Consider the following 288,358-nt stretch of genomic DNA (forward strand, 5'->3'; position numbering starts at 1 on the left):
TTCCAGACTATGATGTCATAGTCTGTAAAAGTCCCGCCCATTTGTGACACTCTCTGCTCTATTAGCATATACACAGCCCTGAGTGAGAAGCAGCGGTCCACCATTACTGTTCTCTTGCTGTAGCTGCTGGAGGTACAAAGTCAGCGCCAAAGAGCCATTAAAAGAGTTGTGTGTTGGGAGGCACCAATGAACATTGTAGTCTCCATAAACCACTGAAGTCCCAGGAATTTTTTTTAAAAGTCTATACTTTGTTCTAACATTTTTTTTTTTTTACTTTTTAACATTTGTTACTCACAAACGAGTGTCAGTTCAGTGGGAGTTGTGCAAAGATTGCTTCTGAAAGAGGGATAGATACCAACGCTTCATGTGCAAACGTCCAGACTCCAGACAAAGTAAGCATCACGCATCATACTTTGTTTTCCAAAAAAACTTCTTGGCTCTCTGTAAGTCTGATGTTGTTAAAGCTACCATTATCTCTGAGCAATGTGTGAGGTCAATAACACGGTCACTATCAGTTAAACCGTAACACCGGTCTGCCTGCGAACATAAAGCTCAGCACTCTTCTGAGAAGGGAGCAGGGTTGCCAGGTTTTTGCAACAAAATCCTCCCGCGGACATAAAAAGCAACCCATGGCAACAGTGTTAAAGTAACCCAATTGACAACACTGGAAGGAAGGCGGGAGCAGCAGCTCATTTTCATTTAAACGGCACATACACATAAACAGAGCGTTTTGGTTCATACCCTAAAAGTGGCATTTCAAGAAGCTATAAAAAATGATCTGTGGTGTGTTTTGAGATAAAACTTTGCATACACACTCTGGGGACATCAGAATACAATATTATATTAAATATTATATCAATGCATTCTATGGCACCTTTAATTGTTGTAAAAAAATCTGTCACGCTCGCAATTGTGCTTTTGGTGTGAATATTACTGCGCTAAGGCTGCATGTCAACAAGAACAGCACTCGTCCATATACAGTATTTGGAGATTTATTCCCCACAAAGGCTAAAAACATAGGCTACGGGACAAACCAAAGCTCATTCTTTGAATAAGACAATTCATTTTTAACAGTGGTGGACGAAGTACACAAATCAAGTACTTGAGTAAAAGTACAGATACGTATAGTAAAATATTACTCCAGTAAAAGTACTCCTTTTTCAATTTTACTCAAGTGAAAGTACAAAAGTACTGAATTTTTTATGTACTTAAGTAAAAAAGTACTGAAAGATAGATGTTTGCAATTTTATATAGGCTACTTAATTTAATTTTATATTAGCACAGATTTTTTTTTATAATCCTACTGCTCAAAATACCTGGGATTTCTTTCCAAAATAACCACTATATGGAGTCAAGATATATTTTTGTTATTGATATGGACTACGTTGACGAGAGTAATGTTCACTGTGAAGCTTACACTGATGTGCCTGAGAAAAAGCAGAGTTGACCATCTGATTTTCACCAGTAAGAAAAAAGTATTTTAAAGTTTGTTGTTTTACAGAACATCAGAGTTATATATGACATGATAATAAGGCCTGAAGTTAGGAAGAACATTTTAAGGAAAATATAATTATATTTTCATAAAGATTTTTTCCTTCTCAAACCTTGTCTGTGGTGTAAAAACACCCCTGGCCAAATGGGGTGCATCTCTTCCCACTTTGATAATTACTGTAGTTACCATGTTCTGAACATCACATCCTTCCTTTTCTACCCAGATATAATCAATATATATTAGAGCTGAAACAACGAATCGATTTAATCGATAAAAATCGATTATTAAAATAGTTGTCAACTAATTTAGTCATCGATTCGTTGCTAAATAACTTTTATTTGCCGTAAGCGGCTCATTTCGTGCATATTTCAAATCTGCGGTGACCAAAGTGTGGCAGTAATGAGCCATCGGAGGTTTTACTCAGCCAGTACAGACGGAGAAGTAGCGAATAGCCAATAGCTGGCCTCGTTTTATGTCACGTGCTTCCCGAACAGCGTCTCTGCAGCATTTAGCGGGATGTGGGAGACTGGGAGTACTTTACTTTGAGCCTTCAAAAAAGAAGAGTAACCTGTAAACTCTGCACTACTGAACTGTTTAAGGGGACGTTCACATATCGCGTCTTTTGCGCGCTCAAGTTCGTTATTTCCAACACCGCACCGCATCGAGTTAAAAACATCTCAACTTTTCAGAATGCTGCAAGCGCATCGCGGGTCATGTGACAAGAACTAACCAATCAGCTTCATCCTTTCCCGTAACAACGTTAAAAGCTCAGTCAAGATGAAAGGAACAGCTGATCATAGTTGTATATGGATTTCCATTTTGAAATAAATTTAGTAGCAGAGCTACTGCAAGTGATTTTTTGAGCTGCAAATCCATTTATCCTTTGCTGAAATTTCCGCGTCTTCAAGGAGAGAGCACGTAATGGTTGCTTATCAAAGGCAGACGCCTCAGGGGCGCTTCTGCCCGAGCGCTTTGGAAAGAAGGAGAAAGCGCCACGCGTTTTTAGGCACGATATGTGAACGGCCCCTAAGACTTTTATTTGTGCAGATTCTCCAGTACAATGTTGTTTGCAAATGTTTAGTCGTAAAAGCTGATAACATTGCTTTTTAACAGTTAACATTTAAAGCTTTACAAACATGTTCTGTGATCAGTTTGTCGTTTACCAGTTCATAATTCAGTCGTGCAGCCTAATTATGACTGAATGAGAGAGGTAAATATTTAAAGATATTTGAAATGCACTTTTTTTCTAAGTATTCACTGCTCTTTTTCACACAGCAGGTTTTTTGTGTGTGACTGTCCAATTTTTTTTCTGGACAACCTTCTGATGGATTTTACTTTAAATTGTGAGTTCCATTCAGGTTTCATGTCACTGGCACTTTATTCGAAGGATTGTTTATAATTTCACAGCAAAAGCTGTAAAGCTGTTTCCCAGTAAATAATAAAATACAATGCACTGCAATTTTATTCTGTTTTATCCTTATTCTTCGTGAAAATATGTTCTGAAAGATTCCTTAATAAGCTTCGTTCAGGATGTTAAACTACTAGAGCTCTAAGGACTGCCATGGTGAAAACATTATTTGAAATCTCCTTGTGAAATTTGCTAGAGTATGGGTCAGTGTTCTGATTGCAGAAGAGTTCGACAAAGGATTACTAACACAATAAAACAACTCTAGGTATATTTTTGATTAGGATATGACAGTGCAAAATGGTTAAAATATCTTAATCTATGCTGAAGGATAAAGACCATTTATTAATAATTTACTTGGGGGGAAAAAATGGAAAAAACTAAAATATAAGTACATAAACAGATTAATCGATTAATCGTAAAAATAATCGACAGATTAATCGATTATCAAAATAATCGTTAGTTGCAGCCCTAATATATATATATATATATATATATATATATATATATATATATATATATAGGTGGTTGAATAAAAATATTTGGACATTATTCATAAAAACTACCTCAAGTTAGCACCAGCAAGCTTGTTAGCTAGACAGTAAGCATCAGCTAACAATATTTACTTATTTTCAGTACGGTTATGAATAAACATTCATGTCTGTCTAACTTACTCGTCTAGTTAATCCAAACAATATAACGTTACTGTTGATAAACAATATAAAAACAGACGTCACATAGGACGTAGCATTTTAATAAAACTGTTAATATTACGGCAGCGGGGAATTTGAACATGCACGAGTTATTTTATTTAATCTGTGTTAGTTTAATGGTTAATTTTTTTTTTTTTAGCTAAAACACAGAGACGCTGATTGATGTGTCTGCATCGTCTGCACTCGAGCATTTCAGTGGGCTTAAATAGATAACTCTTTATAGCGGATTTATTTCCCAAACAACTTTATTTTTAATTAATACTATAGTAGTTCAGTTCCCTTTACATCTTTAACTAGCTGTTAATTTATCAATTGAATGGGTGAACTATCCTCATTAATCGAGCAAACGTGCCCCCTCTGAGAGAACTGGCAGGAGCCGCCACTGCAACTGACAATTTTGACCTAAATATGATTTTCAGTTACAATAATTAATCCTAAATTTCGACATTAATAACTTACTTTTAGCAACATCAGACGCACGCGCGCTCACAAGATCTCCCGGTTCTTATTTCTGTAGACTCGCACTAAACGGTTCATTTGAATCAGTGAGTGGTCGACTCCAGAACAGCTGCACTCGGATAATTCTAATTCGTAAACGAATCGTTTGGTGCGATTTGCGATCCGATTTAAAAGTTTATTTTGAAAAGACTCAGTTCGTTCATGATGAATCAGACACCGCTTCTGCGTGTCGGAGCACGTGATATATTATAGGGAGTAACGATATGTTTTATGAAATGTAGTGAAGTTAAAAGTACGATCTTATGCTTTGGAATGTAGTGAAGTAAAAGTAAAAGTTACTCAAAATAAAACTACACCAGTAAAGTACAGATACTTGAAAAATGTACTTAAGTACAGTAACGAAGTAAAGATACTCCGTTAATGTCCACCACTGATTTTTAACTTGGGCAATATTTAGGATGATATCTTCATCAACAATATGGATTTAAAAAAAGTTTAATTCTGAAAACAGCCCGACCTTAACCAGGATAATAGATTATAAATTTTCTAGCCTGCTTAAATAATCCACCAAAGAAAGTTGTTGAAGATCCCTGATATATATACAGTATATAATTTTATTCTGATCATTTTATTGCAGGTGAGTTTACACTACCATTCAAAGGTTTGGGGTCAGAAAGATTAATTTGTTTGAAAGAAATTTATACGATGGTGCTTTGTTGAGCAAGGGTGCATTAAAATCAGTGAATTCATTTTTGATTTCAAATAAATGCCATTCTTTTGAACTTTCTAGTCATCAAATAATCCTGAACAAATCTATCGTTTCAGCATTGTAATAATAACAAGATGTGTTTCTTGAGCATCAGATGATTTCTGAAGAATTTCGTAACACTGAAATCTGATATAATGTTTGCTATGATATTTTAAAATATATATCAAAATAGAACACCGTTATTATAAATTGTAATATTTTGCAGGATCACCGTTTTTACTGTATTTTTGATCAAATAAATCTTGCCTCGGTGAGCATAAGAGACTTCTTTCAAAAACTTGCCTGTCACACTGTTGACAAAAAAAGTGAACTACTGATTTGTCACCCGGCAGCCATGCTCTGCATGCATTAGATTTCCCTGGCCATGTAACATCCCATCAAATATTATTCTGTCATACACTAGAGGCAGTTAAACGTGATTTCTTTTTGACTTCATGCATTGGTAAAAAATTGAACACTGTGCCTCTGAGCTGCAAAAGACATATTACAGGGTACCTGCCTGACTCTGGAGCGCTGTTTCACCTTAATCCAAATTCAAACAGCTTCCATACATGCTGAACAGACAAAGACCCCCATATCTCAGATGTTTTGAAGTATTTTCTGACAGTTTCAGTGACGTTTGTTACTCTCTGATGACAGATGGGTAATGTTTGCATGCAAATGCACATGTTCCCATATAAATTTTGCATCCCGAGGCCTAGTTTGAGTATGATTACGTGTATGCGTGTCCACTTATATACAATCATCTGTATGTAAATTCTGTCTGAACCTGTTCAGATACAGCGATATTTAGCTTTCATGAGCACACAGAGTCAGTCCCTCATTCTCTAATTGCAGTTCGTCGTAGCCATCTGCCACACACTCGTCTGCTTCTCATCCCTCCTTTCTGTTCATTAGCACAATTATTCTCCCTCCGTTTGTGAGCACAACTCCTTCTGGTCATCCAACAGTCATATAACATTCCTGGCACCCACTAATGGATCTTTGTGTGCTGCGAATAAATGTGTGAAGGCTGTTTCTGGATTAGGCCTCAATGTGTTTTGTTCTCCACTCTTGAGTTTCATTATTACCGAGTGTTAAATTCGGCTCATTAGCTAAACAGCACCATCGGCCAAAGTCCTCGTGTTGAGAAGGTGTTTTCATGGGATTCGGGTGGCAGAAACTTGAGATGTTTTGCAATCCGAGTGCCATTGATTTTACTGTGTATGTGTGTGAGGTGATTGAAGGGTTGTTTAACATTCTCCGTTCTTCTGTCTGAATGCATGAAAGCTCCATGTGCCATTGAGGAATAGTCCTGTGCGCTTTGTGCGAGCACGTACAACGACTGAGGAAAGTAAATGTTTATATTCCGAAGAAAACGAACAAACAGATATAGATCTGCGCGACGCTCCTGAATTGATTTACACATCCACATAAACAAGCCGGCGGGTGAATAAGAGGCATGTAAATAACTAAAACAGTGAATTGCAGGCTTGATGGCCCAGTCAGATTGGATGTATTATAAATCACTCTATTTACATCATTCAGTCTCACTTTAAAGAGCTCTGCTAATCAGCACGCGTCACCCTGGAACTGCCACGAGACAGAAGGTGAATGGGCCGGTCTTCATTGAAATTCATGGATGTGTACTGAGCATGCTCAGTCGGACTCCTCCCTGCATGCCTCATCACACTGCAAGGTTTTAGCCAGACTGATGAGTGACGTTCGTCCCCACAACGACCAAAACATCGTCTCGCTCTGTGAGTCATGCCTTGCGGGCCATCCCACGGGACGCAATTATATGCAAATGAGGGTAATTAAGTCCTTGCGCACTGTGAGACGAGATCAAAATGAATATTTACACTCCTCCTAATAAATCCGTCTATCTCCTTACCCTCTCTCTCTCTCTGTTTCTGCAGGTGGGATGCTTTCTCTGGGGTAATCTACTGGCAAGTGAGATGTTTGCTTGAATCACGCTTCACTGACACTCCCCACTAACAGCAGATTCATGGGAAGTGTGTCATTATTGTTATTATTTCTTGTTTATTATTCGCATTATCATTATTTCAGTGATTGGCACTCGGCTCAGGGGTCTTGTTTGTTGATCGGCTTACTTTTTGGCAGAATTAGACCTAAAAGCCTAACAGAGTGTTTTATTCAGATTGTGACCCAGGGGAAAGAGAGTGAGAGAGTGAAGAGAGTGAAGTGACATTCGGCCAAGTATGGTGACCCATACTCAGAATTTGTGCTCTGCATTTAACCCATCCAAAGTGCACACACACAGAGCAGTGAACACACACACTGTGAACACACACCCGGAGCAGTGGGCAACCATTTTTTATGCTGCGGCGCCCGGGGAGCAGTTGGGGGTTCGGTGCCTTGCTCAAGGGCACCTCAGTCGTGGTATTGAGGGTGGTGAGAGAACTGTACATGCACTCCCCCCACCCACAATTCCTGCCGGCCCAAGACTCGAACCCACAACCCTTCGATTGGGAGTCCGATTCTCTAACCACCAGGCCACGACTTCCCCAAGTCTGAAGTGGAACTGGATGGGATAGTGTTTGCAGACTCACAGATAAAACTTTGATAAAAGTGTATAATAATTCTTATTACTAATAGATTGGTGAAAAGGAAGCAAGATTATTATACTAATCAGGGCATTTGGTTGCTTGCTTGGTTTAGCATAATGCCGGATAGTCCCGACAACAGTGAAATCTCAATGGTTTAAATGAATGACAAGTTTAAGTGCGTTCCATTCATTTTGGTCAGAATAAAATGCACTTGTTAGACAATTTATATTTCTTTCTCTTTTTTTTGTTTTGACTTTTTTGCTTTACTTAAATATAATGAAGAATAAAATATTCATAGTAGGTGCACATTAAATGCTATGTCCGTGTCTTTTTTCATTCTGCCCCAGAGCAGAGGTTTCTAAACCTTTTGTCATCTTTTGTCATCCAAACCCTGTAGACATGAAATATTAATTCAGGGATTACTTCAAGTAAATGTTTCAATTATTTAACAACACATTTGTAGTTTAACTTTAAGAGTGGATTCAAACCTCTTTTTAGTTGTGATCGTGTCTCAGTCCACATTACATTCACACTGGTGATTTTAGAATCATAATAATATTAGTCTTAAGTCAAATTACAAAAATGGATAAAAACTTATTATTGTCTTGTAAAGTAAAATAAATAAAAATGAATATTTGAAAAACATAATGCATTTTATAGTACTAATATTTATGCCTTAAATAATTCAGTCAAACCCTCAAGCTTTTAACATTTCAAATCGTCCAGCTTTATTGTTTATATATTTAAACTGTGTAAATAAAGTGATCCGAGTGCACATGGCTTTCCCACATGCACAGTAAACTCAGTACATGCAGAGATGGCGTTCGCTGCAGTTACTGTGAACAGAGCTGCTCTGAAACACTGGATCATGAGCTGCTTGTGTGTGAATATACACAGTTTGCAAACATATGTTTGGAAATCTCTGCTCCAGAGAACTTGTGGGAATATAGTTTGGTTAATCTGTCTTCTCATAAACCAGTGGAATCAATAGTGTATTCTGGCAAGCTCAATCGCTATTCTTGATCAACAGAACACCGAATGCCTGAATTGTAATATTAAGATTACCAATTACAACTAATTATGATCAATAACAATTTGCTTTGTTAAATCTTTAACTGACATGACTCATTTCTAGCATTCAAGTTGGCCTTCTCATTTGCTCAACTCTTAAATACAATCATTGTGTTCCAGAGTTTTTTGTATGCGTCATAATGATGTTCTGTATTTGGAATCACTAGGTCATGCAGTTTTTTTCTTTGTTTTCAGTGGTGTCTCTGTTGGCTACAAAAAATGGTAAGCTGCCAGACTAGGTGTTCTCATTCCATCTTCCATAAATAGCCCATGTTACAGCATTATGGCATTTTTTAGAGGCAACATTTCCTCATTTTTCATTTCCCATTGTTGTGACCTCCTCTCAATCTTTTCTCCTTCACTTTAACCTTTGATCTTTTACCTCTGCACTCTACATTAATCCTCCAGCCTGTGATTCATGCATCAAATAAGATGCAATGCATCACGGCCAGACGAGGACTCTCAAAATTTCTGAATGCTTACAAAAGACCTGCAATCTGCTCCAAATTCTAGTGAGTTTAAAAAATCCTCACTTTGAGTTACAGATAATAGACGCGTGCCAGTTTATCGGTCATGTCCTGCTTCCTGTCTCCACTCTCTGTTTTATCATTATGGATCTCAGAGGAGCCAGTAACAGATTGGTGCTGAATACGGGAAAGGATTTGGCTGCGTTTTCTAGATTCTTTCAGACGAGCGTTCCCTCGTGAGATGCTGGAGTACTCAACATTTCTCTGAATACGAGATGCAGTTCAAACAAACGTTCACATCTCTGATCGTGTGCAGATTGATGACTCGTGACACCCGTTTTTCATCTAAATATGCTAGTAAACAAACGATTCCGGACAGGCGCAGCATGGAAATGTGCTTTGGATGTCTAAGAGACCTGGAAGTTATGACTGCACACACTTTGTGGCTCCGTTCCGGGTAATATACTCCCAACACATTCAGTCATTATAAACGGACCACGGTCAGGGCCAAATTGACATCAAATGAGGGCTTTGAATTAGGCCTTCTCGTCGGCATTGATTTATGCTCAGTGTTAAATTGCATCTCCTGAGGAGACACGCGTTTAAACAACAGCTTTTCAAGAGCGTAATTGATCTGGTTGTAAGAGATCCTGAAAGGGCTGGAGGCCCTCGGTCAGAAAAACATTCATTTCTCTGCAGAGAAAGAAAAGCATTCGTTTTAAAAACCGATTGCACTTTGTCTGTTTCAAAGGCCAAGATAACGTGCTTTTACCATCATTGCTTACGTGATGGACCATGTCTAATTAGCATAGCACGATCTTATGAGTGTGTTTTGTAATATTCATTTTGATTCCTTCGTTATGTGACACAGGAGAGCCAAAAGTGCTGCACTGCAAACACAATCGGTTTGATGGCCTACATGATGGCATTCATTTGCATCAGTTAATTATTTAATTGTGTGTGGCTTCCCTTCTTAATTGGAATATAGGCTTTGTAATCGGTATGCTGGTGTGGTTTGAGTTTACGATGGCTTGTTTCACTAACTAATGAACGGTATGAGAGCCTGTGGTGTGTAACACAATGTTGCTGATCTGTCCGCCCCAGCGATGTGCCTGCTAGCATGCCCTCTGAGCCCTGCAATTCACCCACTGTTAATGAGATTCTAATATATACGGTACAGTTCAACAAGCACGGAGCTGCCTTTCTGCGCAGGGCTCATGTTCGCTGTGTGTATCTGTGACAATAGTGTTTGTGTGTGTGTGTTTATTCTAATGAGGATCATTGCAGTTTCTGCTGATTGCGGTTGTCTCTAAAGCCAGGTGAGCTTCCTCTAGCGACAGCCGCCTTCATTATTTGAGGAAATCGTTGTAGTCATCACAAACGGCTCTTAATAAAAGCAGTTTTTGTTAACTCAGTCATTATGTAGTCTCCCAAGATGATGAATGGCATCCCAAAAGTGCTTTGAAAGATCAGTTTGTGGTGTGGAGTTTTATATTTTTTATTTTATTTTATTGTTTTTATTCTACACAGAGCAAACCCCCTCAAATTTGTATATGTTCTCTTGAACTCTGACACTTGGAAATTGATGACAACAATAGATTTGATGGGACAAACTTGCATATTAACTGCCACAGCTTGCTAGTGATGGGGAAAATTCAAAATTTTTAACATAGTTTAACAAAATTTGAGACTCTTTGTCCAAGTGTATTAGGGGTTAAACTCGCTCAGTGAATTGTACAAAAATAATTAGGACCTTCTTCAGGTATTTTCTGAGCTTTTTCATTATTACTGACTAATTGATATATATGAACATGTAAAATATATAGAATAATTGATAAAATTGTATATATTTTAATATGATTTTATATTATATTAATATATTATAATTATGATTTGAGTATTCAAATGGTCTGCGTGAAAGCTCCATGTGCCATTGAGGAATAGTCCTGTGCGCTTTGTGCGAGCACGTACAACGACTGAGGAAAGTAAATGTTTATATTCCGAAGAAAACGAACAAACAGATATAGATCTGCGCGACGCTCCTGAATTGATTTACACATCCACATAAACAATTATGATAATTATGATACAATAATTATGATTTGAGTATTCAAATGGTCAAATAGTGAAATTTCTCAACTTCATGGCTATATCCTTACTGTTTGAAATTAGTTGAATGCTGAATTGTTGTGAATAATTGGTGAAATTTTGCTAAATGCAGCTTTGCAATTTTGCAATGTATCTCCAAACTATACAGAATGCAAATTTTGCCTAAATTAAATAACTATTCTCAGACGGCAACCAGTTTGTTGCTGTCTGGGTTTGATTTAATAATTAATCAGAATCAGAAAGAGCTTTATTGCCAAGTATGCTTACTTCTTGCATACTTCTTGAAGATATGTTTAAGTGTGAAAAAAATATTCCATGAATATCATTGCAGGGGTCTCTTAGAGTTGATGATGTCTGTGAGCCTGTGTGCATATAATACAGGAAATGAGGGTAAGACTGCAAGTAAAGGAGACGGAGATACAAGAGAGCCAGTGGTATTTGTTTTAAATGCACAATGCAGTGCATTCAGAAATCTGGGTCAAAAAACATTGATCCCAAATGCTGGGCCTGGCGATTAGATTTGGGAAGAAACAGAATGCATCGGATTCACTTGCTGTATTCATCATTCATGCACTCAATAGCTGGAAATATTTCGTCTGCCAAAGAAAAAAATAAAAGCATGGTTGAAAATACAGCTCCTGTAATCAACAAAAAGGTAGATAATGAGTTAATAGGCCTCAGTTTAAAAGAATTAGGTTTGCCTTTAAACAAAAACAGGGGAAAAAAGACCATGTATGCAGATGCATTTGTTTTGGTGGACGTCAAAGTTTTACAAGACAACATTAACTAATGTTTTGATATATGATCTTTTCTTTATGGTAGATTTACAAGTAAAAACATCAAATGCATGTAAAATAGGAAGGTGGGTATACATTTCAGATCTTGCATTGCCTGTGCCATTGGACCGCACACATAGACAGGTTATTCACTAATTCCTCACTAGGGGTCCTTGTTGTTCCTCTATTTGATCAGAGACTTACATCATGCTAAGGGTTCCCACTCAACAGACTGTTTCTCATACTTAAAATATATCCTGTATTTTTATGTAGCCAATGTCATAGGTTGGATTCCCAGGGAATGCATTTACTGGGGAGATGTAGAAAAGAAAACAGCTTAAACCAACCTTAAGTAGGTTAACTGGCCTTTACTTTGCTTTGTTGGCTGGTTTTTGAGGATTTTCGCATTTTAAAGCTTAAACCAGTTGAGATCAGCAATACAATTGGTCAAATCATGTTTTTTTTTTTGTGTCAGTAGGTAAAATTTACATTTATTTAAAGTCTGTCAGCATGTTAATCTCATATCTGTATAGCCAAATATTAACTTTAACATATAAATATCCAACTGTCCAGTCTTGGAAGGTCTTAAAAATTTAGTTTTGTACAATGAAAATGTTTTAGTTAATGCACAAGCCTCATTGGTTGCAGGGATGAGGGGTTTTCCTTGCTTGTGATTGGCTGTTTTTTTAGTGCACCTGTTCTGTCGGATAACACCATTGGCTAGCCAAGATGCCACTCTTTTTCGCCTCTTCTTCACGCGCTTCTCGCTCTTAGAGCTGGAGTACCAGCTTGACTGTTGGCCTTTCTGTCTCTGGAGAACTACGCGAGTAAGTTCTTAGGGAAAGCGAATATAAAAATCAGACATGTTAACGCAAAAGCAGCGTGACAGGAGCGATGGGAACATTTCAGAGAGAGTCAACGGAGACCACCGGTGGTTTTTCGCTCTCGTGCGCCAAGAGATGGATTCATAGGACGCGCGGAGAACATCACCAACTTCTGCTGCGCGTAACTTCATAACCCCGCTGGTCCGGACCTCTACACTTGCTTTAAACTTTATATACTGAAGGAATAATAGCACCAGAGGAACAATGACAGTGACTTTCCCTGGCTTCTAATAGCGCTGTATCACTTTAGCGAAGCGCTTGGTTCTCGTTTCTCACGGAATTTTGGTGATAGTTAAAGGACGCGGAATTTTGGGGCCAATCTGCCGTCGAGCCAGTTACATTATCACATGACTTTCCACAGGATTATGTTATTTATTCAACAACTTCTCAAACTAGACTATTCATAATGTCGTGTTTGAACAATACACTAGAAGCCAGAAAGCCAAAGATGATCGCTGCACGGATGGCGTTGCTGCAAGCGCTTCTCGTCGCGTCTCTCCACGGAGGTAAAGACACAATGCATGAATAAATTTAGTGAGCATGCTAAAAATGACAAGCATCATTTATGTATTCAAACAAATGTTTGTTGTGAAGCCCAATATCAGTGTGCTTTCACGTCTGTAGCGCAAATGCAAAAAAAAAGTTGGTGCAGGCTGCTCGCTATTCCACTTGACCCATTTTAACATCTTAATTTACACTTGAAATATTTATAGATGAATGCACACACTTCTGTGGTTAGTGGTTCGTGCGGTTTGGTCGTTGGAAGAGACTGGCGCGCAGCGACATCAGCGGTGTGGTTTTGTTGTGCCAAGCGTATAAATAATAGAAATGTTGGTTTCTCACCTTGTTGTTTTGCAGTCTTATAATGAATTATGCATGCACGTAGTTAGCTGGCAAGACAGAGATGTAGAAACGGGACGTTTGAAGCGTACTGCACGAAATATTATAGTTTTATGATAGTGGCACGAGCACATTTATTCTCGGACATTTAGGAAGAGAGCGTGATGTGCAATGCTTTAGCAGTGTATAATTGAATTATTTTTTAATAAGATTATCCGTAAGGTCTTCAATTTCGTCAAAAAAAAAAACATCTTGCTGTGCAAATGAAAGTAAGCTTAATTTCTCCAAGCAGGATTATTTTCTCTTTTTGTCATTAATTTATAATAGCTTGTTAAATGAGATGATGTGCTGGGTAACAGATGCATTTAATTTTTTTTAGCCTCTATGTGAACAGTACTGTTATATTTGAGAATTGAATACATAGAAAGATCTTTTCTGTGCTGAAGGTGAGCCACCCTATTTTCACTGTCCACAAAGCAAGAGACAGTGATGAAATGAGCAGACTTGTGTCCCAGCATCGTGCTGTTTTTATTCATCCTCTCCAGCTGAGGACCCACAGTGGCCTTCACATCTATTTTTACTTACACAATCCCAGCAAGTCTGAAACTGGACATGTCATACAAACAAACAATTAGGCTGTGGGTGTGAGATAGAGATGGACAGAAAGTGTGGGGGATTGCAAAATTAGAAAGAATGTGTTGAAGAACGTGAGGGATGACAAGTTTGTCCAAGTGTGTGAGGGCTTGGACGGTATCAGAGATGTTGACTCTGGAGACAGCACTTGCTGATCAAGCACCAAAATTGTCATCATCATCATTACTGTTTTTTTTTTCTCCCCAGCCTCCTTCCCTGCAAACGTTGCCTCATACTGCTGTGTGTAATGGACTGCATGCAAAGAGTACATCACTTTCAAGTTCAGACAGCATGTGGTTTGAATGCATGGAATTGTGTCCGGTGAACTGTGCAATATCCACAGGAATAGTTGCAGATTTGTGTTTGTAGAGAACCGCGCAGTGTTTGCAGGTTAGCGGCTGTCGGTAAGATTACGAAAGTGCCAGTTGTTTGATTTATTTATGCTTTTTCTTTTAGACTACAGAACTGCTGACATACAGTAGGATGGACTTTTCGAATTGCGCAGCATATGAGGAATGGAAGCAAGAAGCAGAAAACAGCTTATAATGTGCATGTGTCTGTGTGATGTGCCAGTGTTTGATGACTGAGGAGGCAGATCTGTGAGTGAGTTACAGCAAATTTGCAATTTGTCTGCAATTGAAGGGCTGAAAACGCACCTGTTCTCAATGACGACATCGATAAATCAGTTTGATGAAAGGTTTTTGTTGCTTCAGGGAGTTTTAGGAGCTTAATTGACAAAAGCAGATGGATGTTTACCGAAGGACCGTCTTCCAAGTAGGGCTTAGAGCTCATTTTCCTAGCTGTGCGAAAACTGACTGTGAAATATCTCTCGTCTTCAGCTTCCCCTCCCTTCAGCGTCTGAGGGCAGATATCTGTGTGTTTCAGGGCTCAACCGCAGGTCTGAACAGTTGTAACAAAACCAGAGGTGTTATTAAAACTGTCAGACTATCAGGCTGTCAAACACCGTTGCCTTTGCCATGCCACACACACACACACACACACACACACGCACGCACGCGTAGACACACACACTGGCCGTGTCTGGAAGCCAGGCCGAACTAGGGGCCCATATGTTTGAGGGTTGGCTGACACCAGGGAGATGATTTGCTCTAGGGAGACTGTGAAGCCTAAATCTCTTTCGCTCGTTTTTCCTCGTTCATACAAACACACACAGCCGTGCAGGCATTCAGGCATGCTTATGTGCACAGACACACCCCCTCGGTGGGTTTTCTTGCTGACAAACTTTCTAGCAAAGCAATAAATAGTGCATTTTTGCTTTGTTTCTTCAATTCATCAGATTAAATTCGAGATACACAGCTAGAAGTGAGAGCTGCGAGTGTGTGCTTTTAATAATCCATAGTCAAAGAGGGGTAATCAAGAAGATATTTCCCCTCAGATTGGCATCCAGAGAGAAAAGAGGGATAGTGGACGGGAGGGGGGCAGTAATGACTGTGATCATTATCTTCTGTGTGTTTAATTGAGATAATGACCCTGAGGAAGACAGTGAAACTCCCATAGGAAGGATTTCTTTCTTTCTTTCTTTCTGCCCCCCTTTTTCTTTCATTTTCCCGTCTATTTTTCTCCTTTCGATTTCCTAGAAGTGACTGCATGAAATTCATCAGTTTTGATAGCCCCGCTTCCAAGATGGCTCTATTTAGTTTTATTTATTTATTTGTTTATTCTCAATTTTGTTTATGCGCTATAACCTCGAACAAAGAAGAGTTGTTATCCGGGAGTCTAAAGGTAAATGTTTCCTTAGAAATCCTCTGTTCCCTTTACGAAATACTTAAATGCGATTCTGTCACTTCTAACCCTCAGAGGCGGAGAGAAAGAAGTTTGCTGAGACCGAAATGATTTTCCATTACAACTGCAGAAGGACCAGTTAGCGAGTTCCCATTTTGCAAACGTAGTAAAATTGAAAACTTTAATCTCAGCAAATTGATTTCAGTCGGATTCAGAAAGGAAGAATGAAGAGGAGTGGGGGGGGGGGGGGGGAATCATTAGATCATTGGAGCATGACTGTACCATGGGACTTTAGGAATTTGCGTATAGCGGTGAGAAAACACAACGAGGCTTCACTTTTATTAATTCATTCACTCATCCTGTGACTTTGTGAAGAAGATTTTTGCATTAGGGAATGGCAAGTGGGTAAATACAAAGTCATAATGAAGAAGAAAGACAGACTGTGAAACAAATGGCAGCAAAAGCAAGACTGGATGGACTGATAAAGAAGGAATGAATAAATTGATTTATGACTCAAGAATTTATGCACATCTATATTTTATCCTTTTGTTTTCTGGAAAACTTGCTTTCGCCTCCATTTCACTATCTATTTGCAGATTGCCGGAAGGTATTTATCTGTCATTAAGGACTCTCAGCCAGCAGTTCATTTAACACATACATGCCCTTAGAGCTCCTGAGAAATGATTGCCATTATCGCCAGCTAGACTCCATATACTCTCTTTAGGATGTATTGTAGCCATATAGTATTGGCTCTGGAAATTAAAGTTGCACGTTTGTGTTGCTAGTTGGCTATCACTCTCTTTTTCTTTCTCTGTATCGATTGGACTTGGTTCTTTCTCTGATGATGATGTGAGAAAGGGAGCGCGAAGGAGGGGGAAAAAGAGGATACTGGAGGTGTTAGAGGTGGCTCTTGTTTGTGTAGATGGAATAATTAACGCTCATTAAGAGGGTGATGAGAGGCTTAGGGGTGATGCTACTTGTTAGGATAATTAGAGTCAAATAGGCCTCATTATGCAAATTGGGAGGAAGTGTGATTCTGTCAGTGTTTACCTGAACTCTGTCGTACTGATGACCTCAAATAGAGATGACAGTGTCGAGTGAAGCAGAGCATCTAAAGAAAAGCATAATGAGCTGTTATAGGGTGAGAGGAAATAGAAATCAAATAAGCAATGATCTATTTAAGAGATGCGAAGGAGAAAAACGAGTAATGAGGTGACAGAAACGAGGGAGGATGGATGAAATCTGTAATCTGTAATCAGATATAAACTCTGAGGGCAATAAAGAAGCAGCTCCATTTTCAGGGAAATGAAATGTTTCTCAAATTATTTTACCGTAGAGAGATCGCCGGATAAGCTTTTCAGGCCAACTCTGTCGCAGAAAGAAAAACATCTCTCTGTATAATAGGATGGGTGAAAATAATATAACAAAATACGATGCCCTTCCAAGCAGCAGTGTCAAAGCAAACACCGCGAAGACCGCTCCATGTGTCAGTGTTTCCCGTTCCTCTAGAGAGCACTTGCGTGGTGGCCTGCAAAGCTTTTTAAAGCATTGGACGCCGAGACTGTGAAATGTCGCAGGTATGGGATTTTATATATTTATGAGGCTTGTGTGTGTCTATGGTTGTCTGTAAGGCACCGACCTCTACTGTGGCTGTACTAACTACTAAGGTGTGTGTGTTGTGTGTATGTGTGATGGATCGAGGCTCTCGTTAACCGCAGGCCTCAGTTGGTGATTACTTCTAAACATGTTGCCTGTCCTGCTGAGTTTTGGCACCATGGTACACACACACACACACACACACACACACACACACACATGGTTAAGACCTAAATGACTTTGCTCAGAGTTGGGTGGAGCGCTCACAGCGCTGTGTGTGTGTATATGTGTACAGCTCTCCTTGGCACTAGATCACTCCATCACTTTGCCTGGCATACGTTCTGTCAGATGGTCTGTCTGCTTGGCGTGACCTCACTGCTCTCTGTACGCCTGCGATGCAGTAATAGATAAATAATGCTTCTGTTCACAACATAAAAGCTTCCTTGGTGAACAACTTAAAATAGAAAGCAACAAATTAAAATTCTGCATGGTGCAAGAGTATGTTCTGAATGATTTACGCCCTCTCATTGGCAATTTCCGTTTCTCTCTGTTGTTGGCCAGATGATGGACCCACTCTGTGTTGTTCTAAGAAATAGTTTTGATTGAAAACAACCGTTTCATTTAGCCAATTAGAATACAAGAAGCAGATGAAGTCATGTCAGCTTCTTTTTGAAAACCATATAGAATGTAATTGCATGTAGTTCAGTTTAAGCCCTTTTTTTGTTGAGCCATGATGTTGCAAAAACTAAGAATGAACTAAGAAAATGATCAATATACCACATATAAGAGTATATTGTGAGTTCCCCAAAATGACCTTTGATGTTGTGAACACTGAAATTAAAACTGAGACCGTGTGTCATGGAGCGGCTGATGATCCTAAATATCCTGAAGATTGCAATGCGTGATTTGTGTCATCCATGGAAATTACTGATAAACTCTTGGCATTTCTACTAACTGTACCTGTCCCTGAGACAGTCACATCCTGTGTGTGTGTATAATAATGCACCTCTACGAACACCTACGTCCTTGCGTCACATGGAAACACACACAGGCTCACAATGATATTGATGCACATCTGACATTTTGAGGCTCCATTCGTCTTGAGAGGTAGGATTGAGGGGGTGTGGGGTGGGACCGGTGACATTTCATGCAGCCATAATGTTATTCATTATGGCAGAGGGGCACTGGAGAGGGTACAGCGGGCGCTGCCTGTGTGTGCCACAACCCATCTGTCTCTTTGCCCCCCTCTTTCTCTTTCTCTTTCTCTTTCTCTTTCTCACTCTCTCTCACTTTCTGTGGGCGAAATGGCAGCAGCATTTTTCCCTTCACCCCGAGGCCTCAGAGATATCCCTGCCTGCTTTCCCCTGATAAGACAAACCTACAGCACTTACCTTTCCCTCGCTCCTCTGCTCTCTCTTCTCCAGCCTCTGCTTTAGGAGACAGAAAGTACCAGTGCTTTGAGTGGGTCTGCTAACATGTTAGGAGTGATGGTACAATGCCAGTTAGTTACGTAGCAAAGTAAACAGACTGCAACTGTTCAAAAGTACAAAGCAGCAATTAATATACACCTTGTGAAATGCTTGATGGTTGTTTGAGTGGTGTTGTATAATCAGGTTTGTTTAGCTTGGTGTGCAGCGGTTGCATCGGTAAGAGGACTGAATGAAGGCTCAAGTGGTAATTCTGCTGCACTTACCTCCCTTTTTCTACAAGTCAGTTACATCACCTTATTAATATTCATGAGGCAAGTTGATAGTCTCACACTTTTTGAACAAACTTATTATTATTATTATTATTACTTCTCGTAACTAGCTTGCTTTAGGTAGTATATTAATATATTTCTAAATATTAAATTCAAATGTTTGGGGTCAGTAAGACTTTCATTAAGATAAATTTTAATTAAGAAAAAGTTCTTTGGAGTTTTCTGTTTGTCAAAGAATCCTAAAAAAGTTGTTTTCCCCATTGATATGCTATATTTATTTTGAGCACCAAAACTGCATACTAAGATCATTTCTGAAAGATCATGTGACTCTGAAAATTTGATTAATGGCTGCTGACAGTTTTTTCTTCTACTTTGTCATCACAAGAATAAATTATATTTTATCTAATTTTGCGATATATATATATATATATATATATATGTGTGTGTGTGTGTGACCCTAGTCTTAAGTGTAAATTTGTCAAAATTGGGATACATCTAAAAGCTGAATAAAAAAGCTTGCCATTAATGTATTGTTTTGTTAGGATCGGACAATATTTGGCTGAGATAAAACTATTTGAAAATCTGGAATCCTAGGGTGCAAAAAAAAATCAAAATACTGAGAAAATCCTTCAAAGTTGACCAAATGAATTCTTAGCAATGCATATAACTAATCAAAGATTACGTTTGATATATTTACGGTAGGAAATTTACAAAATATTTTCATGGAGCATGGTCTTTACTTAATATCCTAATGATTTTTAAAAGAAAAATCCATAATTTTTACAGTGTATTTTTGGCTATTGCTACAAATATACCCCAGAGACTTGAGACTGGTTTTGTGCCCCAGGGTCACATATAATATATTGGCCTCTACACAAAACAGTCAGTCTGGCTAATTAACTAATTAATTGCCATTTTGTATATAATTACGTTTATATTGTGTAATTACAGCAATCTGTATGAGTGTCATTTTTCCTAGTATTAAACTGCATACAGTAATTGCATTATTTACTTCAACATTTCCATCCATCTTCCACCATTCTCCTTGGATATAAACAAGGGCTTTGACAATAGCAAAACCTATTTGGCTCCTATTAAAAGTAAGCTTTTATTGTTATGATGATGTTTTGTTTTTGGTCATTTGTGTCTACTTAATGTCACCATACGCTTACGGACTCCTCTATCCACGTGCTGTTAAATTGCTCCGAGTTCTTTCCGCTCTCCATATCTCTCTCTGTTTCTCCCAGCTGACTGTTTAACTGCTGTTTACTCGTTTGCCATTCCTCAGAGAGGTAATTAAGGATGGTACAAAGAGAAAAAGAGTGAAAAAGGAGAGTTGGTTTTATTACCACTGAGTTCCACTTGCAGTCAAATGCTATGCGTGTCTTTCCTCTTCTGCTTGCTTCTCTTTTTCCGCCTGCCTCCGTTTTTGCATTCCTCTTTCTCCCTCTCTATCTGTCTTTGTGCTGTCATACAGTTCTTTGGCATGCACTCTCTCTAAATTTCACTCACTGTCTTCTTTCTGTCTCTGTTAAACCTGTTCTCTCTTGTTAGAGCAGAAAGGACGTCCAGAACTGTGTGGTAGAGTGAAGTTTAGCCCAGGGCTTAACCTGTAAGTATCACTGCAAGCAGACGGCAAGATTGAAGATCAGCCTGTATGGGCCTCTCTCAAGAGGGAGGGAAAAGAGAGTGAGGGAAATTGAGAAAGAGAGAAAATCCTTGTTCAGGACTTGTTCACATCTCTATAGATCAGAGTCAAAATCTTTTAGTTTTGAGCTGCCGATCTCCTCCCTGAAGCCTTCACAAGAAGAGGAGAATCATCCTCTCTGGTTTTTCTTTTTGACCATCTCTCATCATTGGTAAAATAGTTCTCACATTCTGTGCTTAGCAGGTTTAAAGTAAGCCTTTGGAAGTTTCTTTCCAAACTGTTCTGAAAGAACTCCATGCATGCATGCACAAAGGTTCTCATACTAGATTGTATCTAACAGTATGGGTTTGTTTTTGTGTTTTTTTTAGGTGTGTGGGAAGGTTTGAGGCTGTGTGTAGAAGAAAGAAGGATTTTCTGAAATGTATATTTTGCCATCCACATGGATTTCTGTATGTAGAGCATTGGAAGAAGTCTAAATGATGTGGGCATTCCCTGTTGAAAGTGACTGTAAGTGTGTGTGTGTGTGTGTGTGTGTGTGTGTGTGTGTGTGTGTGTGTGTGTGTGTGTGTGTGTGTATGAAAGTGAGGTTTTGTGTGTTTGAGGGAGACGGAGAGCGCTTGTACTACTTTAAATATTCAGTGAGTGTGTTATTGTCTAAAGTAGCTTTGTGTCCCCAAACTCCCAACCATATAATCACAGAAGAACAATGCACTGAACATTAAGAGTGTGAGAGAGGTAACTTAAGTCAAGTCAGATGACTCTCGTCACCTCATCCATTCCCTATTCTTCTGTCCAATATCCTTCTCTTTGTACCTGAATTTTGCTGTGAAAAGTGTGTTTGAGTAATTTGCCTTGATGCTAATCTGATACTGGAGAGCGTGCTAATGTGGCCTGGCAAGCTTCTCTATTTACAGAGTGATAGAGAAAGAATGAAAGAATGGAAACATCAGTTTCTTCCTCAGCCTCCTAACCTTTCTTTCAACCCAAACTTCATCTAATTTAATCATTCATTGTCTTTTTATCTGTTGACGTCATTAAAAAGTACAAAAGGTCAGTGCTGTGGTTTTCATGTGAGCGACGCAAGTTCAAGTCCAGCTTGTCATTTATATCTTTTCTGCACTGTTTCTTGTCCTATCTCTCAGCGCCAAAGGCCTAAAATAGAACGGTCTTTTTTTTGTACAGAATGTTAGTGCTGTCTTCCAGTTCTGAAATTGGCGGCATGATGCTAGTGTGTTCTGGGTGGTTGGCAGAGCATTGCTGCACGGTTGCTAGGTGGTTGCTTGCTGGCGCAAGTCAAAAGAGCCCACTTGCAAGTCTCTGATATTCTGGAGATATCCCTAGATATAGCTTGAGTCCCTCCTTCAATTCAAGTCTAAGGATTTTTTTCCCACGCATTTTATCATCTTCCAGGTTGAAATCATAGGTCTGACTTAGAATAGCACACTTCTCAGTGAGCTGCACTATTTTCGAGGTATCATTCATATCAGCAGCACAAACAGTGTAGTTTAATACAATAGGCGTTTTAAACCGAAAACCTAAATATATGCAATAGTAATAGTGATTCCTGCCTTAGCAGGCAGCCCTATTAAACACATGACTCATGTTTTTTGCATTGTGTGCAAGTTTTGTTTCCTTCTAGGTCATTGAACCGAACCCAGTTGCTTAAATCTCAAGATATGCAATATATTCTGGTTCTCTTTCTAAAAACAGCATTGTCTGGAACCCGGCAGGGCTCAGGGACTGAGAGTTTTTCTGTATTTCCTCCCTCATCTGCCTACACATGCATCTCACTTTACAGAACCAGTAGACTGTAAGAGCACAGACTCTCAAAGCAGTTCATGTTTATTTGTATAGCGCTTTTCATTGCAAAGCAGCTTCACAGAGAATTTGGTAGTTTTGTATGTTGGTTCAGGGTTGTCTAATCTTAGGTCCTTGGAAGGGTCGGCATTGAAGCTTGTGCAATTTCTAGTTACCTTGGGCTTCAGTAAGATCAATTCCATGCGATATAATTAAATTATAATTATTATATATATATATATATATATATATACAGTACAGACCAAAAGTTTGGACACACCTTCTCATTCAAAGAGTTTTCTTTATTTTCATGACTATGAAAATTGTAGTCACACTGAAGGCATCAAGGGCTATTTGACCAAGAAGGAGAGTGATGGGGTGCTGCGCCAGATGACCTGGCCTCCACAGTCACCGGACCTGAACCCAATCGAGATGGTTTAGGGGTGAGCTGGACCGCAGACAGAAGGCAAAAGGGCCAACAAGTGCTAAGCATCTCTCGGGGAACTCCTTCAAGACTGTTGGAAGACCATTTCAGGTGACTACCTCTTGAAGCTCATCAAGAGAATGCCAAGAGTGTGCAAAGCAGTAATCAAAGCAAAAGGTGGCTACTTTGAAGAACCTACAATATGACATATTTTCAGTTGTTTCACACTTTTTTGTTATGTATATAATTCCATATATAATTCCACATGTGTTAATTCATAGTTTTGATGCCTTCAGTGTGAATCTACAATTTTCATAGTAATGAAAATAAAGAAAACTCTTTGAATGAAAAGGTGTGTCCAAACTTTTGGTCCGTACTATATATATATATATATATATATATATATATATATATATATATATATATATGTATATATGTATGTAAAAATGTACGAAATAAAGTGTATATTTTAAATTCAGCCTATTTGTGTAATTTATTTATATTATTTGTTTCAGACATCAACCATCCTGCTCTCTGGAATGTCTGTAATGTCATCGGCCATAAAAATAAAAAACACACATTAGTTTGCCACTAGTGCTGATTGGTCTCAGTGTTAAGAAAGTTCATGGTATCCTGTGAGTGTGTTCATATGTGTGCAAGAGACAGATACATCAACCTAGCTCGGGCACTCAGGCACAGCTTAGGGAAGGTCCCTGGGATAAAAATGAAATTACATTCGATATCAGAGGTTAGAAATCCTCACCACTCCATTTGGATTAGATCAGATTGGTGTGAGTTTGTGTGTGCATGTGTGTTTGTACATTTGCCAAAGGGTATAACCAGGCCAGACAGGCTAAGTGTTGTCTGTGTGAAAGAGAGAGAGAGAGTACTGTGAGTCAGAGAGAGAATCAGTGGGCTAAGATTACGTGTCAGTAGTACTCCTTTAAATTTGAGTTTTTATTAAAACGGTCAATAAACAGACAAAAGCACTTCATTTTTACGAAGACCAACATGGCTCCTCTGAGAGCTGTTACCAGGCAGGGGAATAAATAGCATGAATATCAGCATAATGGCTTTGGAGGCAACAGAGAGAGAGTCGAACGCTTCCCCAGAAAAAGAAAACAAGTCAATCCCAAATTCAATCTCTCCTGCTCTCCCAAAGCCTAGCCATGCTGTGATGAGGAAGCACAGAGCTAATGTGCCTGTTATTCTGTTCACAGAATTCTTTTCATGTTCTTTCCCCTTTTATATTTTTGTTCTTGCGTAATTTGGTGCCTCAGATATTTGGAGCAGTCAAATTAAAAACACATCAGAGAATTGTGGGAAGTGCAGTTTAGCCTGGGTGAGTAAGCACCTTTTTTTGAGATTTGGAGCTTAACTTGCAAGGGCCCTGATGACTGCTTATATTCCTTTTGCATTTTAACATTCACATTCATATTCATTTTAAGCATCTGTGCATCTTTTTATGCATATACTACCACAGGAATCAGTGCAGAGAAACTGCTCTTAAAGGAATAGTTTATCTGAAAATGAAAATTCAGTTATCATTTACATAAACCCATGTGACTTCCATAGAACACAAAAGGAGAAATTTTACATGTATTGGGTGATCTTTTGCAAACAGGGACATGAGATTGTTTTTTGTTTAGTTTGTTGAACTATTTTATTTTATTTTAGACATTAAGATTTAATAATGCCAAAGTTAAATACTAGCTAACGACACCTTGAAAGGGATAGTTCACCCAAAAATCTAATTTTTGCTATAATTTACTCACACTCACACTTACACTTAGGGAAGTCGTGGCCTAATGGTTAGAGAGTTGGACTGGCAATCGAAAGGTTGTGAGTTCGAGTCCCGGGCCGGCAGGAATTGTAGGTGGGGGGAGTGCATGTACAGTTCTCTCTCCACCTTCAATACCACGACTTAGGTGCCCTTGAGCAAGGCACCGAACCCCCAACTGCTCCCCGGGCAGCCGCAGCATAAATGGCTGCCCACTGCTCTGGGTGTGTGTTCACAGTGTGTGTGTGTGTGTGTGTTATCACTGCTCTGTGTGTGTGCGCACTTCGGATGGGTTAAATGCAGAGCACAAATTCTGAGTATGGGTCACCATACTTGGCTGAATGTCACGTCACTTTCACTCATGTTGTTCAAAACCTATATGACTGACTTTCTTCTTCAGTTAAAGAAATGCTGGCAGTGATACGGTTTAATTACAATTCACCTCCATTATATGTACAAAAAACAAAACAAAACAAAAAAAGACCTGTTTCTCAAATTATTATCTTATGTTCAACAGAAGAAATAAAGTCAGTAGGTTTGTAGTCTCAAGGCCTTTTTTATTTTTTCATTTATTTTTTTACCCCGTTGCTCTGGCGAAATGGTCCATCCAATTAGATTTGAGCTAAGATCACATGCTTGGAGCAGCTGCTGTTGCACAAGAGCGAGAGTGGTTGCGCTGTTTCCACAAACGGTGTCCAAAAAAGCAAATACCGTATTTTTCGGACTATAAGTCCCACCTGAGTATAAGTCGCATCAGTCCAAAAATACGTCATGAGGAAAAAAACATATATAAGTCGCACTGGATTCTAAGTCTCATTTATTTAGAACCAAGAACCAAGAGAAAACATTACCGTCTACAGCTGCGAGAGGGCGCTCTGTTTATTAGGGGTAGACTACAGGAGCACTGAGCAGCATAGAGCGCCCTCTGGCGGCTGTAGACGGTAATGTTTTCTCTTAGTTCATTTCTCTCGGTTCATGTCAAATTAATTTTGATAAATAAGTCGCACCTGACTTTAAGTCGCAGGACCAGCCAGACTATGAAAAAAAAGTGTGACTTATAGATATTTTCTGTGTTTTATGCAGCTCATTATATTTTTATGACAAAGAATGTTTATGACAAATAAGAAGCAGCTGGCATTCAATCCATTATAAAACATACATAGAGTGCATGTCTGTCTTAGGGCTGTCAAAATGGCTGAAAAACTAAATTCTAAAATTTGTACTTAAATATTAACAAAATGCAAATTATTTTAAAATTTAAAATGCATAATTTCAGTTAGGGTGAAAAAAAGCTTTTGGCTTCTCTCCTGAGGCCAGAGGAGGGATCATCGAGCAAACCATTACTAATGTACATTTATTCAAAGCATAAGAAAACATGACTATCTGTGAAAAAAGTGTGTAATGTTTAAAATAATGTTTATGAACATTATAATTAAATTGCTTAAACGGCTATAAACAAAACTGCATCATGTATGTATGCATAGTTTAAAGGTCCCGTTTTTCATGGGTTAACAAAAGTTAACAAAAGTTAACAAAGCTAAACAGCGTCGCCATTTGTGTAATAAGTTACAGAAACTGTTAAGCGCACCAACTTAAATAATAAAATACACCGGTTGTGGTGCATAAACAATGCCTTCTCCAGACAAAGAGGGAACTGCTCCATCTTTCAAGAATAATCTTTGTGCGAATCCGGCATTAAACTGATTGAGATTGAGGAAGCTGTCCTCAGCAAAATGTGCTGCACATAGTTTTACATGTGGATTATAATTTTCAGGAACAGAGTTAAACATAAATTGTAACCATTAATCTCCAAGTACAGCGTCCCTGGGAAGCCCAAACAAAGGTGATTGGATGCCGAGATGAAAATAACAGCATTTCGATGACAAGGCGACAAACACGAACGCAGGTCTTCCTCTTCTCCGTCAGAGCGCAACAAGACCACGCCCCCTTTTTGTGTATTCCTGTGGGCGGAGATTAGTCAAAAAAACTGTTTTAGTGACGTCATTACTGCAGGAACTAGAGGGATGTAGTCCAAACGGGCCTTTTTTTTGTAGGCGAATTCTGTTAAATAAAATATCTCGCTTGGCATTGAACTTTGAGCTTTAGAATTTTACAGATATTATTTATACTCTAACAACAACATTACACACTAACTAAAGTTTGAAACATGGGATCACGAAGAACGGGACCTTTAACACAAAGGTCGGAAAGCCAATCACAGAGTATATTTTTGAAAACATAAGATGCTACGGGGAGGGGATAAAACCCACCATTAAGCCTCGAGATATGTTTTTAATAAGTTACATTAATTTTACATGGCTTTCTAAAAATGCGTCTCTCTTGTGCGAGATGCGAGTTAGTTTTGACGTAAACAAGATCTTCTCTGCATTGTTCTGTTATTCTGCAATATTTCAGGAATGTGTGCTCGCAGTCAGCGTAGGGTCACGAAGCAGAGCCAGGCGAAAGTATAACTCCTGCTTTAAGTGAGCGCATTAACTCCTCGTCTGCACCCGCTCTCTTTGAAATAGTAATCCTTGCCACATTTCTTGTTAACATCTTTAATTTATCGCTGTCTCGTTTGTATTTGGCCAGTTTGGAGAGAGCCTCAACAAACCTGACCAGTCATGCGTTTGCAATCACGGGAACTTGAAGACACTTGTATAAGCACGGATGGGTGACATGAATGGAGAAGGCTCCAGATCGGCAATGTATTATTTGGTTTCCCAACAAGGTCCATCGCCCAACACAAAATCACTTTGCTGAATGCATAAACTGTATTTTCCTGGGCTCAAACCCTGCCAATCTGAGGGAAACGCTGTGTATGGCGTTTAAGGTAATTTGTAAATTACCATAGATTATAGTCTAAATAAAACAATTGCTAATTATTACTGTTATTACACTTGTATACAAAACAAGTGTGCGAAGAGTGCATGACGTCATGTGCACTACCGCCGGTGGACAATAACAGCCCTATGCATATCTGAGGAAAAATGCATTGCTGGTCAGCGCCACCTAGCAGGCAGGTGTGAATTAGCAGAAATTGATCAGTTGGCGCTTGGTGTAAAAGCACCGTTCATCAGCAATATATATTCGTCAGATATATGGGTTTGGAGGGACATGAATGTGAGTAAATGACAGATTTTTCATCTTTGAGTGAACTTTTCCTTCACTGCTAATATCAGGCCATGCTTTACCCAATGGTTTGCTCAGATCAAGACTTGCTGGTGCCACCTTGTTCATGAAAGCAGGTCTAAAATTTTTCTGGATTTGTGTGCCATTGAAGGCTGCAGGAACAATAGAAGACAGTCCTTATTTGACATCGGTTTCTAAGTTCAGATGCAGCAAAGCATTAGTAGCAAAGTGGACCTGATCAGACCTCGAACTCGCAGTGTTCAGTGATCCATGCTAACATTATCATCTGCTCATTTACCTGGATATACTTTTATTCATCTACAGGGAGACCAAAGTCTGTCGGCTTATGTGTTATCACACCTTTTGACCTTTTTCTGTCTGTGGAAGCCATCACAGCTGAGAGGTCGCAGCATCACTCTTTCAAGTCTTGTGTTTAGGAAGAGTTGAATGCTGAACTTCCCGTGTGACAACTCACCGCCTGAGGTATTTTTTTAAAGCTGTGTATCAGGGGTTAAAAGCATTTTCACAAAAAGTCTGAGGAATCTTTCACTGTGAAAATCTGCTCAGTCTTTGGAACCCTCTTTGGTCTGTTACACACAGCCGCGATTTCGGTGCGCCTCAAATCCCTACCTGCGAGTCCTGATGTATTCTCTCACATCCCAGGTGAGAGACGACGTCCTCATTTGAGTCTTAGCTTTTCTGAGAGGAGATCCAAGAGTTGAATGCAGACGAACGTTAACCTTGATTGAATTTGACTCTGTGAAATCCCAGCAGAGACACAGAGAAGGACAGAAAGGAAAGAAAGAGTTTAACAGGAGGGGACACGCACACACATGAGAATGACGGGAAGAGAAAGACAAACAGGGAGGGAGGGGTAGTCTGTGAACCATGTTCATTTTAATTAATCTCTTCTGTTAGTCAGAGCTGTATTTTTAGTAGTATTGTGAGTGAACTACATCTGGTCTCTAGGCCCCAAGGTGAAGCAGGCCGGTCTACGTACTGAACGTGTTTGTCTGTGTGATGACATTATGTTAATGTGCTACGGTGTATGAGTCTGTGTGATTTTTATTCATTCACTTTTGTAGTATTTTACCCCCACCCTCCACCCCCAACAACCATATATAATGTTATAAATATACGTTAAATTAGAGCTGAAGATCTTAGCCTGAACCCGATGGGAACCGATGGGACCCGACAGGTTCGGGCTTAATTTATATCATCTTACACGGGCTCGGGCCAGGCTCGGGCTTGCCGAACGGTCATGTGATGTGTTTCGATTAGCTCGAGAAAGATGCGAAAATGGATGCTGAGTAGGTGAAACTGAGGCTTGCCTCTGGCGATTACGTTTTGGTTGCACCAGCAACTAAAGCAAAGTCTGGGGTGTGGAAAAGTTTTGACCATGTTTATAATGAGAATAATGAATGAATAATGACGCACCATCAGTGAGCGCAGGAACGCGCTGAAAACATCTACAGTGGATTCATCATTTTCCTCCACAAAAACATGTAGACCTAGCCTAATCTCTGTGAGTAAAGGTTTTTTAAATGATAACTAAATATTCATTGAGTCTTAAATGCATAATGTCGAAAGAGTATTTACGGTAATGTTGGCATTATTCTTTTATTAAATGTCCGGCGGAGCCTTATCTTAATTTTGTTATTGCCAATCTTAATTTAAAATTTATCTTAATTTAATTTGTTAAAAAAGACTTGTTTTATTGGTGCGTTGGTCTATTTATAGGCTAAATTAGCCTATGTCTATTTAGAGTGCTGAGATGTTAAGATGTTACAGAGGACTTATTTTATTTCTTTATTCCAACTTCCAAGTGGTCTAGTCTACGTTAGTTATGAATAAATTATGTTAAAACATGTATAAATGACTCATTCTTGACAAAAGGCAAAAGAGCTGCGTGTGTGCGCACATTTGAATAATGTCGGGCTGTAAACGGGTTCGGGCTCTTAAAAAGCTGTCAATCAAAATGTACCTGTCTGGCTTGGGTCCTGTCGGGCCTAACTTTTATGGCCTGATTACAGCTCTACGTTAAATATAACGAAATTTCCCAAAAACGGGGGTAATTTTTTTTTTTTTTTGACAATTTACCCGTCTCTAACAAATAAAATGAATAGGCTTTTTTTTACTACTATATATTCAAGATCTATACACTCTCAGAAATAAAGGTACAAAAGCAGTCACCGGGGGCAGTACTTTTTCAAAAAGTGCATGTTTGTACCTAAAGCACCCATTTTGGTACCTTAAAGTTACGTATTAGTACTTAAAGTGTATATTAGAACCTAATATGTACAAACATGTACCTTTTGAAACGGTACTTCCCCAGTAACAGCTTTTCTACCTTTATTTCAGTGTTGGCAAATCTCTTTCAATAGTTTTTTTTTTTTTTTATATAAAGTAATAAAAAAACTAAAATGGACCAATCAACCAAACTGTAAGTAACAAACACTGATAGTACAACAGACTTTCAGAAGATGAAGACAATACAGCTTTATTTATATGAAAATGTTTGTTTGCATCTTTAACTCACACGACTGACTTTATTATGGTTAAATTTCAGCATGCATTTTAAACAACTCCCTTTTGACCACTGACGTGTGAAGTAAACACCCCAAATGTGTTTGTGTGAGTATTTTTGAGCATGCGTGAAAGTGGTAATAATGTAATATTCTTGTCAGCAGTTGTAGGATGTCCTGGTCTCACCTTGCTAGCACACAGCATGAAATCAGAGCAGAGTGAATACACATACACAGGCATAAGCCAGAGAGGGGGGGGTGGGGGGCGGCGTTAAACTTTAGTAAAATTTCAGGACTGTACTTTCTGAATTTTTTTTGCTATGAAATTAGAGCTGTGCAGGTTAAAAACATAGTGCTGACATATGTAATATGTCTATAGGTGTAAATCCAGTTGTGTAGATCAAGATTCATAACATGCTATATAACCAGCAGCCAATGTCTTGAAAAGTTCCAGTGCGATAGATTCCTGACAGCTGATTGATTCTTTGAAAGCATTATTACTTAGCATTATTACTTAGCTGAGCAAGGAGCAAGCCTATCATGGTGCGGGGGTGTTAATAAGTAAAGAAAAGCTCAATTGCTGCACTCCTTGGCAGTAAATAACCTCCTGATCGGCTTATCCTACGCAAAAGTCTGACCCAACGTACATTTAAATTGCTCCATAAGCACCGTTCACAAAGACATTTTCTCCAGTAGGCAATTGTTGTATCATGCCCTGTGAGCAACGCTCTCTTTCTCTTGCCATCTCTCTCGTCGTCTTGGTACATGTTGTGCAGAATGGACCGTTTGGCAGGCGTGCACGGTTGGCCGACCAGAGCTGCTCTCAGATGGTGTTTTTTGGACAAGTCCCTTGAGAGCAAAAGGCAGGACGCAAAAAATGGCCATTGTCCAGTGGTGTTTTGGACCCATGAGCCTCTCCTGGGTCTCCGTCAGTCTGTGCAATCACTTGCTGCCTGCTTTATGCCTCCTAAAGTGCTGGCCAATGAGATGTCTTTTGAGGATTGAGCTGGACCCTTGCGCTCATACTGACACCTACCGAGTCAACATACAGATAATGTTTAAATAGTTGTTGGAAGCCAGATTAGATGTGTCCTCATCTTTAGCCTCTTTTCACGCTCATCCATTTCTGTTTTTTTCCACTTGTTTTCTCTCCTTGATACCTCTAACCATTGTTCCTTACCTTCTCCAACCCATTTGTTTTCTTCACCTAAGTTGCCCATATTCTTCTTTTTTAATTCTTTCCTTCTTTCCCCCTCTTCCGTTCGCCTCTTTGCATGTGTAGGCGTATTCTCGGCACAGCCTACCGAGTGTGTGAGTGCGCTACAAATCTCTCTTTTCGCTGCTCCATCCAGCGGAGAATAAAAGAGTCTTTTCATTTTTCAAAAATAAACTCCTTTGGACAGGAGAGGGAAGACGCACACCAAACAGGCTGTTAGATCGATCTGCCACCCCAGGGATGCTTTGATTTGGGAGGCTTTTTCAATCCGTTTGTAAATGCATACATCATAAACCTTGACTTTTGCAAAGTTGCATGTTGTGCAAACTTGGAACACACGTACGCACACGCTTGTGCCTCGCCTTTTCTTGATCTTGTGTTTCTGTCATTTAAACAGAGCTTACAGTGCCAAGGGTTGCTGTATTTTTGGTCATGAAATATAGATTTGAAAATAATGCAGGGGATGGCAATGGAGAAACTCTCAGAAAAAAACTGTACAAAGGTTGTTACTAGTGCAGTACTCTTTCAAAAGGTACTAATATGCACCATTTAGGTTACTAATATGAACCCTTGAGGAATGTAAGGTACAAAGTGTTTTGAAAGGGTACTGCCCTAGTGACAGCTTTTGTACCTTTCTTTTTCTCATGTACACAAACACACAGTTTAGATGATGATGAGGAATAATAGATGGATAATGTTGTTAAATCTTCACTTTAAATCCGAAGCCTAATCTGAAACCATCTATTTGTCTTCAAATAAACCTCGGTTTATTGTGGATGAATGCCGATCCATAATCTATGTCCTTCAAATGTTGTATTTTTGTACCTAACAAAAATGTTGTGTGTCATTGCGCTTTGACTTGAATAGGAACATGCTAATGAGTTGTTTTACAAATCTACTCTGTACGTTGCTTTTTGCTTTCAGTTAGCCCTAGTTTTTGTTAAAAGCTTCTCATTATTTAATTTTGCCAGGAAGAGCTGAACAGTATAATATTAAGTATCCTCCCAACCCTTTATTCTGGGTTATTAAGTTAGGTGTGCAGTAGAGGGGCTAACAGGAAACCAGGTTGTATGCAGTCAGAATTGTTGACTGGCACGGGTTTCAAACCCATTGCGTACACCACGGTGCATGAAAGCTGAGCATCTGTGCATTATTGTGTACTGCTCATCAATACAATTGTCTGGAGTAGTAACAGTTTGTTAGTGAGTCACATGCATGCTGCTTGTCTAGGCTTTGTGATCTATTTTTATACAACCACAAGTGTACTTTTTATCTTATTTTTTGTTAATTATTGGCTATGGGAAAAAGAAGATGATAATGAAATAGTGCAGAATTAACTGGTACAGAACCTAAAACAAATACCACTGGAGAAGTGTGGTATGCCAAGGCAGGCTCAGGCAGGTATGCCATGTATGTTCACCATCCTCACACAGAGGCGACTGCGCCGGCTTGGCCACCTGTGCAGGATGGATGACGGTCGTATCCCAAAGGACATTCTGTACGGGGAGCTTGCCACAGGAACACGACCAACTAGACGGCCAACCATGCACTACATGGACGCCTGCAAGCGAGACTTGAAAGCGTGCAGCATCTGCCCAGCTGATTTGGAAGCAGTGACATCGGACCGCGAAAATTGGTGATCCACCCTTAAGACTGGTGTCCTCCTAGCCGAAGAAAAAAGAGCAATGCAGTGGGAGGAGAAGAGGACCCGCCGGCAGCAAAGTGTTCAGCCTGCCCCCACTGACAACACCACTGCTTACACTTGCAGCAAGTGCCAGCGGTGCTGTCGCTCCCGTATCGGACTCTACAGTCATAGAGTCTGCAACCAAACCACAGACTGACCTGGGTGCAGATTCTAAACCATTGTCTCTCGAAGACAGAAGGATGCCAACAACGAAACGTGTGACAGAAATGCTGAGCTCAGCGAGTCTGTCTTTGAAAAGCAAGAGTTCTCTGTAAGGTTGGGGGACAGAGCGAGGGGGCAGGCGCGTGAACAAAATAGAGGTCTTCACAGTGCACCCGAGACCCGTCGACCCGGGACCCGGGTCCCGGGTCTGTTTAACATTGTGTGTAATACCCGTGCGATCGGAGTCATTGGACTCGGAGAACACCCGGCCGTGATCAAACACTGCTTGTGTTTTTTGTAACTTGCAACTTGTAAAATTAGGAAAAGAAAAGAGTGAGCCAAAAAAATCTCTCTCTCTCTCTCTCTCTCTCTCTCTCTGCCCTTAGAATCAGAGCGTGCAGACTCAGAGTTAATGCAAGTGCACGCATGGTGATAATGCTTGCAGACTTGACACACTAATATTTAATATATTTCAAATCAGCAACACAATCTGAGGTGAACTGTCACATGAATGTTTTCTATGATGCTCAAATTGCGTTAAAGCATATTTTAGGTTGATACAGCTAGCACGCATGTGCAGTCTCGATCGCGTTTCATGTTTATATGGCAACCAGTGAGGGACACTTTGACCGACAAACCGCGCTTTACATTTTCTTCCATTTTTATAATAATATAAATGAATCGTTTAATCTTAAAGTTTTATTGGTCAGATTCAGACTCGACGCAGAGCAGAGAGCACAGAGATGTTAGCAAATAAATAACATCAGCGGCCATGGCATTGCACGAGCTATCGTTATTATAGTTCAAAAGGGCAAACAGTTGAGGTTATTATGCGAGTTAACTCGAGTCAGAATGTACATGTGCACAGTTGCATTTGTCATCCGTCACCGTGACATCAAGAGGACTTTAGAAGCTGAAATAATGAGTGGATTTAGCTTGGACTTGGAATAACGAGAGGAATAACATGGATAACTTTCTTGTTGGAGGATTGTAATGCATCACAGGCAGTCAGGTAGAGAGACTACGGCTCCTTAAATTAGGTAAGACAAAAAGCTGTATTTTTCGCAACAGGTTTATTGACTTGTAATAGCAATTTAAGGTGGAATATGTGACAATCGGGTCCAGTGGGGTCTGTGTCTTCCTGATGGGTTCGGGTCCAGATTTAAAAAAATAGACTGGTCTGGGTCGGGTCCGGGTAGGCATTTCTCGGATCTACACGGGTCCGGGTCCAGCTTTTGAAATATTAGACGGGCCCGGGTCGGTTCGGTGTAGTACATTATGGGTCTGTTTCGGGTTAGGGCTTGGACCCGTGAAGACCTCTAGAACAAAACAGTCAGCAAGGACAAGACGATGTGTGAAAACTTTAGCATACATACATAGGAGACAGAAATTGGACAAGTAGTTGTCAGGAGTTTTTCAAGCTTATTTTTCTGTGCCAGTGCTGTAATTTAATGTGAAAGTGACAGTTAATGTGACAGTTAAAGGCAGTTCATCATTGAATTCAGTGATGTCATCTCTGTTCAGTTCAAATGGTGTCTGTGCATTTATTTGCAATCAAGTCAACGATATCGCTGTAGATGTAGTGTCCCCAACTAAGCAAGTCAGAGGCGACAGCGGCAAGGAACAAAAACTCCATCGGTGACCGAATGGAGAAGAAACCTTGGGAGAAACCAGGCTTAGTTGGGGGGCCAGTTCTCCTCTGACCAGCCGAAACCAGCTGTTCAGATGAAACCAGCAGTTCTTTTTCAGCAGTTCAGTTTTTTAAACAATGCAAAACTGACATTCATTCACTGAAGCTCTTTAATCAACAGCAGTGCTAAATCCGGGAGCGCGTATACAGTACTTACTTGCCAGCAACCAACCAAAATAAAAGCCTGCTGATTTTAAGTTTGAAAACTCATTTATTTACTTTTTTTGATGCTTTTATACAAAGTGCTTTACAATTGGGGAATACATAGTGATTCTTCTTAAAGAGGCAAACAAAGAAAATAGTAAATTTTTGCACTTTATTTTTAAGTTTACTATAATATAATTGTATTGTATTTAATACAAGGCTTACCTTTTTAATTTTAAATAGTATTATCACACATTGTTATTTAATTTATTATTTTATTAAAAAAACTAAAAGTGCAATAATATTATAACTTCTAAGGCTGAAAAAGTTATGTGGACCCCCTGATTATATTATATTTTATTTATACTTTTTTTAAAAAGGTTTTCAGTTTTACGCATTTTTGTCACACTACTTTAACATGCCTATGATCAAATTGTCAAAGAGGGAGATTAATGAGTGCAATACTCTCTTCTTACAGACTCCAGATCTCATGCATTAGTGCATGAATCTGATGATTAGTGAGTTAGTTCCCCCAGTTGATCCATCTAATGAAACAGTCATTCAGTCTTAATGGCAGATCACTGTCCAAAGAGACTGGTCTATTCCCTCAATGGGCCCTATTTTTAGCATGAGTGCCCTTTTATGCCAGTGCAAGCTGCTAATGGAACTTCACCTCCATTTAGGGTGAGAAAACCCTTTGGTTGTTCGCTTTGACCTTCTCCAGTTGCCCTTTAACTTTTCCGGTGCACCCAAGAGCTCTTTCACAGTTCTTACGGAGCAGGTGTGAAATATATAAAGGCGGTCAATGAGGAATATAGCTAACAGTGTGCAAAGTACGTTATAGCACAGACTACTGCCAAGTTAGTCCCTGAGGAACTAGTGATCATTCTGACACCGTAAAGGCATTTTCCCTAACCAAGCACTTGAAATCTATTTATGCGTCTTTCTGCGGCAAATTCACTCCAAAGGTAGGTTCTAGGAGAGAAGTTAATAAATTTTCTTGTGGAACATGAACTTATGAATAACACATGCATATCTCATTCTGATTTATTGGCTTTTGAGGCTCAGGCTGGTGAAAAGGAGAGGTGTACAAGAACAGATTACATGTATTTGGGTGGTCGTAAATTATGTTAGATTTGCATCTCTTTGAAACTTTAGTAGCTCTTTATTTTGCAGAATTTCTGCTTTGAGATATTAAGGTGACCAAACTGTGCAGAGTGTAATCAATCAAAACTTCATCGGTCATAAGGAATATATTGGACAGTGTGCCAAGGAATCCAGCTGTCTTGAATTGTGTCAGCGGCTGTTTTTGCATGCCGCCTAGAGCTCTGCTCGCAAAAACGCCCAGCATGCTTTTTAGCAATGAGTCAGACGAGTAAATGAATGGTCCAGTGGATTCCAGTCAGAAAGTTCTTGGAAGTGAGTGACATACACAAAGGAGGAGGTACATGATTGAAAACATATATAATCTCAAAAGGTGTGTGCTGTCATCATCGAAACAAAAAAACACTGGCTTATGAAGCAGTACATAACAAGAACAAATACAGTATGATTCCAGTTAAAAAGTTTTTAAAGTTTGTTGTTGTAAGGCAAACTCTTTAAATTCCGAACACCAAATTCATGACCAATGAAACTTGATTTGACTCATTCTTTATATAAGATTTTAGACTTTTGTCTCCCTATTTTATCAATATATATTGTGAATTGGTGTCCAGATTTTACTTTGTTCTTGATTTTATGTTTTTATTTACATCGATGGACCTAGTGATTACTTACAGCATTTAATTTGATGCATTTTTTTTTAATTGTGTGTCTGTGTGTGGTGTTGAACACTGTGACGAGTGGGGCGGGGCCGAGGGACATGGGAGCGAGGCCGGTGGAGTGATTGGAGATGAGCTACACCTGTTCGACCCGCCGGTCTCGAGGCCCACGGAGGAGATGGAAGGATATAAAACTGGAGCGACGACAGTGAAGGACGAGAGAGGACCAGGCCTGGGCTTTTAGTTGTGTTTTGGTTTTTATTTGCGCGCACCAGTCGTCCGTAAGGGGCTGGTGCGCTGTTTTGTGTTTATTTGACCAGGCCTGGGCTTTTAGTTGTGTTTTGGTTTTTATTTGCGCGCACCAGTCGTCCGTGAGGGGCTGGGATACTGCGATACTCCGATACTGCGCCGGGAGAATCAGACCTCGTGCTCCCCCATCGCGGGGCAGCACTGGTGACATCTTCCATCATAGCTAAGGTTTATCCAAAAAGTTGCTAGGTTTGTCAGTGTGTGTGTGTGTGTATATATATGTATATATATATATATATATATATATATATATATATATATATATATATATATATATATATATATATATATATATATATATATTCTATGGAAAAAAGCAGCTAAAAGCATCCGAAAGTTGCTAAATCTAGCGCTGAAGTGGCCCTTGTGTGTATTAAGCGCGGGAGATGATGGCAGCTGTTCTCGCCACAAAGCAACAGTGAAAAGAGACCCCTCTCAGACACGTTCCAAACATTATTTAATTATTATTTTAAAAATCCATATCATAAGAAAAATAAACACCGGTATTTGGTATGAACCGGTAAACCGCCCAGCACTATAAGCACCATATAATTAAATATGGAATATAGGTAACTGTGATGAAATGATGAGATGGATTCAATAGCAAGTAAGAGAGTTTTATTAATAAATGTGAAACAGGGACGATGATGATGATGAAAACAAAGTCCGAGGAAGCCAACACTCAGTCACACAGGGATGCTGTGGTACAGCCCAGTCCGGTGTGAAGTTGACGGCGGTGATAATCTGGGACATGGTGAAGACGAGAGGGCAGACGTTCAGGACAAACGGACAGGCAGCGAGGAAACTGAACAGGCGGGAATCAGAACCGACAGCCAAACAACGATCTGACAAAAGACAAGGAGAAAACAGAGAGGCTAAATAGTCAGTGCAGATCCTCTGCAGCTGGCGTACTGATTAGTCCTGATTGCAGAGCTGATGAGCCCAGTGATCGGCGGCTCCACCCACATCAACACAAACACAGACAAGAGAGAGAGACAGCGAATTCATGAACCGTGACAGTAACACTTTAGAATAGGTTACACTTGTTAACTATTAACTACGACATTTCTCTCAATAAATTCTTAATTTGCTGCTTATTAATAGTTAGTGCGGTAGTGTTAGGTTTAGGTATTGGGTAAGATTAGGGATGTAGAATAAGGTCAAGTAGAATAAGGCATTAATATGTTCTTAATTAGCACTAATACATGGCTAATATTCTAGTAATATGAATGCTAATAAGCAACTAATAGGTGTTACCTATTTTAAAGTGTTACCGGAATATGTAATACAAGCAGCAGTTTTGATTTGCCGGTGTGTAATGAACACATAAGTTTAATTGTGTACTAGTTACAATATGCATCTCTTATTCTGGTCGTCTCTAATGATTAGATCAAGGTGTCAATGTAAAGTCTTGGTTAGACATAAAAGCTCTGAATGCTACCATGGGAGCACATGCACAAAGTAATTTGCTCAGAGCGGCGATAGACCGCTTCCCATCAGATTAGGCAGAGATTAGCATCATAGTGCGATTGAATTTGCAGATTAGTGGCATGGCAATGGTAGCTGCTGTTTTAATCCGGGCAGAATAGTCTGATAACATTAATACCCTGTCAGAAAGCAGCTTATGTTGTAATAGCTGATATAAACATTACATTTCATTGGTCTGATCCATTAACAAAAGCACAGTGCCACAGATGTTATGCTGACTAGAATGCAGAGAACAGAACAGTACAGATTTTTCCGCCTTTTGTTTTTTATAATGCTAGTGCGATGCATATTGTCCCTTGGGCAAAACTAAAGTAAATCTATTTATCTGTTGGTCTGTTGATCTATCAATGATGTACTTGGTGCTTTGGGGTTTTTATAATTGTTTTATTTTGCTGGCAACTTAGCACATTTTCTTCAGTCTAGACATCTGCTATCTGATCGTCTAATTACCTCCTATGTAGAGTTACCGCAGAACCAGACTTATGCACTGTACTCCAAGTCTTCTGAAGCCTTATGATAGCTTTGTGTGATGAAAGCACACATTTCAGTTGGTTTTTACTGGAAATCTTGTTCCTTATGAGAGAAGTATGAGAGAAGTAGCAACATCCGCTTTGCGAATGTAGTCAGGGCTTAAGAATTTATTAATCAAATTTTACTGAAACAGTTTGGATGATTCATTCATGAATTAGTCCGGTCTGGTACTTTTGTTCAAGTCACTGAATCAATGAGCTGGGTGGACACAGAGGTTAACTGCTCACTGAGAGGGAAAAGTTCTTGGTGAATTATTTCTGTTTTGTTCTGCTCCTCATCCAATAGTCTTCATTTGATTTGCTTATTGCTAAATTAAACTTGAAGACTCCTAGTGCTTCAGTATACAGTGGTTCAAAGTTTCAACCTTTCTATCATTAACCACTCGATTACACCCTTGAGTGTAACACTCAAGCTGTTTTTAATTATGTAATGCTGAGAAAGATTTTTTTTTTTGCCTCATCATGGTGATTTGGTGACCCTGCACTTGTATGACATATGGTTGTGACTGTTTCTTTGAGATCTGTGTGTTTGCATGAGTGAAGAGGATGAGAAGAGATGAGCTCAAGAGCCCTAACCTCTCGCAGTCTGCCTCGGGGAACATCAGTCTGTTTCAGCGTACTACAGAGGCAACAGTTTTCATTGTTTGTGTATAAGTGAGAGATTGAGTTATGTTTTTTTGGGGGCTGGGCAAGTTATTGCATCACGTAATACTCTAATTGATTAATGGAGACGATTATTTGAACAATACTCAACCAATGGGAGCATCTGGGGTGGGCCTACAGCATAAGTGGAAATATGAAGTTTCTGAAAGCACAGGATGACAGCAGAAAAGCGCTCTCGCTTAGCACAGTGTAGTGCGATGTTTTGTAAACTTTGTGGTTTATTATTTTGAGTCATTTGGGATGCAGTAACACACTGCCCTCTCACAATTTATTGCTTTACAGATCTATCTCTCTTGCCGCTCAGAAATGTTCACGCAATTATGCTCTACGTATCAGAAGTTCCTCGCTCACACTTGCTGATCTATATATAGGTATCTGAAATTTTGATTTAATTCGACTATATTAATGTTATCATTAACTGCTTCTATGTAAAAGGAATGCTTCTGTAAAAAAAAGGACCTTATTTGTTTAAATTGTTTGCAAACCAAATGTTATTTCTAGTAGTTGGCCGTTATCGGCGTTAACGTGCTGCGTTAACGTAAGACTCTTATCGGGCGATAAAAAAAGTTGGGTTGGGAGCTGGGTCTATACTAGGTGAGCTATGATGACTTTCACCTTGATATTTTAGCGCGGATGTATACCTAGCCGAATCTGTAGGGGGCGAGAACGAGTCTTTAAACCTGTGTGTATGCCTACTGTGAAATTACCACATCAAACATGACATGCTAACATGGATGCAGCTAAAGAAAAAGATAAACAAGGCAACATAATACATGCACTTCTATGGAAGCAGAAAAAAGTTCATTAAGACCCGTGGGATTGCTTGTAATAAAGATTTAAATGCAAAAGGCACGAGAGTCAACTGTTTCTGTCAGTGGTGTTTTAATTTTAAATATTTGCGATATCCTAACAAGAAAAGTAGGCTTCAATGTAATGTTCAAATGTTTTGCAGCTTGCTTGAGCAGCTTATTATACAAACCAAGAAGTCAAATGCATGAATACGTTGTTTATATTTATTGAGTTTAAACTAATGAATATTGGAATATTGAATATACTTAGGAATATTGTTACTGTTATGTGATAAAACACTCACAATGCCGATATATATATATATATATTTATTATTATTTTATATATATATTTTATATATATTTTTTTTTTAATGATTTGAAATCAACATAATGAACAAATGCAAACGTGTCCTGCTTCTGCACCACATACGTAACGCACACGGACTGCATACGCACTGCAGACGGAGTATGTGTGAAACAGGCGATATTCATTGTGCTTTCACAAAGGACGCGTTTGCAGTCCGCTACTTGGTACGTGAACGATCGCTGCACTGCTGCTCCACTGATGGAACGCAACCGCGTAAACGCTGGAATCCGTTAACATGGGTGCGTAAAAAAAAATACAAAACGCATACGCACTGCAGACGGAGTATGTGTGAAACAGGTGTAAGGTTGTTTGCACCTTGTGAAATGTGGAATTCGTTTACAGCTTTCTCAAGCAGTTTGTGATGCATTTTGGAAACAGGATATTAGCCCCTGGTCTAATGTACCACCTGTCTTGAGAAACCCGTTCTCAAAGACTTAACGTTACTTTTAGTCATTATTTTATTTGGGTAGCACACACATTCTGAATGCCTTCGGCAGAATTCAAATGAGCCAGATTAATCTAGATTAATTCCAAGATTACAGTGAGATTAATCTAGATTAAAAATTTTTATCTATGCCCACCACTAGTTATTTCATTTTTGTTCATATAGAAGTACTTTTAAATGAAAACGTGCACAATCCACTACTTTTGAATGCAATATTGAATAATCATGATTAATCGCAGAAAGCATGTTATTAAAAGTTTTAATGGTTGCCCAGCATGAGTTTTTTTTTTTATCCATTTGCAATGAAGGATCTCTTTAGGAAAGCTGCATTATAAGTAGAAAACGGACTAGCTTAAGATCTTCAGTTGGCTAAACACTGATACGTGTCTCACAGGCCATGTCAAAACAAGCCAACACATATACAAAACCACTTCTGTCTACAAGCACATCTCTTTACCCACACACATACTAACAAGTTCCATTGGTTTCTTGTGTTTTTACACATTGTAATGAAACAACATGATGATTCTGTAATATGAGGAAACAGTTTTTTTCAGGCCAGTGGTTTTAAAATCTTTTTGGAGTCTACAATTCACACATTTATCTGTAAGTCATGTTGAACATAACTTGATGCAATCTGAAATGGTAAAGTTAAATAAACAGAGACCTCAGGAAGGTGTCTCAACATGACCAGTGAACAGTTCCTCGGTCTGAGATGTATGTATAACAACACCACTGACCATTGCAAACTCCTATAAAAAAAGTCTAATGAACAAACTCGTCTACATCTTGGATGGCTTAAGTTTAAGTACATTTTCAGCAAATTTTTAATTTTGGGTGAACTATTCCTTTAATATGCACAGAATGACATTCCACTGACCATCGGAGTGTCATTTTCAAAAATTTATTTGGTCAAGTTGCAAACCATGTTGGAGTTCCATTTTCAAGTGTCTAGTTTCTTTTTCAAAAAATGTTTACAGCAAACACGTGAATGAAAATCAGATGTCAAACGAGCTGTTTCTAAAGTCTGACTAAGTGATTGAAAGCTATTCAAAGATTTCCCAGACATACAGCTACAGCCAGCTGGACATCAGAGGACAGTCAAACAGAGGGATTGTTGATATTCAGATGAGGGGATGACATCATGATAGAGTTAGTCTTCTTCGGCCCATTTATTTGATGATCCAGTAAGTACAGGACCTAAGGTCATGTTATGTATAGGCTATAAAAGCAACATTTAGGAATGGTATTAATGAACCGCAGGTTATCTTTGGCCTCGTTCCATGTATTAAGTGCTTTATAGGTCAGATTAAATAAGGCAGCAGACCGCATATGGTGGCTGACATGAGCATCCTAATTTGTTGGCACATAGTTTTTAAATGATATCGAGAAAGGACGGTCTAAAGTCTTTAAAGGAAATGCTATCTACCCAATAACTGAAGAATGGGTGTTTTTTTTATTGCATTCTATATTAAGCTTGAGTACAGACACATTTTTGATTTATCTTTTTGTTGAAATGGTGTGAGAGAACAGGGTTGGGATACAAAATTCAAGCCTGATTTAAACCAGTCTCTCCCATGTGAGCACCGTAGCATGTGTTATGTGCATACTGTTAAGCCATGACTCCAACAGGGTCATTTTTATCATCAACATACTATTCTTACGGCAATTTAGTCCGATGTATGTATCCCAGCTGAAATGTACACCTGCCCTTTATAGGTCTCTGTGGATCCACAATGGCACGATTATGTAGAAAATAGGATGTTCATCTTTTGTCAGCCGTTAAATTATCAAAAGATCAGTAACACAGCAAGTCAAGGACAGGTTTGTGTGTAAGAGGATAAAATAGTGAAGCAGTTTGATAATGTTGCTTGCTAAGTAGTCGGGGGTAGGGTAATGTTGATCCACAACCACTTTTTCTTGATGTCACCGGATGAGTTGGTTCATTTGTGTTGTCTTAAGGGGCAAACACACGTGTTCAGAAACAGCTATGAAGCACAAAAGAAAGAAACCGTACAGGGCTCTCTAGGAGCCTTTTTATAGTTTCAGTTGCTGCTGTAAACACGTGATACACCTGTACATCTATCTATCGCTCTATCTATCATTTTATCATTCTATCTATTGTTCTATACATCATTCTATCATTTTATATCGTTCATTCGGTCTCTCTTCAAGGATTTGTTTCAAAACTTTTTCAACCTAACATTCAGAGTTTGCTTTGTCTTGTCAAAGTTTGTCTTGGACGTTTTTCAAAGTATTTAAATTTCAGTTCATTTAAATTGTAAAAGTTTAAAAGTGACATTTTTTTTGAATTCAATACCAATGTAGTAAACAAAAAGGTATTTACAAGGCATTCGGAGTTCATGTCTGAATAATGCACATTTGTGATGGTGCCATTTATTGCATTTCTTTACAACATTGATTCTCCTTGAAGTCAGACTTCAGTAAGCTGTCAGTCAGGAATCTCTTTCCCTCTCTGTCTCCCCCTCTGTCATTCCATTTGCCATGCTGTGGACCTTTGATATTGGGAATGACCTCCAGTATGCTGCTCCCCAGCGTGTGGGAAGTGCCACTGTTTGAATTGGCATTGAAGTAGCCCAGTGAAGGGCCTCCATAGTGTCTTTCAGACTCCAAATGCATCCACATACACACACATAATGTGACCGTGGTGGTCTGAGACATCCAGCCCTGCTGTTTGGAATAGCGTAGAGGACGGCCAAGAGGAAAACAGGGGGTAGGGGGCAGGGGTTGATCATCAGAGTATGTGCGTGTATGTGTTGAGTCTGGTTCATTTACACTCATAGACAAGGGCTTGGCTTGGCCGTGGCCGGATGTAGCTCTCATTCTGTTCATTCTGTTAATGTGTTCATAGACTGTGATGTCTTAAGTGGCCTGGGGCGCGCCTTTGTCTTTCTTGTTTTCTTTTCATTGACTTCCTTGTAACTTTGGGTCTGTCTCACCACTGCAGTGAGGATTCTGGAATCCATACAGAGATGGCGGGATTCTTTCACCATGGAAACCCAGCCAAGCGGTTTTTGAGATGCCTGGCTATAGTCCTAGTAGCGCGCTCTCTCTCTTACACTCTCTCTCTCTCTCTCTCTCTTCCTCTTGCTTTCTTATTCTGTTTTTTGTGTGTGTTAATTAAAGCTGAAATGCTCTTGCGCTTGGATTGTGCTTCAATGGTTTAGGAGGAGATGTGCTAGAAAAGTCTGGCACAGGCCCAGTGCACATCCATGTCCTATCACCAATTTACTGCTCCCCTTTTACCCCTCACAATCACTCTACTGTGTGTGAGGGGCCGCAGAGGGGGCGGAGCGGGATGGAGGAAATGAAAGGAGTATGGGAAGGACAAGCAGGGATGGAAAGTGCATGACAGAGGAGGAGACAGGCCCAGGATTTTGCATGTTATCTTTATAAAGTGTTCCTCAGTGGAGTTTCTTGGTAGTTGAAATAGAATTTAGCTATTTACCCTCACAATAAAAAAATGTAGTTACAATTTTAGTAAATTAATCATTTTAATACTTTTAATCAGGAAGCTTGTATTAAATTGATTAAAAGAACAGCAAAAAGATTTTTACATGGTTACAAAATAATGTTGTTATTTTGAACTTGAAATAATTCTGAAAAGTATGTTTCTACCACAAGATAGGGCATCACAAATGTTTTCAACATTGATAACAAGAAGAAATGTTTCTTGACCACAAAATCAGTATATTAGATTGATTACCGAATGGTCATGTGAAACTGAAGTCTGGAGTAACGAGCTGGAGCTGTCATGCAAATAAATTCAGTTATTTCTTTTAGAATCAGAAAACGGGTAGCAGAAATCTGTCCTGGACAACATCAGTGGGCGATATCTCTATTTAAATATATCGAGATATTTTTTTAAACACGGTATGGATTTTGACATCGTATATATCGATATATTGTTTATATTTAATTCTGATTCCACCACTTTGGTTGTTTGCCTTCTCTGTGCTGTGCCCGCCCCCGCTCGCTCGCCCCTCGCCTCCTTGCATTGCACTCGCATCAAATCACGATATGGACTAATATCTGAAAATATTACGCCGGAAAAGTCTATTTAAATATGAATCCTGCATGTTCAGCGTGTCTATGTTAATGAATGGCGCAGAAGCGCGACTTCATTCATTACACACAGAAGTGCGCGTGACACTCGCGGTGATTTCAGCGTCTGTCGTCTCACTAAATAAGGACGTAAACACGAGGAACATCTCATCACTTCATGAGCATTTGACCATTTGATTTGAGTAAAACTAGCATCATATATCACATCATAGACTGTAGTATCACATACACAGAAATGTAAAGGTATAACACGTCAAAATAAAAGTCCAGTTTAATTTAATGACAAGTATTTGCCAGAAATCTATTACTATTGTTCAGCAGAATGTGCATAGCCTACTACTACTACTACTACTACTATTAAAATAAAACAAACATAATTTTTTAAGGAATAATCACACAACATTTCTTCCATGTTTTATTTTTAATAGTAAATGCCCTTTGTTTACCAAAAAATACATTTTGCTTAATTTTCAGTAATTAAAAGATAAATTAAATGAATGTTTTATGCCTTCATTTGATAATCAGAAAAATGTAAATACACAGAATTTCAGAGGGGAAAAACCATTACATAAGGCCATTTTAAGATTTTTTTTTTTTTTACAAATTAAGTTGTTTTTATGCATTCAAATAATTACACATGCTAAAAATTTCATGGGCCCTAAACATGTAATATCTGGCATATTTGTTTTTGCAGTAGTTTTTGGGGGGTTATTTTTCCTGTAAAGATATCGAGATATATTTCTTGCTCCATATTGCCCAGCCCTAGTGTTTTCAATTTTCCAGAGGGCAGTCTTGCCAAAGCACAGCCGGCAGCAGAGATCAATGTGGCTGAATGCATTTTCATTGTATTAATGTGGTTAAAATGCAAACAATGGTTGTGTAAAATGTTGTTACGTTAATGCCACTCTGGACTTGGGGAGGGAGCACCGGTGTCTGATGTGGAGAAATATAAGATTTAGATTTAGGATAAGGAAGGGGTGGTCCAGACTAGAGTTTGCAAATTTGGCCATGCTTTGATCTGCAGTATTTCTTTCTCTCTAATTTAACTGTGTGCACTCTTATACTGCCTGAAGCATTCTGGGATGAGTGTAGGTACATGGAGTTCAAGCCCTCTTCTTGTTCTGATAAAGATTATTTTCCTACCTGTGAAAGATTACCAGCTAGATTAGCAAAAGTAGATGTGATAAAATCTAATTTGTTAGCCAACACCGATAAAATGCAGTCTGTCTGAACTGAATTTGCACGTCTCACCATGACCTGATCTGGCTTGCTGTGCTCAGCTGCAGCTTTGGCATAAATCCTTCCTGTCCTCTTCTGTTTCGCTCTTTTCTTCTGCGTAGCCTGACACTATTGAAACGCCATGCATGATCAACTGCGGTTATCATAGTCTTGAAATCTACATGTGATCCACTGCATTCAAACCGTTGTGAATCTGCTCCTATGAAACAGGATCTGATCACTGACGGTGTTTGTAGATAGCTGGAGCTGAGAAGCTGATTGGATGGTTTTGTGTCTATAGACTCAAAAAAAATCCAACACTCAGTGAATTTAATTAAACTGAGTAAAACTTTTTAATTTAACTCTTTTCAGGAAAAATAATTTGTTGTGGTATTAATTCATTTAGATAATTTAGCCAATTAATTTTGGTTTCAAGATGCAGTAAAAATGAGATGGACTGAGTGCCTTGCTTCTGCTCTAATTCACAGTATTAAAATTAGTACTATATAATATTATATATATATTTTTGCCTTTTATAATAATGCTTATTTTGGCTAGAAGTTTGCTTTCTGACATAACAGCAATAAATAAAGATTTTTATTTGAATTTTAAATTTGTTCTTAAATTTAAAGATGTTTAAATTTTTTTTATCTTTTAATGTCTTTTATCATCTAGGTAATTTTAATCCCATTCTGGTAAATGGTTTATCATTCTATACATTTCGTACTGTGTGCCATGTAACCATTCACTTCACCAATGAGAGGGAAAAAGACAGGGCACAACTACTTCAGTGCCTTTGTTTGTGTGTGTGGGGGGGGGGGGTGTTATTAATTTTTTTCCTTTTTTTTTAAAGCTTTTTCATACATTTTCTTATGAGGTTAATTAACTAGTTGCATTCAATGCATACATGAAAGTCGCCATTTATAGAGATTTATTTGTAAACCTCTTGACTGGTAAATCTTCAGAAATGTTTGTGTGTTTGTGTGAAGTGCGTACACAAGCATTTGGGAACTTTTTCAGTAATTGCTTTATTACTGATGCAATTGACAGTCTTGAGTGTCCTTTCCATTTCTGTCAGAAAAAAAGGTGATATTTGCTAGCTCTCACTATCTCCCACGTTCTCATTTTTCTTCTTTATCTGCTTAGCTCTCATACTCTCTGGGTTATATTTAACACTCATTAGAGAGTATATCAGTGGTATGAAGTGGTCCCCTTAAAAGAGTCAGTGACTCTAAAGCTCTGAGGAATTTCTTCATGGATTTTTGGCCCGCAAAAGTCTTAAAATTCTCATTCAGAAAAGGCCCATTGAAAGATTCATTAATCATACACATACACACAATGTGAAAAGCAATGTAGTCTGCCTTATTAACCAGAGTTTTTATGGGATTTAACGCTGACATTCTATTTTAAGTCTTTGACATTTTGGTGTAATGTGCAACAAACCTTTTTCTCCTGTTTTGTTTGTATGTCAAAGTGATGGGAAAATTAATGAAAGATAAATGTTAATTTAATGGTTTTTTTTTTGCCTGTCGTTAGACAAGAGGGTCAAACCTGCATCCTTCAGAGATCACTACAGCTCAAGAGCATGTGCATTAATGCTGCACCACATAATTCATGTCAGCAGTCTCCAGTGCACTGAGCTCTATGGAGTGATGTCAAGCTACAGCGTTACAGCCAGTACTGCACACAGGTTAAGTGTTGTATTGTGACACTCAAGTTCAGACAATGTCAACTTTGACCCTGTTGTCCATTGACATTTTGAGGCACACACAATTATTATGGGAAAACATATCATTGCGTTGGCGAAGCTTGCTTAAAAGCTTAACAATGTATAGTTTTGTTTTAGGATTGCTGTGACACTGTGAGGTGGATTTAGTAACAGTTGTGTGACCTACTAAACCTCTTATTCACTAAAACTAACTGCCTACAATGCAGTAAATTAGGCTTATTATCGATTGCGCCTTGTTAACAAAGCTCTATTTGCCTTGTTCAATTAATGTTGTGCTGTGCCCACAGAAAGCAGGTGGCAGACAGTGTTTTATTGACGAGAGATGCTTGTGTACACTTTGAGTGGTCATGACAGCAATAATTCATCAAAGGAATAGTTCAGCCAAAAATTTACAATTTACTGAGAATTTACTCACCCTCAGGCCATCCAAGATGTAGATGAGTTGCTTACTAGTGAATCCTCTTCAGTCAATGGGTGCCGTCAGAATGAGAGTCCACACAGCTGATGAAAATGTCACAATAATCCACAAGTAATCAGCATCATCAAAATCCACAAACATGTTTGTTTAAAACTGTTTTGGACCATTGTACCTTGTAAAAATTGCTTGATATGTGCATTTTTTTCTCTCCTGATTTTCATTGGAGAAGTTATATAATGGATAGAGGACTTCTATGCTTTGAAGTAAAAATGTCTTGATGGATTTATTTATTACAGCTTTTCGTTTCACAAGACTTTTTCGATGAACTGGAGCTGTGTGGATTACTTGTAGATTATTGTGATGCTTTTATCAGCTGTTTGGACTCTCTTTCTGACGGCACCCATTCATTGCATAGAATCCATAGGTAAGCAAGTGATGCTAAACTTCTCCAGATCTGTTCTAATGAAAAAACAAACTCATCTATGTCTTAGATAGATTAGGTAAATATTCAGCAAATTTTCATTTTGGGTAAACTATTCTTTTAATAGATGGTCAAATGATTTATTTGCACATTGTAGTTGAGCATGTTTTATGAACTTTAGGTACCTGGCATGCTGAAGCAATAATGTGTAGTCCTAGTCAAGTATGCCAGAACGTGGTATTCACCTACATCCTTCAAAACCTGTAGCCATCAGTCAGAACCGACCTACATGATGGAAATTTGCACTGTGAAAATTGCATTCGCTCTGAGAGAGAGAGAGAGAGAGAGAGAGAGAGAGAGCGAGGCCGAGAAACAAAGTGGTTGTAGATGTTTGTCAGACATGTACCTGTGATTTGTATATTTCTAGGGTTAAAAGACAGATGGAGGAGAAAGAGGCCGAATATGTGTGCAGTTCTCATATTTCATATTTCACAGTGTTGAAGAATGGACATTAATCACATCCAATGTCATCTATCAGGGAGAGTGAGACAGACATTAAATCAATACACACACTCTCGCTCGCACACATGCCAGATGTCTGTCAGATGGTGCTAGGGCACAGATGCTGAACAGAGGTAGAGTCGTGTCATTTATTCCCCGGTCGCATCGTTTCTTCTCTCCATTTCTGGTCTCCTCCCATCTGTAGCTCAGCCCAGAGATGAGCTTACATGACGAGACGAGTGACCTCAGAATACCCTCCAGCAGCTCAACAAACAGATCCAAAGAAACAGCATGCATATTAAATAATGATCAACTGATTTTTACGACCATTTAAAAATGATCGGCCAGTAATTCCAATAATTTTGATAATTGAATTTTTTTTTTTAGTAAATATGGTCCAAAATAATAGTGTAATTTTCATACTTTTGTGATCTGATCTTTACCTGTTATCTTTACCTTTTTTTATGTATCGGCTTTAAATTGGCCACATCATGAATTATTTTAAATATGCACTTATTATGCATATATTCAATGTAAATGTATAGTTGTCATGTGTTTATTTAAAAGGTATCTTTATTAATAAATCTATAGATCTAGATATATAGTTTGTGTAATATTAACAAATATATAATGATCAATTTATATAATATTATACCACTTAAACTAGGCAGTTTAACAAATGCCACCATAGTTACCAGATCAACATTAATCCACAGATTTCCCCTCAGTCATTTTAGAAAATGCAGTGCAGAAGTGCAGATTCTGTTATTATGCATTATAACACATTGTTAAATACTTTTTTAGCTGAAAATATAATGAAACGTGCAAAAGGCAGAGAGCATGTATAACATCGTGACTGATGGATGGTTAATTTGACAAAGATTTAATCCTATGGCTGTAGATTCCAAGCATATTCCCAAAACCACATAAAACATGCTGTTTATGTGAGCATGTCTGGTTAAACCTCGGTGGGCATCACTTCAGTTTCTGTCAGTGGAAGATGAAGTCTGTCTCCCAAAGTTGCAAGGTGTATGTGTTTGTGTGTTTCTCTTAGGGCTGTCCCAAACAGACAAACGGGAAGTGACAGCATGGGCCGCAGCAGGTGACAACACTAGCAGGTCGAGGTGCAAGGTGACAGGAGTTAGGAGTGATTCAGTGACTCTATGAGTTTGTGTGTGCCTGTGCTTGCTTATGACAGAAATGGAGAGAATAAGAAATACAGAAAGCAAGCTGAGTGAGTTCTGATTGGTTGCCCATGACAACAGTTGGAGTACTAGTGCTTAATTATATCATATGATAGGTACGCTATGCTATTGCATTTTGAACTATCACAAGTAGAGCATTACATTTTTCTTGGCAGTGTAGCCTATCATTACCTCAAATTTAATTCTGAAAACCCACATTTTAGTTGTCCTTTTTGGTTGTGTGGTTGATATCAAGTTGTTGAAATTATTATTATTATTGACAAAATTTTTCATCAGGACGCAGACTTCCATTTGAAAACATGATCTATTTTTTCATTATGAGACTGGGCTTATGACTTTTTAGTGACATACATGGACAAAAGCCAGGATAATAGAAAATATTTATTTAAATTTGTCTCCCCATACCCCGTTTTTCTGTAAATATTCTAACAATGTCAGCCTTATCATGACTGGTTTTAAAGAGTTTTTCAACTCCTCAGACTGGGGGACCAGCTAGCCATCCAGCTAAAACTAGGAGACCTGGTAGACCAGGGCCCGTATTTATCAAACTTCTCAAAGTGCCATTGTAGACTTAAGTGCTGATAATTCAGTAAATTTACTCTTACTTTCAAACTTAAGTATAAAAATTTTATCAAAATTCTTAAAGCTAAGAATCATTCTTACTCTCCCAGTTATTTAAGACAGCTCAAGAGGTTTCTCAAGTGGTTAGGAGTTGCCAGTAGGGGCTTGTGATGGCGCTGTGATAGAGACATCTTTCAGTAGAGGAGTTAATAAAATGGTTACATTTCCTCAGTTATTTAAACAGAAAAAGAGCAAAGAATATTTACATTACCAAGGAACATCATAACCAACTTCAGTCCAGAGCGACTATTATATGCTCTTTAAAAAGCACTTCCATTATAATCAGTAAAGCTATACTGTATCATGAATAAATCTCTTATTTGGTTTTCATCCAAAATATCTTAAACTGTGTTCCAAGTTTTTACGGGTTTGGAATGACATGGAGGTAAATGATTAATGACAAAATTTTCATTTCAGGTTGGAGTATTCCTTTAACAATTCAATGTGAATTTTTATGAGAATTTTCTTAAGGAAATCTATTCAGTAATAGGTCCATGCATATTTCATCATCCAAAACCTGTTTGTGGCTCAGCAAAGTGTCATGAATCAACTATAAGACTGACATTTAAGATTTAATCCTACACTTTGCTTAAATTATGACTGTGATGATTTATAACTAACATTTAAGCACAGCTTTGAGCCAATAACTTCTTTATGTATTTTTTGTATTCCTGTAACTCAATTGGTAGAGCATTTGCTTTATCAAGCGCAATGTTGGGGGTTCGATTCCCCGGGAACACATGATATGTAATTTATAGCCTGAAAGCACTGTAAGTCGCTTTGGATAAAAGCGTCTGCTAAATGAATAAATTTGAATTTAATTTAATTTATTTAAGTCAGATCTGAGCAGCGTTCTTGAGAGTAATTCTCAGATGCTTGATAAATACGAGCCCAAGTGAACAAGAAGTTGACCAGGCAGAGGGACCAGTTTAAACCAGATAAGTCCAGCAGACCTACATTTGGTTTTACCACTGCTACAAATCTGGAGTACTGTCTTAACCTCAGGCTACCTTGAAGGTATTCTGAACATAAATTAAAAGATTCATTGAAGTGTTAGGGTTAGTTCACCCAAAAATTAAAATTTGTTCCGTGGAGCACAAAAGAAGAGATTTTGAGATGGGAACCAGACATTTTTGGTTACTACTGACTGCCATTGTATGGACAAAAAAGAAACATTGAGACCTATCTCAAAATTTATTTTGTTTGCATAAAAAAGATTCATGCAGATTTGGATTCCATGAGGGGGAGTATAAATGTAGCTGTATGTAACTGTAATGTAACTGTAGCTTTCTCTATTTCTGTTTTATCATGTGATATAGAGTCTAAGGCCTTCTCAAGCTGTATGGCTGTCCCAAAAGTAATGCCATCAAGTTAGCATTTTTAAACATCTGCTCACTAAAAAATAATTTCTGATCAATGACTTAATCACAAACAACTTGGATTTTATGTTTTTAATTGAAACATGGCTAGAAGACTGCTGCAGTGCAACAGTCCTCAATGAAACAGCCCCTCCTAACTTTACTTTTATAAGTGTCTGCAGTTAAGAGTAGGGTTGGGAACCGACAACCGTTCTGTTTTTTAAAAAGTTTCTAAGTTTCGGTTCTGGTGCGACGCGTGACCAAGCACTGTGAGCAGCTTTGGGGCCAGTGTTCTGACAATTCGCCACTTCCCGTAAAGGATGTCACAAACAGAGTAACAGAAACGCCGCCCTGCCTCTTTAATTACTGAGCACACACGCACCTTTGATAATGTAAATCTTTGATAAATCGTCTTTGATAAACCCTGCATGTGCAGACTCTGATCTTCTACTCGATTATTCTCAAAACTCAAAAGTTAAGAATGTCATTGACAAAAAGCTTTCTGGAGAAAATCAACAGCAGTACAGAGTATGAAAAGACAATGCAGAAAATCTGAGCGGATGTGGCGGAAGACGAAACATCAAAATTCACTATATCATCTATAAATACAGCCTTCGTGCATTCAATGTGGAGTTAGGAAATGCTAGACAGATATTCTTCTCAAACCTTATAAATAATAACGTAAACAACACTTGCACTCTTTTTGCTACTATTGAGAGACTAACAATGCCCCCCCCCCCGCCCAAGTCAGTTACCCAGTGAAATGCTCTACAACAGCAAATGCAATGAGTTTGCTTCTGTCTGTTCTGAGAAAATCAGTAATATTAGAAAGATGATTAGCACATCCTCCAGTTATGCAGAGGTCAGAAGAATTCGACCACAACTTCAACAAGCAGTTGAAGAACAGACTATGTCTGTTTTTGAAGCACTTGATAGCAGAATTTTGGAAAAAATAGTACAGCACCTTAAAACGTCAACCTGCGACCTTGACACACTTCCCACATCTTTTTTCAAAAGTGTCTTAAACTGTTTAGAAGCAGATCTTCTTTAGAAGCAGAATGCCTCACTACTTTCTGTGACTTTTCCAAACTCCCTGAAAACTGCAGTTGTTAAGCCCCTCCTGAAAAAGAGCAATCTTGATAGCATCATATTGAGTAACTACAGACCAATATCAAATCTTACTTTTTTAGGCAAGATTATTAAAAAGTTTTTTTTGGACAATTTTCAGTCTGGTTTCCGACCACATCACAGCACAGAGACAATGCTCATTAATATAATAAATGATATTCGCTTAAATTCTGATTCTGGCAAAATAGCAGTGCTGGTACTGGATCTCAGTGCTGCATTTGACACTGTCGATCATAACATACTTCTAGAGAGACTGGACAACTGGGTCGGGCTTTCTGGGATGGTAATCAATTGGTTAAGGTCATACTTAGAAGGGAGAGGCTATTATGTGAGTCTATGAGAGCATAAGTCTAAGTGGAAGTCCATGACATGCGGAGCCCCACAAGGCTCAGTTCTTGCACCGCTCTTGTTTAGCCTGTATATGCTCCCAATTAGTCCTATAATTAGAAAGAACCAAATTGCCTATCACAGCTATGCTGATGATACCCAGATTTACCTAGCCTTATCTCCAAATGACTACAACAGCCCCAATTGACTCCCACTGCCAATGCACTGATGAAATTAACAGTTGGATGTGCAAGAATTTTTTGGTTGCACTTTATTTTACAGTACGTGTACTAACATGTACTTATAGTGTACTTACAGTGTATTTATCTAAGAATGTTCTGGTAATACAAGGTAACTACATGGGGTAGGGTTAGGTTTAGGGGTAGGTTCAGGGTTAGTACCTAGTTATTACATAGTTATTGTAATTACTATAATAAGTACATAGTATGTACATGAGGAACAGGACTGTAAAATAAAGTGCTACCAATTTTTTTCTGTAAAACAATTAGAAACAAATGTTCTCAAGATAAATGCATAACTTGACTTTAGGGGTCAAACACCTAAAAAATCAAGTCAGAATTCTTGGTGTGATTCTGGAGACAGAACTTAGTTTAAGTAGTCATGTCAAAGCAACAAAGCAGTAACTAAATCAGCATATTATAATCTCAAAAACATTGCAAGTATTACATGTTTTGTTTTCAGTCAAGACTTGAAGAAACTTATTCATGCCTTTATCACCAGCAGGGTGGACTATTGTAATGGGCTCCTCACCGGCCTTCCCAAAAAGACCATTAGACAGCTGCAGCTCATCCAGAATGCTGCTGCCAGAATTCTGACTAGAACCAGAAATTCTGAACACATCACACCAGTCCTCAGGTCCTTACACTGGCTTCCAGTTACATTTGGGATTGATTTTAAAGTACTTTTTACTAATTTACAAATCACTCAATGGCCTAGGACCTACATACATTACAGATATGCTCACTAAATTACATATGATCACTCAGATCATTAGGATCAAGTTAGTTAGAAATACCAAGGGTTCACACAAAACAAGGGGACTCTGCTTTTAGCTATTATGCCACCCGCAGTTGGAACCAGCTTCCAGAAGAGATCATATGTGTCAAAACATTAGCCACATTTCCAGACTCAAAACTCATCTGTTTAGCTACATCCGAACTGATTGCACTGTATTTTATGTACAATCTTTTTCTATTCTTAACCATTTTAATTCATTCTAAATCAGTTTTAGATTATTTAAAAACTCTTTAATTTTGTAATTTTTTTTTGATTATTTTAATTATTTTTATGTAAAGCACTTTGAATTTTCATTGTGTATGAAATATGTTATATAAATAAACTTGCCTTGCCTAATGTTTTTCTGATATGATTGATAAAATAAGTCAGGGCATGTCAGGAGGTGTGGAGCCAAGCCTAAATTTGGCCATCTGACTTATTAAAATATGGGAGGTGAGTGTCTAATGAGATAATGGACAAGTATCTTGGCAGCATCTGTAAAATAAGCATTTAATTAAGGATGTGCATTCTATTTGTTCATTTCCAGAATAAACCATTTAAGACTGTAGTGTGTTTTCCATGCATATTGTTTATTAAAGGTATCCAAATCAAATATAGTTTAAGTCAGACCATTCTGTACAATCATATATCAATCAAACTCTGGTGCTGTTCCAGGGGCCATTAATTTAATGGACACGGAAATCTCTTCTGCACTGAATTGGACCATTTATCATCACCTGATCATGTTTCCACAGGTAGATTGTAGATACAGAAATTTTGATGCCATTCTGTTAGCCACATAGTGAGCAACTAGTTAAAAATAAACTTTAAAGTATTGTTAATTATCATGCGTTATAGTTTATCAGATAAATATGGTTTGTATGTAAATATAAAGGCTAGATGTAGTGGTTCTATAGGGTTAACTGTAATGGCAGAATAACTTCAGAAAAATTACTGGCAGGGCAAGAAGTTCTTCCCTCCTTATTTACTTTCTTGCTGAAAGTTCAGTGAGTTTTATTCAGGAAAACCTGGAAATATAAAGTATTTTAAAAAGTGGTTATTTCAAGACTTGGCAGTCATTCATAAAATATGAAAAGATCACAGAAGTCACAGAAAACAGAACATTTTTTTTTTCTTTTTAAATAATCGACTAGATTTTCATCAAAACCTCGATTCAGTTGCAATTAAATTTCAATGTTTTTTAACTTATTGGAGACTTCATTCTAATTTTTGTTCTCTAAAAATATTATTTAAATGTAATAATTTTAAGGATTGGTACCAGACAAACAAATGTAAATCAGCCACTACAAGCACTGTACAAGTATTACTTGTCTAGTGATAACTGGAAAAGACAGCTATGATTCATTGGTCAAAAAAATCAGGACATATTTAATTAAAAAAAAAAGAAAGAAAAAAGTGGATGTGAGGAAGTTTTTCAGTGTTTTATTGGCTGAGTGATCAGGAGCCAGGTGTTCAAAGGAACAACAGACTTTATATCATAGCCTCATTTCAGTTTAAATGAAATGAAATGTGACATTCTAACTGAAGTGTGTGTTGATGGATGATGTCTGCTGTCCTTCTTGTGGGAGGGAAAACTAGATAAGTTGCCAAACAACTCTCACAACAGTTAAACAGCTGCCTACTTTTCTCTTTCTGTTACTCCACCAAGATATATGTGCACAAACACAGATCAAGAGGTGTCTGTGGCATGACAGCCTAACTGGTGTGACGGTAGACCGAAAGGCCAAAGAGAGGGACGGTTTCAGCTCTGGTTCTGCTCGAAAGGTTCTCCCTTATGAATTACAGCTCCTTAAGATTTTTATTACAGAATTCTGACCCACCTGGAGAATTCTACAATCTGTCTGATTCTTGGTGAATTCTGAACCTTTTTTTTTTTGGTTTACTTTGAGTAACAGAACACTTGTCCCCTATGGGATATATGAAAAGACAAGTTTGGAATCAATGAGATTTTTGTATTTTTGTATTTCATTTTTATCAAGACTGGATTTATTTGACTAAAATAGAGTAAAAACAGTAATACTTTGGAGTATTATTCCAAATTCAAATTATTATAATAGATTTTAAAATGCAACTTTTCCTTATCAAGGCAATGCAGAATTTTCAGTATTATTACTCCAGTCTTCAGTGTCACATGATCCTTAAGGAATCAATCTTAATATGCTGATTTAAAGGGGTCATATGATGTTGCTAAAAAGAACATTTATTTTGTGTATAATTGGCCAGCTATTCAGTGTATTGTGATTGGCCAAATACCTGAAGCGCGTGATGGAAATGTAACACCCCTTACCACACTGTGATGCTGTGTGCCCCGGCATGGCAAGACAAAACCAATAAAAACCCGTTACAAATGAGGCATTTGTTTCATCCAGTGGGGACATCATTACTGATTGTAGTGACTTATACTGTCTTTTTACGTGTTGCATATTGCGCCGCGTAAACATAAAACCCATGTCTGCATTTGTGTTTGGAGAAACGACAAACAACAAACGCTACTCTGCACTGCTCAGAACTGCTCAGAGTGGCAAATTCTTTTCAAATGAAAACATACAAACAGGCTGTGAGTCAGAAGTGCCAGACTGTCCTTGCAAAGTTGGAACTGCCCCACTTTATAGAAACAGTCTTTGTGTGTAGATGGCATTTCAGGCTGCTTTCCCAGGTTCAGGAAACAGTCCTCCGTAAAATGCGCTGCACATATCTGAATATCTGAAATTATTAAATTAAGCTAAAACAAATTTGGCCAAAATGGCAGCATGGTTTAGTTTAGTTTAGTAACTTCTGGAGCCACACCTGGCTGTGATACCCTAAAATGCAGCCTCCTAAGGCAGCACACTAGGTTTTTGGAAAAGAACAATTGTCCCCACTGGATTTGCGAAAAGCAAAGGAACCGCTAATTTGAGATGCATTTGAGATGAATCATATCTCTGGAGTGTCTGACCTTGCTTTCACCTGCTTTTTGGCAGTATGTGACTGTATAACCGTTTTTAGATTTTGAAGCAACAGAGTACAGTTATGAGAACCCACTTGTGTTTGTGTCAGCTGCTTTCATTATCTATAATGAGTCAGGAAAACTGTGGTGAGAACACTAAGAGGTGTCCCTCTAAATCAAGTGTTATAAGGGATTATTGGACATGCTTGTGCATTTTTTGCAGCCTGGCGGACATTAATGGCCTTCATTGGCTTAACAATGACAGCCCAGTGTTGGCAGTCTGCACTGAGCTTATACAGCACTGTACGTTCTAATCATATTCATTATACCCAGATTATACCATTTTGTGTAATTACTGTAAAGATTATAACAACACTAAATATACTGGCAGCATATCATTCTCTTTCATTGTCTCTCTCACTGCACTGATCCGCTAAAGGACAAAGTAAGCCCAAAGATGCTTGATTTAGATGCCTGTTATGATCACTTATGAATCAACTGCCTCAGGTTCTCTGACTGGGACGCCAGCTATCACACTGACACACACCCTGTGCACTGCTGTTTTGATGCAAAGAGAATAAATTTGATACTTTGCATCACTGTATAGAATTATAATCACTTGTCACTTTGGTTCACACGTAACTTCAAAGAGGCAAAGCAGTGCTTGTCCATTAGTGGGATCTGTTCTGATGTAGTGTGTAAACAGTGTGAAACACAATTATACAGTGCAGCTAACAACACTACTGTTCAAAAGTTTAAATCAGTATTTTTATTTTTATTTATTTATTTATTTATTATAATTTTTTTTTTTAGAAATTAATACTTTCATTTAGCAAGTATGTATTCAATTGATCAAAAGTGACAGTAAAGACAAAACATTGGACATTTTTATACATCAAAAACGCTGAAAAAAATGAATTCAGCTTTGTCATCATCGGGATTATTACATTTTTAAATCTATTAAATTAGAAAAAAGTTAATAATATTTCAAAGTTTTAATGTATTTTTGATCAAATAAATGAAGCCTTTCTAGATGCTGTTGAAGTCAAAGTAAATGCGTCTAAGAGATAGGAATGTAACGATTCACTCAAGGCACAATTCGATTTGATTCACGATTCGATTCACAATTTCTTTTTTTTTCTTTCTTTTTTATTGCTTGAGCAAAATGCAAATTTTTTTGTTTAATTGAAATATAACACTATAATAATATACTGGTATAGCACTTGCATAGTATTGCTCTTTTGTTGGTTTTGATTGCTTTTATTGTCCTCATTTGTAAGTCGGTTTTGATAAAAGAGTCTGCTAAATAGCTACATTTAAATATAATAAAAATTTTAATAACAAAACTAATTTTTAAAACTAGCCCCAAATCAGATAAGTAACACAAATAAAATAAATCTCTTCATATAAACAAAATACGGCTTTGTCTGTGCTCTTTCCATTTAAAATCAGAGGCAACCACTGCATTTAAATCACGATCCAAACGGAGATGGTGCATAGATGCAACATGAACAGTTTTTAATCTAAATTAATTATATAATTTCAAAACTTGAAGCAAAAATAGAAAGATTTTACTTCAGTTTTGTGAAACTATACATTAAAAAATCAGCATGAAACCGAAACAGCAGACGAGCTGAATGAGATGTAGTTTCACTCTCTGCCAGCAGGAGGAGCTTAAAGAGTTTCCTTGGTTTCTGCTGTAAACAAAGCAGCACTGCACTTATGAACTTTAATATGTATTATACGGAGCTAAAATGAAAAAAAAAATCCCATCTGAACTTTTCTAAAGACTGTAAGTTCCCCTCAGACATACATTCATATAAACTCTTACCCCTAATTAAATCGCGATTTTGTTCAGCATCTCAACCGATTTGAATGGTCACGTTTGGATCGATTTTCAACCGGCTCGAAGTTCATCATTACATCCCTAATAAGAGACTTCCTTCAAAAATGTTATGTTTGTTTTAAAATCAGTTCTTTACTTTTGTTAACTGCACCACATACAATATTGATATTCATCCAATGTTTGTCCAGGGGCATACAAGAGTTTTATGTGACGGAGGAAGTGATTGTGAGTGTTTTGGTGCAGTTGAGAGAAATGTCTGAAAGGTTTTTCACATGTTAATGTGTTGTTCAGTAGAATTAGGGAATTTTATTGGCACACAAGCCAGCAGGTGGCATAATGCTCAGTGCTGTCTGGTGTGTTTCTCTCGTCTGTATCACCCCGGCTGTGTGTTTTGGTTAAGCGCCACCCTGGTGGTACCATCCCATATCAGTGGGCAGCGCCCATTTTAAATTGCTTTTTCACACCTTTGGTGGGAGTGGGGTTTCAGACTTACATGCGCACAGTCTGACAGACCCGAGAGAGAGCAGTGTTATAGATCTTCAAGCAAATTGCTCACACTTTTCTTACACTTTCTCTCACTTTCGCTGTACGAGGTCTTTTCAATTCCTCTACCCTGAGATTTAGGAAAGTTAGATGAGATTTTTAACTGTTAGCCCTGGAATGTATATGTATATGAAACACTAAAAATGTGTATTTTACCATGATAATACGGATATATTTTTGATGTCTGTTGTTTGTTTAGAATATGTGGCACAGGCATGCATTTGTAGCTGAAAGGCTGTAATAGACTTTTTGGGATGCTACACTGTGAAATCTACCATTATTATTATTACTAGTAGTATTAATAGTAGTGAATAATAATAATAATAATAATAATGATACATTGGTTCTAAAAATGAATAATTCTTTTTAACAATGTAAAATGTAAAGCTTTTTTTTTAAATACAATATTACTTGTTTTGGACTAGTGGATATTTGCACATCTGCATTTTGAGTATAGGGACCAAAAGGTGTTCATTTTAAATATCACATACTAAAACTATTACAATTTATAGTCTATACAAGGAATGGGCTTTTAATAAAAACTAATACAAATGCAAGTATTAATATCTGTTTCACAAATTTTCAAACAAGTGGGCGAAATGTGGGGCCTCCCATCTGACACTGTTGCCTTATGGATGAGTCCTACATAAATTTATTTCTTTATCGGGTTGTTTTATTTATGATAGCGAGTCAAATTTGCTCACTCTCGCTCTCTGTCATTCTCTAAAAGCCCTAACAATATGGATGGCAGCGGTGTGCCAGTGTTGGCTCCAGCTCCAGTCACTGAGTGTAAATTTCTGCTTGAGCCAGCTCAGAATCTGATGGATCTCTCCTAGTGTGTTTGCACAGCACATTTTAATCGATTCTTAAAATGTTCAATTAGGGCCAGATCAATTTGCGCAAGGTGGTGACGATCAAAGTCAGCATACGCTTCACACACACCTCTGCCTTTCTTAGCTATGCACACAAAATTCAACATGCCATTCAGTGCTATAATGATATTTTCTTCCCTCTTTGTTTCCTACCTTTTCCTCCCTTTTGTCTTTAATTGGATCTGCTCTCATTGTTCTCATAGGTGTCATTTACATACGGTCGGTTTGGACACCAGAAGGGAGTGTGCCAGTTTGTAATGTCTCACTATAGTGTTCAAAGTCCTCTCGTTTTGTGTATTTTATGCTCCCCATGGCTGCATAATTTATATATTTTCTCAATCTATTTTATTTTTTATTTATTTTTTTTTAATGGAAAAGTAATTTTTTTTTCTTTTTCTCTATCTCTCTCTCTCTCAAATCACAATAGCACATATGCACCAGGTCGTGAAAACGGTTGGAATAAGGAAAGGCAGGATGGATAGATAGAAAAATGCTCAGAGACAGGATTGGAGAGAAGCATGGTGATGGATCATTGTGGCATTTTACCTTTTGTGGCAAAGGTCAAAGGTTATTGGGGCATCAATGTGGCGAATAGTTTTAGGGCTTAGTGGGAGGCAGGAAGCCGATTAACCTGAAGAGCTTCCAGAGGGTTGTGCATTTCGGTGTGTGTGTGTGTGTGTGTGTTTGAAGGAGTGTATTCCAAATGATGTCTTGAACTGAGCTATAAATCATTCATTTTTTTGCACTCCTGAGTTACTCTGTGAATGTGGGTGTGACTGAGTTTAATACAGAGTGAGGTAGACATGAAGTGTGTGTGTGTGTGTGAGTGAGATAGCAAGGGTCAGAAAGTTTGTGAGTGTGCACTTGATACAAGGTCACGGTTTTTGGAAGCAGAACGAAGCAGCTGCTCTTGCCATGAGGGGCCAGAGGACATATGCCAGAGGAGAATTCTTTTATCCAGGCGTAAAATACCATATGATCCGTCAACTCCATTACTGCTCGAATAATATCCACTCACACGTACTTGGGTTCTTCAGCCTCTTTATTTGGATGCCTTGAGGCTCCTGAGTGCTTACTGAAGTCCTTGTGCCATCTCTGGTCTCATCCAGGATCTTTGGAATGCTGTTTAGTTTTTAGGAGTCATCATTGGGCCAATGAAGTGGCTAGGAGACAAAAGTGGACAGAGCGACGCCTAACAACTGTCATCTCTTAGAAGGCTTTGTTTGTAGCTCAGAAATTCTGGGTTTGATTAAATTCATTATTTGATAAAAAAAAAAACACAGTCCTTCAAAATCATTCTCATATGCTGATTTGTTACACAGATAAGATCTCTTATTATTATCAGTGTTGAAAATAGTTGTTCTGCTAATTTTTTTTAGGATTCTCTGGTGAATATAAAGTTCAAAAGAAAAAAAATTACTTCTCTTTTGATCAGTTTGTTGCATCCTTGATTTAATGCAAATTTCGGTAACACTTTAGAATAATGGTCCATTAATGTTAGTTAACTACTTTAGTAAACATGATCTAAGCAAGAACAATCCTTCTACAGCATTTATTAATCTTAGTTGATTTTAATTTCAACATTTACTAATGCATTATTCAAATCAAAATAAATACAGTAATAAATGTGGTGTTCATTGTTTGTTCATGTTAATTAATGCATTAAATAACATTAACTAATGGACCATTATTCTAAAGTGTTACCCAAATTTCTTTTAAATAAAAATTCAAATCTTAATTATTAACTTACTGACTTTTTAAATACATAAAAATAGCAAGTTTCAGTGTTAGTCAGTTTATCTAGATTTCAGGGAATATTTTTTTTTTTTACTATGATATAAAGGTCTCTCATTTTGGTTGTCATCTTGGATTTATTTTTTTTCACCAATGATTTTTTTTTTATAGTATTTGGGATCTGACAAGATACAAGTGATTTTAATTTGAGATTGAAATATTAACTTGATTTGTGAAGGTTTTCCATGATTCAAGTTTTGTTGGACAAAATTAACGAGAGACTTAACTTCTATATTCTGTTTTGTTTTAAGTTATAACTATGAAAATCAAAATACTTTCCTATCCTATCAAATAAATTATGAGCACATCTTTTCTTTCTTTTACACTGGTATATTATTTTGGTTTAGTTGGTTTCAGTTAGGGCTGCAACTAACGATTATTTTGATAATCGATTAATCTGTCGATTATTTTTACGATTAATCGATTAATCGGTTTATGTACTTATATTTTAGTTTTTTCCATTTTTTCCCCAAGTAAATTATTAATAAATGGTCTTTATCATTCAGCATAGATTTAAGAGATTGTAACCATTTTGCACTGTCATATCCTCATCAAAAATATACCTGGAGTTGTTTTATTGTGTTAGTAATCCTTTGTCGAACTCTTCTGCAATCAGAACACTGACCCATACTCTATTATACAAATTTCACAAGGAGATTTCAAATAATGTTTTCACCATGGCAGTCCTTAGAGCTCCTAAAGTAGTTTAACATCCTGAACGAAGCTTATTAAGGAATCTTTCAGAACATATTTTCACGAAGAATAAGGATAAAACAGAATAAAATTGCAGTGCATTGTATTTTATTATTTACTGGGAAACAGCTTTACAGCTTTTGCTGTGAAATTATAAACAATCCTTCGAATAAAGTGCCAGTGACATGAAACCTGAATGGAACTCACAATTTAAAGTAAAATCCATCAGAAGGTTGTCCAGAAAAAAAATAGGACACACACAAAAAACCTGCTGTGTAAAAAAAGCAGTGAATACTTAGAAAATAAGTGCATTTCAAATATCTACATTTACCTCTCTCATTCAGTCATAATTAGGCTGCACGACTGAATTTTGAACTGGTAAACGACAAACTGATCACAGAACATGTTTGTAAAGCTTTAAATGTTAACTGTTAAAAAGCAATGTTATCAGCTTTTACGACTAAACATTTGCAAACAACATTGTACTGGAGAATCTGCACAAATGAAAGTCTTAGGGGCCGTTCACAAATCGCGCCTAAAAACGCTAGGCGCGCCACTTTCTCCTCCTTTCCCAAGCGCTCGGGCAGAAGCGCCCCTGAGGCGTCTGCCTTTGCTAAGCAACCATGACGTGCTCTCTCCTTGAAGAAGCGGAAATTTCAGCAAAGGATAAATGGATTTGCAGCTCAAAAAATCGCTTGCAGTAGCTTTGCTACTAAATTTATTTCAAAATGGAAATCCATATACAACTATGGTCAGCTGTTCCTTTCATCTTGACTGAGCTTTTAACGTTGTTACGGGAAAGGATGAAGCTGATTGGTTAGTTCTTGTCACATGACCCGCGGTGCGGTTGCGGCATTCGGAAAAGTTTAAATGTTTTTAACTCGATGCGGTGCGGTGTTGGAAATAACGAACTTGAGAGCGCAAAAGACGCGATATGTGAACGTCCCCTTAAACAGTGCAGTAGTGCAGAGTTTACAGGTTACTCTTCTTTTTTAAAGGCTCAATGTAAAGTACTCCCACATCACGCTGAATGACATGGCTGCAGAGACGCTGTTCGGGAAGCACGTGACATAAAACAAGGCCAGCTTTTGGCTATTCGCTACTTCTCCTGTTGTACTGGCTGAGTAAAACCTCCGGTGGCTCATTACTGCCACACTTTGGTCACCGCAGATTTGAAATATGCACGAAATGAGCCGCTTACGGCAAATAAAAGTTATTTAGCAACGAATCGATGACTAAATTAGTTGACAACTATTTTAATAATCGATTTTAATCGATTAAATCGATTCGTTGTATCAGCTCTAGTTTCAGTTAAACCTGCTCCTAAACGACAAACAAAACAAACTTTGGTTGGAAACTTGAATGTCAGTCGGGTCTCTCCCATTCATTTTGGCGTCACTTTGACAGCGAATAACTTTACGTCTGAGGCATTTAAAGACTCAATTTTTCCATTAATTATTTCTAAAGAAACACGTAAATGTATAAAAGGCTCCATTACCTTGTATCTTATGTTATGGCCCTGTAGAAGCAGTTTTTGTAAAAATAGGCTAACGATTGCGTCATAACCTGCGACTCTCTGTTGTACAGTAGAGAAATAACCGTATAGACAGGAGGAGAAGCTCGCAGGCAATCTTTTACTGTCTATGAGGAAATCGGTGGGTCGATTAATACTAAATACTATGCAAAATGACAAAATAATTAATCAGAATACTTACCAAAATTTGCTCCTGTTCACGTTCCCCGTCTCTGCAAGATTCGGTGGGTGATTCAGATTTCTCTTGGCACAGCTATTAGAAGGCTTACAATTGTCAGACAGGTTGCTCACGTCACATCTACGTCATCAAGCTCAGTTTGAGTCTGCGCAGTACGCTCTAGTGATGGGAAGTTCGATTCTTTTCGATTCAATAAACCGGATGAAAAAACGGTTCACCGGTTCTTTTATGCTCGACGTGATGACGTCATTGGCGATGACGTAATGGCGTCAAGTCTATCAAACATTTATATATATAAAGTCAGTAATCATAACTTTAGTCAGTTAAAAACCTCATAATCATGAAAAGTTTACAATTAAGTTGTGCAACAACGCACCCAAATACAGTAACAGCAATAATGTGCATACGAGGATTTAAGTCTTGAAGATATAAAGTAAATAAATTAGGTGTCATCAGCGCAGAAACCATGATCAACTTACTATACATAATCCAATTGCGATGTATTTGTTATTAAATGAACCACATTTCGCCAGATTGCCCTTCATTCAAGCCCTCGGTTTACCCGCGCTCATAACATTAGCACAGAATCAGTTTAGAATCAATCACCAAAATAATCAGTTCAGTTCAGACGCTCTGTGAGTCAGTCGGCTTCACGCTGAATCACACATGCACAGTATCATCAGCTCCTCGGTTCTCAAATCGGACGCGTCTGACAGAAACGGTTCTCAATTCAGTGTACTGGTGATCCGAAAAAACGATGCAACCGGTTCTTGACTCGAGAACGAGAACTACTCCAACAGTGGGTGTGTTCGCTCATCATCTGGCTCGGCTCATCATCTTCAGTTCTCTCTTCACAGCAGTTCAGTCAGTAAACTGTTTGAGTAAATGAATTACTCCGGGATATTGGTTTATTCTGACTCAGAGGGAGTGTCAGTCACATTAAAAAAATTAACAGCTTAAGTAATTTGTGTATTAATGCGTATTAGAGACACGAACCATTTCAATTGATTCAGTTCGATTTGGTGAACTGGTTCATCCGGTTCACTAAGAAGAACTGGTTAAATTGAACGATTCGTTCACGAATCGGACATCACTAGTACGCTCGACCCCCAGGAAGTGAATCTCCGTTGAATCCAATGGGGTCGCTGTGTCCATTTCTTATACGGTCTATGGTCTCTTCCTGTGTAAGTAGAATATTCTTGGCCAGAACAAACTCCATAGTCTGACTAAGCAATGTAAAGTATACCACATTTCATGGTTACTGATGATTGGGATAAAACCTCTGATAAAATTCAAGAGACCGGATTTATTGCATGTTTCTTTATCTGGCCATAATTAAATTGATGGGAGGTTAAATTGCTGCAAATAAATTGGCAGAAATACAATCCCAAGAACCCAGGGGAAAGATTTTGAACTCTTCACGCTGTATATATGAGTTGAAGCTTTGGGTGATGCGCCGCGTCCGAGCTACCGCGATGAAATCCTCAGCTTTGTGGTTGACATTTGAAAAGTGGCCTGAGAAAGAGGGAGTGAAAGTGAAAGGTTAGAAATGTGTGGGGTGTCGTCAGCCTTGGGACCAGCGGCTGAAACAAATCAGAGTGGAGGTGTTTGGGCTCAGAATTATGGTCCTCTATGTAGCCCTGAGAGCGCCATAAAGAACGGACTTGTGACACAGCGAAATGCTGTTTTCAGGACGATGCTGCTTCCATCTGCTGGAGCTACGTGCTTTATAGCGTGCAACCTCCGTATCGCAGCCTTCCAGGGCCACCACAAAACATTGCACTTTTAAAAAAAAAATATTTTCTTTTCTTTTCTCCCCAGCCCTATGAGGCATCGTGATTATGGCATGATCACCGGTGGTGAGGCAGAAGTGACAAGAGTGGATTTTATTAATCTATAATTTCCTGAAAAGAGAATCATGATGTATATCAGCATTTAAGCTTTATTTTTGATATAATGTTGATTACCACTGAAAATAACTTGGACTTGTCCCTCAGTTTCTTTTAAAAAGCTCAAATTATTGGATGACTACAGATATAGATGACATTATTGACTTATTATTTTGTGCATTTTTTCCCTTATTTCTCTTTGTTATTTTATTAGCACACACATTTTATTTAGTTGTATGTAAATTCATTCTCTTCTACATTTAATAAAAATAAATAAATAAATCAGGTTTTGAAATTATTGAATGATGCCTGCCTGGCTCTCAATATTGCAGGTACCTTTCTATCTCTGCAGTTTGTTTATTAACGAAAGCATGAGTTGAAATGGTTTTCTTTATCAGCTTTTGAACCAAGAAAATGTCCTTTGTTGCATCATTCATTCATTCATTCTCTTTCTCTTCACTAGTCCCTCTTCTTTCTCAAGACACGGGGTCCACAAGGCCTCACGTGTGTTTTGTCTCGGTGTTGATTTGAAATGAATCACTGAAGGTGTATCTCTCTCTGAAGGGATTATTATGTGTTTAAACTCTTGTTGTGAGACGCAGCACCATACCAATTCTTCATTATATTTTCACACCTTTACTATGCTTCACTCCCGCTACCTGAGGAGAGAGAGCGAGAGAGATAAAGCAACACAATAAACCTCTGGTTCTATTCCAGGCAGCTGCTTGAGCTTCTGTTGCTCTCCATTCTGTCACCGTTTCAAAACATGCAAATGAGACTCTCTGAATCAGCACGGAATCTGTTGTATCACTATAAGAAACAAGAGAGAAAAACAAACGAGAAATACAAAAATATGCAAGATTGGAAAATTGGGATTGTGTGTTGCATTATCTTATATTGGCTTATACTGAGCTGAGGTCAAAACTCTTGCTGTGTAAAATGTGTGATATTGCTCCCGTTCCCTGATTTATCAGATTTTTTGGAACTTTAATGGAGCTAAAGAAACAAATGTGGGAAGAAATTTATAAGCCAGCACTCTGGCTTTTCTACCCTTTCTTCATTTTCTCCACAATTGTCTGTATTCAGTTCAAAACACTTAAAACAGACCTATTTCAATCGTGTGGGCTATTTTTTTTTTTTTTTTCAGATTTGTAAGAATGTTTCACTGTTAGGGTTGTCGTTGTTGTATTTGCATTGCAATTGGTCTGCTTTTTTTTGCATTTATTTGCATACTAAATTGTGCTTGGTCTTCTATTTACTTAATCAGCTTCAGCTGCCTTTGTTGCAAATGCGGCACATGGCATGTGTGTGCTTGTCATAATTTTGCCTCTATCAGTACAGATCTAAAATTATAACAGGAAAGAACTGTAAATTTAGGGTCTGATTCATTGAAGCATTTGGCACACTCCGTCTGTTTGGCAGACTGTCTCGTGTTTGATTGGCAGAGTGATCTGATAAGCTACATCACAGACTTAACGGAAAATACGAACACGTGCTGAGCACTTTTACAATGATAGAGGTATCCTTAGAGAAAGGTGACGGATTGACATTATGCTTCAGTTAACCATGAGTGAGTACAGATGCAGTAGAGCAGAGATAGGCAACTCCGGTCCTGGAGGGCCACTATCCTGCAGAGTTTAGCTCCAACCCTAATTAAACACACCTGAACAAGGCAATCAGTGTTTTCGGGATTACTAGATAGATACAGGCAGGTGAGCTTTTATGAGGGCTGAAGCTAAACTCTGCAGGATGGTGGCCCTCCAGGACCGGAGTTGCCTATCCCTGCAGTAGAGCATCCAAATGTAGCATAAATATCTTTTATAAAAAAAAAAGAAAAAAAAAGGAATTTGCTTTAATCAGATTGCATGACTAAAATGCAAATTGTGGGATTTATAGCACACAGGTTTCAGTTAGCGTGTTTAAAAGGTATCAGGTTCATATTGTGAGAGCAATATAGTACTGCCATACCAAGTTTTTTTGTTTATTTGAGATACTAAGCTAATTAATTGTGTACTAGAGTAGTACAAACCTTCTGACCTTTCAGACTTTACGCTGCAGATCAAAGGTTTGCCTATTATGACTGCATCACTTTAGTCAAGCATAGCATAGTGGTAGTGGAGTAAAGTTGTGGTCTTGCAGCTGAAGTTTAGTGTCTGATCCAGTAGTTTTCCTGGGATGGTATTTTACTGAGGTCACAGTCCCCCTGTAGTGCTATTCTGCCCTTGAGCAAGGCATTTAGCCCTAAGTTGCTCCTGTGGGACCTTGTGTATTGGATAAAAATGTCTGCTAAATGATAGATTTCAATTTCAGTGATGACTTGTTGACTTTTTGGGTCATGTTTTGAGAGAGGTTCACTTAAGTCATCCCTGAGCAAAAAAAAGAGGACTTTCCACCATCGATATTACAACCTAACACTCACAAAGAAACATGACACACAAAGCCACCACAGTGTAATATCCTGTCCAGAGGAGGTGGAAGCAGTTGTGTGAAAGTGAGCCTGAGGGCTACAAATGATTCCTGCTAGAGCATGGTGTTAGCAGTGCCAAGGTCATGGGTTCAACATAATGATAAAATGAAGACAGTGGAAGTCACTTTGGATAAAACTGGTGTTGTGATTATATACTCGTGACATACAGCCAAGTATGGTGACCCATACTCAGAATTCGTGCTCTGCATTTAACCCATCCAATATATATATATGCAATAAAATTTATCAAATGTGAAGGTTAAGACTATAATATTTGTTGCAAAAATGTCTTTGTCTAGCTAATGTGTTTTTCAAGTAAGTTTTCTATTCTGAATCCTGAAAAAGTATAAAGATTTATTTTCCACGAAAATATTAGGGAACACCTATTTCCAACATCGATAACAGTAAGCATCACAAATTGGAAAACAGTTCATTTAAATTATATTAATATTTCACAACATTCCTGTTTTTCCTGTATTTTTGATCAAACAAATGCCGCCTTTGTGAGAGATTTCATGTCAAAAACAATTTTCTGAAAATCTTATTGCCCCCCTAATTTTTCAATAGTGTACATATAACATTTTCTTTTTTTCTTGCTTTATTTTACTCTATTCACTCAGAACATTGACTTACTCTCTACACATGCTCATACAATTATCTTTCCAAAGACCCTTGGCCTTAATTTAATTTGTTTCTCCGTAAATAAATGCTCTCGTTAAATGAAATAAAACAAAAGCCAGGGGACACTTTAAATAATAACTGAAAGCAATTTTCCTTTTAATAACATCTGTAGTGTCTCTGAAATGAAATAAACATTCAGATAAATCTCTTTCTCTTTGTCTCTCCGCAGTGTGCGAGAGCAGGGGCGGAGGCAGCGATCTCGTTCCCAGGTTCTCCTCATCTTTGCCCACTTACCTCCCTGTGTCCTGCCAACTGCAGGGTGCAGAGTCATCCTTCTTTCTCCGGGAGGCCACACAGGAAGTGATGCGTAACGGTAGCTTGCAGACACGCAGTGAGCCTCTCTTTCTCCACTTGCCCGAATCTGGCCCTGCTCCCCTCTTGTCGGTCAACTGTAGCTATGGAAATCTCACCACAGAGGCACCAGTACCACCAGAGCTCCTCCAGGGTGCGCTGCCACGTTCTTTCCACACCTCTTCACACCTGACGCTGGGCTGGAAGGTGAGAGCACACCTGGTGAGCAGAAGGATAGGAGTCGATCGGCCTCAAATCCAGGTGTTGTTTTATCTGGCAGGCCGCAGGTGGGAGGATGTGGATCCTCCAGCAGAACTGTTGCCATGTATCCGTGTCGTTGGCATCCGCGATCCGGGGGAAGGTTCTGTATCGAGCGCCTGCCGACTGGAGGGAAACCTGGGGATCTGTGTAGCCCAGCTCGGCATTCCTATAACCTGGTTCAATGCTCCTCCATCACGTAGGCGCATACAGGAGCCCATACCTGTCACGGTGGAGTTGCACTACTCCATTCTCCCTCCAGAGGCCCTGGGAAAAGAGTGTGTGGCTGGTAGGATGCAAGGAAAGACTGGAGGGCAGGAAGGTGATATGCAGAGGATTGGGACGGTGACTCTCACCACTGGGGACAACAAAGTGCCCAGAAACCGACTTAGACTGGATGGAGACGTTGAGATACTGGCGCCCCCCAGCCCAGTTAAACAGGGACAGACGGTGGGATTTCAAGTACTAATGAATTCGGCTGCCGCCACTGAGCAGTTCACACTGAGGTAGGCTGAACAACATGCACACACCTGCATAGAGGTTGAAAATCTTCTGCTCATAAATGCATTAATGAATCGATCAGACAATAATTTTTAATTTATGTTGAATCCACCAAATCTACTGTGGTGTATGGCTTGTCTGCTAATTTTTACTTGTCTTGTACTCGTCTTCAGAAAAGAAAAGTAATCAAATAGTAGCCAACCTTATGTAAATTAATCAATATTTAGGCTAATATTTTTTGGCCGTTATTTTAATTTCAGTATTTTTTTTTATGTCATTGTAAGGGTACGCAATTTGACCAAAATCTTATTTCACTATGCAAGTTATTTTATTTCATGAGAACACTAGGCAGGGCTCTAGACTAACTTTTTGCACTGGTTGCACTGGAGCACCTACCTTTTATACTTAGGTGCACCCAAATTTTTGACCGCATCGCATTTAACACCAGAGTTTTACAAGTTAACATTTTTTAAATTGCTGTCCATATAGGCAATATTGATTTGTTGCTTAAATGATTAACGAACAATCTGGTCAACATAATGTTCTTTATTTGAAGCACAATTCTACAAGAAAGGTAACCTACTGAAAAAGTGTTGGTGCTTAAAGTGTTTCACTGAACTGAAATGAAAACTTAAAACATCTCAAGATAAATTAAATAAAAAGAAAATCTAAATGAAGTGTTTTAAGCTTTTCAAACTGAACATCTCATGGCTCAATGTCTTATGGACTATCCTCCTTTGCAGTCACATGCCCCTCTGATGGCCATCTCCTGTAGTTTTGCCTTCTTGATTTCTAGCCTTGGCTAAACCAGCTGGCCACATTCTCTCTAGCAGCAAAATCTTACAGACTTGGCCCCTCTACACTGATTCTTATCAGATCTTCCACTGTTTCTGAATGAAGGGATGCTCTATTATGTGAACAGCTAAACAGTCCCTAAACAGCTTATACTACTGTTTCAGCTATTAAAATAGTTCAAGCAAACTGATTATTTTTCGTTTCTTTTTTTCTTAAGTTAATTTAGAAAAACGTTTGGAGCATTTTTTGTTTGTTAAATATAAGTTTAAAAAAAAAAAATTTAAGTAACGACCAAGCTGCCAGTGGCAGACAATGAGCCTATATTTGATCAGTTTAGCCTTCTCAAATCATCAGGACTTGCCTAAAATAAAATCTATAGATATAAAACAGTTCAAGCATATAACAATATTTAAACGTTAATTAGGCTATATCCAATAGTTTGTGTGGAGACGCTTCAGGATATGGAGATGCTAGCGTGATCACTTGCATTTTTTTCAGTGGATACGCTGCCATTTTTGCTCATAAAGGTAAGAGTAATACATCATTCGTAACTGCAAAGGGTCTACTTTTATTTGTGTGCACTCACAATATCAACAAAATGTTGTGCTTTCTGCCATGTCGTCTTTAACAAGAATGAACCGAAACTCAGTGAAAACATGCCTCACAGACATAAATATATCTATAGAAACGTTTAAATGACTACTTAACATAATAAAAAAAATTGAAAACAAAAACTCTTTCGTTTATAATTATAATCCGTAAAGATGCACTTCTCTCTAAAGGCGTGTCTAATGAGATGGCGAGTCAGGATCGGCAACTTTATCCTTGCGACACAAAACTCTGTTTATAAGTAAATAATTAAAATATCTCCTTACTATTTCCCCCTGTTACATTTATGGTAATTGCTTTTGCCGGTGCTTTGCGTGTAAGCTTAAGCCTATTGCGTGAATTTGTTGCATTTAACTGTTCAGCTGCACTTTTAGTCGGACCATTGAGAAATTAGGTCGCACGTGCGACCAAATTGGTTGCACTCTAGAGCCCTGCTAGGCTATATTTTACAATATAAAGCAAAATTAGAGCAAATATGCACATAACAAACAATAACAAACAATAAGACAAATACAATATAAGAAAGTTATGAATAAAATACAGAAAATGAATAATCAAATGTAAAAAAAAAAAAAAAAAAGTTTAAATCTACTGTCTAGTATCAACAGTCCAATAATTATTTTCATGTAATGGCAATATTAAAATGATTTACTATTTTTAGCTGCGTTTTTTTTAAGTGCGTTAGACAACTGCAAAGGTAATCTAAAACACAGGAAATGAGCTTGCATAATTATATGCCCAGTATCTGCAAATATATATATATATATATACAAGATAAAATATGGATAAATTAAAAAATATTGGCATTTAAACAAAATGGCATGGCTATCTTGTGCATGCCTATTAAGAATATTAAGGGCAGTTTTACTTTGGCAAGTCTGCAGCACTGTGTTGATGAAGAGTTTCAGTGGAGTGACTGTCTAAGCATCTGAGACAATATGGATGAGAAATGAAAGTGTGCATGGCTCCATTGCAGATTCATGTTAATCACATTTTCATAAATGGTTTCTGTTAGCAGCCTGATTTTTTTAAGGCTGTTTGTGAGAATTGTGGCTTTGTATGTCAACACTCTAAATCAGGGGTGTCCAGTCCTGCTCCTGTAGGACCAGCTTTCTGCCGAGCTTAGCTCCAACAACCGTGCCTGGAAGTTTCTAGTAATTCTGAAGATTTTGTTTAGCTGGTTCAGGTGTTTAATTAGAACCGGAGCTGAACGCTGCAGGATGGCGGTCCTAGAGGAACAGGACTGGACTCCTTTGCTCTAAATGAACTCTGACAATTTAGGTTACTTACAGCGTGTTTATGAACACAAATGCTGAGTTTGAAAGCTCAGGCAGCTGACTTTTTGTAACTAAATTACAGATGCATGTCTAGAGTACACCTCTGGTTCAAAGAGCGTTTACACATCTGCTATCTTCACAGACGCTAGCCAGGACAGTTGTTGGCTTTCTCTTTGAGCTTCAAAGATATTTCAGGGGGGAAGGAACAAATCCCCCATCCCCACCTGGAGCCACTAACTGTGGCCCAGACATACTCGAAAGCCATATAAACTAATCTAACACATGAACACATGCATTCATACATTCATACAAGTTGCAGGGAGAAATTGAGGAAAGAATGAGTTTGAGAATGAAAATGTGAAATCCCAAGTTCACAGCAATATGTGCAATTGCATAGACCTGAACAACTTCATTAACCATCAAACGGAGTTCCTCAATGAGATTAAAATTTATATTAAATGCACCAGTTCAGCTAGAATCTGGTTCTTGCGTTGCTTGTTAAGAAGGTTCCCTTTGTTGTCGTCCATGCAGAAAAAGTTTTCAGAGGTTGCTGATTGGCTGGAAGTTCAGTAGTCATTCGTAGTGAAGTCTTGCGAGGCTAGTCGTTGGACGTTGGCTGAAGATGTGGAGTTGTGGGCTGGTTGAAGTTTTAGATGGGCACTCAAGGTCGGACTTGGAGACCCGGCATTAGGCTAAACATAAAGGCCCCGATATACTTCAAATGAAATCGAAGAACGAACTGATATGACACTATTTCGAACAAAATCAGGCCGAAATGAAGTTTGTTTTGAGTTGGTTTTGGCAGTTCGAAACAGCTGACCAAAGCGAACTTTCAGTCAATAGCAACATGAATACACTGGAGTGTCGAATAGCTGAGGTGCACAGACAGGGGCGTAGTTTGTGGGGGGGATGGGGGGGAGGTAACCCCCCCCAATATTCAAATCCATCAGTTACAACCCCCCCAATATTTCAACATGAAAATCACAGTAGATCAAATGAAAAATATAATATGAAAAAATAGAATTCATTTATTTTGTAAAAATAATTTTGTTCTTAATCAAATATGAGTATGTCATAATAAATCAGACAAAAAATACTCCTCCTCCATTGAGCCGATTGGTAACGCCCAACCAATGAGCCGCACTTTCACCAAAACAAGCGAGTGGTGTTTGAATGGGAGAGCACACGGATAATGTTAACGCCAAAAATGAAGACAGCGCTGCACAGCGGACTATATTTAACTGCTGGTCAGAGAGGGATGCAAAAAAAATTAAAGCATACTGAGAATGAGGTATGAGAATATTGTGTAATAGTTAGTACACACCACATATTTTAGCTAGCTAATCCATTGCAATGTATTTAGCTATAACTATCAGTATAACAAGTTACCAAAGCAGCTGTCTGTTTTCTAGTATATTTTTCAATAGTGTCTGTAATTATCAACGACAAAAGTATTCACATCGGTGTTTGTTTTCTTACTAAATTAATCTGACTTTTGAACGAATTGGATGAATGAATGATTTAAGTGGCTAACTCATTAAAACAGTGAAACACTGCCGCCTACTGGCGGTTTCAATACTTAATTTCTTTCTTTTGATAATCTCTACGATGTTAGAATTTTATGAATGATGATTATACACAAATTTCATAACGTTATGAGGTGTATAATCTCTTAACATGTTTTTATAACAGATTCGAGGTAAATATAGCTGCAGGGTAGAAAAGTCAGCAGAGGGAGAGGAGGAGCAGGTGATCTGGTAAAGAAGATGCCATTCAATCAATAAAATAAAATAAAATAGGAAACAGTATAGAAAAACAGCAGCTTTGTAAAGTTAGGCTATACATTAATGCCTTTAATGTTTTAAAGATGTGTTTCCCTTTAGAAAAAAAATTAAAATGCATTAAGGTGGAATGTAAAAATCTTAAAATAAATGTCTAAATGTTGTCTCTTTCATATTTGTATATGTTGAATTTGGAATCAGTTAAAGCATGTTGCCAGATAGATAGATAGATAGATAGATAGATAGATAGATAGATAGATAGATAGGAAGAAATAAATTATCCAATAACAATACACATAATAAAATTTTTTTTTGAAAAAAATAACGGGCAGCATACAACGTTCAACCCCCCCAATGTTCAAACCAAATCTACGCCCTTGTGCACAGATATATCCGCACCTGTATGATCACTCGCGGAGAGACTTTAAAGATTCAGAGAAAGCATTAATTCATAGAAACAAATAGCAACAGAGCTCTGTGTTGACAACCCGGAGTTATGCAAAAAGCAACACAGAGAAACATCCGAGACAAGTTTTCCAAAGCAATGAAAAGAATGAAAGAAAAGAGTAAAGATATAAGGTAGCAAGTACCAAATACATGTTTCAAGTAAGTGTTACACCATACTGCTGCTGCTGCTGTTCTTTCAACAAGGTAATTTAAAGGGTATATAATAGGAGTGTAACGGTACGTGTATTCGTACCAGACCATTTCGGTACAGGGCTTTCGGTACGGTGCACGTGTGTACCGAATGACCGAATGCAATATTTTGTGCCCGGAACATAGGTACATTTTCGTGTTTCCAAACGAACATATTAAGTGGAGGAAGTCTCCGCATTCAGCACAAATCCCGCCCTGCAGCTGATTCTAAGGCCGGTGACACACTGGCTGCGTGGCGTGAGCGTGGCGTATCAGTTGAGTGACGGCTGCTTCGCATTTTCTGTGTCTTTACACACCAGAATCGTGCCTGACGCGGCGCTGGCACGCTGCTGTTACTATATGTGACATAGAGGGAGACCGCCGACAGACCAGGATCTTGTCTTCACGACAACAATATCTATACTTCATGTTGAGCATATATATAAAAATATTTGATAGAAATGTTTGACAGGTGCAATATGCCAGTGTGTCACCGGCCTAAGGTTTTCAAAAGGCAATCACGCAATCACGCGAGTGTGAACATCACTACAACTAGGAAAAAAACGAATGTAATTCATATGCAGCTCCCGTCGGCTTTTAAGCAGACCTTTGCTCTTAATTCCGATCGGTCCAACGCAATAACAAAATCTGAGCAGGTCTAAAAACTGAAACTGTTGATGCTGCATTTTACACTTTGGAAAAGTTATATATATTTTTTAAATATGAGCAGGCCTACAAGCTGGGATTGGTAATGCTGCACTGTAATCATAGTTATTTATTTATATTTTTCATTATATTTTATTATATGATATTGGTTTGAGACTGAGAGTATTTTATTTAGTGGAGAACTTTGCAGCAGTATTTTATTTCTTATTCTTTTTTTATTTTATATATATTTTATTAAAAAGTATTTAAAAAAAGTGTAAACAAATTGCTAAAAAAAGTTTATAGTAAAAAACAACCTGCAGTTTAATGTTTGCATTTCTTTCCCTTACTGTACCAAAAATGAACCGAACCGTGACTTTAAAACCGAGGTACGTACCGAACCTTGATTTTTGCGTACCGTTACACCCCTAGTATATAATAAATGAAATGTCAAACGAACATACAATAATAAACCTTTGTCTTATCAAAAGTAATTCATGAAACTACAAAATATAAAAAGGTGTAACAATTTATTCAGTTTAATATAATAATTATAATAATAATGAAAACGAATAAAGTAAACTGACTCCAATATTTTTTTTTTCACATCATGCTAAAGTTTTACAGACTATGAGACATTCACACTTCAACCATGTTTTTGATTGAATCGAAAATTGTGTTATTCGAGGTCTGATACCCTACAAAGGTATTTCATGAGACAAAGGAACCTTCCTTGCTCAATTCACAAATTCACACATCTACATTGGCCAATCTGTCAAAGATGGGTGTGACTGGTAGACCCTTAAATGTCCCTAACCCAAACCAATCATTGCTGAAACCCTTTGAGATACTCTCCAAGACTCATTACCCTGGAGTCTGACTTTACTGCAGTTTTTCATCTTCAAGTAACCTTTTTGATTCGCTGTGGACTCTCCGATCTTCAGAACTCGATGAAAGCCTCCAGCTTACTCCTACCAAACTCATCAAGAATCTTTTTTTTTTTTTTTGCCTTTGAAATGCTTTTTATTTGTTGTCAACAGATGTTTGAATGATTCTCATTACATGTTTGGGAAGATGTTTTGCACAAGTTGCATTTTCAAATGCATATGCCACTCAAGCTCACAGGACTTGCAGAGATGAAGTTTGTGTGGAGCAGCATTCACTGAAAATGCTCCGAAACACTGTTATTATGAGCTGGTTGCATATTTATATAATAACAATGTTGTATGCAGTGCAACAATACAATTGTAAGAATTAATAAAAAAAAAATGAAGCTGCTTCCGGGCAACTTAAATATACTTGCCAACTACAACTTTATTTTTCCTTACTTGCATTGGGTACTTGGCGAGTGCTAATGTTATACCGTTTACACCCATAGAACTCATAAACCCATAATTCAGTGCTAACAATACACATGCATGCAGTTTAGTGATCCTTATAGTTACAGTTCACACATGAACACACCGCTGCTTGCGTACTCGCTGGCAGCTTTTCAGTCTGGAGGCCTTGGGGCTTTCCCAGACATATGATAGATTAGACTTATTCATCAGTGCACAGATAAAGCGGAGCTCCAGACTAGCGCCACACACGTCCCGCCAGCTCCGCTGTCCTCGATCACTGCTGTTGAGTTTTATAATGGGCAATAATTAGTCTCCGCCATCAGCACGTAAGGATCATTAAAATGGATGAAGGAGCACTACGTTTAGGTTGTTTCAGGGGGTATAACAACTGAGCCTGACAAAATTTTAGGTGGAAATGTGCATCTGGACACAGTCATTATAACTGATTTAGGAAGGCAAAAGGCACTATTTACTACTTAAGCTAAGAGTCATATTTTTGTTTGGTGTGATGGTGTTTAGGTCTGCGATTGAGATTGTCTGCAGGAGAGTCACTATGGAAAACATCTCCTATCTCAATTAACTTCCGTCAGCAGAGAGACAGATGCATGCTGGCAGAGGAATATGCTATTGTTTCTGCTAGTTGAACGATGCTGCGACATCAAAGCCACTCCTGCTGGTGTCGTTTGGGTCTATAAAAGATGTGTGATGTCTTTCATTTCACCACCTGCTATCTGTTTAGATGGAGAAAATCAAAATGTTTTCCTCCTACCGATGATGGGAAAAGTCTGCCAGCCGTTGTTTGTTTGTTTGTCTAGAAAATCGCAAATTTCTGCCCTCATTGTTGTCAAGGAGGAGATTGAAATAGCTAAAAAAAGCTTCATTTTTTCCCCTCTAAAATCAAGTTTGTGTAGTTGGTATTTTTCCTTGTTTGTGTGTCATACTAATGGAAAGACATAGTTGTTTGAAAGTGCACCTCTACAGACGTTTGAATCGACCTAACGAAGCCAAAACGTTTATATATTCTAGGGGTGTGAACCTACATTGGACTCACGGTTTGGTTCGGTTATGATTGTCATCGATTCAGTTCAATTCAGTATCATGATGCATCACAATGCATTGATGATGCATTGCATCCTCAATTTTCTATTTTACTTCACATATATACAATTTTGTCAATAAATACAAGCAGTTAGATATATGAACTCTACCTGACGTGGTTTCTTAAGTTAGTGGTATGACCCCCTGCTAGTGATGTGACATTTGAACCGAGGCATCAGAGCTTGTGTCGAGAATAAATGGGCATGCCAGATGAAGCCTTGATTCAAAGCGTGTTTTGTTAACATAGAAATAACAATGACAAACAAAGCTCTACTTTCTGTCCAGTCACGTGCGCGATTCACTTTGCGTGTCAAAATGTTTGATCCCCTCTTTACGAGTAAGTTTTAATTCTGACTTATTCAGTTACATTTTAGATTCCCAGTATTACAAGTAATATGAGGAATACAAATTATTTCAGAAAAATTCAATACTTGTCATATGCAATTCATATGTGTACATTATTCTTCTATTACATCATATTGATATTCAACTGGTATTAAATTGCACAGTTTAATGGGTAAATTAATTTATCAGAGACAGAACAATCACAAACACACACACTGTTAGGCTTTTATTTGTGTGCGTAACTTGAATCGAATTGTGGAATATGTGGTAGATGCCTCGTTCTATGGAAAGTCTTTCACATGCTTTTGGCTGATTTATTTTTTTATTAATCACCGAATGGCACTGTTTTCAAGACACTCAAAGCTCTGAATCTTTTCTCAGATAGTCAGAGAATAGCCTCAGTGCTTCATGAGGCTTAATTCGCCCATGCCCCCTACATATTTCATGTGCATGACATGATTTACACACAGCGTGTCTTCTCCAGGTCGTGCTTACCAGGTTGTTCATAAAAGCCGAAATGTGTCCAGATGTCGGCTTTTAAAGTAGTTGAAGCATTTTTAATTACTTGCACTTACATCTCACCTCCCTCTGCCATTAGGTGTATTCCATTTGAAGAAGTGCTGCACAAGATGAGTGTATGACATTAACAGCGAAAGCATAGGATCCGCCTGCTCTCTTATCGCTCTTTCGCTACTTGATGTCATACACTGATCAAGTTTTTACTTGTGTATACAGTCAAACCAAAATGTATTCAGACATCTTTAACATTCTTCACATTATCAGAGTTTATTCGCTATAATTTAGAAAATAGTAATAAAATATGACAGAAGCTCAGTTAATTTGTGTCAGAACAAATTCATCTTAATGTCAAATTACTTTGATAGAAAGGTATGTAATGGATTACAATCAGGTAAAAATTATTCAGCTGTTAAATTTAAGTACACAATTAGATAATACAAATTTAGGTCAACCAATTACCAAGCAATGCTTAATTTTGTTCAGCCTGTGGTGTAAAAAGTTTACATTAGCAATTAAAGAAAACTGCCAGACCGCAACCGTGTGCAGTGTGAATATTTTAAACCGTTAACATGAGGGCGGAAAAAATATGCACCGCATACACAGTGCAAACGGAGTAATGTGAACTTGCCGTTACGTGTGTGCACTGCAAGTGTGCATGAGCATACAGTCTCCAGGAGAGTGCGTGAGTGCTGAATGCTGGCAAGAATTAAAAAGAAATGCAATTTATAAAATTTAGTGACGACGCGACACTGCCTAGATTGTGCAAGTGATAATTCCTGTCAACTGTGCAGCATGCAGCTCTCTTATAATGCAGACACAATTTGATTTGGAGCTGTTTGCGTATTTTGAGAAAGAAAGAGAGAGTGACGCGGTGAATCAATTAAGCTGTTTGTGAAATTGTCTCACAGAAGTTTTCAGACTACTTTATAAGTAAGTTAATGAATAAATATAAATTGTACCTCACCTATTTTACCCGAGCCGGACTGAGACGGTGCCACTGCATGTCATGCCAAACCTCTCACAGCATGCGCATCATCAGTTGAGATAGCCTTTATAGAGAACGCCAATCAAGCATTCCCAAGCCATTATCGGCCAATAGTGATCAGTAGCCGATCATTCGGGGCACCCCTATCCTGCACCCACTAGTAAAAAATTTATAGTAAAATATTATATCTGGTGTTTGAATATTTTTTTGGTTTGACTGTATATGTAAATTAACAAAAAAAAAAATAGTTTTGGCATTTTTTTCTTTGACTAGTAAGCGGGGATTTATATCTTAGTTATTATTTTGCATTAAATTTGATTTCTACAATTTTCAAAAATAATTACTAATTTGATTGGATGTAATATGTTAAAAACTTCTACACCCAAGGGTTTCAAAGATGTTTATACCAACTTTGTTGTTCCACATTCCACTTTCTAAAGTGTAGTAACTAACAAATATTTAAAATTAGCAACTAATTTTCTTAAGAATAACAATTTTAATTTTCAGTTAGTATTATTTGAAACTTCAGTTCATAGAAATATTTTGTGACTCTTTCTGCATCTCGGGTGAAGATTATTATTTATTATTATTAAATTAAGTTAATATTATTATTACCATAAGTTTATAATTGAAATAGTTTTTAAATTAGCCAATTTTTTATATTGAGGTAGATGTGATTTGATTATCTTAATTATAAGATATTATTTCTCTCTGGGTTAACATTAGCACCTCTACTGGCTTGTTTACGGTAAGTCATTACTCCTTATTAGAGATGTTACGATACCCTTTTCTCTTCCCGATACCGATTCCGATACCTGGCTGTATATACTACTAGCCCTGTGTAAATTTCTAGAATTATTTTATGTTGTGCTTCAGACTTATCCCTTGATAAAACATGAACAAATACATGGTGAACTACTGTATTTCTTACAGTATTTTTATTATCTGACATGAATTTGACAGTAATATTTAGAGGTCGACCGATATATCGGTCGGCCGATATATCGGGCCGATATTTGTCATTTTTTAATAATTGGCATCGGCCGATATCCGTGTTTAGTAGCGCCGATTTAAAGTCAGGCACGTCGGCGGGCAGCCCCGTGTTATTGGTGCGGTGGAAAGTGCTGCTGCTGCATGTGAAGCACCAAGCCAAAAGTTTTGGAAGATTCAACAACAGTCCTGGGAGATAAAGGTAGTCAGAGAATTTCACTCTGTAAATGGGGTGGAGAAGTTGATCGCTCTAACAAACACTGCAGCGTGACGTTACCAAAGTAAACTGTCTCTGATGTTACTCCGCCCTGCTCACAGACAGCAGCGTGCTCGGAGAGACAGCTGTCCTGGAGCTGCCCAGAACGGTGAATGACATTTGTTCGGAAGCATGGTTTGATGCAGACAATAACCAGTTTTCCATCCAACTCATTTGTATTTAGGGATGTCAATATTCGATAATTTCCATGATCGATCGTCGTTTAAATTAATGGTCAATTAATTACCTTAATGCTGCAAAATGCGTCTGCAGCGGTATTATTATTATGTGCAAAAGCCACTTGGAAAAAAAGCTTTCTCACCCGAATTAAAGGGGTTTTAGTCTGACTAAAATGCTAGTAGCAGGACTATAAAATGAATAGATGTGATTATGATCATTTGATAAAATGAAGAGAGCACGCCATTCGTTGGAGATCATTTTACTTTGTTGACTGTTTCCCATCAAGGAAGACCGCTGAATGCCCCTCTTTAAATGGTTTCGTGTTGCTTGTTGTTGTATTTTAAAACGCAACTGCAATGTTTTCAAATGACACACTATAGTAGTGGTGCAACAGATCATCATTGATCAATATCCTCGGTTCGGCACACACGTGACCCCCGGATTGATTTATAAAAAAAAAAAAGTTGCGCATGTTTAGTCCACACTCAGTGGTCATGGCGAACAGAGGAACGGAGGAGCTTGAACGCCCCGCGCATTTTGGATTCCCTGTCAGATATAATGATGAGGAAAGAGGTTAGAGTGAAAAGATTGTGCCAGATCTTTATGAACAGGAGAAGAAAAAAGTTGTGGATGAACTATCCCAAGCATCCTCTGTTGCGCTCACGACAGAAGGGTGGACGTCCAGGGGGACGGAGAGCTCTGTGACGACAACTGCTCACTTCATCACAGCACACTGGAAAATGAGAAGTCGGGCTATTATGTTAAAAAGAAGATATTATGTGCACTTTAAGTTGATTTCATATATTTTAATCTAATAATTTAATGTTAATTAAAAAAAAGACAAAACGTATGTTTATTTGTCTTGGCCTTTTTTTTTTTTTTTTTGCGGATCCGAAAAATGATCCGATCCATATGAGGACGAGCGAGCACGGGTTTGAGTAGATGTATTTGGAGGTTATTGCTCACGTCTCGTTCTGCACATATCCAAATGTTTCCATATTCGCAATGTATCTGAATGTTAAACTATAATATTTTTTATTTATTTAATGTAAACTAGACGGAAAGATCATTCTCTACACATGAGCAAAAACCTCCTTGGCATAACAGCAGAGTGGACCGGTATACTACGGTCTATTTAAACTGACAAGTGTAACCTTTTAAATGTTTGGTTGACTGTACTTTATTTTAATAATGAACAGACTGCGATGTAAGTTTGAAATTAGAATGCACTTTAGATGTTCTGTGTCATTTATACCAAACACAAATGTTGCTGCTTGCTAGTGTGTTTGCAGCACTACTGTTATTTAATTTTTATATATTTATTTTTTTATATTTTTCAGTTTAATTTACTTTTATTTCTAAAATTTTATTTATTTAAATGTATATTTAAGTTTACATTTATGTTCCAACAAACTTGAAAAATTCTACTTGATAAATGCTCTTAAACTTTAATGCAAATGATTGACTTATATATATATATATATATATATATATATATATATATATATATATATATATATATATATATATATATATATATTACCTGTTTTATATATTTAATACTTGGTCAGTTTATTGATTTTGTTTGGTTAACTTTGGATAAATTTTTTATTTTAATACCGTGCAGTGCACAAAATTATGATTCGAGAGATGGTTCAAGTCAGTGCTCAATAAATGATAAGTTTAGAAATGTTGTGCATCCACTTATTATTAGTGTTTCATTTTAGCATGCAAATGAAGGGGAAAACTTCAAGATATCGGCCCCCAAAAATCGGCAGCACATATCGGCCATCGGCTGACCCTGACCTCTAAACATCAGCATCGGCATCGGCTATAGAAAAACCCATATCGGTCGATCTCTAGTAATATTATTTATTTTCTTAAGCAAAAAAGAACTTCAAATGCAGCCAAAAATCTAACAGCGCAAACTAAAAAAGGTATTTTAGTTTTACAATAAAACTGTATAAAAAACTGCAACAAATAAGTCTAGGAATATAAAAAATGATATATTAATCAGATAATCTCTTTACAACAAAAAAAGTAAAAAACAAGCAACTGTCTAGGCATGATTATTATTATTAAGAGACGTATTATTATTACTACATAGAGACATAGCTAAATCTACTGTAAGCTACACCAGTAGTTTAATATATTGTCAATTTACTCACATTAAACCGAAAATTTATTTTGATGGGTTGCCATGAAGATATTTTGAGTGTCTGTGTTTATGATATGACCGTTTTCTCAAAAGAAACTGTAAATTCTCATGAAGTGACGGTTTATGCGTTCGTGTCCTCATATAGTGACACACGGCAGAGACTACAAAACAGCGAGCTCCCGCACATCTGCGCCCGTCTCCCACAGAGATGTAGAATTTGCAGGAGTAATATTTAAATAGTATTTTGCAGTTTAATTTTCACAGACACTAGTATATATTCGGCTACAGTCTGGAGTCCTGCGCTTAGACTAACATGGAAGGGACTGAATGCAGCTGCGGGTAACAAATATACTCGGGAGTCGGTAACTTACTACCGGTACTACAGAGACGCTGGTATCATCACATTTTTACATTTTCAGCACCGACTTGGTAGTGAAGTGCCAGTACTTGTGGCATCCCTAGTCGCCGTTTTACTGTCTGGTTGGTCCAGTCTGAAATACTGCTAAACAGTGCACATATTGCTAACCACTGATCTATAATATAGAAGCGGCTTCACTGTCTGTTGGCAGTTTAGAACGCGATGAGTGATCCAGTCATATATAGATCAGTGCTGCTAACGCATTTTCATTTCTTCTTCGCTGCTCTAAACAGCGCTCGCTTGTGGCAACACAGCACAACTTCCTGTGTTTGCAATGCATTCTGAGCAGCGAAGAAGAACCGTGCAGCGTTTAGGCAAAGCTAGCGGTCATAACTAGGTTTTGTTTAAGAAAATGGTATCGGATCGGTATATGGGTTCATGTACTCGCCGATGCCAGAATTTGTTGTAGTATCGGTGATATTTCCGATTCTAGTATTGGAATCGGAACAGCTCTACTCCTTATATTACATCTTATATTACAACAGCTGTAGACAAACTGCATTTTGTTTTGTGCATCTAGTGTGAAGTTATATCTCATTTAATCACAGTTTTGGAAATAATTCTTCTGTCTGTCCTGGTCCATCATGTGTGTCTCACAGCTGTCCAACAGTGTTTCAAGAGGAAACATTTACACTGTTTAATGTGATGCTTGGTGAACAAAACCCAGCAGATTTCTCAGATGATTTACCACATTTTCCAATTTTAATGCTTGTCCTCAAATAAGCAGAGTGTGTAAACTGTTTTGCATATTTTGCTTTTTAACAGAATTGTACTCTTTTCACTTAATTTGCAAGGCTAGGTACATTTATTTTAATAACTATAGCTGAAGAGTAGAAAGACCAAGAAACCAAACAAAAGTCTCAAATAAAAAAGTTTTTGAAAATTCTTTTTTTTTTTTAAACAAATACTTTCAGCAAGGATGATTCAATTAATCAAAAGTGACAGTTAAGACATAATTTTAATGTTTTACAATAGTACTTTATTATTCTCTGTATTGTGGATAAAAATAGGCAGCCGTGGTGGATTTCATCTGCTTATAGACTTTGTCCATGGTTAGCAAATCAAAATTTAATAAGAAAACTAAATTTGAGAAGAATATTCCAGGATTTGTCAAGAGTTTTGTAAATTATGCAATTGTATTCAGCTGAAATATGTTTCTGTGATTGTCCTCAGAAGATTGGTTTGAGGCAAAAGTAAACATACTTGTAAACAAACTTATGAAATATAATTTCCATCACATAGTTTTTCGCGGAGATCTGTGCAATCAGTGTCACTAACTGATGTCCCTGATGTGAGAGAGTGTCAGCAGTTAAAGGAATAGTTCACCCCAAAATGTGAATTTTATCTTCATTTACTCACTCTGTATTTTCAAACTATATGATTCTCTTCTTCAGTAGAACACAAAACAAGATATTTTTATATTGCCAATACCCCCCACCCCCCCAAAAAAGACATAAGAAATAGTTACTTTTTTTGTATCCTGATTGCACAGTGTTATTGAGAGTAACATCTTCAAATTCATCTCTGCTAGGATTCTGTAGGTCAGAACATCAGTAATGCGAATTTCAATGACCGAGGTTGATCAATGACAGACTTTACTTGAGTTTTAGGTGCCAAAGATAATTTTAGTCCTGGTATTGCAAAGATAATTTCACAAATCTTCAAATCATATGCACCCTCACAGAGCTGTGCTTTAGACAAAACAAAAGCCACTATAGCACGCACATGCACACGCTTTCACACAGACCTCAGAAGCTGTGCTAATGAGGTCTAACATAATGATATTTATTATATACAAGCCCGAACCTCACACAAACCTGATAACATTATTAAAATTATAAAACATGATTTGGTGAATGAGCATGTCAGTTACTCAAATGTCCTCCGGAGTCAATTTTTGACTTTATTATATTTGTTAGGGTATTTTTGTTAATTAAAAATAAAGCTTTTAATAACTAAAAACTATTTGTGAAGTTATTAACTAAAACAAAAACAATAAAAACATTTTCATTACTTAGTGTCTTTTTTTCAGTTGTTTAATTACTGCTGGGTAATTACGTAATTAAGTCTTTCTACTTAAATATTTAATGTTTAGTTTAATGTGTTATTTGCATTTGTGTATTCATTTATATTTTTGTTTCATGATGTATTTTATATAATTAATTCTGAAATTTACTAGCAATTCCTGAGTGAAATTGTTTCTTTTCTGTGTGACATGTATATATATTTTTTATACATAAAAACCTATTTTATTTCAGCTAGTTGCCAGCATTCAATTGTTTTTTAGTTTAAGTTGAAGTAAAATATATAAATCTGAAATTAATATATATTTGTGTGTCTGTGTCAGTATGTAATTTATTGATTTTAATATATTTATTTACATTTTAAAATTAAAAATTACATTTAATTCTTTATTTATGAATAATTTTTCCTGAGGTCGTCCACGGTACATTTAGCACACACACACACACACACACACACACACACACACACACACACACACACACACACACACACACACACACACACACACACACACACTCACTCACTCACTCACATTTAATAAGGGATGAGTGTCGTTCTCGGGGTCTGCACCCAGCCATTGTTAATGTCTGTCGTCTGGTGTCCCACGGTGCATCAGTGCTGCGGCTGCCTACTAGTGTGGCCTAATATTCAAGCGCCCACCACTTTACCTCCATAAATCTTTCTTTCTCTCTATCTTTTTCTCTCCAATAGTGCGCCTTCTCTCTCATCCTCATTAGCCAACTCTAAAATATTCATTTGAACAGGCACTGAGCATCATTAGTCCCTGTTAGAAGACATGATGTATAAGAAAAGGAAAAAGACTCAGACCTACAGGATCTCAAGGGAATTGGCCTTAATGAAAATGAAATCCTTCTCAGGGTTTTTTTTTTATTCTGCTCAGCCATACACAGACAATTGTGTGGATGGCTCATATATATTTACAGTATATATATGTGTGTGTGTGTGTGTGTGTGTGCGGTTGGGATGACCTGTTCATCCATTTAGTACTACAGAAAGCACTTGGCTCCCTCTCTGTCTCTGGTAATGTGCGTGACTGTGTAGTTAAGCTGGCCTGTAGACGTGATAAGTACAGGACTGCTGGGTAATTACGTTCAACAGGAGAGGTGATAGGAAGCTAAACGTGTGTGTATGTGCATGATTACATTAAACAGCGAAGTAGATGGAGGGTCATGAGCACTTGTGGCTCCCCGCCTGTGCTGGAGCTTGTCTTATTACCCGTCTGGTCTCATTTCGTATCGTTCTAATCTCAAAAGCACTTAGCGTGGTGATTTTGAACACAGAGGGCAAGGCCTGTAGAGAGAGAGAATGTCTGCAACAATCTCTCTTGAAACTCTATTCTTTTTTCCCCCACTCTTACCTGTCTAACAAACACAAACACACACACACACACACACACACACACATCGAACTCCCTGAAGAGGCTGGGGGCTTATTTCTTGATCTAGCTGACTTCTTACAGCAGCATCGAGTGGGTTCAGTACAAATGTATGGAAAGGTAAGCGGTCCCTGAGGGGTCGTGTATCGTTCATCCAGAAGTAAAACCCCGTTATATCATTCCCTGAAGTCCTACAGTATCTAAATCTTGCGTGTGCAGGGAATGGGTCATGATTATGTGGATGCCTTTTTCAAAAGCTCTGTAACAGCAATTTAATTCTGATGGCAGTAATGTAAGGATTAGTTCATCCAAAAGCCCTGGTCATTCTGAAGCTTCTGAAGCTGAAGCATTCTTGATTCACAGTTTACACTGTTTATTCTTTACCCAGGAGCTGCACATTCATGAGCTGCACACTGTACATTCCTAAACCCTGGTTTAATGTTCTTTTTGCATATGTCGTTGTCATTGGTCAAACACAGCATGTGCAATTAATCTAAATGAATTAATGTATACACTGAATGCAATATACATTGTTTCGGATAAACCAACTGCAAAATGCATAAATGTAAATTAATTAAATATTGTCGAAGTTAATTGCTTTTTTGGTAGCAATTTCATTTACTTAATAACCATTGTAATTTAATTCGGTGATTTTTTGCTTCACACTTCATCATGAGCTGGGCTTCATGTTGCTATTTAAATATGTATTTTATTCTTGAGATATTTTATTTTCAGATGGACAGGAAAAATTATGCATTTGGAAGAACTGTGCAGAGTGACATAAATAGGATCTCTTCATGAGCAGAATGTGTGCCAGATTGTGCATTTCCACTAGACATTATAATGGAAACGATCTAGTTTTGTGTCTTTCTAGCCTTATTTTCTGAGTCCATCTAGCCAGACTGAGTTGTTGGTGTTGAAAACTTTATGGTGAAGACATTGGACACTGACCTTAATAGTTTCTGGTTTAATGGGCTGGTTAACTTTGAGTTTTTTTGGCTTTGGCACCAGCTCTCTCTGGGTCGCAAAAAGAGTAATAGGTACAGATTGTGCAGATTGAAAACCATCACTCCACTCCAGTTAAAATCAAGACAGGACTTGATTTTTGTTGCATTTGTTTTGAGCAAACATAACAGGAGGTTCAATTTGCAGTGAGGGTCTCCTACTTAAATTGATTGAGCATGTGAGAGGAAAAACATACATCATCAAATCAATATAGCCTAAGAACAAGTCTGCAGGTAAAGCTGGTAGGAAACACAGATTTCGTCCCTGGAGATGAAAGCAGGTCAGTCGGGAGTCCCAAACTTTTCAATATACACATGAATGAAGGAGCACAGGCACCCTGGAACAATCTCAAGTTAAAAGTATCCTGTCTGCACATGGTTTCTTCCTTCAGAGGGAGATCTTGACCCCTTGAACAATTTTGGTTGGACATGGGCCCTGGCAGTTAACCTCAAAAAGACAAAAATAATGATGTTCCATAAAGCCTGGTCTCCAAGACCTCAGATGAAACACAGACAGGGCTGGCTGCAAAAAGAAAACACATAAAAAGAGATAGAAACAACTAGCCAAACCTACACAATACAAATTAGAAAGACATTTTCTTTCCAGAACAGACAAACCATCAGGAATTTAAGTTGAAATCAGATAACCTTCAGAAAGTACAGTTGCACTACTATTTTCACAAATAATTAGGCCTACAAAGAAATGATTTGTAACACATTGAATTAAATTTGAAATGTTGAAATAGACTGAAAGAGTATTGTCTTGTAAAACATACTCCAGTAATATGTTTGAATGCATTTGTCGGGGGTTTACTTGTTTTAGTTCTAATTAAATGCCTCTTAATGCCTATTCACACTACGAGTTGCAAAATATGTCCAAACGATTTCCCCCACAAAATAATTTGTAAAACAAATTTTTGTTGAGCTGAGCAAAAATTTTGCATAGTTGAAAGAAAAGAAATTGTGCTCCGGTCATTCATGTGCTTTAATGCAATGTTCAGCCAAACCGACAATACAGATGACATATGCTTTAATGCACAAAATAACTCATCTGACACGACAGATTTTACTAGATTTTTTTTTGTGCAAAAATTCAGTCGTTCTGATAATACATGTTTCATTTGATGTAATGCAAAATGCATGTTAACATGCAAACTCATATGTTGTCACTCATGCAAGGGTACAATGAATGCAAAATAGAATGATAACTTTGTTTTAGAGTATATTATAGGCTATTGACTGATAACCATGTTGCTCTGAGAGGCTCAAGTGTTTGTACCTGTAGGTGTTGAGCTGGTGTGTGTATGTGTGTGTTGTTTAAGGCTGGTGAATGAAGGATTTTAGCAGGTCTCTTTGCAGCACACAGACAGTGCAGAAGTGTCTCGGTGTGTGTATGTGTATCTGTGTAGTTGGAGGAGGTCAAGATAACGCAGATGTTTTAAGAGCTCTGCAGCCACTATCTGATCCTGACTAAACCCCTGTGATCCCCAGTATCTCTCTCTCTCTCTCTCTCTCTCTCTCTGTCCATCTCTTGCTGTTTTCTTCTTTCACTGACCCACTGTGGTCCTCTCTACCTTTCCTTCTCTCTCGCATGCTAATATACAGAGTCACAAAGAGGATTTTTAGGATTGTACCCTGCAGTATATATAAGAGGTAGGCCTACATATTTTTGCTTTGTAGTGAAATTATTTGTACAAGATTATATTAAATAAGAATTTTTTTTGCAGTGTCCCTAAACATTCTTATATATAGAAAATAAATGCATTAAAAATGAAAATGTATATTTAAATAAAATGTAATATATTATTATGTATACTTGTAAACCTACCTATATCTTGTTACTTTTATGCTTAAATGAGAAATATACTGAGATTAAGATGTGTTCTCAGAATGTAAGTCTTTGTATGTTATAAAGCTATAAAAAAAATTTTTTATGAGCACTTACCTTTTTAACTGTAAAATAAGACAAACACTGATGCACTGTAGCACGGAGGTGTTAAACTCATTTTAAGAGATCTGACTAATTTCCCTATGGATGATAATGTAATTTAATATAATTATTAAATTTAATTTGTTAAACATTGAATAGAATTACCGCTTTTTTTAACTAATCAAGCAATAATAAATCACGTGAAACCAAAAATGAACAAAGTTAGGACTAAAAAAGACAACATACACATCTTATTTTAGTTACAGGCTTGCTTTTCAGTCTACTAAACTGAATCTGTCTGCCCAGATTTCTGTCCGTCTCTGTCTTTCTGTCTATCAGTCTGACTGTTTTGCATGTCATACTGGTAAGCAGGTTTAAATCCATTAAATGTATTGCACGTGGCAGGACTATTCATAGAGAGAGAGACAGCCATCACATCCATCAGTGTGACGATCAGAGCCTGGAAGAGTAGTTGTCTTGCACACGAGCTCCTGACGGTCCCCTTGTTTATCCGACAGCGTGATGACAGCGGAGATTCTGTGGCTTGACTAAACCTCTAACTGACAGGAGATCCTAAACTAATCACAACTCAAAAGAAACTCCACTTGGAGGCTGCCAGTACTTTCCTGCTCTGGACTATGTGGGACAGCCTCAGTTCACCTCTCTTTTTAACCTCAGGTTTGCTTCAACTTTATCAAGTCAAAGTCCAGCCAAGTCTGCTTTAACCTTAAGTGTAATAAAAAAAAGAAAAACCTAGCTAACTTGCTCTTCCTGCTCTAACCCCTTGACTGTGTAACCCGTTGTACCATCTCCTGAGTTTTACGAAGGTGTGTGTGTGTGGAAAGTGAAAGAATCCGTTCCGGTCATCCCTTTCTTCTCCAGCCACGCTCTGTCACTCTGTACAATTAAATTCCACCCCTCTCCTAAGTAAGAGAGTGCAGCAAGCTGATCCCAGTGTGTGTGAGAATCTGCTTGCTGTGAGGCTCAGGTAGGCTGCGCTGGGCCACAGTGTTTGAGCCGAGTTACGTGATTTGGCCGGTAGTGAGGAGCCATTTTTGTATTTCTGAGCATCTGTTTTTTTTCTTCATCTGATATTACTCTGATATTGCTCATTGATCTCAACCATTAGACATGTGAACACAGGGGCTTTCAGTTTGAGAAAATTTGAGAAAAAAAAAATTGAGAATATTTTTGCTAAATGTATTTTTAAAGCCTGACATGTTTGTATTTATTTAAAAAGTGGAAATATATTTATTGTGAAAAGTGATAGACACACAAATCTGGACTGAAATAAAAAATACATCTTAGTTTATACATGTAAAATTAATTCTAAAAAAGTAATATGGTTCATATTTTCCAGATTGTTATATGTATGGGTTTAAAAATATATGATGGAAAAGCTGAATTTTCATCAGCCTTGTAAAGACATTTTATTATTGTCTTTACTGTCACTTTTGATCAAGTCAATGCATTGTTGCTGACTAAAAGTATTAAAAGTACCAAATTGACCCAAACTTTAAATGGTTAAGTGTAAATCTTGATTGAATTGAACATTTCTTTCTTTAAAGTGAAAAAGTAATATGCAGGTAATATTCTCCGATAATTGAATATTTTTTTTTGGCTTGGAGTGAAAAATGAAACACGAAGACCCATGAACACATGAAACATGTTGTTTTTAAATTTCCCAAGCTGTATAAATGTGTCTGTAGGCAGTTATGCCCTTCCTCTTTCGTCTGACGACTTGCTGGTGACGTTCTCCTCTAAGGACTGTCATCAAACCTGCTCTGCCCTTGAGAAAAGCATAGCAGCTGAAACTGAGGATTTGATAGAGTCTAAGTGTGATACATATTTTTTTCTCTGAAGTCTGCATTTGCTTTGACAGGGGACAATGTGAGAGGAAGAAGGGGTGATATTTAAACGGTGCTGTTTTGCTGTCAGAGTCTAAGTAAATCTTCCAGCACAAGAGCCCAAATTAACTTCCTCTCAGGCGGATGGAGACAGTGGTGAGAATGAACTAGTTCTTTTTGTAGACAACATACAGCGGCGCATTTAAGGAGTTGAATGGATTCATTTACGGCAACATGTCGGTAGTTATTGTGCAATTTCTTTTAATTGTAAATCGATGGCGTAGAAATGTAGAAATGCCCAACTAATACGACCTGGATTGGATATCATACAGATATATAAAAAAAGTTATAAACTGTGCTTTGATGGGTTAAGGGTGCTAATCTTGAAAAGGAAAACAATCGAAGTGTTATGAGGGGAATTAACCTTGGGTTGCTCCAGCAGAACCGAGCATGTGGTTGGTGTACTTTAAGTTGCTTTGGATAAATCATCTCTTCTAAACGATATGTAGCCACAGGTAAAGTCCAATAAAAACCTGTATTGATGTAGGAGGGTTCAGAAAAAGACAGAGAGAGTTGCTTGGGGGAGTTTTTTGGCAGATATGAATGAATAAGATCACAAAAAGAACCTCTAGAGGGAAACTTCAATAAGGAGAAACAAACAAAATCAAAGTGCCTGTGTAATTACAGTCAGGAAGCTTTTAGAAGATCCCTGAACATCAATATACATGTCAACTTTTATCACTGCCTCAGGCAAGATTAGAGGCAGAGAGATTATTCTCTGCTTTTATGCACCGTTTTCACTGTTTAATAGCACAATTCTCATAACACCTCATATCTTGCCCTCCTGGTGTTTGTTTGTCCGTGTATGTCGGGTTGTGGGATGAAATGATCCTACAGTGATAGTAAAACTCACAGTTGCCCCCATGAGGGAAATGGCCTAATAAACATTTTTAATTTCTGAAATATATTGTTTCAGTTTGGAGGTAGGTTTAAAGGATATGTCATTTAAGAAAAAGTTAAATAATTAATAAATTTATTATGAACATTTGTTGAATGTTTGCTCACCCTCAGGCCAAAATCAGATTTGTTTTTACTACATAGGTTACAGATTTGGAGAAATGTAGCATTACATCAATTGCTCACCAATGGATCTTCTTCAGTGAATGGGTGCCGTCAGAATGAGAGTCTAAACAGCTGATAAAAACATCACAATAATCCACTAGTAATGTACACAACTCCAGCCCATCAATTAACATCTTGCGAAGTGAAAAACAAATGCATTTTTGTAATAAAAATCTACTTTTTTTTAAAAAATTATTTTCTTTTGAACTTCAAACCATTGTTTCCAGTAAAAAATGAATTTGTTGGGTTAGATGAAGAAACAAACTCATCTACATCTTGGATGGTCTAAGGGTGAGCAAATTCTCAGCAAGCCTTTCAGTTTAGTGTGACCTATTCCTTTAAAACAAAAGTCAATTCAGAGTCCTCAACAAAACAGTAAAATCCATGTGAGATTTACAACAGCCATTCCTTTTTCTTTCCTCAGCAATGAATCCCAATGATAATATTTACAAACATTAGTCATTCTGAAAGATTTCTCTTGGCTGTTATTAATCAGTCATGTGTGACTACTGTTACGTGCCTCCCTGGTCTAGGGTCAGGGATGGCAGAAACAAGGACATTTTTAAACAAGGTAGAAGACAACTTTTCTACCGACCACCTGGAGACCTTCTGTAGATGTACGTGTGTGTGAGTGTTTAGCATGCATCCTTTCCTCGAACAGTGAATGTCTGTTAGAATGACTTCTTTCGGTGTCCTTACGGTTGTATGTCTGAACTACAGAAGTTCTAAGTCGAGATCACTAGAAAATTAAGTCATGATAACGAGAAAACAACTCTTATGTTGAGCATGGCCACTTAAAACTTCTGTATTGAACAGCTGTATTGTGTAGTATTTTCCAGAAAAGGAAAGGGGATGTATAATCGTACCACTGTGCCCTTTATTTTAAACGTTGCTTAATTTAAAAAATTTCAGGATTGCTTGATAATTGTCACTTCTCCACTTCCTCTATATTCGGTCTATAAATGGCCACATGTACAAAGTAGAGTTTTAAGAGTGAAAACTGGATTTATTTCTGTATTCTTTAGTTCTTTTTAATGAATCTGACTAAAATAAAACCATGAAATCTGTTTTTCAAGAACCCATATGTGGTTTGAAATCCCAATGTACAAAACCACAGGCACAAGGTGAATGTTGAGGCAGAATGAGTAGATGGAGGTCTTCTGACTTCTCTGAACAAGAAAATGTCCTTCATCTTAGTACAGAATAGCTTTAGTCAATGACTCCTGTTCCTGTTGTACAGTTCTGCTCAGGTGTGACTTTCCCATTTTCGGCTTAATGGACTGGTCTGTAAAGCAGGATTTTGGCTTTTGTATTTTACTTTATGAATATGTTAATATTTTTTGATGGTTTGAAATTAAAGCATTTCCGTGAATAGAATGAAACACACATACATGCACAAGCAAATTGTTTCTAAATTGACTAGTTTAATCAGGTGCACACTAATTAATCTTTAACTGAACGTTTTTGATTGTTAAAAAAAGTATTTCTCATTAAATGGTTCATGCTAGAACAAAGTTTGAGCACTCCACTCATCTCAGTAAATTGAAACAGATGTTTTTTTGGAATACCTTATCTTTTCGTACCTTCAATATTTACTGGCGCTTGATATGTACACTGCTTAAAAGGTTCTTGTTATTCAGGGTCTCTCTCTTTCTCTCTGTCATTCAGATTTTCTCAGTATTTACAGTTTTGTGGCCCTTTTTCATTCCCCCCAATCGTGCTTCTCTCTGTGGAACCATCAGATACAGATACTCTTTCATTTCCTGCTTGTTTATTTTTCATGAGAATGGGTGCTTTGGTGCTATGGCTGTTTGACTGATGAGTTCACTCTGAACTAAATGAAACCTTAACTGGCCACTGTACGCAGCACTCTATGCTTTCTCTTCAAAAACATTCATCGAAAGATCTCGTAAAGTTCTCTGTTTTATCCCCTTGATGGGTGAACCCAAAGTCAAGCAACTCAAATCCAATTTTCCTCGGATCCACAGTGTCAGCACTTCCAATACTACACACAGATCTCTGGATAGGCAGTTTAAGAGCAAAGATGATGCTGGATTGGTTCCAGTAGAAAACAAACAGCATACACTGTTTTCAGTATTCAGCCAAGACCAAAGCCAATGTTCCCTCGACTCCACTGCAAAAAAGTTTGCTGAATAATTATTTTTGCCAAGTAACTGCATCTAAACATCCTTAAAACCATTGTGATCTCATGAGAATTTGAATGCATTTTATCTAAAATCTAGTTTTACATAAAAGATACATTTACTTACCTTTGCAGAGACACTGAAACGTAAAATACTGACATATCTAGAGCGTATAAATGTACATGTACACGCTGATGTACTGACAACACCAGAAACATAAATTGCTAAATAAATCAATTTTATTTGGGCGCTGTAATCTTCAGAATCCGTTCAACTGTGAAGAACAAACCCAAATCCAAGCTACATCCTCAAAAGCGACCGTAAGCTTCAAAAGCTTCAAATTTAACGTTTGGACAACTGTTTTTGTACTGCTTTTGACATTTTTGCTATAAATATTTCAGTTATTGTCATTGCACTTGTCTGTCTGTCGTTTTTTTCTTTATACTGTACAAACTCCCATATCAGGACTCGATATAAGGACTCCCCAAAGGCACAAGGTGAGCATAAAAGATACCGTATCGTATCATGAAGAACCATCCGATTTGCACCCCCGACTCAAAATATCTTTTTAATGCTGTATTATTACTAAAATTGCAATTTCTCTGCATGTTTTGGTCTATTATGTTTTATATATTTTATATTGTTTATAAAATGAGCATGTTTACGTAGGGGGTTAGATTAAATGGTATAAAAATCTCAATAGTTTATCGATAGAATGACAAAAATACATTTATCTTAATGATATAAAAGATTGTTAAATATTTAGTTTTTTAGTAGCAAATACATAGTAATTTTATGTTTTAAACATTGTAGTATGTCCGAGTGTGCTCTAATTTAAACGTTAAATAATTTACATTTTTAGCTATTATGTACTAATACCTGTGTATAAACCATGAGACCAGGCTGTTAAAACAATTATATATGTAGACTATAATATATAAAAACTAAATCACATACTTAATAAATTAACCAAACAAACAAAATAATCTAAACAAGAAGCCAATGTAAAAAATGACAGCTGCTGTAGATTTTGTTGTGTGTGCCAGTCATGCTTATCTCTTATAGTTTGGGCGACCTTTTTTTCACTGTAAGGAGTGGAAATACAGTTCAGCAGTGGATTTTGAGTCTAATACTCTTACAGTCTTTATGCAGTCCAGTGCCAAAGATCGTACCATCCACTGTGCCACTTCTGGCATTTGGTGTTGTAAGTTTGAATGCTGTGAGTGTGTGTGTCATTAAAAGGCATTTATAAGTATTTCCAGGACGAATGAATGAGTGTCACCCAGGCCTGTCTCTCTTTCTCTCTGTCTTTTGCTTTGACAGCTCCTTCTGTTCTCTAGTTTTCTTCTTTCCTTTGTCCAGCATCCCAGCATGCCTCTGTGCACTCATGAATATGCATGTAAAAGCATTATTTGCAAACCGGAAGGGAAGAGCACACAAAAGGAAATGACAGCAGTGTGAGTGTGTGTGCATAAGAATGTGTGGAGTCTTCTAGATTCTTATTTCCCATATTCTGTAGCCCAGGGGCCCTGGATTATACAGTATGTGTAATATTTTTTCATTTTGAATTATTGTTATTAAATTTTTAATTGATAAAATTACAAAACATTTTCTTTTACGGTTACGGAATGAGTGAGAAGAAATAATGCTACAGTAAATGCAAATTATTATGCTGAAATCAGGATATTCATTTGTTACATTTTTGGCTGCAGAAAACAACGAAAAATAAAACGTCAAGTGGTGGTAACGCAAGAGAATAGAGTCTGCCAAGCTTTTCAGTAGTAATGTTAATAAAATACCATTAATAATAAAGGTGTAAAATATATTTTGATTTCAAATTAGCATATAGCAGTGTGTTCTAAACATTATTACTGGAAGAGGCAAAGATGAGTAAGAGAGAGGAATGAAGATCTGTTGTCTATTCTGCCAGCAGAGAGATGTTTTGTAGAGCTTTTCTGTTGCTATTCTGTTTATGCAGATGAAAAAAAGTTCAACAAGTTTATGTTTGTGTGAAGATAAAAGAGTGTTTTCCCCACAGACAGAAGATTTAACTTTTTTTTCTTAAATACTAAATGCTGCCATCACTCAAACAGGCAACAATTAAGATGTGCAAAAATTGTGTAAGTGCGTTGGTGAAGGAGTATTATTGCAGTTCTTAAAATTCTTTATTTTGTTGAACTCCAGTCATTTTGTCAGGAATGCACACTCATACACCCAGTGAAAAGAAATCAGTGGTGTTGCAAGTTAACTGGGTACATCAACTCTCTCTCTTAGCTACACATGACAGTGTGCTTTTACATCAAATCGATGTTATAGCCTGTGTGTGTGGGTGGATGTTAAGTGTGTGTTTTGTTGAGAATGGACTGCTGTCAAGTTAAACATGACTCTGTCTGACAGCATCGGTCCTAAGTTTTAATTTGCTCCCTTGGTCAAGATAAAATAGACAGACTGAGCGAGCAAGCAACCAAGATTGTTAGATCCTATACAAACAAATTTAATTTTCATGATATGACCACTTTAAGTGAGATTATACTGTGTGTTTGCTGCATGGGACCTGTTATCATCTTTGTCTCAGTTGTCTTTAGATCACTGCACATGGATATAGATCTGTCTGTCTCTTTGTCTCTCCATCAAAATCAGGATTCCGTTTAAAACCAGATTTAAAAGGCAGCACCACACGTATACTAAAAATCCGTTTTTATCTCTGTCGTTTAAAAGGGGTCCAAGCTCCCTTGCTGGATGTAAGGCTTATCTTTTATGTTCTTCCACCGTATTCCCCCTTTTTTCACTCACACTCTACCTCCCTGTGCCTTTCTCTCTCTCTTCATGTTCTTACCTGCATGTCATGATGTGCCAGCTTTGTTTTAAACACAAAAAGAAAATAAGACTTGAAAAGGTTCACACAGGAAGAGAAAATTACCTCCGAAAAGAAAAATAAAGAGAGGTATGTGTCACGTTTCCCAAAAAGGCTGTCAGCCAGACAACTATCAAACTCTTTTCAGACCAGACAACAAAGCGGAGGGTTTGAGAGATTACAATGGAAAGTAAGCCTGACAAAAACACACGGACCTACACACACGCAACACGTGACATGCTGCAATTCAACAGGAAAATTATAGGAAAAGGCAAATGGAGAAATGACAAGACTGGTGACCCAGAACAACTTCCTGAATCACCCTAGTACTGCCTTCAGCCAGCAGGAGAGCTGAGCCAAGCTATTATGCAGAGGACACTCTAAATTAATCAGAGATTGAATTATGTTGATGTGAACTAAAAGGCAAACATCTTAAAAGCCAAGTGGTATCTCTTTCACTCCCGTGAAGTCTTGTTTTAGTGTCTAGATTCTCTTTCGGCCTACTGTTTGTGTAATTTTGAGGCCCAATTACTTAGATATGGTCGTGGTGACGTGAAATTCAAAGGGTCCCCTGTAGACTTGCAATCCCATATGGTGAGATCTGTTTCCCGGAGCACACCTGCGGTCGGTGGTGTCGGCACTGATCCGTTTCGGATGTGCCAGCAGGAGGGGACGCAGTAGGATCCTGTTGCTTGGGCATTAATTGTCTTTGATACTTAAGTATATCAATGTCATTTATAGAGGGGATGTTCGGGTATTGTTAAAAACATTGTTGTGAGGTGTAGACAGGCAAAGTGGAAGTAGTCATTTGGCCGACTTGTTAATTCAAGTTTATTTGTATAGCTTTTTTCACAATATAAACTGTTGCAAAGCAGCTTTACAGAAAATTAAGTTTCTACAATATATTTAGTAGTAGCTTATCAGTGGTGACTGTCAAATATATGTACATATGGCAGAAATGTATGGTAAAATTCAGTTTATGTGGTAATCAAATGTACTATGAACATTCTTAACACCAATAATTATATGTTGCAGTCAAACTAGTTTGTAGTACTTTATGTTGTTTCAGGGTTGGCATCAACTGAGGTCCTCTGAGGGGTTGGCATCATCTCTTCTTAAGTGTTCGGTCATCTTAGGTCTTTGTAAGGGCTGGATCCAGACCCAAGCCAGGTAAATCGTAGTTACCAGGGGATTTCAATCCGGTGGCAGAAACAGAAAAACAGAGACATAATTAGCATAGCTGCTGTTCCAACCAAGGAAAAATGACTTGTTCAACCCAAGCTAAGGAATGATAGTGTGCATTTGATCAGATATAACTGCAGTACAAAATTGTGATGCATTATTTGAATACTTGGCCAAAGAGATATGTATTTAATCTAGAGGTAGCCAGTGCAGAGACTGTAAAATTGGGGTAATATGATCTTATTTTCTTGACCTGGTAAAGACTCTAGCCACTGAATATTGGACTGCCTGTAGCTTGTTTATTGAAGATGCAGGACAACCACCTAGAAGTGCATTACAATATTCCAGTCTAGAGGTCATGAATGCATGAACTAGCTTTTCTGCATCAGAAACAGATAACATGTTTCATAGTTTGGCAATGTTTCTAAGATGGAAGAATGCTGTTTTTGTAACATGGGAAATATGATTTTCAAAAGACAAGTTGCTGGCTTATATAACACCCAGATTTTGGACTGTAGAGGAAGTAACAGTACATACGTTGAGTATCAAATTGGATTCCAAGAGATACTGTGTACTGTTTTTGGTCCTATATGTGTTATCTCTGTCTTGTCCGAATTCAATTGGAGAAAATGATTTGTCATCCAATCTTTTACATTTTTAACACACTCTGTTAGCTTAGATAATTTAGAAGTTTCATCTGTTCCTGTTGGGAATATAGTTCAGTATCATCAGGATAACAATGGAAACTAATTCCGTATTTTCAAAGAATATTACCAAGGGGCAACATGTATATTGAAAATAGCAGAGGACCTAGTACAGATACTTGTGGCACTCCTTACTTTACTGGTGATAATTGAGATGTATTCCCTCTTAAATAAACAAAGTGGTAGCGATCAGACAGGTAGGATCAAAACCACCTTAAAGCCTGCCCTTGAATACTTGTATAGTTTTGTAATCAATCTAGGAGTATGTCATGATCTATGGAGTCAAACGTAGCGCTAAGATCAAGTAAAATTAGCAATGAGATGCAGTGATTTGAAATGGGTCTGTAATTTGCTATGTCATTAGGATCTAGTTGTGGTTCCTTAATAAGAGGCTTAATAACTGCCAACTTGAATGGTTTTGGGACGTGACCTAAAGATAACGATGAGTTAATAATATTGAGAAGTGGTTCTTCTACTACAGGTAACAACACTTGCAGTAAATTAGTGGGTACAGGATCTAATAGGCATGTTGGTTTAGATGCAGTGATAAGTTTATTTAGCTCCTCCTGTCCTATATTTGTAAAGCACTACAGTTTTTCTTTGGGTGCGATGAATGAAGCTGAAATTTGTTATTGTTTATCTAAATATGTTATTTTATTTCTGATGGTATCTATTTTATCAGTAAAGAAATTAAGTCATTACTGTTAAACTGCGAGGAAATATTTAGATCGGGTGGCATCTTGTTATTTGTTAATCTAGCCACTGTGCTAAATAAAAACCTTGGATTGTTTTGTTTTGTTTGTGAATATGCTCGGTCCTGGCAGCTTTTAAAGCCTGTCCATTGTGGAATATACTGTTTTTCCATGCAATTCTAAAAACTTCCAAGTTAGTTTTTTCTCCATTTGCTCTCAAGATTACGAGTTTCTTTCTTGAGAGAATGGGTAATAGTGTTGTACCATAGCGCAGTACGTTTTTCTCTAACCTTTTCCAATTTGATGGGGGAAACAGCTTCTAATGTATAGGATAAGGTAGTGCCCATGTTGCTAGTCATTTCATCTAGTTCATGTTTGTTTATGGGTACACAGACCATCAGGCAGGTTATATGTGAATCTGTCTATGGTGGCTGGAACAGTAGTTCTGCCCGGACGATAGTGCGGAGCCATAAAGTTAATATCAGTAATACACAGCATGCACAATCCGAGGAAATGGCCAGTAACATCATCACTTTAAGGTACAATATCTATCAGTAAGATCAATCCCATGCAATATAATTAAATCTAGCGTATGATTAAAAGGATGAGTGGGCCCGGTGACGTTTTGCTTGACTCCAAAAGAGTTTATTAGGTTAATAAACACAAGTCATAATGCATCATTTGTATTATCAACGTGAATGTTAAAATCTCAGACAATTAGCGCTTTATCAACATTTACCAATAGGTCTGAGAGGAAATCTACAAATTCTTTTAGGAAATCTATATATGGCCCTTGCGGTCTATAGACAGTAGCCAGAGCAAGAGATACGATATAGATTTCTTCAGCATATCTGACAGTGTAACATCAAGCAGAAGTATTTTGAATGAGTTAAAGGGTTAGCTCACCGAAAAATGAAAATTATGTCATTAATAACTCACCCTCATGTCGTTCCAAACCCGTAAGACCTCCGTTCATTTTATTTTAGATTTTTTTTAGATATTTTAGATTTAGTCCGAGAGCTTTCTGTCCCTCCATTGAAAACGTCAATCTTTCGTTTGTTATCTGGCTCGGCTCGGTGTTCATCTTCAGTTCTCTCTTCACAGCAGTTCAGTCAGTGTACTGTTTGAGTAAATGAATTAGTGGATTAAATAAGTGGATTAATGCTTATTGGAGACGTGAACCGTTTAAAACGATTCAGTTCAATTTGGTGAACTGGTTCAAGAAGATCCGGTTACATCGAATGATTCGTTCGCAAACCAGATATCACTAAACTGTAGTGTTTTGAACGCGTTCACAACAGACCCGGAAGAGAAGACAATGCTGAATAAAGTCGTAGTTTTTGCTATTTTTGGACCAAAATGTATTTTCGATGCTTCAACAAATTCTAACTGACCCCCTGATGTCACATGGACTACTTTGATGATGTTTTTCTTACCTTTCTGCACATGGACAGTATACCGTACACACAGCTTCAATGGAGGGACTGAGAGCTCTCGGACAAAATCTAAAATATCTTAAACTGTGTTCAGAAGATAAACGGAGGTCTTATGGGTTTGGAACGACATGAGGGTGAGTTATTAATGACATAATTTTAATTTTTGGGTGAACTATCCCTTTAAACCTGTATCCTGTTTTCTGGGTAACATTGAGAATATCATTAATATACTATTGCAACACTGCCACCATGACCAGTCTGATGGGGCTCATGCTTATAACAGTAACTTGGTGGAGTAGACTCATTTAGACCAATATGATCATTTGGTTTGAGCCAGGTTTCACACAAGCAAAGGAGATCAGAACTGTTATCTGTGATCATTTCATTTACAATAACTGCTTTGGGTGCGAGTGATCTAATGTTTAGGAACCCAAACTTTAAAAATGGTTTTTGTTCATTTATTTTGCATTTTATTGGTTTAATCATGATCAGATTTTTTTAAGAGCCTGAATTAAATGTATATTTTGTTTTAACTTTTTGGGGAACTTTACAGATTGAATAGTGGAAGTACTTCTAGAATTTAAGTGGGTAGAATAAAAGCCATCATAGTAGTTATTTGAGATTTGGCTTACTGGTAATATGGAGCGTAGCGTCCTATAGATGTTGTCCAACCGGAGTTCTGCTCCGACGCTGTTGGGGTGCAGGCCATCAGCGTGAAAAAGAGCAGTTTCTTTTCTTTACACCATGACAATAACAGCAAAAAGTCTAGCAAAAAGTCTACTGAACCTTTCGTGTCCTCGTCGATACGTGGGAAGCAGTCCTGACACGATGATCGTCTTTGCAGGCGATGTGCAGTGCACTGCCTCAATCAGGTTCCTGAAGTCCCAGCCTCAGTGGTTTTTTCTGCCGCAGCTAGGTGGTGTTAAACACTGCAGGCAACACAACCACTCCGATGCTCTTGTCACCCTTCAGGATCACGGGTATCTGTGCAGAATCATCGAGAACATGAACACCAGGAAAACAGTGGGTGTGCACTTCCGTTCTCAAAAGTCTTGTAAAAAAGTGTTCTGTATGTGTTTCATAGCCTTATTTCAGTGACTTCATGTATGTTTTTCACTAACCATGCATAGACGTTGTAGCCTAGTTAGTGCTGATTACAGTGTTATCAGACTTTAGCAATTAATATGTTTTTAAAATGCTGGAAAAAGCACACCCTGTTCCAAAAGCACAGAACCAGACAATTATTAGCTTGGCAGGGGTCTGCTACAGCAATGACTAGATGGTATTCCTTGTTCTATAAAGCTTCAGTTTAGATGTCAAGAAACACTATTAGCAGTTAGGAGGTATAATAAGCACCTCTGTTCTCGAGTCCACACTCTTAGCCACATAAGAGAGAGTGGAGTCTGTATGTCTGCAATGTTGTGCCCACTCATCTTGCCTACGTTCTCAACCACTTAGAAGATTGAGGCAAATCCTCCATCACTGAAGTAAGAATGGATATAGAAAAAAGATAAAAACAGACAAGGTCAGAACACTAAACCTGGTAAAACAGGCATCAGATGATGGTTCATCCAGCATAAGCTCTGTCACATTAGTTCAACTCACACAAGATTTTGAGTCAGGGTTTTGAGAAGTGATGCAACTTCTGTTCCTGTCATTGTCATCCTCTGCAGTGACTTCATGATGATTTCCAGTACCCATCCTTTCATTTTTTACATAAGAGCAGGTGACGTCATTTGTAACTTGAATGGTTGATGTCATTCACATCAGTTATTTCACCAGTTTATTGATTTTGCAAACAGGTATTTGCTATTGTATTATTTTAATTCATTATCATAATCATAAACACCCAGATTTGTAGTACAAATAGTTTTGCTGTTTACTGCACTTAGTTATTTACCTGTAGCATCGGAAGACAAAGTCTTACACTTTCAAAGAAAATAGCTTATTTCTGCATTAAAAAAAGATGGATAGTATGTAAGGTTTTTAAAACATCTGATCGGTCTGTTGGCCAAACAGTGTCATAGATGGGCCTTATAGTGTTATTCATAATTAAAGTAATCAGTTTTGATCCATTTCAATAAAAGTAAAACATTTAAAGGAGTGAACTCCAATAAAATTCATTGTATGGACAAAAATGTTTCTTTTTTATTTTCTCTCAAAAGAAAAGAAGATCTTACAGGTTTAAATGAAATTAGGGTGAGTAAATGACACATTTTTCATTTTTGGGTGAACTGTTTTTTCAAGTCACTAGATTATCAAAAAATAGACATTGCTACATGGTTATGTAATATATAATTGATTTGGGGGTTTAATTTCCAGCAATATAATGACCGATCATTATCACAATTTTTATATTACACACTCTGTGATATTAGATTTTGGCGATACCACCTGCAATACCTGCTTCAGGTCGAAATATCTCAGTTGCTTAGGTCAGTAATAGCATTTGGCCTTTCCAAATGCAAAATTTGTTCTTCAAGCAGTGTGTATTTGGGATGCGGCATGGCCCATATTCTGTTCAGAGGGGACAGGTAAAAGTACAGCAAAAAGATGTTAAATACTACAGCCTTCTAGGGAGCTATTCTAAACTTAGACGCACACACACTCCATCCGAAGCTGACAATGGGCTCATGAGGCCTGGCACTATAAATTCTGTCAAAGCCAGAAAATACAGGTATAAGTTTGGAGGGGGGAAAGTCTTGTTGAAAAAGATTCTGTAAACTCCAAACTCCCAAGAGCGGGGATAGAAAGAGAGAGCGAGTGTGTTTCAAAATTCGACAAGATCCAGCAGGGCTGTCGCAGTGCATGAAGACACACACTCGCATGTACGATTTAAAGGAAACACACACACATAGGCTCGGCTAGCATCAGCGTTCACATTGCATGGCAGGGGGTGTGTCCTGGAGGGTGTGTGGGCGGGAGCACATCTGTGGCTGGCATTTGATGGACATCTGCGGTGTGTGTGCATGTCAGTGGCGTGGATTGATGGTACATGGATGCCAGGATGCAGACTGAGAGAGAGGAATTAGCACGAAGAGGAGACGGGATCCCGCTGTCACCCTCTCATCAAACACATGCTGGGCGTTGCTGCTAACCCAGAGCGCATGAGAGACAGAGGAAAGGATGTTTTTGGCAAAGCCAGAGTAGCCATTTTCTTAAAAGCAGTCTCATGCTATAATATTGAAAAAAAAAGTTCGATCATAACCATTGTGGTACCTTCACGATAGATTTCCCACATTACAAAATAAATAAATAAATAAAAAACAGCCTTATATGATTATCTAATATCTGCTATTTGTTCCAGAATACACTGTTATTTGCATACTTCGTTGTGCTAAAAGAATAAACCACTTCCTCTAGTATGTAAAAGACCGCAAGGGGGTGCTAGGGAGTCCGTCAATTTTGAGAATGTTTTTATAAACTTTATATTGAATTTAGATGCTGCCATGTTGAGCTCAATAGAGGAAGGAAGTGAAGGACAGTACACTGTAAAAAGTTTAACTATTATTTACTCAATTTTATTGGTGAAACATTTTTACCCTCCAAAAAATTGAGTAAATTTTAAAGCTGTGAAATCAATGAAATATACTGTATGAATTGAGCAAATGCAAGTAAAAAAATTAAGTAAATCTGGTACATTAACAAATAAAATTGAGTAGAAATAATTGAACATTTAAACATCTAAAAACAATATTTATGAGTAATATTAATTGTTTGTATTAATGAGTAATATTAACTTTTTATTTTCTCTAAACCTTTGTAAAATAGTACTCCACACAACCACCAGTAAACATGACATTGGCCTTTATTGTCAATGAGTACAGCAATACAGCACATTTTACACTGTATACAATATTGCCTACATTTAAACTCATTTAACAAACATTTTATAAGTAAAAATTAAATATTTAAAAATTCAGGTAGCCTAATTCAAGTGTAATCAAATCAACCCAATATCCACCGGATCAGCGCTGGTCCTGGTGCCGGAGACGGACTCGCCTCTGCGGGTGAACTTTGAACTTCATACCGCCGTCCTGCGTTTCACTCACAGCCGATAGATACTGCGAGTGACTGACATAACCTGCCAATAAACAAACAGTGACAGTTCTGAGGACATTTTATCATCCAAATGATAATAATTATATTTATTATCATTAGGAATGAAGTCATGTGTTTATGCAAAGCGTTTCAATCATGCAAAAAGACAGGCGCGACTCTCATTTAGGTGTCGAATTACGCCTCTGTATGTTGTTTTGCATTAAATATGATTTAAAGCACAGTAAAGATTTTATAGATAAAATAAAACATACACAAACCTGAATTTCACAGAGGAAATGCACCAAATCTGCGACGCTGAGAAGAGAGCTGTTGTCTGGAGACTGGAGAGTTCAAACTGCCCGCGCTCACTGACTCAACCAACCGTCGAGTTGTCGTCACGTCAGAGGGCGGGGGAGGGGTGCATTGTTTTAATTGAGTAAACTTACTCAAATTTTAAGAGTGTGTTAAATATATTAATAATATTGATTTGAATCAAGTAATATTTTTGTTTCTTGAAACAGATCAGTTTAATTCAACATTCTCAAATATTTTGATAGAAATTTCACAAATATATTAAGTATATTATAAAGAAATAATTGTTTAGTCAAATACTAAATAATTTTATTGAAAACAACTTAAATATATCTGTAAATTTTAGATAAAATGAACTGTTGGATTTTTACTCAATTATTTTGGTATGTTTAACTCAAACAATCAAGTACACGATATTCAGAGATTTTATTAAGTTAATAAAGTTAAATATGTCTGTAATATTTACTAAGCCACAGAATTATTTTTTACAGTGTAGTAAGATTCTCTGATTATGTCGTGTTTTCAGACAAAAACACGTGCAGTTGGAGTGTGGTTTTATGTTGAATTTTAAATCAAAGTACGGAGTGCATTTTTTTTTTTTTTTACATTGTCCTTTTTCATGTAGTTAAGAGACATTCCATGCAGTGGTTTTTACTGAGAATCAGAAACATTGCAAGGCTAAAGTCTATCTATCTATGAAAAATATAAACTACTATTCAAAAGTTGGAGAATGGTTAGATTATGATTTATTTTTTAATTCACTGTTTTGATTGTATTTCCTATTTCAAGATTTATTATGAATAAAAAGTACAAAAAAAAACTTTATCTGCTCAAACTTTTTTGTAACATTTTATTGTGCTCATCGAATACGTATAGTAATTTCTTTCAAAAAAAAAATCGTATTGACCTTCAATTTATGAATAATAGTGTATCTGTGGCCACATTCCTTTCAATGCATTTTTTTCATTTCAGACCAATAACTCAAAGGCCTCAGTACTGCTGTGATGTTTCCTCTGAACATGAGCAGCAAAGCGGTGTTGTGAGGTATTTACAGAGGAAGTGAGCATGCTGTTATCTGTCAAAAGCATATTGGACAGGTGTGTGTGTGTGTGTGTGTGTGTCAGAGTGAGCAAACCACCTGTCTCCTTAACGAGCCCTGCGTTACAGCTGAGAGAAGCCCTCCTCCGCTCTCATGCAAATTCTCTAGAGTTAGTTTGTTTGTGTGTTATGATATTCAAAAAGGTCAAAGCTTTGGGTGACATTCATTCTTCCTCTGCGTGTGGCCACGTCTTTTCACTTCAGCCTTCCTCCTGCTTTTTTCTCTCTTGTCTCTCTGTCCAACACCTATTTTTTTATTTATTTCTGCACTACTTCCTTACTTAAAGTTTGGAAACGTACGTTCCCATGCACAAAATACAACAAAAAGGGTGGGGGGTTTTTTTCAGAGGAAGTGATCAAAATATTGTAAATGTGAGATTAAACAGCATCTAATCACTGTCTACCAGCGACATCAGCAAATAAAGTTCCCTTGGGCTCATTCCTGCACCTCATTTGCAGTTCTCCTTGACCACAGGATTGTGTTTGGTGCAGTACTGAACTCTCCATCAACTTTCTCCTTCTCTCCTCCAGTTTCATCTATCCTCTCTGATTATTTCTTCCCTTCACACTCCAGTTTATCCTCAGATGGGAGTCATCCACTCAGCAACAATGATTCCCTAATTGGTGTTAAAGTCCCCTGTAACTAGTTTTTGCATAATAGAATGCATAATTATGCCTGTGCATTTCCTCTGAGGGCTAATCGTCCTGCTTTGAGCTGAGCTCTCCACCTCTCCTTGTTAGTGGCATCATTAACGCTGCTCTCTTTAAAATGCCCTCCTCTTTTCTCATTGACTAATCCTTGTCATAAAGTTGCTGGACAAATAGTTTGTTGACCAGAAGGAGAGATGATGTGAAGCCATTTAGCAGTTTAGTACATTTTAAGTGAGGACTTGATAGGTAAAACTAAAGGTTCAGTTTGTTAACATTATGAAATTCATTAAGTCATGAGCAATATTCTTACAAATATATTAATATCAGTGCTGTTAAACAATAAATTTTGATCTTTTTCCCAAAGAAAAGTTTTTGTTTGCATAATATGTGTGTCTTCTGTGTATATTTATTATGTATATATAAATACACACATACAGTATATATTTTGAAAATATTTATTTATTGTCTATATTTATATTCATATAATTTATTTTATAAATAAATATATTTAATATATAAAAATAAAATATTTTTCTGAAATATACACATGCATGTGGGTGTTTTTATATATACATAATAAATATACACAGTACACATACATATATTATGTAAACAAAAACATTTATTTTGGATGACAGCACTAATTAATATCTAAATGAAGATATATATTACCAAGCACTAATTAATATCTAAATATATATACTGTATGAGCAATATCACAAGAGTGCAGTGCGGTATGAGTCAAAGAAAATTTTCAAATAGACATTATCTTCATTAGCAAACCATATATTTGAAGTCTAAATAAGTACATGTATATTCTCACCTAAAAACAAACAAACAAACAAAAAAACTCTTTAAACTACATTCTGTGACACAAAAGCATTTGGGTGTCTATCATGACATATATATGTCTGCCATATATTTATGTGTGTGTGTGAAATTATTACAGATTACAGTTATGCAATTTAAAAAAAAAAAAAAAAAAAAAAAAAAAAAAAAATATATATATATATATATTATTAAAGTTGCAACTTGTAACAGATGTCATGCAATATAAAAATAATTATATTAATAACATAAATGTTTTGTTTCATCATTCATATTAAGTATAAAAACATGTGCAGATTTTTTCATTAGTTTGTTTTATTATTACTACCAACCTTTAGATAGGTGGTTGAGGCACATTTCTCTGAACAGAAAAGAAGGGCTGAGTTTCAGTCTCAGTGAGCTGCCATTAGTTAGGACACAAAGAGTGTTTTAGATAGTCCACAGCATGGAGTTTGCACCATGCCTGAAATTAACGATAAATATATACACAACTAAGCTGGCATATTGTAATATTACTGCTAATGGGAGTTCCCTACAGAGATCTTTGATTGGGCCAGACACACACATGCACACACACTCACTCTCACTCGGTTACATACAATTAAAAAGTAGAAGAATCACATGCACAACCAAACACACAGTGAAAGGGCCTTTGGGTCTGAATAGGGATCACCTGGTGGTTTGGAGATGAGAAATGGGAGTGTGGGTGTGAAGTTAATTTGATGGAAATTTATTTTCATTTACTGGAGGAAATGTGTTTCATGTGTACTTTTCCTATTTCATGCTCACAGTGAGATATTTTTTTTTTCACATGACTGGCAAAAAGGTTAATATGGTTCATTTTCCTTTCTTCAGCAAACTTTAATTAAGAGTTGAAGTTCACAAATGAAACGGACATATAAGAACACGCTGTTGGGGGGAAACATTAGATTTCTCAAGCAGAATTATAAACAAGCCTCAGTCCATGGGTGTCTGTCCACAGGGACCTGACCCTGAATTCTAATTGCAAATGATTTTTCGCATTTTCACAGTATGTACACTACCATTCAAAAGTTTTGGGGTCAGTGAAGGATGCATTCAATTTAACCCAAAAAATTAATTATAATAAATTATTGTTATTTATAATAAATGCTGTTATTTTGAGCCTTTTCATTAATTATAGTGGTCAACTGTGGTCAACATTGATGATAAAAAATGTTTCTTGAGCACTAGTTTAGCACATGAGAATTATTACCAAAGGATCATGTAACACTGAAGACTGAAGTAATGACATCACAGGAATGAAATATATAAAAACTTCACACTATTACTGTTTTTTTTACTATATTTTTACTCAAATAAATTAATCAGAAATAATATATATATAGCCTGTATTTTAGTTTTAATTCCATTTCAGTTGGAAAATGACACTAGTCACGGAGTTATATGAAAACTGTTGTTTCTACACTATAATAATTTGCATCAGTTGTTTTAGAGCAGCTTCTCTCAATTCCAAATCCGTGAATGCATGTTCAGAAGTGAGGTAAACTTCAACAGATTTCCCCTGCTCAGGGAGTAGGGAGCAATGAACACTGTGCAGAGACCATGTCAATTGGAACACAGTCCATGCACGGAGCTCACTTCTTAAGAGCTGATTATCTGAATCAGGTGTGTTAACAAAGAGAGACATAACAGATGTGCAGAGCAGGGGTCGTGAGGACTGGAATTGAGAACTGCTGCTTTAGAGGCCTTAAGTTTTGGTGCTCAGGTGGCATTTGCATCCAATTCCATACCTCTCCAATAATTTCTGATTTCTTTTAATAAAATAAAATAATAAAATATTTTTTTTTAACAGAATGCTGCAAGTCTTTATGAAGACGTAATGTGTGGCAACATCACTGTAAAGGGCAGTATGTGAGGTGCATCTTTTTTTGTAAACTTGGCTCTGATTGGATGGATTAGCCTCTATTCAGGAGCGAGTTATGAATGAGCGTGACACTGAGAGTTTGTCAGAGCATAGAAGACGGCCATGCATAATTTAGGAGTGTAATGAATTCAGGGTGTCTGTGTGCTCTTGTGTCAAAATGATCGTGCTCTTAAGACGATGTAGAGATCTCTAAATACTCCTGCCTTCCCCACTGGGAGGAACAGAGATGGACCAATGACGACAGTCTCTGTGTGTATAAAGAGAGAGAAAGAAAGTGAGAAGAAAGATTGGATGGGGTGTTGTTGGGGTATAGTAGTACTGTCATAAAAAAATATATATCTTTGACATCCTCTCTCTCTCTTTCCCTGAAGGATGAGTGATAAAGACCTGGCATCTCAGACTGGCTCCTGTGGCATTTGGAACTGTCACAGCCAGCCAATAAGAATCCTCTGCAATAGGAGGTTGCCACAGGGACCATGAGTGTTGCCAAGGCGCCTCTCAGAGCTCCTGTCCTGCTCCTGTCACTCAAACACTAGTCCAGACAGGGGTTTGAGGCTCAGGGACACTTTAACGCTGGGCTGCTCCTGTCATGCTCTCTTGGTGCCTGTCTCCATGTTAGCGCTGGGCAGCAGATGGCCCTGGATATGTAGCTCAGCTCTTTAAATCCATATGTATCAGTATCATCAGACCAACACAACTGCTCTGTGCCAAAACCTAGTGACCAACTTGCTGTCCACTGCCTACATAGCCAGTGTCTTAACCATGGAGTGACTGATTTGGAGCGGTCTGTCATAGAGCTGGGTATCAATGAAGATTCACAATGAAGAACAGTTGATTAAAAGAAACGGCTCATAAGAGTCATTTAAGGAATTATGTCTGTCTTTGAATCACTAAAATAACTGGTACATAAGACTAATTTGTTTGGGAATGTGAATATGCTGGCTTCACTCTGCTTTATTGCTGCATTTTGTGATAGGGAGATAAATACAGACATTTTATACTAGATGATTTAAATATCTCAATTTGGAAAGATTTAATCATTCTAGAATGATTGGGGTGATTTTGTGAGGGAGTGCATCTGCATAGAATAAAAATAATTTGAAAAAGTAGATGACTAAAAAATGACTATTTTTTTCGCAACTTTTTTTAATTATTATTTTTTTTGACCCATTGAATAGGACTATAAAAATAATAATAATAATTGTAATTCCTATTAAATTAAATATTATATTAAGAAATATATTGTAATAGAATACTATTGCAAATTATTTATATATATATATATATATTTATAAATCCATTACGAAGATATATATATATATATATTTTTTTCTTTTTTTTTCTTTATATTATATTATTTAAAATCCCATGCTATGTGTACTGTGTTAACCTAACTGAGACTTGTTATAGCACTTATATATCATTGCTCTTTTTGTTGTTTTTGATTGCTTCCACTGTCCTCATTTGTAAGTCGCTTTGGATAAAAGAGTCTGCTAAATGAATAAATGTAAATGTATATATATATATATATATATATATATATATATGTATGTATATATATTATGGCAAATGACAAGCAAATAAATAAATAAACAATTTGTGCTTTGTACAAATAAAAATAAATACAAATAAACTGTATGTGCTTTGGGTTTCAGTGGGGCACGGTGTTCACTTAAAAACTCTATCATGAGTTGCACACCATGCATCATTCGCGAATCTGCAGCACATATATTTATTTACGGTACTTCATTCACAGTCTAATCGCACTAAGCCATATGGCTTTATTCTGGTTTTATTTCGAAACATCGTACAGCCCTGCTCTAACCAGCACAGCACAAAAACAGCACTTGACACGGGAGACTCACATTTGATTTCACTAGATTTTGTTGTTAGCATGTTGCAAAAGCTAATGGTGCACTTATAAGCATCAGCACACAAATACTGGGTAAAATACTGTTTTTTTTTTTGTTTTTTTTAATCAATACCTTTCAGTGTTGGAAGAAATTAAATGCTTCATAATGGATTTATTCACCAAGCTTATTGCAGTGCATAATGGGATTGGCATTTTTTGTAAAGTAAACAATGCATCATTCAATTTTTGCCTTACAAGGCATCATAATAAGTAGGTTGCCTTTTTGGAAACAGTCAAGAAAGCACTTGTGTTTGTCAGAAATGCCACCTCTGTAGGCAGCTGACTAGCTTTCGGATCAAGCAAATGAAGGTGCAAATGCAGCCACATCAACTGCTAGACATCAACATCGACATATATTATCCAGAAAAACTCAGATGCTTAGTATGTGTGATTTAATGTTTGATTGTGTCCCACTGTTTGCTATGTTTACATCCTCATTGTCAGTGCACTATTCTCTATCACACACTCACACACATGCAATGACATGGCTGTTTGTTTTTGGCGCAAAGGTTGCTTCGCCCTTTACGCCACGATCTGCAAACTCATCTCCAACCGACAAACCCTGCTAATCCACCTGTGTAATCCACCATGTGTGTTTGTTGGTGTGTGAGTGTTTAGTCTCAGGATAGGGGATTGATTTAGAAGGGTAAACTCCCTGATCTGAGTCCCCAGTTAATTAAATGCCAATTGGATTGGCCTGCAGACCTGAATGCTTCCTGTGCGGTGTCCACTCTTACTCACACACAAATACATGACCTTTCTCGCTGTTATGCTCACATTGTGGTCTTGAGAACCAAAATATCAATTGGCAGCACTACTATATTTATGCGTGTGTGTGTGATTTCTGGGAAATGGTGCAGTGACGGTCTGTTTCTGTTCTTTAGTAATGCAGCTTTACTATGGCCGTGATTATAATTATGAAAGGACTCTGGCAGAACATGCCATGTGACTTCTATATTAGAAGCCATGTGATCACTGGCCTGAGATATATTACATTAACATTTATTCATTTGGCAGGCACCCCCTGGAGCATCCTGGTGCATTGTTCAAGGACAAATGCTGGATGATTCACCAGTTTTTGGAGTTTGAACCTAGAACCTTTTAGTTACCAACTCTGATCTTCCCTAACATGATGATAGGAACATTTAGAATCTGATTTTATTTATTACATAACTTTATACATACGCTAATGCTTGTTTAAGCAGGCTTGAAAAGATGAAAACAATTCTTTAGTTCTTACACGATAGTGGAGTAGTTATGTAAGAGCAGAGCAGCAGCTGTGCTGTGAGTCTATGGAAACAGGCTGTTTTACCCAGATGTTCCTGTTCTCAGAAGATCCTAAAACAAGAGACAAATATGTTTCCTTTGAGTAGAGTTGTTTATGGAATGGTTGGACATGACTCTGATTCCAGGTTTCTAGAATTTAAAGAGTTGATTCCAAATACATTTTCTTGATTCCTAAATAAAAATATTAGACCATGTGAGATGTTTTTAAAGGAAGAGTTCAGACAAACAGAAACATTTTAATGTACTCTTCCTAAGGCCATCCAAAATGTAGATAAGTCTGATTATTTTGGGGAAATTTAGCATTACATCACTTGCTCACCAGTGGGAGCTCTGGAGTGAATGGGTGCCGTCAGAATGAAAGTCCAAACAATAATCCACAAGCCATAACACCGCTCCAGTCCACCTATTAATGTTTTGTGAAGTGAAAAGTGTTTGTAAATCCATCATTATCGATAAGAGTCCTCTATCTGTAACATTGCTTTCTCCAGTGCAAAAGTCATGTAGTCTGAATCAGGATAGAAATATGCGGAGCTGAAACAGTTCTAAACAAATGTGTTGGTGGATTTTGATGTGAGAGGACAACAGGGGATGGTCTTTTTTGCTGGAGGAAGTGTTCTTATGGATTATGGGCTCGTATCTTTCCAGAAGTAGGCTAATGGTTTAATGTAAAATGCCTTAATTTGTTTGTTTCTTATAAGCACACAAGACATTAATTGTTGGACTGGAGTTGTGTTGATTATTTGTGGAGCTGTTTGGACTCTTATTCACCCATTCACTGACTTTAGAGGATCCATTAGTGCACAAGTGATTCAATGCAACATCTCTCCAAACCCGTTCAGATAAAAAAACAAACTCATCAAGTCTTGGATGGCCTAAATGGGGGAGTAAATATTCATCATGTTCTCATTTTTGAGCAAACTATTCCATTTAACAATTTAAAAGTCTTATCTACAGTTTTATGATTGATATTATGAATCAAAATTGATGATCCTTCGAGTGTACAGTATGATTCATTGACTTAAAATATTCCACACTAAGGTGGGCACCTCCTGCTGTTGTAATGATGTAACCTGCTGGAAATCAGTAAATGAGTCTTCTTGTTGAGCAGAATCAAACGATTTGAGTCCCTGGGATGAATCAGAATCCTCACAGCTAGCTAATAAGTCTCTTCTGGGATGTGTGGTAGTTTGATAATCAAGACAATCTCAAAGTCATTTCACACTGAACATTTGAGGTTGACTCTCGATCCCCAGTGTCTCGAGAACCATGGAATCAGTTCTTTGTTGGAATAAAGAACTCATGCAGCTCAATGGCTGATCCATATATATTGTAGTGAATGAGTTGCGTTTATATATTTCTCAAGGTTATTATACAATAAGATGACACTGAGCCATAAGCTTGTATCTGACATGTAACCAACTGCTTTTTCCCACTCATGTTTTTTTGAGAAAACAGCAGTTGCTTCGATGTTTCTGAATTAACTTCTTAGGAATATTTCCACAGTTTTGTATAGATTGTATACAAGCTATTTTTATTGTTTGGAAGAAAGACACTTTATTGTTCTATTCATCCTTTAATTCACGGATGCAGAAGTGTAATTAATTATGTGGAGAACAGAGCAGAGTTATGCATTTACTTCTAATGAATCTCTGTCTCTGGTCATTAAAGGTCATGTTCTTTTACCACAGCAACCTGTTTACATCACCTGCTTTCTGCTCACAAATATGAGGTGGCTAGGCAACTTAAATTTGATTCAGTAACCAAGGATGTCTATGTGTAAGAAAGAGACTGATATACTGTACTTTGTAATGTTCTTTGTTGTTCAGGTATAATGTCAAGTCACTTATATATTAGACAAAACATGGCAACTGTTTTCTTTACTTTTTCTCCACCAATGGCAATAGTACTAAAGTATCTCACATCATTACCACACCAAGCTGTACGTGTATTAAATGTATTATTATAAACTAGCGTCTGAGGAATGCAAGCTCAGAAAAAAGAGAACGGATCTTTTTAGAAATAACCATACATTAATCACAAATAAAAAATGTTCTTAAATCCTTACAGTACTTAGCCAAAGCACCGACAACAGACTCTGAAGAAATAGTAATGCCTGACCTTGAAAATAAAGTGAGAGGGCAACTGAGGAAAGCTGGTAGTGTTGTATAAGTTAGGAAATCTCACCTCTGATGTTTCCAAGGCCATTGAAAGGCAGATATAGTGGTGTGTGTGTGTGTGTGTGTGTGTGTGTGTGTGTGTGTGTTAATAAAGTCTGCCTTGTCTTGCCAAGGTGAGGAATAGATGAGTCAGCAGACAAGTTCAGAGGACAGAGGTTTATCAATAAAAAATGCACATATTTCTACTGTAAACTGTATAGCTAATTGTAGGCTATACTGTATACTTTCTAAAGTACATAAATGTACACAGATATTGTTTAATGTGCATTACCTAACTAATGCATGAGCCATTTTATTCCACAGAGCTTTACTAACACTTTAAAACTCATTGAAAAAGTGTGATATACACCCCCATGTGGTTGCTTTTCTAAATTTGGATGTAGAATTAACACTAAATATTAATGTGAGTCATCTGCTGGGGATTTTATGCCTGGTAGTAGCTGATTATTTATTAAACGGGTAATAAAAAAGCAATATGTTATCATTAAGGGGCTGCATTATCTAAATTAAAAACAAAAATGTGTGTTTGAGCTTAATTTATATGAAGTTAAGTGAATAAGTTTATGAGTGTATTGTTTAGGGTGTTCAGATCCTGTGCTCTTGATTTCCTTAGAGTCCAGTATGGGGAAGGCATTCATTTCATGGTGGTGAAGCCCAGTAATCTGGCAGCGTGGGAAATCAAGCAAGAAGTAATGCCTGGCTCCTCCTCCCTGTCCATGTTCTGCCAAAGAAAGGCCAGCTCAACCAATGAGAAGTAAGTACCGTTATGATGCCACTCACTGCTTACTCCACCAGATCAAGTCTTGTTTTTTTGTCTGTGTATTACAGTATTGTTTTATATGTTTACCAATTCAGATGCAATGTTCTTTTGGATGAATCTCAAATAATGTTAACAACACCATATCATGAACTGAAAAATAAAACTTGAGTATGTTTTCAGATAAATTGGTTTCACACCATTTTTTTTTGTTTCATGCAGAAATCTTTTTTTTTTTTTTTTTTTTTTTTTTTTGTGATTGTGGCATAATTTTATGCTAACATAACCAAGAACATTTCAAACCAGTTCTCATTACCATATTGCACAATTTTGTTCTCTTTACTGTGAAGTGAAACTAAATATTTCAATAAAACATTAAGCATTAGCATGCTTAAAGTAAACTTTGATAAATAATAATAATTGTATAATTATATTACAGTTCAAAAATACCGGGGTAGTAATGAGAATAATTGTTGAGGGAACACATGCTTAATTGTCATGAAGATGTCACATGGAAAATAAAATGAAAATTGTATATTATATATATATATTGAAAATATTTAAATGTATAAACATTTATATATATATATATATATATATATATATATATATATATATATATATATATAATATTATAATGTTTAAATAAAAGGGAGTGTTAAGTACTGTACAAATACAATTATTTTGTTGTAAACCTCAAAATAAAATGCTAAAATTTTCATAATTTTCAAATGGTTAAAGTGGTCTGAACTTATTTTTTATTTCGGTCGCACATGCGGACCACTTTTGTGCACCCTTGTATATTGTTATTTTGGGAAGAAATGGACATGTTTCCATGAGAATGACTATTTTATGCTCTGCCACAGAATATATGATGCATCACTTAAAAATTTCACAGCATTTAGAGGTCTTATTGCTTTTTCGTTCTGTGAACTTTTTTCAGTTTGTACAATGAGGTTGGAATGATTAGCTCCAGGGCTTCTTAATCTGGGCTCCTATTTCAGTTTCTGCCACTCACTGGCTCTTTTTCTTCCTTTGAGGAGAGAAAACTCTTCAGTGTAACAAATTCCACCTGAGTGCTTTTTAATCACTGCACACACTCTTTGATTGATTAGGCCTCGCGAGTCCTCCTCCATGGATTTCCAGCGCATTCGCTTCGTCTCTGACATCTCCTCTGCTTTCTCGGCCATTCAGCGATTCGTTGGCGTCTCCTCAGCCCCGCTGTCCTCCTCCTGTGCAAATTAGCTCTTTTCAGTCCCTATCGTCTTCCCGTAGCAGTCACCCTGATGACGGCGCCACCGCTAGCACCGCTCTAGGTTAACTCCCCAGGCAGTGCGAGGAGGTGGGTTAGGAGAGAGGAATGGCGGAATGGGAATTCTAATAGACGTTTCTGCGATTTATGGGAGTCTGTCCTGATATCCAAAGCATGTAGAAATCTCCCAACGGCATGCGGAGTGAGAAATTTACGACCCGAGCGTCACCCTAAAGCTGTCATCGTAGCCGGTAATTGCTCGGCTCTCGTACTCATGTGGTTTTTATACGGTGGGGAAAATTGGTTCCTGTACTTAAATGCTTCTCTGATTCAGTTGTTGCAGTGAGTCACACGCTGACAAGAGAGATGGAGGGAGAGAAGATGAATAATAAGAGAAAAAAGAGATGCTTTATTTGTTTATTCTGATCACATGTTCAGCTGTCGCACAAACACAACACCTGGTGAGAAGCAAAGGGAAAAGTTGTGTTTTTGCCATTGAGTAAACATAGGGGCGACACTCCTTCCCTTTATATCCCACCATTCGGTGGCGCATGCCATGAATACAGTACACTTAGGAGTCCTGGGACTCTTTTTTTAAAGCCTTAGAGGCGTATATCCCATGTGTTGGTGTTGTGAGATCTAGATATGTCAGATAAAATATGTGACCCTGGACCACAAAACCAGTCAGAAGTAGCAAAAGCCAAAAATACATTGTATGGGTCAATGTTATCGATTTTTCTTTTATGCCATAAATCATTAGGATATTAAGTAAAGATCATGTTCCATGAAGATATTATGTAAATTTCCTACCATACATATATTAAAACATTTTTTTGATTTGTAATATGCATTGCTAAGAACTTCAATGGGACAACTTTAAAGGCAATTTGCAATATTACAATATTTAGATGAAATTTGTTTTTGCACTTTCAAATTCCAGATTTTCAAATAGTTTTATGTTGGCCAAATATTGTCGTATCCTGACAAGCTAAGTTCACACATTATGCAGTTTCTTATATCAAAAGTAGCTTATTTAAAACATGTCAAATGTTGCAAGAAATTAGTGTTTCACAAATTGAATGTTGTAAAAATAATATTTTAATAATTAGTATTTTTTTTATTTGCACTCTTTTTGTGTGTAAAACTGTCATTTTTTGTGCTTGTTTATTTTTTTACATTTATGGTTTTGTTTTAGTTTTTGTATTTTTTTTTTGACATGTCCCAAATTTTTGTAATTGTTAGAATTCTTTTTTATTTTATTTTTTTATAACCATGATGTACCATTTAAACTATGGAAGGCATTTTCTGCCAAATTTAAATAAATAAATGAATTGATTAAAATTAAAATTAAAACCAGATTAACGATTTCATTACAGAAAACTGTACGCAAAATATGTGACAAAATTGAGAATGAAATTAAATGATTTCATTTTCACGGTGACATACCTGTCAAATTGAAAAATAAAATGCAATTGGTGATTTCACATTTCATTTTCAATACAGTCTCGAGGCAAGACTGCCAATATTAAAATGAAAAGCAAACGTGAAAAAGAAACTACACATACAGTTTTTACAAAGCTCTTTATTAACGCTCACGCAATAATAGTGACACAATTCAAATTTAAATGTAAATTTTACTTGTCATTTTAATTCCTCTTTTATTTCACTGTTTTCATTTTCGTTTTCATTTTCAAAGACAACCTGCATGCAAATTATATGTTAATGAGTGGGTGTGGCTTATTCAAGTAACGGCGCTAGAGACAATCTTCGAAGTCTCGTGTGCATGAGTTGAATGGTGGTTGAAACAATGTGTGAAACGACATTAAAATGTGAATATATTGTAATCGAGACATGGCGAATCTGTTAGTGAGCTTTTGCGGGAAGCTGCTGCAGCATTAGAAGGTGGAAGAAACAACCAGCATGCGTCAAATACCCTCGACCCACTGCAGTTCCTCGGCCTGAGCCTCCACGAGACTCCCCGGAAAATCTGCTGTCTGCTGAGTTTGTGACGGCTGCAAAATGTCCAAGTGTATCCAAGATTAGGGCTGCTCCGATCACGATCGGCCGATCGTTAATGCGCATCTCGTCAGTAAAGCCGGTTCTCTAATCAGCGGTTAATTCCATCAGCGTTTATTGGCGCATCTTCTCAGTTAACAACGGCTCTGTGTAGTAACAGCTGCTCTATGTGAAATCACGCACCTGATGGAATTAACCGCTGATTAGAGAACCGGCTTTACTGACGAGATGCGCATAACGATCGGCCGCTCGTGATCGGAGCACCCCTATCCAAGATAGATTCAACTCGTAGCAAAATGAAGTCATTATCATCCGAAATGTTTGCTAGCTGGTTTAATTCTGCAGCTATACTGGCCATAACCGCCATTATAGCTCCTCCACGTAACAACGTAATTGAGCCACACCCACTCATTAACATATAATTTGCATGCAGGTTGTCTTTGAAAATGAAAACGAAAATGAAAACAGTGAAATAAAAGAGGAATTAAAATGACAAGTAAAATTTACATTTAAATTGGAATTGTGTCACTATTATTGCGTGAGCGTTAATAAAGAGCTTTGTAAAAACTGTATGTGTTTCTTTTTCACGTTTGGCTTTTCATTTTAATATTGGCAGTCTTGCCTCAAGACTCTATTGAAAATGAAATGTGAAATCACCAATTGCATTTTATTTTTCAATTTGACAGGTATGTCACCGTGAAAATGAAATCATTTAATTTCATTCTCAATTTTGTCACATATTTTGCGTACAGTTTTCTGTAATGAAATCGTTAATCTGGTTTTAATTTTAATCATTTCATTTATTTATTTAAATTTGGCAGAAAATGCCTTCCATATTGAACATTTGGTTTAAGAAAGATAAAAAGTTGAAAATAAATTAAGGCCATTTATAATGTTACAAATTATATGTTTCAAATAACTTCTGAACTTTATATTCATCAAAGAATCTTGAAATCACAGAATAGAAAAATGAAATGAAAAGTTATCACGGTTTCCACATAAATATGTGGTAAAATAATATAAAATATAAAAATACTTAAACTGTTTCCAAAACTGATAATACTAGGAACCATTTTAATTAAGCACCACATCAGAATGAATTCTGAAGGATCATGTGACACTAAAGTAATAGCTAAAGAATATTCAGCTTTGCCATCACAGGAATAAATCTGTTCTCTATTTGTAGAAATGGTCCACTGCATTTAATGCTCTCCTCTGTTCCTCATCTTTTCAGAGCTAGTTAAGCCATTAGATCCTTTGTGTCATCCGTCATGACATACTACTCCCCTCTTGTGTTGTTGACTGCATTTCTTCAGAATGTTGAAATAGCTTTGGATGTTTACGACAAGTGACCTTTGGGTCATGCATTATCAGTCCAACTGTTAGAACGTGAAGAAATCTGAACAGGGAGAGAGCGAGAGGGAGTGAGGGATGACAATCTTACGGAAAGAGGAGAGAAGACTAACGCTCACCGTATTGATTTACTGCCACACACAAGCAAGCAGAATGAATTTTCAGAGCCACTGCTAATGAAAATATGGGGAAATAAAATTAGAGAAGTCTATGGGTCATTGAGAGCAGAGATAGAGAGAGAGTCGAGCACAGAATAGTAGACACTCGCACGCTGGGTTTTGGCCTAAATATGATAATGTGAGTAAATGTGGTAATAAAAACTCAAATACTTTCTCAATCACTTAAAGCAGTAGTTCACTCATGTATTCCAATGTGATTTTGTGTCTTCCACTGAACAAAAGAAGTAGAATTTCTGAGGTTTTTCAATGAACGTGAATGGCAGACACTTTTAAGCTCTGGATATGACAAAAAAAGCACCATAATAAGATTGTCAAGCTTTGGAAGACTGGGAATTATGCCTGTCAATAAATTAAACATGCATTAAACTAACAGCCCTGCTTGGAAAATAGCACATAAGCCATATGGACTACTTTTAAGATACTTTTACGGCAGTGATTTTTCCACAACAATGTTCAATATCCCCATGACACCAATTCTTTGTGATTTACTATATTAGGATTAAGGATAGGCTTGCTGCGATAGACAGTGTTGGCGATGATATATATATACCATTGTTAAGCTGTTTTTTTTTGATGAAATTCATTTAGTTAAGTTAGAGGACACAGCAATTAAATCATGCATCACAGATCAGATTTCATTTATCATGTGAGGAGAGCGAGTCGAGCTGACTGACAGAAGAGTGAGGTAAAAACAGACAAGACGATGTCGGAAGAGTTTCAAAAGGAAAGATTTAAAAGTGCCTGTTTTAAAAATAATTAGTGAATTTGTGTAATTTAAAAATAAGTGATTTTGGAAGTTTTTTAAACATTCGTTTGTGATTAATTTCATTCCACAGTTATTGCTATTTACATGATTGTTTATCCCGTCTGTGCCTCCAAACATTCTTACTCGTTTTGATAATAAACGTTCTACGTTTCATAAATATTTGTTCTTCATTTTTTATTGATTTTTAGTTTTGTACCTGTACCTATTTAAACTGTGTAAGTTATTTGTTCTTTTATATTAGGCATATAGCATGGTGTATTTTATTTGTTTTGTTAATAAAACTTCTATGTTCTACGTTGTATTTTGTTGTTGCTTGAATTGAATAAAATCAGTTGATGCTGAATTGCTACTAAAAGTGAAAGTAAAATGTGCACAGTGCTTTTACAAGCTATTTAAGCAAAGAAAAGTGAGGGAAAGAGGAAAAACTCAAACGAAGATTCATATGACCCCCCCACAATGGTGATTTCGGTATTACCGGTGTTGTCACATGTCGATTAACCGGTGAAAAAATTTCCTCACCGTTGCAACCCTAATTAATAAGAAATTAAAAAATATTTTTTACTTACAGTTTCTACCCCATAAAATATTTTAGAACTTGACATAACTAAAAACACTATATTTATTATAATTATTCCCATAGACTTTTCCGGGTCTTATATTTTTAATGCATTTCCTTCTCATATATACCGTATTTTTCAGACTATAAGTCGCACTGGACTATAAGTCGCATATATTTAGGACCAAGAACCAAGAGAAAACATTACCGTCTTGGTACATTTCTCTTTTTGATAAGTCGCACCTGACTGTAAGTCGCAGGACCAGCCAAACTATGAATAAAAGTGTGACTTATAGTCCGGAAAATACGGTATATATGTTTTTTTTTTCTTCAAGATTGTTGGTGATAACAAGAAGAATAGGGCAGGAAATTTAAACTTGTTTATTTAATTGGTTGTTTCGGATTATTTTTCTGTACCTTTTTAGGCTCTTTTTGGAGTTTTACAGGTTTATGGTGGTTTTTATGCAATTTTTTGAGCTGTTGCTAATCTTCTGTTTATTCCTTTATTTGCACTATGTGAGGCAAATGGTGGTTACACACCTGTGCAATAATCATGCTGTCTAATCAACATCTTGATATGCCACATCTGTGAGGTGGATGGATTATCTCGGCAAAGGAGAAGTGCTCACTAACACAGATTTAGACAGATTTGTGAACAATATTTGAGAGAAATAGGCCTTTTGTGTATATAGAAAATTCTTAGATCTTTGAGTTCAGCTCATGCAAATTGTGGGCAAAAACAAAAGTGTTGCATTTATAATTTTGTTCAGTGTAGATAGATAGATAGATAGATAGATAGATAGATAGATATATGCTTTGACATCCATTTACAATTTTCTTTTTTTCTATTTTTTTTTTTTACTTCCTTTCTCTTTCTTGCTTACTAGTTTCTTTTTCGCATGTACATGCTTAAGCAACTGTGTTAAACTGTGGGGCAGTGAGCTGATCAGTCTAGGACACACACCACATGACTAATGCATCACTTTTATAAAAACTCAATGTATTTATACGCTGATGGCTACAGTCTAAGGGGCAGAGCGAGAGAGAGGAACGAGGTTAATAGAACAGGGGCAACAGGACAGGCGAGAGGCTAGTGATTCCTGCCTCCGTCTGTGTGTGGACGTCTGAGAGAGACAGAGAGAGAGTGTAATGGCTTGTATACCAGAGTGCTCCACTGAAGCATAATGCTGTAGAACGGGTAACCCATGACCCAGCAGAAGTTTACAGCGACATCTCAATGCACACTAGCCAAATGCTTTTAGACACAAGTCTTTAGACACAAGTCTTGTATAGCACGTGGAACTAGTTACAGTTTTTTTTTAAAACGCCACAGTAAAAACTTTTCAGCCCCGTAACACATATTAATAAGGCTATATATTATATGCTTTATTTTAAATCTGAAATCTTTTGTGTAAATGTTTTTACTAAACAATTTTAACAAATAAAAATGCCAAGTGTTGACTTCATGGAGAATTGCAAAAAAGGCTTAGTATCTGGAATCTCACTGTAGAATGATTTATGACAATTATCTCTTAATGTAGTTTGAAAACAGTAAACAAAAAGTGTAATGAAATGTTTATGGTTTTCATTTAGGTAATTTGATTATCGTTGGCCATCTGCCACTGTGCGAGTGATTCTGAATCAAGAGCAGCTCTGCTGTGTGTTTATAAAGTCCATTCATAGTGTTACTCTGGTCATGAATTGCTCTTTGAAACGCTTTACAGCTCTCCAGGGTTAAATCACCAATTGTCCTGGTAGATTTGTGAGCATGAAGAGAGATGAAACATTAGGAAAGGCCCTGGGAGAACTAACACTGACTTACAGCTTATACTAGCGGTCTGTGTGTGTGTGTGAGCTGTGTACCATTTTCATATTTTACTACAAAAAAAGCTCCACAGAGAACAGTGCACAGTGAGGCTTACAGACACAAAGAAAGAATAAATAATCTTACACACTGTAGTATATGCATTCAAAGGCCCAGAGCTCATTCAGATACACACATACTGTAAAACAGTGTGCTTAAAGAATGAGGCTGTGTCCTTGCTTTCATACCTGTTTAATTTAGTATAGAGTATGCAAAATTTGTATTAGTGTGGCAACGGCCAAAGGTAACGGCAAGGACTGTAGTACATTCATATTTATCTCAAAAGCAATTTCTTGGCTTATGCAGGAAGTACATAACAAAAAAAAAAATTAAGTTTGAGGTGAGTTTTTTTTTTTTTTTTTTTTATAAATTGTGCTTTAATTCAGCCGAGACTTATTAAATTGATCAACAGTTACAGTATAATATTTTACATTTTACAAAAGATTTCTAAAATTTATTCTTTTAAACTTTCTATTGATCAAAGAATTCTGAAAACGTATTTTTCTATAAAAATATTAAGCAGCACAACAATTTTCAACATTGACAATAATAATACTAATACTAACAACAAATGTTTCTTGAATACCGAATGAGCACAGAAATGGACATTTTAATTTGTATTAATGTTTCACAATATTACTGTTGTTACATTATTTTTAATCAGGTAAATGCAGCCTTGATGAGCATAAGATACTTTGTAAAAAACAAAAAAAACAAAAAAAAACTTTTTTTATACAATTAAACTATTTTATTTTTTGGAAAATACCTGCATTTCACCTGAGCTTTAAATTCCGTAATCAAATCACATTTAAATCTGTAAACGTTGAAGTAATTATGTATTTAAAGGTAGGGCATTTAGCTAAATGCTGATGCTAGTACACATTTAAAAAGTGTGTCCTTTCATATAATCATAAAGTGCACAGTATAGATATGCAGCCTGTTTTCTGGTAATATAATTAGTATTTGTGTCCAGGGGGGTTACATGTTGTTTTATTCTTAGGCCACGGATGTGGAGGAGCGTGAAAATCCACAGATGTGTCTTCAGAACTGAAGCTGCTGAGGGGCCTGTTTGTCTTATTTGTGTATATGCTTAGGGGCTACATGTGAACACAGGTGTGTCTTTTTTTTTTTTTTTTAATCTAACTCTTTATTAAGGACAGAGAAAGAAATACCTCTGGGCCTCCCTCCAGTACCACCTCACTTCTTAACAGCACACAGACAAACATATGCAGCTTCAAAACTTCTGAAGCGCATCACCTCACTCCGCTAATTTTCTCCTGAAGTGCCTTTTCTTGGATGAACATTAATAAACAGCGGCTAATTTCTTCGCTGCCCCTGAGACTTTGGATTCATACGCGGCTGATTTCAGATGTGAATACCCTGAGGAAAACCTTTAATAGACTACACAAAGAAAAAGTGGCCCACATCCTTTAGCCTCACATTGGTTTGGCCAAACTATAGATGAAAGAAACATAAACTAATTGAGCTTTTCAAAGTTTTAAGGGGACATTGTATGATCTTTAAACATTCTAACTAAATATTCTACCAAATAACTTTGAGCGTGAACGTGTTAATTGTGACAACTACATTTATTCTGTTAAAATCTGTGACTGTGGTTCGAAAATATAGGCATATGCAACTGAAACGAAACTGTATTGTGTATTTATAACATTAGGTTTATTATTGATATTACAGAAATCTTATCGGTTTCATTTATTTATTACTTACAAATATGCATCATATTAAGCTTATTTATTTGTTACATCTGTGTAGAAAATGAAATATTTTTTCATATGGCATCCATTTCCATTCAAGTTCATTGGCATTGCATCAGCATTCTGTTAAACATCTTTTGTGTTTCATGGGAGAAAGGAAGTATTGCTAAGTTTAGAATTGCATGAAGGTAAGTAAATGATGACGATTTACATTTTAAATGAACTATTCTTTTAAATATATTAATATCTGACAAGCGGGAACCCACATAGTACGTAGTTCCATATGAGAAAGTTAAGTTCCTTTTGTTCTGTTCATGTACAGAAGGGCTTAAACAGGTCTGTGAGTAAGACCTCTCAGCTTAAAACTGGATAAGCAGGATACATATGTAATACGGGAAGAGTAATTTTAGGAATTATGCTTGAGAGTTTGTTCATGACTCAGGCTTGGGCACACATTTTCTAGCTCTCCAGTAGATTTGTCTCAGGCTTTAGAGCTGGCAAAACTGAGCAGGATTTGTCAAAACAGGAGCCATGGACATGCTGCTTTCAGAAATTGCCCACTGGTCAAATAATTCATATATTACAGGGGTCTTAAACCACCACTCCAGTGGAGACTCCAATGGTGATTTTATCCTAAAATCTAGCCCGCAAACCATGCATCCATAATATTGCACTCCATTTGCATGGTTTTCTGTTTTATACTCGTGTTTACAATAGAGTATGTAAAGTTTAATTTGAACTTATTTAAAATTTAGTAAAACAATTTAACTTTTCAAATTAACATGTTTGTATACACTGCTGTTGTTTTCTTTGAAGGTTTACCATGGCTGCATTTAGTTGAGAAAAAAACAGTAAAAACTATAATATAGATCTGTAATATTTTTACAATTATGAATAGCTGCATTCTATTTTAATATACCTTTATAAGTTATATAAGTTACAAAAAAAGACTTCTTCTTCATAGTTGACATAAAAAAACATCCTGCAATGCCAGCATCAGTCTGCCGACTTCTTTTATCTCCTAATGCACACCACCCAGGTGCCATCCAACAGTGTTTAATGCAGGGTGTAAATGGACTAATTGGTGTCTTAGAAACATACTGTATTATGATCCCATCACTCAAGCTATATTTGGAGGTATATATGTATTCTGATGCATCCTGGACAGCACCTGTGTACCCACCCCTTGATTAAATCCAATCACAAGTAGTCACTGGAGACTGCTCGTTGAGATCAGGTGTAAACAGTAATTTGTCTCGGCTGACCACATGTGATCGGATCACCGGGGACAGATGTTAACACAAGAAAAAAGCTGTGTGTGTGTTTAAACATGGCCTCCCTTTTGTATGAAGTTCAGTGTTGTTGAATGAGTTTAATGGAGGGGAAATCAGAGCAGGTAAAGGACATTCCTCCTGTGTCCATAATAGAACCAATTAGTAATATAAATGCCTCCTGTACTCTCAAAGGGAAAAAAAGAGCCAGTCTCTGTCTGCTTGTGAGTTTTTTTCTCTTCTTTTTAGACTGTATGATTACAGATGAGTGTTGTTTTTCTAAAGCATAGACCTGGAAGTAACCATTTTAGTAGAAACTTTCTATTTTCTTTTTTCTTTTTCTCTTAGTGTGTATGTGTGATTAAGCTACTGTTCTCGTTCTACGGTATATATGTGTTTCAGGGTTCGACAAAACTTTTAATAAAAAATGTAGCTTCCTTTCAGTTAACAAGTTAGAATTTAAGTCGAATTGGCCATGTGTCACAGGAAGTTGATAAAGAATTGTGACTTGAATGACTTGAAGAGTAATTAACTGAATTGCAGTTCAAAGAAATTAAACACAGTCCACAAATTATACCTTTTTTATTAGTCAGCGCAAAAATAAACAACATATTCTGGCTTCATGTTGTCTTGGTATATATACAAGTATGTGTGTGTATGTTTCATAAAATACAGTACATTAAATCAGACGTCAGTGTCACATGACATTTCTTATTTTATAATTGATTTTCAAATAGTTTACAAATAAATGCTAATTGGGAAAGACATACGTGTCTTTTAGATCAGTCAGATTAAAAATACAGCTTTGTGACTAATCATATAAAATCAGCCTGGTGTCATCAAGGCTAAATTTCTGTTTGATTGATTGATTGATTCCTTTATTGTCATTGTACAGCGTACAATGAAATTTTATACTTTCCAACGTACACAGCAAGAGTAGTTACAATCATATTGCAAATTGCCAATTATTAAGTAAGGTGCTTAATGTTATTCCACTTAATTGACTGCATGTCAAGAGTGTCTTATAGTAAAAATTTGAGGTTGTAGTTCCAGTTCATGGTTCATTATCCTGATGGCATTGGGATAAAAACTGTTCATGAATCTGGTTGTACGTGTTTTGATTGACCTAAAGCGTTTCCCAGATGGCAACAGTTCAAAAAGCTGATGGGCTGGATGATTCGGGTCCATCACAATGTTGCGTGTTTTCTGCAGGCAGCGGGAGTTAAAAATATCATCCAAAGCAGGTAGCTGTTGGTTTGTGATGTTCTGTGCGGTTTTTATAACTCTCTGCAGGGCCTTTTTGTCCCCAGCCGAGCTGCCTCCATACCACACCAGCATATTATATGTTAGGACACTTTCAATAGAACGTCGGTAGAATGACACCAGGAGACGCGCTGACAGGTTTATTTTCCTAAGCATTCTGAGAAAGTACATCCGTTGTTGCACCGTCTTGACTAGTGCTTTGATGTTTGTTGTCCATGAAAGGTCCTCAGAAATGTGTGTACCCAGAAATTTAAACCTTGATACTCTCTCCACTATCTCCCCGTTGATATGCAGTGGTGTGTGAGCAATTCGTTTCTTCCTGAAGTCAATGATAAGTTCTTTTGTTTTCTTGACGTTTAGGGTAAGATTATTCTCCGTGCACCACGTCGTCAGCCTCTGCACCTCCTTTCTATAGGCATACTCATCTCCTCTGGTGATCAGCCCCAGCACAGTTGTGTCATCCGCAAATTTAATTATGATGTTGTTGTCATTAGATGATACACAATCATGAGTATACAAGGAGTAAAGAAATGGACTTAGCACACAGCCTTGTGGGGCTCCCGTACTGATTAGCGTAGTTGTGGAATGATGTGAGCCCATCCTCACTGACTGTGGCCTCTTTGTTAGGAAGTCTTTAACCCACAGGCAGATGTTATGCTGTATCCCTAAGTCAGTCATCTTGTAAAATAGTCTGTTTGATAAGATTGTATTAAAGGCAGAACTGTAGTCTATGAACAGAAGCCGTGCATACGTCCCTTGATGTTCCAGGTGGCGCAGTGCAGTGTGGAGTGCAGTGTTGATGGCATCGTCTGTCGACCTGTTGGCCGTGTATGCATACTGGTGGGGGTCCATGGTGGGTAGCAGAGCAGACCTGATATGATTTAAAACCAGCCTCTCCATGCATTTCATAATTATAGGTGTTAGTGCAATAGGCCTATAGTCATTGAGGGATGTTATGGCAGCATGCTTTGGAACTGGCACTATTATAGACGTCTTCAGGCAGGTTGGAACAGTGCACTGCGATAGAGACAAGTTGAAGATGTTTGTGAGTACCTCACCCAACTCAACTGCACAGTCTCTAAGTGCACGCCCTGGAATGCTGTCTGGTCCAGATGCTTTCCATGCCTTGATTTTACGGAGAGTGCGTATCACTTCAGTAGGTTGAAGAATGAGCACCTGGCTGTTTGTGTCTGGAACAGAGTCGTTGATGGTCTCAGTACTATTCACCTCAAAGCGGCTGAAGAACCGGTTAAGCTGTTCTGCCATTGCCTGTTATCCTGTGTTTATCCACACGTCTGAAAAGTGGCAGGGCTTTTAATTAGTGTCTTTTTGAAGCCTCATTGTCATGGCAGTCCCTTTGTGCTCTTCTGAGAGAAATGTGGAGGAGAATCAGACTGATTGAACAGGTGCGCTTTCATTTCCGTTGCTCGGTTCCTTCCAAATTATTGTTTTGGACTTTTCATGCCTAATATTCGCTGTCTCATTAATTAAACGGCTGCTAGCATTGTAGCCTCATTAGCAGTGCTTGCACATGCAACAGTAGGATGGTCCTGGCTTGCTCTAGCATAATTTGGGTTTTACGAACATATCGTAAACTTGAATTTGTGGGACAAATAACAAGTAAATTTCAATGTTAATATCGTTAATATTGAATACATGAAATACAGAAGTAATAACACTCTAGTGCACATCTCTGGTTTTTCTCAAACCAGTACACTCTTAAGATGCCTACCTTTGGATTTAATGATTCAGAGTTCTCTTTGCTTTTCTTTTTCTGCCCTCCTTCTATCCATCAGCACCAGTTCTTTGCCTTCTCGTATGATGCACTAGTCTGATTAGCTGAGCTTGTATCCTATTATCGCTTACATGCAAAGGCCAATTTCTTCATGCTTGTTTCTCGATCACACACTTCTACACAGACACCATAAGGGACTCAGACACCCAGCATCTTATTCACTTTACATCATCCATAATGAATCACACTCTACCTTACTTTCTGGATTAATTAATCAGTTCGGAGTACTTTATTTACCTGGGCAGGAAAGGCATCAACATGCAGAAAAAGTCTTATTTACACTTAGAGAGTGATCTAAAGTGATAGAGACAACAGACTCTTTGTATTTTTTTTTGCTTGTTTGTGTGAGCAAGTGTTAAACCCAGTTTCTGGAGTATTTTTAACATCTGGTCTGATGCTTTGTTCTCATTCCTGTAGAGCACGTGCTGGTGCTTTTTGTGTAAATACTTTAAATATAGTTCACAGCTACATGAAAATTCTGTCATTATTTACTCATCATCTGAACACCCTATACCCTATATGTATCCTCCCAGATCAGTTTTTTTTTTTTTAAAGAAATTGATACTTTAATTAAGCAATGATTCATTACAGTAAAGTTCATAAAGACTTTGTTCCAAAAAAGAAAGGAAAAAAAAACTAAATGAAATTTTTTTTACAAATAAATGCAGTTTTTTCCTCAAAATTTAACTCATCAAACAAATTTGAACTAATAAAAGAATCCTTAAAGAACTGTCATGGTTCTGACAAGTATTATTCAGTTCAGAGGTTTTCAACATTGATAATAATAAGAAATGTTTATTGGGCACCAAATCAGCATTAGAATGATTTCTGAAAGATTGTGTAACACTGAAGACTGAAGTAATGGCTATTGAAAATTCAGCTTTATCATCACAGTAGTAAATTTAGATTTGAATAAATTAATGAACTAAATAATTTTAAACTGTAAAATAAATTCATAATATTACTATTTTTAATGTCTTTTGCATTAGATAAATTCAGCCTCGTAAGAGAGTGTGTGTGTGTGTGTGTGTATTGTAGCCCAAACATGGTCATGAACTGTCATTGTATGGAAAACAGCTGTAGAAAGATTCTTTTGCATTACACATACAAATTAGAAGCATTCAGGTATGAAACAACATCAGGATAAATAAAGGCAGAATTTTCTTTTGAACTATTGCTTTCATGTAACATGTCATTTGCTGATTACAGATGATGTCACCAGTAAAGCTGTTGGGCCTCTCATCAAACATCTGCGTCTCATTCAAGGAGACAATTCTGTTTAATTCTTTGGCTTAGAGATCTATTCTTAAAGCCTCCATTAGGCTGCAAATGTTGTTGACTTATAACTCAGACACAAAAGGGTCTTCCTCAAGGGGACGCTTATGGGCTCAGAAAGACAAATCCTCCATTGTGCCACATTCAAATTCTGCACTGTTTTTTATGTTATTGGAGACTGTGCTTAAAAAGTGGTTGGGTGCTATTATATTTTGATCAAATCATATAATTGCTGTGGCTCAGTGGGTAGAGCATTGTGTTAGCAGTTTAAAAGGTTCCGGGTTCGGTTCCCAGGGAACACACATACTGGTAAAATGTATAGCCTGAATGCATTGTATGTTGCTTTGGATAAAAGAGTCTGCTAAATGTAAATTTAGAAACCACTGATTTTGTTCTCCTGGCCAGTACTGAGAAGATGTACCACATTAATGTTTTCCTCTAAAAGTAGTCAGGACAATAATTTAAGATTAGATTAGATTAGATTCAACTTTATTGTCATTATGCAGAGTACAAGTACAGAGCTAATGAAATGCAGTTAGCATCTAACCAGAAGTGCAAGAATATAGTGTTTTATATACACTAAAGTGCAAAGTAAAGCTATGATATACAGAATGTACAGTGGAGTTGCTATATACAATATTGAGCAGAGTATATACAGAATATAAATAGGAATGCAATGTAGGGATTGTATGTACATTATGAACAAAGCAATGAAGGATTATATATACATTATGAATAGCAAAAACGTGAGAACAGTGGTAATAAATACAGTTGGATGAGTGTGCAAAAGTATTGTTGAACAATGTATTATATGCAAAATAACAGTAGTGCAATGATATTTTTTGTAGAAATAGTTTACTGTGCTTGTACTCGACACACGCTCCACTACAGCTCCATTGATGTAGATGGGTGTGTGCGCATGATTCCTAGTCCGCCTGAAGTCCACAATGATCTCCTTAGTCTTCTGGGTGTTTAGTTCCAGGTTGTTGGTGGCACACCACACAGCCAGGTGTTGCACCTCATCCCTGTAGGCTGACTCATCGTCATCCTTGATCAGACCTACCACCGTGGTGTCATCTGCAAATTTGATTATGGTGTTGGAGCCATAAACAGGAACACAGTCATGGGTGAATAGGGAGTACAGGAGACGGCTAAGTACGCAGCCTTGTGGCACTCCAGTGTTCAGGGTGATGATGGAGGAGGAGAGGTTATCTAACTTAACGGACTGAGGTCTGTTAGTCAGAAAATCAGGATATCAGCTTGGAGGGGATTACCGTATTAAATGCAGAACTGAAATCTATGAACAGCAATCTCACAAGTGTGTTCTGACCAGGTGGGTGAGGGCAGAGTGAAGTGCCTTTGAGATGGCGTCCTCTGTTGACCTATTGTTGCGATAGGCAAATTGGAATGGGTCTAATGTAGCAGGGAGACAGGATTTTAAGTGGGATACAACCAGTTTCTCAAAGCACTTGGCAATGATGGGGGTGAGTGCAACAGGACGGAAGTCGTTAGGGACCGAGGCAGTGGAGTGCTTCGGTACAGGCATGATGGTGGAGGTTTTGAAGCAAGTGGGGACAGTTGTTTGGGCCAGGGACAGATTGAAAATGTCCGTGAAGACCTCAGCCAGGTGCTCTGCACAGGCTTTAAGCACACGGCCAGGTATTCCGTCAGGGTCAGCTGCTTTCCGTCCATTCACTTTACGCAGAGTGGAGTAAACATCTGATGTGGAGAGTGTGAGAGGCAGTTCACTGGGTTGATGCTCAGCTTTGAGTGAGATCTTATTATTTTGATCAAAACGAGCATAAAAGTGATTGAGCTCGTCTGGGAGGGAGGCAGAGCTGGAGGGGGGCACAGAGTTAGGTGGTTTGTAAACTGTGATAGATTGTATGCCTTGCCACAAACGCCGGGGGTCTGAAGAATTGAAGTGCTCTTCAATCCTCTGTTTATGTTTGAGTTTGGCCTGGCAGATACCCTTCCTCAGGTTGGCTCTGGCTGAGCTGTAAGCCTCCCGGTCTCCAGACCTGAAGGCTGCATCTCTTGCTTTGAGCAGGAGGCGAACCTCTCTGTTCATCCAGGGCTTCTGATAGGGGAGAATTTTTATTTTTTTGTGTGTGGTCACTCTGCTCACACATCTGTTGATGTGCTCCAGGACAGAGTTGGAGTAATTGTCAATGTTGATCTGAGAGTTTGTGTTGGCCTGGGCAGCAAACTCACTCCAGTCTGTGTGCTGGAATTGATGTTGAAGAGTGGAGTCAGCATCTTCCAGACAGATTTTAACAGTCCTTATTGTCAGTTTCACACATTTGATAACCGGGGTATACTTGGGGAGCAGGAACAAAAAGAGGTGGTCAGACTGACCCAGATGGGGGAGGGGTGTGACTTTGTAGACATCAGTCACATTAGTATAAACGTGGTCCAATGTTTTATGTCCCCTTGTAGTGCAGGAGACATTTTGATGAAATTTAGGGAGAACAGATCTTAAAGTGCAGTGATTGAAGTCCCCAACAACAATAAAGGCTCCATCCGGGTGCAGGGTTTGTAATTTGCTAATAGCAGCACAAAGTTCTTTCATAGCCACGTTAGCTTTAGCGTGCAGAGGTACATAAACTGCAGCAGCAACAATGCAAGTAAACTCACGTGGTCAATAGAATGGCCTGCACTTGATAATCAGGAACTCCAGATCAGCAGAGCAGTAGGTATCAACAATGACAGAGTCTTTACACCATGATTTGTTAACATAAATGCATACTCCACCACCTTTGTTTTTACCAGAGGTTGCTGCTACTCTGTCAGCCCTGAAGAAAGAGCGTCCAGCCATATGCACCACGCTGTTTGGGACTGTGTGAGGGTCCAGATCTTTAGTTCGTTGATCTTGTTCATCAGAGACCATACAAGGAGATACATTGGCAAGGAAGATGCTGGGCAGAGTTGTTTGATGTGGGTTTAGCCTTAGCTTAGCACGCAGCCCTCCACGCTTTCCCCGTCTTTGTTTACGGTCTCGACGGCGAGAACTTCCGGTCGGTACGAGTGATCCGCTTGTCCACGGTGATCTCAGTAGCTCCGGCGGGAGTTCGCTGAAGTCGAAAGGATGATCTAAAACTACGTTGGAACACCGTTTGTTGATGTCCAAAAGAGACTGTTTAGTATAGCTGTAGTTCGCATAACTGAATCGCGCGAACACGAATGAAATAACCAGGTAGATTAACACTAATTTCCAAAATCTGGTAAGACGCTGAGTCTCGCGATGTGATCGCGCCGCCATCTTGGTCACATATGTGACCAATTTAAGTGTATAAATAAAAATTTTAGGCTTGTATATGTACTTCTTCCTTTCCTGAGTGCCTAGCTCATAGTCATAGTTCACGTTTAAACAAACTGACAAACATTCCTCCTTATTTAGCCCATGTCGTGTGATTTTGATTTTGTTGGTTAAAATATAGCAGAATAACTCTAGATGATGGCAGGAATAAATCCGTTTTGGGCTGTAATTAGCATCAGTGTGCCAGTAGAGCGGATGAGATGCGGATGGGTCTCCATGCATGAAATTAGCCAGTGTTAGCAGCCCCTGTCATCAGGAGGTATTAAATATTAGCCTCAGTGGTGGCAGCCCTCCTCATCAGGAAGCATAAGACATTAGCCTTACCACTAACTGCCCAACTCATTAGAAAATATGAGATGAGTAGCCACTGCCTTAGCAGCTCGTGGTTAAACAATAGTCCCTGGCCTCTCATGTCACGGCTATTTTAGGTTAGCTGTCTCTACTGATAAGTATGAAAATATTGTAGTACCAGAGGGGCCGGCTAGTCCACTCCAAACTATTTGTACAAATGCAGAAAAACAAAAATCAGAATTTTATTGAAAGACTACTGAAATTCATATTTTCAGCACACTTATTAAACAAATAACCACACACACACACACACACACACACACACACACACACACACACACACTCCACAGTTAACAATATAATTATAAATCAATTTAGTTATAAATTAAAAGTATTATTTACTATTATATTTAAATTATATTTATTATTTATTTTAATATTACTATTTTAAATAGTTTAACTTGAACATAAATAAAAAAATATATATATTTTTCTATTTTGCCTTTTTTAATCTCGATAGGACAGCATTTATATTCAAATATTTTTTTATAGATTTTCATTAAAACAATTTCGGCCACACGAACATAAACAACAACATTCTTCTTAAATCAGATATTTCACACCAAAACACATAACTACAAACACATACACACCCCTTTCAGAGAAAAAAATAAATAAATAAAAAATAGATAATAATAAAAAGAAAGGATAGGACAGTATTTAGACAGGAAGCGAAGTTGGAGATAGAGAGGGGGACAGGATCAGAAAATGTCCAGGAGCTGAGACTTGGGATGCCCAAAGTGCATCGGCGCTATATATCGACACTTCCCACGAGGCTATTGGCTCCGACAATTAAAGTTACATTTAAAAATAAGAAATCCTGCCTTTTCAAATTAGGGTTGGGCCGATAGACGATGCCATCATAGCCGATGGCTGGTAGATTCCCCCCGCAATCCACCGCATCCCAATACCATGTTCGGAAAGAAAATTGCATGTATACAAAACCCCTAAAGGCAATAAATACGAGATGGGAGGAAAATACATATTTTAATAATTTCTCTCACAGTTATATCATTGGGTAATTATACTGTATATAATTGTGGGCATCAGGGAGCCACTATTATGCTTGGCATTGAAACTGCTTTTGAATACACAATTACTTTTTAGTTTCACTTTCACTTTTTAAGATTCAAGATCGAACATACTCTGTTTATACTATTGAGTGGCAGTACTTACCACACATTATACAAGATTAGATGTTTGTCAGTGGTGCTGAGAATCTGTAAATCATTCGCAATCATCCTCAGACATCTCTCCTTTCTCTGTTAATGTGGTAAGTGAAATTTTATGTACTGTAATGTAACAGGCAACCGTTAGCATTTATTTTCTGAATACGGATTCACGCTTCGGGCACATCGTCCTTTGCAATGTTTTACTGTAGACATCTTCCAATGTCAATTTTGTAGACATCGCCCAACCCTAGTTCAAATAATTTTTTTTGTATCTACAAAATACTGTTCAAAAGTTTAGAGTTTGTAGGGATTTTCTGTGTTTTATTGTAAAATATTGTAAAATATTATTACAATTTAAAATAACTTTTCAAAATAGCACAAACATTTTTTTTGCAGTCAAAGTCAAAGTCACCTTTATTTATATAGCGCTTTAAACAAAATACATTGCGTCAAAGCAACTGAACAACATTCATTAGGAAAACAGTGTCAATAATGCAAAAATGATAGTTAAAGGCAGTTCATCATTGAATTCAGTGATGTCATCTCTGTTCAGTTATATAGTGTCTGTGCATTTATTTGCAATCAAGTCAACGATATCGCTGTAGATGAAGTGTCCCCAACTAAGCAAGCCAGAGGCGACAGCGGCAAGGAACCGAAACTCCATCGGTGACAGAATGGAGAAAAAAACCTTGGGAGAAACCAGGCTCAGTTGGGGGGCCAGTTCTCCTCTGACCAGACGAAACCAGTAGTTCAATTCCAGGCTGTTGCAGTGCCTATTTTAGATTTTATATATATATATATATATATATATATATATATATATATATATATATATGTGTATATATACACTTTTTCTTCTAAAATAGGCACTGTCATTTTTTTTTATTTTGTTATTTTTATATTTAATTTTATGCAAATGAAAACAAGGCCTGAGGGACAGAATGTAGTAATTCAGTGGTTATTACTGTACCTTAAGATTTTAATATGCACATACATAGTGACTTAAGGCTACACCAAAGGCACTTTATTCTTTTATCTGTTTTATAGTTTCTTTTTGACAGCTATAGCCATTTAACATGTTGAAACTAAAAAAAAAAAACTCAAATGAACGCATAGATGTTTGCTGACTGATTGGCAATCTGTCTGCACCCTGCTGTCAAATGCAGAGAGCTCTAGACCCACTTAACTGCATGGACCTAGCGGCTGTTTGCTAATCACTAATGGCAAAATGCAGATCACCAAGCCAATAAGTGTCATTTAATGTACAAGGGAACCAATGGCTACACAGTCAAAACTGCACTATTGATTATTGTTACACTTACACATTTGCACTGCCGTTGGCACACATTAGCCATGGCCTAAATTTATTCATCTCAGGGTCAGTAGATTTTTGGTCCGTAATGGTGCGGAAAGCAGCAGGTGGAAGTGGCACTGAACGTGAAGAGTTCTGATAGCTAGGAGCTGTGCTGGAAATAACGCTAATGTGTTTTTATGCATTTAACAAGGTCAGTTGACCCCTTTGGTGGCGAGTCTAAGCAATAGACCCAGTGTGTGTGTGACACGAGGAGAGATAAGCTGACAATTTGAGTGGAAGAAAGGTGAAGTGGATGCACATCCTCAAAATTGACATTTAAAAGAGTTGTAAATGTCTGTATTCTTTGGTACCTAATTTATTTCAGTTCCCTTTAATTTTGTTGTGTTTATCTGAGCGGCATATTTCTCACTGGCCTCGGGTTTGGCATTTATGTGGCCGTCAGTTGTGTAATTCAGAATTCTACGAAACAATTGTGTTCTGCAATACTTCTTTATAAAATGCTTTTGTCTGTTGCATCATTCAGCCGTGAACTTAGTTTAAACACAAAGGTTATACACCCACTCACACACATGGTTAGATTGCATCCCCTCCCATCGTGGTGTGCAGTGCTCTCACATCTAATATTGCAGCACTTCATTGATTGATGTATGTATGTTTATTTGCAGTGCTCTTGAGTACAGACTACTCATTATTTAGTGTTCAAAGCCATAGCATACACTGCAAAAAAATGATCATAATTTTAACTCTAGAAGTCTGAAAAAATCTAAAACCTTTATATACGGTGTAAATTCTCTGTGTGACAGCTCACATTTAATGGTTTTGCATTTAAATAACTTTTCAGTTATGTACACTTTTATTCAACATTTATGTAATATGTATTTTTGTTACATACTGTAAATAAATGTTTATTGCATTATGTTAGTGTCATGTTTTTTTTACCATAATGGTGTTTTGTATTTGCATGTATGTCACCATGAGCCTTTATATATTAGTGTGTATCCCTGCTTGTGGAAAAACTACTTGTGCTACATCGGTGTTTTTAGTATTTTGGTATGATTAGATTTTAGTCATTTGTTAAGCTGAGGTGAAACATACAGTTTCTTAAACTTCTGTGAAATTAATTTCAGTATTCAAAACTTAAAATGTACAATATTTGTTTACGGTGAAGTTGTGGAAACCACATGTGCAGAAGCAGAGCGGTGAGGGTGACTGCTGCTGTTGGTTTTCTGATGGACTGTGTTGAAATATCTCTTCACGTTGATCTGCGGCTTGATGAAAAGTAATTTGTTTGGCCTCAGGGGTGAGTGTATAGCCTGACGTGTTTGTGTAGTTAAAAATGCCTCAGCTGAGCTAGAAGAGGCCGCATATCTAATGTGATTGAGTCTGACATATCCCTCTCTCTCTAATTTTTTTTTCGACAAATTCTCTCCTTTCCTTCTGCCTTTTATTATTGTACACAGTATCATTTACATTAAGTGTCATGAACAATACTTTTGCATAATTCTATCTATCTATCTATCTATCTATCTATCTATCTATCTATCTATCTATCTATCTATCTATCTATCTATCTATCGAAATGCATGTTTAAACAGTTGAAGTCAAACAACAATGGCTGCCTATTATATATGCCTATATTATCTATACACACAGTGTGCATGCTTTATAGATAATTTAGGAAGGCATTCTTGTTCAGTGTCTGTGCTTGTGTCTGAACATCTGTTTCCTGTGCTTGTGGGCATGTTGCCTCATTTCCAAATAATTTATTACTTTTCCTTTATCTTCTTGCTTTAAACTAGGTTGTGTCTAATTTAATCTCGGCTTGCGTAACCCAGCTCGTAATATGTTTAGCTTCGAATGAGGTGCGGAAAGGTGCAGGATTATTGATATTGTCGCAAAACACTCAGTTGTGGTGAATTCATTCAGCTAAAAATCCAAACTGTTCAGCAAATGGTTATTAGTGCTGTGTGGTCTGTTTGGGAGCAGATGAACAGCGTTGTGGTTTGGAGCAATGTGCTCACTGTGATTGCGGTTTGGCTTGTGCTGCTGATGACAAGACAGGGATCAAGATATTTTTTTCCATTCTTTTTTTTTATTAAAAGTGCTGGCCTCAAAGTAACTCCAAGTTAAATCGATACCCATTTACCCACTGCGAGAGCTTTGTGTTCCCAGAGAGGAATATGGGTAAATGTTGTCCCTTTAGGGGCATTATGGGGAAATGAGCATTCTGTGTTCCTCTGTTGCTCCATATATATCAGCGTAAATCACCCCCCTAAACACACTCACACAAATCTGTATGGTAAAATACACTGCATAATACACAACTGCACAAGCATCATCTCCTTTGCTCTTTTGAAGTCAGCATGGTTAATCTAACACCCTCACCTAAACATTTCATTTATGCTCACTTTGGTGGGTGTTCAACAAAGTCACAAAAAGATAAATTAAAATTGCAGAGATAATTAATAATAATATTATGCTTAGTGAACTTTTCCTAATCTGTGAATAAAAAAAGTGAATAAATTATGGAGACTAAATAAGCTAAATATTGCAATAATAACTATATTAAATGCATATAGAAATAAACATGGAGTAAGGCAGATTTCAAAGTCTAAAGTTAATTCTAGAGATTTTTTTGTTGTTGTTGATTCATTTTAAAAAATCTGCTTCACAAATGATTCAGAAATTCAGATCCCTTCGCTATATTGTTTTTGACTCGTATGTTAATGTGTATGTTTTGTTGTATTTAGTATAAAACTGCTAATTAACATTTGATTGTATTGAAATTGTTTATACAATATAATTTAAATAAGTTCAATGAATAGAGAGTTGGTGTTTTTTTTTGTGTAACTGGCTATTTTTTGTTTTTAGCTTGCAGCATCCTTAAGAGCATCTTAATGGACGTATCCCAGTGGTAATATTTCTTTTTCGAATCTGTTATTTGTCACTGCCATACCTTTTATCATAATTATCTTAAGCACTATTAAATTACTTTTATCTTTTGGCAACACTTAGGGTTTTTTATTGTAGTGTTAACTTATTTCCCTGTGATTGGTTGTCCCACTGCATTTAGCAGTCCTTTTTTCTGATGTAATTTCCATGTTCTCCTTCTCCTCATGCATTCCCACAACCCCCCCCCCCACCACACACACACCAATAACATCAAACTTGAACATCCAGTCCCCGAACACTTAAAAGATCAGACCCTCCAGTGATTCCCAGAAGCCTCTGCAGGAATGTGTGCTTTTGTCTGTCATATACTGTACAACGCCACACGCATTCACAGCAGTGTTAACTCCGCGCTAGTTACTCTCTTGTTATCTGCATGTGCTTTTAAATATTTCATTCGCACGCTGGTCTGACCTGTGTTTTTTCTGAGCGCCACATACACCCGAATCATGGTATAAAAATAAAACACTATGACAGAATTGACAGACAGCTGACAGAATTTTTAGTTCTGGGTGAACTATTTATGTTAACAAAACAACAAAACACAGAGAAAAATCACTCACTGCTCTTGACTTAAGAAATTTAATACAGTTACTTTAGTAATCAGTTTATATAGTGTTTTATTTTTATATTTCTTCAATAAATTTCTTGAATGCTCCTGCTAAATACACCTATTGTATCTGAAAAAAAAGCACTGTTTGTTTTATTTGTATATTATGTGTAGTTGTAATGTGTATCTTTGTCATTCTTTTATCTTTGTTATTAAAAAATAAGAACAAAGATTCCATCTATTGTCTCTCTTCTGGACCATTGGGTGTGGTTTGTGTACAGGTGAATTCAGTAAATGGCTTCTATGTGGCTGGATAAGAATTTAAAATCCTCATAAGAGATTAAAAATGTGTTTTTATTTGGTACATGTCTGCCCAAACACAGCACTTACACTAAAAGCAACTAATCCAATTCTGCTGGACCGCATGTCCTCAAACAGTCCAGGGTAAGGTCCTCTCACACTTCTTTGGGACTGCCAATTTTTGCTTCCTTGTGTTCTGTATCCCTCTGTCTGTCTTTTTCTCATTTTCTTTCTGTCTCTCACAAACAGACATTGAACCCAGCACTGGCCAGAGACTCAGACTAAAATATGTGAGTTGTCAGATTTGGCAGGTGTGTGTGCTGTGGGTACAGAGTGGTCAAGACGTCTGTGTGTGATGGAGCAGGACAGGAAAGAGATGGGCAGTCATTACGGGGTTGTAGAGTGTGTGTATCCGGTGTGTGTGTGTGTGGGGTAGTCCAGTGACAGGCGACCAGATACCTGGCCTAATTCAGTCACTTTGATCGGAGCACTCGCATGCATTACTCCCTAAATATCCAGCCTGATTTTTCCAGAGCCAAATCCTATCTGACCCTGCGCTCGACTTATTTTCGACCCCTGCTGGGCGTCTGCTGGAAAGATCAACCGTGGGACTCAAGGGAAAGACGCCATGATGTTTAAAAGTAATGTAATGCAACATCATAATGCACTCAGATTCATCCACAGTACCACAGAAAGTGCACAGTGGTTCCTTATCACTGAACACTTTTTTTTTAAGTGGTGGTGAGGTCCATCATGTTGTTCATTTATAGACCAATTTGCATTTAGGCTTTAAAATGGTCTACATTTGCGAAAATTATCTTGATAATCGAAAAGTGTAAGAATGTAACTTTTGTTGGTCAAAAGCCAACTGAAGAATCTAAAAGTTTACTATGCTATTATCTTAATACTCTGAAACCGTTGTGAAAAGTAAAGATACTAAAATATATTTGAAATACATTTATTTTTTGCGAACTATACTACAAATATATTTATATATTCACATACTTAATAACAATACCCTGCAATTGTACTTTTAGTATACTAAACTAGTATACTTAAAGTCTGCTAAATTGGAACAGCTGATTTTGTGCTTAATGTATTTTTATAGTGACATTAAAACATTTTATGCTTAATATTAAGAAATATGCATTGTACAGAAGTATTACTCCAAATTATGTTTAATTGTCATTTATGTTAATAGATTTGAAATATACTTAGTATGAAATAAATGTATTTTAAATGTATTATTATTATTTTTTACTAGGGTAATCATAAAATATACACAACAGGCACTAGGTTAATTTTGGATGAAATAGTATGTTTTAAATTATATTTTATTGGTACTTTCTGGTAGTTAAGTATATTTCTAATCAAAAAATGTTTTGGTATTAAATTATTAACATTTCTCTCTTTTCACTGTTTTAGATTAATTTTGTCACTGAACTGGTTGCAATGCATTTTGGGATTGCCATCTCAGCATGCTTAAGGATACTTCAGAAGGTATTTTAGGAGGCAGCATGTTTCTGGATTCCATTTTGGAATGACCTTTGCTTCGGGAAGCGCTGAGTTATTGTCTTTGTGCAGGTGCTCAAATGTTGATGCTTCTGAACCGAACATTTTTGGATTATTAATACCTATGTGATGGCTATAAAGTTGTTTTAAAGAGTTTTAAAGTGTAGCTATATGAATTTACACAGTGTAATTCATAATGAATAGCAGTCAAACGCTGAAAGTGTAACACATTGTTTTCTCTAAATGAAAGAATTTATGTATTTGCTTAAATATCCCATTCCTTAATGTACAAGCCTGATTCCAAAAAAGTTTGGACACTGTACAAATTGTGAGTAAAAAAGAAATTGAATAATTTACAAATCTCATAAACTTAATTTATTCACAATAGAATATAGATAACATATCAAATGTTGAAAGTGACACATTTTGAAATGTCATGCCAAATATTGGCTCATTTTGGATTTCATGAGAGCTACACATTCAAAAAAGTTGGGACAGGTAGCAATAAGAGGCCGGAAAAGTTAAATGTACATATAAGGAACAGCTGGAGGACCAATTTGCAACTTATTTGGTCAACTGGCAACATGATTGGGTATAAAAAGAGCCTCTCAGAGTGGCAGTGTCTCTCAGAAGTCAAGATAGGCAGAGGATCACCAATTCCCCCAATGCTGCAGTAAAAATGGTGGAGCAATATCAGAAAGGAGTTTCTCAGTTAGCAGTTAGCATCATCTACAGTGCAAAATATCATCCAAAGATTCAGAGAATCTGAAACAACCTCTGTGCGTAAGGGTCAAGGCAGGAAAACCATACTGGATGCCCGTGATCTTCGGGCCCTTAGATGGCACTGCATCACATACAGGAATGATATTGTAATGGAAATCATAACATGGGCTCAGGAATACTTCCAGAAAACATTGTCGGTGAACACAATCCACTGTGCCATTCGCCGTTGCTGGCTAAAACTCTATAGGTCAAAAAAGAAGCCATATCTAAACATGATCCAGAAGTGCTGGCTTTTTCTCTGGGCCAAGGCTCATTTAAAATGGACTGTGGCAAAGTGGAAAACTGTTCTGTGGTCAGACGAATCAAAATTTGAAGTTCTTTTTGGAAAACTGGGATGCCATGTCATCCGGACTAAACCCAAGTTGTTATCAGCGCTCAGTTCAGAAGCCTGCAGAAAACCATAGAAAACATTTGGTGCATCATAAAGAGGAAGATGCGACAAAGAAGACCTAAGACAGTTGAGCAACTTGAAGCCTGTACAAGACGAGAATGGGACAACATTCCTATTCCTAAACTTTAGCAACTTGTCTCCACAGTCCCCAGATGTTTGCACACTGTTATAAAAAGAAGAGGGGGTGCCACACAGTGGTAAACATGGCCTCGTCCCAACTTTTTTGAGATGTGTAATGCCATGAAATTTTAAATCAACTTATTTTTCCCTTAAATTTTCTCAGTTTAAACATTTGATATGTCATCCATGTTGTATTCTGAATAAAATATTGAAATTTGAAACTTCCACATCATTGCATTCTGCCTATATTCACAATTTTTACAGAGTCCCAAGTTTTTGGAATCGGGTTTGTATATAGGCAGTATGCTTCGTAACCCCTTAACCCCTACATTTTTTTTTATCTTTAGACTTTGTGTGTCATATTGGATATCTTTATCATGTTTACTGAAATTAAAACAGTCCATCACAATATCAAAAAACCATATTCATATTGGAATCGTTATAATTTTTCCAGTCAGATGGTGTTTACATCCAGCCAGCTGAATGCAGTCATAGCTTTATATTCTCGACTCTACGTTAGAGGGAAAATCCCTCTTATACTGTGAGGAATTTTTTTTAGGTTATTGTCTTTACATAGAATCAAAACTAAATCTATGTTAAATGATACCCCCACCCCGGAAATAATGGTATTTTATCTGTTGCTTCAAGAAGTAGGTGGTTAAAGAGATTTTTTGCCTGTTATATAGCAGCACCGTCCCCAGAGAGTCAAAGATAGCTGGTATTTTTACCATCCACACAGAGGAAAACAGATTGAAGTCCCAGTGGTACTGGAAGGTCCAAATCAGGTTTGGACTGGCTTTCTGTCTCTCATTGCCACCCATGACATCCCTTTTGACACCAGCCTCCGACATCTGAGAGCAGAAGGGAGATAATCATATATATGCTTTTCAGATGGAAACCTCAGAATTTTCAAAACAGGATGAAGCTTTATGGAACCCTCTGATGATATGCAAAAAAAAAAAAGGAAGTATTCCACAAAATCAAGGATTTGTTTTAATTGTGTTTTTTTTCATAAACTACAGTGTGTGTGTATTATGAATGTGTTGTGAGTTATTGCACTAAGGTGGTGTGTGTTTCCATTTATATGCGTCTGAGATTTTAAATTCAGTTGGATTTATGCAGAGTGTGTGTGAATTTGATATAAAAAAGGGGTATTCTAGGACAGAAACAGATGTTATGAAACATTCTTGTGGGGTTACCATGGTACTGTAATGATGTCAGATGGTAATGTCATGGTACACAAATATGTATACTATCCTTTAGAAGTTTGGGTTCGGTAAGATTGAATGTTTTTAAAATACATTTTTTAAAATCTCCTATAATTTTAATTAAATATAGAATGTAAACGGAAATATTTTATAAAACAATATATAATTATTTTCTATTTTAACCCCTTTACGTGCAAGCATCGCCGTTTTAAAATTGAGTGTGATTGCATAGTTGAAATTTTAGCGTCATTTTTTGGAATTTGGAATCAGTTCAATTAAAGCAATTAAAATCTTTAGATTCGATTCCCCTCTTAAAAAAAAAAAAGCTAAATTCCTTACATTAGTACATCAGCATGGAGGAACTAATAAATTCTTTTAATTGATAATCTGGCAGAACTCTACGTACCCCAGTCGTAGTCGATGTACAGAAGGAGATTTCAAGAAGAATGTAAGATACAGTAAACTTTCCCTCACACCTAGTCAAGTTCACCTTGTACCAAGAGCTATTCTTCTGTAACCGCTCTCATAAACTACGTGAAGGGAGGACTATAGCTCCACCTCCCAGAAAATCAATATATTATTATAAAAAAAAAGATAGAAAGAGGGAGAGCAAGTGTGTAGGGCCAAAGATGTATTTTCTGGTGTCCTGTTAAAGCGAGGGCCGCTGGAGTGTGGAGAGGATTGCAGATTGGACAGTACATTCACACAGGAGATGAGTTTGCCATTCCTCTTTTATGTCTGCCTTCACAACTCACAGCATGACTCTGTCTTGTGCCAAAAAGGCATTTTCCTTTCTGCTGAAACCCTATATCTATTCCTCTTTCTTTCAGCAGAAATATGGATTTAGTGGGGTTAGCAGAGGACATCAACTAAAATATCACACTTGCAGCCTATTAGCCGATCAATTGCGGTTTGCGTGTGCGACTCTGTGCTTCTCTAACAAGCCACAGGTGACTGTTTTATATTAGTTACAGGTGCTCGGAGAGACTGAAATTGAATAAGTAATATTTGTTAATTGAGCTGTTTTTGTACAGAAGAGAGTAAGTACCAGTTTCAGTTTACAAATTATATTTTATTGGGTTAGTTTTAGAGGATTGAAATGTCTTGTCATCAATTTGCGGCTTTAACAATTACAAGCTGCAAAGTGCAGAAGAAAAGGAAACCAACAAGAATCACATTTTTTAATTTTTTGTTTTGCTTTGTTTTGCCAAATAAGAGCAAAATGTATAAATATAAATAGTGCAAACATAGAAATCAAATCAAATAGTGTTTAAAAAGAGTGAATAATATTACTACTAATAAAATTTGTTTTATTTTCTTATTGACTATTTTTACATAGTCAAACTCAGATTTTGAGGACTGAACAAAAGGATTAATTAATTAATTAATTCATTCATTAATTTGCCTGTATCTGCTATAGGCAAATGTCCATCCCATTATACAGATTGTATATGCAAAGTTTAGTGAGTTTTCATAATCATAAATAAGATCAATTCAAATAAAATTAAATGCTGAGAAAAATATATCAAAATTGGATAATTTTATTATTTTTTGTGTGAAATAGTCCTTAAATAACCAGCTAATAGCGCTATTTATTGATATTATAGATAGATTATTAATAATAACACTATTAAATGCATATAATAATGGATATGAAGGTTAAGACAGATCTCTCTCTCTCTCTCTCTCTCTCTCTCTCTCTCTCTCTGCACTGTTCTTTATTGATCACTTCTGTCCTTGCACAGACAGACCCATCCTAAATGGCTTATATCTGGCAAACAATGCCAAGAAAAATATTCACACATTCCTTGTCACTTGTGTGTGTGTTTCCTAACCACTGGACAGCCCTTTGGATCTGTTTTGGCATTAACTTTGACTCAGGCACTGATGAGGACAGTCCCAGTGGGGCCTTAACCTTAACCTTTTGGGTCATTCCAGAGTGTGAGAGTTTGAGCTGTATGTGTGTGTTTGTGTGTGTGTGTGTGTGTGTGTGCAGATTCTGTTGATTCTGCTTGTTCTCTCTTTCTGCCTGAAAGAGGACAGGTTGTTAGATCAGAGGCTGGGCAAAAAGTGCAGTCTCTGAAACACAGACCTTGATAGGTCAGAGGACGTTAGTAGTTGTTTTGAAGGATTTAAAGAATGTGCTTTATTGTCATCAGTTACTAAGGTGTAATTTGTTGTTTTAAACCACTTGACTTTCTTTTGTAGAACACAAAAGGAGATGTTTGGTGGAATGTTCGTGCTGCACTTTTTCATACATAGAATTATGTCAATAACCAGCGTGACAAAAAACACAAATACCGTGAGGGTGACTAAATGATGACAGAATTTTTAACTGTGCCTTTAAATCACTGCCTCAAATACAGAGAGTGTTTGTGACAGACGGTGAGTGGGCTTCGATGCCTGTTGACCCTGCTTGTGCGTTTTGGGTTTGCTTGTTTATTCCTCAGACAGTCCTTGTATGTGCCGCATGTGTGTGTATTTTTTGCTTTTGTTTTGATCCTCTTGTTGAATGCGGTGGCGTGCAAACAAGTGTGACAGGCACTTGAAATCAGAGAGAGAACATACATTACTCAGTGTGTGTGTGTGTGTGATGAGATGCGGGCGTGTTTCTTGGACAGGAAGTCCTCTTCTCCTGAAAGGTCAGTGGTCAACCATCAGAGCCCAATAAAGCATGCAGATGAGGAGAGGGGGATGAAAAGAGAGGAGGAAAAACACTAGTCCAGCCCAAAACACAGAAAACAAGCACCAGTGACGGAGGCCACAGCGGTCAAGAGCAGCAAAGAGGGGCCGAGTGGCTCCCACAGCGCACAAGTGCATTAAATAAGCCAGAACACACACAAACAAACAAACCTGCTGGTAAAACACACACTGATTTATCTCTTTCTTTTGCCTTTGGAAACCTTTACATCATATCTATGCTAGTTTCCATTCTGCCCACACAGAACAATGGGTTGGATTATTTACATTTATTCATTTAGTGGACTTTTTTGTCCAAGAGGACTTTCAAATGAGGAAAATCACTGGCAATTTGTCATCAGAAATTATGAATCCATTTAGTTAATGCATTTTTTTTGTAATTATATGCTGTAAATTATATAAAAGCAGGTCTAGTAGTACTGTATATGTTTTGCTCATATTATATACTACTTTTTAAAATGTTTAAGGGTAAATGAGATTTTGAAATGTTTCTGACAAAAAAAAAAAAACTTTAATCCAATGTCCCCTTTAAATACAGTGGCCCCCAAACAAATATTTGGAGCATTGGTATTTTTTGAGCAATGGCATTTATTCTAAGCTTAAGATAGCACAAGCTAACTTCTTTGATTAAACAGTGTTGCTAGGTTTTAAATGATAAATTGAAAATAATATATGACTGTGGTTAATGCAGTAAACTACATCTGTGTGAACGGTCTTTATACCTCCACTAAAAATCCAGTTAAAGGTTAGTTCTAAGAAAATCACTATTAGTTTCATCATTAGTTTGCAGATTCCACTTGGTTTGATATTTTAATATCTTATTGAATTGCTAAAGGTTTAAAAGAACAAAGTTCATGCTTATAGTTAAAAAGCAACCTCAAAAATCAGTCATTTGTAGTGTGAAAGGTCATTTTGATATCTGTGAAGGTGACTGCTCTGGTTTGACTGGGGTTTCCCGCAGTGCTGGACTAGACAGAACGGAGCTGTTGATCAGTTAGTCACACTCGCTGATTAGAGGCGACGCAGACTACCTGGTTTCCAAGGTGATGCTTGACAGGTCATATTGAAGGCAAGCGGGAAGGTAATATGGAGTGAGGAGGAGGATGGGGTGCATCATGGGAAGTTTAGCTGACAAGGCAGGTCAGCATGACAGTGCGCGTGTTAGAGAAGAGAGAAAATGACAGTGGAAGTGTGACAGCTCCGTTTCCTCCTTCATGCTCGGCCGCCTGTGATCCGGCCGCGGCCTGTCGCACCGCGCTGCTGATTGTTTGATGGCTGTCGAATGCTTTACCCACCTGAGTGTGTGCATATCTGAAAACTGTGTTCGGCTCTCACAGAGAGGGAGAGAGAGAGTGAACTGTTGTTTACTTCTTCTATAACTTATCCATAAATAATTGTAATGTTCCTCGTGGTTTCTGTCCCTCTCTCTCTCTCTGTCTGTCTGTCCATCTATCATTCCAGGGCTTGATATTAAGCCTTGACATGTGCATGTCTGTCTCTCTGTCTGTCTGTCTGTCTGTCTGTCTATCTATCTATCTATCTATCTATCTATCTATCTATCTATCTATCTATCTATCTATCTATCTATCTATCTATCTATCTATCTATCTATCTATCTATCTATCTATCTATCTATCTATCTATCTATCTATCTGTGAGTCACCCTATCTAGAATTTGTCTGAAACTATCAATTCGCTACATGCCTATATCACTGTGTCCATCATTCTATTGTTCTATCTGATGTTCTATCTTTCTTTTTATCATTATTTCTGTCTGTCTGTCTGAAACTATCCATCTTCCACCTGACGTATGCGGTCTGTCTGTCCTAAACCGTCCATCTACTACATTCCGTAAACTGTCTGTTATTTTAACAATCTGTTGTTCTATCTATCATTCTGTCATTCTATCGATCTTTCTGATCATCTATTGTTTAATCGTTATGTCTGAAGCTATCCAACACCTACATGCCTTAAACTCCCTGCCTGTCCATCTGTCTTTTTATTTATCTGTCTCAAACTATTCATCCGCTACATGCTATAATCTGTTTGTCTGTCTGTCTGTTTTTCATTCTGTCTTCAACAGTCCATTCATTGCATGCCATAAGCTGTCAGTCTATCTCTCTCTATCCATCCATCCGCCCCTGAATGGCGCACCCCTATCCAAAAAGCACAACCAGTTCTATTAGTTATCCTGAGTGTGAAGTGTTACCAGAATTTGTTTTAATTAAGGTGAAAAATAAAAGTTTTGTTTAATGTATTTGTGTTGATGTTGAAATGGATTTTAAAACATATGATATCGAAAAAAGTATCGTTAGGAACCGATATCGAAACTGAGGTATCGAAATTGGCACCGGATCGAAAGATTTTGAACAATACCCAGCCCTACTACATGCTGTAAACTAACTTCTGTCGGTCAGTCCATCCACTTCCTGTCTATCTATTTATCTATTTGTCTGTCTGGTAAGAGGGCTGGTTTTTGAGGTTTTTCTAGATGAAACTTTTGAAATGTTCAACTTTTTTTTATCTCGTACTCATACATTTTCACACGTTTCATGTGTGCTCTTGCATATACTTTGCTGCCTGTGTATGTGCATCAGTATTTGTGTTTAGGTGCATGATTTAAAGAAAGACCAGCAAAAAAACTTGGCTGCGTTTCAAACCCATTAGCAGTGAGTGGGCGTTACAAAGGGAGAGTGAGGCCATCTGATTTAGCGTTTTTAACGTTAAATTACATTTTAAAAAACATTTTTAACGTTAAAAAAACGTTTTAAGGGAGATAAGTGCATCTCGCTTCATGAATCACTTCAAGCGCTTTTCATGTATATGTCAGAGCCGTGGCATAATGTCTAGCGCAGGTGTTACTTATGTGCTGAGCTTTTGTGAATGCCATTTTGTAAACTTATTTGTAATGTTTGAATCAATGATGAATAAAAGGCATTTAAATGAGTCTGTTGGTCTATTGTGGTGGCACATAAATTGTTTGATAGCTTAAGAAACGTAATTTCTTGACATAATTGGCGGAATTTGGAACTGTTTTGAATTTGTTTGATGTTGCGCAGCTCGCTTACAATACAGACTGTGTGAGACACAGCAAACACTGAAAACAAGACACAACAAAACTAGAATGCTCTCATTAAAATCAACAAAGCGTAGACACAGTGTAAATAAGAAATTTATTGTGCAGTGTAGACAGTGTTTGTTATAATGGGAGCATTCGCAAGAGTCTGTTTGTGGACAGTCAGTGAGCTTGCCCTGAACTTACAGTCATGTGAAACAGCGTAAACTTGCAGTGACAGCTTTAGCGATTATAATGGGATGGTAGCATTCTAGTATTTGTCACATTGCTCGCTTTCTCTGTATAATTTATTCAAAATCAGCTTGTTATGGGTGTGTAAGCATACATAAAGAATATGGTATGCAGTTGCCTAATGCAAAATGAGTAGTGTATAATTTAAATGCAACTAGCGGTCGCCGTTGAGCACAGATTCTTATATCAATGACAAGGTTTGAATCTGGTCTGTGTTTTGTTTTTATCTCTTATCAAATGTTAAACATCGTTATCACAAAAAAAAAACCTCTACAATAAAAAGCTTTGAATAAGTACTTTACAGTCTTCGAATTTTAGCCTTACAGTACACTGTAAAAGAAAATTTAGAAAAATGTACAGTAAAAAAAAAACTGGCAGCTGTGGTTGCCAGAATTTTACTGTAAAAATGTAGGTTTTATGGATTTAACTTAAATTTACATTTAAAAAACTTTTTTTTTAATTAACTGATATAATGTTGATTTTCTCTTGTTCATTCATTCTTGTTTCCAGTAAGATATTTGAACGTCTTTAATACAATATGAATTTACTTGAAACAATTTAATTCTCATAAATGCTGTTTTTGCAGCTGTCACGCTCTACTTGTCATAATACATTGAGGTTTTTATGGTTGGTAATTCTTTGGGGTGAAAGAAGCTTCTCATGCTCACCTAGGCTACCTTTATTTGATCTAAAATTAAGTGAAAAGGCCTAATTCTGAGAAAAAAACAAAAAAACGTCTTGAGAAGCCTCCAAACTTCAAAGTCACATGATCCTACAGAATTCATTCTTATGTGCTATTCTGGTGTTCAAGAAACATTTTTCATTATTATTAATGCTGAATATGATAGTGCTGTTTAAGATTTTTGCAGAAACTCTTCTACATTTCTGTTACATAGAAATCTTTTGTTGCATTATGGATGCACTTAAACTTTACTTAAAAAGTTAAGTAAATGGTAATAATTTCTCATTATTTACTGTAGACATTACATCTTATAACTGTGATTTTAGGGGTCTCAAAGGATGCTGCGCATAACCAAATAATCCATCTTTGTAGTTTATTGCTGGTCTGTGATTGGTGGAGATGGAGCGGTCCGCTGCAAAAACACCAAATTTGGACAAATCATTCAGCGATCCACCTTGCTTCAGCTAATATACAGCCTTTGCCTCTAGAAATAGATTTCATTTGTCATCACATCCATCTGAATAAACTTGCACTCTCACAGTTAATGGGCTTGATTGTAATTTAATGGAACTTCTGATGTTTTCCAGTACAGCCTGTGAACCCTCTTGAGCAGTCAGGTGGGTTATTGCGGAGTGGATACGCTTTACGAGGCAGTATTCGCATTCACTATGACCTAAACACCGCAGAGGATCTCAGTGGGGAAATGAAAGCATCGGAAGAGGCATTGTGTTCTAGACAGAGCAGAGAGGTGAAGAGAGGGAGAATGAAGGTGAGCGAGGAAAGAGAAGGATCGCTAGCATGACATTTCTGTCTCTTTTGGGCTCTATAACGTGTGAAGACTCTGTTGGCAGGCCGTACACACTCACACACAGGTGTACTCACACACACACTTGTATGCTATTGTGTGGTATGTACGATAAGGCATTGTAGCCGAACAGACCTCCGCGTGGTTTAGCGTCAGACCGCTGTGCTCCACTCGTCTGTCACCTCAGTTACCGTCTGCTACATACTAGAACGCCACAGCAACCGAGAAGCTCCGACACATTCTGCTGCCTTCCTCTCTTTCTCTCTCTCTTTCATGCTCACTGTTTTTTATCCTCTCGTTCTTTGTCCCATGACAGATTTAGTTCTGGATGGTAGCCAGTGGTCAGTAACGAGGATATGACATTGTTCTTCTTTCAGTCACTCTATCTCACACACACACACACACACACACACACACACACACACACACACACACACACACTCACACACACACACACACACACACACACACACACACACACACACTCTTTCTTTTTGAATGCTGACTCTCTAACCTGCCTCATTTGCATGGTAAAATAGCAATTAGGTCAGTGTCTGGCACTATATTTAGCTCAACAAACTTCCATGAAGTGATTGTTCCTCAGTGCTGGGCTGAACTTGAGCCTGGGCCAAGACAAAGATGGCTCCGAACAACCTGTCTCGGGAACAAGACCACATAGGCATACATTCAGACACTTGTTTATGAGACCGCTATTGTAAATGCTTCTATTATGCTTCTATGAATGCTTCCTTTTTGTGCTTTTTTTTTTCTTATTTGCTGCAGATGCTTACTTTACAGATTATTTTATGTTCATAAAATGTTGAATGGAAAGATGAATAATTTTTTTTTTTTTTATGTACAGTATTCAGTTTTTTGTCCCTTTTGCTTGATTGGCAGAAGCAATTAGTAACCTAAAATATTACTTTTAGTTTTTTTTTTTCTTTAAGATCTTAATCCAAAATCTTTTAGTATAGTACAAGTTTACAAGTTGAAATTCAATTTTGAATCAAAATATTTTCTATGTGGTCTCATTCCAGTGTCTGGAATGGCCTTTAATAACAGCATACAAATATCTAAACTAGTGCTGTCAAACGATTAATCGCGATTAATCACATCCAAAATAAAAGTTTTTGTTTACATAATATATGTGTACTGTGTTTATTATGAATATATAAATACACACACATACAGTATATATTTTGAAAATATTTACATGTATACAGTATACATTTATATATTTATATTATTATATTTTATATTACATATAAATATATTTAATATATAAACATGACATATTTTTCCTAAATATATACATGCATGTGTTTGTATTTATACATACATAATAGGGCTGTGCAAATAATCGAATGCGATTTTCATGCACATCTCACCAGTAAAGACGCTCCTGTAATTAGAAGTATATCTCCAGCACGTGCGTTCGGAATCTGAACGCACGTGCTTGAGATATACTTCTAATTACAGGAGCATCTTTACTGATGAGATGTGCATGAAAATCACATTCGATTTTTTTGCACAGCCCTAATACATAATAAATATGCAGTATACACACATATACTGTGTAAACAGAAACTTTTTGATTTTGGATGCGATTAATCGCAATTAATCGTTTGACAGCACTAATCTAAACATGTTTAAATCAAGATGCATTTACTTGAAATGCAAACTGAACATGAAATCTTGAGACAAATCTTGTGTTTGTTCTTAAAACAAGAAAGAATGAAAACTTGTTTCAACTTTGAATTAAGGGAGCCTCCTTTTTTTGGTAAAATGAATTAAAAAGTAAAAAGTTTTTTCTTGTTCTTAAAAAAAATCTTAAATTGACATTTTATAAGCAAATTAAATTTTTCAAATTTTCTATTTAATTTCAAAGCAAATGTAGTGCCTACTAGACGGTATGTGATTTTTAGATGCAATTTATCTGTATAGGATAACTACTTCATGGCAGCTACTTTTGCACAGTGAGGCACTGCTCATTTATAACACACACTTTCTTAATAAAATGTAAAATCTGTTTAACTGTATTGTTGTTCAATACATTGAGTAACTGATCATGATAATCTATCAATTTAAAGTCGGCATTAAATAAATCTATTTTGTTGTAAATCCATTCATGCTTGATTTTTTAAAATCTTTTGACTTTAACTCATATTTTTTAACTCAAATGTCAAGCTTCATCTTCCAGTGAAACGAGGCTTCACTCTGATGACAATCAGTGGATAGAACCAAGTGCACATCCAAATATGTTTCACAATATTTTTTCACGGACAAAAAGATCTGCCACAACTTTCTCTTCGATTGGAATGTCATGTAAATCTGAACCTTGTTTTCCAATTGTGTCCTAACTCCAGAAAATACTTCAGTCCAGTGGCAGATTAATTAGAGGTGACGTGACAACTGAAAGCCCTTGGCTCACTGTTCGTGGGGGTGTTAGCGCAGTGGATAAGACACATGCCTTTGGTGTGAGAGACCTGGTTTCGAATCCACTGTGAGGCACCAATGTGTCTAGTTAACCCCTAGTTGCTCCAGAGGTGTGTGACCTCTGACATATATAGCAATTGTAAGTTGCTTTGGATAAAAACGTCAGCTAAATGAATAAATGTAAATGTAAGTACACGTTTACCTGAGTGAACCATCAAGGGTGACAAATGGCTGACTGCACTTCTCCGTTCCCTCTGCTTCTGTCCAGAACTCTAAAACACGACTTTCTCAACAAAGGTTAAACAACAGGCGAGTGATGAATGGGTGTGAGTCTGCCTCTCAGCTGCTCTTGGTTTCTGACCCACGATAAGATAAACACTCCTGCCTTTTCGGCATCTGTGGCGGCCACAAACCCTGAACCAATCGATGATGGCTAATTAATACAGCTGGGGACAATGAGACTCCTCTTTTGCCTCTGCTTAAATGAATTATGGCTGAGAGAGAGAGTGAATAATCCTGACTGAAGGTTTGTGTTTCGACTCCGATGCCCTGGTGCCTGTGCTTATCCCCCGTTTGCCTCCGAATTTACTTGAAGTAAAAATAATTGCTCAATTGTATTAGGGTTTCTGAGGGGGTGAGAGTATACGGGTGATCACATGTGCTTAAAAACGCTTAAAAAAGATGCATTGCTAATTAAATTTGCAAGGGGTTATGTAATTGGTCATTGGTTTCGGAAGAGTTATTTTCACTGTTTGCTCTTTGGGCAGTTGTTTATGGGAATAGATTTCACTATACTCTTCTTAAAGGAAATTTCACGCAAAATTAAAGTTCTGTCAACATTACCATCTTGTTACTGTATGACTTACTTTCTCATCTGGAGAATGAAAAATGAGACATCCTGAAGGTCATGTTTTCCATTTTCTTTCCATGGCATCGCAATGTATTATTTTGCGAGGTCCAAAAACAATGTGAAACCTACAATTAAAGTATTATAAAACGAATGCGCAAAATTTGTCAAGCCGTCTGAAGGCATACGTTTGCTTTGTGTGAGAAATATACCAAATTTAAGTTGTTGTTCTTTTAAAAATATGACATTGACTTTGAGGTACACTGTAATTTTTTTACTTCAAAATTTCTCTCTTAATTCAAAGCTGTTTCTTTGTAATTAATTGTGAAATTTGCTAATAGAGCATTGACACTATTATAAGTTTGTTACTATTTTGGATTTTTGTTTTATTTGTGCTTTGTTAATTTTCATTTTAGATTTGTTATAATTTTTATAATTTTATATACAATTTATATTTATTTATTCGTTTTTTTGTTATATTTTTAGTTATTTTAGTATGTTGAGTGAAACTAAATGAAAATGAGAAAATTTGGTTTGTTAACTAGATGAAATAAATTAAGCTTTATATTTTATTTCAGTAAACATTTATTTTATTTCGAGTAATGAAAATGTTTGTTTTGTAATGGCTTTAGATAATAACCCTGTTTCTGAGTTGAAATATTTGTGACAGTCTTGATGTCTGATTTGTTAATGATAATCATTCAGATTTTTTCATTGAATCGATTGAAAGAAAATTCACATTTTCTGAACCCTGTTGTGAGTAATTGCATGTTTTGTAACAGATGATGACTTTTAATATGAAGAAGCACAAATGATATTTGAGAGGTACAAAAAAATTCAACAACTCAAGTTAGAGACTTTTCATTTTGAGTGAACTCTGCCTTTAATAGAAATTCAGAATTCCCACAATGCATCGCTCCTTTGTCATATGCTCTTTCGTCCCACTTATTATCCGTTTGTAATGCTTAACAGCTTTCCTCAAATACAGAATAACTTTGCTGTCCTCTCTACTTCTCATCTGCTTCTACATAACTAATCCTCTTAACGCTTCTGAAAGTCCTGTTTGGCGCATTTGTGTTTTCGCGTATAATGGCGCGAGACCGTGTGTGGTTTGCTTGTTTGCGGCTCGTTGTTGGGTGCAGCCGAGTGTTTGGGCAAGATCACTGTCTGACTCAAACTCTCAAGTAAATAATGACAAAACGCTCCTACTATTCAGAGAAATGACATTGTGCTTCTAGAAGAGACAGAGAGGGACTGTGACTGATTCTTTTTTTCCTCACTCTCGTTCTTCATAACATTATTTATCTCTCGTTTTCTGACTGGCCGCCCCCTCCCTCTCTCCCCGCTCCCCGTAGACGTATGCCATCTCTGCAATAAAGTATTGTCTGTTGGTTTATTGATTCATTTACTGCTTCCAGAACATTCTTTTTGAAGGAGGAAGGGGTCAGACAGCAGCACATCCATCAAGCGGCCGATTGGGCGAGTGTCATTGAACTCATTTCGGGTGTGTCATAACAAGGATGGAGGGGGGAGGCGGTTATTTGGCCCCTGATGATCTGATGTCAAAGGTCATCTCGGAGCATTTAGAGAGGTCGTGCTCTAACTGTGCACATTCATTCAGAAGAAAGAGACGATGAAGGAATCAGAGAGGGCTTTTACTTACTTAATTTTTTTGCTGCATCCCATGAGTCTTGAAACTCATGGGAGTGCATATGTATTGTATGTGTGCATCACAGAGCAAGACTTTTCACTAGCTGCATAAGGTTTGCTCTACTTTGTAGTGTGTTCAGCCAAGAGCTGGCCACTGTCTGATCGTCACGTAACATGATTAAAAGCTTTGTTTTATGTGTTGTTTAGGGGTATGTTGTTGTTGATCAGAAGTAATAATTACAGATTATTCAGCAGGCATAATGTAAATAGTTGGGAATATCCTTTGTACTTGCTACTAAGTGCCATAAATAAAACTTGTGAACATGGTACAGTATATTGTAAACATGACTTAGTTTCTGGCATTCTGGTAAAAACCTGTGCATGCTGACCCACAGAATGACAGTCTGATGCATATTTCACAAAAAAAAACAAGAGTTGGCTGAAATCAAATGTTCCATGTGTTATGGATTGCAGGTTTTGTGAATTCATGCCCATAGCGGTCTGTGGTTGAGACAGAAACTGAATGGTTACATGACTCTACAGTGCTTTAAGTGCTTTATATCCCTCGTTCTCCATTTGTGACACTCACACTAATGCACAGACCCCAAGTTGTTCATTAATTGTATTAAGATGCATTTTCTTCTGGCTGTTACTGTTTCACACAATAAACCTTCTTTAATGGGGTTTTGTTGCTCTAATTTCCTCAGCAGATCAGTCCCTTGAGTTCATTCAGTGGATGTGGTTACAGAGAGTAAACCCTTCGAATTGTTAATATCTTTTGAAATATTTTATGTGCATTAAGTACAAGCTGTTTCAGTGAAACTCACACAGTTTAATATCTTTATTTATGATTTACTTTTTTTTACTTTATCATCACCGCTCACCTGTAAAGCAGAGCATATCTTGAAAGGTTCCTTTGTTCTAAGGGCTTTTTCAAATCATCACATTATCACTGAATTTTTTATTCTAACTTTTGTATGAGGCCAAAAGCAGTACTTCCCCCTGCTGTCCTGGAGGATGTGTCAATAGACATCAAAACAGACATCTGGCTCTCGGCTGCAGTTGTACTTAAGCCCTTGATCTAAGAGTGTCTCCCTCTCTCTCCCCCTCATCTAACATCTTTCTTTCACTTTTTCTCAACAGACTTGATGGTTCCTTCTATGAGATCATGTGGGTGGACTTTGAGATTGACAATTTCATCAACCTGCGGTCATCGCAGTCCATCCGCTGGCAGATCGAGTATCCCTCCACCGGAGCGTCTGCCGAAGTCATCTCCACCATCCACATCAGCCAGAGAGACCTACAGGGTATCGTACCCATCGCTGAGGTGAGAGCGCACCGCTCACACAACCTCAGCACCAGGGTTTTCTAGCATCGAACCTTGTGTGTTCATTCCTGCCCAAAATAGTGTCCCCTGTTTATTTTATTTGATGTATTTGTTGTTTATAGATTATAATCTCGGAAGTTTCAGTGATACATCGAGATAATATTCAGATTTCATGACTGTAGTCCCTTTTAAAGTGGGATAGTGGAAAATATATTCATATCAAAACAAATGCACATTAATCTAAAAGCACTCAGACAGGTTCATCTGATGAAAGCATGTCAGAAATTGCTTCGTCGTGTTTTGTCTTGTCAGTTGAACAAACCTAATTTGCATTATATATTTTCATTATTATTATTATTATTATTTTTTATCATTTCACATTAAGTAGCCAGATTCCCATTTAAGAAACTGTAATTCTCACAGTATTTTATGAGAGTACATAAGTTTCATGTCAGTTGAGCAAACCTACAATATATTGTATAATGTATTATTACTTTTTAAAGTTACTTTTTATTATTTCTACACATTTCTTTACATTATTATTTCTAGCTGGAGTTTCCATGTAATAAAACTGAAGCACCTATTAGTCACAGGACCAGACTTTGGCTTTTATGTGTACAGTCCAGTCCACTTTTGGACAATAATTGCACATTTACAGCGACTGGCGTACAGCAAACAGCCACAATATGTTGTTGTTTTATATGCCGTTTAGGGGCAGATAGGTTTGCATTTGATGAAACTGTATGAAGATCATCCACCTGAACTGTGTGTTAGACAGGTAGGGATTCAACTCTATAGGGAATTAAGTCTTTAAGTCTTTCAGATATGCAGCCTCCTGTGGTTCAGAATGATATGAATAACAATACTTTGTCATGTCAGAAACATAGGATGAAAAGAACTATATATCATAAAGACTGCAGCAACTATCTCTCTGCTTTGTAAAACACAGCATGTACAGTCACAATAGTGAAGATGAAGAGCAAGAGAGATGCTTGGTATGAGGAATTTTCTTAGTAAAATGCTCGCTTTTTTTGACCACATTATTTACAGATTAGGAAGAAGATCTGTTTTGTTTTTAATTAGTTTTTATTTTTTGGTAATTGTTATTGACAAGATATTATTTAGTTGTTGATGTGGGTCTTCCAGATCAACACTTGTGCTAACCATTAGGCCACAAGCAAGACACCTTTTTATTTATTTTATTTTATTATTTTTTTTTTTTATTATATTTGACCTACTGATAGGTCAGGTCATGTGTTCTTCTCCCGCAGTTTGCAGCTCCATGAGACATGTGCCTCCAGCAGGGGGGAGAGGTGACTCTCACAGCCCCGATCCGGGCTCTCCTGCTGGGGTACATGATTCCAGCACACAGCCATCAGCTCACTCTCGCCATGGAGCCTCTCACAGTTTCATCTGTGTCATAGAGACTGAAGCGGGAGGATAGAGAGTATTTTTATGATGTATATATATATATTTAAATTTTTTCTTTAAACACACTATATTTGTTTGGAAATAAATTAATACTTTTACTCAGCAAGCATGCATTAAATAGATTAAAAGTGATGGTGAAGTCTTCACCATCGTTATTGTTCTAAAAAATAATTTCAAAGAAATGCTGATCATCAATGATTCCAGAAGAAAAATTCTGACAGTTTCCGCAAAAAATATTATTCATCTGTTTTCATCATTAATAATTGATGATTAAAATAAAAGTTTTTTGAGCGCCAATTAGCTTATTAGAATGATTCCTGAAATATCACTTGAAACAATATTGACTATTGATGTTTTTACTATATTTTTGAAAATGTTTTATAAATGCAGCATTGATGTACATAAGAGCACAAGAGACTTGTTTCAAAAACATTAAAATCTTACCTGGATATAATTGAAAAGATAAAAAATATACAGTACATTTACAGAAAATTATATACCGGTATATATATCTCATATAAAATACATTTATTACTAAGTGTTATTGTTTTATAAAGCTTTCTTTTTTCTCTTTATCTTCATCTTTCCCTCTATACTACATGTCCGTAGTGACATCCAGTCCAAACCTTTTAAAGTTAGAGCTTGTTAGAGTCAGTGAGAACCTGTCAGCAAAGAAAGACAGAGACACCTGACACAAGAGACTTCCAGGCAGAAAAGGTCAGAAGATGAAAGAAGGCCCATGCTGGAGTCCTGGACTTCCTGCGGATGTGGCCCAACACTGTACATTAACGAAACGCACACAGACACACACACACACACACACACACACACACACACACACACAAAGCCACACGCAAAAGGGTGAAAAAACACTAAGTAAAAGGAGGAGAAAAGATGTGGTACATGGTGTGATAACGATTAGTAATATTTTTGTAGAAGATTGAGTTTATACATCAGTGGGGGTAAGTAATAAACTGTACCGCATATGTAATTTAATTTCTACATCAAAAACTCCCTTCCAAACCCATCCAGTGTGTATTTACCCCATAAATAAACTCTTAACAGGACATATTTGTGCTCAGAGTAGCTTTTAGAACTCGGCGAGTTCCAGTAGAGATACGACCTATTAGCTGTAATTTGCCTCGCTGTGTAGACACTATTTTACCCACAATGAGTATGTACTGAAAGAGGCTATTTCACCCCTCTCCTCTCTTTGGTGTTGAAAGCCAGTTATAAATTGTATCAGTGTGGCTCTTTCCTTACATCTGAGGTGCTGTGTAATTCTGCTTTGGGCTTGTTAGAGTGTTTTAAGCCCCAGACGGGCGATACCTTCAAGCCATTTTCTTAGCTTTTTTCCATCTCTCTCTCTCTCTCTCTCTCTCTCTCTCTCTCTCTCTCTCATACCTTCTGCCTTCAAACTCACCTTTTCTCTATACGTGTTCTGTATGTGACCCCTCTATCTTATCGTTCTTGCACTGTGTATGTGTGTTTCCTCACCGTTTGAGTTGTTCCCAGCGGAGCGAGCAGAAGCAGTTGAGTGTCTGAGCAGTAATTAATTCTTAATTGGAACACTTGTTTATCTTTGTTGTTTGAAGATTCCAATGAGTTGCTGAAATACCCAGCGGGCCGTGTAGCTTCGAGAGGGGCGGGGCTTTTAGCTGCGCCGCTTAATACCAGTCTACCTGGGTTTGTTTACATTAGGGAAAGATAGCAAGAGTGAGATAGAGAGAGAGAGAGAGAGAGAGAGAGCCATGCTTAATAGCGACTGTATTTGAATTTACAAATTTGCACGGTGTTGAGCCGTTGCTATGGAGAGATGGGCAAAGAGGAGACTTTAAATGAATTGTTTATGCAGTATTGTGGTTTATTTCGATTACTGTTTCTTGTTGTGTAAATGATTAATGAGTTATAACACTGGAAATTTATGGAAGGATATGAGGACAATGAGCGACTGAGGGGGGGATCGCAGTGTTTCATGAGGAATAAGGGCAGTGGAGAAGACATCTTTCTATGTGTTTGGGCTTTTCAGAATGTAAATTTGTGGTTTATTTTCATTTGATATTTATACAGTTTTCATATGGCACATGGGACAAACTTTTAACATATTAACAATATGGACTATATTACAAAATTTATTACCCAACAATGCTGCAACAGTATATATATATACACACATCCATTACCTTTCAGAAGCAATGCCGGCAGCATTAATAGAAAATAAAGTATTTAAATTAAGGAATGTTTTTTTAAAGCCCTATGTCTTTTGATTTTCAAGACTCCTAAATATTTTCTTCTACATGACTCTACATGTATACTAGTATGCATAAATAACATGATTTTTTAATATTTCTTTTTGTTTTAGACAAAAATAGCAGTGTTTTCTGGAAAGGTCACGAAGTGCAAAGTTAGCTGTTTTAATGGACTATTTTGAGAAAAATTCAGATTATTATTATTTTTTGCTTTTGCCTTTGAGCAATATTAAAGAACCTGTGCTAATTTTTCGTTAAATAGCTTGTATGGGAATAATTCCAGGTGTATTTATACATCATATAATTCTAGAAATAATGCTTATAAAAACAGTTTTTCAGACCATTTTCTGTTAGGGCACTGAGTTGTTATATTCCCTGTTTTATTATAATTATCGTTATTATTAATATTTGTATTTATTATTATTTTATAATTTCTCTGTCTAACATTTATTTAGCGTTTTATTTATTTATTTATTGTTATTACAGATATTTACTGTTAGAACATAATATATAGAATGCATGGACATCATATTCCAGTATATTACGTTATTTGTTATTTTGTTTAGTCCTGTCTTACATTTTTTTTTTTATATTGCAAATTAATTACAACAATACAGTAGCATGCATGCTTTATGCATCTGTGATATGTTACTACTAATTCAGCTTTTCATTGTAATAACTTTTTGTGGGGTGGGGGGGGCATTAATGAACAAATCCTTGGTAAGTTCTGCTGGTGCCGTAAAGTGTGGAGAGATGGAAGTGCATCCTAAATTAATGAGAGCTGCCACCTGAATAGACTTGCTCACAGATCATTTAATGCCATTTTAGGTTTAGTTAGATTGGGATGAATGGAGAGATGTTTACTTGGTACTCAGTCCATCTGTTTCCTTCAATTTGACCCAATCTGGAAGAGGAGTAGAAAACCTGAAGTTAATCAGCCAATCACAAACGATATATAGGCATTCGCCATTACCCCAAATTACATTTAGATCTCTGAAACATTATCCACCGGTGTCTTTCTTTGTGATGAGAGAATGAGTGGTTCATGCACTTTTTAATATTTGTAGTTGTATTTTTGTAATGTTGATTCTTTTCCTTGCATCCTTGGATGAAACCGCAGAAAGAGGGGCCTGAAGCTGCAGCCGCACCTACTGGGACTGGTGCTTTTAGTGTAATTAGAGACAGGAAATTTAAACATCGTCCCGCCTGAAGCAGTTCATTTGAGCCATTACCTTTCATTTCTCAACCATACCTTCATGAGCCATCTTCAAGTTTTTTTCAAACACTCAGGCCATATTTGTCTCTCTATATTTCTGTTCCTCTTCCTCATTAGCTTACTTTGAGCAAGCTGAGGAAGGTGGAGGAGAGAGGAAGAAACCAAAAGGGAGAGAGAGAGAGAGAGAGAGAGAGAGAGAGAGCAGTCTTGTCTATATTTATCACAGGCGGTACATGGAGCTGCCATGCCTAGTTTTAATAATACGGTATGATGAATGGATGTTTCCCACAGGTCAAAGAAAGAGTGGAGGGAACAGTGGCATCGGAAAAAGAAAGTCCTAAAACGAGAGCCTAAATGGTGATGTTTTGCATTTTTTCCGGTGTGTTTAATAGTCCGACTCTCCCTTTGTGTTTCTGAATAAGACAGAGCGTTGCATTCCGAGGGCGAGGAAGACAGCGACTCCAGGGACCGGAGTCCCTAACAGGCCTAACAGAGGCACACAGTCCACCGAGGGCTTTGATCACTGTTCTATTCATTGTTGCCTTGCCAACTTAGATTTATCACTTCCTCTTCAGAGGCCGTTTTATGCTGTGAGTACGATCAGCAACGTAAAAACTAAATAAAATATAGCCCATCAGGAACTAATGCATTCAGTAGCTAAGGTACGAGCAAAACAAAGTAATCAAATGAAGAAAAAGGTAGTTTGATTTTTGGAAAAGGAATATTCTTCAGCATGTCAAAAATACTGCAGAGAAAATCTATAGTAAGGCATTTATAGGGAAAGCTGTTCTGATCATTCTTGACTGGTCGATAGTTTATTGAAGAATAAAAATGATAACTTTCAGTCCATTTTTGTTTTTTTGCTATTTTTCACTTTTAATTTCTTAATTCCTGTTTTTTGACCCACACCTGGGAGTACAGGGCACTTTCCATGAAATAGATAATTGGGGGTCATTCACACAGAATGTGACTTTCTATTCCATTGCACTACCTTTCCATTCTTTTTCTATGTAAACATGATAGACAGATGTGTTTGAGCATTGTAATTGTTTCTCGTGTGAAATGCAGCACTCATGTTAGTGCGTTCAACTTAAAAAAAAACACGTCTTGAGACCTTATTCAATATTGTTATATTATACACTTTATTAGTATAAATTACATCTAAATTAATCTATTAATTAATCTTGATGAATGCAGTTAATGCTGAAGTTTGAGTAAAATAATCTTATCATATTGGAAGTTGAATATTGCCAATTCCTTTGTGGTTTATTGATTTTTTTAAATTACATTTTAAATTACTGAAATTTCAGTTGTTTTAAAGTTATTGTTCATGTAGACCTCAAATACTTCCAGGAAGTTTATAGCGGGGCAACTTGAATACATTGAATTAGAGAGACAGAAATAAAATAATTTATTTACATTATTTATAAATGATTCCATGGTCGGTCTGAATACTGAATTCTGATTGGCTGGCAGGTTTGGCATAAAACTGCTTAATGTATACAGTTAGTTCCAAGTCAGTTTAATCACCGTTCTATATTAATGTGCTGCTTTAATTGATGCACAAAAACCCACACACATAGACAGAAATAGTGAGAGAGAGAGTCAAATTAATTGTTTGTAGAGAGAGACACGCAGTCCAGCACACAGGTAAGACACACACCTTTCATCTCTCTGTTTCTCTCTCTGTTTCTCTCCATCGATCGATAATTAATTAAAATAAATGCTATAATTCATTCAAATAAATGTGATATTAATACACTATTTCATCTCTGATTGTCAGATTTAAAGCAGGCAGAATGCTAGAGCTAATGTGCCATTTTTACGTTACGTAAAATTTTTTTACCATTCGGTCAAATATTGCACTGCAAAGAGCAATACTAGTTTTAACTTGTCTATAACCTGGCAAATGACCATGTAATAAGCAGTGTATGTGTGTATATATATATATATATATATATATATATATATATAGTTGCATCAGTGTTGTTTTTAAAAGATAAAATCCCCAATATTTGAGGATTGATGTGGTCAGCTATCCTTACCTGCCTTGTAAACATATTTTAGGTTGATGTTACTATAGTAAAGGTCTGTGTTTGCTATATAAACAAAATTGTGGTATTTTACCAAGGTAACTTGAGCCTCTCTATATAAATATAATTATGTGTGTGTGTGTGTGTGTGTGTGTTTTCTTACAGCTTGTATGTTAATGAAGTGCAATCACATCTTAATGTTCATTTTCGCTTTACTAATCTCATGGTAAATTTTACATTTGTTTGTACTAGAAAATTCATCCCAAATAAGTGAAGATATTTTAAGATTAAGTGAACATTATTATTGTTTAATGGTTTTGATTCTTGTGCAACCCTCAGCATCCTTGGAATAAATCCAAGTTTATTAAATAACTCCCCACCAGCTAAAATCATGTTTAAAACCCTTAATTACACAACGATGGATGAAGCTACAAATAACCGACTTTTTTTCTGCTAACAAATGACTGGTCAAAATGGATATTTTGTCTTTACTGTAATTCCTGATAAAGTAGTTTTTGTGAGCCCATTCTTTATTTGATTACAGCTGTTACCAGGGAAACCGCTATATCTCCCGCTCCAAAAGCACCTCCTGCTGGCAGAGGATGAATTTGCATTTGCAAATCCATGGGAAACACTATTGTCTATCAGCAAACATAAACTAAAAGCATGCTTCAGAAATCTTTTGAGAAGGTCCTTAAGTTTTGAGCCATGTTTTGTTAATCTTAATTAGGCTACTGTTGCTGTCTTGTACCCTGCAATCATTTATTCAAACTCACTTTTATGAGATGGAAAAAAAAACAACGAAAATCTGCCAAACATATCGGCCAAAAAAATCTGCATCATATACTGCCCATCAGCTGCCCTGATTTCTAAACATCAGCACCAGCCAGTGAAAAACCCATATCGGTCAACCTCTAACAAGTATTACTCCAAATAAAGTTTCTTATTTTATAATTTTATATTTTATAAAGTTATTTATAATTTTTTTATATCAGTAAGTCTTGCGCGATAACCCAATAAATCGGTTAATAGATTTGAACTATACTTAGGAAGAAATTAATGTATTTTTAAAATATTAATTATATTTACTAGCCTTTACAGGTCTTCATTACTATAACAAAAAGTCACAGAATCTAGGGAAAATGCACACCATTATTTGTGCAGCGCATTTTTCAGATACTTCTAGGTAAGATACTGATTTCTTTACTAAGGATTCCTCTAAAGGTCCAGTGAGCATGATAGGATGAGATGCGTAAATGTAGGTCACAGATACACACACACTTGCAAATGTAAGCTTTTAGTTGCAAATTTTTCAAAAGGCAAAGAAATGGAGCCAAGAATCACACCGTAAAGAAAAGAGCACAGGCTTATTCTGTGTGTCAGAGAAAGGAGTTAAAGCTGAGAGCAAACACACACACACACACACACACACACACACACACACACACACACACACACACACACACACACACAAACAATACTGACTCACCTGGATTTTACAGCATGGTTAGTGGAATCATTACACACCAAAGGGGCATGAGGCTCACACACACACACACACACACAGATGGCACGAAAAACGTTTTGGAGAAATGTTTCCCGTGTTTCTGGCCCTATTAGAGGGCCTGTAATTCCGATTGTCGTGAAGCTAATTGTCAATTACATCTGATCTATCAGTCTCAGTGCCAGAGCTGCCAAGACCTGCCAAGACGCTCTCTACTTCTACTTCCCTCTCATTCTCCTTTTACTTTCCTCTCGCACCTCTGAGCTCTTCACCTCTAGAGCTTTCCGAGCGCCCTCCTTCAAAGCAGGGCCATTGCACAGCAATTTGGCTCGGTGAAATGGAATTGTGTGCGTGTCCATGAGACAGAAACTCAGACGGAGAGAATGATTCGCTAGATATCGCTGCCTGTTTGTATTTGTATTCCGCACATAAATCCAAAAAGCGAGGGCAGAGTTCTTCAATGTTTTGCTTGATAAGGCTTGTCGGGAGAACAAAAGTAGGTTTTATTAGCGATTCATCTGGAAAAAAAAGAATGCTCGACTATCTCTCCGTATCCCGCTGATGCTAATGGTACACTGTTTTTGTACCCTGTGAACTCCTGTTTTGTTGTTTACCTCACTTCCTTATGTCTGAGAAACGAGAGGTAAAGCATTTAAAGTTGAATTTGTGTGAGGTGTCTCGCTCGGCGGGGACCCAAACGTCCGCTCTCCCTTCATGTGTTTAATGGGTTTGCATTAAAACGTCGCTAAGTGCCTTCACCAATTTACCTCTCACTGCTTATCAATGGGAAACTAGAAAGAGAAGCGAAGAGCAGAAAAAAAGCACAGAGGATGTCTTTTAGAGGGGTTTTAGATGTTAATTATATTTAAAATGTTTGTATATACATATTTCAGTTTGATCAGCGATAATACGCATTTAGAAGAAGAGTGAGATGATGGCAGGTGTTTCTGATTGCATTGTGTGTGTTTGTGTGTTAAAGGTCCATGGTTGTTAGATGAAAAGTGAACGTTAGACAGTGTGAAATATTGATGCTCAGTGTCTCCCTGCTGTGCCCCCTGTTAAAGTTTTAAATGATTTTTAGGCAGAATCAGCCGTTCCACTCCCCTGAATTGCCTCCAGTCTTACCTAATCGCATTATTTTTTAAAAATGAACTTTTTGGAAAGTAATGGCTCGTTTCCACTGAGCGGTTCGGTACAGTACAGTATGGTACACAATTTATTCCGTCTCCACTGTCAGAAGTTGTGAATGGTACCAAACTAGCGAACTGTATCGTACCACTTTTTTGGTACCCTTCCATTGGGGTACCTAGCTCAGCAACGTGTACTAAAAGGGTGGAGCTAAACTCACCTCAGAACGTTGATTGGTTGACTATAATCGCCACTTTTGTATGATACAAGGGGATAAAGCTTCTCCAGTGTTGGGCTTATTTACATCATAGTGTGCAAACACAAAAAAACATAGCCGTGTATTTTATAATTTTAGATTTGCACACAGACAATAGTCATTTCTCAGTATGCGTTCTTGCCTGTTCTTGTGGAAAAAACGTCATTGCCCAAAAACCCGCATAATTTTCAAAATATTACTGTTATTATATAATGAAATGTAGTTTTAAGAGTTTTCCAGGCGAGAATGTAATTGTTTAAAACTCAAATCTGCCGTTTACTTATAAAGATAGCGGCTATTTGAAAATTTGCTATGCCGATTTCGGAGCTCCAGGTAATTGCCGGGCGCTCAGTGCTTTTGTATCCGCCAAGAGCAGCCTTAGCTCGAGGGTTTTAAACATGATTTTAGCTGGTAGGGTGGTAGTTATTTATTTAATAGACTTGGATTTATTCCAAGGATGCTGAGGGTTGCATTTCAGCAGCCATTACACAAATCATCAGTATCACATGATCTTAACATTTTTAATGTATAATATTTTTTCTTTTTAATTTGAAGGATTCTTTGATGAATATAAAAATTAAATCAACGTCTGTTTAAAGTAGAAATAATTAGTAACATTATGAATATGTTTATTTACTGTTACTTATAATTTAATTCTTCCTTGCTGAATAAAAAAATCTTTATGGGGAAAAAAAACAGAACTTGTTGAAAGGTAGTGCATAATAGTGTAAAGTAATGAAAAGCTTTTATGATTATTTAACAAATTAATGTAATGAAGCTGTATGGGGTTGTTGAAATGTTTCTTTATTTCTAAAAAGTTATAAGAGATTTAGTTATTGTGTGCACAAAGTCAACACCAACCATTAGTGTTCAGAAAAGTGAAAGCCTTAGGCAGCGCAGAAGTCACATTTCTTTCTGTATACATAATTAGTTACTTTTTATGTAACAGTAGCTAACGTTTGCCCAACACTGATTAGCACATACAGGAAATCAACTGAACCGCAGAAATGTGGGACACAGGACTTAGCAGCTCCGCTTGTCAACAATATGCCTTTGAAATTGTGAGACGGGAACGCAGACACATACAATGGTTATGAAAGACATCTCCTAATTGGATGCTGACATGCTCAAGTGAGCTGTGTGATACAGGAGGAGAAATGTAATGAATCTGCTAATTAGAGGTTAACTTGAAGTGTGCACACAGCTGTCAGAAGAGTGTTTAGTTTTATGCTGATGACCACATGCAGCTCCTCCCACTTGTTTATCCAACCATAATGCATCATTTTTCATGTTTATTGTTAGTTTTATTTGATGCCTCGTGCCAAAGTGTTGACAGCCGACCATATTAGTCTGATTTTTGGCACAGGTTCTGCTTACTTGCTAGTATGTGTGTAAATTGATGTTGTTGTAATTATTCAGTTTCTTTAAGAGTGAGCACAGTATGGGAGTTAATTGTTTTCCGCTGTGACCTGCACATTTCAACAGCACGGTCGCGTTTACAAGCTTGTATTTCAAAGCTTAATTACGGTCAGTTACGAGCTGCCGTTGAGGCCTTGGAGGTGAACCGTGCAGCTAGATGTTTTTGACCTCCCTGATTTTATGGCTGTTTAGCTTTGTATTAAATACAAGATGAAAGCTATTGCATTTATAGCAGGTGCACAGCACTGATAATGACAGCCAGTGGTGATGTACTTAGACACAGTGCATTGTGGGGGATCAGGTGACACTGCCGCCTCCCCTCGAGAGACTGTTTATTTCCATTGGAGTTTCGGCTTCCAAGTTTGAAGTTGCGAATAATTGGATAGTTTCTCTTATAAAGCAACAAAATGACCTGTCATTGTAATTACACTGACATTTACTGTGACCTCTTTCTGTACCAACCTGCCTTACCGGAGTGGCATTCACACCCTCCTGTTCAGGTTCTCTGAAGCTCGATAACCCCCACAACCCAAATTCCACCGGATCGAATCGCCTGCCAGTGGAATCACCCAGACATTGTGACACAAAATAATTAGAGGCACGTATCGATAGTTCCTAAAGTGTTAATGTGCCTTAATTGAGTTCTGTTTTTAGCACACATGATCTCCATCCACTGTTTAAATGGGAGGAGAGTTTCCTGTTAAATCTATATTGACAGAGCCATATGCAGACCATTATCCTCAGAACTTAATTAGTGGTAAGCATTACTACTTTTTAAAACCCATAAAATTAAACTACATATGCTTCAGGCATTAATCATACCTCAAATTATGCATATTGTTGCAAACTTGTTTTATGTGTGCTTTCTTTTCTAAGCAATTGTGCTTAAAATCTTAGTGACTCAGTATTGATCTGTTATAAATACACATTTATAGTGTTACAAGCAATTTCTTTTTTAAATAAATCATGTTAATTTGAACAACATAAAATAATCCTTAATAAAAAATAAAAAAACATTATCCAACATTATTAATAAGAAGAAATTTACCTTGAGCACTAACTCAGGATATTAGAATGATTTTTGAAGGATTTCTGGAATAATGATGCTGAAAATTCAGCTTTGTCATCTCAGGAATGAATTGCAATTGAAAATATATTGAAATAGAAAAATTTCGATCAAATAAATGCAGGCTTGGTAAGCATTAGAGACTTCTTTCAAAAACATGAAATCTTAGAAAAACTATTAATCAGTAGTAGAAAAATCTATTTCATATCACTCTACACATTGAATTACAATGACACAAACTCAGAGTCAGTTCAGAGATTGATAGAATCTCTTGTTCAATTCTGCTTTGACGGTGTGTCCTGCCTTGTGCTACTCGTTCGGTCCCGATGTGCTACAGCTTCAGTGCTGCGGTGGGGAATCTACGTGGATTAGTTGAATGATGCAGGCTTAGGTCCTTCTGAAGCTTTATTGATTGGTCTTTGGTCAGGCTGCTCTCTGGACCGCAGTGACAGATCCTGTTGTTGGAGGGTTTCGGTTCAGTGCGTCCTAAACCGCAGTCTGTGTGGTGAGGTCATTTGTGGTTGTCAGAGTAATTGGGCAGAGCACAGAGGTTTGAAGAAACACCACGTCTGCAGTCAAATCTGCAGAATCGTAATCGCAATGATATTTTTAATCAGGCCATTTTTATATGCCTCTTCCTGGCAATTAAAGTCACGATTTGGCCCAAAATCATTCGCATTTCACAGCTCGAAGGTTCATTAATAAAACACAGATCACAACCCTTTCGTTCACTGCAACCAATTATAACAAATTCGCTATCCCCATCCAATATCACGTCTCCATGCTAAAGGTATCTGATTGATGGTTTGTTATTTACTGAGGAGAAACTTCAGCCTCTGTACACAAGACGTTCTCAGTTTTATAGCTTTCGCATTCGCCGCCCATTGCCCATCTGAGCCGATCCTCCATCCAGCCTCTATTTAGGGGAGGAAACACGACCCATAAATCACCACTGTGCCCACGGACACCTCTCTTCTCTTAACGCTTTGTGATATATAGGGGTCTGTGCGCTATAACTGGCGTTATGGCAGGAGGAGCTTACGGAAAATTGGATATCGAGGCAAAAGGGGAAAACAGGAAATGAGCTTAAGAATCGCAATGTGATTGGGCCTGGGGGCAAGAGAGCAGAAATTAGCATAAGACGCACAGTAGCATACTGCGATTGGCCCAGAACATGACAGCTGCATAGTAATTATCGCCCCTACTCTTTCTCATAAATTCTCAATGGGCAGTTGCATGAATACTGGCCCTTTTAATGGCACAATTTCCACAGCAGCCTGGGAGGTGGAAGACTGTGAGCTGAAACGCAGAAAGTTCAGCTTCGCATTTATTTTCTATGGACAGAAACACACAGGTAATGAAACATGACATATCAGTTTATTTTCAGAGTGTACATAAGTGTTTCTAATTAAATACATTGGTGCCGAGTGGACCTAGACTGAAGTTCGAGTTTATCTCACGCCATCTGTTTGTCTTTAGGTGAGGACTCAGTAAATAAACAACATGAAAAACTGAAGCAATTCCTCATTTGCAAGATAGCGATGATGTGGAGGAGTGCAGCCAAACACATTGTCATTTTTTTAATAGCTTTGTGTGAGAAACAAGATACAAATTTAAGTCAATTCAATACATTTCTCTGCTAGTTAAACCCGGAAAGTTGAATGAGTTCAGTGAAGTTTGACTTAACAGATGCCTACAAGCTTAAGATAATGGTTTTGTCCTGAATTGACATTCGCAAAGAGCTTGTTTGACAGGTGATCTGACCAATCATAAAGCTGAATCCACCATCTTGTCCGACAGCTACGGCAGAAAACTAGCAATAAATTAAAATTTCTACCTATTACCCAAACCCTAAAAAATAATGCAAAAGCAGTTTATTATTGTATGCCAGACCTGGATAGGCTAATTGGGAGCACTGGGAAGATTCCCAGTGGACCGGTCTGCTTTTTTGGCCACGAGGGCCGGTGTTGAAATATGGATGCTGTCCCAAGACTTCCTGCACTCATAGCAGACACACTCTTTTTATTTATTATTTTCTACCTGCCCATATTACTATTTTCACTAGACCACATCAATAACAAATTCTCTATTGATAATTAATAATTCAAATTATTAAAATATATATAACAAATATATAAGCAAATATTTGTTTTATTTGTGAAGTAGCTGTATAAGGGAAGGGTATTAAAACCAAGGGGAATCCAATGCTGGCTGCTCCCCATAACGACAACGTATTGATCATGAGCCCAACATCCAACAAGGCAGGAAAACATTCAATCTACCTGAGGGAAGGTGTCTTTTATTGTAAGTTAATATTGTTAAATAGAGAGAAAGAAAAAATGCATAAAACACTTGGACCTCATTATTGAAGTACATTCACTTTACTTCAATTACTACACAGTAAACATTCTCATCTTGGCAAGAAAAATATGAAATGACCAACCCAATTAGCATACTGTCTTTTCTCGTGTAGATTTTCAAAAATATGAAAGGAAAAGTAAGTAATGTTTCGGTTTCCAAGTCGTTTTTGATGTCTGTGTTAATTATTTTTTAGAACAGTCTGCCAAATTACTAGAGGAATCTGCAAATTGAGTTTAGATTAATTACATGTTATCTCCATGCCTGGTTTGGTGTGTCTTGTTTTTAAGTATGCTTCAGCCAGTTATGACTTCTTTGCTTCTTTCAGCAAGTTGACATGTAGTTGGAAAATAGGTCAATTGTTGGTAAATTGTCAACACAGAGGTGTAAACATGGTACGGAATATGCCGCAGTTATTTAGCTTCAGATTTGCTGGCCCACAGGATTTGGCAAATCTGGAAATAAAATCCCCCAGTTTCAGTTGCTAGAGCCCCTCTGTTACAACCCACTCACACACACACCAAGCCAACCTGACAAAACAAGTATCATCGCATATGCCAGGTTATGCAATAGAGAGAGAAAAATACATGCTCTCACAGATGTCTGCACATTTAGACATTATCCTGCATTACTGCTGGCTTGCATTTATTCAAATGTATTTTTCATTCTACAAAGAGACAGTTTTTAGATGTATTGATTTTTGAGGATTTGTAATGCTGCTTTTTCCCCTTGAAGATTTCCAATGTGGCTTTCTCTCTCTCTGTGTGTGTGTGTGTGTGTGTGTGTGTGAATGCAATCTAATGAACTCTGAAATGGACCCTCTTTCAATATGTGAAGTAAATAAGAAAAAACATTTGTGTATTGATTGTGGGAACAAGGAATCTGAAATGTTTAATTAGATCCAATAACCCAGTCAGTGGTGAAGGGACCTAAATTTTTTCTCACTGGTCCAGTCAATATCGCCATTACTCTTTCACTGTACTAAAACTGAAGTGAATGACTCCTAGAGAATATTAGCAGAACTAAATCCTACTTGTATTTTTATGTCATCAATTCTTCTTTTTTTTATTTTTTTTTATTCAAACTTTAACATTATATTATGCACCATGCTCCTTATTTTTATATTAACATTTGAAGGTACAGTTTCTTGTTAGGAGAAAATGGTGCTATCAAAACTTTACTGTTTGTTAGGCTGTCACATGTTCGCTTCTGGCTCAACCAATTGCATGAGTGCAGGGGCAGCACCACTTTTTTGTCTGACCAATAGAGCGCAACAATGCCCTCCCACGTTTTCAAGAGCCTTGGTTTATGTTTTAGCCATAGGGATTTTTTAACAAGTCCTTGTTGAGGAGTTATAAGCCATGAACCAAACAAACCATCTATTGTGTTAAACTTGTTTTGAAGCAAAAATGTATTTGAATAAAAAGATGAAAGTGCAATGCTGTGTATCAACCTATTTAATGAAGAAAAGGCGGCAGTGTGGGGCGGCAGTGGCTCAGTGGTTCATGTAGGTTGTCTATAAACCGGAAGGTTGGTGGTTCAATCCCCGGCTCCACCTGACCAAGTGTCGAGGTGTCCTTGAGCAAGACACCTAACCCCAGCTGCTCCCGACGAGCTGGATGGCGCCTTGAATGGCTGACACTGTAGTCGGTGTGTGAATGGGTGAATGTGAGGCAACTTGTAAAGCGCTTTGGATGGCCATGTGGTCTGTTGAAAGCGCTATTTAAATGCAGTCCATTTACCATTTACCAAAAGAACTACAATTCCATGAATCACTGCGAATTACATAATTGCACAAAAATGGATAAATATAAAATTATTGATTCACAGCTATTTATTGTTTTGAGAGCATAGAAAAAGCAGTACTTTATGGGAATTGTGGGTACTAAGGTATTCTTTATACACAATTTGTATTTCGTTATTGTTTGATTGGTAAAGATTGGTGCAGAATCATTGATAATTTCGTTTTTTCAACCAGAATAAAACATGTTTATCTATTAAAATTACATCGAAATAATATGAACTGACAATGTGTATCCTGTCATGAGTTAATGGTCAATATTCAGCACTAGCATACTGTGAATTGAGTACAGTGACACCCACCCCTTTAAAAACATAAAAATACGGTATATGTACAATCAGTTGATTTTTTTTTTAAGAAGTCTTTGTGCTTTCCAATAGGATATCACTTTGTCATATGTTGTTTATGCACTGATCGTTATGTCATTCTGTTATAAGAGGGATTGTTGTATGCAGAACCAGTTAGTTATCCCTGTCCCCAGCACGTCCAAAATGCATTGGGTCCAAACAGGTTACCAGGAAAAGAGTGTTATCCATCCCTTTGTCTGACCCAGCTCACGCACTGCTGCCACGCTTCCCATTTGACAGAGACGATTTATAATGTCACGCAGACACCCGTGAAGTACGAGTCACCTCGCGCTCTTACGGCATCATTCTGTTCTTCTCCACTTGAGGAGTGTGAAATTCATTAGCTGAATGCTTATAAAGAGATTAGGTATGTGACGTAATGGATATCAATTATGATTTATTCAGTCTGGTTGCATGAGAGATCTCTTGAATATGAAGAGGCGAGCAGGAGTGTGTGTTTGTATACAGTGTTTGTGTTTGTGTGTGTTTCTTTATGTAGAAGCAGCTCATTCATGCCAAGACTCAGAGAGCAGCGCTACTTCCTGTCTTTTAGCGGCTTATTACTGATGTCATCATAAAAAAATGGTTTCATATTTCACTAGACAAGTCTTTTCTGTTGAGCTGTGTGGTTGTCTGGCTAGTAGGTAGGTCTGCATTTTTTTTTTTTTGCATATGTTTTGCATATGTGTCATAGCAGATATTTTTAGGCTTACCACACCATGGTTTTAAATATTGCACATTTGTTAAGTACTGTGTATGAGAAACCCAAAACATATGCTGTTTTGGGTTAAACACTGTAATTTACCAAAACATCATATGTAACAGAAATATAAACAGAATTATGATCATAGTACTAATTACCAACCACCATTCTTTGTAGTCTTTATTACTTAAAACTAGTTTAATATATACATGGATTTTATGTGTGTAAAATAAACAGTCAAGCAAAATGTACTTAGGAACACTCATTTTATTGCAGTTTTTGTGTGTGTGTTTCTAAGACTCTCAGAAAACAGCACTTCCTGTTTTTTTTAGAAGATTATTGTTACTGATGTCATCATATAAAATTGGTTTAACATTTAACTAGACGTCTTTTTTGTTGTTGTTGAGTTGTGTTGTCTGGCTAGTGGGTAGATTTGCAGTGTTTTTATATTTACTGTTGTGTCATAGCACATCTTTTAAGATGTTTTTTTTTTTTTTTTTACTTTATATGTAGCTAAGTGGAATAAAGTAGATATGAACCTACACTTCATCCATTCATCATGTTTATCTGTCAGGACCTGAGATGAAAAACTGCTCATGTTGCAGCCAGGTAGATTTTTCTTCCTCTATTGTATTGCGTCTCCTTTATTCTTCTCTCATTCCCACATGAACACACTGCTGTTTTCTCATTCTCTCATTCTGTAAGTAGCTGTGTTCCTGATAGACTCTGAGATCTGTGAAGTTTCTGCCTTTCTGCCTGATTTAATGGACATTTAATGCCTAAACCATATAGGGCTCAAGATCTGACAGTTTCTTAAAATCACAAGTAGTATTCATTTAGGAGTCAGTGGAGCGAATGCACTAAGCAGTTTCATATTCATAAGTTGCCAGGCATTAAGATAGCGGTATGGGAATTTCAATTAAATTCTTATTATTATTATTTTTTTAACATGCCTATTTTTATGCAAAGGAAACTTATAGATTTGCACTGTATTCACTGAAGTAAGCACCGTTTACTTGCTGGATTTAATGGCACACTAAAGGTAGCCATTTAACCAAATAGTTTTAAAGGGCTGTGCATTCTACAAATTAGCATTTCTGAATAAACTGTTAAAAAAAGATGGTATGTAAATGATGGTGGGTAAAATTGTATATGTTTTTGATAGTGTCTTGTGGTCACCAAGCCTAAATTTATTTGATCAAAAATACAGTAAAATAGTTCTTTTGTGAAATATTTGTACAATTTAAAATAAGTTGTGTTTATATTAAAATGTTATTTATTTCTGTGATGTCAGAGCTGAATTTTCAGCACTATAACTACAGTCTTTAGTCACACATGATCCTTCCAAAATCATTCTAATATGATCTTTTTTTTTAAGAAACATTTTTCAATATTATCAATGAAAAAACAGGTGTGCTGCTTAATATATTTTTTAAATATAATTTTTTTATGATTTTTTGAATCGAAGGTCTGAAATGCATCAAACGTTGCAGGTGACTACATTCAATATATGCTGTTTTTGAACATCATTATTTCTCATACTCGGAGAGCTAGCAAATGTGATCTTTTTTCATGCACATTTGTTTAGTACTGTACAGTATATGAGAAACACAAAACATATGTTTGGGGTCGAAGACATTACTTATTACTATAATTACTAATACTTTATTTGATCCCTCAAACCATGCATTTTTATTTAATAAAAACTAGTTTTGTAAAATTGATAATCAATTATATATATCAATTAGCCAGAATTTACCACTTTTTATTTCTAATGTCTCCTGGTCTCTCTGTACGGTGGAGGTTTTGAGCGTTTTTCTCTCGATGGCTTTGTAATGACTCATTATCACTATGGATACTGCGATAACTGACCTCTCTTCTCGTCGTAATTACCAGCCTTTTCATAAAGCTAAAATGTCAATTATGGCCACGACCAAGCCTCCTCAGAGCCCTCGCTCTCATTTTCTGTCTCTCATTCTTTCTTTTCCTTTCAATAAAGGAGTGTTTTCTCCCGAGAGGAATGTGCTCTTGTGCTAAATATTTATGCGGTAAATACTTAAGGAGATGAATTTCAAGAGACCCAAGCCCACATGAAGACCCATTAACCCTCTCTGAATGTGATGAAATGATTGTATAATTGAGAATATGATAATTAATCTCTGTCAAAGCCGAGCAATCGTGAGATATGAAACATCACAGTGCCAGCCGGCATCAGCTTTACATTAGAGAGGCTTGCCTTCCCTGCACCTCAATTTATTGCAGATTGTTATTTTTCAAATCAATTTAACTGTGTTTGCGGTGGATTTCAGCTGTTCAAGTATTGCATGCAACATTTTAATAATATGAAAGGAAAGGGGTGGAAAGTTTCCAAAAATTGATTTGGGAAAGTTTCAGATGTATTTAACACTCCATATAAATTAGGGCTGTTGAGTGCTTCCATTTTTTTTTTTTTTTTGCTTTACCTGGTGTGTTGATTAATTAATGACAAATTAATCACACCTAAATTTTTGCCTGAGGAATTACCCCTGAAAGATTATTTGAAGTCATTATTGTCTTAGATTAGAAAATATGTGTACAGACATTGCAATAGTATCTTTAGAAATAAATAATTTGATACAGTATTGCATAAATTATTTTAAGAAATGGCTATAATTTTTTTAAATGAATGTTCAAATGTTACAATGAAATGATACTGATCAACATGAAACTAAGTCGAAACTTAGTCGTTCATTCAGCCAATTATATTCAAATGAAGCAAGTGACTGTCTTTATGAATGGGTCACAGAATCACTGGCTTCGTTAACATCTGCGGATTCATTCAGCAAAAAAAAAATCCATTATTTTTCCATAGTTAATTGTGCCAAACTAACACATTAAATCGACAGTCCAAATATAAATATATTATAATTAGAGCTGTTGATTTAACGTGTTATTCAATGTATTTTTATTAAAAAATAAAAATAAAATACCTATTATGATATAGTTAAGCGATATTACAAACAACGAGTGCTGTTTTCATTATGAACAGCATGGGTGCAAACGTGATATTGATGTTATACCACAGTCCAATAACTAAGAACTCAGTGTGTTGTTTTTGCTCCTCAATTCTGTCAACGCATATATTATTCCAATTAAAGCAATAGCAGAACTGTTGTGTGTCTCCAAGCAACACACAATTTCTGTATGAATCTGCATTTTGAATGAATTGGGAGAATGAATCGGAATGACTGGCTTATACATTAAGACATTTACTGCCAACTACTGGCAGTTTTAGTTTCTTATTTAGAGATTCATTTTATAAAAATATTTCCTATTTACAATTACGATAAAAACAAAACAATCTAAAAATAAAACATCCATATTAATAAAAGCCTTTTCGAAGTGTTAGTTGATACGGGATTATATGATTAAGAAGATTATTTAATTTCTACATTGCGTAATTAATTAGATAAAAAAACTGTAATCGATTGACAGCCCTAATTATAATATTTAAATGTAAATAATTTTAATATTGTGGTATATGGTTCTATGAATATATATATATATATGTATATATATATATATATATATATATATATATATATATATATATATATATATATATATATGTATATATACATGTATGTATAAATTAAATGGCAAATGTCTGTCTCACATAGGACACTGAGATCCTGAACACAGCGATTCTGACCGGACGGCGCGTTGCCATCCCGGTCAAGGTTGTTACCGTGGAGCAGGACGGAACGGTGAGAGAGGTTGATGACCCCATGACCTGCATCTCCACAGATGAGGATGTCCTCAAGGTGAGAGCTCACCTGCTTTATATCTCAGGGTACCACCTTCATCCTCTGCCCCCCACTCTCCATCAAAAGTTAAGACAGGAGTGGGGGCTTCATCTTGCAAAAAGTAGAAGCGACAGGTTCCAGGGTGACTCTGGGAAGCCCAGAGTGGAGGCAGATGAACAGATGAGAAAAACATCATGTGCCTGCGAAAGCTGTTACCCCCCCCCCCCACAACTACACTTATTGTTGTTTTTTTAAGTTGCTTTGAGTCGCAAAGACATCTGGAAAATATTCACGCTCAGAAATGCAAACATACATAAAAAAAGACATTTACAGAACTGAATAATGGTCGGGAAGACAAACGTGAGATGAGTCACATGAAACGACTGAGCTGATGCAAATTAAGACATGAAAGGTAGCAGAACTGACGAAAGAATGATGGAACTATAAGGATGAAAAATTCTGATGTAACAGGAAGAAACACCTTCAAATATAAACAATCCAACCACGCCATACCCATCTGATTATTTATTCAAGTATGTGTTCTTCTGATTATTTTGTAGTAAGTAACGAATACTCTTATTGGAAATGTATTGGAGTAAAGTATACATATTAATTAGAAAATATAGTGGTAAGTAAAAGTTGGCTGAAATATAAAAACTCAAGTACAGATACTCCCAAAAAATACTTTAACAAAGTATTTTTACCTCATTACACCACTGTATATATACAGTGCCCTCTATAAGTATTGGAACAATAAATACAAAATAGCTTTCTCTGCATGAATATGCGACAAAACTTTAGAATGTCACATTTTATTATTAGGTCTTTCGACACATACAGTACGTGTTTTACCAAATAAAAAGGACAGCACTTTTAGAGTTCATCCCACTATTTGATGTGAGCATAAGTATTGGAACAGCTGAATTTAAGGCAGATTTAAAAGATTAAAAGCTAATATTTAGTTGCAGAGCCCTTGCATGCAATTAGAGCATTGAGTCTGCAACCCATAGACATCTTGTTTTGGGGAGTTTCTGTCTTTAGTCTCCTCTTTAGCTGGTGAAATTAATGTTCAATCGGATTAAAATCTGGAGATTGATTTGGGCAATCTAAGACTTTAAATTTCTTTGCCCTGATAAAGTCCTTGACTGAACTGGCAGGGTGTTTTGGGTCATTGTCCTGATCCAATATGAAGTGCTTTCTAATGAGTCTGGTAGCATTTTCTTGAATATTGGTAGCCAAGATGATTTTGTACCCTTCCAAATTCATTCTGCTACTTCCATCATACATTAAGTCATCATAAAAATGAAGAGGCCCTGTTCTAGAGCCCATGCCATGACACCACCTCCACCAAGCTTTACAGATGAGCTTTTTATGCTTAGGATCATTTGCAGTTCCCTTGTTTCTCCACACTTTTGCTTTCCAATTACTTAGATAAAGGTTCATCTTTTTCTCATCGGTCCATCAACTCAGTTTCGAAAACTCTACTGGCTCACATTTGTGAAGAATCTTGCCTTTCTATTTTTGGTGTTGATCAGATGTTTGCATCTTGATGTGTAGATTCTGTAATTCTGTGTCAAATTCTCCTGCGGTCTGTAGATTGACAGAGCATCACCCCAGCTTTCTGGAGTTTGTTGGTGATTTTACAGACATGTATTTTAGGGTTAAGTTATGTACAGTGCCCTCCACAATTATTGGCACCCCTGTTTAAGATGTGGTCGTGGACTTCTAAGAATTCTCATTTTTTTTAAACAACATAGAACCCAAATCCAAAAAAAGAGAAAAATCCAACCTTTTATTTAAGTACATTACTTTGGTGGTAAAACAAAAATCACACATTTAAGAAAAAAAAAACTTGAAATCATGTGTCCCACAATTATTGGCACCCCTGATGTTAATACTTTGTACAACCCCCTTTTGCCAACAAGACAGCCCTTAATCTCCACCTATAACATTTCACAAGATTGGAGAACACAGAGAGAGGGATCTTTGACCATTATTCTTTGCACAATCTTTCTAGATCATTCAGTGTCCTGGGTCCTCTCTTATGCACTCTCCTCTTTAGCTCGCCCCACAGGTTTTCGATTGGGTTGAGGTCTGGGGACTGAGATGGCCATGGGAGGACCTTGAGTTTGTGACTGCTGAACCATTTTTGTGTAGATTTTGCCACATGTTTTGGATCATTATCCTGCTGAAAGACCCAATGACGACCCATCTTCAGCTTTCTGGCAGAGGCCATCAGGTTTTTATTTAAAATGTCCTGGTAGTTCAAAGCTTTCATAATGCCATGCACCCTAACAAGGTTCCGAGGGCCTTTGGAAGAGAAACAGCCCCACAGCATCACAGATCCTCCACCATACTTCACGGTGGGCATGAGGTGCTTTTCGGCATACTCATCTTTTGTTTTTCGCCAGACCCACTTAGAGTGTTTGTTGCCAAAAAGCTCAATCTTAGTCTCATCTGACCAAAGCACACAATCCCAGTTGAAGTCCCAATGCCGCTTAGCAAACTCCAGACGTTTACTTTTGTGAGTGTTTGTGAGAAAAGGCCTTTTCCTTGCATGCCTCCCAAACAGCTTGTTGGCATGTAGAGAGCGTCTAATGGTTGTTTTGGAGACTTTGTGACCCCAAGATGCCACTCTTTGATGCAATTCTGTGACAGTGAGCTTAGGATTTTTTTTTACTTCTCTTACCATCCTCCTCACTGTGCGTTGTGGCAAGATAAACTTGGGACCTTTTCCAGCCTTGTTTGTCACTGTTCCAGTTGTTTTAAACTTCTTAATGATTCCTCTGACTGTAGATACGGGCAAGTTAAGGCGAGTGGCTATTTTCTTGTAGCCATTGCCTCACTCATGAAGGTTGACACACATCTGCCTTACTTGAATGGTGTGTTCTCTTGTCTTTGCCATGTTGACAAATGGGTAAGAGAATTAGGCCTCTGTATCAAGTCATATTTATACCACAGGTCATGAATTACTTATTAAAAGTTCCTAGATACCCCGACCAACTTTAGCAACTACAGAAAAATATATATTAAAAAAATCAATTAAAATTTTACCACCAAAGTAATGTACTTAAATAAAAGGTTGGATTTTTTTTTACAAAACTGTAGGATTTGTTGCATTAAATTAAATGAAACAAAAACTTTGTTACTTCAAATTGTATTTATAATAAGAGATTTCTATTTCTAACAAAGGTCTCAAATTAAAAAGTTTTTTTTTTAAATTGTAAAATGTAATACTGTTTCTTCTGTACAGTACTTTTGAAATTAAATATCAAATAATATATAAAATAAATACAGCCTACATGAGCATAAGAAATATCTTTTTTAAAAAAACCTTTGAATGATACTTTCTTAGCAATTTTGCTTTAACTAGAATGCTTACATGGTACTTTAGCTGTTATAATGAAGGGAAGTAGTGTCATTGTTGTACTCTACATTTCCTACTCTCTTTCTTTTGTAAAAGATAAAAAACCCTTTATTTTTGGGGGCCGACGGTCAATTGTACCCTTCGGGGTTGCGTGGAAGTAGCATCAGAGTCTGTGTTGTCATGCTCTCCTGAGCTCTGAGCTAATAACTGAACTTTCCGCGATGCTGAGGCAATTTCCATTTACAAGCAGCAATATGTAGTTTAAATATAATCAATACCCGGTAACAATGAAAAACCCATTCCAGAGCTTTAATGCAAGGTTGAACAACAGAGTGTGTTATTAAGGAAATTACAGGACACTTATTTTTTGTTGGTGTAGTGATGGGGAAAAAAGAGCATCAGGATAGAAGTGAATCTGCTTCATGACAGAAACATGTGGTTGGGAAATTGCGGCAGGTGTACCTGTCTACTTGCAGTTGTCATAAAAATGTGTGTCTGACCTCCGGCTGACATGCGTGACAGGTGTAAACAGGAAACATGACGGTGCTGCAACTGTGGACGAGATCCAGAAGTGCACCGTCAGGATAAACTCAACTACAGGAAATGTTCACAAGGCTAACACAACCCAGCTTTATTTTTAACAGGGGTTCTCAAACTTTTTGGGGTCAGGGACCCCTTGAAGAGTAGAATTTTTTTTTTTCAAGTACCCTCTCAAAATTGTAACAGTAATCAAGCATACGATTGCTAGAGTTTGTACTAATGCCATTTTTCTGTATTCAGTTTTATTTTTATAATTTTTCTGTTTTAACTTATTTGGTCTCTGTTTGATTAGTTGAATTAAATTTTAGCACTCAAAGTATGACAGATTTATTGAAATAATACAGTTTATACCATTTAACAACAATTTCTTAGAAATGTGACAAAAAAAAAATTTAGTGCCATTTTTCAACTTCCATTTCATTGTTCCCAAATTCAGACATTTGCTTTTTAATTATTCTGGGTTCTAATTTAATGGTTTAATTCACTTTTAATCAAAAAAAGCATGCCTAATCCATTAAATTCATAAAACTTTAACAACTTTTTTAAAAGTTTTAGAAAATTGTTTGTTTTAATTGTTCTGGTTTTATAATTTAATACAAATATTATCAAAAGCAATGTGAAGGCATCCATCATTACCAGTTTAGTCTTTAAAATTAAATCAAATGTAACAATTTATTTTATTTTTGGCAAAGAGTACTGCAAAACGTACTCGGTTACTAAACGTAACCTCGGTTCTCTCTAGAAGAGCGAACGAGTACTGCGTCTTAGCTAAGACGCTACGGGAAAAGTCTCTTTTCACGAAATACTGAAGCAAAAAATTATCCTTAATTTTGTATTTTTGTAAAGCGCATTTGCAGCAGTACACAGCCATAGGCGAGACGGCTCGTTCGCTCATTGGCTTGTTCTGCGGCAACTGCACAGCCTATCGAGCGCGGGCTGATGCAACATCAGACCAATAAGGGCGCTTCGCGCCCTTCTTGCCACTTCCCGCCGAAACGGGTGTGGCCCAACCTATAAAAGGAGCTCGAAAAGGCTGACTCACCTGATTTATTTCATCGCCGAAGCGAACCAGAGTGAATCGTGCGCACGGCAGAGAACGCAGTACTCGTTCGCTCTTCTAGAGAGAACCGAGGTTACGTTTAGTAACCGAGTACGTTCTCTTACGAGAGCTCTCTCGTACTGCATCTTAGCTAAGACGCTACGGGAACCCAATGTAAAACGCCGTGCGCGCAGGGATCACACACCAATAAACCTGAAGCAACGCCCAGGATTTACAGTGCACAGTCACCTGAGGGACTCACAGAGAGTCCAGGACAGAAAAGGGAAAAATCCCTCCGTCCCATATCTAGCAGCATCCGTAGATGCGGCAATATGACGTCACACAGCCGAGGCAAGGCCTGACCAATGTGGCAATGCGGGTCTTACGCAATACTGCCCATATAACAGTCGGCAGCGCATAGCGCTCGTGAACTCAGAATTCCCCTCAGGGCCCTGATTCGCCTATACCGACAGCAGCCTTGCTTGCAAGGCGGGAACCTCCAGGTTATAGAACCTGATAAATGTAGACGGCGAGGCCAAACCTGCCGCCATACATATATCCTGCAAGGAGATCCCAGTAGACCACGCCCACGACGAGGCGATGCCTCTTGTGGAGTGTGCTCTGACGCCCAACGGGCACTGAAGGCCCTTGGAAGCATAAGCTAACGCTATGGCGTCAACTATCCATCTGGATAGAGTCTGTCTCGAAACAGCCATTCCCTTGGAACGCCCACCGAACGAGACAAATAGCTGCTCCGTCTGCCGAAAGGCAGCAGAGCGAGACACATAAGCTCTTAAAACCCTGACAGGGCAAAGAAGACTCGAGTCTCCATCCTCCCCTGACACCGGCAGGGCAGACAGGGCAATAACCTGAGCCCGAAACGGTGTGTTGAGGGATTTCGGCACATAACCGTGCCTAGGTTTGAGTATGACTCTTGAGTCATTGGGCCCAAACTCCAAGCACGACTGGCTCACCGAGAGCGCGTGCAAATCACCCACACACTTCACAGAAGCGAGAGCCAACAAGAATACTGTCTTGAACGACAGATGCTGAAGGCTAATCGATTGGATAGGCTTGAAAGGGGGACCTTTCAAGGCCTCCAAAACCGCCGCGAGGTCCCACATAGGGACTGACGGAGGTCTGGGAGGATTCAGCCTCCTAGCTCCTCTGAGGAACCGGATGACTAAATCATTCCTTCCTATTGACTGACCGGACGCCGTTTCAGAAAACGCCGCGATGGCAGCCACATAAACTTTGAGCGTGGATGGGGCTCTGCCCTTATCCAACAGCTCCTGAAGGAAGGAGAGGACCTCCGTCACCTCACAACTAAGGGGTGAATAACCTCGAGCTGTGCACCAGCTGGAGAACACCGACCACTTCGAGGCATACAGACGTCGTGTCGACGGAGCTCTAGCCTGAGTGATGGTATTTAGCACTCTCACTGCGAGATCAGCGGGTAACCATTGAGTGCCCATACATAGAGGGACCACAACTCCGGTTGAGGGTGCCAAATCGAGCCCCTGGCCTGCGAGAGGAGGTCTCTCCTCACTGGTACCGGCCACGGGGCGACATCTGCTAACTGCATCAAATCTGGGAACCATGGTTGGTTCTTCCAAAGAGGTGCTACAAGCAGTATTGAACATCTCGTTTCTCTCACCCGTTCTATCACCTCTGGAAGGAGGGAGACGGGAGGGAACGCATAAAGCGGGCAGCACGGCCATCTCCGTGACAGCGCGCTTTCGTTCTTGGAAAAGAACGCGGGGCAGTGAGCGTCTTCGTGGGACGCAAAGAGGTCCACCTCCGCCATGCCAAATCTCTGCCACAACAGCCGGACTGTTTGCGGGTGTAGAGACCATTCGCCCGTAGGAACATTGCCTCTGGACAGCCTGTCTGGACCCAGATTCTGCAGTCCAGGCACATGCACTGCTCTCAGCGAGCACACGTTGCGCTGAGCCCAAATCAGGAGGCGTTCCGTCAGCCTGCACAGGTTTCGGGACCCGAGACCGACCTGGCGATTTATGTAGGACACCACGGACATGTTGTCCGAACGGACTATGACGTGGTGATCCTTGATATGGGGACAAAAGCGCGTCAGCGCGTTCTCCACTGCCAGCATTTCCAGGCAGTTGATATGATGGAGCTTTTCCCATTCTGACCATAGGCCAAAGGACGGTCTGCCTTCGAGCAGCGCTCCCCATCCCGAAGTGGAGGCGTCCGTCGACACCATTTTCACACTCGGGGAAGTCCCCAGGCTTACACCTGATCGGTACCAGCCGTTCGCTGTCCAAGGTGCTAGAGCCGCAACACAGCTCTGATCGACCTTGAAATGCAGCCGGCCAGACGCCCACGCTCTGCGCGGCACCCGAGCCTTCAGCCAGAACTGCAGGGGGCGCATGCGGAGCAGGCCCAGCCGCAGAACCGGAGATGCTGAGGCCATGAAACCCAGCATCTTTTGACAGTGTTTGAGCGACACAGTCGCGCCACAGCGGAAAGAACTCGCTGCACGCTGAATGCCCATCGCGCGCTGTGGTGACAGCCGCGCCGTCATGGAACACGAGTTCAGAACTATACCCAGAAACAGGATCGTCTGACTGGGGTTCAGCGAACTCTTCACCCAATTGACACTGAGGCCGAGCTTCTCGAGGTGATCGAGTAAAACGGCTCTGTGGTCCATGAGCTCTGCTCATGATCGGGCCAGAACCAGCCAGTCGTCCAAATAATTCAGCACTCGTGTGCCTCTGAGTCTAAGAGGAGCGAGCGCTGCATCCATGCACCTCATAAACGTACGAGGAGCTACGGACAAGCCGAATGGCAGGACTGCAAACTGGTATGCCTGGCCCTCGAAGGCGAATCTCAAATATCGCCTGTGGTTTGACGCTATCTGTATTTGAAAATACGCGTCCTTCAGATCTATTGACATGAACCAGTCCCCTCTGCGAATCTGCGCGAGGAGCTTCCTGGTCGTGAGCATTTTGAAACTGCGTTTCATCAATGCCTGTTCAGCTGTCTTAGATCCAGTATGGGCCGGAGACCCCCGTCTCTCTTGGGCACCAGAAAGTATCTGCTGTACAGCCCCCCCTCGCTTTGAGACACAGGCTCTACAGCCCTTTTGCTCAACAGTTTTGATATTTCGGCCCGAAGTATGTGTGCTACTTCTGTTTTGACCGTAGTTTCGACGCGCGCTGAAAAGCACGGTGGGCGTCGAGAAAACTGTAGCGTGTAGCCTCTCTTTATAATGCCTAGCACCCAATCCGAAACCCCTGGAAGCACTGACCATGCATTTGCATGAATGGCTAAGGGCTGGATGTGAAACGCGCTCTGTTGACTGGGCAACGGCGGCGCTCGAGTGTGCTGCGCATCTGAGGTGGGGAGCGCGCTGATCACAGCGGGCAGATCGCTCTTCCTCGACCCCGTTCCGGCGCTTAACCGACTGGAGGGAGGCTGAGCGGGTCCCGTGGGACTCGATATATCTGCGAGTAACCGTGGGCTGCATGTGTGCACTTTTACCACTTTAAACTCGCTGTCTGCCTGTGCAGAATGTACGTGCACGGGCCTCGTTTTTACAGAAGCCCCGCGCCGTATGTGACATAGTGTATGTGGGCACTGGGAAGTGGGCACGTTTACTATGCGGCGCGCTCGACCGATCTGTGTCGATCTTATGTGCGCTAGCCCTGTGTGCAGGGCTGTGCTTATATGTGGAGATGGGCACTGGGTAGTGGGTTTTTACAGAAACCACATGACGCGTGTGACATAGTAATTGTGGGCACTGAGGGGTGGGCACGTTTACTATGCAGTGTGCGCGACCGACTTGAGTCGACATTATGGGCGCAGGCCCTGTGTGCAGGGCTGTGCTTACATGTGGAGATGGGCACTGAGGAGTGGGCATCGTCACTACATTTATAGCACCATCGGCCGTGGCCGGACGAACGTGCACGGGTTTCGTTTTTACAGAAACCACATGACGCGTGTGACATAGTGATTGTGGGCACTGAGGAGTGGGCACGTCTACTATGTAGTGCGCGTGATCGACTTGAGTCGCTTTTATAGGCGCGAGCCCTGTGTGAAGGGCTGTGCTTATATGCGGAGATGGGCACTGAGCAGTGGGCATCGTCACTACATTTATAGCACCATCGGCCGTGGCCGGGACACCAGAAATTACACCTTTTTCGGGAAATATCTGGGTAGCCGTGATAACGGTTTTCGTGTGCAGGCAAGCGGGCAACCGTACAGGCTTGCGCATTGCAAACAACGCTGAAATAGTCACAATCTCTGGAAACTGAAACAGCGGCGCGCTTAGGTGAGAGCCCGGCCGCAGCGGAACTCGTACACCGGCGCTTCGATGAAGCAGCCATCGTGTGTAGTGCCGACGCAGCGTCATGCAGCATGCGTAGATGGCTTTCCCAGGATGGCTTCGGGGCTCCCGGCCTCACCGTAATCCTCTGCCGCGGTCCCCGCGGCGCGGGGCGACGGCCAGTAGAGCGAGAACGGGGGTTTCGAGCTGCGTTGCTGAAGCTGTTGTGATAACAGCTTTTGTGTGCAGGCAAGCGGGCAACTGTGCAGGCTTGCGCATTGCAGAAAACGCTGAGACAGTCACAATTCCTGGAACTGAAACAGCGGCGCGCTTGGGTGAGAGCTCGGCCACAGCGGAACTCGTACACCTGCGCTTCGATGAAGCAGCCATCGTTAGTAGCGCCGACGCAGCGTCACACAGGAGGCTTTAGATGGCAACACCGCTTTTGCCGCCGTCCAGCAGAGGGCGGACAAAGGTGCGTCGCTATCGCCTGTTCCACCGGCGGAAGTGAGTGGTAGTTCCTGTTTTTAGCATCATCAGTGTGGAGAATGCTAGTGAGACAGACGAACGAGTTCGTGCTGAATATGGAGCGTTCCAAGCCTTCGCCACCTCTTCGTGAAGCTCAGGAAGAAATGAGGCGGGCTTTGAGAAGTACGCCCATCCGAAAGGGAAATACCATCCAGCCGGGAACGAGAGGGGGGGGCGCTGGTGCAAACCACTCGCGGCCGAGACTCATCGCGGCCAACACGATCATTCGCCCCGGCTCCTTCTCGATGTCAGCTCGTCTGCTGGGCTTCTGAGCAGAAGGCGCGAGATCCTCGGAGCTCGCCCAGCCCTCACTGCCTGAAGCTAGCAGAGAGCGCGTGTCCTCTTCCCCCGACGCGGCCCTGAGATCGACTTCCTCGGACGACGCGCCAGCAAACAGCGGGCGCTGCCCACCGGGAAGCGATGCAGGGGGGGCCGGGGGAAACAGGGCGAACCGGCGAGCTCGGTTGTGCTGAAGACGGTTCCGGAATCCGCTGGAAGCGATGCTTTTACGGCGCCTCAGCGCAGCGGAGAATGCAGGCTCAGAGAAAAAGGCCAGGCGAGTCCGCAGAGTCACCATGGCAACAGCTCGCAGTGGGGGCATCCGCCGTCAGCGAGCGAGCGCTGCATGATCTTCACCCAGGCAGGAGACACAGATGACGTACCGGTCTCCCTCGCTGAGTGGGGCTCTGACGAGCCGCAGGAAGGCATCTTAAAAAAGACGCGAGCTCTTTTACGAGTGTGTGTCGCAGGGCGAACACACACACACACATAAAGAACAGCTTGTATATAACAGGATTGAAAGGATATAGGCGCCGGATAGCGCAGCAGGAACGGCAATGGAAGGCGGCGATGCCAGCAGCTTCAGAATGGCTCGTCCTGCTGATGTGCTTTCTCAGACGGCGCTTGCTTCCTCCGTGATCCAGCGATGCGTGAGCTTCGCTGAAGAGATGAAAAAAAATCAGGTGAGTCAGCCTTTTCGAGCTCCTTTTATAGGTTGGGCCACACCCGTTTCGGCGGGAAGTGGCAAGAAGGGCGCGAAGCGCCCTTATTGGTCTGATGTTGCATCAGCCCGCGCTCGATAGGCTGTGCAGTTGCCGCAGAACAAGCCAATGAGCGAACGAGCCGTCTCGCCTATGGCTGTGTACTGCTGCAAATGCGCTTTACAAAAATACAAAATTAAGGATAATTTTTTGCTTCAGTATTTCGTGAAAAGAGACTTTTCCCGTAGCGTCTTAGCTAAGACGCAGTACGAGAGAGCTCTCGTAAGAGAACATAGGTTTACTGTTAAAACTAAAACACTGTTTTTTTACAATTTAATTATTACTACTACTGTGAATAAGTTCATCCTGCTGTACAGTTGTAAAATATTTCTGTCACAATTTCTTCAAGTTAATCCGAACCTTTATTATGACGGGTTGTCATAAAAACCTTGGAATTTCTGCGTACATGATGTGACGATAGTTTTTCTCAAATGAAATGGTAAAATGTTGTAGTGACTCTCAGAGCTCTGAGAGCAGCTCTGGAGATGAAGTTCTCATACAGTGAGACGGCAGATGTTGAAAACACCACGAGAGTCACAGATGCTTGAATATGTGTTAAGTACACAAAACCTGTCCCAATCCTTAATACAGGCACACGCAGAACATGCAGAATTCATATTTAAATAGCAGTGTTTTTGTGATTTAGTTTTCATACAGTAGTCCATATCACAATTTGATGACCATAATCCACGTTATACGCAAACTTTATTGTGTGACTGCATTCTGCGATTCCATTGCATTTTCTGCTGAAATCATAGGACCCTAAAATTATTTTGCAGATCTCCAGCTATGTGTGGTGGACACAATATAAAAGTTAATTAGGGCAGGAAATACAGCTCATGTGTTCCTTTTCAATGGCAAACGTAGTAATGAATGCAGGGTTGAAGTAATGGATAATGTCGCCCTTTATAAAAGATGTCACCCTGGAGGTTGAGGTGTGAATGCGATCTTATCTTTATCGTCACACACTGGTTAATCAGTTCCACGTTTGTGTGGGTTGAAGGGCTCTCGTAATGATGGCTGATCAAATAAATAAAGGAGCAGGCTAAAGAGATCCCATAGGCTTTAGCGCTCAAATCCCACTGTTTAACCAGCGTCTGTGAGAGCGAGGCCACGGCCTTAATTGGTTCCTGTGAAGACTCCCTCAGTAATGTCTGCGGTAATTGAATTTGACAAAGAACAAGAAGGACAGAAGCATGGAGAGGCAGAGGTTTTGAGGACACACAAAACAAAGAGGATTATAAATCTTTCACATCCTCACCCCTTTTTTTCTCTTCCTTTCACATTTTTCCCCTTCTATCTGCTGTAACGTGTTCATTTATTGTGTAAAATGATTGGATTTTACTGTATCTGTGCTAGTGGAGACATTGCAGGTGTCCTCTATGTAAGAGAGAGTGCGGTGCAGAGAGCTGTACGGTGCTAATCTGTTTAATAACTCATTCACTTTACAGTGACAGGCAGGCAGATATCCGGCGAGCCTGTAATCGGGTAAAACTCTGATCAGGTTAGGAGCATCAGGCCGCTCCTATTGTCAGTTTCAGCTGAGCTGCACAGAAACAACATATGTTTGTCAAGAGAAAGGGAAAGAGGGCTGCAGTGTGTGTGTGTGTGTGTCTGTGCATTTTTAATTATTTCTCATCCAAAATCGTTACTTAGCTATGATCAATCTTTCATTAAGATTACATTAGTCATTTTTGTAAATCGTGGCCATGAATCCAGTGATGCTGATTAATTTTTTATTACTGGAAACCTTCCAGATCTTAATATGAGGGATCTTTATGTGGGTAATTTTTTTTTTCTGCATTTTTATAAAAAAAATGTATTTGGAAGCAAGTGATACTGGAAGCCCTGCCAATTCAACTTAAAAATGGCCTGTTATTTTAGTATCACCGAGATACTATTATAGTTTTTATTACTATTTTATATTACATTTTTATTTATCATTTCATATTTTAATTGTATTTAAAATGTTAGTAATTGTGTTATGTCATGTAATTCTAAATCTAATGTAATAACATATTATTTAAAAAAATTAATCATGGTCACTGTACTGTTTTGACAGTTCTTTAACAATTGTCCTCATGCTTTTCTCTTTTCTTTCAAATTTAAGTATCTATTTTGTTAGTAGTGTTGAATACTTTTTTGAAAAGAGTGGGCTGTTATAGTGCATAATCAGAAGAATTTCAATAATGTGGACATAAACTGCTTATGACCCCCATAAACATCACAGCCACTAATCAATCACCTGGACGCCCTTTTAAAACTATATAGATATAGCTTCTTTCTGAGCTTGTGATGTACAATGGATATGGCTAAGCTCCCATAATACTGCCGTCTCTGCCCAGAGGACCCGTAACTCACAACTAATGGACCTTGTGAGACCCTCCCAGGGGCTTTTTCCAGCTCTGGTAATAGCCTTTGACCTAACCTTCCTCCTTCTGTGAGCCCACGTGAGAGAGTAGGAAGGAATCAGTTAACCTTCCTCCCCAAACCCTCCCCTTCCCAACGGGAGCTATTAAACGCCTTTTTAAAAGCATTCTCAGGCTCACGTGATGGCCAATGGAATTTTAACACATGACAGAGTGTCAGTTGGAAACTTTGCCTCCACAATCCATGATAAAACGACTATGCATGCATGTGCCCTGCTTATGTTCTTGTGTGTTTATGTATATTATTTCTCAGGCAAAATGCTGACAGATACTGTAAGTTATCTGACATGCAGCACTCTGACAGACATATGGAAACTTTCTGTTAGGTTAAAAGGTCTTTTCTCCTGAATTATTCAACAATATGCTGTTTTCTTCACCATAAACACCTTAGAACAAAGCTTCCATCTGTGGGTGTGTGTGTGTGTGTGTGTGTGTGTACAGATAAACTACTCAAACAGACGCTGTGGAAAATGATACTGACATAGCTGCTGGTGCTGTGCAGTGATGGCAGTATTTCTAATCAGATTCACTTCACATGATATGATAGCAAACTGTGTTAAGTAACCAAATACACACGCTCACCCAGATGGATTCAACGCTTTAAGGTGTTTCTGAGAAATAATGGCAGATTGTAGCTGAGATGCTAATTCAAAATCCGCAAGCTGACATTCAGTGTTTACTGATAACTTTTAAATATGCTTTTAATTTTCGCCCTTTCATTGCAGCGAACCTGTCCGAGTTGGTTTTGAGGTCTTTTTGGCTTCACCATACTGCTCTGTTTTGTATGGACACTATTTGTGGGAATATGTGTATCTTTTGACTTGTCTCTAAGAAGGGTTTTTTTTTAGTTCATCTCCCAAAGAGGATATGTTGATGAAGGTTTAGACCACTAATAATAATATCAGACATATTGGGGACACCTATGACTTATATACCTATGCAAATATTATGTAAATATGCCGCATATCATTTCAGAAGTTTGAAAAAGACCTGGCTTCCCTTTCTAGGACAAACTGACTCACAGAAATCAACCCACCTGCCCCAAGTGTTTCAGAGAGTCACAAAAGACTGAACATTTTGTGATCATTTACTCTCAGCCTCATGTTGATATATATATATATATATATTTTTTTTTTTAAGGTGGCAGGATTGAATGTTCTCAAGCAAGAATGAAAGTTAAGAGCTATATGGTGGAGAGGAAGATTTTTATCAAAATAACATTCAGTACATCTTCAAAATTATCCTCAATTTTTATTTATTTATTTTTGCAGTTGAGCTTTTTACTAAATGTTCCTTTGAGAAGAAAACAGATACTTACCATGCAACAAAATATGGAAGACTGGGGCTAGGTATGCTATTTTTGATCAGTGAATATTTAATGGTGTATATTTTCTCCACACCTTAGTTTTTGCCACCAAATTTTTTTATAAATAAATAAACTTTTTAATTGAATATTTTTGTTGAACACACATTGACACATATGGGGTAAGTTGTCACAATGGAATGTGCCATTTAGAAGATATACTGAATAGCAAAACTATTATGTAACAATCAATTTATAAAAAAGCATACATTTTTCATTTATTTGTTTGTTTTAAGGATAAATCTAAATAAAATGGAAAAAAAATTAAAAAGGTAAAAGATAACACACATTGTATATTATGATATGATATTGTAAAGAAGTATTGTAATACCTTTGTTAACAGTGGTTTCAGAATATGGTACACATGGCAAACTGTGTAGTTTATTTTTATTGTGCCTTTTTCTCATTTTTTGGAGCTTGACAGCCCTTACTTTCCATTCTCCTTTGTTGCATTTAAACATGCTAGTTTGATTTCAACAGAATAAAAAAACAAAAACAAAAAAACATGCAGGTTTGAAATGAGCGTTAGTAAATAATTACCTTTTTTTATATATATCTAGCTTGAGTGAATGTCTGTTTGTAAGTATCCGAGTAAGTGAAAAAATTAGTGCAGATCTGATGACGCCATGAACTAAAGAGTTTGTGACTCACTAATGACTGCTGATTGCATGCTCTGGTAAAAATAATTTTCATGGTGAATAAGCATTTAAGTGTATTTGGAATAAGCTGAAACTACATCAACAAGAATCTTGCATGCAGATGAAAAGCACTCTTGATTGATTAAAGATGTAAGACGTGAGGTTAGCATCACACTTTTGAACTCTGCGTCGCCTCTCTCTCACTCTGCCTATTAATCTTCCTTCATCTCTGTGTTCCTCGGTGATGCTCTGATCATTTGCAGAGCTTTTAAGTCCCACGTCATGAATGCAAGGCGACAGGCAACCATGAGCTCTATGATCAATCACAAAAAAATCAAATTATGCTAAGCTAAGTACTTTGAGAGTCAACATATGGAGAGAGAGAAAGGTTTATACTATGTGGGTTTAATATCAGAAATCTTACTCTGAAGATGTGCATTTTGAGAAATCACCTAAAGGGGAAGATTGACAGATGAAGTTTTAAACTCATCATGTATGTTTAACAGTGCCAGATTCCCACACGAGGCACCATGGGAGTCTCTAACCGCAGGCAGTGTCACATTTAGAACCTGGAATCTGAATGCATCGCCTTCTGCAGTGGAAATGCTCTAAATTCAAATTCAATCACAGTGTAAACTCTTTGGAAGAAAGGCAAGCTTGGATGAGCGGGTAACTGTAACTCTATATCAGTGTTCATGTGAGTGCAAACTGCAAACTAGTTCAGAGACCAAGTGGTTCTCAGCATTAATGTAGTTTGTGGCCATGGGAATGATTTATTGGTAAGGACGTTTCAAAATCAGTCAGACTATACCAATGTACAGGCACGCAGATGTTAAAAATTCGGCAGTGTTTATGGATTCAAAGTTTTTCTTGACATATGGCATATATTAATTTTATCCTTCAAGATTTTTTTTTTTTTTTTTTTTTTTTGAAAAAGCTTATTTAAGTTATTCAAAGCTTTTTATAAATGTTAAAAACAGTGCTGCTAAATATTGTAATATGAATATTTTTTAGGAGTCGTGATACATTTATATATATATATATATATATATATATATATATATATATATATATATATATATATATATATATATATATATGACGAAAAAATATATATATACAGTTCTTTGGTAAAAAGGTAAAAATAATTGCATTTATTTGAAACAGAAATATTTTGTAACAATTTAAATGACTTTAAAAATGTCTACACTTTTACTTTTGATCTGTGTTATGCATCCTTTGTAAATAAAAGCATTAATAAAAAAAAAAAATAATGACCTACATTTCTTTCAAATTATTTACAATATATAAATAAGCTAGGCTATCTGATAAATGATAAAACTTATTTGTTATATTTTGTGCATTAATAAAATATTCCACACAATAAACTCAATATTTGCATTATTGAATACATTCATATGTACTTAAACGCAACCTGCAAGTTAACGTCTTTAGAATTCCATAGATGCATTAATTTAATTTCTAAAAGTAAATAAAAATACTTTAATTGTAAAAATGGAAATGACACACGCTTTTAATACATTCTATGAAATTGTTCAGTATCTGAACTTTGTTCCCAATCTAAATCTACGCTCGTGATGTAGTAGCAGGTTCGTCAGAGCATAAGGAAGTTTAGATGCATGTGTGCATTCTCCAGCATCATGCTGTAAAAGCAGTAAAAGTGAAGATGATCCCTGTGTGGGATCATCTATCTGTTTTAAAAACCTCTCTTTGTACCCGAGCATTCCTCTGCAAGCAGTGAACCAGAGATGCTCTTGCCTGTCTAGGAAATTGATTCCACCCCTTCCAGCTGATGCCCACCATCTTTGTCTTCCCCTTTATTTCTGTTCCTCTCTCCCTCTCTTGCCTCCTCTTTGCCCCCTACCAATCTCCGTCTCTCTCTTCTCCTCCTTCACCGCTGCAGAGAAGCAAGTGCCAATTCTTCCGAGTAATTTGCGAGCTGGGCGGATGATGGGATTGGTGGATTGTGGCACCTGGCGCTGTTTTGCATTGTCAGCCAAATAATCTGTGATTTATCACTCCAGAGATGAGCAAAGAGTGGAGAAAGACACAGAACAGAAAGAGTGGAATGAATTAAAATGGAGAAAAAAAAACTAACTGGAAAAGCAACATTCTGCTGGTAGAAAAGTATAACTGAGAGCAGATCAACAAAATGAGCGAAGTCATAAATCCACATATATGAAGAACAGTTCAATAATTATTATTCTATTACAAAAAAAACTGTTTCTATGCTATTGTTTCCTTTAATTGTGGCTTTTTTTATACAAAAGTGATTCTGTAATCTGATGAGGTTCATATAAAATGATACTTTTGTAGCAAATTGTGAACATGAACATAATTTGCTTTAAAACATAATTTTGTGGAAATAATTAGTCATTTTTATCCTATTGTTTACTATGTTTATTTGCTTGGTCTGTGTTGTTGTGGGTTCTGGTTCTTTTGCTGTTGTAGGCTTTTAACCACATCAACTCTGGGGACCCACCGGTGGGTCCAATATTGCATATGCCTAATTCTCAAAAAATCTAAATAACAGCTGAAGTGGTTTTAAGATTACAGAAATAATGTTTTGAAGTGATATGGACATGTAATGTGGTTAAGACCTGCCTGGAACTACTTTACCCATGCTTTCCCTGAAAATAATTGCACACCTTAGAATGTTCATCAGCCAATCAGATTTGAGCTTCATTGGCCCTGTAGTATAAAAAAATATATATATGTATATCCTTTTTTTGTGTGTGCGTGTAGGAGTTTTGTTGGTGCTCAAAGTCGTCCATGAGTATGTTATTCTCAATCAAAAGGGGTTTCTCTCTAAATTCTCTCCAAATATCAGGACCTAAAGGTCCAAATGGAGGAAAACCTGTTTCATTTTATAAAGGGTATTAGAAACCCTCCAATTGTTTTGGGGTTGTTTGCCCTTTCTTGTCGAGACATAATTTTCTCTTTATAGTGGTCCTCTCCGCAAAGAAACACTGGCCTCATCTCTCTCTCTCTCTCTCTCTCTCTCTCTGTCTCTCTCATTGCCCAGTCTCCTCTCCCCCTCTCTTTAAAATAGAGACAGAGATTAAATCGATTTTTCAGTGTCATCAAATCCATGGCTCAGCTCTTTGGCTTTGACGAAGGGAAGTGTTTATACAGGTCCGTTCTGAAGTCATGAAATAATACGGCATCAGCTGCAGGACGGGAGGAAAACTGAGAAACCAGGTGTAGAAGAATGAACAAAAGACCAGTGTCAAGGAATACCTGCTAATATTTTGCTAATATACGTTACTAAAATAACTACTAAAATTAAAGCTTTAAAGTCTTAAAATCTTTATTAATAGTTAAAATGATGAGCGTATACAATTTTACCACTGCAGTATTTGGATACTGATTTGTTATTGGTTTTCTTTCCTGCATTTATTTGAATATTGAATTGTAATTGTCCATCTATTGAAGCATCTGTAGTTCCATTTTACAGTGTTGCGATTACAGTACATAGATTCAACCTGACAGAAAACATGATTCATATAGTGTTATAACTGAATTTTTCAATACAATGCAAACAGTCTAATATGCTGCTTATTTGGATAAACTTTGTTTGTTTATACACTTATCAGCCTCAGAGGAGAAGTGGGATGCTGTGTCCAAGCTTCCAGAATGTTTTTATCATGTCATGTTTTTGATGTTCTGATATGGCCACATGCCACTTTAGCTATTTTCCTGTGCCATTAGCCTTGCGGTCCTCAGACCTGACAGTCATTTCTCCTGCAGAGAACAACACTGGAGATGATCAGAAAGATGGGTGGATTGAAAAAAGTGCAAATTGCAAGAACAGAGATGGAAGCAAAGGTAGAGAAATTGAGAGTAGCGTCCTTGCACTGAATTCTGGGTAACTGCTCTTTCGAGGGTCACACTCGTACACACAAAAAACTTGAGCACATCTGTAGGGTGCCTTTTATCAACTATCATTGTGTTGTGGAACATTACGTCCTATATAAAAGACATGCACAGCACGGGGTGACTTATACATCCTCTCAGGGCTTGTGTGTTTGTGAGTGCATTTAATTTGATGGAATGACATTTTATAACATATTTTACTCTAATTGCCTGTGTTGAATGAATCACGGTTCATTTTAGTTGGACTTGCTTTTAAAAGGTTCTTTGTCTGTGTAGAATGGCAGTTCTATCCATCTCTTTCTCTCTCTCTCCCTTGCATTCCCAGATCAAGTATTCCTAGACCTCTTGACATTTTTTTTCTCCAAAATAATTTGCCTCATAATTTGGTTTAGTGTAAAAGGGTACGTCAGAGTATTACAAATATGGTGTAGGATTAGGAATAAGTTTTCAGATGTCAATGAAATTTCCAGTGACGTGACGAAGTATGGTAACCCATTCTTGAAATTGTGTGATCTATGATAAATGGCTTAAACATACTTTATTTTGAAATAATCTTGTGTAATTGTCAATTTGTAATATTTGATTGTCATTCACAATGCTTAATGGAACAAGAGAATCATTACCTTATAAAACAAAGAACAGACTTTTGCAGACTTTATATCAGATTTTCAAGTACGCTTTTGATTAAAATCAAACTCTATAATATTATGATTTATTGCAAAGCCAATTACTTAGTTCATGGCTTACAACTCTTTATTGAATAGTTCTTTGAAAGGCCTATAAAGGAACAACTTCTGGAATCTTAATGTAAATATAAAATGAAGTTACACTGTAGCAATGCCATGCAGCCTTCAGGTATGTCTCAATGAAGAACTCATTGCTTCATGTTGTTAACAGTAAATGGTTAGCAATTATGTAGGCTACAAACAGATCAAAGCAATAAAGCAATCGTTTTTTTACGTACAAAACTACAGTGTATGGTAAGTAAAATTATTAAACATGCAGTGTAAACAAACATTATGAAATGAGCAATGCAAAATATAGCTGCTTAAATTAATTTAAAAAAAAAAGTATTGTTACCTGTTCTGGTCTGCTCTGAATATCTATCTTCAGCGCTCTTATTTCTTCTCCAGCTCTTGTTCTCTCTTGCTTTCACTGTTAGGTGATGAATTTTACCAGGAAGTACACTATGGAACATGTTTATGAAATAAAAGCACCTGACGAAGCACAAAAGCTTGAGCGATTTGAGCACTGCATGATCTGTGGACACACACATGCGATCATTTCAAATTTCGGTCTGCCCCCACAGTGACCCTGAGCTGTAATAGTGAGATGTGACTGCTTCACGCTGCTTGAGCTTGTGTGTGTGTGTGTGTGTGTGTATGTGTCTGTGTGATTTACCGGTAGGAAAATGGTGGTGCTTTGTTCACTATGACAACGTCACAAAGACACAGCCCATCAAAGTGTCATAAATGTCCAGCAGATACAGACCACCATTAATCACGACAGAGAGTAAAGAGGGCAAAATATAGAGAAAAGATGGGAAGGAAATAAAGTCCAGCTAATAAAAAAGGAAGATCAGGCAAAAGACAGGGAGACTAACAAGGGAAACACTCACGTCTCTATTTTCCTTGTTTTCACGTAATTCTGTGAAAAAAAGTGCTCTCTCTTCAGATGAGTGTAATTGTGGCTAGTGCAAGGGGAAGGTTCATAGTAAATGCCACAGCCATTACAAAACATAGAAAACAATCACAACTGTTCGATCCACCTCCACTTCACCTTTCTGTTTCTTGCACTGCAGGTGTCTCTTGGCTGTGATGAGGTGCTGGTGAACGGGAAAGAGAAGAATGGGCATGTCTCTCTTCAAGTGAACTTTACCTACCTCTATTTGACCAGCCAATTAGAGCTCACCGTCTGGGTGCCACGGTTACCGCTGCAGATTGACGTCTCTGATGCCGAACTCAGCCAAGTTAAAGGATGGAGGGTACCCATCATCACCAACAAGAGGTGTGTGTGTTTTTGTGTTTGAGCTGGTAGGGCACAATGTTTGTTCAGCCACAGAGTTCTATAACAATCCCTTTCATTTTCATGGTATACACTGTGTGCATGGTGTGTGTTTTTCCCTTTTTTTTTTTTTTTTTACACATATATATATATATGTTTTTTCACAGCTTAATTCTGCTTGTTGGCCTTCAGTCTGTCTGACCATTTTTCAATTTAGCCAATTTCTGCCTCTGCTTGCAACAACAAAACCTCTGTTACCACCAGGAACCACACTCACTCAAAAACACACACACACACACACACACACACACACACACACACACACACACACACACACACACACACACACACACACACACACACACACACACACACACACACAAACACACACTCTCTCTCTCTCTCTCTCTCTCTCTCCCTCTCCCTCTCCCTCTCTCTCACTAATGGCTGGAGATCAGACTCTTTTCCTCGATTCTAATCAGTCAGATAGCCAGCTGCACTGAAATATACAAGCTTAGTTTTGCCAAAGATGTTTATAATTGCTTTCTTCTTGGCCCTCAGTGTAACATTTGGAGAATTAAGTCATGTGCTAAAACGTGGTTTCTGTCAGCATTTTCTCAGTCTCATTTGGTTCCAAACCTGTATAACTTTCTCCTTGGAGATGTTCACAGTTTCCACACAGTGAAAGCCATTGAAGTGTATGCTCCAAAGAAGATTTCATAAAAATAGCGTGATTCATTATGCAAGAGTGAAAATGAGAAGTGAGAGCGACATCAGATTTTCATTGAATAATTATTTAAATTCCCTCACACAAAGCTAGTGTCTAGCGTACAGGCCATTTGGACTACTATTCTGGTACTTTTATGTTGTTTTTCTCAAAATTTTTGGAGCTCGACAACTACTGTACCAGTTCACTTTTATAGATCAGTTTGTTTCTTAGTTTTATATTAGAAAAAAGCCATACCAGTTTGGAACGACATGATGGTGAGAAAATGATTTTTGACTGAACTATACCTTTAAGGAAACCATAAAGCACAAGAATGTATTGTTATTCTGACTTTCTATTTCATTATTCGTAGAATCATTATTATAATTGATTTCATCATTTTTTCTTACAATCTCATTACTAGTATCTCATTATTTCAACTTAGAAAACAACCTCAAATCAACCCATTTGTGTGCCTTATTGAATACTGTGTGTGACGAGTGGGGCGGGGCCGAGGGACATGGGAGCGAGGCCGGGGGAGTGATTGGAGATGAACTACACCTGTTCGTCCCACCGGTCTCGAGGCCCATGGAGGAGATGGAAGGATATAAAACTGGAGCGACGACAGTGAAGGACGAGAGAGGACCAGGCCTGGGATTTTAGTTGTGTTTTGGTTTTATTTTATGCGCACCAGTCGTCCGTGAGGGGCTGGTGCGCTGTTTTGTGTTTATTTTGTTATTAAAATGTTTTTGATTGTCCGCCGGTTCCCGCCTCCTTCTTCCGGATGAATATGAAGGTTGTTTATCATTACACTGTGATAATGGCATTTCAGTATTTTTTTTAATAATTATGCCCAAGCTCTTAATGTCACCAGCTAAAATAATGTCATCACTTCATTATCATACAGCAGCTACTAAACATGTAGATTTCTTATCTAATCTGTGTTCTGTGTTTTCCAGGCCGACACGGGACAGCGAGGATGATGAGGAGGATGAGAGGAAGGGCAGAGGCTGTGCCTTGCAGTATCAGTACGCTCTGGTGCGTGTCCTCACACACTTCGTTGCCGAGCCAGTTAGCACTGGTGGGGAGCTTGTGCACATGCTAGGTTCTGATTGGTCAGCTGACATCACAGAGATGGTCCTGGACTTCCTGAAAGTGGAAGATACAAGCATTGCCCGACTAATTGATGGAAGGGTGCTGGTAGGAAGAGACCCGGGGATCACCAATATACAGGTAAATATCTATCTATCTATCTATCTATCTATCTATCTATCTATCTATCTATCTATCTTTCTATCTATCTTTCTATCTATCTATCTATCTATCTATCTATCTATCTATCTATCTATCTATCTATCTATCTATCTATCTGATAGACTTTATCAGACTGCTGTTATGTTTTCAGGGATTACATGATTTACATATTTACACAATGTCAGGAAATCATTAATAATTTATTGATTCTCCTTATTATGTTTTCTATTTTAAATGTCTAATTCTAAAAATCATACCGTGTATCATAACTGTGGTAAGTTCAGTCTTATAAAGAGGAAGGAGACCGGGTTGGTATCCTTCATGTGGTGCCACACAGGGCAGCCTTAACTCGGGTAAAGGCCTGTTGGCACGGCTCCGTCCATTGGACCTTATCTGGTACCTCCTTTTTAGTGAGGTCAGTCAACGGGCTGGTGAGGTCCGAATAACGAGGAATAAACCTCCTGTAATATCCCACCCGCCCCAAGAACTGCCTCACCTCCTTTTTGGTCTTGGGCCTGGGGCAGGTCACAATTGCTGCCGTCTTATCAATTTGGGGACGCACCTGCCCGTGGCCCAATTGGAAGCCCATATACTTTACCTCCACCCGCCCAACTGCGCACTTCTTCAGGTTGGCCGTTAGCCCTGCCCGTCTCAGCAACCTGAGGACCGCCCTCACATGCTCCATATGCCGCTGCCAGTCCCCACTATATATGATAATATCATCCAGGTAGGCCACGGCGTATGCAGCATAGGGCCGCAGCACTCATGGGACATGGGAGATAAGGGGATCTGCCAATATCCCTTTGTTAAGTCCAATGTCGAGTAAAAGCGAGCCGTACCTAACCGATCGAGCAACTCGTCAATCCGCGGCATTAGATAAGCATCAAATTTGGATACTGCATTCAACCTGCGATAGTCTACACAAATCCGCACCGAGCCGTCCGTTTTAGGCACTAAAACTATCGGGCTCGCCCAATCACTGTGTGACTCCTCGATTACTCCCATCGCCAGCATGGCCTCTAATTCAGTCTGAACTACTTTTTTCTTGTGTTCAGGCAATCTATATGGCCGGCTGCGAACTACGACACCCGGCTCTGTCTCAATATGGTGCTGAATCAGGTCAGTACGACCAGGTGATCCCCTCCTAGGGCCAGTGCGAGGGATTTCTCTTTAGTAATCGCTTCTTGCCCGAGATCCTCCTCCCCACTCACTGCCGTCGCTAGCAGCACTGACTCCTCCACGCTCCATTTTTTAAGGAGGTTGAGGTGGTAGATTTGCTGTGAGTCGCCTCTATCTGTTTGTACTACCTCATAATTGAGATCTCCTATCCGCCGTGTGACCTCAAAGGGTCCTTGCCACTTGGCCAGTAATTTGAAGCTAGAGGTTGGCAGTAATACGAGCACTTTATCTCCTCGTGCAAAATCTCGTAGCTTAGTCCCCCGGTTATACAGCTGGCTTTGTCTGTCCTGGGCCTGAAGCAAATTCTCCATAGAGAGCCGCCCCAGTGTATGGAGTTTTGCTCGCAGGTCCAGGACATACTGAATTTCATTTTTGCTATCCGAGCGTCCGTCCTCCCAAGTTTCTTTCAGGACGTCTAACACCTCCCGGGGCTGACGTCCGTAAAGAAGCTCGAAGGGGGAAAACCCTGTGGAGGCTTGGGGGACCTCGCGCACAGCGAATAAGAGGGGTTCTAGCCAACGGTCCCAATTTTTCACGTCTTCTTGTACAAACTTCCGGATCATGGTTTTTAACCCTCTGGAGTCGATTAACGCGGATACACGTTATGAGTCATTTCCTCCTGATAACCCCGAAAAGAACTTAAATTACACTTTCAGTTTTAATCGTACAGATAAGAGCAATACATCAATCGAATCTGTAAAGGGTCTACTTTTTTTGGGATACAGACATAATAACAACAAAACTTTGTGCACTTATAAAATAAAGATAACAAACAAGGTGTGCTGTCTGCAGCCTTTGTCTGCGCTGATCTTCCATTTACAAACACTTCATTAAAATGAACTGTAACTCCGTGAATACTCAACGAAGAGACATGAGAGAGATATCTATAGAAAGCTTGACATGTCTACTTTTAAACTCAACAAGTGCCGCCGAAAACACATATTCTATGATAAAGTAATCCATATGAAAACAACGCGATGTCCGTTTTTCACGTCTCCCTTCATTATATCTAATGTGACCACGCTCTATTCAGATTCAAACTGAAGCGCGCGGCTTGAATACGCCCACAAAGAAAGAAAAAGAAAAGAAAAAGCAGTGAGACTGTTCTTCAAGTTTTTATTTTACTGTTACTCCAGCGGGGGGCGGGCCTCAGTGACCCCGCCCAACGGGACCTAGGGAGAGGGACAGATTTCGGGGAAGGGGGGGAGGGGAAGACAGGGGAAGAGAGAGAGAGAGAAACAGAAGGAAGGGGCTCGCTGACCCCGGAGCACGCCGCCAGCTGATCCTCTGCCAGTTGGATGGTCAGTTCCAGCGACCGGAAGCGCTGAAGGTGTTGTTCGGGGCTGAGGCCGACCCTCTGGAGGATGGCTCTTCTAAGGTCGGCATAGACCAGGAAGTTCGGGACGAGCAGTTGTTGTGCAGCCTTCTGGGCCTCCCCCGACAGCAGTGGGATCACCCGGACGGGCCAGCTGTCCATCGGCCACCCACATGCCTCAGCCGTTCTTTCGAAGAGGTCTAGGAATGCCTCTGGGTCATCTGTTGGCCCCATCTTCGTGAGCGGCATGTGGGGGGTGGGGCCGGCTCTGGGGGAGGCCGGCTCTGGGGGAGGCGACCTCATCCGACCCTCCCAGTCCAGCAAGCTCCGGAATAGCTCGCGGCCCTCCTGCTGGGCCTGCATCATGGCCTGGAACCGGTGTTCATGGTCAGCCCGCAGATCCAGCAGGGCTTTGTGGTGTTCCTGATGCAGGCCCGCGAGCGATGTTATGATGTCCGCAAACGGCGATGTCGATGGTCCTGACAGAGTCTGCATGGCGGAATCGTTCTCCTTCCTCACGGGTTTCGGCACCAGTGTGGTAAGTTCAGTCTTATAAAGAGGAAGGAGACCGGGGTCGGCGTGCGGGGCTCGTGGGATACTTTATTTAAGAAATAATAAAATAAAACAAACAATCATGGGACAAAATATGTAAAACCTGAAATACTTTGGGCATGCTATGTCATTTGCTGTTTTAATGTTTATTTATCTATCTATCTATCCATCCATCCATCCAGTTTTGCTTTTATACATCTTGTAGAAACATTTTTCCTAACCATCTTACATTGCTTTCAATATGTACATTACAACAGTACAATATATGCATTCCCTGGGAATCAAACTCATTCCTAATTTATTCATAGCCAGTTTCTTTGACTGCATCTGTTTGGTGAGCAGCTCAGTTTTAAATGAAGCCGGCACACAATTATAGACCGGTGACAAACAAAGAAAGAACCTGAGCAATAGTAACACCTCCTTTGTCAAACACACCGGAAATATTCACCCCTCATTGCGAAGATGTTATTGCATCTGAGTGATAACAAGCTTGTTTGTCTACAGGTGTTAAAATCTCAGCGGTGTTGAATACTCATCCAAGAGTCATGCGTTCTGTTAGAAACCCGTCGACTAAGAGGTCCTTGTGTGTTTATGTTCATTTCCTCTGGATGTGTGGTTTTTCATGTCTGTCTGTCTCCATTTGCACTTTACCATGTTTCATATGTTGGTCCAAATTTGTGATGGTTATATAAGACCTCGCATGTGGTTTTGAGTTTGTTTTTAGTCTGTATGGAATTGTCTTCAGTTATTTTTTTATGTTGTTTCTCTCCCTGTCGTTTAGGCTTCCTCAACCCCTTTGATTTCCTGCCATTTTAGTCCCCCCCCCCCCCTTCCTTCCTCCCCTCAGTTCGGGAATCCTCATGGTGTCACTCAACAGTTTGTGTCCACGGTAACAGAATATGGTGCTCGACGATGACATGTTGATTCTGAGAGCTCTTTGTGCACCTGTCATACTGCCTGTCTGCCATTATAAAGCAATTGCAAAACGTCAGTTTGTATCTCCTCGCCTTTTATAAGGATGGGAGATGTTATATAATGGAAAAAGGGACAGGAAACAGTTTTCAGATATTTATTGAAATTGTTTAAAATTAGTACATTTCATAGATAGATAGATAGATAGATAGATAGATAGCATGACACGTTCATTTATCTGAACAATATGATGATTGGCTTTCGTATTTCCCAGGTGATATCCCCCTTTTCTGACTCTATTCTGGCTGAGAAGACCATCACTGTGGTGGATGATAAAGTGACCATCAGTGATCTGGGAGTTCAGCTTGTGGGCTCTTTGAGTCTCTCACTGCAGGCCAGTTCCACCAACAACAGAGCCTTCTACATCACAACCACTGCTCAGGACCTGTTGCACACACCCAAACAGGTGAGAGCCTTGAGAAATGGACAACAGAATACTTATGTTACTACTATATATCATAGAAAAAAAATAATATAGGCTGTTACATTTTAAAACTAGATGCTGATGCTGCTTTAGGCATTGGGGCTACTTTAAATTGGCTAGAACTAGAGGTTTAGGCTGTAGTGAATTGCAGTCTTGATGATTTCAGAAATAAAAGCTAATGCCACTGTGAATTGACAGCATAGCTCTAAAACATTAACACCAGGACCCCTGCGCACTTTCAAGTTACAAATGGCGGTTCCCAATTATTTGTTGAAAAAATAAGGTGAATACAACCAAAAATTGAGACTTCCCTGAATTTGTCAAAACATTGAAGAAGACTTTTAAAGCTTAAACAGCTGCAAGGAAACCCACTGATTAACAGAAGCATTCACATGCAAAGATCCAATCAGAAATAGTTACTAATATTGTGGCACTTTAGAATACATTTTCATTTTTTTACTACCTGGTTGAAAGACTTTTTTTCAGAGTCTGTGGCTAAAGAGAGAGTGAGAGATATTAGAGAGTAAATATAGAGACTAAAATACTCGAAAAAGGAACAATCTTTCACATACTTTCCTGACAGTGCAACATTTTAAACCAGGCATCATAAAAAGCACACCTATCAACCATCCACAGTCTGCCCTGCCAACAGTACAGATACCACTGCGGAAATAATCCAGTATGCAAACAGGTTCTGCAAAATGTTCTAGCCTCTGTTTGCTCTATTAACCAATGGCCCCTCACTAGAGGCACCGGCGCTCATTTTGGCAGGCGTGATTATAACTGAGCTGCGAGTAGCTCTAATATTCTCCTTCCCCCTACAGTGCTGTTTGGAATCATCTGATTAAAGTATCTAAAATAGCGGCTCTGCTAAAAATCTGAATGCTTTCCCTGGCTTCTGCCAGCGTTTTCCCACGCACAGGGCCCAAGGTTAACTATGAGTGAATGAGAGTGGGTGGGAAAACACTGCAAGAGTCTCATTTGGAGTTATTGGCAATTACGGATATTAAGAAAAACGCTTTTTGTCTCAATTGAAGAAGCTGCCAAAATCAAGGTGGCCACATATCTGGAGGCTGTTCTTGTACACTATTTTTGATACGGTGTGATCTGCAGTTTGTGTTTTCAGTCTCTTTAGCATTTGTGATTAACTCCAGAAATTCTACATCCTATATAATTATAATCCATATCCTATAATTACCTCTCTCTCTTTCGTAGCATAGTATTTAGTATTTCTTAAATTATATATGACTGCATGTTTAGATAAGCTAAAATTAATTTGCACAGTCTGCAAGTGCTGCTACAGATATTTTTGTGAGCTTCTTGAAAACTTGACACTTTAGTCTTAAAGGGACAGTTCACTCAAACATGAAAATGATGCCATCGTTTATACAATTTTTTAAGTGTCATTCCAAACTGTATAACTTTCTTCTGGAAATTTTGAAAATTATACATGCTTTTCTTTCCCATACAATGAAAACATACCGGGTTTGAGTGTTCTGCAAGGATGTTTTACAGGTTTAGATAACATGCATGAGCAAACCATGACAGAATAAAATATTTGAGTGAACTATCCCTTTAAAGGAACTATTTTCAGCCCCTTAATACCATTGAGTTGTGCTTCCCTATAGTTAATGATGACTGGAATGGAGGAATTGCTTGTTTTAGCAGAAACAGTTTTATGGATTTGAGGCTGTACTAAAAAGGCACCAGGACTTCTGGTTGGGCATTCACTCTCTCCTTGCAGTCAAGTGAAAAGAAAGTTTATTGCTTTAAGCATGTCAACTTATTTGCCTCTTCCTTTATTTTTAAAGTATAAATTACTGAGTCTTTTTAAAGTAAATCTTAATCTGTAATGCTCCTGTATTTATCATGGGAAATTGTGAATTTATAAAGAGAAATAACCTTGACAGCCTTGCCATTAGACGTCATTTCAGTTCCAATCACAAGCAGCTTGTTATTAAATTCACATATTCAGGGACTTCAAATGTTTTCAGAGAAGAAATTCTCATTCTGACAATACAGTATAATCCTTCATTCTCCAAGGATGATGTTGCAGTAGCTACTCTAATTTGGGTTTGTTGTTAAAAAGGAGACCAAAAATAAAAATGTGGTCACCATTTGCTCAGCCATATGTTGTTCCAAAATTATAACACAAAAGAAGAAATATGTAAAAAAAAAAATAATAATAATAATTGTACCAGCCATTTTTTCCTAAGTGAATCATGAGACATATCTTCTAAATCCTTTGGTTTCAGTAAAAAAATAAAATAAAATAAACTGTGTGATTCATTTCTTTACAAATCAGACTGATTTGGTTCTCAAATGTAGTTGCCTGACTCACAGACTGACTGTGCAGAGGTTAACTGGAGGGAACTGGTCAAGCTTTTCTATGTAATTACAATGAATGGAAACTGAGGCTTCAAAAAGGATGCAAAACTCATCATTGAAGCAGCTCATATGACTCATGCACTATATATATGTTTGCTGAAGACACTGATTATCTTCTCACCCACTGTTAACCTGTGACTGGATCGTTGAGCCAAGAACCAGATTTTTAAACAAGTCATTCAAAGTGAGTGGTATTCTGAACTGGATCAACCAAATCAATAGAAACGTGACTCAAAAGAATGATTCATTCAATGAAAAGCAAGCGGTCACGCATCTATTCTTAACCTTCTATTTGTTATATTACAGGAAGCCATTATCAGTGCATGGATTCAGTACAGCGATGGCTCTGTGACTCCTCTTGACATCTATGACCCTAAAGATTTTACTGTAACCATCACCTCACTGGATGAGAACGTGGTCTCCACCTATCAGGATCAGTCCCAATGCTGGCCTGTGGTAGTGGCAGAAGGCGAGGGGCAGGGAGCGCTACTGCGCGTGGAGATGATGATCTCAGAAACCTGCCAGAAATCCAAGAGAAAGAGCATTTTGGCGATGGGGATAGGAAACGTACAGGTGAAGTTCGGACAGAATGACCTGGAGCAGAGGAGTGGAACTCAGGAGAACAGTCTGGACAACAGCACAAACGAACAGAAACATAAGCTTCTAGAAGTGGATAAAACAAGTGGAGGGGATAGCTGGAAATACACCAACACCGGGGTGGAACGAGAAGAGTTGGTTCTAAAGAAGGTCAGCACAACCGCAAAGACTCCACTAACCAGTCGTTCCGGGGGCAGCAAGCAGGGTGGGGGGCAAAACAACAACCCTGTGGACTATACCAGTTTCCCAGCACAGGTGGACCTACCTGGCGGTGCAGACAGCGACTTGACTCAGGCTCCGAGAGGTCTGTCAGATCTGGAAATTGGCATGTATGCCCTGCTTGGAGTCTTCTGCCTTGCTATCCTCGTCTTCCTCATCAACTGTGTCAGCTTTGCCTTCCGCTACCGCCACAAAGAGCTTCCTGTACTGGAGCAGGGCAACATGAACCATGCCCACGACTGGGTGTGGCTAGGTAACGAAGCAGACCTGATGGATCATCACGGAGATCACGGGCCACTGGCACACAACGATGAGTGCACTACCGCGATAGATCGCAACGAAGGGTGCGAGGAGAGCAAGTACCTCCTCAACGGGAGCGGTGTTCAGAAAAGTGGACGTGGCATCCCCCAAGTGCACTCTGATCCACGGTCTTGTTTGGGAAATGACCCCAGTGGAAAAATCGAGCCCCTTAACAACTCTCCCAGCGCTGCCAAGCGCAAAAGGGTGAAGTTTACTTCCTTTGCCACCGTACTACCAGACGAAGGCGGGCCGTACACCAACTCTATCCTTATTGGGAATGAAGATGACATCAAGTGGGTCTGTCAAGACATGGACCTGGGGCAGTCAGCCGAGCTCAGGAGCTACATGGAGAGACTGCAAGACAATCTGTAGGAGCCGGGAAGAGAACGAAAGAAAGGGAAAGGTAGAGGGCGGACACACAAAAACTCACCAGAAATGCCTTTGCACTGTTGGGGGAATGCAGGGAGACAGGGAGGGAGGAATTATTAAAGAATCGAAAGTGGACGCAAGCAGAGAGCAGGAAGAAATAAAATCCTTTGGGAGTCTCGAGTTAAGTAGGAAATTCACGAAAAGGGGAAACGGGTGAAAAGAGACTGGCACGTTCGTACTGGCTCCACCGAACGGTCCAGGTGGCACAGAGGGAGCAGCTGCCAACTGGCTAGCACAGGGACAGAATGCCAGTTACCGACATCCCGAATAAACAAGCCCAAACAAGACCAGCGAGAGAAAGAAAGAAGGGAAACTTGACAGCTGTACAGAAAATCACAGTCCATGGAAGTTGATAAACAGGAGTTGTTATCGCTAATGTAATTTAGTGTTTTGATTTTTCTTGATTCTAATCATTGGGACGTTTACAACAGATCTTATTTTTTGAGATAATCCCAGGTTTTTCTTAGTTTTTTAGATTAGTATGTAACTAGACCAAAACAGCGCCTCAATGCACCCAGCCCAGCCCAGATCCAGGTCTGTGTTTGTTTTTTTGTTTTCGCTCATTTTGTACTGTCTGTCCGTCCTGCCTGAATTCCAAGAGACCTGGGGTACAAGGATGTGTGGGATTCCCCCTGGCTGGAGTCTGTACCAGCTGTATCTGCACACACACTATTTAAGGAGTCCTCCCTCTCCATCTCTCCTCTGGGAGAAAAACACAAGACATCAATGATGAAAAGCAACATGTGAATAAAAAGACTCCTCATGCACTGTTCATTTGATCAAGTGAATGTGGGATAAAAAAGACTGAGGACTTCTTTTGAGTCCCATCGGGGGGTTGTTCATTTGCACAATAAGAATAATACAGAAAGTGCATAGAGCGACCCTCAGCTGATTTGCTGACTGTCCTTACAGCAACTGATCCAGACCTTCAACCTGACAGATGCGATGTTGAACATGGGACGGACAGTGTAGAAATACAAGCCCACAAATTTGAGTTGTGTTTGTTATAAAACCATATGATTGCTGTGATAGGAAAATATACAAGAGTAGATATGGTCTATTACTCTCCACTATGGAAAATGTATGAATGTTTCTCTTTTTATTGAGGTGAAATGTACATCGTTTACCCCCTTTTTACATGGCTGGAGCACCTGCCCATGGTTTTTACATGTCCTATAGGTTTTAAAGCAACTTTCTATTTCTGCCTCACTAACCCTAGCATTTACCCAGCTCCTTGAATTCTTGTTGTTTATATTACTGAAGAGTTGTAGGGAAGGACCGATGTGGAAACCTTCTCTTTGAAAGCTCAGGTGAAAATACGCTCACAGATGAACAGTGGTAATATTCAAATGTAGGTTGTAAGAATGCAATATTTATTTGTAAGTGTAATATGAGATAGGATGTAAATAAAATGATTGAAACTTTCTTGTGGACACTGCAAACAGGCTGTTGCCTACGTTTTCACAATCGACACAGAGTCATGAGGCCGTTTGAGTGTATCATATTTTGTTCAAATCTGATTTCCCCTGAAGGAATAAAAAAGATAGGCTTTAATATGTTAAGACATGTCATTGGTTTTGTCAGAATATCAGACTCCACATTTACACAGGGTTCGGTCTTTTCCTTTAATAGATTATTTCTGTTTGTTTCAAAGGTGTTTGATTTAGTTAAATCTGTGAAGTAGGGTAGAGCAGATTTAATTGTAATTGGAAAGTATTTATATAAATGTATTCGTTTTTTTTTCCTTTTTTTTGACCATTTTCCAATAAAATATTTTTGGAACACAATTATTCCATGTGGCATCTCAGTTGCTAAAAAATATGTATTCATTTTTAAATTAATAAAAAAAAAAAAAAAAATTAATATTTATAATATTAATATTTAATTTATTAAAAACCAATTCATTCTTTTTTAAATGTAGTTTTTATATACATTTTCTTTTGTTATCAGTTATATGAAATGCGAGAAAAGACTTTTAACTGTTTTAACTGTATCTTACCTTTTAACTTTTTGCGTGTCTGTTGATAAAACTGTCCATTAATATTATTATTATTACATTTAAACCTGCTCTCTCCTATTGAAATTATGATTTGTCATAAGCAGCATTTGAATTCATTAATATGACATAAATGCTTAAAGATACACTGAAACTGAAATGTTTAAAGATTTTGTCAGTCGTTTTAAAGGACAACGGCAGTTTGAAACAAAAACACAACTTCATTCCAGTAGCCACAAGTAAAGGGAGGTGATTTTGAACTCTTTTTTTTTTCTTTTATAAACATACATACCTCATTTAGTCTGAGGTGGAGTGACAGGATGTCTTGTTTTCTAGATGTCCTTATGGGATTGGATTGACTTTTACTGTTTGAAGTTTCATTTCATTCTGGCCTTGACTCTTGGTACAGCAGAACGACTGTTTTCTTATTAAGTTTCTTGGTTTAAGCACTATCCAGTTTATTGTCGGTTGTGACTGTAAATTATGGAGAAACCATATAATAGAATGTGAGAGAGAGATATTGAGCTCATGTGTTTGCCAAGGCCATCGCTGACACCTCTTCAACCAGAATAATATACTGGATTGTAACAATAACGCTCTTCGTTCACCATCCACATGAGGCCTTAGATGCAGTGTCACAATGTCTGATGACTCAAGATGGAGAACATGAACTCATCTTTATTCCACAGTCATTCGTTTCTTGATATTCTGATGTGTTTTCAGATAATCTGTTCCTAAATGCTCATAGTGTGCATCTTCTCATAAACCATGTTGTATCCTGCTATATGATTCCATGTTTTCATATAAACATGTTTCGTCCGATAAAACTGCTTCGTGTCCATGTACACAAATCTATATTTTCATATAAATACATTTTAGCACTCGAAGACGCCATGATTTTGTACAAATATACAGATCGAAAAGCAGAAAGAATACTGGAACACCTGCAATGCCCTACGTTTTCATTTTACGGAAGTACCGACATCCGTTAACGTCCCTTTGCTGGTATTTGTTCAGTATGACCCTCATTGTGTACATGCTTTCTCATTAAAGATGTTGCCTACTGACATGGATTTTGTTTCTTTTGTTTCCTGTTGGTTTCAACTTTTCTGTCATTAGCTAGCTATTTTTTTATCATATAATTTGTAAACCTGTATCAGATTTTAGAATTGTCCACCTACGAAATACCCAAACATTACCAACGAACTAAATTTAGCTCCTGATCAGTGTTAAAGCAGCTGAATGAAGTTTTTTATATTTTTGCTATTTGGAGCACCTTACAGTTAATTATGCGGAATTTACTGGCATAAATACAACACTGTCCCAATTACTGACTGTGCACATGCAGTTGTTGCTGCCATAAAGCAATCCGCCTTTTTGGTGGAATTCCATAGCAGGCACATCAAACTAACACACTCCCAGAGCAACCGTTTGGAGGAACGAGGGATAGAAACCGAAGCCTTATGCCACGTTAGAAGTTGGTGTACCATCATAATGATTTTGAAAGATATTTCAAGGTATTAAAAAAAACCCTGGTTGCTTTAAGTAAAACACGTGATTAATCTCTCCTTTGATCACTAAATATTTAAAATATCTGTAGCTGTATACCAGCTACAATTACAAATATTGTTTCCAGGATTCAGTCAATTTGTCATATATTTGCATATATATAGTCTGAAGTTCGATGTCTTTTTTATATTTCAGTGTGAGGAGAGAAGCTTTGGCGTACACCAATGACTAAAGTTTTGGACGGTGCACAACAGACATACCTTTAGCAAAAAGGTAAAGTTTGTGTGCACCAAAATTGGGTGCGATGTAAACCACTGTACACAATATATTTGGACTGTTTCAACAAAAGATGGCACAAAAATACTCTATAATGAACCCCACTATCTTCCACTTGGACTTCAAAGTCATTTTTTGAAATAGGGACCCATTTTCTCAGAAAAGATGGAACTGTCATTATGCTGCTGTTTTAGCACAGACAAAACGTAAACGGCTGTATTATGATTGTTTTACCAAATAGATGTCTGTCATTTAGTCAAGGGGGCTTTCACAGAATATTACATTATTTTGGGTACATAAAACAAAATGCTGTGCACTGACATTCCCAAGTATGCTGCAGAACATACATAAAGTAGAATTTATTACATATAAAAATAAATTCAATTAAATAAAGTTCAACAATAAATGAACAATATTGTATATTTTAATATCTGATAGGCTTATATATGTGTGTGTATGTATATATATATATATATATATATATATATATATATATATATGTATATGTGTGTGTGTGTGTGTGTGTTTGGTTGGTTGAGAGTCAGGCTTGGAATCATGGCTCTGTAAAGATTGAAAACCTCCATTTTAATCAGTTGGACCATCCTGTTCTTTTAAAGAGCTTTTTAAGTGATTCAAAATGGAAAATTAGCTTCCCCTCACACATCTCTTTTTCCTTTTAAATCGTCTCATTTTCCAGTGACATAAAACAGATGGCTTAGTTTTTCTAGCTGTCTCTTGCTCTCTCTCTCTCACTTTTTTTTTCCCTAAACAAATTCTATTCCAATTTAGTGGCTTCCATTAACATGTGTTTCTGCACAGGGCATTGATTTACTGCTGGTATCAAATACATATTGCCAACCAAGTGAGACATGCAACCTTTCATTTTCATGCCGTTGCGTTACAAATTCGACATGCTACATTAACAAGAAAAATGGCTGTGTTTGGCAAAGCCAATGGGAAGTGGCCTGTGTCTTTAGATGACATTTCGTTTTCATTCCGCATTCATTACTGCTTGCTGTCACTGCTGTGCTTTAAGTTGTAAGTGTGAGTGTTTTGCTTTATTGCTGTGAGTCATCACAAATGTGTGTGTGTATGTGTTTGTCATAAACGTCGCACTGCTAAAGTGGAACAGACCAATCTGCCCTCAGTTAAACAAGCACCTTACCTGTGAATGACCACACTAGAGCCTTTGCCTGTAAATGATGCTTCACAGAATATTAAAGCAATACATCTCCATGAGAGGAAAGGCAGTGCCCAGAGCCAGAACTTCACTTTTTTTTCTCTCTAAAATAAATGCACTTTATTTAAGGCTCCAGCTTAGTTTTATATTGGACATCAAATGGTGACCCAGTAGAGTACCAGAATTTATTATCATGCTACAGTAAACAAAAACAGATCGATTTGTAGTATCCAAACTATGCATGATTACACGCTTAGATTTTATTATTAACATTTTGCATTGTTTTTCATTGCTGTCTGCGACCCAGTTAGAATAGACCCACGACCTATTTTTTGAGTTGCAACCTCAGCAGTTAAGAACCACTCTTGTAGAGTATGTTTTTGTGCTGCACTTTGAACAGTGTTGTTTCTCAGAACATCAGCTTGATCATTTGCAGTGCTGCAATTTCAAGCACCCTTGACATTCCAATGTAAAACTGATGGAGTAAAATTCTTTCTGCTCCTTTCTTAAGAAGTGTATACTGAACCATAAAATGTGTTTGGAGGAACATGGACCTTTGTTCATAATTATGAATTTTGCCCTATGTCCATAAACTGGATCAACAGTAGCATGCTGTTTCACATGTGGCCAGGATTCTTTCAGGGTGGCCAAATGTTTTCTGATGCTATTTGAATGTAGTAAATCCCACATATAGAAATCATCTGAATCATTTTTTCATCTTCCTCTGTCACTGGCTATAAACCTTGAAATCAGGATAAGACAATAACATCTCGGGAATCATTCATGAATGTAAAAAAACTAAAACAAATGCCCAAGACTTAACCTGGTTCAAAGGAAGACTGAGAACAAAGGAAGTGATTAAGGGATAATAAAATACTTCTTCACCTTACAAATGGTTTAAAAAGCAAAACTGCAGATCATGTTGTGGAAAACGTGTTATGTATAGTACTAGAGCAAAACAGGCAATAGGTTTGGTAACAGTATCCCAATTTAGTAAGATTTCATTCAGCAAAAATTATAATATGTTACATATTTGTAATGAATAAAAAAGCCAAATAGATTTTTTTGACTAGTCTTAAATAGTTTGATCCCACTGTTTGTAGTTAAAAAATCTCAGTTATAAATTTTTCCCTACCTAATGACCCTTTCCAAATCCATAACTCACCCGAGATGTGGGTCATATTTTGCTTATGATGTTTAACCGAATGAAGAGCATATTATAAAAACTGAGACTCAGGTCACTTCTTTTGCTAGCAGAGTGCCGTTAGCAGACATCATAAAGTGCAGTGTTTCAGGCTCTCTCATTCTCTGTCTGTCCCCTGTATCTCATGCTCCATTACCTCTCCTGTGAGCTGAACGCACAGAGCCCTGCTTATTCACTCTCTAGTGTGTGTGTGTGTGTGTGGAGATCTAATGTGACATTAAATGGAGAGCAGCCTTGCTAATTCAATCCTTGCTACAATATAGTAAGACCCGAGAGAGTTTGCCTCCAATGGTGTACAATGTCTTAGAAAAGAGCTGTATTAAAATCTAATTTAGTTCTTCACAGACCTTGTGTATTTTGAGATTCACCAATCCTAGGAAGTGTGTTAAGCATACCTTTGCTTATTTAACAGAATAAAGTGTGATTTAATTTCTACTAGTTCTAAAGAAAATGCTGCTTGCCTGGGCAGAACTCGCTCCATGACGCTGGGATGTTGTGAGTGATTGGCAGGGCATTCAGTTCTGTAACATTGAGAAACTACATCATTTGTACATCATCGACGCCATCATGAGAACGTGCGCAGCCTCAAACCCTTCACTAGCAACTATGATTACATCAAAATTAGCAGATGGAAAAATATAAGCATTTCAGAGTTTTAAAACATCCAATAGAGTATAATGAAATATTTTCATATTTATATGCTGCTTGCTGAAAAATATTTCATCAGACCATTTCATCAGAACTTTTAAATTGCTGTCAGTAAAGAAAGATGCTTTTCCATCCAGATGATGCATTTATGTGATCCACCAGCAGGAGGCTAACCAGGCCTCCTATAAAAAAAATTATATTCTGGTTTCCTGAATATACATAACTTTAAATACACTTGCAGCCTGAATGTTTCTGGATACTTCCAAAAATTTCTAAAGTGGCACTAAAAATTGGTTTTTGATTGGTTTTGTATGAAGCTAAATTCACACTTCTATGTTTTTTTACTGCTAAAAACATTTGAATGCATCTTTATTGAAATGTTGCTCTTTGAAATCCAATGTGAGATGTTTGTTTATGTTTGTTTGTGTGTATTTCTCTGTCTCTGTACTTTAAGCTCAGTTACATTAAATAGCAGATTAACTATTTATATTTAAAATGTTGAAATAACATTTCTAATCATATTGAAATTACAGTTATGAATAAATGCTTTAGAATTATTTTTCATTGTTAGTTGAGTTGAGGAATGGAAGCTTCTTAAAGTGTTTTAGGAATAAATAGTTTATACCATGTGCGAGATGTTTATCATCTTCCCTTTTCACTCCTGAACTTCATCACGCTCTTCCAGTTTTCATGTGAGTGTAATGTTTGGTCTGTTTCCTTTTTAACACTTCTCACCCTTTTATCACTACTCTTTACTTCTGCTAACGAACACTGTGCATTTATAGACCCACAGCTTGAAGAGAGATGAGTGAAATATTGAGTAAATTATTATTATTTTTTCTGTGAATTTTTTTTTTTCTGTGAATTTCAACAGACCAGTAACAGAGTTCCTCTCTCTTCCCTCTTTACTTTTATTCAGAACACATTGTGATTGAGCCATTAGCATGCTAATACATCCACACACCTCTTGATTAGTGTGCTAATAATGCAGCCTTGAAATGGTTATTACCTGCTGGCTGCTCTCGATAGAAGAGGCAGGCTTGTCAGGTTACTTTAGTTGATTCTTAATGATATGTGCATTAATAGAAACTAGTGACAATTGCTTTTAAGGAAATCAAATTGTTGTTTTGTGGCCTGGTAGCTTTGATAGTATCTACACTACCATTCAAAGTTTGGGGCCAGTAAGAAAATAATACTTAAAAAAAAAACTACAGCTGTATATTTATATACATGTATATCCTACTACAGCTGTATATTTAACTTCAAATATGAACTGATTGGCTGGTATTATGTTTACAAATTTCCTGAGACTGGAAACATATCGCCTGATTAAGACATATATTTTGCATTTGATATCTAACATCAGCACTTCCCACATTTTGAAAAACAGGAGCTGATATCACACAGGAACTCAGTCTATCATACTGATAGAAACCGGTAGACCGTGTTATCTTGAATGTCTGCTAAAGTTCTACCTTCTACTAATTCACATTTCACTAAACTAGACCACCATTCCTTAGTTTCTTAACATCATATGTTCTCCATATTCACAGGAGAGCTTCAGCAAAGTGTTGCCGCACATACAGTACAAGGCTTTTGAAATGCAGGACACTGAATTCTGTCTCCACGTTCAGGCAATAAAATCCACCGTGAACTTCGTTCCACTGCGCACAGCTTATTTAAAAATCGGTCACCACTACATTCTCGACAGCAGTGTGGGGTTATGACACAGAATGTCACATTGCTGTGATTAATCACACAAATATTGTAATCACACATACGTTGAGATTTGGAGCAGCTGAGCTGGGTGCTTTGTGTAAAGATAGATGGTGTCCTACACAAGGGGCAGGACACCACATAACCACCCACACGCTTCCCCCTCATTATAACGGGCCAATAAAATAAGACAAATGATGTCTTAATAAGCACGAGTCTTAGTTTATTTTTTTTCCCAGGCCTGGGTAGTTGTTCGACAGAAATAGAGCAAAGGCTTTGGTATCCCATGGCAAAGAGATGAGAGGATGCTAACGGTTACTTCACCATCTCCCCATCCGTGCCACAGTTTTTTCTCTCCTCTCCCCTGCTTCCCATCTGCGTGATGTATAGCTTGTTTCAAATGCGGATTACTCAGATGTAGTGTTTTCCCTCGCTCGCTCCTGCTCTCTAAGATGCACTTCTGTAAAGGATCTGAACAGATTAACAGGCCCGATCCTCTCCGGCTGCGCAGCCAGTGTGGAAATGACTTTTCCACGGCTTGCTGAATGCTCATGCAAGTGAGGCGTTTTTATTTTTTTGTTTTCGAGAGTTAGGGAAACAGCCACGCTATTAGATGAATTCTAATGCAAGGCCACGCAGCCAGTCTGATCCACTTCAGCCCTGCTACGCTGACTTGTCAGCACAAGTGTAATGATTTTAATGTCTGCCATATCCTGAAAGACGAGTGGACGTTTAGTAGCTCTGAACTCAAGTAACTATAAATGAAGTGCATGGAACAGCTCACCTCAGCAAAAAAACTATTGTTAGACTCTCACGTTGGCTTCCCTATTGTTTTACATTTCTGCTTTTCTTTTCCACTTCAATGGGGAAATCTAAACGTTTCTTATTGATAAACTCATAAATTGCTTCTTTATTGCTCTATAATATCTTGCAGCAGGAGGCTTTTTTACTTAAACTAATTAAGGCAGGATAGATAAAGCCATATAAAAGTGAGGAATAAAACCTGTGTGGTGAGTTTTATCCCGGTGAAAGCTCTCTGCGAAAAACACAGTCAGAGATTGGATTTAAAAAGGCGATGGTACCTGTAAGTGTAGTCGTGTGCTATTGGCACGCTGTAGAGATAAGATGAAATAGAACAAGGGACACGACTGAATCCCATTCGTGAAAGTAGGGCTTGTTTTTGTCGTTCTGCCTCATTAGGGTGTTCATGTGGGTGTTTGTGTTTGTTTTTCCAATTCCTGTGCATTAAAGTTTCAAACTACCGGCCCGCAACATTATTTCATGCAGCTCTCCAAGTGCTCACAGTTAAATTTGGTCTGTTAATCAATTTCAACTTTTTGTCATTTTTTTGTTTGTTTTGTATTTAATATTGTTATAGGGTTGTTAAACAATTGCTATATCCACAAACATTTCAAGGTTTGGGATTGGTAAGATTTTTTCAATCAAAATACAGTAAAACAGTATTACTGTAAAAAATTATTACAATATAAAATAACCACTTTCTATTGTAATATATATATATATTGCTGAAACAAAGTAAATACTTTTAGAGTTGTACAGGTAATATGGTTTTAAAATACAGTAACAATTAAGTGTTTGTTAAAGCTGTTTTTTTAAAACCATGCCTTATAAATATACAGTAAATAGCAACTGAAACAATTGGGCGGGAAAAGGCTGCACTGAAGCACTTGTTGCGACATGCTCTCAGTTGATGGAAAATATTTTATTTACAAATATCATATGTGAGAATAGATTTATGTAATTAATTTTTTTAGACTTTATATGTTTAGATAACTTCTGATTGTTCCAATGCTAGCTTGATGTTTCTTGCCTCTTCTTGTCACGAGAAGATTTAAGTTTAAGCCTTTGAATGCAATCTCAGGTCTAATTTGCACACTAAACATACCGACAGTTTGGTAGATATAAGGACAAATGATCCACTTGGATTTTCAGTTCATGAATCAATAACTGCAACTATAACTGTATAGCTCCAAAGTCATGGCTGTTAAACCACTTTTATTTGTTGTAAAAATTTGCTTCACCACTTAAACTTTTCATCTGTCAAACTCAACATAGTGTCCCGGTATCTCTCTCTATCTATGATCTATCTACCTGTCCTTCTATCTTCCTGTATTATTATTATTATTATTATTATTATTATTATTATTATTTGGTAGCTGTGAGAATGGGTTATTGTGACCTTTGTGGGTTCATTTTCTCTTCTACTCATCCAGCAAGTACAAACCCTGAACAATGGCACAAGTATTATTGAGCTTCAGATCTTTCTCTTAGTCCCCTGTGTGTACTCGTTCAGCTTTTCCCACCCTGAATACTCAATAGAAAAGTGAAAGAGAGAGAACCTAAAATACAATGGAGCACCGAGAACATGGCGAGCGAGGGATATAGTAGGGAAATGTGAATAATGAGTCCAGGATTTAACACTTTAATCAATGTTTGATTAATATTTAGCAATTTTCCTGCAGCAGGAAGGCCATTCTAATGGGATCTCTGCTGTTTCCTCCTTTGCTGCTTAAGCCCCAGGCTGGACAAATTACACTGCTGTGCATGAAGCTCGGAAGACAGGAAGTGCACCCCGACATCCTACCAACATGGTCTGGAATAGAACTAAATCCTTCATAAAAATCCACCCACAATACCACCCTGTACAATCCATCCCTAAAGTGTACCCCTTCGTTAAAGCTCATTAGAAGTAATTCGGCTCTCTTTACACCCACTCTCACCCAGAACAAACCCTGCTGACAGGCCTGTCCAGGTTTACTACAGGACAGCATGCGAGGAACTTTCACAGAGGATTAATTTCTCTTTTAAAGCTCAAGAGACTTAATGGAGTTCTCCATTAGTGGTTTTTTTAATGTTTATTTAAAGTTCGCTTGTAGGAGAAATTCTGATAGGAATAAATGAGACAAAGTTGTATATATATCTCAAGATCAAGATTCTTATTTCTACCATCTCGTTTTTCATCATTTTTAGTCACATTTTTGCCCTGATCTGTTCGTGTCCCTTTAGTGTAGAAAATAAATTTTTCAAACTACAAATGTACCATGTATTAAATGAATATGAGCAATCGTTATTATTAATAAAATAAACATGAAAAACAATGTACTGTGTAAAGAACTTCTTCTCGTTTTCATTAGTTCTACTTGATAAAAATGCCTAAGATTGAAAGTACAAGTACAACCTTTAATTAAAATGAAAATAAAAACTAAACATAAAATCTGATTCAAAATAACAGTAAAAACTAGTAGTATCTCAGTGATACTAAAACAACATGAGTTCTTAAAAACGGCATACATAAATATAAAATAACTAAACCCTGCCCTAGTGAAAAGGTAATATTAAAAAAAAAAAAAAAATTATACTAAGTATAGTTCAAATCTATTAACATATTTACTGACAGATAACTTGAGACTTGCTGATATATCAATTATAATTAAACTTAATTTGGCGTACTACTTGTGCACAATGCGCATCATATGAACTCTGTGTTTTAATGTCACTATTGATGAGGATTGTGTGATCTTTGGATAATATCGGTATTTAAACGCAAAATATGTAAAGTGTACCTAAAGTATTTTTGCAATAGTTCCACTTTAGCACAATCACGTATACTAAGTTTATCTTTTATTGGACTTCAGCACTACTTCCGCACAATTAAATTGCAATAAGTACAAAATTAGGAGCTCCAATTTAGCAGACTTTAAGTATACCAGTTTAATATACTAAAAGTACAATTGCAGGGCATTTTATTTACATTAATGTGAAAATGTATTTGTAGTATACAAATACATTAAAATATATGTATTTGTCACCATGGTGGTTTAAATAGTTTAGATGAAAGAGATCTCATTTGTATTTTTTTTTCTTTCTAATAGGTTCTTTCAGTCTCATCTGTTAATTTAAGGTTGAAGGAAGGTTGCTTGAAAATCTTGTTTAAAGCTCAATGGTGAATGTTACACGTGTGAATGTGTGTTTGGGTCAAGTTTCATGCTTTTCCCACACTCTCCAGCATGATTTCTCCTCTCCGTCTGTTTGCTCATTAATAAACTGACCTTGGAGAGTCAGTGCTAGACAGGCTGCTGGAGGATTTAAAGATTAGCCTGCCTCTCGCTTCAGTCCATCTTTTGTGCTCCACCTTTATGGAAGTATGATATGTTTATTGGCCTGCCAGACACACAAGAGAGTCATATAAACCCCCACCAATATCCTTACCTACCTCCCCATCTTTCTATCTCTTTTTGTCTTTCATCCATTATCTACCTCATCTCTTCCAACCCTTCATGCACTCTCTTTTATCCTAGTGTCTTTTCCGTATTAATTCTCTCTGGCTTGTGCTTTTCTTTCTTTTCAATCATATATATATGAACTGCAAATTTACAGCTAATAATCAAAATCACCATCTTGCCCGTTCATCTCTATTTCTGTCTTCATCTATTTCTGTTTCACTTTTTCTCTCTGTAACGCACACACACTCAGACTCTTTGTTAAAAACTAGATGTAACAGACAAAAAAATCAAAGGGGAAAACAAAGTACTGGGATTTCAAAGAATCAAGCTATTATTGGAATTTTAAATTTATCAATTATTGAAAAAATCTTTTTCATACATGAATGCTCAGAGTGACCGTGAGATGTCAATCTCAAGAAGAAGAAAAAAGACTTATTAGAAATAATTTGAAGCAATATGATATTGTCTGTGAGGAACAGACTGAAATCTACCTTTAAATGGGAAAACCCTGATTACTACACTGTAAAAAGTGGTAACCTGGAAATGGTACTTTAAGAGTAATTTTTACTTGATTTATCCCATAAAAACATTTCCTTTTTATTACACCTTGTTGTATAGTAAACATCTATGTAAGATGTATTTATTTTTTATATATTTTATTTGTGGGGTTAAAGGAACAGAAAATGCTGAGAATTTACATCCAAGATGTAGATGAGTTTATTTCTTCATCGGAACGGATTTGGAGAGGTTTAGCATTGCATCACTTGCTTACCAATGGATCCTCTGCAGTGAATGGGTCCCGTCAGAAGTAGAGTCCAAACAACTGATGAAAACATCATAATAATTAATCCACACTAAAGTCCATTAATTCATGTCCTGTAAAGTAAAAAAATAAATAAAATAAAATCTGCATTTTTTTAAGAAACAAATCCATCAAGGTATTCCATAATCCATAATAATCGATTCTCAACATTTTGCACATCTACCAGTCAAGCAGGTTTTCCAAAGAAGTAAACTGATAAATCTTCTACCTAGGCCAAAAAAAATAAAATAAAAAATGCTCTACACACTTATTAAAGAGGGTAAAACAGGTGAACGAGGTGAAAAGCATGTGATGCATCTCTGATGAATAGCAGCATATAGCTCAAAGGCTCTTTAGTATAATATTCGGCAATAAATCAGCTCATAATAGATGAAAAAAGCCTTGCTGTGATACTGTAGCTCTGGTGGCATATGGCATGATGTCTTCAGTGTTTTTTAGTACAGATTCCTTATTCTGGCCAGGTAAGTCATGCTTTGATAAACAGCACAGCTCCATTCTCAACCTCCATCTATCTTAATGTTTTAGAAATCATCCAGCAGAGAAGCAGAACCACTTAATCTTAACAGGCTTTTAGGTGAAAGAGAGCCGAGTCAATGGTGTGTAAGCAATCTGAGCTGGAAGGTCACAGGATAGACGTGAAGATAGGCTCGCTAAGACTATTACGTCAACATTATTGAATGGTGTCATAAATTGGACATCAATTATCTGAAATTTACTGGCTAAGTTGGCACAGGCACATGGCATCAGGATGGGTTTGTGTGATGGGAGCTGCATGGGAGAAGAGAGGCAGAAGAACAGTGAAAACAGCTAAAAGGTGAGAACAGCTTTGCTAATTCGTTAAGACATTCATTATCACCTGTGGCTATGCTGAAAGTGTCTGCTTTGACATCTGAGTCTCTCTCTTGCCATCACATACACTTTAAGATCTCTAAAAATAGACATAGTGACAAACTGGAAGGAACACCTAGTTATAAAACAGATTTGATTGTGGATGAAGCAAGACTGACCAGAACAGCACTTGAAACTATGGACTGTGTCCCAAAACTGAAGGTGGTTGCTTTTCTGGCCACCCAGTTAATGACTTCGACAATGAAAATAATGTCATTATGACTTTAATTACAAACACTCTACTGTTTATTTAATTGTACTATCACTTTTGATCAAATTAATTCATCTTTGAATAAAAGTATTAAATGTCCAATTATTCAAAGACCCACGATGGGGTAAGAAGGTCTCCTTTCACGTATATAGATTTTTTTAGGGTGCCATTAATATAAAATTCTATTGTATTGTATTGTATTGTATTCTATTCTATTCTATTCTATTCTATTCTATTCTATTCATCTTACAATCTTGTGTTATCATTTCACCTAAAAATAAAATAAAAACACTTTTACACAAGGCCCTCACTCTAAGAAATAAACAAAAATATAAAATCAAAATACCTTTGATGCTCAACATAATCCCATTTTCCAGAGACACAAACTTAGATCATTAACATGGAAGTATTATCAAGGATATCAAGGATTTTGATATCTCAAATTTTGATATTTTAAAATTTGCTGCAATGTTTTATTGGTTATTTACGTAATCACCCTGACAAATTCCCTCACGGATCGACTGTATTCCTGAGGTAACATTTACTTTAGATGCACCATGGATAAAAGTGTGCCAAAATAATTTTCTTTGTTTAAATTTAACAAAAAGTCGAAGACTTCGACTTTGTTTTGTTAAATATAGCATAAAACCATTTCTGGGAGTGTATGTTACTTCAACACAAAGTAAACAGAAAACTGTTTGTTGCTTACTATCACGTTTTAGCTCAGTTTAGTTGGATTGTGTGCGCCAACCATTAGGCCACATCTTAGCACCAGTGTCAGAAGGACTAGGGAGAAATGGCCCCAAACATTAAATTGTTGTTGTTTTCCAATACAATACACCTATTTTACAACTATCTTGTATTGGTGATTTTGTATAAATTCTAATGATTTAATGCATATGAAAATGTAAGAATTTTGGTAAAAAAAAAAGGTGTACCCCTAAACATAAACCTCAGTGCAGGGGATTGTATGAAAATGTACAAACGCAATTGTATGAGTCTTAAGCTAAGAGTAAAGGTGGGGTTGACCTCGTTGCTTTGGATGATGTCAGCATGCTTACTAATTATGCACACAGTGATTGACCGATAGTCTCGGTCAGAAATTTATTCATAGACATATTTTAGAGTGCGATATTATGTTGCCACATTCAAATGTCACTAATTTAACAAGCATATGTTCAGCTGGCAGCAATGTACACGTGCTTCTCAAACAATTAGCGGATATGCATATAAACAGCCTTTTAATTATCAGAGTAGAATAATCATGGCTGATAGTAAGACATGCAAACATTACAGAAAACCAAACTGGACGCAAGAACAGGTGCTACTTCTTGCCCAACTTGTTAATGAAAACTAGGATATAATCAAAGGAAAATCTGGAGTTGGGATAACCTTTAAAACCAAAAAAAGATGTGTGGGAAACGTGCAAATAAATGGAGAGTGTTTCTAAAATGTTTATTTTCTGAAGCAGATTGCTGCCATTTTATCAGCCATTTTATCCCTGCTAAAAAACAACAACTATATAAACCATCATAGAATTTGTAATGGTTTTACTAGTTATAATGAGAATTGTATTGGTTTTAATGGAAACTGTAATGACCCTGTGGGTTTCTACTTGGTAATTGGTTGTTGGCTTGTTAGATCCACTAAATCCTAATGGAATATGTCTCCAAACACACTACAGGAAACCTTTATTTAATGCTTTTAATAGATAAAACTTGATGGTTTGTAATGTTTGTAATGCTATTTGTAGTGGAAACCATTAGAATTGCTGTGATGGTTTGTATTTTTTTTTTCTTCAGCAGGTAGGATAGTTTGTGATTTGGTTTTAGTGACTTAAGAGTCCTCTTCACTACTCCTAATGTTTCACAGATTAAGGAGCAAGTATAAGCGCTAAAACGCTTTGTGAAATACTCTTAGAGCAAAAATTCAGGAGTCCTAAATTTAGGACTGACACGGCCATTATTTTAAATATTTTCTCCTAAATCTGCAAGTTATGAGATACTGTTTTGTGAATACGGGCCCAGATATACCTTAATGGCAATAAATGGCCACCCTGAAGTTGACATTAAAATATGGCACAGAAAATTATATCATTAAGAAAATGCAAAAATGGCCTCTCAGTGGGATGTTATTTTCTGCCACTGGTTTGCACTAACCCTTATTACATTTACATGGGACAACAATACTCCGGTTAAGAGTATACTCTGATTAAGAATCTACCATGTAAACAGAGATTACCTTAATTTGGCTAAAGTCATAATCGAAGTAAACAGTAATCGAATTAAGATGAGTGACATTACTGAAGTGCAGAATATACATGTAAACACCTCAATCTCATTATTACCATCGTGTAGGACTATGTACTACAACATATAAAACGAGAACATGAAAGGAATATTTTAAAAGCAACTCATGTAAACACCATAATCATAATACTGGCTTATTTAGAATAAGGTAAATAATTAGATTACTGATGTCCATCTTAACATAGTCATTGATGCACATCGGCTGAAGTGTGCTTGGTCCAGACTTGACTACCATTTGCATGGACGTGTGATTACTTATCGTGGTCTCTTCCACACGAGTGCCCCCCTTAAAAAGCCTGCATGCTCTGCTGTTTACAGCAGTGCCTTAAGTATCCCTCATAGAGCCATTAGCAGAATCTGCAAGCAGAGCATAATGAGAGACTTTGTGGCATTTCTTATTATTACTTTATGATTGTTAATCTCTGCACATCTTTGTTACTCTGCAGCAGGCGTCTGTAATGTCCTCTCTTAGGACCGAGGTATTTCTGCTGGGCTGGTATTAAATAATCTCCCTGTGATTGTGCTGCGTGTTTATGGGCTATCAGAGACAACTGGGCCAACTAAACTTAATCAGTTTATTAGTAGAGTGCTGAGGAAATGTGATATACGATGTCTAGGGTAATCAGAAGTCATCATGCTTCACTGCCCGGCCTCAAAATTCATAACGGTGCCAATTATTCCTCAGTTATTAATTATAAAACATATTTTCCTTTATTAGCGTTTCTATCGCCCATGTTGTAGATTTAGGAGAGAATGCGTGCGGGAACAAAGCCAGTTGCCGGTACCTCTGGTAGTATATGAGAAGAGATAATTAGCTTCCCCCATCCTGCAAAGGGTTTTACACCTCTGTGGGGGTGCTTGAGCGAATTGGAAACTTGGATTGTGAATTCGAGAATCCTGGATTTGAATCCAAATATGCTGTTTTGAGTAAAAAGGAAAACTTATGTGGTGTTATACAAATGTTCTTTCCGCAAGTCACGACATAGCATGATGTCATCATTTCAGATGTGCTACAATAGCTTTTCATCATGCATATTTTTTTCTTTGTGATAAGACTTGAGTGAGTCTGACTATATGTGCTTGAGGTCTTCTTCTGAGCCCATTTTCCTTTTGATCGTGTTTTGATCGGGTGAATTGCTGCAATTTCCCGGCTGATCTGACAGTGTGTTGGTGGCCCATGATCAGAAAGAGCAAAGGAGTTTCAGAATTTGGGCTTGCCAGAGGAGAAATCCTCTTTGAAATTCCAAAACGTAAGCGCTTTCATTAGGAAGAGTGTCAAAACATTGTCCAACAGCCAGAGTGAGTGCAACTCTACGTTTAGAATCATCTTCATCGTCACTGGGATCACTTGAAATCACTTGCTTTGCATGCATTGCTATATGCCTTGATGATTTGGTTTGGGTGAAAGTTTTTACAGCCTTTAAGATACTGTAATGTGCTATTCTCTCAGACAGAAAGGCGAGTCATTTCTGGGACAGTTAAGTCAAAAGTTTTTGGGGATTTTAAGAACATGGACCTATTTTGCTATTTCTAAGGAGATTAACAGAATTTTTCCTCCTGCTTCTTTACTATAGCTTCAAAAACTCTCCATTAGTGTATCCAAAATGCCATTTTAACTTGTTCGTTCAGAAATGGTTTAAAATATCATATTTAATATTTCAAAATTGTTTAAAGCTGCAGGCTGTAAGTTTTCCTCTGTTGTCATCGGTTTGAACCCTGCAATTATTGTGTAAACATTCTATGGAACACTGATCAAACTTTTTAACATGGAAAGTTATATTGTGATAAGTATCGTTATCTTTTTATCGGCCAGCCTTACTTAGAAAGAAATTAATCTTGAATCCAAAAAGGCAATTTAATATTTGTTATGATAACATTATTACAAGCTTAGCGTGGTGAATTGAATTGGGCTTGAAAGGTAAGAGGTTTTGAACACTGACTTATGTACTTACTCATTAATTGATTTTTGATCAAATTTAAACAGTAAAAAGTTATGGACTGCAGCTTTGTTAAATCTGCTTTACATTTTTAATGTACACAATATTGGAACACAAAACTTGAAGCCCCCCACAAGCAGTAGGTAGTATTTTACTATTTAAAAAAAAAAAAAAACTATTTTAATCAATAGAAACTGGGAGTATTGACATATTAAATTAACCCATGCCTTAATGTATGATTACAGAAATTTTAATAAGAGGTGGTTTTTGAGTTTTATTTATTTATTTATTTACTTACTGAACCTGCCCCGATCCCCTGGTAGTGGAACAATGCTCTAAACGATCGATTGAAACAGTTAATCTTTCTGTAGATTAGATGGTAGTTTACCTAGTTAAACATTTGAGTGGCTTTCCTAGCACTGCTCATTAATTCATCACAGTAATCAATTTGTCTTAGTATCTTATCTGACTATAGCGAGGAAGGGAAGGGCACAGGACCCCTGAGTGATCTGGATCTAATAAGTCAAGGGGTCTTGTATTATCCAGAGGGGTTTATTTGATAATGACCATCTGACTGTGCATCATCATTCTTATTGAATACCACGACTTAGGTGCCCTTGAGCAAGGCATCGAACCCCCAACTGCTCCCCGGGCGCCGCAGCATAAATGGCTGCCCACTGCTCTGGGTGTGTGCTCACAGTGTGTGTGTGTGTTCACTGCTCTGTGTGTGTGCATTTCGGATGGGTTAAATGCAGAGCACAAATTCTGAGTATGGGTCACCATACTTGGCTGAATGTCACGTCACTTTCACTTAATTATTCTATAATGTGACTAAAGAGACTGTGTGTGTGTGTCCAAGAGCACTTCATCTCCACAGAGTCTGCTATGTTTATTCTGCAGTAATGACTCTGGCTACTTGCTAAATATATGGATGGATATGAAATATTGATTTGAGTTGACACTGAGTTGAGTTATGTCATCATTCTGAAATATTTACCGAATGCCACAATTGACCAATCACAAGTATTTTGTGTAAGGAAAATATTTGAATTTGTCTTTTTTTTCTGTAAATTCATCAGTGCTGAGTTGACATCTCTGCTTTGAGTTTCTATGAGAATAGCATTGTGTGGCTTTGAAACCGAGCCGTATGAGTTGTATTTTCACCTGGTAGGCCTGAGGTTCATTAGAGGCGTGCGTTTCTGCGCTCTGACAGTGTGTCAGCCGAGACAACAGCAGTTGGTGCACAACATCACCTGTGATGATGTGTTTCTAATCAAAGGCTTCCTCTTTGGAGGTGAGCCGTCTTAGATCTCACACCCTTAAAATAAGGACAGAGATCTTTATGAATATATAGCAGAGGCACTTGTGCAAACACCGAAATTATGCTCAAAGATATTGTGCCGATGCAAAACTCTCCATCCTTTCTGTAAAATCCAGTTTAATTTCCATGGTGGTTTTAGCTGGTTTGTTGCTGGCTTGTCTATTTGAATTATATTAAAATATAATTGTTATTGTATTTTATTATTATTCGTACATAAATGTCTGCTTTTGTTTTCTGTCATTTTGTAACTGTATCTCTCTATTTTGAGAGACATTAGCTTTACTCGGGTAAATAAGTGAACAGCTGTGGTGTCAACTTGAATAACATGCTCTTTCTGTTTCTGTCTCTTTCTCTGTCCTTCTGTTTCACAGTGGTACTTAAAGCAGTTCTCTTTTCCGCTGAGTGACACACACCTGAGATTTCAGCTGTGATTGTGTGAACGTTTGTGCGTTGTTACCGAATTGACTATCCAGATGACAAAATCTGACGGCAGTGGCAGAAGTGTGTTCGTGTGTGCTTCGTGACGTTTCCTAGAGGTTTGAATCTCATTAAATCGTGTGCATGTGCACTCACACACGTTGAGCTCTAAGGGTTTGTCACCTGCGGTGTAGCCAATTAAACTTAAAAATACAGTCTATTAAAATCTCTTTCACTAGCAGACAAGCCTTACCTGTTTGGCCAATTTCATTTGAGGGTCTTGGGTTTGACTTACATGAGTGATTGTTTCGTTTGTTGATGATAAGGAGGATGGTTGGTTTAAGATCTGAGGAAATATCAAACCTTACAAGATTTATGTAGACTCAATTGTAAAATTTAAATATATGGTTTAATTTGAAATAAGTCAGCATGTGTCGCACGTCTCCTTCACATTAGTACAAGTTTTTAATACAAAATAAACATGACTAAACATCCAAAGGTAAGTTAAAATAAAGAGTTTAACTTTACAATGCATATCCTCTCTCATGTAATCACTCAGTGTTTCAGGCGCACAAAAGATCTTAATATATAATGGCTTGTAAACAATATGTGTCACATAACATCATATTTACTTCAGAAAAGAACATATTCGGTGTCAGCAAGAAAAATAACTGTAGCGAGGGCCATTAAATATATGCACCATATAATATACTCATTTTAATTTTTACTGTTACTCAGTGTTTAATTTATATACTGTATATATTTTTTTATGACAGTCACCATTTAAATGTTAAAGTAGAAATATTATGCTTTTATTATAAAAAACTTCATTAAGCATAATTCAAGCAGTTGTATAGCTTAAAAAAATCAGCCAGATTTTACCTTCAATATTATAGTAATGTAGTACCAACTGACTCTCATGTAAATTTTACAGCATTAGTTAGACAAGTCCTAAATAATCGATACTGAATCAAATAGAATTGGGAATCGAATCGCAAGCTTATGAATGAACATCGAATTCTGAAATTTGGGTCAAAAACCAGCTCTAATATGTGTAGATTACTCAATTAATTCTGAAGGATTTCTGTCATACAGTTGAAATGTGTATATCTTTTGTTTAATAGCTATGTTTTGTTTATTTTTTTTTTAAGTATGACAACAGATTTTAAAGCATTATGTATCAGTTATGTAAGATCTCTATTTCTGTCTATTGTAAACCAGATTATTACTAAAAAGAACTGTGTGTGTGTGTGTGTGTGTGTTTCTAGGGAAAAAGTGGTTAAAGCATTACAGCCGAAATAGAAATTGGTTTATTGAGTATGCTATTTGATATTTTGATTCTCAAAATAACCTTACATGGATATGCAACTTGTAATATAATAATGCAGAAAATAATGCTCTGCATCAGATACAGATTTAGCCATATCCTCTTCAGAAAATTAGCAAAAGGACTTGGAAGCCTTTTTGGATCTCAAAGTTGAGTAAATTGACTTTAAAGAACATGGACCACAACATTTCCTGGATCCAACAGAAAATCTTCCAGAGGTACTTTACAGAGGAGAGATTTTGAAAAATGGTTCTTAGCTTGTTTGATCTGGTGTCTGTTTTTTGCTCAGCACTTATATTGGCTCATGACTGTTGCTCGAGATTTGCACTCTCGGTGTAAATATTTGCAGGAACAAGTGCACTCAACTCTCGCTCGGTCTCACACACACACACACACACACACACACACACAACCATTTTGAGCCTGCAAACAGTGAGAGGTGAGGTCAGCATGACACACGCACCTGACAATACTCCAACATCTGTCATCACCCCTCAACAGCATCTCTTCTTCATGTTGACACGCTTACTGCTCTATTTTACTCTTGTGTGTAAGCAAAAACCACACAACTGAACATATAAATGCTTAAAAAACACAAACACACTGGAAAACATTATCAGTAAAAGTGGCATGTTACGCGACAAGAAAATGTCAGATCATAGCAGATCTCATTTAATGTACGTGGTTGAAGCCACTGTAATTACTGTGTTTTATTATGGACACTGTAGTGTAACACATTATGCTGAATTAAAACTATAACAAGTTACAGAAACAGATCACTTATGTATAGTGTATTATGTAATGCATTCCAGCATGTCATGTTACAATATACTGTATTTGATGACATCTATCTGATGACAGTAGGCATCCACACAGCTTTGACATATGCTGCAATACGACCATTCTGTACAGCAAGACCCATCTTAAAATGGGTGTACGTGTGTAAATCCGGCATTTCAGCGTTTGACTGTGCGAATATATTCAGGGAGCGCTAGGCTAAGGTGGCCTGCTGTTTTTCATGAAAATAAATGAGGCATGAGGAGCTACGCTAAGGATTGCTGTGGTGTATGATCATGCAAGGCCTATCAGCCAGTCAGATTCAAGAATTTCTCCAAAGCTAGTTATAATGCTTGATAATTCACCGGCCATATATTTGAACAGACCCTTAATCTGCTCTCTTAAAGTAAATGAAACAGTGCTGTGATCAACTGAGCTGCTCTTTAACAGGCAGAAAATGGGACTCCCACTTTGTCCCCCACCCCAGTTCTCTTGGCTATTGTGCAGCTGTCAGCGCTAAGCTCCGCTGCCAAGGAAGACACACCATTGGAACAGCACACAACCATACAAGCACCTCTTCTGTGGCTACAGAAATAGATAAAGAAGGGAGAAGCCAAAGGGGAGACGGGAAGGCTTGTGCATGCAAGTGGTTTGTGTGTGTGTGTTGAGAAACTTAAAGCCGGAGAAAGAGAAGGAGCAGTGTGCAGCAGAACTACTTTGAAAATACCTAGCCAAGCTACAAGTTAATTATAATTTAAAGTAAAGTCTGCAGTTAAGAAACTCTTTTAAGGGGAAAAAAGTAGCTTTAATGTAATATCCTCGTAAAAATAGTATACAGAGAATCTAATTGGAGAATCACATTTTGAATCTTTTCATTCCTCAATTACCAGTAATTGGCAATCATTTGTAAAGTGTGATTCTAGCACACATACATTTTTATATGTTCATATGGAAGGTGAAATGTACATTAACACAGACTGCAACTAAAATGTAAGGTAGTTAAATTTTGCGTAATGTTTGAGTTATTTTCGTTTCACAGAATATTTGATTTGTGTAATATGTAGGCCTAGTTTGAACTTCTTGTATTCAGTCAGTGGTATATTTTCAGTATCATCACATGTATTTAACACATACAGTGCTGTGTAAAGGTTTTCACCCTTTCATGTTTTTGTTTGTTTGTTTTGTTTTTTATAAGAACATAGGAATTTATTTGGTAAATGTGTTTCCATCATAGTTTATGCTATTTTTTTCTTATCGGATAAAACGTTTTTCCTACTTAAATGTGCGCATTTTTTTAATGCACATTTTTAGAATTAATGCACATCTTGGCGTTTCCATCCAGCGTTTTTTTTTTTTTTTTTTAATGCGATATTCCAAAATGCACATAAAAATAGGTAGATTGAAATGCAGCTATTGATAATAATTAGAACCATTATTAATAATTGAGCACCTGTAATAATTAAGCAGCAAATAAGAATATTAGAATGATTTCAGAAGGATCATGTGATAAAGAAGACTGCTAAAAATTCAGCTTTGTCATTACATTAATAAAAAACAGCTATTTTAAATTGTAATAATATTTTACAGTATTACTGTTTTACTGCATTTTTTTATCAAATAAATGCAGTCTTGTTGAGCATAAAAGGCTTTAAAAACATTAATAAATATGGTAACTAAAATATAAAAGATTCAAATACTATGTGCAAATTTTATATGCTTTTATTTGTGTATTATTGTATGTTTCTGCATTTATTCAAAGAAAAAAAAATATTGGTGTAAACGTTATGCATATATACCTATGAATGCTAATAGATCAGTGTTCATTTAAATTTAAATGAAAAGATTCACTGGAAATTAATTAGGTGTGCCAAAGTGATGACCATTCTGAAGAGTGTTTGATTATTCTCCCAGCTCACTCAGATATTTAAAAAAACAGCAATGTAGTGTTCGGTCACGCAACACTGCAATTCTCCAGAGAGAAAAAAAAAACATTACTATTTTAAAGATAGCCAAGACTACCGTTTCGCTTTCTGACATCTGTGTTTAACTAGTAGCGTTGCTATTTTTAGTTAGTTAGCAGCACTGTGTGGGAGGCATTTGTTCTTCATCCATTAAATTCAGTTTGCTAATGTGGGGATTTGAAACTAAGAAACTGTGAGTCAAGAGACACACTCCGCGCTGCCTGTCCCATAATTCAGAAACCAACTGAAAATCCACACATGAAAGCAGATTATGAGTCTCATTTACTTCCACATCAGCACAGAATATCTTCATTCGAGTTTCTGGTCTTTATAGTGAAAAACTATCAACAATCAACAAAGTCAGAGTTTTCCAAAAGAAATACCACATTTGACATAAACCATATATGTTGTTCCTTCATGTTACCTTCGTAGTCTTAATTATACTGCGCTTGCTGCCATCCCCGTGGGTGATCTTTGACATGGGAGAGCTCAAAGTTAACAGTTACATTCATAATTTTTGCTTTTCATGCCAGTCGAACGGTTGACTAAGCTGAAACATATATTTGGCTTCCTCCCTCAAGTTCGCATACTCAGACCTCCAGTGCTGCTTTGCACTGCTTCTGTGTGTCAGTTTCTTGTGGTTTGCTTATACCTCACAGAATCGTCTTCAAGCTCTCCGTGCTTCTGCTGTGGGGATTTGCAGGTCTGTGCGTGGGATCCTCCTAAAACAAAGTCTCTCTCACAAACACACACACACACACACACACACACACACACACACACACACACACACACACACACACACACACACACACACACACAGACAGAGTATCAGGTGCATCAGTAAAAATGAGAGCTATTTATCTTCCATTAGTGGATCGTTTTTACATTGATGTTCTCTGTAAATAAAGATTTGCCATCTTGTATTACTTTTTATAGAAGATAATGAGGATTTGAAAGAACTAGGAAACATTAGTCATCAGGATTTTATGGAAGTCCATTTCTGACACACACTGTAAAGATAAAGAAAAGGAATAATTTTTTCAAAATTAAAAAATAAAACAAAGATTAATTGAGTGTTTTTCAAGAAAATACTATTTCAGTCCTTTCTTCAAAATGTAAAAAATAATGCTTTTATTAATAATGTATTACATTTCTTTCAATTTTGACAGAAAATGTTTTTTTAATGGTTAATTTCAACTTCTAAGTTCTTAAATATGATTTATCAAATTATTTATTTATTTATTTATTTTTTGTGTCAGAAAGGGCCTATCATAGGATTTTTCCAACTACATACAAAAGTAAACAAAAACAATTATAATAACAATAAAATAAAAGGGTTTTATGCCTGTTTAATATATTCTCTAGCTAGTAGCCAACCGACCGGCTAGTTTAGGTTTAAGTTAAAGGTTGTAGGTTTGGCACTTTTTCACATAGAGGCATTTTAAAATTCATGCTCAGCAAACGTGTGTTGCCATGACAGAAAAACTGGCTGTACAATGTGAATTTTTTATTAATATCTGCTGTATCCTTGTAGCAACACTGAGAGTGCAATGTGTACTTGCATTGTGCTTCAAAACACAATAGCACATGAATTCAAACTTGCATATCTAGAAGCAATTTGCATTCATACTTGCATAGAGTATCTTTTCAGCCTTAGTGTTGATATTACTGCAGAAGATATTTCTAGTGTAAAAACCACATTCGTGATTCTCCCTCACTAAGAAGCTGTTGCAAAAGATGGAATGGTTTCATATAAATAACCATTTATCCTTGAAATATTTAACACCATAAGAGCTAAACTAATGCGGCTGAAATTTAAAAAAATGTATTAATCAAATAAATCAAAAGATTTTACTCTACAAAGAGATATAAAAGTGAAACATAGTACAAAATGGAGGCTTTTAGATTAATTCTGCACCCTATGCATCCATAAACATCAAACTTGATGATAAATGACAGGCTTTTGAGTGACAGGTAAAAATTAGCAATCAAAATGTGTCAGGTATTGGCGTTGATTGCGTGTTAACTCCTCCCCTCTCTGAGGTGTTTCCCCTCCCAGTGACCCCGCTGAAGCTCCATCTGTTGTAGCTCTTTGTGTTGTTCCCTGTAGAACAGAGTGGAGAAGAAGTTTATCGCTTCAGATTCTGCCAGCAGGAGGCTTTGTTTGGAAATGGCTTTGATTCTTCATCTTGCTCTCTGAATAAAAGCTCCAACACACACAAATGACTCGAGGAGAAAACTTTGGGCTGGCACGCGCCCTTCGCGTTTTGTCTAGAAAGTGAATGTGTTTCTTTAGAGAGTGTGAAAGGTTTGTAGGGGTCACCTATACAAACAAATTACGAAATTACTCATTTTCTTGCAGTCTCTCTGTTTCCCTTTGAGACTGGGTTACTGAGAAAACTGAAATGATGTCAGTCACAAGTGGTGGAAATTTCTGCAGTTTTCTGTGTTATCTAATTCTGCGGTCCCTGCCAAAACGGTGGTAAACTTCTACACAATTAAATCAAAGCGTAGAGGGAAGATATTTGGCTAAATCTGTTTTTTAAAACCGTATTTGGAAATCAGTAGTAACCAAAACAGTTTGGTTAACATTCTTTCATTCATACAAAATTACGAAAGAGCTTTAATTTTGGGTGAACTGTCCCTATGGCATTAAATTGCATTTAAGGAGCCAAAATGTGCATTTATGTCTATAGAGGATAAAGGTTTTGTATTATTTTAAATGTCTACTCTAGAGCATGTTACATATTTTAAGCAACTTGTGAGCTATGATTTGAAATTCTTCCATTGTGTATTTTTTGTTATACATTTTTAATTGCAAAATATTATGACCGCAGCAGTTTGAATTTGCACAATTGCACAATATTTCATAAATTTGATGTCGTGACATTTCTCACTTTTTATTTCAATTCAGATCCCAAAAGATTGTTTATTTTAAGGTTTAATGAAGATTTTCAATCCCAGATTTTCTATGTGGTCTCAAGCATTTGGACCCCTCTGTAGGATTTGTAGATTTCTACTGTTCTTACAAGTGGATGGTTTTGTTTCTCTGACAGATGTCAAGGTATACAGTATGTGATCCAAGCTAATGCAAAATAAGAATTAATATTAAAGCTTGTGACAACTGGTGACACCAAAGCATATTTCTGGATAAGACGTGACTTCCATAGAAAAGAACTTTATTAAAATGTTATATTTTATGTTAGAAATGTAACCAGACATGACCTTGAAAAGATTCAGCTAGTTTAGATACTACTTTGAATATTGTGTTCAGTGTCTAAAGAACAAATGCTGATATTTATGGATGTAACTTTGTGTCTATGTCTTAATTAAATTACCATTGTACACATTTTTAAAGAGGAATTGTATCATTTTTACCTATTTGTATTCCTAAATGTGACCCTGGACCACAAACGCAGTCATAAGTATATTTGTAATAAGCTTCACCTGATAAAATATAAATTTTTGGGGTCAAAATATGCCAAAAATTATGTTTCATGAAGATATTTTGTACATTTTCTTCTGTAGGGCTAAATATCTAAACACAAATTTTGATTAGTAATATAGATTGCTAAGGACTTCATTTAGACAACTTTAAAGGTTATTTTCTCAATATTTAGATTATTTTGATGGGGATTATTTTTACATTAATGAGGAGCTTATTTGTTATCTTTTTAGGCGGTGTATAATCAAAAAAAAAATATATATATAATTTGTGGTCCAGGGTCACAAATGTATTTTTATATTTATCATGATAAGTTCAGATGATCTCTCTTTAGTTGGTAAAAATGGATACTGCTTGATAGCAGTCTTTGGAAAATGTTGCTTTTAACACATTTGTATATTAAAATGGCTGCTTTACCCTTTTAGCCACAGGAGTTGTAATTTCCTTTCTAATATTTCTCTCTATTTTCTTTTCCCAAAGCTTTCTGTTGCTTTACAACTGCCTATTTTATTAGTTCTCTTATCCGCTCCCATTTTTCTCCTCTGTTGTTCAGGTAACCATAGAAAATCACTTTTTTCCCAGCCTGAAAATTTCCCTTCTTTGTAATTAAAATTATTATTATTATTTATTTTTTTGCATTATAGGTATTGGCATTGGTTTTAAAGGCAAACATATGGCATGTTTTGATCAATTTACAGTAAACGGTCACATGATCCTTCTAATATGCTGATTTGATGCTCAGGAAACATTTCAGATTATTTTCCATCTTGAAAAAAGCTGTGCTGCTTAATATTTTTGTGGAAACACTGATATAGAAAATCATTATTTTTATTATTATTATCTTTATTTTTTTATCAGTTTAATGTGTCATTGCTTGAATAAAAGTTAAGTTAATCATCAAACAATAAAAAAATAATAATAAAATTTTAAATGTTTCTGTTCATGTATTCATTTTCGTTATTGTCCTCTAGCATTGTGGAGAGAGCCAGATGCATGTTGGGAAGGAGATGAAATCATCTGGAGATGTCAGGCTTGGCTTCCTGCATGGAGGAAGCGTGTATGTCTTCGCCAGACTGGAGAATGAAGTCTTTGATCACTGCGTTGGGCAAAGCTTTAGTGCCCCCCTCTGCCAATTAGCAGGGCAGTGCCCCAACTGCCTCATGCCAGTCAGCTCTGCCAGTTTGGATGATTACGACCCAGGTCAGAGAGGACACAGGGACGTCACAGACTATGGTTCTGTGAAAAATATAAGAAGTGTGTCTCCTTTCTAAACTCCTGTTTTAGTTTTAGGGTACTTTAGCACCACAGCAGCTTTCGTCAGCTCTTATTCAGGAACCAATTGGATAAACATAGCCACTATGTTAAGATTGTAGTTCATCAGTCTTTCTTTTCAAATTCAAATAACACCATTGTACCTTTTTATGTGCACTATACCAGTCAAAATTGGAATATTTAAGATTTTTTGTTTTTGAAAGAAGTATTTTATGTTCACACAGGATGCATTTATATGATGGAAAATACAGCAAAATCAGTACTATTGTGAAACATCTTACATAATTAATATTATTAAAGAACTGTCTTCTATTCAAATATATTTTAAAATGCCATTTATTTCTGTCATAGCAAAGTTGAGTATTGAAAACTGAAGTAATGTTAAAAAAATTCAGCTTTTTTTAACAACATGTTCAAAAGAGAAAACCTTCAGATTCACTTCTGATACATTTTCAGACTGTAATAATATTTTTATTTATATTTTTTTTTTACTGTATTTAAGCAGATCCATCAACTCACCTCTCCCACTGCGCCCACAGCACCGCCTGCGCCGCCCGTCCCCCGGGAGACCTCCCAGGACCACTTCCGGCCAGAGCCGCGACATCCGGCGCTAGAGAGTTACTCCGGTGAGCCTAACTTTTGCAAGACTTTCCTTAACAAATGTTCCATGCATTTTGCATTGCAGCCAATGTTGCGTTTGCTCATACCCTACTCTCTGGCCGGGCCACCTTATGGGGGACGGCGGTGTGGGAGAATCGACATCCGTGTTGCACCTCGTTCAACGCCCTCTCCGAAGAGATGAGAAGAGTGTTCAATCGAGCCGCGGCCGGCAGGGAGGCCGCTCACCAACTCTCGGACCTCCGACAAGGGAAATCGTCGGTGGCGGATTATTCCATCCAGTTCTGCACCCTGGCGGCCGCGTGCCAGTGGAATGAGGCGGCGCAGTGGGATCGATTCCTGCATGGGCTGGCCGACCGTGTTCAGAAGGAGATCTACCTCCTCGAGCTGCCCCCAACACTCAACAGTCTCATCGTCCTGGCACTCCGGGTGGAGGCTCGGATTAATCACCTGGGTAAACAAGCCACTCCATCACGCCATTAGGTCTCTCCGGAACGGGGCCGCTCGAGTCGAGAGAACATGGTCGGTCCCATCTACGATCACGAACCCATGCAGGTGGGTAGAGCTCGGCTTTCCCGGAGGGAGAGAGAGCGTCGGAGGTCCCAAGGACTATGCTTGTATTGCGGTGGCTCGGAGCTCTCCATCCATTCATGCCCGGTAAAAGAGAGGTTACAGGGAGCATCCGTATTCACAAAATTGGATTTACGTAATGCTTATCATTTGGTCCGTATCAGGAAGGGGGATGAATGGAAAACCGCCTTTAACACCCCTAGAGGGCACTTTGAATATTTGGTGATGCCGTTCGGGCTCTCCAACTCACCAGGGGTTTTCCAAGCACTCGTTAATGACGTGTTGAGAGACATGGTAGATCAGTTTATATATGTTTACCTGGATGACATACTGATTTTTTCTTCATCTCTCCAGGAACATGTGCAACACATCAGACGAGTGCTACATAGATTACTCGAGAATGGGCTTTTTGTCAAGGTGGAGAAATGCGTATTCCATGCACAGTCTGTCCCCTTCCTAGGGTATATCGTCTCGTCCGAGGGAATACGTATGGATCCTGACAAAGTTAAGGCTGTGATAGATTGGCCATCTCCAGATTCCCGTAAGGCCCTACAGCGGTTTCTGGGGTTCCCCAATTTTTATCGACGTTTTATTTGTAATTTCAGCCAACTAGTCTCATTCAGGTGGTCAGATGCAGCCGAGACTGCATTTACCAGCAGCTTCGTTTCGGCTCCCATCCTTGTAGCCCCTGATCCCACATGGCAGTTTGTGGTGGAGGTCGACGCATCAGAGGTGGGGGTAGGAGCAGTTCTTTCCCAAAGTGCTGCCTCGGACGATAAGATGCATCCCTGCGTGTTTTTCTCACATCGTTTATCTCCTGCTGAACGCAATTATGACATTGGTAACAGAGAATTGTTGGCTGTCAAATTAGCTTTAGAGGAGTGGCGTCACTGGTTGGAAGGGTCAGGGGTCCCTTTCATTGTTTGGACCGATCACAAGAATTTAGAGTACATTAGAACTGCCAAAAGACTCAATTCCAGGCAGGTTTGGTGGGCACTTTTTTTCGGTCATTTTGATTTTACTCTGTCGTACCGCCCGGGTTCCAAAAATGTCAAACCCGATTCTTTGTCACGTCTTTTTGGACCTTCCGCACGCCCGGTGACTCCCGAGTGTATTTTACCAGAGAAAATAGTCGTCTCACCATTTGTATGGGAGGTCGAATCAAAGGTCAAGACGGCCTTAGAAGGGGTAACGCCTCTGCCCGGATGCCCACCGAATCGTTTATTTGTGCCGGAGGAGTTACGGTCTGAAGTTGTTCAGTGGGGTCACTGCTCTAACGGTGCTTGTCATCCAGGTATAAGACGAACCAAGGGTTTAGTTAAGCAACGATTCTGGTGGCCACTTATGGCTTGCGATGTCCACAATTTTGTTTTGGCTTGCTCAGTTTGCGCCAGTGGTAAGTCATCTAACCGGCCTCCAGATGGGCTTCTTCAACCGCTGTCTGTCCCTTCGAGACCCTGGTCACATATCGCTCTAGATTTTGTTACCGCCCTCCCGCCCTCTAATGGCATGACGGTCGTTTTGACCTTAGTGGACCGGTTCTCGAAGGCAGCACATTTCATTCCCTTGCCCAAATTACCTACAGCCAAGGAGACAGCGGTCACTGTCCTTGATCACGTCTTTCGGTTACATGGCCTCCCGGTAGACGTGGTTTCTGACAGGGGATCCCAATTCATATCCAAATTTTGGAAGGAGTTTTGTAAATTGTTAGGAGCGACGTTAGTCTGTCTTCGGGTTATCATCCCCAGAGTAACGGGCAGTCTGAGCGAGCCAACCAAGATTTAGAGAGAACGTTGTGATGTTAAGTCTCCAAGAATCCTTCTTCCTGGAGCCAACAACTCTCTATGGTGGAGTACGCTCACAATTCGTTACCAGTGTCAGCCACGGGCCTCTCTCCATTTCAGTGCAGCTTAGGTTACCAGCCACCGGTTTTTCCTAGTCTGGAGTCTGAAGTCGCGGTCCCCTCCGCTCACGCATTTGTCCGGAGGTGCCACCGCACCTGGACCAGAGCCCGCGAGACTCTGCTCCGGATGAGGGAGCGCACTAAGGCCAAGGCCGATCGCCACCGGTCAAAGCCTCCCGTTTACGTTGTGGGTCAAAAAGTGTGGCTTTCTACTAACAATATTCCTCTCTGCTCCATTTCTAACAAATTAGCTCCCAAATTTATTGGCCCGTTTCCTGTCACCAAGATCATTAGTCCGTTGACAGTCCGCCTCAAACTACCTCCAGCGTACAGGAGAATTCATCCCGCCTTCCATGTGTCCAAAATTAAATCAGTGTTTTATTCACGTATTAATCCGCCTATCCCGGTTCCCCTACCGTCGCGTCTCGTAGATGGGGAACCAATTTATTCGGTGAATCGTATTCAGGATTCCAGTACTTGGTGGACTGGGAAGGTTACGGTCCGGAGGAGAGGAGTTGGTACCTGCTAGGGACATACTGGATCACTCCCTTATTGATGATTACTATCAGCAGGTAGGCCCTTCTGGGAACTCCAGGAGGCATTCTTAGAAGGGGAGGGGGGGGGGTGGTACTGTCATGGTTTGTAAACCGTGATCTCAGGGTTTTGCACTTTGTGGGTGAAGACTGTGTTACGCATCAGCACTGATTAGTTTGTGGGCGTCTCCGCTAATTGTCATCAGCAACAGCTGTCACTCATTACTCATCCCTATATATTGGCTTGTCTAGCGTCTTGTGTTCGTGAGAGCGTTGTTTCAATGTTTGTAACCTATGTTTGCTTTCTGGTGTGTTTCTGCGTTGGATGTCCGTGTCTCCCCGGAACCCCATCCACTCTACGCACATCACCAACAAGCAACATCACTTACCTTCGGCTCGCTTCCCCGCAGTTCCTGTTTCACCCTCTCCTGCTGCCAACTCATCTCCGCCATCCGGATACTTCACCCACCTGCACCATCCTGGAAAGTGTATTCCTCTCAGCTTCATCTTTGTGTCTTTTTGTCATCTTGTATCATTGTCTTCATTAAACTGTGTTAAACTCGCACTTGCTTCCTGCCACTCCTTCACCCAGTCATTACACAGACACTGAATGGCACTGCCTGTGTGCGTACACTCATAGAAAATAATGTGGCATCCTGTGTGCAATTAGATGACTAACTTCTAAGACTAGTCTAAGCAGGTTTTTCACTGGCAACAGACTTCCTTTGTTGAGTTTGAACATGGCCATGCGGTCCAGCACTGGCAGTGTATAGGTCTAGGGGGGGGGGGGTGTGTGTTTATCTTACACGATAGATGCTTTCACTGCCTATTATGTTTCAGCGAGGCATGTTGACATTTCTGGAGCATTTTAGAGATGTTGTGTTTAAACGTTACCCATGGGTGTATTCCTGGTAAGAGACAGGCATTAGGAACGGTTTGGGAATGTAAATCTGTCATAATAGCTTGGCATGCATATTTAAAAGCCTGTTGTGTTTTGAGGGGTATAAAACAGCTGTGGAGAGACATTCTGTATGTGTGTGCCCGCATGTGCTGGCAGATTCTCAGGCTTTTATACAGGAAAAAAATAATAATAAAAATGGTGGCCTGTCACTGGCAATGAAAGATTTTAGCATTGATGGAAACCGACAAACTTGTCAAGTCAAGTCAAGTCATTTTATTTGTATAGCACATTTAACCGAACAACAGTTGACCCAAAGTGCTTTACAAGTTAAAACAGGGAAGGCAGAAACAATATGCCTTGACAATACATAAAAATGAGTACAAGACTCCTTGAATACACTTAAATAATTGAATAAAACATAAACATTAATTATAGGGCTATAGAACATAACATATCAAAAACAACAAAGAAGAAAAAAAAAATTTATTTAAGAGAATTAAAAGCAAGAGAGTAAAAGTGTGTTTTCAGATTTGTCTTAAAAATGACAATTGTATTACAGGACTTAATATGAAGTGGGAGGGAGTTCCAGAGTTTAGGAGCTATTACAGAAAAAGCTCTGTCCCCTCTGGTTTTAAGACGTGTCTTGGGGATAGCAAGTAGCTGTTGGGTTGTAGACCAAGTGGTCTGGCGGCAGAGTAAGTAGACAAAAGCTCAGAAATATACAAAGGGGCTTGACCTTGTAGAGCTTTAAAAACCAAAAGTAAGATTTTAAAATCAATTCTGAATTTCACTGATAACCAGTGGAGCTCAGCTAAAACTGGGGTTATGTGCTCACACTTTTTGGTGCCTGTGAGGAGTCTTGCAGCAGCATTCTGGACTAACTGAAGTCTATTTAAATTATGTTTGGTTAGACCTGTGTACAGAGAATTACAGTAGTCTAAGCGTGAGGAAACAAAAGCATGAAATACTGTTTCAAGATCTTTCTTGGATAAAAAGTGCTTCAGCTTAGCTACTGTTCTAAGCTGATAAAAACTACCTTTAACAACAGAGCTAACTTGTTTATTAAAATGAAGAGAACTATCAAAAATGACACCTAGATTCCTGACCAGATTCTGCAAGTTAGATGACCAAGGGCCAAGGGCATTACTCCAGTGTTTTGAAGTGGTGGGGGATCCAAATAAAATCATCTCTGTTTGGGTATGTGTTGAATTACACACACACAACGCTTTATATTTAGAAAGAATTACACAGACTCGATCTGTTTTCTATGGCTCAACCTAAACATCTGTCATTTAAAAACAACCCTTAGGCAAATGTTTAGATTGTTTAGTGGGACATTTTATGTAGTCAGAGTATGACAACTATTCCCATTAGAGAATACAATTATGACACCAGACTCTTGAAGAGTAATTCAAAACAGTGATTCACAGTTGGCAGTGACAACCTACCCATCACTTCCTTCCTTCCCTCCATCTATCCTTCTTTCTCTACAGTATAGGGTACAAGCGAGTTGGTACTGGTATTTCCCTTATTTCATGTCTAAAACTGATGCTTTTAGACACAACATGGCAAGTTGGATGTCAATCCAATGTGACAAGATCATCAGTGACAGCTGTGTCACAAGTCCAGTAGGGATGCAGCATGTTTTTTTGTGTGTGTGTGTTTTTTTTTTTAAACATCTGCATATTAGGATGATTGCTGAAGGATCATGTGACATTGAAGACAGGAGTAATCAGCTCTTCCTCAAATGAAGAAATTATACTTGAAAATAAAGTAGAAAACAGTAAATGTAAAAATATTTTACAATATTATAGTTAATGCAGCCTTGTCAAGCATAAGAGACAGTATTTTTAATACAAATGACAGACCTATATATATATATTTTCCAGAAAGTCATACATGTGGGGTTGGAATGACATGAGGGTGACAAATGATGACCGGATTTTCATTTTTATGTGAACTATCAGCTTAAGATCCTATTTCCATGGTGCTTCCCCTTGATCTTTACTCTGTTATTCCTCTATGATTTGTATCCTTCTCTCAGCACAGGTATTTCCCAGCCCCTCCACTATCTCAGTACAATTTCTAGCAAGCTAATGAAAACTCTGACTGGAAAACCTCTAAGTGAGTTTGAAACCATACAAGCTTGCCACAGCACTAATAAAAATGAAAGCTTTGGCCATTCTGTTTTTAAACTGTTCTGAAAGGAACATAGCGTTCATTAAATAGTTAGTTAGACATTCAGATCTTTTCCTTTAACTGCGGCGAGCTGCTGCTCCGCTGCGTTTGTCAATATCACTCCTTTCATCCAGGTCATCAAAACTCGCTTTTCATGCTGCAGAAACAAGCTCTTTTATGTAAATGCTGGGTAAACTGCTGGGTAGATTGATCAAAACCACTTTGACGCTCTTAAATTTGTGATAAGGCTTGTCGGAAAGTTCCCTGCTATATTAATTTATCACGGTAGACTTGAATTGTTTCCTCTAAATTGTTGTTTTCTCAGTCAAATAGCCTACTCTTCTAACCACAGAGTCCACTGGGGAAACGAATGGGAACAAACAGTCTAAAGCTCAAACATTCTGCAGAGACTATTACGATTACTTTACTATAGATCTAACACACATGGAGAAGTCAGGGGTAAGTACCAGAAACTGAAAAAAATACATTTGATAATATTTAACAACCCCCACTATTGGTTTGATAGTGTAGATATTGATAAATATATGTTTATGTTGACATATGTGACCCCTGGACCACAAAACCAGTCATAAGGGGCAATTTTTTGAAATTGAGATTTATACAATACATTTGGCCGAGATTCAACTATTTGAAAATCTGGAATCTGAGACTGCTAAGTTCTTAGCCATGCATATTACTAATCAAAAATTAAGTTTTAATATATTTACAGTAAGAAATGTACAAAATATCTTCACGGAACATGATCTTTACTTAATATCCTAATGATTTTTAGTATAAAATAAAAATTGATAATTTAGACCCATACAATGTATTTTTGGCTATTGCTGCAACAATCCCCCAGTGACTTAAGACTGCTCTTGTGCTCCAGGGTCACATATGATGTTGAAAATGTCGTACATAAATGTACCCCCCCCACACACCCCCCCCCCCCCCCCCATTACAATTATGGCAAAAGTGTTAGGGCCTTATCGTGATTATTTTTGTACAACCCAACTTGTTCATTTTATCCTGGTTTCATCAACGTGTAATACCATGATATATAAAGTATCATGGTACTGCACCTCTAGAAAACCTCTTCATAAGAAAATATCCAACCCAGAAATAATAGCTAGGCCTATATATAATTAAATTAAATTTATGCATTTAGCAAGCGACTTGCAGTGCATTCAGGCTATCAGTTTTTACCTATCATGTGTTCTGGGGGAATCGTACCCCCAACCTTGTGCTTGATATCGCAATGCTCTACCAACTGAGCTACAGGAACACTATTTATTTGGTGATATAAAAAATTTACCAACCCCAAGCTTTTGAACAGCAGTGTCTCATGATATTGTATTTTCTATCACATTTATGTAGCATGCATTCAGAACATATACTGTACTATGGTAACATATAGTAGTTACGAGTTCTTAAAGGGATAGTTCACCTAAAAAAAAATTCTGTCATCGTTTACTCCGCTTTAAGTTATTCCAAACCTTTATGAGTTTTTAGAACTTTATGCTTGTTTTTTTTTTTTTTTGCAGCTTAATATTCACAGACACTACATAGTCCATATCTATTTTTGATATAATTGTTCTGACCTACTTTTGATTTATTCCTCCAAACTCAAATTCCATGATATTTCGCATTATTCAGTTAATTCTATTTTTATGACTGGATTCTGCGATTTCGTCTGCACATCATGGAAGTCATAGCGCTTGAACTATGGAAGAAAGTGGCGATCAATAACTGTTTGGTTATACTTATGTTCTTTAAAAATTTTTTAGTGTTCAGCAGAAAAAAGTACATTTTTGATAAGGACTTGATGGTGAGTGATGACATGACAACAATTTATTTTTGAGTAAACTGTCTCTTTAAAGTAACTACATTTTCTTTCCTGACTGTGTAAACTAGTTATAGACTCAATATACAAAAAGTGCAAGACTGTTTCTTTCAGTGGTCATTGTATTTGGAGCATGTGAAATGGTACTCGTAGCACCTAATCTCTTTTCCTAAATGTGTAATCTTCTCACATTTGTCCTTATCAGCCAGTATCTGAAATGCCCTCATCTACCCACAAACACACATACAGTAGACACATCCAGGTCTGTTTTTAAGAACGGCCTGAGGGAGGCAGCGTCTTTAATTTGAGCTGTGGAGGCAGGTGGTGGAGATAATGTCTGTAGGAGGAGAGAAATTCCAGCCACCGTTTCTTCTCCAAATAGCTGCCAGGGGAAGGAACGTAATCTTTGACGTAATGGATAAACTAATCAGCCTGCCAGAGGACACTACGTTATATCCTCATGAACACTGGGTTATTCACATCTCTGCGCTAGTTACTGATTAGCACTGATGCTACGTGCCACTTAGCATTACCTGTAGCGTTTCTCTTCTGGTGAGGGGTAAAGCCCAGCAGGAGATCAACATAATGCTGTAGCACTAAGTACATTGTACGTGTCACAATAAGCACTTCTGTAAGTCACTTTTGTAAATGTCACACTGTTTGTGTTATAAGAAAAGGTCATACTTCTCATGTCGAACCAAGAAGATCTATAATACTTGAAGAAAGCTAGTCATTCCATGTTTTTAAGAGCCCTACAAAGCATAAAGCATCTACTCTGCTAGAATAAAATACATACATCTAGAATAATACTATACAATAATAAATAGAATAAAATAGACTTTTACTGCCCTGAACTGATAAAAGATCAGATGTGAACCCCTCAGTTGGCCTTACTTTCCATTACCTAATAGATTAACATTAAGCAAAGGCAAGAAGACAAAAAACATTCCCCATCGCTTTTATAGAGAGACTCAGACCCAGATCTAAAGTGTTCTCTCCAGGATAAGGGGCCTATGGTGAGAGGGCATCTCTCAGCATTTAGTCGAATGAGAGGTATTTTGCTAACCCATAGCTTTTGTTTGAGAGAAGCCAAACCTTTGTTTTGTCGATATGGAGAACATAACAACATTGACCTTTGTCAGTAATGAAATATTACAAATATTTGCTGTTTAAGAAGGCTATTCATGCTTCCTAGAACTTTCTTTTGACGTGTGTCTACATTTTTATATACAATAAAATCTGTATATACATGCATAAAGGTTACGCCCTCATATTATGATCAGCTGCAGGAGTCATTTCCAGCATCGAAGTGAGATGCCAAAGACTATATTTAAAATCAAGTTGAGAATGGCTTCATGCTGATCAACAGTATTAGAACTCCTCTACTTCTGATTAATATAAATAACCGTTTCTTTCTTTCTTGCACATAGTCAAGTCTAATTGTCATTTCATTTCTTTCAGCCAATTGTTTGTTAATTTCCTATGTAACAGCTGAGTTTTTAGAAGGTGTCAAAGTAAGAGTGTTAATGTATATTTAAAGGATATCTCAAACAGATCTTCATTATCTCTTGGTTAGTTATATACCTGTGAATGCATTAGAAACACCTTCAAATGGTCTTTTCCGCCTCATTCCATTTGATTTTACGGTGGACTTGCATATATTTTGACTTGTAAAACAACAGGAACATTGGATGCATATCTTAACCTGTTTACATGAACTTTATTACTACATGAGGTAGTGGAGGGCAGGGCGGTAGTAAAACCTACATTATGCTCTCATTGTCAAGTCTCTCAGCTTTGCGCAGGGAAGGTGACTTGCCAATACCACTCAGGGTTGTTTCTGAAATACCTGGACCTGAGGCAAAAACTAAAAATAGGCACTGTAATCCAATATAAGGTGTAAAAAAAAATCTTGATATTTTTTCCAGTGAGAAGGAATATGAGACTGGTCCACCCAGGGATATAAGACAGAGGGGATACTCATAGTGGAGCAACACAATAAAAGATAAAGATTTTTTTATGTGTATATGAGATTCATGTGGTGATTTAAGAAGCAATTTTCAATATTAATATCAAATATTGAGTATATCAGCACCACACTGTATATGCATGTGCGTACATTTCCTTTTTGTGTGTGTATAATATAATATTTGTATGCGTGTATGAATGTGTGTGTGTGTGTGTGTGTGTGTGTGTATATGTGTATATATATATATGCGCTATAATACGCTGCAAAAATTGCAGTTGCATTGCATTACTAATTATTTGGATCAATATTTTTTATATCACTGTATCTCTGAAGGAATACGACTGTCTTCAGAAAATTTTCTATTTTATTTTCATTGCATCTTGCATGTAATTACCTGATAAAGCAGCGTTTGTGAGCAGAGTGCTGCTATGTGTGCAGACGTTACTGGGGAAACCTCTATTTCTCCAAAAGCGCAAACTGGATTTCTTATAAACATGCTGCTTTTTGCTTTACAAGACAATAATTGATGGACTGGAGGTGTGTGGATTGTTTGTGAATTGTTGTGATGTTTTTTCATTCAGCCGGCACCCATTCACCGCAGAGGATTGGTGAACAAGTGATTCCATGCTATACTTCTCTTGACGACAAAACAAACTCTTCTACTAGTCTCAGATGACCATAGGATTCCTTTCTTATTCCTTTAATTCTTATTTATTTGATTTTTTTTTTTTTAACTTTGAGTAGTGTGGAGCCACTTTGTAGGTCCCTATCTGATGAAAAAGTTATTTAAGTACTAGTAAACCAAGCGACTTTGAAAGATGTCAAGGAAACAGTTAATCTCTGGTTTATCGCCTCATCTACACTTTCTCTTTTAGTTGGGTCCGGTCATAGAGTAAGTCATAAATTGATTTAGTAACTGGACCCTTAGCATCACTGTAAGTGCTGTTCAACGAGAGGCAAATGTTTTCTGTGCAGTTAGCGCCTCGGTGCTCCGGGGCTGGTGTATCTTTGGATTTGTTCATGCGGTGCATGTTCAACCGCCGTGCTGCAGTGCACTCCCATAATAGCCTGGAACAAATAGATACACACTGTTTGTGTTTGTTTTTCCGGAGTCAGGGAAGCGCTTTGTCATAAACCCCCACCTGCCAACATCATTAGAATAACACAAAGTGACAAACTAAATACTTCCTTTCCGTTCTTTTCTCATTTCTCTCTCAGGCCGCCTCGCTCTCTATAGCAGGTCGCTTAAATTTAAATCCCTTGTTTTCCAAACAGCCGTGTTATTGCTTATCCCCAACTTCTTGTCGCTGATTGCCCTCAAGATTCACAAAAATCCAATTTAAGGCTTGTCTGTACCCATGCTCCCAGCCTCCCTGTTGTGAGACTCAAGACAGTGGTGTCACTGCTGTAATTAAACGCTGAATCGCTGATCCGTTGATGTTAGCATGAGACAGCGGGTGGAGTGGTCGCTTCGGTAATGGCCCCATTAGAATTTCAGAAATCCCCTTATCGCCACTGAGATGCCGGGAGCTCTGTCACTTCCCCTCTGCCGCTACGCTCCAGCTGTAAGCATTTTAACGGCACATTCGTCAAGAACCGTAATGAATTCTTGTAGTTATGCGCGCTGTCAGAGGAATCAGTGAAGCTGAAAAGGGGGGAAAAGTGTGTTTGTGTGTGTGAGAGTACTCCAGATAGATGCCAGCAGTGCTCATATTTTGACATTAGATGTGCCAGGAAATGTTACACGGCCTTTACAAACCAGAAAAATCCTAACAGGTTTCCTTGGTTACAATATAGGTTAGAATATAGTGTCATAGAATTAAAATAAATTAAGAATAAAAAAATAAGATGAAGCAACACAAATCTTTAACATTTTGTCACGACTTTTTATTACATTCACAAATACTTGTACAATGACAGTCAACTAAAATGTAGTTCCAAAACAAAAGTATTATGCTGACCACTGGACTTTCTATTTGTGGTCACACGTTAGTTTAGGGACCAGTTCTCACAATTAACTAGTTATTAACTCGAATTTTTACTTAAACTCCTGATTTGCTGCTTATTAATAGTTAGTAAGGTTACCCAGTGTTTCTTGAGATTGGATTAGAGAGTAAGTGGAAATGAAGTATTGTGAAGTATTGTTAGGGCTTTCTTAAAAGGTAATGTTGTTCAGGTTTGTTTGAGATTCTGATATGTTAAATTTTTTGTGGTTCCCATAATTGTTCTTGATGTTTTTGGTTGTGATGAATGTACACTTCTTACTGGCTACTTGCATACATTACATGTAAAAAAGTTGTCTAACTCTAGCAATTCTAGCTCAGTTACACTTTTAAATACATTGAAGATTTTATATGGTAAACTTACAAATTTATATCACGTGTTTTTTCTATGATAACATAAAGCAGCAACAAGCGTGTGAAATTGTCATGGCAAATTTTTTTATAAATGATGATAAAAGAGAATGATTCATTCCCTGTATATTATTGTGCTAAGTCTATCACTAATGAAACTGAATAAACTTTCCCAGGTAAGAATGTGTTGGTTTGTGTTTTAATATATATTAACTCAATATTACAGATTTTTTAACAAAAGTACATTTCCAATGCCTTTTAAGCTAACTGATTTGTCTTTTTGTATTGTGATACTTTAGCAAATGCATTTCCTTAAAAGTGACAGTGGTGAGCTTTTCCTTTTACCCAAAGTGGAACATTCTTCATCTCTCAGCACTGAGAACAAAAAGCTTGTCACACTTCTGGTGTTTGCATGGCGCTTCCATTGAAAACAATTGAATATATACACTTGCCTCAGGAAAAGTGCTTTGGTGGAAACATGACCTAAATGGATAAGCAAATTATTCTCAGCTGAATTTCAAATGGAAATGGATGTGATCAGTGAGGAGTTTTACTCTTCAGCCCAGTATAATTTTATCTTGAGTGCATACACTGTCATGGTTTAAAAAAAATCTTACTCTGCATTCAGACTAACATTTTTTACCTAACGTGTTCCCTGGGAGTCAGGCACACAACCTTTTGTATTGCCAATGCAATGCTCTACCTCTGAGCCACAGGAACACTCATGCTAACAGGTTAGCTTTGAGATAAAACGTTAACATAAAAGTTAATGGACAGTTTTTAGTCAGGTGCATTACATTTTTTTAATACCATAAAGTCATTGAAGCAAGTAGGAATATGAATAAAAAAACTGCTAAAAATTTAAAGCATCACTATCTGACTTCATACTAAATTTTTTTTAAAAAAAGTAAATTGCTTCTCTTTACTTCACTTAATCCCCAGTCTAGCTTGTACTTATTTGAATAATGCCTGAAACTTCTTGTGTCTGTTTGCCTCTTTAAGATGAATCATAATTGTATTGTAGGTTGCTTTGGTTGAAAGCATCAGCTAAATAAATAAACCTAAATGTAATGTCCTCGACTAGCATTTGCTTGTTTTTGTGCATTATCAGATTGTCTGTTTATAGTTGCATGAGGCCTAACATAAGTCCTGAAAAGAAATATTTTAGTTTTGTGTGAATTTCTTAATAATATAGTTGGATGATTGGCAAAACCATAAGATATGAGTTATATAAGTTATTAGACTTTTTCCCACATGGCAACTAACTAACCAATCAAATCAGTACAAACTGGCACTGAAGCACATCTGTATTGTATTGATTTGAGATATTATTGGTATATATTGAGATATTGTCTCAATTGCAGTAAAAGTCATGCAGTCTTTCAGCATTCATGTGATTCGCTCAAATAAATTATAGGTTTATTGTGAGATTATGATGGAATATTTCTATCAAAAAAGAATGCTTTGCATTAAATCAGTGCAGTAAACCATGCTGCTTTCCAAACTTACTTGTTATTATTCCTGTAAGTTCACTGAAATGCATTTAGGGTGCTTAACTCTGCTGTGTAAAAGATCACATTGAGAGTTTTTATTTTAAAAGAAAGTCAGTGTCCTGCTGAGTCTGATTGCCTCTATAATGAAAATTAATTTGAGAGAGAAAGAAATGGAGAAAGAGGTTTAGTGACAGTATGAGAGCAACTGCTTTACCCATAGACAGGCTAACTGCTTCAGTGTAATGGGTCGGTGTTACATAAAGTTCAGTTAAAGCTGTGCAGAATCAATCAAGCACTTGAGCAGAATAAATGGGAGTCTGTTTTGTTACATTTCTGAGCTTTTAAAACAATATTTTGCGAGAAGAACATAACTGAATAACATTGTGTCTTGGCCTATACTGATAAATTGAGCACTGTACTCCATACAGTTGACCCTCAATGAAATATAAATTTTAGATCAAATGTTCTTTATAGCTTTCTGAGTTCAGTATCTTTTTTACTTCTAATATTTTATACATCAAGAAAAACCACTGAGACAAGAAGAAATATGTTGTGTTAATAATGGAAGTCATTATTAATAATGGATTTCTCTACATTAAAGGTAACTGATACTAGAATCTGTATTTTACTTAAGAGAAGCAGAATAATGTGGGAAAATAGTACTGGGTCACATAGTTGCTTTAATCAATGAAAGCAAATTTGCTTCAACACATCTGATTGAAATTGTAAATGGAACAGTTAAGAATGAATAGCACTGCTGGAGATGCTATTGGAGTTCATTTAAATTGCAATCAGTAGCTAATTTAAGAAGCTTTCATGTGCAATAATGCAGAAAATAAAATAAAAAGTGTGGGTTCAAGTGAAGCGGCTTGCATTTCCAGTGCATCATCTTTAGCTGGAATACTGAAAAAAATTTTGGCAGATCTTACATATTAAAAGAAAGAATTGACACGAACAAAAATTGTATCACATTCTTCACTATTCTGGTTTTATAAGGTTAGGGAAAACATCCGGAAACTCCTCAATGTTTATTTTATTGAAATGACATACTGTAATATAACACCCAGAGCTTTAGTAGGATATCAGCCGCTTGGAACCGTGTGCAACCCAATGGGCTGCAGCTTTTGGCCTGTAATATAGCTGCCACAGCTGTAGCAGGCTAATTATCTGTTGGTGGCAGCTGTTACCTCTCCAGTCCAGCCTTTGAAAGGTCAACGTTCCTCTCTCGTGAACGGAAGAACAATGGCACTGGGCAACTAATAATGATTTTGGTGGTCGGGGATGCAGTTCAATGAGACTCATACTTGATTGTGGCAGCCTATTGTTTTTAGACTCTAGGATCTATAGGATTTTTATATATAATATCTATAGGCAAATTGATAGATATAAATATTTTATGAATAACATTTCTTTCTTTTTTTGTATATCAGTTTGCTGCTTCCTTTCAAACAGAACTAAACTCCTTGTTAACAGCTGCTTTATTTGACTATAAGGACGTGTCTAACATGGACCTTAAGGGGCTTTAATGTCTTTAATTTAACTGCTACACTATACAGCATCTATAGATTGTTGTGGTCCTAAATTTAGGGTTTGATTGCACAAGCATCCTTGAAGGGCAATGGCTTTTGAGTGATCACTCTCTTTCGCATCAAAAGGACCACCCCCGCATCTCCCTTTCCTCTCTTCACATTTCCTTTCCTCTGGTTTCTTCCTTTCATCACAGTTATACAGATCTACCTCTGTGGATGGCTTTTGCTCACCCTACTTAATCATGAAAGTTGAATAAAAAAGTAAATATGTTTTAGAAAAAAACCCACTGTACAACTTTGAAACATACAGTTGGGGGCCTAAAGTTTGAAACCTCATTGATCATTGATATTATGTGGACTCTTATAAAGAAGGTCCGATTTTATATAAATGATGCTGTGTGGATCATTCCCAAATCAGACTGGTGGAGTTGAAAATAAAAAATATTAAAAACAGTGAAATTTTTATTTCTTTATATATGTGTTGTATGATTTGTTTTTTGATGTCCCCAGAATATATATATATATATATATATATATATAATATGACGTTTTATCTCAAAATACCCCACAGATAGATTTTTTATAGCTTTTTGAAATTGCCACTTTTAGGGTATGAGCCAGAACGAGCTTTTTATGTGTATATACCCTTTAAATGAAAATGAGCTGCTGCTCCCACCTCCCTTTTTTGAGATGACTGCGGAGCTTCAAGAGCTCATGCTCTCAGGCAGACCACTGTCACGGTTTTATTGGTGGTGACCGTTTTACTGATCCTCACATTGCTTCCAGAATTCCTATTCACGATCATTCTGGAAGCATGTGAAGGCAGCATTAGTGAAAACAAGCAGAGATAATGGTAGTTTTAGCAACATTAGACTTACAGAGAGCCAATAAGCTATTTTGGAAAACTAAATATGATACGTGATGCTTACTTTTTAGTCTAGATGTTTGCGCATGAAGCATGGTATCGATCCCTCTTTCAGAAGCAGTCTTTGCACAACTTACACTGAACTGACCCTTGTTTGTGAGGCAGTCCGGTGTAAAATGATTAGCACAAAGTACAGGACTTTTGAGGGGGTTTTTTTTCGGGACATTTCCTTCAAAAATGAAAGTTAACCACCGTTTCCTCAGCAGTCTATGGAGACTCCAATGTTTGTTGGTGCCTCCCAACACACAACTCTTTTAATGGCTCTTTGGCGCTAACATTGAAACCTCCAGCAGCTACAACTACAGCAAGAGAACAGTAATGGTGGACCGCAGCTTCTCACTCAGGGCTGTGTAAATACTAATAGAGCAGAGAGTGTCACAAATGGGCGGGACTTTCCCTGACTATGACATCATAGTCTGGAACTGCTCGCGTGGAGAGACCATTTATTAATTTTTGGGATTATAAAACAATGAGTGAGTGGATCTTTACCATTATAGGCTGCTTGTTTTCACACACTGCGGCCACAAAACTTTGTTCAACACTTTATAAAAATTCTATGGCACCTTTAATAAAGTTTTTTTCATTAAGTATTGGTAGACTGTGCGTGTTTTGACTCATTTTGCAGTTTCTTGAGATTCCCGGACCACATGCTGCTGAGCTGTATATCTGAAGTGCAGCATCTATATTGGCTGCGATGCACCACCTGAGCAGGAGGCCAAGCCAGAACACCCGCACAACCTCAATACAATCACATTGCATAAATCCAAACACTTGTTCATTCCCCGCATCGAGCGGAGGCCGGCCAGGCTGTACAAGTGAGGAGGGGGCATCTGAATCCCTCTCGTCATCTTTATACAAGAGTCTCTCACTCTTTTTTTAGGGATTCAGTGAGTCATGCAGGGAAAGAAACAGTTTATTGATTTTAGATTTGGCAGAAGGGAAAGGGAGGTGGAGGGAGCTCAGCCTTGCCTTTCCTCCCTGTTTCCTGCTGTCTGAAAAAGGGATTTTAGTCCAATCTGGCAGCCGGGAAGGTAGAGGGAGGTGGCGAGGTTGCTCATCAGAACAACTATGCTTCAGCAGGATGAGATAGGCATCCTGCCAGAGAAGGAGAAAGAGGAAGTGATGTGATATGTATTAGGCTCGCTGCGCATTAATTGGTATCCATTTACAGTACAGAAAGGATAACAGTATTGGAGACTATACAGATGTCTTTGGCAATGACCTGACCTATTTTTTCTTTCCTGATGCACAGTGAAGTAAATCTTTGAAAAGTATTGATTATGTGTGAGATGAATTTGATGAAAGACTGCTTGTAAGCATTTGGATTATATGGCCTAAAACAAAACTTCTTAAAGTGTGGAGGATATGTGTTCACTTTTCTAACACACTGACAACAGGTGCAAGAACCATAGTTTTGCATGCAATTTCTTATTCTCTGCTGCCCTTTTATATTATGTTGAGTTCAGAGATATTTTTTCATTTAGATACTATTATGTTGTATCAGTCTTTTGTATTCTTTTTTTATTTTAGTTCTAGTGAAAGTTCTCAGTAAAAACTGAAAACATTATATATTATGTCAGCTAGATTAAAACAGTTTTCATTATTTAACATTTTCAATGGTGGGGTGCATACATAGATGTTTCTGTTTTCTGAGAGAAACATCACTAAAAAACAGTTAGAATCACTGGCCAAAGATCTGTGATGGAGAGGGAAACCTGTGTTTGCAGTGGTATGAGTGATAAAGTACATTGTCCATGAAAATAGCTATTATTATATTGTATTTAAACGTGATCAACAATCTTTTCTGTAGGTCATTTGTGTCCTAAAGTTTGAAGAGTCAGAAATATTTTAGAGAACTACAATAGAGAACTACAATATGTGCATTTTTGCTCCTACTATTAAGCACAGGAGCAGACATTCAGCATTTTCCTATGCTCAAACTGCCAACATAATAGATCTATTGGACCTGAAGTGGAAGTAGATGGGACTCCCGTGGATTTGCTTGCCTTCTCTCTGATCGCTTGTGTGCTTTGCTCAGTTTTGGTACTTTGTGTCTTTTTACTGAGTGGGTGAACATTTTTCACCCAGTGTAGACCTCAACATACTGTATAGAAACTGTGAATGGGGTTTTAATAATAGAGCTTGTTAAGTGAGAGTATCCCTATGCTGATTTGCATTCAGTATTTTTGTCTATAGTTTGTAAAAGTGACTTGGAAAAAAACTTACCTATATATGTAAATGAGAAACCTTCATCTCTGTAAAATAGCCTTTTTTCTAGACTTCATGCTTAATCAACACTAGTTGTACTAATGTCAGATCTATGATGTTGGTCTCCTACTCTAATCCTAATGTAATCTAATGAAGTTATAAACTAGTTTAGTGATGTATAATAGTTCATCTGAGTTGTTTTTGTAGATTACATGAAGTGGATGTTAGAAGTCTGCATTTTTTTAATACTAAGTGTAAATCTCTCTCTGTTGCATGTTAAGATCCCCATTTTTTTAAGTAGGTGTATCTCTAAAAAGACCCCTATTTAAATGTACATGATTGACCAGAATTTTGCTAAAGAAAAAAAAAAGAGTCTAGCTTGAGATATGAAGCAGAAGCGCTGACATATCCTGAAGTCTTTGATTTGAGCAGAACATTTTCTGTACCTCCTCAAGTTCCTGGAATTTGGTTTGTTCTGCACATTGTTCGCTGACACCATATCTTTGAAACGGGCTTGTTCTCGACAAGATAGACTTTGCTGAACAAAGAGAATCAAGCGTGTCAATAAAAGCCAGAGCTTTATGGAGCTCAGCCCAGAATATTAAACACGGCCAATTCCAGTCTGCATGAAGCCCGACTGTTTCATATCTGAACGCTAAGTTTTTCCACTTAATTAGTCATGCTTTTGGTTGGAGATTATTAAGGACTGCTGATATCTGTTCAACCCCAGGTCTTAAACCCATGTCAAACATCTGGCTGCAGGCGATGTTTGCCGACCAGAGTGTATTGGTTAATAAAGGCTGGGATAATCTAAGTATAATCAATAAGGTTAAATTATTTCGACCTCATCAAGTGTTTAACCCAGATGCCAGATAATGACTTTGAAACAGATTGTCATTACAGATGATGACAGATGTGCCATGTGCATAAACATATGAGCATTTGAATGGGTGTGCGCTCATTATCACCTCCAAAGAATGTAGTGTGTGCAAAGAAGCTCTGTAAAGATTCTGCTAATTAACACAATTACATTAATTGTGTGAAATATGTTATTGCACCCATACGGTGCATATTTTAGGAATCTCTCACTTCACACATCACATATTCAATAAACACTCAACTCATTTGAACACACTGCAACGTTCTCTTTTGGAGTTGAGAGAGAATGCGGCAGAAAAGATTCTTCCGGAATGCTATTATGATGATTTCAGCATTTACATTTAGATGGAAGAAGTTTTTGAAAGAGAAGAAATTTTCCCTCTTCTGAGAATTCTTGGAAAATGGTTTGTCTGTTGAACACTTTTTCAGGTCTATGGCGACCAAAAGGAATGTAAAAAAAAAAAAAAAAACTGATTCAAGCCTGCAGCCAATTTATGAGGTCCCGAACTGTTTTATGTCTGACACTAGATTAGATTTAGCAGCAAAATAAGGTCTTTGTAATAGTCATCAGTCAATCTGGACTTGATTGGTGAATAGAATTTAATAAAAGCAATATGCTAACGTAAAAAAATAATAATAATTACATTTACATTTTAAACATTTTTGTTTACCATTTTTTAATTTACATTCATTTTTGTACATAATATTTGCTTAATGTTTTCTATTAATTTCATTTTTAAGCAAGTATTGTGTGCATAATGTTTTAGTAAATATGTATATTACTTAATATAAATTTCATAATACACATTCATATTTTTATGTGTGGATTTATATAATTTATAAATGATATAAACTGTTTTATGTCTTTTTAGATTCTCTCTCTTACTCTTTTGCTTTATTCTCACTCATTCACTCTTAAGAATAAATAATCTTTGTAGGTCTGATAAGCAAGAGTTTACATTGCTAAAGGATGAATAAAGATTACACATACACCCACAAAATTATGAATTTCATGTTTTTTGTTTTATAAAAAAAATAATAATAAACTTTTTTTTTTAAATAAGTATTTATATGCAAAGTGATCAGGCTGCTTTCATGGCAAGACCGGCGTTGTTTATCATCCAATCAGATTTAACTTCAGCTGTTTTTTTACTATGTTTGATTTCAGTCAAAAAAATTATTTGTGGTGGCTTAGAAAATGCTGATAATTTGCTTGTGACTGGTCCGGTAATGGTTACTTTCAGAAATAGACTGACATACAGTCATGGCCAAAATTGTTGGCACTCCTGAAATGTTTACAGAAAATGATGTATTTCTCACAGAAAAGTATTGCAATTACACGTTTTGCTGTGTATTGGAACAAATAAAATAAAAAAACTGGGGAAAAAAAGGAAATTTCACAAAATTTCACACAAAACTCCAAAAATGGGCCGGACAAAATTATTGGCACCCTTAACTTAATATTTGGTTGCACACCCTTTGGAAAAAATAACTGAAATCAATCGCTTCCTATAACCATCAATAAGCTTCTTACACATCTTACCCAGAATTTTGGACCACTCTTCCTTTGCAAACTGCTCGGGGTCTCTCATATTGGAAGGGCACCTTTTCCCAACAGCAATTTTAAGATCTCCCCACAAGTGTTCAGTGGGATTTAGATCTGGATTTATTGCTGGCCACTTCAGAACTCTCCAGCGCTTTGTTGCCATCCATTTCTGGGTGCTTTTTGAAGTATGTTTGGGGTCATTGTCCTGCTGGAAGACCCACGATCTTGGATGCAAACCCAGCTTTCTGACACTGGGCCCTACATTGCCACCCAAAATCCTTTGGTAATCCTCAGATTTCATGATGCCTTGCACACAGTCAAGGCACCCAGTGCCAGAGGCAGCAAAACAAATCCAAAACATCTTTTAACCTCCACCATATTTGACTGCCCTGTGTTCTTCTCTTTGTAGGCCTCATTCCGTTTTCATTAAACAGTAGAATGATGTGCTTTACCAAAAAGCTCTATCTTGGTCTCATCTTTCCACAAAACACTTTCCCATAAGGATTTTGGCTTACTCAAGTACATTTTGGCAAACTGTATTCTTGCTTTTTTATGTCTCTGTGTCAGCAGTGGGGTCCTTCTGGGTCTCCTGCCATAGTGTTTCATTTAATTCAAATGTCAACGGATAGTTTGGGCTGACACTTATGCACCCCGAGCCTGCAGGACAGCTTGATTTTCATTGGAACTTGTTTGCGGCTGCTTATCCACTATCCAGACTATCCTGCATTGCAACCTTTCATCCATTTTTCTCTTCAGTCCACGTTTAGGGAGATTAGCGTCAGTGCCATGGGTTGCAAACTTCTTGATATGTTGTGCACCGTGGACAAAGGAACATCTAGATCTCTGGAGATGGACTTGTTATATTGAGATTGTTGATATTTTTCCACAATTTCCTCAGACAGTCCTTCTCCTCTTTCTGTTGTCCATGCTTAGTGTGGCACACACAGACACACAATGCAAAGACTAAGTCAACCTCTCTCCTTTTTATCTGCTTTCAGGTGTGATTTGTATATTGTCCACATCTGTTACTTGCCCCAGGTGAGTTTAAAGGAGCATCACATGCTTGAAACAAACTTATTTATCCACAATTTTGAAAGGGTACAAATAATTTTGTCCAGCCCATTTTTGGAGTTTTTTGTAAAATGATGTCAAATGTGCTTTTTTTTTCTCCTCAGTTTTTTTATTTTTTTATTTGTTCCAATACACACAAAGGGAATACACGTGTATAGCAAAACATGTTTAATTGCAATATTTTTCTGTGAGACATTAGACATACGTCATTTTCTAGTTAAATTTCAGGGGTGCCAACAATTTTGGCATTTTATGCAGTGTTCTTGTCCACATAATCGTATTTACCCTTTGGTAGAGAGAATAGATTTTCCTTTTGTGGCGGGTTTCCGTGTCAAAGCAATTTTAACTGAGTTTTATAGCGGGCCTTTCTTAGAACAGGGCTGCAGGGCAGCTGATAGTATTTGCCTGCTTAGTATTTAAGGCAGAAAGCATTGATATGCTTTGCTGTAATTGCTGTCCAATGTCTTAATTGTTGGTCTTTTTAGTTTTTTAATAATTTGATTTAGTGTAATTGAGTTTTTACTCTGAAACTACGCCAAAAATGTTTTGCTGAATAAATACACACCCCACCCCCATTCTCTCTCTCTCTCTCTTGATTCACGTTCCAGTCAACATGAATTGCTGTTTGTAACCCATTTTGCTTCTTTAATGTGACATTTATCTTTGAAACAAGTTATTTAACAAGGAAAAATTGCAGGGAAGGACTTTATTTTAACCTTTGGTAATTATTTGAATGCTGAAAAGTGTATGTTAAATACCACAATGGAGCCTATTTGGCTCAGGATGGGTGAGTTAACATTTTTATTGAAAAAGTACTAAAGCAAACTTTTTATTTTCGTTATTTTGTTTAACAACAACAATTTTGAGTCTTCCACAGTAACTGTTTTAAGAATTAAAATTGACTTTAAACATACATTTAAAGTCAATGTTGGGGGTCATTAAAAAAAAGAGAGAAATTTTTAATTATTGTTGCATTGACAGCCTATAATTTCTTTTTAATACAGCACTTCATTCCCTTGTATAGTTCCTCTTGGATGGAGCGCCATTGTTATCGCACAGATGAAGATATAGGAATGCAATCTGTGCATAATTTAATCAGTTCTGAAACAGAAGTTATTAATAATATATCAGTATGAATTCCTTATAAACGTAACTGATAGAGTTCTGATTTTCACACACGTTTCTGCTCCGTTTCTTTGTTCCAAAAGCAGGCTCAAAGATTTATACATCATGTGATAATAATCTTGCACTAAAAGGCTTTTCTATTCCTCCAAATCACCTGAGGTAAGTATAGCAGGTACATCTGTGTGAATACTGATGATTCTGTCATATTTCCGTATCTAATACACATACACACACGATTCCATCATGTTCCCACTCCATCAGATTTGCTATCAAGAGCTGTGTGTGTATGTGTGTGTGTGTGTGTGTGTGTGTGGTGGAGCTAGGCAGCCATTACTCTCCATGACGATAGCAACCCTGCCCTCCTTTGTCTACATTAAGGTGAGAGCCGCATCCTCAGAAGCACATGAGCGGAGGACAGGAAAAAAGAAAGATAAGACTGTTTTTCTCTGTATGCCCCCGCTCCTCGTTCCCATGTGCTTTTTCTCCCCCCATTGTGTCTTTTTCGCTCTTTTTATCAGCTTCAGAAGAAAAATGTGGCTATGCCAAGTCAGAATTAAGTTTTACAGCACTCGTATCTGTCTTTTATGGAGGGAGCAGAACTCAAATATGAGGTACAAATTCCTTGCAAATTGGTTCAGAAGGCATTTATCTTTAAGGAGAGAGAAGACGTGCATGGAGAGGAGGGGAGTTAGAATAAGACGCTTTGGAAAAGTTGCCTCGATGAATTTGCCTTCTCTTGCTGATAGATGAGCCTTCTTCACCTCTATTGAAACACGGTGTGATGAATGGGCAGGTCATTGATTCTGGCATCGGAAACACCCTTATGCATATTCTCCATAGGATACAACCGATCGCACAGGTCCGGCGCATCCATCACTCCCAGCTGATCATTGTCAAAATCTCAGTGACTCATACAATAGTATGATGGACAGGAAGAGAGAAGTGTGTCGTGTTAGTCTGGATGCCGTTTCAGTTTGTGATGTGTGTTTCTCTTCAGGGGGGGTAATGTTGTATTTGAAGTCATATACAAGGACATCCCTTGTGAGTTTGTTTCTTGCCTAGTTTCGTTCATTAATTTGATCATACTTTCTGCTTCAAAAATAAATCCTCCTGAAAATATTTCACCTCAAAATGTAAAAAATATGAGGAAAAATGGCTTAAATAAAGAGGTACTCACTGTGTCACATACAGTTTTCCAAATTATAATGACTGAAACCTTTTATTTTTATGTTAGTTTATTTAATTCACATTGTTTTCGAAGGTGATTTTCATTAAAACGTATTAAAGTTTTTCTGTTGTAACGTTTCCGAAAAATGTACTGTATAAAGAAAAAGAAAAATATCGGAATCTCATGCACAAAACAATATGCTAATAATGTTCCAGTGAAAGAAAACAAGGTTTATAAAGAAATATTTTTTTATTTTTTTATTTTTTTTTAAGATTAACTTTTGTAACACATTGTATTATATTTAATTCCTCACATTTTCTGACACAATCAACCCAGAAATGGAAAAATATTCATTGTACTGGTTACAACATTCTCTGTTGTTATAATGTCAGGTGTGTGTGTGTGTGTGTGTGTCTGTGTGTGTGCTGTAGCAGATGTGGATGTGTATACATAAGGGGGTGCTTGTGTAGGCACACATAGCAGTATATACACCTGTTTGTGTCTGTTTGCTTTGTGTGTGTGTGTGTGTGTGTACATGTTTGCACTTCTTGTATCTGTGATGAGGTGACAGCACCTAACGTTAATTGGACCGTCTTCCTGTTTCTGTCTTTGTAACAGCTTGTCTCCTTCCTTTTGCCCCCTCTACCTTCTCTGCCTTTGTAAAAGAAAAGCATACATTTTTCAAAATCCATCTTACTTGTTCCTTTGAACAAAATAGCGTGCATACATACTGTACTAACTAAACAAAGATCTGTTAATTTTCTTCTTATAGTCTAGGCAAAGAAAGAATGGGAATCAATTTAAATGGAGATAAATAACATTATTTAAAATTAATAAAGTAATGTATTTTAATGCAAAACTAAATATTCATGTACACAATATTTACTTAGTAAAGAAATAATATAAATAATATAAAATAAATAAATACAATTTTTACATTTGTATTTATTTAAATAGTATTGTGTAAAATGTAAATCATGTACATTTATAGTAAATCCATTATGGGTTTGTGTCTGTATATTTGTTACATTGTCCAGATTTGATCACAAATGGCTGTTTATAATTTCCAAAGTATAATCGATGTGACCACATGTGAAGATTTAACGGGATGATTCAAATGCTTTTATTTGCATTTATTTCATATGCAACAGTAACAGTCTTTTACCAGCAGCAACTTTTAATAACTTTCTTTATAGAGCATTTCAGCTTTTCTGAAAAACCACGAAACGTGGTTGCTTATTGCATGGCATCACTGTGATTTCATATTTTGTATACTGAAATGGAGTATTGGGCCTCCATGCTTCTCCGTGTTGTCTGCCAGTCTGTGAGCTTCCTCAGCTCTGCTCCTCTCTCTTCTTGCCCAGTTTTATTCACCCATCCTAAGTGGGCAGGGTCATCATCTCCCCCAATCTCTCTCTCTTCCTCTCTTTTTAACCTCTCCTCATATTAATCAAGACTCTAGACAGTTCCACAGGCTCCAATTCCACTTCAAAGCCAAACCATTTCCTGCAGTCTGAAAGGCCTGTCATCACCGTGTACGAGAGAGAGGGAGAGAGATGTGAGATGAGTGGGAGGAAGGCAGGCAAACAGATAAAGCATATCCTAGAGATGCATGTGCAGAAGGTCTGCACCACCCGGGAAGCCGAAGTATGTCGGGATATGTGTGCGTTTCAGAGGTCGGGCAGAATAAATAAATAAAATTCATTTCACTTGCTCCCGTTCTTTTTCCTCTCACTCTCTTTGAATTCCCCAGCAGTGTAAGTGGTGGTATCTTCATGTTCGCTGGCTCTGCATGAATTACATTGCATCCCTGTGCCATTGTTGTGATAATGGGTAAAGTTATCTTCAAAGCGGAATGGGGAGCGCCGCAGGGTTGGAGAGAGGCAGCCTTCATACCGCGCCTAATCCGTGAAATTACACCTGCCACCCGCCTCCACACCAGCCACATTCCTAAAACTATTAAAATTAACAAAAGTTTCAGATAGAGACTTAATTAACATCCTGGCCTCTCTAGAAGCACCTTGCAAGCTCAGGTACTCTTTCATGTTTGTGAGAGAAAGGGAAGAAAGAAAAAAATAATAACAGCGCTAAATTAGATTTGGTTGAGAAATTGCCGAGGGCTTGAGGGTTCATGCGCACCTGCTTGACGCTTTGAGGAGATGAAACGAAACGGACGTCTTTTTGAACATGTTCTCTCTTTTACGTCATTAATGCCGCTTCTGTGAGTGCCATTCCACTGGTTATGTGCAGTCAAAATGGAAGTGTAATAACTATATTGATTGTTACATGTTATTAATTTCTAAGTTGCATATACTCAAACTAGCTGACAAGTTGCTATTATAATAATATATTATAACAACTGCGTTGGCTTTGCCTTCCCTTCGAAAGAATATTTTAAGGCCTCAGATGCAGGATGACTTTCCCAGATGCTCTGCTCAGACAAATTAAATTGATCAAATGTGACAGTAAAAGACTATGTTTTAAAGCAAATTGTAATTCAAATAAATGCTGTTAATCTGAACTTTCTATTCATCAAAAAATCTTGAAATAAATGATGTTTATTGTTTTGGTTGCATCACGAATGTTCCTAGTGGAACAAAACATGTAATGGTACCTTTACACAATATTTCCTTAGGGTACAATTATATACTCAAAACATTAAAAAACATAGCCTTAAAACATAGTTTTTTTTTTTCTGAGACTGTACAAACTATTAAGCAGAATAACTACATTCAGCACTGATTAGAAATGTTTCTTGAGCAGCAAATCAGCATATTAAAATAATGTGACTCAAGGATCATGTGACACTGAAGACTGGAGTAATGAAGCTGAAAATTCGGCTTTGCCATCAAAGGCATAGATTACAATTTTAAATATACTATTTTAAAATGGTAACAGTATGACTTCTTTTAGTATATAAGATAAAAAAAAAAATACAGCCTTGTTGAACATTATAGAATTTTTTCAAAAACATTTTAAGTCTTACCAACCCCAAATTTTTGAATTTTAGATTTTAGCCACTTCATTATCTCTGTCCCCTTTGCGAACAACATGCTCTGAATCAACCTTCCTCCTAACTAGCAGATTTCACTGTCAGGCTAATGGTGTTCACACTCTATGAAGCAAATGAATATTACTGATGGACCTGTCACCACTAATTAATCAGAAACTGATATATGTAATGATAATGATTGACAAAATGGCCATTCATTTTACAGAGTATGGCAATAGACGTGTGGAATATGGCTAATCCACTTTCATAGCAGATTAAGAAGCAGATTTCAATGCCATCACATGGACCTTCATGAGTTTTCATGTATACGTGAACACAATGGATAAATAAGTGAGAGTGAATTATATGTAACTTGTGGGTGTGTACAATTAAAGATTCAATAAGTGTAACACCACAGTGGTTTGATGGGAAAATCCATTTTTATCCATATATAGTTATAAAGACTTTGGTTTGCTGAACATTTCATAATCTGTGTGTGTCTGTCAAAAACCTTGATCTGTGCATATTAGTAAACCATCATCCAAATGAGAGATGCATTTTTGGATTGCACTGCTGCCTCACATTACTACACATCCCACATCCCTTGTGTTCATTTATTAAACATTTTGGCTAAATACATTATATTTTCAGCTAGCAATGAGAGCGACACATTTACTGTGCTTAAATCCATCCAAAGCATCTACATTTACATTTTTACATTAATGCATTTAGCAGAAGCTTTTATCTGAAGCGACGTACAGTGTATTCAGGCTATACATTTTTTTCTTCTGCGGAACACAAAGGAAGATAGTATGAAGAATGTTGGTAACTGAAAAAGGTTGGGTTCCCAATGACTTCGATTGTATGTTTGTCTATACAGTGGATTGCCAATGGAACAACATTTTTCAAAATATCTGTTCCTCTAATATAAGAAAGTCATACAGGTTGGGAACAGCATGAGATTGAGTAAGCGATTACAGAATTTTCATTTTTGAGTGTACAAGCGACAGATCTTCTCTGGCATGCTGTAATGTACAATATGGAATATGTAACGCTGCTTCTTGAAATAGAAAAAAAAAATGTATTACATGTTTGACATTAGATTAAAATATTACGAGGCAAAACTATATACTATTTACACATACATGGATGAATCGATCACAATAATTTATAATTTAGAACATGCATACAGTGTAAAAGAAGAAAATCAAAGTTGTAAATAAAAACATTATTAAAGTACAGAAAACACTGTTTTAGTCTTTCTACTGAACTTAGTTTAATATTAACACATCAAATTTAATAGACTCCGGCTTTTATAATATGGACAAAAACAACTTTCTTCAAAATATCTACTTTTGTGTTTCATGCCATGAGAGTTGTGAGGGTGAATAAACAATAAGAGGACTTTCAGTTGAAGCATCCCTTTAATGTTCTCACTCTCAAAGCCAGGCCTTACATGCTGAAATGTATCAAAGATTGACTCGTTATAAATTAAAATGACATCCTTTGAGCAGGCAGTCCAGAGGCAAGTCCTAACATATTTCCACTCTGTTTGGTCCACTCCATGCCGATTTCAAGCCCCGCTCTTTATGGAAACAGCCTTTTGCCGATGTGTCCCTGCGCCGGAGCAGCAGGTGGTCAAGCTAATGATGCTATCACATGCGCTCTTACGGCACTAAGCTGACAGCTCAGTGTCTGGGCTCTCACCGCACTCTCCTGCTGCCAGATCCGAGACCGACCTTGATAATGTCCTCATTAATCAGTAAGAGCTTGGAAAATTCCTGTAATTTCAGTATGAGATGAAAGCTAAGAGGCTGCATTGCATTACCTTACCATTAACCTCTTGATCAAGTAGTTTGGATGCATTTGGAGGCTATAAGTGTTAAACAGTCTATGTGGGATTGTTTATTAGAATGGATGGACAATGTACAGTGTATTTTATCCAACGCTATATTAGATGTCAGATGTGATGGTCCAGATGTGAGATTGTATGTGCCTTTTATGTTTTGACTTTATAGTTTGGACCTAGAGGAGCAACTTTTCATCAATTATGAATCTCAGCTTGAGCTCAGAGCAATAAATAATTAGAGCCATCTGCTGGGAGTTAGAGTCATTCTGCAGCGGTAAATGCTGATCGCTGGATCCAGATGCCTTTGAAAGCGCATTTCCTTTCAACTGTCACAGCGCACGGCTCAAAAGGGCTCCGATACCGCTGGTACAAATTCAAAGCGATGGTTGGATTCATCAGGTAAATACAACATGAATTTATTAATGAAGACTCTTTGGCTCAGTTTTACATGTCAGAGCCTCAGCGAGTTATAACACAGGAATAGCAGGTCAGCTGGCAGTACAGAGTATAACACATCATCATCACAATATTTCAGATATTAAGAATCTGAAAGTCTTGCCATACAGCGTGCCATCTTTAAATAAAATAATGCATAGTTATTTTAATATTGTGTCAATTTTTCTATTTACAATTTATCTCTCCAAGTAATTCATGAGTCATCACTGACTGTGAATGTGATGGATGGACTGGTTATGATCCCATTTTCATAGTTGTTTCTTTGGAAATAGGTTGTTTCATAGCTGTGCTACACTGGCTTTATTGGACTATGTTGAAGGATGAAACCTCCCTTTTTACAGAGAGGGGACACAGTTGTGTACAAACAGTAAATTGGTATTTACAGCATTATTATCCAGTAGATTTATGTGGGGGGCAAACTAAAGATCTATGGAAAAAAAGGTGATCTCGTCAGAGCTCACCAGAACAACAGAAGAACTAACACAGAAGTTTAAATCCATCCATCCATCCATCCACCCATCCAACATTTCTATGAATTTCTTGATATTATACTTCATTTAAATTCTGCAACATTCAAATTGCAATTGTGCATCTTGTTTGCTATGTCAGTTTAGTTCAAATTTAAGAATTTAAATGGAATTCTCTGTTCAATTCTGAATGTCTTGATCCAAAATGAGGTACATATGTGTAGTAGCCTATACTGAGCTATACAGTGTATAATATAAATAAATGTATTGCATAGACTTTGTGTTGACCTTTTCAGGTAAATTAACTGCTGGATACAGCGCCAGACATGACTAGATTTTCTGGTACACAAACAAGAACTTTAAAGGAATACCTTAGGTTATTGTCATTACAGTGGCATCCAACAACAGCACAGCTCAACCCTCCGCATATATTTATATTTAGTTATACTGAAAACATTTATAAATCTTTTTTTTTACCCCGTTTTAACATGGATTTCTATAGAGACCGGTCGTAGTTGTTGGGCAAGATGTCTAATAGCAGTGGCGGCACATAATATCCATGTCATGATTGGTCAGATCACCTGTCAATCAAGATATTTGCGAACGGCCAATTCCATTTTTCCATTTCCTCAAAATTCTGATCATTGTAGAGCACCAATCACATACAGTAATTTATGTTAAACGGTTATCTAACTGCTATCTGAAAAAAATGAATGGCCTGTAAACAAACTTGTCATTGGCCGCTCAGCACAGTCCGATTCTATTCATGCAGTATGTGGCCAGAATGAAATGGAGAGAATTCTTACATAATTGGGATCTTGAGAAAGACCACTACATAGACCAACTAGCATGGGAGTGTAACAGCTAAAAATGAATATCACATTGGTGTGCAAAAAATAATGCAGAGGCCAAATCTGTTCAAAACTGTAGCATTTTGCTGAGAAAGTTTATTGGAGAAGTTTTTCCCTTTAAAGGCGAGTTTTATTGTGCACAGAATATCACTGTATTCTATCAATAATACACGTCCTAATGATTGCATATGTAATTTATTTAAGTGTGTTTTCCACACATAATACTCTTTTACTGAATTTAAGTCACTAGAAGCTCTGTGAATCACTTCTTGTTTCACCTAGCTTTAAAGCTGTATGCCTAGCTTTTTTCAGCAATGCTAACACATATAGGCATACTTGTGTAAAATGCATACTTTTGATGTGCAAATGCACATAAAGTAGCAATAAAATGATGGATTCCTGGAAAGAAATAGCCTGGAGTACAGTTTTGTTTTTATGGAAACACAATTTATTGATCGCTTATACAGGCCATTTAAAGATTTGTTGTTGCTTTGCTTGATATCATTTACGTGGCTTGTTAATGGAAGCATTGGAAGACTTTGCTACTAACTCCAAAGCCAAATACACCCTGTGCTCATTCATTCAACAACACACTTTAATACTTACTGTAATGTTATGAAACAGAATCGCACAGAGAATTCACATTTTAACATTGTTGTGTTAATGTCAGTGTGGTCAAACCCACACAAGGATGCAGAGAGATATTCTACTTCCAACAATGCTATCCTGAATTTGTATATTGTGATACTGAAATTAATGACACAAACCATCAAATGTAATTACAATCTGCATTAGGCTTACCATTTATATATCATACAGCCCATAATATGTAAATACCATAATTATTTATACTTCCCTGTAGTGCATTACTCAATGACTCATGAGTTGACTCTGATTATCGCAGTTAAGAGATTCTCCTCAAATGTATCTTCGATACCATTCCCAGATGAAATGCACAAGTCCTCATTTCATTTGAATCTAACACTGGTTCATTAAGTTCATGATTTATGTAACAAGTCTTTCTTTTTTTAAACCAAAATCTCATAATTTAGTAGGAAATGTATGAGACTATTACTTTTGGCCACAGTGTTATAACAACATCATTAATAAAGATGACTTTTCCCACAGCAATTTGTTAATCTGCAGAGCTTTTGTTTTAATAAATAAAAATAAGCATTTGAATTAATATGAAAAAAGCACAGAAATAATAAATATATACATTTTCTGTTTCTCCCTTTCCTTATTTCTTTATATACATCTAATATTACAGGTTACTTTGTCAGCAGAAAAAGTTCCAAACGAAGAATAGAGGCTAACTACTGTAGTACCTCAGAACTGAATTCATACTACATACATTTGTACTATATATAACATACTTTTTTAACGGTTGCAAAGTAGTTCGTTATTTGAAAGAAGTACATACAGAGTATGCAATTTTGGATGCTGCCATGCAGTCATTATCAGTGTTTTTGAACAAATCTATCGAGTGACTGAATTGCAAACTCATAAAGACCAAGTTACCAGTCGCCACCTACTGGCCTAAAATGTAAGTGCAGAAAGAGTCACTGAAAAAAAATTGTCACCACTTATGCACAGACTAACCTGTCCTGAACTTGCAAACACAGAGAAGCGGATACAAACCAATCAAATTCAAAGAGCTGAACCAACTGTTGTATAATTAGCATTTATATGTGACACATTATTTAAGGCTAATAGATACCTGTCACACTGAAGGCCCGATGGTGTTCAGATGAATGTCATTTTGGGAATAAGCCATAACCTGTACCTTGAACTGAAAAATGAGTTTTGACCCACAGATGCTACATTACAATAAATTTATTTTTCGTTCATTACTGAAAGACACCCCTGTTTAATCTGACCCAGTGTCTCACTGTGAATGATTTGACTGTCTGTGGGCGAGAAAGAGAGAGTGATAAAGAGAGCTTCGGGGTTCAGAGTGGATATGTCATTTCCCTCCTCTGTCTTTATTTTTCCAGAGAACGATGGAAAGAGAGAGAAATAAAGGTTAAGTGACAGGGCCGGTCTGCACAGACGTTGACTGCAAAAAATAATCAGAGAAAGAGATGGTGGGGAAAAAACAGAAGTCATTTGGAATTCTTTGACCAGGACACAAGGCCGTATCTTCACTGCTACGTGTGTGTGTTGAGGCTGGATAAGCATGAGATAGATGACATGGTGAAGTGTGTGTGACAGGCTGGGAGGTGCGCGTCTGTCCGCGCATGTGTGTGCAGGAGAGTGAGACTTTTGTTTGAGCGGGTGCCGATCCCATCCATCTCACTTAGCGAGCTCGCATCCACATGTCAGCATCAGCGGCATGGCAGCCTGCCCCAGAGGCCTTTGTGAGAATCTGATAAACACATCCGGTAGGGACCCGCGCGCCCACGTGCGTGCATCTGTCTGGCCTGCCAAAGTCATCAGGGCCACCAGGAAATGGCATTCAAATGGCATCAGATGAAATGTCTGTTCATGGGACTCTGGAATATTCATGTATTAGTTAGGGTTAAAATGATAAAAGGGCTTTGGCTTGATCACAATATCTGCGCTCTGCTGTGACATCTTAAAGGTGCTGTATGTATTATTGACACTGAGTGGTTGAACTAGGTATTGCAGTCCAAATTCAAAATGTTGGTGACTGTTTTTTTCACTTGGCCCCCCTGCTCAGACTTGAAGCACACAGGTTGCCAGATTGATGACACCAACAGGAACGAGTGCACTTGACAATGAATGAAATGAAATACGCTGTGTTTTCCGCCAACTGGCAACCTGGGGTGCCGAAATACATTTGGATAAACTGCCAGTTTCACAAACCAAAACCGAGATCGATATTCTGCCCCGGAACGCACATTTTCAAAGGAGAATATCTTACTGTAGCATTGTGTTTCAGATAAACAAGTATGCTAACTTAGCATGTTTCTTAAATATCTGCAAACATATTATGATATTTTTATGCTTTAGTAGAGTCAAAAACTTACATACAGCACCTTTAAGTGGTTAAATATACAGATTTGACTTTTGGCTCAGTAAAACTACCTGATTTTTATTTTAGCCACAATCGCACAATATTTGGATGGCATGGTTATTTAATATAAAATCAAAAGGCAGAATCTCAGAGTGACTTGGTATACAGTAAATGCTGCTCCATGCAAACTCCATCTTTGCATTAGAGTTTGGGTCACTTTAACATGCATTTGTGAACATGAAATGCTCCATTTTTCCATACTTGTATTGAGAGGCGCTAGTTTGTGGTTTTCCGGCAAAATAAAAGTTCAAATTTTTAACGTCCTAAATATTAGTTTGTAAATATTAGTATTAGAATTTTGCAGTTGGAATGTTAAAAATAGTTTTTGTTGTTGTTGTTGTTGTTGTTATAATAATACATATATAATCACACAATTCTGGCCAAACTGTGCAGTGCTACAAACAACCACAGCAAACCGTTTTTTTTTTTAAGTCCTATTAGTCACAACGTTTATCAGAAAAATCACAATTAAATTGTTCCTTTTCCCCTTGATCATGCAGCCCTTCAGACAACTGCAGCATTGCAGTATGGGTTTGCCTGCAATCTTGTAGTGTGTTGGTGTCACTCTTTCCTGGTGGGCAGACTGGTGTGTAATTGCATGTCAAAATCTCAACTGTCTTTGATAGAAAAATATGGCACTGTAGCACAGACAGGACATGTACAAGCAATAAACCTTCGATATCTGCATCACATTTAAATAAATTAATGAGCATTAAACTAAATAAATCCCAGCAATCTATATGCATTTAAAGTTTGTGTAAGACTATGCCGTAAATCTGTTCAATTGATGACATCATTATAATAGACCTGGGTGCAACAAAGCATGTAGTTCAGCAACATAGCTGAATATATACAGCACAGAAGTGGTTGAGAATATTCTGTTAACTTGCTACAGTACCACTCTTTTTGCCACAAACTTCCAGCCAGCCAATTAGAATAGAACTTGATATTTTGAAAAACACCTTTTTAGTGTTGGATATGCATCAGACGGTCAGTAAACAAACTGTAGGCGGTCCATGATTGTGCTTTGGGAGACTTGGAGCTACTCTGGTCTCTAAAATGTGTCTAAAAGTACAGTGACTGTGGTCTGATTCTCCAAATGTTGATATTCTGCCATATTTGTTCTTCTAGTTTGGGTTTCAGCTTTGAGATATACCAGTTTTCTTTGTATTTCCCTTATTTCAGAGGGAAAACTTTCTTTCTCCCCCGCTTTCTCTCTCTCAGCAGTGTGGGGGTTTGGGAAGTGTTCACGGTCTCAGGCGGTCTAGAGGTGTTTCATTTTCTCTGGATAATGGTCTTGGAGCAGTAAAGCTCCAGTTGTAACACGTGTGTGTGTAAACACACACATACACAAGCACACATGAGCGGGAAAACAATTTGCTTAAATGGAACCAGCATTAAAATTATGCAACAGTGTAACAAAACATCGAGAGGAAGCTGGTGAAACGGTTTCCCTGTATTATATCAAAAACACAGTGTTTACTGCAAACAGACCAAGCACACTACACACACTACATGTACTGCAGTAAGTTTCTCTTTTACATGTTTTGGTTTTAAAATGCTTTTCGAACCAGCCAGGAGCCTCAAGAAAAGTCTGCGAGGCATGTCTGAATGAATATGCTGTCTGAAATTATCAAATTAGTTTGCGATGATTTCATTTCTCAGATGTGTTACAAATCATGTGTATGCAACAAACAAAGGGATTCATTTATTTCAGGGTTTTTAGATTTAATATTAAATAATAAATTATATTATATAGATAATGACAATTTATTGATGTGTTTCAGTCTTTTTGATCCAGAAAGAATTTTCTTTTCCCAGAAAATCCTAGTTAATGTTATCACATTGTACTAAACTGGACTTTGCAAAAAAACATTTAAAATTTTTGTACTTGTTTATTTCTTTCTTTTTCTTTTTCAATATTTTCAATATTTTTCCCCTTTCCCCTTTAATTGTTCTGAACTTATGCACCTCTGGTTTTGGGTGAACATTGCTCCACAAAATGATCCACAAATAATGCTTTTTTTAATAAAAAACTGAGGTACATAAGCTCAGTTCATTGAGGCCTATGACCAGTCAGTTCCAAAGAGGAATACAAAACCGGTGCTAAGTGAAAGAAAAGTCAGCAGAAAGATTGAATCCCAGATTTGGTCAAAAAAAAATATAGCGTAAAGAGAGATTGACAAGCCCTTTTTAAAAAAGCTTCAAAATAGGTGTTTTCAGCACAATACAAGGGTTAAATGGAAAGAATGGAAATAAAAATGCATGTAATTTCCATAAATTTCACTGTTCATTCTACAGTGACTCCAGATGTGCCAAATGTCCTCTTCTGAATCAGTAATTCCACTCCTCCCTCCGCTAATCATAAGGTGAGAGTATGTCAGACCGATTTGGCTTTAATTGGTTCGATGGTATATTTCTGATCTGTCATGCCCAATTATTCCTTATTAATTTCCATATCCGATTAGGTCTACGGTACGCAGCCCTCTCAGCATCTGGTGTCATAGTGAAATTGGATGAATTTTGAGATTTTCAGACTTGTTATTCATCCCCTTATCAATATGTCATCTGGAGATTGGACACATCAGAATGACTTGAGGGGGAGAAATCATCTACTGCCATGTTTGCTTCCCATCAAACTGTGAGACTGTCACAAATAGAGGTCTGTACAGACTGTTCAGGGCACAAGGAGCCATTGTTGAGTTCTGCAGAGGTTTTAATGAAGACTGGTCCCTTTGTGATTATTTATGCCAATGCAGTTGAGATCAGCACAAAGATTCTGATGTGATGGAGGATAATATTGATTTTGTATATAACTGTGAGCACTGAATGCATTTAGATGGAATTAGTTTTAATACTGTACAGTAAAAATCAATAGCAGCTCTGTTGCTAAATGGGAAAAATGTGAGCTTGTGGTTTGTGGGAAAATATATGAGAAAAGTGAACAGGTGTGCTAGAGAATATCTAGCTTACTTTCTGTTAAGTACCTTAAAAATCATAATCATCCTAATTATTAAATCTCAAACTTCACAAACTTTTACAAATCCAGTGAATAGTTCTTTAAAAGTAGAACTGGACATTGATACACATTTTCTGATTCATAGCATGATTCCAATTAATTTTGTGTTTCATTTAAAGTGTCAATTTTGTTTACATATAAAGGTGATTTCGCTCTGCTATGACTATATATTTTATAAAGAACCTTCTAATTTTGTGCATTATAAAATTAACAACAGAGCCTAAACTCTGCAGTTCATATTCTGTTTATTTAACCACTTGTAATGCTCACCTCGGTTAAGAGCTTCCATGCAACATTATAGAAAGGCTCTGAATAAAAATCAGGCAACTTATGAACAAAGAATCATTTGGTCAAAAACCAGAATCAGGTTACACTGGATGGGCTGTGTATGTTTTGATTCACTGAGAAGAGAAATATGTTAATGAATTAGACTAGGGGTTGCCAACCGGCAGGTGTGCCAACAGTGGCACGCAGAGGGATAATCACAAACATGCGAACAATAGGGAAAAATGCATACTGACGTACATTTTACGTCTCATAGCCTGTTAGGAGCTTTAAATTCTATTTCAGTGTAAGAATTAACTTGCGCTATTCTACGGATGCGCGTGTGAACGCTGCACATACTAAGCGCTTCAGATCAAAGCCTCAGCGGTCCAAGCGCTTGTCAATGTCAAAATGAGGGAAATGGCCAATCAAATCAAAGTAGGCGGGGTTTGCTGTTCACTGAAGCAGAGCGCGAAGCATTAGTTTAACGTTAAAGAGAGCGAGGTAAGATGAAGCTGCAAATCATTTAACATTAGTCAACTTTTAATAATGTTTTACGATAGAAATGTTAAATGACCGACAGCTATATCCAGTGATGAATTTTTTTCTAAAATATGGCCATTTTGAGAGAGAGAGAGAGAGAGAGAGAGAGGGAGATGTGTAAACTGTCTGCGTCTGTCTCTCTCTGCAATGAAGCGAGTTTGCCCCCTTGTTGTTGAGAAATATAATCTTCTTATTTTTTTTATTTTTATTAGAAAGTAGTTTTCCATAAACATAGCACATACCGAACTGTACTGAAAACTGTGACTCTAAAACCGTGAAACAAACCGAACCGTGAAAAAGTTGAACTGTGCCACCCCTAATACACACACACACACACACACACACACACACACACACACACACACACATATATATATATATATATATATATATATATATATATATATATATATATATACACACACACACTCACTGGCCACCTTTATTTGGTACACCTGGCTAGTACCAGGTTGGACCCACTTTTGCCTTCAGAACTGCCTTAATTATTTGTGGCATAGATTCAACAAGGTGTTGGAAACATTCCTCAGAGATTTTGGTCCAAATTGACATGATAGCATCACGCAGTTGCTGCAGATTTGTCGGCTGCACATCCATGATGCGAATCTCCCGTTCCACAACATCCCAAAGCTGCTCTGACTCTGGTGACTGTGGAGGCCATCTGAGTAAACTGAACTCATTGTCATGTTCAAGAATCCAGTCTGAAATGATTTGAGCTTTGTGACATGCTGCATTATCCTGCTGGAAGTATCAGAAGCTGGATACACTGTAATCATAAAGAGATAGACATGGTCAGCAACAATACTCAGGTAGGCTGTGGTGTTTAAATGATGCTCAGTTGTTACTAAGTGGCCCAAAGTGTGCAAAGGAAATATTCCCAAAACCATTACACCACCAGCCTGAACCCTTGAGAAAAGGATGGTCCATGCTTTCATGTTCTTTACTCATCAGACCAGGCAACGTTTTTCCAATCCTCTATTGTCCAGTTTTGGTGAGTCTGTGCAAATTGTAGCCGCCGTTTCCTGTTCTTAGCAGTCAGCAGCGGCACCCGGTGTGGTCTTCCGCTGCTGTAGCCCATCTGCTTCAGGGTTCGACGTGTTGTGCATTCAGAGATGGTATTCTGCATACCTTGGTTGTAACGAGTGGTTATTTGAGTTACTGTTGCATTTCTATCATCTCTAACAGGTCTGCCCATTCTCCTCTGGCCTCTGACATCAACAAGGCATTTTCGTCCACACAACTGCTGCTCACTGGATATTTTCTCTTTTTTGGACCATTCTCTGTAAACCCTAGAGATGGTTGTGCGTGAAAATTCCAGTAGATCAGCAGTTTTTGAAATATTTACACCAGCCCTTCTGGCACCAACAACTATTCCACGTTGAAAGTCACTTAAATCCCTTCTTCCACATTCTGATGTTCAGTTTAAACTTCAGCAAGTCATCTTGACACCATCTAGATGCCTAAATGCATTGAGTTGCTGCCATGTGATTTGCTGATTAGCAATTTGTGTTATCAAGCAATTGAACAGGTGTACCTAATAAAGGGGCCAGTGAGTGTATATACTATAATGAATTAGACTTTTACAGTAGCAATGCCACTGAAAAGCAAGATGCTGAAGGATCTAGAGATTTTTAGAACCAGTAATGAGATTAAGTTATGATCACAATAATAATAGCAGAATATCAAGACTTACTGTATACCTAGGCCAAGTTTGAAGTGTTAATTGTGATAGCTTAGAAACAATGTAAATTTCTTTCAGACTAATAACAACACATGCACAATGACTCACAGGTCAGCCAGTCAGATTAGAGTTGATTAGATTAGAGATCAGTTCTGGTACGGTAATTCTTTATGCTACATTTATCAGATGGTCAGTGAAAAGTCTGTGGCTGGCTATCTGAAACCAAGTAATTAAAACTTAAATCAATTACACAAGTATGCAAGTTCACACAGAGTACATGAACTGCCAACTTGATACCACCAATTTGTCGCTCGTGTTCATGTGTCTACATTCCCAGATTTGCAGGGTTGATGTACACATTGTGCAATATTCTTAATCACGCACGCCAACTGTAAGCATGCGAGTCTGTGTTTACAGTCAGTACGTGTGTTCGCATGGCACAACTCATTAAAAGAGCATTAGCGCTTGTATTTGTCCAGCGCTGTCATATGGGTTCGGCAGGCCTGCGTTCAGGGGAAGCAGATGGCAGGAGGGTTAGTGAGATCCGTACACTCCAAATCTCATTAAATCTCGTTTCATCCCTATGCAGTTTACTCTTGTGAACACTCAACCGGAAGCTTCGGCAATGCCAGAGTGCATTTATATCAAACGTTAGACTGAGATTTGTGTCCGTTGTAGGGGAGAGTGACACAGGAGAAAGCACTTAATGTGCCAGCCTCCCATCCAGACCTGTCCAGTAAACTGTTAATCATGCAAATGCTAAACTATAATTTTCTGTGTTTATGAAGGACTACCTGCTTATGATTACAGACTATACCTCTGCCTGTTCTCATGGCAGATGTCAGAGTAGTAAAGGCCTTTTAATTTTGTCTTTGAGGTGGTGATGTTGAAACTGCTAGCAACGTGACGGTCCTTTGATATGATTGCCCTGCAGGGCCATCCACCCCTGGTGGGAAATTACCAACACCTCGCTGGTAAAAAGTGAAAAAACGATTGACTGATACCTCAAGTGTTTGCTGCTGTAGATCAAAACAAAAGGCCAAATAAGGTGAAGGAGCAACTCTCTGGTGTATGAATTACTAAATAAAAAAATAGCATTTTTCGTTAATGTTTTGTCAGGGAAATAATGTTATAATTGCTGATTTTCTGTTTAAAGTGTTTTACATTCATTTGAACACATACATGACTGAGAGAGAGATGTTATTTAGTCGATTATGCAGAACACAAAGTGAGATTTTATCCACAGTTTAACTGGATGTGGTACGTTTCTCCCTTCAGCTTTCTGCAGAGCTGTAGGTTCCAGGTTCTTTCTTGACTACAGAGAAAAAATAGTATATATATATATATATTCTTGGGTCTCTTTAGTAAAAGTAACGCTTATTGCAGCACTATTTTTTCCTCTGGCCTGTGGATACACAGGTGTGACAGACAGAGATGTAAAGCGAAACAAGAAAAACAGCAAGAACAAGGAAGGTAATTCCTTTGATGTTCTCATATCGCCAGCCCCCTGTAAGTCACCACATTTTTTTTCATTCTTTTGCTCTTATCTAATTTCTTTTTTGTTCATACGCAGGCAGAATGACAAAATTCCAGAACAACTTCCAGAAAAAAAAGTTTTCAGACATACTTCCTCCTACTCACCTATATTACTAGACTCATTTCAGATAACTTAATTACTAAATTAAAGCATGCTTTGAAAAATTGAAAGCCATGATGCAAACAATAGAAATAACGTCACTGTTACGTATGGTAACCCTCATTCCCTGAAGGAGGGATCGCACATGTCATGTCATTGACTGACGAATTGGGATATCCCTTTGATAGACGAATCTATTTTGTGTAAACTAAACAAGCCAATGCATAATGGCATGCAATTATTGTATTATTATATTATATTATTATAATAAGGCAGCAGGTACAATGCATACCAGGTTTTTGCTGAGGAGCCGAGCAGGTGACCCGGCCACTCAGCGGTGGTACAGCAGCCATCCTTCTGGGAATAAGGGTTATTATACGTAACCAAGATGTTCCCTTTCAGTTGGTCACTCTCAATGTTACGTCGGTGACCGACGAATTGGGATCCCTACCAAAGTGTCATGGGTGCTGCCCATTCCAGTGCCCTGTGCGAGCCACCTGTACCCCTATTTGGTGTAGGCCGGTCATTTTGGATAGCTCTGGCAGTGCTCCTCCAGATACCAGTCCTGCTATAGCTCACCGCGTCCAGCTCTCCTCCTGGTATCTCCTCTATGCTCTTGAGGCTGTGCTGGGAGACACACCAAACTTCCTTGCAACGGCACATGTGGAAGTGCCATGATGGAGGAGCTGGAAAACCTGTGCAAACTGATTGGGTTATAGTGAGAAATATCTCAAATTTAATGTGGTTCTATCTGAGTGTTTAGAGCCACCTGGGCTTTTTAAGGACACTTTAGCTTTTCATTTGTTGCTGATGTGCTGAAATTGATCCATGTGGTATCATCAGCCAATAAATCTATTTGGAAGCTAATGTTTTTGTATAAAAAAAACCCTTCTATACTTTATTTTTATTTTTAACATGATTGTTTTAAAGTCTTGCCTATCTTTTTGATTTAGGATTTTAGCTAAATGTGTATGCATGTGTTTAAGGCTCATTGTTCTGTTATAAAACGAATTCCTAAAGTGCTCCGGGTTGCATTCGTTGTTTTGTCAAATACTTTCCTCCCACGTTTAACAGTCAAGCATGCGTACACGCATATACTTTATATTCCCCCATGAAGGCAGCTCATTGTTTTGTAATCCCGGCACTCCTTAACGGGACATTAAAAAGCTGGGATTACACAGTGTCACGTTGTTCTGTTCTGTCTGCAGTAATTATGGCATTTTATGCACTTTTACAGAAGGATTAGCTTTCCTAGCATCAGTTTTTAAAGAGTTTCACAGAAAATTACAGCCTGCTTTATTAAGAAGTTGATCACCGGAGCCTAAACACATGCCTCTGAGGCATGAGGCTCTGTTTATCAATTGTAGGTTTTAGGTTGATTTTATTTGGCATCATTGCTCATTTACCTAAAAAAATTGATTCTATAAAAAAACCCAAAATTGTAGCAGTGCATTCAGTTTGTATGTGAAAGAATTGCAAATGAACCAGCAATTCATGAAGATTGAAAGCTCTAAGTAGAGGGCCTTTAGATGCTTTGACGGCTTGAAGAAAAATGTTTAATTTCTTACACGTGTTAACAATTACTGCCTTTCAACTGCAGCCTCCTGCAGAAGCCTCCTGATGGTCGTTGCTGTGTCTAATGATGTCTGGAGGGTTTCTGAAAACAGCTACTTTGAGAGACGTTTTGGAAACCCACCCCACTCAGCGCTGGTTATGAATATCTTATGGGCAGTCGTATGATAGACTAGCTGATGTGTTTCCTTCATGAATATATATCCACCAGCAGGTGAGGTTTACTTTAGAAAGATTTATGGCAGCCGTCTCCATTTTAGTGTGGTCAAAACGTTAA

The 288,358-nt window shown here is 37.7% G+C and overlaps 1 protein-coding gene across 4 annotated transcripts; it reads left to right on the top strand.

Moving 5' to 3' along the window:
- Positions 1-12,600: 12,600 nt before the first annotated feature.
- Positions 12,601-217,209, top strand: LOC132141599 (transmembrane protein 132C-like). 4 transcript variants are annotated; one of them, XM_059551266.1, is made up of 10 exons: positions 12,601-13,200; positions 71,403-72,288; positions 119,477-119,617; positions 162,466-162,649; positions 183,820-183,963; positions 202,952-203,029; positions 204,879-205,084; positions 206,747-207,020; positions 211,274-211,465; positions 214,178-217,209. In XM_059551266.1, exons 1-10 carry the CDS (start codon positions 13,101-13,103, stop codon positions 215,357-215,359), a joined length of 3,387 nt encoding a protein of 1,128 aa, XP_059407249.1. In that variant the 5' UTR covers positions 12,601-13,100; the 3' UTR covers positions 215,360-217,209. The 4 variants fall into 4 exon arrangements, with proteins under 4 accessions (XP_059407249.1, XP_059407250.1, XP_059407251.1 ...); XM_059551267.1 differs by lacking the exon at positions 202,952-203,029 and having other exon boundaries at positions 214,178-217,208; XM_059551268.1 differs by lacking the exons at positions 183,820-183,963; positions 202,952-203,029.
- Positions 217,210-288,358: the final 71,149 nt, after the last annotated feature.

The sequence above is a fragment of the Carassius carassius genome, chromosome 5, assembly GCF_963082965.1.
Source record: "Carassius carassius chromosome 5, fCarCar2.1, whole genome shotgun sequence".
Taxonomy (NCBI): Eukaryota; Metazoa; Chordata; class Actinopteri; order Cypriniformes; family Cyprinidae; genus Carassius; species Carassius carassius.

Excerpts from the sequence above, each read along its gene's own strand:
- LOC132141599 (XM_059551266.1), top strand. The coding sequence starts at position 13,101 with ATGTCGTGTTTGAACAATACACTAGAAGCCAGAAAGCCAAAGATGATC. Across the intron at positions 72,289-119,476 it reads ACTGAGCAGTTCACACTGAG|AGTCCAGTATGGGGAAGGCA; the intron begins GTAGGCTGAACA and ends TGATTTCCTTAG. Across the intron at positions 205,085-206,746 it reads CCCATCATCACCAACAAGAG|GCCGACACGGGACAGCGAGG; the intron begins GTGTGTGTGTTT and ends TGTGTTTTCCAG.